Source organism: Paroedura picta, chromosome 12 (genome assembly GCF_049243985.1).
Source record: "Paroedura picta isolate Pp20150507F chromosome 12, Ppicta_v3.0, whole genome shotgun sequence".
Classification (NCBI taxonomy): domain Eukaryota; kingdom Metazoa; phylum Chordata; class Lepidosauria; order Squamata; family Gekkonidae; genus Paroedura; species Paroedura picta.
Window position 1 is genome coordinate 30,891,889 of NC_135380.1, and position 217,227 is coordinate 31,109,115.

The 217,227-nt window shown below is 44.0% G+C and overlaps 2 protein-coding genes, 1 long non-coding RNA gene and 1 other non-coding gene across 20 annotated transcripts; 2 read left to right on the top strand and 2 right to left on the bottom strand.

The window, feature by feature from the left end:
* Positions 1–6,070: 6,070 nt before the first annotated feature.
* Positions 6,071–25,469, top strand: LOC143821327 (cholesterol 7-desaturase nvd-like). 2 transcript variants are annotated; one of them, XM_077305173.1, is made up of 8 exons: positions 6,071–6,606; positions 17,494–17,682; positions 17,958–18,136; positions 18,758–18,883; positions 21,764–21,883; positions 22,204–22,323; positions 23,339–23,515; positions 23,957–25,469. In XM_077305173.1, exons 1-8 carry the CDS (start codon positions 6,279–6,281, stop codon positions 24,116–24,118), a joined length of 1,401 nt encoding a protein of 466 aa, XP_077161288.1. In that variant the 5' UTR covers positions 6,071–6,278; the 3' UTR covers positions 24,119–25,469. The 2 variants fall into 2 exon arrangements, with proteins under 2 accessions (XP_077161288.1, XP_077161289.1); XM_077305174.1 differs by lacking the exon at positions 21,764–21,883 and having other exon boundaries at positions 6,076–6,606.
* Positions 25,470–25,568: 99 nt separating this feature from the next.
* On the bottom strand, positions 25,569–216,658 carry ZNF618 (zinc finger protein 618). Of its 16 annotated transcripts, none has more exons than XM_077305168.1 (19): positions 216,595–216,658; positions 201,100–201,195; positions 93,746–93,789; positions 90,455–90,574; positions 90,157–90,276; positions 87,682–87,801; positions 82,123–82,388; positions 60,757–60,834; positions 59,941–59,979; positions 58,736–58,825; positions 56,030–56,134; positions 54,430–54,519; positions 49,405–49,593; positions 46,422–46,502; positions 41,930–41,974; positions 35,564–35,707; positions 34,264–34,341; positions 33,505–33,606; positions 25,569–33,164 (listed from the first exon to the last, which is right to left on the bottom strand). In XM_077305168.1, the coding sequence occupies exons 2-19, from the start codon at positions 201,154–201,156 to the stop codon at positions 31,651–31,653; spliced, it is 3,282 nt and encodes a 1,093-aa protein (XP_077161283.1). In that variant the 5' UTR covers positions 201,157–201,195; positions 216,595–216,658; the 3' UTR covers positions 25,569–31,650. The 16 variants fall into 16 exon arrangements, with proteins under 16 accessions (XP_077161283.1, XP_077161282.1, XP_077161281.1 ...); XM_077305167.1 differs by lacking the exon at positions 216,595–216,658 and adding an exon at positions 216,024–216,149; XM_077305166.1 differs by lacking the exons at positions 201,100–201,195; positions 216,595–216,658 and adding an exon at positions 154,261–154,339.
* Positions 138,651–138,724, bottom strand: TRNAV-CAC (transfer RNA valine (anticodon CAC)). Its single transcript has one exon. It is a non-coding gene; the product is annotated as a tRNA-Val (tRNA).
* On the top strand, positions 154,059–156,399 carry LOC143821328 (uncharacterized). The gene is made up of 2 exons (XR_013225767.1): positions 154,059–154,918; positions 155,632–156,399. It is a non-coding gene; the product is annotated as an uncharacterized LOC143821328 (long non-coding RNA).
* Positions 216,659–217,227: the final 569 nt, after the last annotated feature.

Consider the following 217,227-nt stretch of genomic DNA (forward strand, 5'->3'; position numbering starts at 1 on the left):
AACGCTATTACCCATCTGGAATGTGATGGTAATAGGACTAGCTTTACCTTTCAGGACTTTTGTATGGATTCCTGAGAAATGAATGCAAAAACAAAATGTCTTTTACGGAAGCTCTGCTTTGCCAGTAATGTCTGTGACATCCCCAGTTAAAAGATTTCAGGGCTGGGAGAGAGATATGCTTGAGACTCTGGAGAGTAGCTGTCAGATGGGCTGTACATAGAAATATAAAGGCGGGGAGGCTAGAAAAATTGGGGCTAGGGTCCTAATGACTTCTTCAGTTTTTTCCAAATGGAAAACTTGGAGAAGCACTGAAAAAAATCCTATGTTGGAATGAATTAAACGCTTTTTAAGAGAAGGCTTTATAGACTGCTCCTGCATCTGTTTTGGTCCATGTGCAGGTGGTTATTCAGTGGGGATAGATAACACTCACATACCCCAACCGCAAAGTTAAAATACCATCAAGTGCTCACTGCAAAAAAAGCTACCTCATTTATGACCCAGACACATCCAGTAGCTTGGCCATTTTTCCCCCCTGCCATCAAGGAGATCCCCTAGCAGCAAAAGCCCCTAGGTCAGTGGTTCTCAACTTGGGGGTCAGGACCCCTTTGGGGGTCGAACGATCCTTTTGAAGACTACTTCCAATTCACTAATATTTTAGCGCCCTTCCTCAAAAGCAGTAAGAGTCTGAACTACCCTAAACAACTGAGCCGGGCGAGAGCTTTCAGACACAATTTCTGCAGCAAAATAATCACATTTTGCCACTTTCACCGCCATCTGATATGCCCTCATAAGTGTGCAAGGCAATTCAACTTTTATTTTCTTCCTCCATCACTGGAGACTAATTTGGACCAATCTGGAAGTCCCAAGATATCTAAGGGGGCATATGTCATGATGGGAATCACTGGGAATACAAATATGTAGGATCCAAAGATCACACTGAAATACATAAACCAAACAATGCCTGAAATTTGCATTTCAAACTGATGAATGATGTTACTTGCTCCATTCGCTAAATCCAATTCCTTCCAGAGATATTTTGCATTGTCTGTTTTCTTTTGTTTAAGTAAATTTTTGTAGCGCTCTAACTTGGAAGAGCCATGGTAACAGCATTCCATCTTTGCTGTGGCTTGTCTGTTTCAAGCAGGCAATTAATTGTATTTTAAGTATTTTATACCAGTGGTCCCCAACCTTTTTATCACTGGGGACCAGTCAATGCTTGACAATTTTACTGAGGCCTGGGGGGGGGGGTAGTCTTTTGCCGAGGACATCACTGCCGCCTGAGCCCCTGCTCCACTTGCTTTCCCACCAGCGCCTCTGACTTTCCGCCACCCGCTGGGGGGCACTGCTAGCAGCAGCTACACAGTGCCACGCCCAGGGGGAGCCCCAGCCATGGCACCGGAGAACACCAAAGGTGAGCCAGCAGCAGGGCAGGGCAGCCCCAGAGGCAGCAGCTGGGGAGGAGGACAAGGAGGAGCTGCAGCCCGGTACCGACTGATCCGCGGACCAGTACTGGTTTTCGGCCCAGAGGTTGGGGACAGCTGTTTTACACTCTTCAGAGTCCATATCTAGATACTTAGTGTAGTGGTTAGGAGCACGGACTTCTAATCTGGTGAGCCGTGCTCCCCAACATGCAGACAGCTGGGTGACCTTGGACCTGCCACAGCACTCATAAAGCTGTTCTGACCGAGCAGGAATATCAAGGCACTCTCAGCCTCACCCACTTCACAGGGTGTCTGTTGTGGGGAAAGGAAAGGCAAATGTAAGCTGGTTTGATCCTGGTGGAGAAAACCCGTGTACAAGAACCAACTCCTCTTCTAGTATCAAGATAGCATATATGATGCAGAAAACATGTCTTGTCTGATTGCTGTCAATGCACATTCCACCAAGGCACAGTCATCCTCCACAACTTTCCTGTCTCATCTGGCACTGGATAAAATTGTCACCTGGTTGATGCCGTCTACCTTCATTGGACAGTATTCCATATATGTGGATGTTCATAAGGAGACATCATTTGGAAGAGTGGTCTTGAAATCAATTTTCTGCCCTTCACAGTGAGTGATCTCCCATGTGGGACCGCACGATGAAAACAGGGTTGCCCTTAGCTGTAGCCATTGTTCATCAAGTGGTCTTCTGGGTAGGCACACATCCCTCCCTCTTTCCCGGATGTGGACAATCTATTGTTCTTCAATTATTCCTTATAATCCTCACTTTGGCAAAGGAGTGAGAGAAGAGTGTGATCCTTTAGGTGGGAAAGACAATATTTCAGGGACAGGGTAGTGCACTCAAAGGCTCTAGAAAGATCTGTTCAAGCTTGTTAGCTCTCCTGCAACTGGCCTGTGACTGTGCATCTCCCCCCCCCCCCTAATTTATGCTGGTTATAGGTAAGGGCAACCCTGTTTTTTTCAGGATAAAAGAATGTTTTTAAAAATCAGTCTCTTAATTAAAAGTTCGGATAGTAGAAATATTTTGGTCTGGTGCCTAAAAGAAATCAGTTTCATTTCCAAATTTCCATACTTGGGTGTGATCTTTGATACTAATCAAAATTGTCAGCTGCATTTCAAATTTATAACAAATAAAATTAAACCCTCAGTGGCAGCAATCAAACACTTTTTTCCCCTAAGGGAAGCAAATATTTTTCAGGAAGGTTGCAGGTGTTTATTAAGAAAACTACTCTGTAGCTCCTACTAATATGTAAACTACTCTGCAGCTCAGTAGCCTCCTTTGAGACAGTGAGAATTCTAGGAATGACTAGGAATGACCATGTTTTGTGATCCATTACAGGGCCCCAAGTTGGGGTGTATGAAGGTTAGAACTGGGCCAGGACACTATCAAAGCAGAACATGGCTGCAAGCATTTAAATATGGATGAAAGGTTATATTTTAAGCAAAGGACGTCCTACTTTATGAGCTCAACCAAGATCAGCTTTACTCTCACTGCATGCAGGAATTAGATAAGAAATTAGTGGCAAATTAGTAAACTGTGTCATAATATCCAAATTAAGCCATATTATGCCATATGATAATTCTTTGATAAAACAGCTAATCAGTCCTCTTGAGTTCAGTTGTAGTTCACAAAAACATTGGCGAAATAAAACTGTCCATGTTAGTAATTAATTGCAGACACTTTCCCAGTTGTGAAAAGAAATAATTAAAAGAGACTAGTTGCTTGCCCCATCCATCTCCGCCCAAGGGTGGCAGCTTCCCTGCAAGTGGCAAGCTGTGCTGGCATGTTAACTTGTCCTGAGACCAGAGAGTTAAATTCAAAATTACATTCATATTAAAGGTAAAGGTATCCCCTGTGCAAGCACCAAGTCATGTCTGACCCTTGGGGTGACGCCCTCTAGCGTTTTCATGGCAGACTCAATACGGGTTGGTTTGCCAGTGCCTTCCCCAGTCATTACCATTTACCCCCCAGCAGCAAGCTGGGTACTCATTTTACCGCCCTCGGAAGGATGGAAGGCTGAATCAACCTTGAGCCGGCTGCTGGGATCGAACTCCCAGCCTCATGGGCAGAGCTTTCAGACTGCATGTCTGCTGCCTTACCACTCTGCGCCACAAGATGCTCCAACATTCATATTTCTAACATCATATTACAGCCACATTGTCCCAAATAAAAGAAAAAGAAAAGGAGATTGTAAGGAATGGTGATATAAGAGCTGAATGAGGTTAAAATCATTGATGATGATGTTAGCCATTCAGTTGAGTCCGGCTCTTGGAGATCTTATGGCTCAGCTGCTACCATGATTTTTGATTTTGCACTGCTTCTTTTCATTTTCCAATGTTCTGGCCAGTGTCCATTTTGATCATATCTAAGCACCACATTCTTTATCAGCCTGGTTTCCTTTTACCACCGACTAATCCTAGCATTATTGTTTTCTCCACTGAGTTGGATTGCAGGATATGGCCAAAGCAAGTGAGCCAGAGTTTCATGATTTTGCCTACCAGTGATATATTGGACTTTATGTGCTGTAGTATTTCAAATCCAAAAATGGCTGTTGGAAACACGCTAGATTGAACTAATTTACATTTGGCAATCAGGCTTATGAATCTTGGAACTGCATAAAAGACCTGGATTATACCAGCTCGGTATACAAACTTGAAGTGTATGCTCAACCCAGTTCTTTGATATTCTTCCATCCCATAGTATCCCAGTTTATATAGCAGAAATTTGATAGTTCCTCACTATTGCAGAGTATTTATGCTCACACATAGATATGGCTTTAGTATGATTCTAATTTTAAAACATTTTTTTTTGTAAATTGCTAAATATGTATTTTGAATCCTATTGTTGTTTTGTTGATGTTACTCACCCTGAGTCAACCAGAGAAGGGTGGGCTATAAAAATAAACTTATTAATATTATTGAATTATTTAATTGTTTTAAAAATGTTGTTACCCATCCTGAGTCTCTAGGGAAGAACAGGCTATAAATATAATAAATAAATAAATAAATAACATTTAAAAGTAATAAAAATAAATTAATAATAGGTTTATTATTATTATCAGATCCCAGTATTCCACATTGATAATAGCCTGGCTGCTGTATTTTGGACAAGTTAAAGTTTCCTTGTCATTTTCAAATGCAGTTTTACGTAAAGCGCATTATGGTACTCTAACCTGGGATGTAATTAAAGCATGGACCTATGTGGCTACAGCACACTTTTTGAGGAACAACCACAGCCAAAATCATTTTGGCTGCGCAGCCAAAATCACGTGTGCACGGCACTTTCACGCATGCGCGCTGCGCGGGCATGGCCATCATCTGCCAGTCCCCAGCTGAAAAAAGGTTGGGGACCACTGCTATAGGGGGCAGGAAAGACTATGGGGCCAATCAGGTAGCTGTTGAGTCATTCCTAGAACTACTCCCACAACCTCTGTTGCATTTTCTTTAGGTTACAGAAGATGCCAGTGGCTCCAACCTCATCCTGCAACAACTCATCCTCACTTTCAGCAGGTAGCCATAAGACAAGCACTTCTCCTTTTAGCTTGCAACTCTGCTCTAAACTGTGGCTTTGCCTGTCTAATAGTACAGGTGATCCTGGAGAGCTGGAAACAGGCAGCAGGCTGCTAGGTGAGACCTGTGAGATGGAGGTGACTATGCAAGCTCATCTTGGCATGCTTGCACCTCCTTCTCTTGTTTGTCGCCTACTGCTGCCTCTGGTCTGGCTACACTGACCCATTTCTCCACTGAGGAGTTCTCACCTGGCTGACTCATGCTTTTCATGGATTATTTTTATATGGATAATTTATGATGATTTTCTAGAGTAGTTTTTATTTATAAGCTGCCTTGAACAGAAATCTGGAGAGGTGGCATAATCCTATTCTAAATGAATAAGTGTCTTGCTGGTCTAGCCTCCTGCTTCATAGTGGCCAACAAATAGGTTATAGAGGCCAAGGCCTCCTTCTAATGTTGCCTCCGTTATTCAGATGCATGCCTGTGTTTTCCAAGGTGCAAATAATTTTGTCCTCCATCTCCCCTTCTTTAAGCAGTGGCTTTAACCCCTGTTCTGTGTGATGACCTACTGCCTCCTTGGCCAACTTCCTGCTTCTGAAATATTTAAAGTAACCGTTTATCTTAATGCTTGCTGCAGTCTCCTCCTCAAATTATCTTTCTAATAATTTGAAGGTTCGAGGGGGTGGCAGGTGACAGTGGATGAGCAACAGGAATGTGAGTGTCCTGCATAGTGCAGGGGGTTGGACTAGATGACCCATGAGGTCCCTTCCAACTCTGATTGCTTTACTGCCCACTTATATATGTGTTTTGCAGCAAAGTGTTATTTCTGGTCACTTCCTTTCACCTTTAAAAGGGAACTTTGCCTTCAATGACATCCTTATTTTATGACATACCTGGACCCTTTTAGGCCTGAAAGGACCTCCCCTAGTGTGAGGCCTGCATCTGCGTTTAGGATTTTAGTTAAATTGGAGAAAACAGATTCTCCCCTTCTGCTTCTTTCTGTGTCGACCCCTCCTTTCTGTAAGCTTCCGTCTTCTGAAATCATATGTGATTGTGTTGGGATCTGGAGGCCACTCCCCCCTGGCAGAAATCCTGGGCTGCCCGCTTTGCAGGGGGAGGGGGTCGAGCGCTCTGCACGTGCTCCACGGCCTCCCTAGGGCGTGTTCTGGCAGGGGCAGAGTTGCCCAGCTTGTGCGGCCGGCGGGCCCGGGCGGGTAGGAGCCGGGTGCCGTGGCGTCGCGTCCGGGCCCGCCCGCCGCCAGGTGCCGGCTATAAGAGCTGCGGGGATGCTCCCGGCGGCGCGAGCGAGGCGGCTCGTGCGGCTGGATGGGGTTGGGCTGGGGCGCGCTCTGGACGGGCGCTGCCGCCGCGCTGCTCCTGGCCGCTCGCGGGGGGCTGCCGCTCCTGGCCTTGGCGCTGCTCTCGGCCTCCGGGGTCGCCGCGTGGCTGGCTTGTCGGCCCTTGAGGCTGCGGCGCGGCCCGGAGGCGGTGGGCTACTTGGGCGAGCGCGGCTGGAGTTGTGCGCAGGTCGCTCGGCGGGTACGCAGGAGCCGCCGCATCGGCCACTTGCCCCCGGTCTACCCCAATGGCTGGTTCTGCCTCCTGGAGTCGGCCGAGCTGGCCCGCGGAGAGGCACGCGGCGTGAGCGCGCTTGGTAAGCGAGAAGCCGGCCTTGCTGCTCCTTCGGACCGTTTCTGAACATGTGCAGAGCGCATTACTTGTGCTGCCCAGTCCCTTGGCAAGGACAGAGCAGGCGGGGGAGCGAGGAGGTCTGCCGTGTGGAGGGAGCTTCGCCCGGGGCTTCTGGGCTCGAGTGTTGATGTTTGGGAACGAAAGGGAGAGGGAAAGAGCTGCAAAGCTAAGCCATAAGTGCTGGGAGGGCATTTGCTTGGCCTGGATGCTTCCGCTTCCCGAGACTGCAGCTGGCTTCTTACCCGCAGGGCAACGGCTTCTAACGGTGTAGTTTTTAAGGCTGACTTTTCTGATGGGGCATGTATGTGCAGGTACAACCTCTGGCACCCACGGAGATCTTAGTGCTGTATATCACCCCCCCCCCCAAGTGCTTGGGACGTAGGGCATTCTGATAAAAGTGTTGAGTGGGTGCTAGGTATATACTCCCAAACTGTACTTTTCTGATTGCTTATAGCTTTTCCACGGTGCACTTTTTAAAGCCAGAGGTGGGATCTCTTAAAACCTTTTGTTGGATTTTCTTTTTATTCCTTTTTAAAAGGAACAAAGCACCTCTGAAGCTAGGAGTCCCTGTTTAGATCTCCAGATGAGACTTGTGTTTTAGTTGTAGCCCCTACCCACGTGAATTGGGGCTGGTGCACTAACTTTTCTTTTGCTTGTCAATTCCACAATTGGAAATGACTACTCTGCATGGTCTTAAGCTTCAGAAGTTAGAAGTATAGGGAACCTGTATTGGTCTTTCCCTCCCCTCTCTTGGTCCTTAAGCAACCTGGTAGTAATATTAATGGAAGTGACTGGGAAAGTTAATTTAACCGTAACCTTCTCCCGCACAGGAGTTTGGATTCATGTCTTATGTCCACCTCTCCCAATTCCTTTTTAAAGTTGAACTGGGCACCCTGGCTGGAATCCATGTGCAGTTTACCTGAGAGCCTCTAGTCTCCCTGCTTGCATTCATGTGCAGTACCTTCCCCTGAGGTTTGGGGGAGGGAATGTCTGGCACTTTAAAAAATTTTTTGTTGTTATGTGCGAAGTCGTGTCCGACCCATCGCGACCCCATGGACAATGATCCTCCAGGCCTTCCTGTCCTCTACCATTCCCCGGAGTCCATTTAAGTTTGCACCTACTGCTTCAGTGACTCCATCCATCCACCTCATTCTCTGTCGTCCCCTTCTTCTTTTGCCCTCGATCTCTCCCAGCATTAGGCTCTTCTCCAGGGAGTCCTTCCTTCTCATGAGGTGGCCAAAATATTTGAGTTTCATCTTCAGGATCTGGCCTTCTAAAGAGCAGTCAGGGCTGATCTCCTCTAGGACTGACTGGTTTGTTCGCCTTGCAGTCCAAGGGACTCGCAAGAGTCTTCTCCAGCACCAGAGTTCAAAAGCCTCAATTCTTTGACGCTCGGCCTTCCTTATGGTCCAACTTTCGCAGCCATACATTGCAACTGGGAAGACCATAGCCTTGACTAAACGCACTTTTGTTGGCAGGGTGATGTCTCTGCTTTTTAGGATGCTGTCTAGATTTGCCATAGCTTTCCTCCCCAGGAGCAAGCGTCTTTTAATTTCTTTGCTGCAGTCCCCATCTGCAGTGATCTTGGAGCCCAGGAAAATAAAATCTGTCACTATCTCCATTTCTTCCCCTTCTATTTGCCAGGAATTGAGAGGGCCGGATGCCATGATATGAATATTAAAAAAATATTCTGACTTTAAATCTACTGCTTATGTTAGAACTAGGCTTTTGTCAAAGTTAGTTATTTGAGGTCAAAGACTAGTAGTCATAGTACAGGCATAATACAAATCAGATATCAAATTTTTACATAAAAGAGCAATCTAATTGTGTCATCCTGAAATATGAGATTAATATAGCATTAATAAGAATCACTAAAAGGTGTTTGAGATTGTATAAATAACATCTTTCAGTCTTACCTATCAAAACTAAAGACAACAAAATTGCTAAAAGAATGATTACAGTAGTTCTGATTACAGTAGTTAGCCAGGCAAATCTAGCAATATTTGATGTAAGAGTTTTATTTGTGTCTGATAGAAGTTGAGTTTCCTCAAGCCTTGAGGGCATTCAGAAAGCAATGTTGTAAATAATCCCATTTGAATTTGGTTATATGGTTTACATTCGAACAAGACATGCTCCATGGTCTCAATTTGGCCCTCTTTACATATACGTACATAACCTGCAGTTGGTAGCCTGTTAAATTTCTCCCTCAGATAGGCCGAGAATAGGGCATTATGCCGGTGGAGGGTAAAGGATCTTCTCTATTCGGAGTTTGTAATACTGCTTAAGTATGGCATTGGATCATCCCTGATGAGTTGATCTTTCAAAAAAAGAGGGTCCACTACTCTGTTTAGGTCACATTTGCCTCTCTATCACCCTTGTCATATCCCAAGGCCAGAGTAGGCTTTTGTCACATTGTTTCTGGATGCAGACTTTGGAGGTTATCCCTCTCTATAACTGTTGTGAAGATGCTTCTATTCTATTAAACTTTATACAGGTATGCCATACCTGCCTGAAGTAACTCACTGTTGCCTGCTTGTCTCATCACTTTGTCTCACTACACAGTTTGGTGCACTGTAGAATTCTGACCTACCTTTCGATATCCCCCTTCTCTGCCCTTCACAACAGAAACTGGTTTGTCTACATGCAGAGGTCAGCATCTTTTCTTCTGGCAGTAGCCTTGGAGATGCTTTGGAGGACGAAACAAAAGCTGGTCTTTGTTCCTAGTACTTGTTTTTGTATAGAAAAGAGTGCACCCAAGTTAGCCAACTATTAAGCAGGCCCTTTGAGAATTAGTCTTAAAATGAACAGCTTCCCTTTGTAGAGAGTGTTTCTGTTAAACAGAGATGCTGTTTGAAATCATTCCTCTTTGGCTATTCAAAGAAAGGACATGTCTACATGGCAGACTTAAAACCAGTTTCAAATCTGTTATATAGTCCACTAGTGGAATAACTCTTGGGAATCACTTCCTGGGTCTGATAAGGAACCTTACAGGGACAAAATTATTTTGAAGAAGAAGAGTTGGATTTTATAACCCACTTTTCACTGCCCAAAAGAGTCTCAAAGCAGCTTACAATTGCCTTCCCTTTCCTCTCCCACAACAGACACCCTGTGAGGTAGTTGAGGCTGAGAGAGTCTCTGACAGGACTGCTCAGTCTGAACAGCACTATCAGGGCTGTAACAAGCCCAAGGTCACCCAGCTGGAGAATGGAGAATCGAACCTGGTTTGCCAGATTAGAAGTTGTCACTCTTAACCCTCCACCGCCACATTGCACAATGCTGGGCAGTTTGCTGACTTAAATCTATTGTGGTCATGTTGCAATAATTATTTGAGTATAACTTTGTGTGGATCTGGGAGACTGTGTATAGCTTTCAACGTATTCTTTAATCTTAAAATGCGGGGGGGGGGGGGGGGTTGAGCTGGGTCCACAGTGCCGTTGCAAGAATGTGTGTAACACTCCTTCATGTCATTTTGCCTGGTAGCAGCTTGAAGGTGCTGATTTGTGTCATCTTTACTCCCTTCCCTCCTTCTGAGGTTCTTCGAAATGTCTTTGTTCTGTTAACTGGCTCTTGCAGCTATTATTGGGGAATCACATAAGAGCTTCCTCCCTGTTGCAGCAGCAGTGGCAACACCAGCTATCCAGGAATCTCAACCATCTTCAGCTATAGAGATCATTTCCCCCTATGGTTGGCAGTCTCAGATGGGGGAAATTCCTGGATATTTGGGGAAGGAACCTTGGGACAGTAAGGTTTAGTTAGGGAAGCAACCTCAGCAGGGAATAATGCCAATGACTCCACCCTCCAAAGCACCCATTGTCTCTTAGGGCATTGATCTCTGTCATCTGGAGGGCAGTTGTAATTCAAAATAGCCATTTCTTCCAGGTCCCTTTAACTAAATGGCCTGCATCTTAGAAGGGGCCCTCCTTTTCTTTCCCACCAGGGATCCGGCTACTTCACCATCTATCCAATGCCTCAGAAGGTGCTGTGCTAGGTGCTACTCGGAGTGCATCAGCACTCTGCAGCTCCCTAAAGGCACCCAACTGGAGCTGTTTGGCCTGCAGAGGGCAGACCTTCCTGTCCTATACAGGTAGCTCAGTATAGCTCTGCAGGGTGAGACACTTCTCCACAGCAGCATCCCTGTCCTGAAGAATATGATGTTGTGCTTTTGATTCCTTACCATTGGCTCATTCCAAGCAGTCATGGTCAAGATGCTGGAGTTGTTTCACTCCTCAGTGACCCACTGTCTCAACATGTTCATGGATGTCATGCTGCTGCACCTTTTGGGGCATATATACTTCCCTTGGAGGAGGATGCGGAGCTGTCCCCCATCCATGCTGGGTTTACTGCATTTGTGGGCTTCCCAAATGTTGTGTGGGCACCCACAAAACTGAGAGGGGTCACAAATCTGCTGCAATCAACATTGCTTCTATAGCCTAAAGATGGAAGCCAGCTGCAACCACCAGGACATTCTCACGGATCTTATGACCAAGTTCCTGAGCAGCATGAACAATGCACAGATCTTTCCCCAAAGCCTTTTCCCTTAGTTGGGGAAGGAGCCTGCTGTGGGGTTGTGATGGATGTTCTTCTGACTGCAGGTGTTTGAAGCTATCCCTCTGCTCCTGTATCTGCTCATACGATATGCCAGAGATGAGCCATTGGACTGTGTGGTCTACAGCCATGGCCATCATCAGACACAGATAGTCATGGGTTTTGAGGCAGTTGAAGAAATGATTCCATCATCTGTAGGGCCATGCAGATCATGGCTGTTGCCAGGTTCCTTACTGCCATGTGTTAGGTCTATAGCATGACTGTCCAGCAACAGCTACTGCCCCAAATACGGCTGGATGGGGGAGGTTCAGGAATAGGCACTACTGGGCAACAGTGGCTTCAAATTTATTTAATACAGCACTGTGGCCAGATAAAACAGATAGCAAAAAGCCATTTCACAGCATAAAGGGCAGAAGCCGGATGTCTGTCTGTCTCCCTCTCTCCTTCTCTCACACTCACCGCTTTCCCTGGGAAGGTTTTTTTTCCCACCAGGGAACTGAATCTTGCAAGTTACTAATGAGCTGCTAGACTTATTGGTTTCTTTTTTTTAATTGAAATTGACAGAACTACAGGTTAAGATGGCAACTGGACAGTAAATATTGCTGGCTGAATCTGTTCTTTAAATTAAAAGAAAACATGCCCGGTGCAAAACTGGCCAATAAGGAGAAACCAGTCATGTCACACAATGTGGGCAATGAAGGAATGGCCTCTGAGGGGGTAGACAAAGGGCAGAGGGTGAGGGAAATCCGAGGAAATTGTACTTTTGAATTGCCTTCACTTCGGGAGTGAAGCAAGGTGAAAACTCACTGCAATAGCACTCTCAAGAAACCCTGGAAACAACAAACAGAAAATGAACTGAGTGATTAAGGAAGGAAAATCAATGAAGAATGCACAATCATACCAGACTGATGAGTGTAGTGACAGGGAGGGAAATGTAGAATGGGGAAATAAAATTGACAGGAATGCACTGGGAAAATACTAATGCAGAAAAGTCTTTAGTGTACAGCTTCTTGGATGTAGGGAAAATTAATCCAAGTTGACTTTTTATGACATATTTTCAACAAGTTTTCTGTAATCTCCAGCTGGTTTGGCCCTTGAGGCTGACGATTAAGGAATCACCTAGTTCAAGAAATCATGCTGAATGAAGATAATGAATTTTAATAGGCTAATGGGTTAATTTGTACGGGTATGCATAAGAAGTCTTGAATGTATGAGTTTTATTATGTTAACTGCCCCAAGCCTGCCTGCAGGGAGGGATGGTCTAGAAATGAAAGAAAGAAGAAAACCTTTGTTTAGCTGATGGTCAGAGGCATTCCCTCTACTTTGTGTCTCCAAAGATCGCATTGTCCATGAACATGATATATCCTAACCAAAGTTACTGTGGGAGAGGAAGGAGTGGTATGTATCCTATTGAAGACCTACTTGATTTTTTGGGTGGTGGTGGTTGGGTTTTATTTTTTGGGATTATTTTTGTTACTAAGAGATGAACAGGTAACTTTGCATGTAGCTCAATTTTAAGCAGCTGCAGAAAAGTCATGTTGTAACTCAGGCAGTGAATTCTTAGTCTTCCTTTTTGTGCTGGCCCCGTTTTTGACTTTTGTTGGGAAAATAGTAATTAAGGTCTGACTGGTTGGAACACTCTGCTCCTCTTAATTTCGCTAGGCATCCATCCATCACTGGATACTGTACTACTGCTGTACTCTAGTAATCATTTGCAACTAGGTTAAGTCTTGTAGACAGACTTAATGATTGCCAAAATCACATCTACACTTTATTGGATATGCTATCAGAGTCCCCCTGTTTTGCCTGGTGAACTGCTGCTTTTGAACATGCCAGAGCAAACAGAAACTCTTCTATTACACTTGAGAAGGTCTCCCCATTCTTCATCCTCTAGAGCAGGGGTAGTCAACCTATGTTCCTCCATATGTTCGTGGACTACAATTCCCATGAGCCCCTGCCAGAACTCTGTTTTACAGACCCTGCTGTACTTTGACAGCTCCATCAGGGCCATCAGCTCTCCTGGGAGCTCAGTCCACCAGGGCGGAGCTGGGACCAGTGGTGTTTATAAAATAAGGCAACATTCATTTGACAGTGTTCCAGTGATAAAGACCTTAGTTTAAGGTTTTGGAGTGGCTGGCCACAGATTACACTCCTATCTTATAAGTGGCTGTGGCTGTTGTGCACGGAGCTGTTTCAACTTGGCATCCTTACTACAGAAAATTGGCTGGGTTTATATTGGCTTGCAGTGCTTTCTCTGTGGGCAGGGTGTTGTATACCATTGGAAACTCGGGAGCTTGGAACATGAGACTGGGATCCTGGACTCAGTGCTCAGTTTCTATTCCTAATCGTCATCGAACAGCGTAATGGACCTATCAGGGGACTCCATTAAGGGCCAATTGCATGACTTGGCGGGAGCCTCAAACATGTGTTTAAGATCCCCGGTTTTGCCTGTTGTTGTTTGTTGTTATCTGCTTCTTGTAAAGTGTGGGTTGGTTGGAGTAAAGGGTCCATATCTTCACTGAATCCACAGATTTAATGTGTAGCCTGTACAGTTCATCCATACAGTATCATGAGAATTGTAAAAGGAATATCTTTTCTCTTTATATGTAATCCATATCCTGATGAGAGGCTTGCAGCCTCAGCTGGGCTGTCAGGACACAATTACATACTCTGGACTCTGGGAAAATGAATCCATTCCCCATCCCTACCCTATTTTTAGCTCAAATGTTTTAGAAACAGCCCAACTGCTGTTTGGGACAAGGTGGAGGAACATCCATTTATGTATTTTCTTCTTATTCTGGGATTTGTATTCAATCCTATCTTTGTGTACTCACAGTAAATTTGACCCAGGTACCCTAAAAACACTATCTGTGTTGATGTCAGAAATCAGGTACATGTGCCTGGTTTCTCATTTGTATGATTCATTTCCCCTTTCATGGGAAGGGTAAAGAGCACTGAAGCAGTTCACCTGACTTCTGGAATCTCCCCAGGCATAGTTTGTTCAAGTACATTTTCAAGAACAAGGGCTAGAATGCTTTATATGCTGTTAAAAGAGAGAAAGAGAAACCAGGCTGGTTTTCTCAGAATAGAGCACTATAATGGATATTCTCATGTCTTCTGCAAGGGCATTGCTCCAAAGTGATTTCTTTGGGGCTGTGCTTCTTTCCTTTTTTGAAGCAGCTGCATGGGTCTTCCCTGTTTGTCAGGCCGTTCTTGGTGACCTTCCTCTTGTTTGCTGAGTTACAGGCAAGTGCTGAGCTGACTCTGCGTTTTGGCTAAATGTGAGCTGTCCCTTCGTATCAGTTGTATTTTGCAAAACATCTGAATGTTGCACCATAGCCCACTTGCATTTCTCTGAGACGCAATTTTTCTCTGCTTTATTGCATAAAAATGTTACTTAAACCACAAACATGTAGGACCTGAGATGGGTGGAGAAGTGCTTTGCTTTAGCTGATTTCTTGTGGGGGGGGGGCTACTTCCACATTTCTTGAATGTTTAGCTCAAAGAGGAATCTCCATATTCACTGAAAAATTCACCCACAGTTCTCTCTTGTGCTACTCAAACTCTGACCTTTTATAACATGGATGTGGCTATGCCCTGGGTGGTGGCTGGTTACTGCTGTATTAATACATGAGAGCAGCTTGTTCTAGTGGTTAAGAGCGGCAGCCTCTAATCTGGAGAGTTTGACTCCCCACTTCTTCACATGCAGCCAACTAGGTGGCCTTGGATCAGTCACAGTTCTGTGTTACCAGAAACACACACGTGTCCAAGACATGTGTATTTGAGCAGTGGGGAATTGCTTTGCGAGAGATTTGGTAACATAGGATTTACAAGGTGATTACACCCTTTAGAACTCAACATGAGTTCTGTCATGTTGAACCTATGGCTAAAAGCAAGCTGGGGAGAAGATGGAGTCTGATCCTTCTGGGTCTTGGCAGACTTTAACAGTGTCTGGCTTTGGCACAAGCCTAGACAGTTGAGGGGTGCCAGTGGTTGTTGGGGACAGTATACCAGTCTATAGAGCAGGGTCCTGCCATACATAACATCTGTCAGAGCTGATATTCTTGAGTAGTAGTGTCAGGCTTCTCTCAGCTTCACCTACTTCACAGGATGTCTGTTGTGGGGAGACAGGATGTGCCGTGCAAGCCCAAGGTCACCCAGCTGGTTGCATGTGGGGGAGTGCAGATTCGAACCTGGCATGCCAGATTAGAAGCCCGCACTCCTAACCACTACACCAAACTGGCTCCCACCAAAGCTGGGTGACCATGGGCCAGTCATGGTTTTGTCAGAGCTGTCTCAGCCTCACCCACCTCGCAGGGTGTCTGTTGTGGGGAAGGGAATTGTAAGCTGCTTTGAGACTCCTTCAGGTAATGAAAGGCGTCATATAAAATCCAACTTGTCTTCTTTGATAATGTACCAGGTAGCTCTAGAATCCCAACGTGACAGGCAATGGGTAGTATAAAATTGCCACTCAGCTCAAAGTCAGTGAATATTTTTGTGTCGTTCTTAGAGGCATTAAACAGGGCTGTGTATTTGCTCCCCTCCTTCTTAGTTTTTATCTAAGTGATATTGTTTCCTATTTGTGAGGACCTGAATTTATAGCCCCTTTCTTGGAAATTCAAAAAATATCTATTTTACCCTATGCAGATGCTATGGTCCTTCTTTCAGTAACATGTGTAGGACTCAGAAGATTGTTGGTTAAACTAGGTGACTTCTGTGAGAAAGAGGCCCTTAATATTAACTATGATAAAACCGAAGTAGTAGTTTTTTGGAAGAAAACTACAGTAGTTTGGAGTACTCATCACCTCCCTCCATTCTCTATTGCCTTGGTAGGTGGGAGTAGACTGTAATTGGCTGCTGTCATGTTATGATTTTTAATATCTTGTAATGGGGTTTTAACTGGGTTTTTTTAAGACAACTGTTACCCGCCATGAGCCTACCCAGGGAGTGGCGGGAAATAAATGCAATAATAATAATAATAATAATAATAATAATTTAGAGTATACATGGGTTTTCCATTGGACAATTTAGAATCTTTAAATTCCTAGGTTTAAAAATATCTTAAGTTGGAAAACCCATTTGGATATTATTAGGTCACCTGCTATTAAAAACAACTGGAGCTATTCTAAAATTTTACTAAATTGTGCTAAAGGTTTTCTAGTAGAACAAGTACATAAATTATTTTTAAGTAAGGCGATTCCTTAATTATATGGCTCTGTTGTGTAAGGCTGGAATGATAACTTTAATAGAAGTCTGGAGAGCATTCAAAATAGCTCTTTTTTGCAAAACTGATTTTGCTGGTCTTCCTTTTCAGACCATGAGGACAGCTGTGTTGGAGGGCCATTTTGCTTGTGACCCAGCTGGTTTAAGGCTATATGTTTGTGGGGAGCAATATGAGATTTGTGATGAATGATTTTATTGATAACTTTATGTAAATGTCTGTGCTGGAATTTTTGTATATATTGTGTATTTGTTTTGTAATGTCTTGCAATGGCCTCGGGCTATAAGCAATAAAATTCATGACCGACCCACTCCAAATGCCTTTGGCTGTAACTTGGACGCCATCTAGTGGCTACTAGTTGGTTAAATGCCTGTTGAGAATGATTAACATCGTGAAGCAGTTGCCTGGCACTTCTAACTCTCACCACAATTTCTAGCCTGCTGCAGAACCCTGGGCACTTAAACACTACCTGGCTGGATCAAAACAAAGATACACTTAGTACAGTAGTCTGTCATTATCCACTGCTAGCCAGAAGCCTCGGATGGGGGGGGGGGTTGCTGGGGAGGCATCGCCATCATTTTCCGACATCTGATAGTACTTCTGAACATAGAGGCTCCATTGAGTTATCATGATGCATTGTCTTTGCCAATCATCTTTGTAGAAAGCAGTAGCCATTAGTAGCCAGCCCACATTTCATACTAGTGAATCCAGGAATTGTTCTTCACATCCCACAGGGGAGGGGCTGTAACTTCATGGCAGAGCACCTGATTTGCTTGCAGAAGTTGCCAGGTTCCATCCCAGGCATTTGCAATTAATGAATCAGGGATACTAGCTATTGGGGAAAGCCTCTTGCTTAGAGCTTCAGCCAGCCAAAAGAGATGGGACCAAGCTTGATGAAGGGATGAACTGGCTCTGTTATAAGGCCAGAATTATATATGTGTCTTCCATTCTGAATCTAGATTGGTAAATCACTGCTTATTCAGAAAAGTCTATCATTTGTGGAGGCTATTGCCAGTGCTTTGAAGAGACCATCTTCTTGTTTCTACACATTTCTAAAAAATTGTCCCGTCCTCTATGTTGCAGGGGAACAGTTTGCAGTGTTCCGAGATCTCAATGGGCACTGTTATGTGCTAGATGCCTACTGTCCACACCTTGGTGCCAACCTGTCTGTCGGCGGTCGTGTGGTGGGTAGCTGCATTGAGTGCCCCTTCCACGGCTGGCAATTCAGTGGCAAAGATGGCAAGTGTACCAGAATCCCCTATGCTAAAAAAGGTGAGTTGTATCTTCTTTTGTCTCTGAGACCTTATTAGGATCTGACCTATTCCTACCTATCTTTATTGTTGCCCTTGCTTCATAAAATAGAGCTTTGGCAGTTTATTGAAGCCATACAAAATGTGCTCAATCAGCTAAACTATAGAGCTTTCTTGTATGGATTGTTATTTGTGGGGAGGGGGGGAATCTGCAGTCTGCACCTAGCCACAGGGAAGCTTCCTCAGTTCTTACGCTTCTAATTCTCTTTCCTCCACCCTCACCCCCAATTTCTCCAGTGCCTGAATATGCCAAGATCAAGGTTTGGCCATCATGTGAGGTTGCTGGGATGATCCTTGTCTGGTATCACTGTGATGCTGTCAGCCCAACATGGCAAGTCCCAGAGCAAAAGGAGGTGGCTTCTGGAGCATGGGTCTTTCGTGGCATCACTGAGCATTTTATCAATGCACATATTGAGGTATTCTATGCAGCCTATGCCATCTGCACTCAGGAAAGTTAGCATGATCTCTTCCCCAAGATACTTACCCTAAAATAATGAGATGGGAGGTACAAATGAGAAGAGGATTGCAAGAGGTGAATCTGTACAGATGTGTTTGTGTGTTTTAGATTGGATGTAGTAGTAATTGGTTCTCAGCCAAGAATTGGTGAGATAGGGTTCAGAGTTCAAGGTAGCTGTAGGTAGTTGTAGTTGGCTGGGAGTCGTATGATGCACTGAATAAATGCATTATCTCATTGAGTCTTTGCTCGGGCAGGTTTGTCTTACAGAGTACAGGTTGTGTAGGGGGTAGGAGAAGCCACATGAGATGACTGATTGGCTCCTTGATCCTTGCCCTTGGTCTCTTGCAGCCTGTCCATATAGTTGCACGCAGATCGTCCCAGGTTCATCCCTTGATTTCTGCAGTAATTAAATAAACCTTTCCATGTCTGAGATCTTGGAGATCTGTTGCCAATCTTAGCAGTACTAAGCATTATAAACCATTTGTCTGTTCCACGTAAGGTAGCTGTTTTTGACATCTGATGATGATAAATTATCAAAATACATCTGATGATGATAAATTTCCTTTCCTTGTTGTGCCAGGAAATTCCTGAGAATGCTGCAGATATAGCTCACCTGTCTTTTCTCCATGAGCCCAGTATTATGAGTGGGGTAGACCTGCGACACACAAAATCGAAATTTTGGAATTTCACCAAGCATAAATGGAAGGTAACTGGGGGGTCTCTTCTGGGTAGGGGGACTGAGCTTTTAGAGCATCTTCATTGGAAAAAAAGACTGGGAAAACTCTGTCCAAAGAGCAACATTGTAAACACTCGGGTTAAATTGGTAGGAGCAGAACAAAATTTTGGAGTGAGAGTAGGATGACATAAGAGGCCCATATACAGAGACAAGAAAACCCAGGAACGTGGGGGAGAGTGAAATACATTATAGATAACTGCGTGTCGATGCCTTCCAGTCAAGACGGGGGAACTGGAATAGTTGTTCAGGGAGGGATATTTTGGGGTTAAGTGTCTGTGTTGCATCCCAGTGGGAAAGGTGGGCAAATTGTGTGCAAACTACAAAGGAGCTGCTTTTTGTAGCCTGCTTTCTTACTACCAGAAGGAGTCTCAAAGCAGCCTACCTTTCCTCTCCCCAGAACTCTGAAGTAGGCGAGGCTGAGAGAACTCTGAGAGAACTGGGACTGGACCAAGGTTACGTAGTTGGCTGCATGTGGAGGAGAAGTGGGGGAATTAAACCCAGTTCTCCAGATTAGTGGCTGCCGCTCCTAACCACTTCCTGGCACCAAGCTGGCTCTGTAAAGATCATATATGGACTGAAACAGGCTGTGAGATGTTGGAATGAAAAACTTCATCAAATGCTAACCAAGGATGGATGTGAGCAAGGCACGGTGGAACAATGCCTATGTTCAAGATATAGAGATGACAGGCTTCGATTCTGACTTCTGTGGATGATCTGATTTTATGCTATGAAGATAAGGAGAACTGTGATGAAATAGTTCAGCCTCTGAATCAAGAAGTAGAATTGGAAGAATTACTATCTTAGATTACTAAGAATATTAGAAGAGCTACTATCTTAGACCACTAGTAGAGCAAGAGGAAGACGGGAGGTTCTTTCTCAATCAGAAGCAGAAAATCCTGGAATTTCTGGACTTATATGAATATATGAAAAGAGCTAAGCCAGCAAGCACTCCTGTAGAAACAAACTCCCTGAACCAGTAAGGAAGTAGTGAACTTCTGCCTGACAACAAACAGTCCAGAGGGGCAATTAGAAGACTGCTGTGCATAAGAACATTGACACATCCAGATATCACAGCACCTGTGGGTATGTTATGCAGAAAAGTGGAATCACCAAGCAGAAGGGACTGGAATGCATTCAGAAGCCTTGCAAAGTACCTGCACGGCGCTGCACATCTGAAACTAAAGGTAACGAGTGATAATCCCAGACTAGAGGGATACATGGATGCAGACTGGGTAGGAGATACTACAGGTAGAAAGTCAACCAATTGACATTTACTCTTCTAAGGCAGTGGAGCAGTCAGCTGGAGCAGAAGGAAGCAAGAAACCGTAGCTGCACCCTTAATTGAAGCTATGTATCCGTGGCAGAAGCGTGCAGACAACTGAAATGAATACTGCAACTAATGGAAGACTTTGGGATAGAGGAACCCAGACCAATACAACTCTTTGAAGACAAACAAAGATGCACAAAACTTTGACAGAGAAGCTAAACACATGGATGTGAATCATCACTTAATAAGAAACATGCAAGAAGAGCTTGTTGAGTTGGACTACTGTCCTACAGATTAAATTATTGTGGTCGTACTCACCAAGCCACTTTCTTGAGAAGAGTTTGAAAATCTACATAAACAGTGATCGAATTGTGTTGGGACATCATTTGGAATACTGTGTGCAGCTCTGGTCATTGTATCTCAAAAAGAACAAGAGGGAAACCAGGAGGATTAAGGGTTTATGAATCTGGGATTTTCAGTTTAGAAGAGAGATGACTAAAGGAAGAACAGAGGTTATAAACTCGTGCACAAAAATTGGATGTTGTGAGCTCTTAATCCATCTCCCAAAATACTAGAAAAGGGCATCAAATAAGTTGATGGGCTATAGATTCAGAGCAAACAAAATGAAATACTTCTTTACTCAAGGAGTGATTAAAATGTGGAATTTGCTGTCGTATAAAGCAGGGGTAGTCAACCTGTGGTCCTCCAGATGTCCATGGACTACAATTCCCATGAACCCCTGCCAGAGAACACTGGCATGGGCTCATGGGAATTGTAGTCCATGGACATCTGGAGGACCACAGGTTGACTACCCCTGGTATAAAGTACTGATGGCCACTGGCATAGACAGCTTTAAAAACTATTACATAGATTCATGGAGTATAGGTCTTTCAGTGGCTATTAGCCATGATGACTAAAGGGAATACCAGTGCTGGGAAGCAGCATCAAGGAAAGGCCTTAGCCTCTGTGCCCTGTTGATTCGGAGGGCCAACAACTGGCTGGCCGCTCTGTGAGACAAAATGCTAGACTAAGCGGACCTCAGGTTTAATCCAGCAGCACTCTTCTTCTGTTCATAAGATTCTTATCCCACCATCCTAACCATGTCAATGGGATACTGACTACCAGTAGACTGAATTGACCTGTGTTACTGCAGGTTAGTTAGTGACCTTGTGTATTTATATGGCCTCCTAGACCATCTGGTACGGTTGTCTGGCTTTTTCCACACACAAGCAGTGTTAGACTGCCTTCAGACTTAAAAGGAGAAAACACAGGGCCCTGACCTAGGAAGTTTCCAGTCAAAGTTTTAATACTGGAAGAAATAACAAAGAGGGGAGAGGAAGAGGAAAACAAGGGTTGAATGTCCAAAGCCATGAGTAACGTGTATTATTAGGGTGTATCAAAATAATGCACAAATGCACGCAAACGTTTGTTTCTTAGTTTTGCTTTGGACCAGTGCAGCTACCTGCAACTGTCTTCTAGGAAGAGTAAGGCTTGGTTTCAATTGGTTATCAGAACTAGCCATTTTATTCACAGAAAACAGAGATTTGCATAGTCTTGATAGAACCCCAGACTTCTCTTCCTAGATTAATTCCAAAGAGAGAATGGCTGTGGAGTTGGTTTCAGCTTGCAGTGCACTTTTTCCCCAGAGCATCTCCCTTGGCACCAAACAGTGCATACCTGACTTTGATGCAGTTCCTTTGCAGGTAAAAGCCACTGAGGGATTGGGAGCTGGGTGACTTTGTCTGCATGGCTCTCCTCCTGACTTCTTGTCTGGCATGCTGTTACTCTGGTAGCGTTTATAGCCATCTCAGGCTGGCTTTAATCCTTACAGCACTTTGTGCCTTGGAGGGCATTTTGTTTGGATGATGTGCTACAAAATATGTTCTTAATTAAATTCTGTGCTCAGACCTGCTTCTGTACCATTTCTTGACACACCCCTATCTGTGTCCTTACCTTAGTTTGAGAACTGTGACCAGAGTCTGAAGTCCTCATTTATACGCTGTTTCTCGCCATCTTTCTTCAGGCAGAATGGCAGCCAGATCCAGAGCCGGACACACATTGTTCCCGCATGACTGTGAAACACAGTGCAACCCTTTTTGGCAAGCATTTGCCCTTCATGGATTTGGTCATTTCAGTCAAGCAGGTATGGCATTTGACTGCCATGGCTGAAGTCTTCTGCTGTGCTCAGTGGAGAAATGATGTAACAGGTAGTTGTTTCTTTAGGCTGTCCAGAAAAGGGGTTAGGAAAGGTGATTAGCCCAGCTCCCCATAACTTCTCATCAGAGGTTATTAGCTGAAACCAGCAATGCCTACACAGACAGCTGTGTGCGCAAAAGCTGAAATTGGCAGTTCACACAGAATTCCGTGTCTTGATGTTCTTTGCTGTATTTGTTACTCTTACATTTATCTTACACATTGAAGCATCTCAGTTGCCTTAGGGATGTGGTTTGAAGTCTTAGAAGGGGGAGAACTGCTCAGTAAGCATTTCCAATAGTTGGATGTGGAGATGGGAGTTTCAGTGCCCACTTCCTTCCTTCAGACTTGGCAAAAGTAGAATAAACTATGCAAAACAATGTGAATTCTGCTCCTAGGATTAAATTTATGCAAAGCAAGTCGTTGAATTGGACACAGGGTTTGATTAGCAAATATCCACAGCTTGGTCCAAGACTGGAAATGAAAGAACCGTTTACATGCCATGTCTGAATAGTTGATAAACACAGTAAGTTCTTCCATTGCTGCCAATTTAGAGTCACCTCTCTCATTCAGATTCATCAGATGCTACAATTGAGCATCATTTTGAAGCTCTGTCCTCCATAGAGATGTTCCTTGCAGTCACTCGGCAGATTCCACTCCAAAACACAGAACGGTCCCTCGGTCCTAAATGGGAACGTCCCAGGAATGGCACGAATCCTGCTTGGAGTGGGCAAGATGTTGTGTGGATATTCTCTTTCCATGCGAGGGTTTCCTGCTTTTCATTTGGGGAAAAATCCCTGAATGGAGCTAGCCAAAAATCCAGAGAGGATTTTAAGAAGCTACATCAGTTAATAGATTTCTCTATAACTTGTGGCAGATAATTTCATAAATCCATTGTGTTGAATCAGTAGATTATCCCTACTGGCCAGCTTAATGTGACTGTCTCTCTCTCTCTCTCTCACCAGATTGGGCCTGGGTTGGTCTTTCTGCTTTTTAAGCATTCTTTCCTGGGCCATGGGCTCATGATTCAGAGTGTAACGCCTGTGGAGCCTCTTCTGCAGCATGTAATCCATCGGTTGTATTACGAGAGAAGCATACCTGGCTTTATCCCAAAGTTAATATTGTGGGCAGAAAGCGTTCAGGTGAGCAGGTGTCTGTGTGCCCACAGGTTGTCGAGTTGTTTGAAAGGAGACCTGGGGCAAGATGAGAGTCGAGGGCCAAGGAATGGTTGTCTGGAAGCAGCCTTACATGCTTCAGTCAGGGCAGCAACCTGCACTGCTGCAGTATGAATCTCTCTTCTCCAGTGTCTCTCTTGCCAGCCTGTCTTCATTGCATGGGATAGTGCCAAGCATTGCTCCAACAGAAACGGGGGACCGGAGGGGGGTGAGGTGGGCGGCTCGGAACAAGCTCTTAGATTCCACAAGGACCTGGCTAGGACTTCTGTCCTGTATCTTATTAATCTGATCAAGTGACAAGAAAAATGATTTGCCTAATCCATACTGAAGCACACCCAGCCTTAAGCATTTTGGTTTCTGGGCCTCTCTGATAAATAGAAGCTTTTCATCTTGTTTTCTCCTCCCTAGTTTGAGAGGGACATCATGATCTGGAATAACAAGCAGCACCTCTTGAAGCCCCTGCTGGTGAAGGAGGACGCTGCCATCCAGAGGCACCGGCGCTGGTACTCCCAGTTCTACAGTGCCCGCAGTGTGATGATCACAGGACAGAAGAATGGGCTAGACTGGTGACTGCAATATGGGCTTGCCTTGCAATGCCGTCCGGACGCTGTTTGCCTCCAGCCAAAGTCAGGCTGTGAGAAAAGGTGCCACAGATTTCCCGTCTTGCAGCTGGGGTGGGAGGAGTTAAGAAATGTTATGTAGAGTGTTGTTTGCATCCCAGACAGGCTTTTTGCTTGCTGTTGGAATAGAGACTTTGCTTTCCAAAGTTGACACAGGGAGCAGGCACAGCCGAACTTCTAGCTCTTGGAAAATTGTACAAAAGTGAAAAGGGCCTTTTGCATTGTTCAGCTGAAAATGCTTTTCCCAGTTCATTTCCTGTGGCACCTCAGGCAGCTGAGTTAAGGCAGCTCTACTCGGAGCTTTCCAAAGGTGCAGCCTGGTCTCCTAACCTAACCTATCACCCCTTGGCTTGTGAGCACCTTGTTCTTCCTACAAATTTGGTTTTCATGAACTAGACCGGAGCAGGGGAGGCAGTGTGACTCTGTATGAGACAAGACAGCCGCTGCTTTCATGTTTTGCATCAAAGAGCAGTACATTAGGAACTGTGCACCTGTAGCCAAGTGGATGCACTCCTGAAATTGCTGTTTTCTTGAAAGTGGTATGCATGGATTTCCACCTGTGTACTTACAGGTTAGGGCCTGTGAGGAATATCCTTGGCTGCTAAGGTATTTCCAGCTTGAAGGTAACTGGGGTTGTTGGCTGCAATGTTTCAGTGAAATCTGGGCCTACCAAACCTGCCTTTTCCAAATGGAGGCCAAGACTCTTGCCCTCTTGCAATAGGTATGTGTGAAACTAATCTCCAGCAAGGTGGAGGCTTTCAGACGATGCCTTGGAGTCGGAACATCTGCCACCTCCTTCACTGTCTTGCAGGTTAGAAAACATTTTGACTAGGTGATGATTCTGAGCTTGGATAACAGGCTAACGTTTTGCTGCACCGAAGCAAAGTTTACAGAGCAGCTTGCTGGTTAGCTGGTTCAGCTGCAAAGCTACTGATGCATTAAGCAGAGAGTCTCACTTGGTGACCCCGCTGGGTGCTTTACAAGAAGTGCCTTTTTTGTGGTTCTGCATCTGATCACCAGACCTGAGCCATGTGGACAAGCTGCTAAGCCAACAGATGCTGTTTTATTTCCTGGGCTGGGGCATACCCATGGAAGTCCCTGTGCAGTGTTTTCTGTGCTGTGGCACATCCACACCCAGCTCAATTCTTTTTCCGTCTGAGGGAGTTTGCAAGATCTGCTCCTAAGCTTTTAAGGAGTGGCAGACGATCCATTTCCAGCCTAAGCTCAAACTGTGTGCTTGCCCTGGATATTAATGATTTAAAAAAATGTGGTTATAGAAATAAAGTTATTTTTGTTCTTAAGTTGTTTCAGGTTGCTTGGGTCTGTGGGGAACATCTGGAATCCTTGGCTGAACATTAGTCTATTCTCAAAAGGGATGAAAATGGGGAGAGGAGACATGCGGCGTTTTCCAAAGACTGTTTTATTGTAAAATCATAAATACAACACTTGACATGAATCTCCCAAGAAACAGCTTTGTAGAGGTACAGGTTCTTATTTTATGTCTTTCACCTGGGCATTTAACTTGGAAAAATCTGTCTTCATAGTAACTTTAGAGTAGGGCTGTGTCTATTCTAGTAACAATATTTGTGCTAAAAAAACCTTTTCTTGTACAAATTGAGTGAATTTGGAAATGCAGATTTTTCTTCTACGCTGCTTAAATTTAGCTTGAAGCCTGCAAAGTCCTTCCGTGCCCCCACCAACTAATTTTAAAGCTGCTAATTCAACACACATTCTTAAATTTTTGACCCGTAAGGCCCAGCAAACTGATATAAATACAAGCAGAGTTTAGTAAGTCAAACTCTACAGTTGAGGCATTTTAGTACTACTGTGGCTGCATTGTATCTGAAGAAGCAAGCCCCGACTCAGGAAAACTCATACTGGAATAAATATGAGTCTTCAAGGTGCCCCAGAACTTCTGTTTTATTTGCTACCAATTTCCCCACACACAGCCCTGCTTTAGAGTTTCTTCTGTGCTACTGTTGGAGAACTAACTGGATTTATTAATCCTTGGATACGGGTCCCCTCCATTCAGATGGATCACAAATAGTTATAATTAAAGGGGGTTTTGTGGCTTTATTAAAAGCTTTCCACATTGAAATCGGCCAATTTCAAAACAGCAGGGGATCCATTAACTTTGTATTTAATTCTCCTATCTGACCACTTTTTCCTCCCCCCCCCCCAGGCAAAAGCTGAGAATGTTTAACAGTTTCAAGTGTTTCTTCACAGAAAGAAAGGTCAGCAACTGAGTTTGTGCAGATAATGTACTTAGGAGACCATTCCCGAACACCAACCATACAGGAGACTTTGAACAAGAGTCTTTCTTTATTTTAACACACAGCAAGCGTGACAGTAGATAACCTTTTTTTTTGTTTTTTTAAATACAGTACATGGTTTGACAGGAGGGTCGGCTGCCCTTGACCAGTTCCCCGCACACCCTCCCCCCAATCATGAAGACAAGCCAGTGGTGGCGATCTTTATAAAAATAGTGTGTTGCTACAAAAGTATAAATTAATGCTACCGGTATTAAGAAATATTAAACACAGTAAAACTTATAAGGATTAAGAAAAATATTCATTAATACCTGTAGAAAACTCTGGCCTAAAAATATTTTTTTTCATATTTTTAAACTTTTTCTGTAATCTTTCTCTTTTAAAGATGTTAGTTTTCTGTAATTCTCAGGTAGAGAGATGCAGATTACTACATCTCTGGTATTGCCTGGAACATTAATCTACAACAAAGAAATGTACATACTTCACTGCAGGTAGAGAAGGCAGGAGCAGAAAGGTAATTGGTTTTTCAAAAAACAGACAGACAAGACATTTCCTCCCCTTCCTCCTAGCTGAATTCCCACCACCCCTAATAGGATTTCAGTTCAGATAAAATGTGAAAATGGTTTAGTGTGGTTTTGAAGTCAGGATTTTACTCACAGACGATCATTCAGATCCTGGTTTGCCTTTATTTCTTGGCCAACCGTGAGCTAGTTGGTATCCAAACCGGCATCATGCTAGGGTATCATCACAGCTGAAGGTATCAAAGCTAGAGATATGTGGCTGGCATCTTCTTACCCCTTACTGTGAAGGGCAGGACTAGACAAGGCTGGCTCCAGGAGGCATAAACATTTTACCGTAAGGACACAATTCTCCATGGTTCTAGCAGCAGTCAAATAAATGCAGTGGCATTTGGCTTCCACATAATATGTTTTAGTGCACTTCTTTCTTAACTGGTAACAGACATGCTGCTATTGTCGATTAATAATTAAGCCACCTTCCCAGCTTGTAGGAGGGATGTGGCCACCGGCGTGCCTGTGCAGGCAGGGCTAGGAAAGATCCACATTTGCCCACCCTTATAACAGCCACAGGCCTTTCTGAGGTCTTTCAAAAAACCACATAACAACCAGGTGTATGAAAGATTGTGGGAAAAGCTAGGCAGTGTATAAACACATCATACTGTGTGGAGGTGGACAAAAAAACAAACAAAACCGAAGCAAGTTAGCACCCAAGCTGCACCAACACACTGATGTGGAAGAGACCATGGAGGAAAGGCAATTCCCATTTCTTTCACAAGGCCTATGACAATATCACTTGCACCTGCACCCTCCTCGGCTTTTATTCCTACTGTGCAAAAGGAAAAGGTAACTAAGTAATGGTACAATAGATTTCATTACCTCCTAGCTACCAGGCCTGTCTCTTGAGTACTGGCTGCTCCGTTGTCACTGTGGATAACCTGCTGCACCACGAGCTCTTTTTCCTGTGAACTGACAATCCCACCATGAGGTTTACAGCCAAGAATTGGGAAGAGGGGGGGGGGAAGAGCTATCCTTTCATGTAAACTGCTCTACATGAGCTCTCTTCGGGTTGAGGTTAGGTAGTATGAGGCAGGATGAGCTTTTATTTTTTCTTCCTGAGCATCTTGCCACAACTCACTCAAGGGCCCAGAAGTACACGCAAATAGCCTCTTTCCCCAGCCAGCCCAGCATGAAAACACAGGAATACATGCCTCAGACCACTGGTTTAGCAAGGCCAGCATTGTCTGTGCTGACTGGCAGTGGCACTTCAGGGTCTCGGTGTTTCCCATCCTACCCCTCTCCAATCTAGAGGGTACACAGTCCAGCATTTATAGCTGTGGGAAATGCTTTGGCTTACTAGAGGTTGTTTGGTACAATGCCTTTTTCCTGCTTTATGACGGTTTACAGCCAGTACATTTTTCACTTAGACTCTAAATATAGCTCTAAATCTCCAGAGGCCATAGACCTTAACTGCCCATTGCTGAAGCCTGAGGCACCTGGGACACAAGCAGAGCTCACCTTTGCTCTCCCTGTTTTGCAGTCGATACAGATGGAACAACCTCCCCCTCTCACTTCTTAGTTGCTTCACGGGGTTCAGTGTTACCCACACCATTCTGAAGCCAGCTGGGACCCTGTGTGGGGTTAGGAGGGGAGGAGCAGGTAACCATGAACATTTTTTACAGGAAGACCTCCTTGCTTGGGTCTGACTAAGCTTAACTACAGAGTGCTTTCTAGAGGCCTGTTAAGCCCTTGCTCAAGTTGCCTCAACGCTGCTGCTAGTCCTAACCCTTTTTATATACCAGCAATCTTCACTGTCTCCACCCAGGGTGGTGAAATGTGTTGCACAAAGCAGCAACAACATATATCAGGTGACCTTTCACTGCCATCACACTTAACTGGAAAGCTACTTTGTTCAACCTAAAGCTGCAGCCCGTAACTGGTTGCCCTTTGCTTTGCAAGCAAAATGCTGGGCTGCCGGGGGACGGGGACTCTTCTTCCACTATGTCCACAGGCAGCCCTCCCTCTGATAATCATGTCTTAGATGGGTGAGCAGCTGCTTCAAGGAGGGATGGTGCTGCTTTTGCTTTACGGATCTGGAAGGTACTCAAAAGATTCCAAAAAGATCTTTTGCTGATAGGCTAACTGATGAAAGGTCTGTATGTCTACTTGGAGTAACAGAGAAGCAGATCCTTTCTGAGCCTACTGGCAGGCTCCAGCTACATGGTAATCTGGGTGACTGAACAACTTTCCTCTACAGCAGGGGTGCCCAAACTTTCTGAGCCTGCAGATACCTTTGGAGTCCTGGCTGCCTGCAGGAGGTGGCGTTCCCCCAACAACAAAGGGTGTCATGGCTTACCTTCTGACACACAATGAAGATCTTTCTGTTGTGGTAACAGCTGCCGCCAAAGAAATATTTTAAAAAACCACCCTGTACAATGACATCTCCAATGGCCAATCAGGAGCCGTGCTAGGCAGAAGCCTCACTTGACCCCATCCACTTCCTAAAAGCATGGGGCAGGTACCCCATGTATCATGGTGTCCCAAACTATTACCGTTTTCTACTCTTATGCTGTGTAGCCAAGAAGGCAGGTACCTGGCCAACCAAACTCCAAAGAAGGAGGATACAAGGGACTCATCTCTCTCTACAAGGAGCAAGGCTGCTTGTTTCCCAACCAAACTGCAAGTGCCGAACAGAGCCTTTTAAAATGAACCCAGCTTATTTTTTTATAAGTAGGTTAAGGAGAAGAGAAAAAAACTCACCCATCCTGAGACACTGCTGAGGGTATGGTTTTAGTAGTGGCAACATGCTTCAAATACAAGACTGACCATCCAGACTGAGGCTAGTCTACATTGCTCTGGGAAGTTCGTAGCTGTTGTCATAGGGCCAAGTGCCAGATGACGGCAGACTCAAGCTGTGTACATAATCTCTCCACCCTAATTCCCTGCCCCCAGCCGCCCCCTACACTTGCAAGATCCATGCATCAGAGAAGACCACTAGACTGACACATCCAGTTGTTGCCTGTAGGTCATGCAGGCATGTTGGCTGTGCCACCTCCCATAAAGCAGTTGAGAATTACAGCAGTTTAAAGCAGTTAAGGTATTATAGCTAAGGGAACAAACATATATACCGCAGGAGTCCGGAGATGAGGGAAGAAGCAAAGACTCACTTTGTACCAAGCTTCCAGCTGGTCTGAAAAATAACCAGGACACTGACACTGAAGAGCTTCATACTGCAGGGTGAGATCTTCTCCCATGGCCACTCCTTCTGGCCCAGCCCAAGTCTGCAGGAAGAGGAGTCTGGATGGTCACAGCTTTGATGGACAAAGCATATCCCCTGTAAGATTTTTACAGCAATTGTGACTGCCTGAGGAGCTACCTAAATCAGGATTAGACCACTGGCCTTGTCTACACACCAACGCAGTAGAAAGGAAATGGACACATTCAGTGCTGAGGCAGCAGGAGGAAGCAAGCGGGTCTATGTAAGTTTTCAGGGTTCATCTTACCTTCTTCCCTTCCATTAAGAACAATACACTGCACCAAGATCAACTATTGCTTTGAATGTGGGTATCTTAAAGGGAAGGCTTGTGGCATAGATGCACTAAAGTTCTTAATCTCACAGTAATTTTGGAAAGGACAAAGGAGAGGGGGGTCTGACAAACTCAGGTGTAAGTCAACAGCTGATGGTATTTCACCTTGAGTGAATCCTGCACCAATGCACCATCTCTCCTGCTCGCTCTCAATGCTAGAATCTGCAGAGAGAGAGACCTTTTGTTAGACACCAGTGCAGCTAGCCAGTGTATCCTGGAATTTTACTGGGGAGGGGAGGAGGTCATATTGTGTTTGTAAAAAAATAGAAACACCTATAAGAAAAAAAAACCACATTTGTTACAGACATTCTTTGCCACAATAAAATCTCTCCGGTCTAACTTAAAATCTTTTCAAAACGTAGAATTGTTAGCTATTGAACTCAGAAAATGAGGAGACAGAATAGTTATTTTTCTTTCTTTAAAAAAACCTAATAATTAAAAAAAATAATCCTTCACGTCTCCCTTCCTGATTACTAGAGATTATTGGTGTTTTGGAAACACAGCTGCCCTTGTGAACTTGCAATGTTACGTTCAGAAGGCTGAGGTGAAATGCCTTCCTGGTATACAGTTATCTTAGGACCACAGTCCAGTGTGGATCTGAGAAAGCAGGTGTAATTCTCCTTGGCAGGAGGGCCCAAGAGATGGCGGGGGGGGGGGGATGAAACAGAACAGCAGGGGAGGAAAAAGAAAGCGAAAAACCAACAACAATTCAAGTCACTAGAACTCAGCTGCCTGAAGATGTCAGAGTGTAAGCATCCAATTGGTCTGCCCCCCTCCCCAGTGTTAAGTATGTTTATCAAGTTTGCGCGCACACAAACACACACGCACGCACACACACACTCATTCTTTCAAGGAAGGAGTATGTTCTTAGCAGTGGTGTGGCTCTGGCACACACCCAGCATTCCTTTCCAACCTAGCTTTTTATACACACATTAAATATATATATATATATATATAAAAAGCAATTTTGTTTCCCAGGGCAATCCGAAATGAGGTCCACAGTGTTTAGAACTTAAACTGGATTCTTTGTTTGGAACAGTGTTTTGTATGTGTAGAGGGTTGTGTTGGAGGAGAACTTTCCCCCATCTCCCCCTTCCCTCCCACTGAGTTTTAAAGCATGTTGGACTTCAAGAACATGAGTTTGTTCATATCTTCTGGACTGAGCAGCCGTCTCCTCTTGATCAAGAGGGCCTGCTCGCACATATTTACACAATTGCTTCTGGCACCAACAGCGGGCACTGCTAGGAGCCAAAAGGCCAACTTGGCTAGTTTTGTATGCTTCTGAGTAACACAGGACCAGTACTGAAAAAGATCAGGCGTGGCTTGGAAGAGGGGCTCCTGCAGGTAGTCATAGACTTCATTTTTGCCCGACCGGTCATCTTCCTGAGTTGGTGAGCTTTCACTTGAGGTCCGTGGTTTTTTGGTGGAAGGCTCAAACTCTGGCTCCTCTGCCCAAGACTCTTTTACTTCATTGATCAGCTCACAGACCTTGCCAATGATCTCCTCGTGTTGATATGGTGGGACTGGGCGCAGCTTCTGCTGAGGATCCAGAATCATGGCAACCTTGTGTGCTGAGTGGACTTTGAAGTTTTCCTTCAGTGCTTCCAGAAAGAGGTGGCACAGTTTGCTGACGATACCTGCATCATTGGCTTTGGAAGTGAAGAGCTTCTCCAATTTCACATAGGTGGGCAACACCAGCTGTAAGGTGGGCCGGCTCTCGTTGCTGAGTTCTATGACAGCTTGCTTCACTGGAGCCAAAATGGCAGCCAGGTTGCTGAGCAAGTGCTTGTTAAGGTTCTGGATGAGATTCATCTTCTTGGCTCTGCTGTAAAATTCGCAGATCTGCTCATAGCGTTCGTGGACAAGCAGGAGGGAGTCCGTCACAGAATTCCAGCAGGGCGGGGGTGATGTCTCCTCAAGGGAGCCAAACGTCTCCTTAGAGATCCCTGTTGAGCCTGCCAGATCCTCACAGACATTCAGCAGCTCAATGACCTCATGCATGTTGCGAGCCTGAAGAGTCCGCTTGTTCAGCACACTCTGCACAACTGAGTTCAAGGCACATGCCGAGCAACGCAGGCACATGCCTGCCTTGGAGAACGCGGAGGAGCTCACCTTGCAGTCTGTGACATACACTGTCCTGATCTCAGACATCACAAACTCAGACAGCACATTCTGCACCCAATGGTGGACCAGGTCCCCATTATCTCTAATGTCCACCCCCTTGATCCCCAGCACATAGCTCTTGATGCTGTTGCCTTCTGCCTGGTAAGCAGTCAGGATGTAGCACGAGTCAGGGCCAACACTCTGCGAGTGGCATGTGACACCTATGCCTGAGCATGCGTTGCTGCCCAGGGCACAAGTGACCTTCACCTTCACCTGGTTGTACATCCGTGGCAAATGCTTCAGAGCCAGTGTGTTGAAGTTGCCCAGGATCTCTGTGACTGAGAAGGCGCCATAACGGGCACCACTGTCAACGAGGGTTTGAGCCAACTTGATGAACTCCTTGCCGCTCACCACGCTCAGCGTCCCCAGGTCGGCACACATCACACGCAACAGTCTCTCTGCGATGTTCTGCCGCTCCTTCTCCGGGATCGCGCTGTTGGTCAGGGAGCTGCTGGCTGAGGCTGGAGGAAAGGGGAGGGGACGGGGGGAAGAACCTTTAGCCACAAGAGATGAGACATTGCAGGAGGGCAACAGCAAAGCAGCCTGCATGGCCTCATGCACGGGATTGACCACATAGCAAGAAGCCAGCGGGTGTCCGTGACCTAAGCATGGATAAGTTCTGGCATAGCATTGACTCTGTGGAGTGGGTAGCTGGTCCCACAAACTTTCCCAATAATGCGGCCTCCGCTCTTGCGGCTGAGATGAGTTGATGCTCAGTGGCAAAGCTCCCGCTTTGTAGGCCCACCCACTACTGATCCCTATTCTGAAGTACTTCAATGCACAAAGCTCTCAGGTACATACTGTTGTTAGCGTTGTTTCTTTGGAGGTGTGGCTTCCACTTCTCTTCCACCACTGCTGGAGGTGACTTGGGGTGGTTGGAGGCGAGGCTGTTCTCATTGTCAGCTGTGGGCACAACAAAGGAGGCAAGAGAAGCTACGATTTACTTTCAACTTTAATCAACCCAACCAACCAAAGCACCTAAAAAAGACAAAAGAGTTCTACTAGCCACTTTCCCAATATTGGATCTCATCATTCCCATATACCTCATACTTGGCTATGCCTGTTGCTCTCTCATTATGGGCCACACCTAGCTAGTCCACTGGCAAGCAACCACTCTTTCCCCCTTAGACAAAGAGGGCAAGCTGCCTGCAAACCCTGCTTGTGGACCTTTCACTAGAGGCATCGGGTGGGCTGCTGTATGGGAAACTGAAGGCCTTAAGGTCCAATCCAGCAAAGCTCTTCCATTTGTGATCATTCAAAAAAGTTCTACTTATGTATCTCCTAATGCAGCATTTCTAGTAGCTGCTCAAGGCAGAAAATGAGACCTGATCTCACAAAGGAAACACATCCATGAAGAAAGCATCCAAATCTTGCTAGAGAACTTTCAAGGGGGAGGGGAGGAATCTTTACAGACTTTCAAGTCTTATAGAAGTTTGCTACATGTTCTGGGGAACTGATCTTCAAGCACGCCTGAGAGAAGGAAATGTCTGCTGGGCCAGACAGCACCAATGAACCTGAGTTAACCTTTGTGGCTTTACAGGAGGGATTGAGCAGGCTTACCAGCATGGGATTGCATGTGTTCTAGGAGATTGTTGTAGAACTGGAATTGGATCCCACAGGCCCCACAGGTATACGGTTCTGAAAGAAGGAAGTGAGAATGGGAGAGTTAGACTCTGTCAAGGTAAAACTTGCCCACACCTCCACAGTCCAAAGATTGGTGAAGCTCAGGCCTGCTAATTGCAGCTTCTTGCAGTCAACCCTATTTGGGTCAACAGGAACTGGGACATGCAGAACTGCCCAAAGAACTTCCAGTTATGTGCTCCACACCCCACCCAAAAGTCTAGAATCTACCTGTCTGGAAGGGGAAGGCTAAATGAGATCAGCCTGATGTTGCTGCCTAGAACCTTACCAGTGGGGTTCCTGTCTGAAGTCTATGCTACTTTGCTGGAGCATCCTTCCCAGAGCTTCTCCAGTAAAGCCTGGACCCCTCAGGGCTACCAAAGGGATGACTCCAAAGGGGGGGTCACCACTTTGAGGGAGCCTCTTTGATGGGGAGATGAGGGCGAGTGTCTGTGTCCTTGTTTATAGAGCCAGAGAAACTGGTAGAGCTAAAGGGAGAGAGCTGCCATTCCCCTGATCCTGGGTAGAGGGAGGCAGACTGGCTTTTCTAGGAGAAGGAGGCCTGGCCACTCTTTGGGCACTCCTCCTTCAGTTCTTTCTGCTTGCAGTCAAGGGAGATCTGGTTCCTCCAAGGCTGGGCCCCTGCTACTGAATGCAAAGTCATTATGTGGAAAAACTACCACCATTCAAGCTTAAATCCTGGATTAGCTGGCTGACTTGGTATGTATTACAGACACTTGGATGGCTGGGGCTTGAGGAGTTAACTCAGACCCTGTTCTTTCTACCAGGTTTCTCTGTACAGCAGAAGGCTGGGCCAAGGGGAGGGGGAAGGGGTTAACTGTGATGTCATCCGTCAATCAAAGTGCCTCATCCAGCAGCTCCTGAAGGTGGATGACCAGGACAGGGTAGGGATTCTGCTGGTGTACCGTTCACCCCACTGCCCACAGCCATCCCTGTTCCTGAACTGGCCTCAGATGTGCTAGTGAAGACCCCAAGACTGGTGTCTCCTGGGTGACTAACATCCATGCCAAGGACAGGGCGTCAAGAGCAGTGCAGGATTTCATGGCCTCTATGATGACCGTGGGCCTCTCCCAAATGATTACTGGCCTCGTACATTTAGCAGGACACACACACTGGACTTGATCTGTTATACTGCCGGGAGAGTATTCTGGAGATGGGGGGAGTGACAGCTTACTCCCTTGTCATGGACAGATCATTACCTGATAGAGATCAGACTTACTGCTTCCTCTTTCCTCCGCAGGGGTGCTGGACCCATTAAGATGGTCTGCCCCAGGCGCCTGATGGATCCTGATGGGTTCCTGTCGGCGCTTGGGGATTTTCCCACCTCGGTTGCTGACGATTCTGTCGAGGCTCTGACCGCTCTCTGGAATAGGGAGATGGCTCGGGCTGTTGACATTATCGCCCCTAAGTGCCTTCTCCCCCCGATAGAGCCAAGCAATCTCCCTGGATCACTTGGGGCCACAAAATGGGAGGGACAACGGCTAGAGCACCACTGGCGGAAAACTCAGAACAACTGATTGAATGTAGTACAGAGCAACTGATCGAATGTAGTATCTGAGCACCCTCTGTGGCGGTGATGACTCAAGATCTGTTCCGGATTAGATACCGGTGTGGCTGCATGTCAAGATAATATACTTTTGGCACCAGTTTATATGGAGACTTTTCAGCTTGTGGATCCCGAGAATGCGGACAAAATCCTAGAACAAGTGAAATCTACCACCCATGTTCTGGACACTTGTCCTTTCTGGCTGATGGGATTGACTGAGTGGGTAAGGGGAGTGATAAATCATCTTTCTGCCACAAACTCACAGGGCGACCTTAACTGGCCCTCTCTCTCTCAGCCTCAGCCCTCCCATCTGTAATGCATGGCCTAACTAAGTGTAGTGGTTGAGCACGGTGGCCTCTACTTAGAACAACCGGGTTTGATGCCCCACCCCTCCTTCACATGCAGCCAACCGGTTGACCCTGAACCAGTCATAGTTCTCTTAGAGCTCTCTCAGCCCCACCCACCTCCAGGGTGTCTGTTGTGGGAAGAGGAAGAGAAGGCAATTGTAAGCCACTTTGAGATTCCTCCTGGTAGAGAAAAGCGGCATATAAGAACCAATTCTTCTTTTTTTTTAAGAGGCTGCTGCAAGCAGCCAAGCAGGAGAACTACTCTGACGTATACTGCTTACCACCCTTACAAATCAATGGCTAGAAATTCACTCACAAGCCAACAGGCACTGATCTCCTTGGAATTCAGCCAGGGACCCATCCTACCATGGCTTCACTGTGTGACTAGCTCACACCGCCACCTGGAATGCCAACTCCATTGTGTGAGTTCTCTGTCTTGCTTAGCTTCCAGCCTAAAGGACCCTCAGATAAGGAGTCCAGCAGGCAGCGCAGCAACAATGGATAGAGAGAGTCTGCCACTTTCCTGGTTTAGCAGCTATCAGCATGCTGAAGATCCACAGCAAGATCCATCATGGATTCTACAATTCCTCTCTAGGCAGTCAAGCATCAACTCAGCAGTTCTGGGCAAGCACACCTGTCTCTGTAGGCTTCCAGCACCCTTCTCCACTTCTACCTGGTAAGAAGGCTGCATTCCCTGTTATCGGGATGCACTCATGCAATATATATTGGGTGGATCACATACAGGGCACTCATCACTGCAGAGGCTCCATTGCAACAAGGGTCATGGAAGGAATAGGGAGTGCTGGACTCCCAAGATATTTCAGGACACAAGTAGAGGAGGTGGTGTCCCTGGGGATGCCACAACCATTTTTTTCCCTCAGGATTTGTTCCTTTACAAAAGCCATGGGAGGCCGATCTGGCTCAGGGCCATGGTGTAGGAAAGGGCCTCCTGTTTCTTAAGAGGTTTGGTCTCCTGAAAAATGGTGCAGGAAGGAACAGGATCGACCCCCCCCCCCCAAGTCCCAAACAGCATCAGGTGCCACCCGCATGGCATTTTTAAAGGAAAAGAAATCCTGAGATTAGATGTCTGTGGCATCCTTGGGTTGTCCCCAGGGACCCTGTTCCATCTAGCTGCACCTTCTGGAGACAATTCTGGGGCCCAAAACCTAACCCAAGGCACCATGGCCTAGTTCTGCGAGAGAGGACCATTGTGTTTGAGCGCGTGTAGCAGAGCAATAGATCTTCAACCTCAGAAGCCCCTGGTTAGCATCTCATCTGCCATGAACTTTGGAAGGGGGCTTTAGGCAAACAGCCCCCCCTTGCGGCCTCTGTGCCACCCCAACCGCTCCCCCATCTACAGGGTGGGGATAATACCTGAACCTAGTTGGCTTTAAAAATTAAAAGAACCCACTGCAAGGTAAGGATTGTGAAGCACTCTGAGGGTGCTTTTTTTTTAAAGGCTTTCCCCTTCCAGACTGTAGCTGGGGGCTCACATGACTGAATGGTCCTTATGGGGAGGGGGATATCACACAGAAAACTGGTGGAACATTAGGCTCTTCTCTCTGACATACTAACTGCCTATATGCAAGTAAGCTTTTTTTAAAGTTCATAAGAGGATTCATTCCTACGATCCCCAACCCTCTGATGAATGGGCACAGCCTCTATACAGGTTGCCCTGGTTTATACAGGCCAGGCTAGAATAACCTTGTCAAATCTCAGAAACTAAGCTGGACCAGCCCTGGCTTATATTTGGATGGGAAGTCACCCACCAAGGGCCCAGGATGGCAATGCAGATGGCAAGCCACCTTTGAACATCTCTTGCCTTGCAAACCCTGCAAGGCTGCCATTGGCTGGCTGCAGCTTGATGGCACTTCCCACCTCCAATCCCATTCACAGGCAGGCTGCCTCACTGAGAACTAGTTCCATGTCTATGTGATGATGAGACATCCCAAGTGGTCTTTTTGCCTCTACTAGCAGAGAGGGATTCTAGGCAGTGTGACTGTCCTGCTCCTCCCTCATCTTTCAAGACCAGCTTCAGTCAGCTGTTAAATTCTGCTTAGCGTTGTTCTCAATCTGGGATCCCAGAACTGGAGTCTGTTTTTGTTCCAAAGCCTACTTTGGTAATAACATCTTTCACTTGGTCTTGCATGCACAACGTTCTCACTTCAAAATACCCGACTCAAGTTGGTGGCTTGCAAACATCAGCAGGCACCAATTTCGGGGGGGGGGGAACAAAAATATGAAAAAAATGGGGCCTAAGGTTGCCAGCAGCTCTCTTCTCACTGAGGCCTATGTGGGACCCCCCCTCCCTGGGTTCCCTGCACTGGTTTCCTATCACCATCAGTATTCAGCACACCCTCAGGTTACACTTATGCACAGATGCTCTGCATGTCTTCTTCATATTCCAATCTCTCCCTACTCCCCTTCTCTACCACCCACAACCACCCACATATCTCCTGTACCTTTATAATACTGAAGTCTCCAAGTCCTACAATTACCTCTTGCAACACAAGAATGCCTGGCAGAAGTTGGAGGTACACCTCTGAAAACTATGCAACCAAGTGAGAGAGATGCTGCTAACACAATGACTACTCAGCATAAATCTGCTCATTTAAAAATATTCAATTCATCCAACTCTTGGGCCCCAATGGTGCCCTTTCAGCATTCGCCCAGCCATGTGGCAACCACTTTTTCCCTGCATGGGCCTTTCCAGAGAACTGGCCTTGTGCTAGAAGGGGAATTCCCTCTGTTGCAGCTCAGTTATTGAAACATTTTCCCAGCCACAGTTCCCATGCAGTTGGAAGATGTTTCATGTTAGCTATAAATCATTCCACAGCTTTAGACAAACACATGAAAGATTCATACATGCACAAGCAATTTCATCCATGCATTATGGCACCATGCGTAATGATTTCTCTCATCTGACACATATGCTACTTTTTGGCGTAGTGGAGAGCCAGTTTGGTGTAGTGGTTAGGAGTGCGGACTTCTAATCTGGCATGCCAGGTTCGATTCTGCGCTCCCCCACGTGCAACCAGCTGGGTGACCTTGGGCTCGCCATGGCACTGATAAAACTGTTCTGATCAGGCAGTGATATCAGGGCTCTCTCAGCCTCACCCACCTCACAGGGTGTCTGTTGTGAGGAGAGGAATGGGAAGGCGACTGTAAGCCGCTTTGAGCCTCCTTTGGGTAGGGAAAAGCGGCATATAAGAACCAACTCTTCTTTTAAAATCAAAGGATGCATTCACTGGGGGAGGAGCACATGGTGGCATATGCATGCACCTCACTAGATCATGGCCATCAACTATCCAAAACAATCCCTCAACAACCCTGAAGAGTTAGAAGAAACAATGCTGAGCTAGATGGACCAATAATATAAGGCATCTACAGGCATTCACTTTGCATTCAGAATGGCCCCAATTCAGTCTCTGGGCCCAGCCTCTCCAGTAGGAGGAGTTCCAGCAGCAGGGTCTTTCTCTACTTGAGACCCTGGAGAGGAGCTGCCAGTCAGCATATTGATCCTGCACTCTGTACAAAAGAGCTTCATGGGTTCATCTCGTAGGATGCTGGCTTTAAACTAAGACTGTTAGCTTCTGCTTGGTTTCTGGGCTCAATTTAAAATGTTGGTTTTACCAAACGAAGCCCTGAGCAGGTACCTAAATGACCATCTGCTCCCGCATGAACTACATATGCCCTGATCCTATTCAGAGAGCTCTGTGAATAGCACTGTGGTTAACTCCATGTGAGAACTCCACAGGACAGGGCCATGTAGAAAAGGGCCAGAGGAAATCCCTCCCAAGGGAAATATTATTGTTGGAACCAGGACTCAGAGGCTCTGGCTTCCGTCTGTTCGCTGCTGCCAACTCCTCATTAGGAGTTTTGATCAACTGCATGTTCTAACTGGCATAAACTGTTTTTCGATCTGGAAGCTGTATCTTCTTTTCCAATAAACAGCAGGTGTGAAAACAAGAACTGAGCAGCAAGGTATACCCTTAGAAAACCCCTAGTTCGACTCTGCCAGACTCCTTAGGTGGCCTCCAGCAAACTACTCTCTCCACCCTTCCCCCAAGTCATTTTGCATATGGTTCCAACTCCTACATATGGTTCCATATGGTTCCAACAGGTTCCAACTACTCTGCCCTATGTTGGAGGGCGACGGTGTTGAATCTATGAAGACAAGGCCTGAGAAGAGCTTAATATGAACAGCAACTCAGAAATCTACAATTCACTAGCAAAACTGATCTTCATAACAATCTCATCTCTAGAGTAGCACTCAGAGAAGCTCAGCAGTTGTATCAGCTGCCTAAGGTGATGGCGAGTTCCCCCTAACCAGCAGTTGTTAAGCGGAAGCTGGACAGGTACTTTTAGTGGATGCATTAGGCTGATTCTGCATTGGGCAGGGGCTGGTCAAGATGGCCTGTATGGCCCCTTTCAACTCTGTGATTCTATTATTATTATTGTTGTTATTGTTATTATTGTTATTATTATTATTATTATAATTATCATTGTTATCATTATTATCATCATCATCATCATCATTATTATCGTCATCATCATCATTATTATCATTATCATCATCATCATCATTATTATTATTATTATTATTTCCCGCCACTCCCAAATGGCTCGTGGCGGGTTATAGTGTCTTAAAACCCCATTAAAACTTCCATTAAAAGACTTAAAAGACTATGATTCTGAGCCGGGCTATCTAGGTCATGGAAAAAAGGTAGGCCCTGGCTAAAGCCAGGGAATTCTCAGAGACCTCTCTTGAGGCCCACCTGGAACCTATGAGGCACCAGGGTTTTTATCTAAGCTTTTATTCCATTGTGGTGCTGTTTTAATAGTAATAATAATAATAATAATAAATTTATCCTTATATCTCGCCCTTCTCAGTTAACTCAGGGCAGGTAAGATCAAACAATAGAAATCATATCTATATGTCCAAACAAATGGACAGTTAGATTAGGTGGGTTTTAAAATTGACATTATATTACAATTATTCAAATTATTACCTGTTTTATAATTACAGAACTTCTGAAGAGTTGGATGAGTTTTCAAGCAGGAAGGCCACCATTTTCATGATGTTATTCCTGGCCTCCACTGTAGGCCTGGCAGAACAGCTCTGTCTTACAGGTCCTCCGGAACTGCTTAAGGTTCTGGTGGGCCCTGATCTCACCAGGGAGAATGTTCCACCAGGGTTGGGCCAGTCCAACATATCTTTCCATCTGCAGGAGCTCTCTAGGGCCAGCAAATGCCAGCAAATGCCCTGCTCTACGGGATGCTTTTATAGCCTACTTTTATGCCTACATTTATTTTACGCTACTGATTTTATCAATGGACTGCTGGTTTTAATGGAGATGGCGTTCTTTTTTAGACCATGTTTTAAATTTGCATTTTTGTTCTTATTTGTTAGCCTTCTCAAGAAGCTGAGTAGAAATCATTCAAATGGATAAGGCTGGTGGTGAGGAAAGAGTAGTAAGGCTAAACTGGCTTGGGGAGGGCACTGCAGATCAACACCAAGAGTACCAAGAGGGGAATTCTTCCTTTTCCTGTTAACACTGCTCCTGCTCACCCCATAAATGTGGAGCAGGAAAGCAGCGTTAACAGAGAAAAGTCAGCTGGGTCAAGTTTGAGGGAAACTGGATGGAAAGAGCCACTTAAGTGCAGCACCACACGCATCCATCGCACTTACTTTGCAAAAGCGGGAAAGGATTTGAAACCAGGGGACTTGCGGTTTCTGAAAGAAAGAAAGAGATTCAGATATTGAGACTGAGAGAGAGCCTGCGCCAACCATCCACCACAGCTCTGGACCTGCTTGTCTGGTCACTGATGTGTGGGCTGCAAAACCATGCCCTGAAGAGGATGACAAGAGGGTCATCTGCTTCCTTAATAAATCCACTAAGGATTATGAGGACTGCCTGATACCAAGCCTTAACCACTGGTCCATCTAGTTTAGGATCACCTCTCCTGACTGGCAGCAGCTCCCTAGAATCTCATGTCTTCCAAACGCCGAAGATCCACTGACTGGAGATGCCAAGAACTGGACCTGGGATCTTCCTCCCCCAAATCATGGGTCCCTCCTGGATATCAAGCTGCTTTATGCCTTCGAGTCACTGGTCCATGTTGGTCAGAGGTAGCAGCTCTCCAGGGTCTTGGACAAACAAAGGCATTTCCCAAAAATCCTGTAACTGGAGGTGGTGGGGATTGAACCTGGGTTCTTCTGCATGCAAACCAGGTGCTCTGCACGCTCATTGCCCATCAGCTCTATTTTAAAGAATTGGCTGCCATCCAGTTGCCTTTTCTTTTTGGAGGCTACATATAAACTAGAAAATCTATTCCACTATCATTGATCTGAAGGCAAACACTGATTTACAAAAGATGTTCAACACCATCTTCAGGTATTTGCAAGGATCCATGTTGAAATTTAATAGTACTGCCTCAGCTTTCACCTCTGCAGCGGTCTAATAATAGGGAGGAGGAGAGCAGTACATGTTCCCTATCAATGTCGGGGGGGGGGGAGAATATGTGTAGCATGATTAGCACCAAGTGCTCATCTGGCACAATCTGGTCAGTGTCAGGCTGGGATCTGGGAGACTCCAGCTCCAAACCCCCACTCTGCCATGGAAGCTTCCTGGTTCACCTTGGGCCAATCACACACACTCGGGCTAGCCTACCTCACAAGGTTGTTGTGTGGAAGAGAGGAGGACAATGTGACTGCTTTGGGTCCTCATTGGGGAGAAAGGCAGAGTATGAATGAAGCAAGGAAATAAATCTGGAGAGGAAATGACCAGCAAAGGAGAAAAGACAGACATCTTCACATCCTTGGAGAAAAAAGAGAAGGCCGTTTTTGCACCTATGAATGTATATAAACACTTGCAGGATTTGGCTGCAAGCTGAGATCCACTGCCGCTGGACACTTTGCTTAAGGGTGTGGAGAGACTGGGTTGGCACTGTGAGGATCGCAAGCAGAACTGCAAGGCTGGCAAGGGGAACATTTTGCATGACAAGAGCAACTGCCCCAAGGATATGTCTGCAGCGTCTGAAGGACTGCAGGGCTGGAAATGCTTTGGAGACCTTCAAGACCTGCTCATATTGTGGGGAGGAAAAGACGAGGCCGGAATGGCTAGAATTACACACTAGCTACTGCCAAAAAGTGCAAAGGCAGGCAAGAACCCCAAAAGAAATCCCTTCTGCATACTATGATGCCTCTGAGAGAGTCCCTGCTTGCCATATGTGAAGCTGCCTCATGTGGTCAAACCACTAGTCCCTCTAACACGTGATGGCTTCCTCTGCCTGCCAGAGGGCTCTCCAGGGTTTCCTCCCAGCACGTATTAAGACTCCTCCTTTGGCACGATTTGGCTGCCTTGGCGATCACCGAAGCCTGAGGCGGCCAGTGCTGTGGCGTACAGAGAAGGGGCGGTGATGGCGGCGTGGCAGCTGGCGGCTGCACACAGGCGCAGAGCTCTGCACCTGCATGCGGACACCAGCTGGTGCACTGACACTGACGCCTCCTCTCCACACCACAGTGCTGTATAGCCGGATTTGAAGTCTTGAGTATTATATTATTCTTTTAAAACTGGAATCCCCGATCTGTTTCAAATTGATAAGGCAAATGTGCACACTGATAAACAGAATCTAATACATAAAGAGCACCACAGTAATAGTAAGATGACGATGATGATAGCCGTTCAGTCATGTCTGGCTTTTGGTGATCCTGTGGGTCAGCTGTCACCAAGTTTTTCGGTCTTGCATCGCTTCTTTTAGTTGTGAACAGTAAGCTACCAAGTTGTGTCTCCACCCTGGTCTGTGACCGCATGGGTAAACTTGTGCTTGTACTTAACAATAAGCTACCAATCCGCAAAATAAAGTAAAATGCAAAATCAAAAAGCCCATGTCTGCTCACAACCGCCTATCTACATTGTATTGCAAACCACATAGCTAATTTTAACTATCAAGAGTTAATCATATTTTAATCATAATTAACTCATCTTTAAAACCTAATTATTATATAATGAATATTTTATTGTCTATTAACTGATTGATGGCCCTTGTTTGATTTTGTTGTTACCTGCCCTGAGCCTGTAGTGAAGGGTGGGCTAGAAGAATGAAGGTATTATTAATATTAATACATGGAAAACACATGGAACATGCCAAGTGAGGCATCCAAGGCCTACAGGATGATGAGCACAGAACCTGCCCACACTGGAATAATTGTTTCAGCTGCTTATTTATGCTCAGTTCTTTTACAAAAAGGCCACCAACTCCACACCTGTCAGTCACGGCAAGAAGCTGCGTGCTGCCTCTTCACTCACATCCTTTCCAGAAAGCCTTTGGCACAAATCTCCCCTCTTCCCTGCTGAAACACAGGCTAAGCACATAAAAAGGGACAGAAAGGTTTAGAATGAGAGCGCCTCAGGGCAGGATCTGTCTGGTACTCTATCCAGCAATTGTTTTTAAGGCCCATATTGATGTTTTAGAAAGATGCTCAGGGCCTCCTCTTGAGATTCAGCTGTAACTTCTGCAGAGGGAATGGGGGATTCATGGTCACTCTGGGTGCTTGGGAGGGGTGGGTAGGGCCTATCTACTATCTAATCTAAATACATAAAAATAGCAATCATCTCTCACACGCCCAACTCAAGTTCTTTGGAGTCTTTGCTTGCCTGCCAAAGAACCCACAGGGACTCACTGCATGATTCATACAATTCATATGAATATCTCTTTCTCCATGTAGCTGTTAACAGGGCTGGGTCCGACTATTCTGAAGGGTTGCTTTCCTAGCTTCACAGGTTTCTCTCTCTTTCATGCACACACACACACATGCACACAAAGAGAGCAGGGCTGAACAACCTAACCCCCGCCTCATTTCCCAAGTGTAACCTTCCCTCTCTTCACAGCACCATTACACACACACACACCCCACTCCAAAGCTACTCCCATTCTTCTTTCGTTACTCAGATCAGCAATGAGACAGAGGTAGCTGTTTGGTATCACTGAAGCCTTACCTCTCACCAAGATGTAGCCCTGATATCACTTGGGGGAAGGCGGAGAAGTACCAAATGCCTCTAGTTCAGAATTGCCCACACCAGCTCCCCAGGGTCTCAGGCACAGAAAGGTCTTTTCTAGCACTTGTAACCTGAGCCCTTTCAAGGACATTCCTTAGGCATTCTGCATACAAAGCAGCTGCCACTGAGCCATGCGCCCCTCCCAACATGGTACAGAGTCAAAAATGTGTGTGCGTGAAACTATTCGGGTGTACTCTGATCAGCAGGACCATTTCTTTCCCCCATAATGTCATCAACCCACCACACCTATTGCTTTAATCCAATATGACGAGACCTACGCGGGTTGATTTTATATGCATGGATGAACTACACATTCTGATCAAGAACACAGAACCCCCCTAGGACTTACTTTGGAACTTGAGCAGAGCAAGTGACCATTTCTCCATGCCAAAAATCTCCCTGCAGACAGAAATCTAGGGAGAAGAGGTCTAGCATTTCCTTTTCCTTGACATGCTAAATTTCTGTCTGCAGGAGGCTTGGTTCTTAAACTAGGCATATTCACACCTGTGGCTCCCCACCAGCAATGCTGAAATGGATACAATCCAAAGCAGGTTAAATCATCTGGCTATTTCAGAATGTATAGAATTCCAGTTATAGCTAAGAATACACAAAATTGACACATGGATTGTCTTGCCTTTGGGTCTCAGGCCAGGAAAACCTCCGTAAAAGGGAACTTTGAGCAAAAAGCTGTACTAGCAGGCTTCCTCTGCCCAAAATTCTGTTTCCTCTCCTGAAGCTTCTCTATTGGTAGCTTTCTTGCTTAATCTTGCAGGACTTACAAAGTTCAGAGGCAAGGCTCAGATGCTGCTAAATGAGATAAATTCATGAGGTGGAAAGGGAAGGCAATTTTCACAAACAGGAACCAACAGGAAATGGCCACAGTGTCCTCCAACTCTGGGCAGATTGAGAAGGTTGTCCATCCTGACAGGAGGCTCAGCCAAGCAGTGCTGCTCAGATCATTCCTGTCTGCCCCCCAGGAACCTTCCTCATGAGTAAAAGGTTCAAACCATCCATGCCCCATTACCACTCCAAGTAACAGCTCTGAGTCCAATTCAGCCCATTGCTCTGGGAGGGGAAGTGGCATTGCCAAAGAGCAGCTAGCAAGGGAGTGAAGGTACTTACCACTCGAGTTTTGGGAGCTGCTGTTTGTTTCTTCAAAGTTGTTTTGCGTTTTGCTTTCCACTCTGCGGCTGAAAGCACTTTCTGCAGGGAGGGAGAATAGGGAAGACAAGGGGCCAGGTGAGTGATAGTCCAGAACAGAACAGAGCAAATCTTGGGCACTGAAAAGTATCATTGTTTTAATGACTCTCCATGTTTAATTTTAAAACTCCCTGCAAGGATAAAAATAGCTCAGCAAGGGAGTTGTGGTTCCTTGCAGGAAAGCTGTTTATGTAAGGAATTGTTTAATTCCCTTGCCATCTGACATGGTACAGTCTTGAGGGGGCAGAATGGACAACATTATTTCAGTCTGCTGCAGGAGAAACTATAGACCATGGTGACCTGCCCTGGACCTTCTCTAGCTCTTCCTGTGGGAATTTCAGGTAATACCACTAAACCCTTCTCCATTTGTACATAAAATTTATATTGGTAAGACTCCCGCTTCTTTTGAAATTCTCCTTTTCAGAACAGGCATCCCATCCTCACCCTATGCCTGGAAAGGGAATGACAATGAAGACTTCTGTGTGTACTGTAAGACCTGTAACTTTGTTTTAGGGGCAAGCCATCCTGATTCTCTCCCCAAAACCGCCTCTTCAGAACAACTACAGTCCTTACACTCGCATACAGTATTCTCCCAACTACCAATGTTGAGAATTTGTAAGCAATGAGACTATTTATAACTTTCAACAAAGCTGTGCCTTCAGAGCCCACCTCCATTATAACAGTTCCTGCCTATTTGCTAAGCTCTAGATCAGGGGTAGTCAACCTGTGGTCCTCCAGATGTTCATGAACTACAATTCCCATGAGCCCCGGCAAACGGTGGCAGGGGCTCATGGGAATTGTAGTTCATGAACATCTGGAGGACCACAGGTTGACTACCCCTGCTCTAGATGACCATCCATGAACTAAAGGAGATGAGCTAAGGGAAGAACTGACACCCTGTGAACTTCTGTCACAAAACTTTGCTTTCAGAAAAGGGTAACCCTGTAATGTTCAAGCCAGGCATGCTGAAAGCCACTACCCACAATAATCAAGAAAAGCAGCTGCAGGGCTGGTATCAGAGGTTCCCCTGTCCAGGGACTTGGCAAGGCCCACAGACTGCCAGGGAGCACAACCTCAATTAGAGGCAGGGCTGGCATCAGAGGTTCCCCTGGTCAGGCACTTGCCAAGGCCCACAATCCCAACTAGAGACAGTGGGTCACACTTTCATTCCCTAGCAGAGGAAGCAGAGTATGAAAGATTCACGTTGTGCCGTCTCTTTCACACCAGAAGCTCAAGCAATACTGCAGCAACTCTCCTTTGCTTCTGACATCACCAAATGCTAAAAGAAATACAAGACAGTCACACTCTGCAGTGAGGCAGGGCAGAAGGCAGCCCTGCCTTAGGACGGGGGTGAGGGGGGGAGAAAGAAAGGAAGCTGCAAAGGAAAGACTCAGGCACCCCCAGTGCCTAAAGCCCCGAAAACCCTGCAGCCACGGTCATCAGATGCCAAGACCTGATCACAAGGAACAGCTCTCCCTGTCGTGCAAAGATCTGTTGGACTATGGTCAGAGGACAGAACCCTGGCATAGTAGGTAAAACATATAGTTACAGCTTACCTACAAAGGATTGTTTGGAATCAGAAACCACCCCACACTTGAAACACAGTGTCCTTCCTGTAATGACTCGATTATATATCTATCTTCTGCTTGTATGAAGATTCCCCAGCCAAGCCCTGAGCAACACTCTGTGTTGCATTTAGTTTGTGATGTTCTCTGAAAGGATATTCAGGACAAAGGACAGCAAGCAATCGCTCTATCAACTGCTGCTGAAAGCTTTTCTGCTAGGTCCAATGCACTAAAGAAGAAAGAAGAAGAAGAAGAAGGAGGAGGAGGAGGAATTGGTTCTTATATGCCACTTTTCTCTGCCCGAAAGAGGCTCAAAGCAGCTTATAGTGGCCTTCCCTTTCCTCTCCCCACAACAGACACCCTGTGAGGTGGATGAGGCTGAGAGAGCCCTGATATCACTGCCCGGTCAGAACAGTTTTATCAGTGCCATGGCGAGCCCAAGGTCACCCAGCTGGCTGCATGTGGGGGAGCGCAGATTCAAACCCGGCTCACCAGATTAGAAGTCCACACTCCTAACCACTACACCAAGCTGGCTCCTCGTAAATACTGTTCCTCTCAACTCATTTTTGATTATTTCAAAGGGAGCTTTTATATCCTTTTAATGATTTTTTAAAGGAAAAAGACCTGAATCACCAGCAGATGTCCTCATTGTGACTATACTATCAATGAGTTTTCACCCCAGTCCACATAGAACTACCAACGTGCACCAAAGAGACTTCCTGGCCACACACAAGCAAGAATGCATTCATACACGCACCCTCTGAGCTGCAGAAGGCTCAATGTCTAGCCTCTAACAATCCAGATCTATGGAAATCAGAGTGCTGCATCTCAGACCTGATTCTGGTCTCCATGCACCCCTGTTCTCGCTGTTCATGTTATGGTTGTGAAAGAGGACACCCAGTGCAGTGTCTCTTGTGACCATCGTTCTAAGGCTGGGCTCTGCCTGGCCCGCTAACAGCCTAAGCATAGTTTTGTAGGCATACACTGCTTCACTTTACTATTAGCACTTTCAACTTAAAATCTTCATTCACTTCATCGAACAAGAGTCAGGCTGGAAATTTTGACACCGGTCTCTCTCTTGCATCAGGCAGAAATGGGTGGGTAAGGAGAAAAGAATCTAATTTTTTTTTCTTTTAAGTCTGACTTAGAACGTATACTTTGGACAGAAAAGGAATCTACCAGCCTCTTGCTTATTCTAGCACCTCATATGGAATTGGGAGGGTCACTCCCTCTAAGCTTTAGGAATGGAAAAGCCACCCTACAAGCTAGGGGGAGGGATCGAGGGGGTGACGGCAGCCATGCAACTGAGAGCAGCTGACAGTAGAAAGTGGAACTGGTACCTGTGGTGGCTTTGCTTCCTGGGGATCCAGAATTTGGAGCACGGAACATCTGGGACTGAGATGCCGGCGGGACACCGGTGGGAGTGCGGTGGAAGAGGGTGGAGCAGCGGATAATGGAAGCCGGCGGTTTTTTGCCTGATGAACTCGCTTCTGTCTTCACTGCCACGAAGAGTGGAGATCGAGAATATTCTGGATATGAACACTCAGAACTAGTGCCGGGACAGATAAATCAATTCCCAGAATCTGTGCCCACCTGCTAAGGTTTGTACTTTCCAAATCCCTTCACATTTTGGGGAAGGCTCCTTATACAATTGCAAACATCTCTGAAGCCACCCAACACCCTACAGGGCTGCATCCCACCTAGATCCCCCACCTTCCACATCCAACGTGCTCCAGACATTCAAGACCTCTCTGCACCTACAAAAACACTGTCTGGTTGCGAGGTGTGCTGAATTACAGACCATGAACAAACCGAAAGGCATACTGGATGCATATATGAGGCAGTCTTGTCTTCTCACATAATGGTACTGCCTGGTCTTGAGCATAACAGGCCTACCTTGGCTTAGCCTTCAAAAAAACAGGGGAAGGATGCAGAAATGGAATTCTCCTACAGTCGTAATAAAAATACTTTTTACAACTATGCATACCTTTAGGTCTTGCGTAAATTGAGTTAGACCAGCCAAGGAAGACCTAATTTATTTTTTTATTTAGGGAATTTTTATGTCACATCTCCTGGAGGACCCACCCAACCTGATTTATCTATTTGCTTCATTTATATCCTACTTTTATCCACAATGGGGATCCAAAGTGGCTTACATTGTTCTCTTCTTACAAAATAATGTAATAAAACATAGCATTATGTTATCAATTAAAACCCAGCCTTAAAAAAGAAAATACCCACAGAATGCAAAATAGCTAAGGAGCTTACAAGGAATTTAATAAACATTCAGACTAGAAAGCACAGTATAAAATTATTATAAAAAACCTGGGAAAACAACAACATTTTGACCTAGCACCTGAAAGGAATGTAGGCACCATACGGCCATCAGTGGGAGGGGCAATCCACAGACAAGTGCCACTACTGAAAAAGTCTCGCCTCGGGCTGCCAGCCACCTTTGCTCTGAAAAGTGGGGACACAGAGAGCATGGGTTGTGAGGCAGAGCTTACCTGGCAGTCTAAACCGGGCCCTACATCACTTAGGTCTTTAAAAGTAAGAACCAGCACTCTGAAAAGTTCCTAGAACCAAACAGGTCACCAGTACAGATCATGCAATGCCACAATAATTGCAGTCCCCAGGGTGCCATATTCTGGACCAATGAGCAACACTCTGTTCCTCCAATGTAATACTTAGATACTACTTTCCCACAGATACAGTTCCAACCTTCCCTGGAATACACCCCAGACTGGTCACTGCCAGAGGAATTCAGCCTTAAGAATCGCTTGAGATTTGCCTAGACACTGCAGGTGGCACTTGTCTAGCTGTGCTGGATTCTCCCTACACTCTCACACACACAAATCACAGAACAATGTCCTGGCAAAGCCTCACCTCACAGTGTCCTTATACAAAGCAGAACCACTTGTGTTACAAGGGGAGGAACAACATAGACCTATGAAGTTGAGAATCAGAGTATCACAACTACTTTACAGAGAGACTATTCCTACTGACATCCTTGCGGGGAAAGAGAGTTCAAGGTGGACAGAATGACAAGGAACCAGGACAACTTTGGGGAAAACAAGGCCCCCAGACCCTGCCTTTCCCCCACAAGGTCCTTCCCATTTTCCAAACAGGCCACAATCCCAACAGCACAAGCTGAGCACAAAGTGCACCTAGAAAACAATTTGACTAGCCATCTCTAGACCTTCTTTAAGCCAAAGCAATACCTATGTAGCCTCTCCATGCATTCTTGGTAAGACAATGCATTGGTAAGACAATGCAACCTCTCCCACCCAGCTTTTTCAACCCATCCCCTCTGCAAACTTTACACAGATACCTATCACCAAAGGTAATTTCCCATACAAACAGATAAAGACGAAAATGACATCCCAGCTTAAGTTTCTAGTCAAAGGTCAAAGCTGCCATTGGCTGTGATTCTTTATGAATTGGCTGTGATTCTTTATGAATGCAGAATGGTGACACTCTAGGCCTTGGCGTCTGTATGGTAAGAAAAAAGCCCTCTATTCACTTTGGAGGGAACATCCATTTCCATTTGAGACTGAATGTGCCAATGGAGACTGTGACAGCATTAGAAAAGGTCTCGCCCATTCAGCAGAAGCAAGCACACAAAGCAGGGTTGCTACTAGGGTTGTGCGTGGAGTCGTCTGTATCGGCTGCACACAACCCTAGTCGCTAACCCTGGGCCGAGAAATACTTGGAGCTTTGAGGGCTGGAGGCTGGGAAGTTAGGGGACGGAAAAGACCTCAGCAGGGTCTAATGCCAAAAAGTCCACCCCCAAAGCAGCCATTTTCTCCAGGATAACTGATCTTGATTGCTTGGAGAACAATTGTAATAGTAGGGAGATCCCCGGGTGCCACGTGGAGGTTGGCAGCCCTACACTTGAGGGAACAGGAAAGCCCGTTTGCAAAGGAAATCGTCTCTAAATACTACTTAACCAGCATGGCTTCATTGCAAACTGTACAGCAGGGGTCCCCAACCCCCGGTCCGCGGCCTGGTACTGGGCCGCAAAGGCCATCGGAGCGGGACGCCAGCGGCCGCGCCTGCCTCCCCCCCTGCAGCGATAGGGGGGAAAGAGGCCGGCGCGGCAGCCGGCTCACCAGCGACACTAACGTGCACGCGCGGAACTGCTGCGCGTTTGCGCCCCCTGGTGGCCAAAATGTGCATGCGCGGCAACTCTGCGCATGCGTGTTAGCGCCACCTGGTGGCCAAAACGCGCATGCGTGGCAGTTCCGCACGTGCGCGTTTTGAGCAACTGCGGCAGCCGGGCTGCTGGCTCTCCCCCACCCCTGGAGGTGGTCCCCGACCAGATGAAGGTTGGGGACCGCTGCTGTACAGGATGATAAAGTGGGAGAGTGATAATAATGATAATCAAAAGTGGCCTTAGCCACCCACTCAGAGAACAACTTGTTGAACACATGAAGCTGTTTTGTGTTGAATCAGACCACTGATTCATTGATGTCAGTGCTGCCTACTCAGATTGGCAGCGGCTCTCCAGAGTCTCAAGTGGAGGCTTTTCCATCTCACCTACCAAGGCCTGGTCTTATTAGCTAGAGGCACTGGGAACTGCACCTGGGGCCTTCTGCATACCGAGTAGCTGCTCTACCGCTCGGCCACAGAAAATGGTCCCTTTCACATCAATCACCATCTTTTCTTTTAAGATGATAAACTCTTGGGCGTCAACTCTTGTCTACCTCATGTTGACAAATGCTGCTGGCAACAGGTGCCTCCCAGAATCCTTCCCCCACGGCAGGCTTTCTCAACCGGGGCTTTGTGAAACCTAGGGGGTTTCTTGATGGCCCTGGAAGGGTTTCCCAAACGGATGTGAGTTAATGTTTTATATGTTTATTAAAACACGTGATAAACATTGATGCTTTAGGATGCTTTAGGATGCTTTGGGCTGATCCTGCGTTGAGCAGGGGGTTGGACTAGATGTCCTGTATGGCCCCTTCCAACTCTTTGATTCTATATGATTTATCGAGCGATGTGACTATATATGTCACATGAACAGAGGCCAAGACCTTTCCCTGATGTTACCTCCTGGGTTTTAGGACTCGGAGGACTAGTGCCTCTGAATGTGGAGGTTCCCTTCAGGCACCATGGCTAGTTGTCGTTGATATCCATCATGAATCTATATAACCCCCTTTTAAAGCTGTTTTCCTGGGGCCATCACTACATCCTCTGACAGTGAATTCCACATTTTAATCACTCTCTGTGAAAAGTACTTTTTCCTTTTGTCCTTCCTGAACCTACTGCTCATCAGTTTCATTGGATGCCTGATCTTGGGAGAAAAATTTCTCTTGTCAACTCTCTCTAACCCATGCATAATTTTATAAATGATCATGTCCCGTCCCCCCCAACCATTGCTTTTCTAAACTGAAAAGCCCCAGACTCTTTAGCCTTTCATCACGGGGAAAGTCTCCAACCCCTCCTCATCTTGGTGGCCCCCCTCTGTATTTTCCAGCTCTTTCGGAGATATGGGAACCAGAACTGTACACAGTATTCCAAATGAGTCTGCTCCACAGATCTATACAGGGGCATCATTACCGCATTGGCCATTTTATTCTCAGCCCCTTCCCTAATATTCCCTAACACAGAGTTTGCCTTTTCCACTGCTTCAGCACACGACTTTGACACCTGCACTGAGCTCTCTACTATGACCACAAGATCTTTTCTCCTCTCGGTCTCTGCAAGTTCAGACTCCATAAGCTTATCCCTGAAGTTAAGATTTTTTGTCCCAGTGTGCATCACCTGACACTTACCATCACTGAACTTTATTTGCCACTTTGTAATAAAGTGGTGCCTTTGGGGCACAAAATACAAGAAAACACAAAGCCAATTATGGTAACGGTGTGAAATTTGATAACATTTCCCCAAATATTGCAAAGATTTCCACAGGGAGGATTTTTATTTTATTTTAAGGGAAACTTCTCTCCTTATTCAACTGAGTCGGATCCATTTTTTAAAAAATCCTATGGAACAGAATGTCACCCTTAAACCTCACTGTACACAAAGAGGCTGCTTCTGGTACTTTGACTGTTTATCCTCTCTCTCTCTTTTTTCTTGTGCCCTTCCCTTTTGGGTTTGTAAATACAAAGATATACAATTGTTAAATTCCCCCCCCTCCAGTGCAGAAATTTGCTGTTGCCCCATTCCCCAAGGGAAAACTCTGACCTTTTTTAATTTCACTGATCACCCCTTTTCTCAGCAGTCGCCTCCTCGTCCACGGCAGCCACTTAGCAGTCCTCTTGCTCCCGTAAAGCCACGGAGTGGGCACCCATTCACAGTCCCACCCTTCTCCCGGTAGGGAGGGAGAACCCTCAACACATCACACATCTCCGTCAGATACTCACTGATCGGGGTGTGAAGCGCCACGTGCTCCTGGTAGGGAGTGTAGTACTTGTACTGCTTGCCACAGAATTCACATGTGTAGTTGCCAGTTTCTGGGAAGGAAAAAAAAACAAAAGCTCTGTGAGAAAGGGGAGTGGCCACAAGAGAAGCCCTGCTGTATCAGACCAAAAAGTCCCATCTAGTCCAGCACCCTGTTATCTGCAGTGGCCAACCAGATCTCCCAGAAGATTCACAAAGCCGGGAGACAGAGGTCAATGCCCCCCCCCCCAGTTTCCCCCCTCAGCAATTACTATCTACAGATGCATTACCTCTGAACATGGGGGTCCATTTGCCTATCAACTAAGCCTCTAGGAATCTGTCAAAGCCATCTTTGCTAGTGACCCATAAGTACATCTTATGGTGGTGAGTTACATAAAGTTAGGCATTGTGTGCAGAAATATATCTCTGCCTGTTCTGAATCTACAGCACATCAGCTTTCACTGGTTGACCCCAAATATTAGGGGAGGCAAAGTGAACTCAACCCATTTCCATCCCATTGTGCACACTTCTATAAACCCCTCCCTCCCCTGTACCCAATCTGCATGTACAAATTGAGGCCATTTCATTCTAAGAGGGCGCAAGGTCTATGAAAGCTCCATCCATGGGGCTTGACCACCAAATTAGGAACAGGGCTGTGTGAACAAGTCCCTGGTCTATACTAAAGTCATTCAAGAGCAGCTGCCGGACATTCTTGGATGCAAAACAAATTTCCCTGCTCCCACAGCAAGAACACTTAGCCACAAAGAGCAGATAACCCCTTTTCTTGAGTTGGGAAAACAAAAGATCAAGATGCAGCCAGACAAAGGATTGAGTGTGACTGTAAGAAGCTGCCTTAAAGTCAAGCAGTAGCATCATTTCTGGCTCTCCAAATCTCAGGCAAAGAAAGGTCTTATCCAACCCTACTACTTGAGATCTTTTAACTGGAGGTGCTAGGACTGGATCAGGGACTTTCAGCCCCTGAAGCTTAAGCACTAAGCTATAGTCCAGCCCCCAAGACTGCACCATTTTCATTAGACCAGATGGCAGATTTGGGAATTTAGCAGGGTCAGCATGAATGCTGGAGCACTAAGAAGGGCAAACTCTTCTTTGCAGAAATTCTTCTCCAAATTGGGATTGCATGATTATCTGCTCTTTTTTGCTTTACTCCATGTCCAATTTTCCAAGGGCCACCTTTGACAAAAACTCAGAAGGAGGGAGCAGCCTGAAGACCAGAGTAAGGAAGAACAAACTATGGTCAGAACACACTGTAAGATGTCCAAGCCCCACAGACAGTCTGGAGGTTTCGTCCAGGCTTTCTTGGGCATATGAAGTTTCAGAGGCTGGCTCCTCCTTTCCCCCTTAACAATGAACAATATGGCCAAGAGACATGCAGGTCTACAAGAGATGCATACGCCCAGCTCATTCGATCCCACCACCACCACCACCAAGGAGTTCAATGAATCTCCTTCACTTGGCTACAGCATCTAAAGATCCCAGCCCACAGCCCACTCTTTTTCTGAGTATGGTGGCAAAGGCCAGGCCTCACAAAACCCACACTGTATACTTCGAAAGCTGGTTAATTACTTAAGTTGCAAACTCGGTAAGTCATACTTGGACCAATCTTCTGAAACGGCTCAGGCTCCTCTTCTTTCACCTCATCCTTGGCGATGATTGTTTGGTCGTAGGGGTCTGGAAGAGAAAAGAAGCAGCCATAGGCTGGCAAGGTCCCTTCCGGCGGGAGCAATTGGCAAACACGTGAAAGTCATCCAAAGTCCAAAACTCTATTTACTTACAATGAAGTTTGAGTCCAGTGGCACGTTTAAGACCCACAAAGTTTTATTCAAGATATAAGCTCATATCATGAAAAAATCTTTCTTGGTCTTAAAGGTACCACTGGACTGGGGATCAACAACATGGCTGGGGATCAAGGATGGATTACAATCTCCCCTCCCCTTATTTTGCCCTGACAGCCACCATAGTCATGGTCATAGTCTTTATTATGGTACTAGAGTAGTAATTACAGCCACCACGTGTGATGTAGGTTAGTGTGAGAGAGACTGACTGGCCCAAGGTCATCCGGGACAAAGTAGGGATTTGAAGCTGGGGGGTCTCAGATCCTCGTCTGACATTCTAGCTGCAAATAAACTCTCCCCTTTATTTCCAGTTCAAATCTTTCACGCTGTCATCCTCTAGTATTAATTCCACTAGTGATTTCTCTACAAAGGGAGAGAGATTTCCCGAACTAATTCTTGCTTCCCCCTTGCTCCACCCCCCTCCACTGCCACGTGGAGCTCATTTTCCCCTTCCTGGGTCTAAGCTTGTTTGAAGTACGGCCCATTAACTGCTTAGATGCAAAGTACTTTATCGAATGAATGGACCGACTCAATTTAAATACAGTAGCATATTACCAGCAAAAGACACAAACATTTGTATTGATTCAATCTAACAGTGTTTGCACAATGAATTTGGAGCAGTGAAGAGGGGAAGGATATTGAAGGAAGTATGACAGAGCTTACAAATACAATACGGTACATGGAAGTGATCGCGTGCTGCTAGATTTCCTATCATTCCCTAGTACAAGGATACGCCAAAATGAAAGCCTGTGCCCTATGCCAAATAAAATAAGTGTGACCCACATCCCGATCCAGAAAGAGGCCTTAAAGGCAGGTGTTCCTTCACCTGCTTCCTCAATCCAACACAACCTTGATTTAAATTACTCCTCCCTGGTTTCTCCAGAACCTATAAATCTAGAACAACAGATGCCTGGGACCTCCTAAGGCTGCAAACTACGTGTGGGGGGGAGGCTCCTTCAGAAAAGAGACATCCATCTTTAACAAGAGTGCTGCAGAAGATAGAGGGGGGGGGTGCTACATCCAGTCACGTGGTAAATTTCAGTTCAAGTTCTTTTTTTTTTTTAAGTGTGACTGCCTATAAGTAGTGCCAAAGCACCAAAGGGGAACTCACAATAAGACTCGAGGCTCTTGCCTGAGACCTGAATCTCTGCTGCACACCTAAAAAACATGATTTGGAAGGGAAGGGGGATAAAGCAGAAGGGAAAGTATGCTTAAACCATTATTTGGGCATGGGCATCTGCTTCCTAGCTTTGGCATGAGAAGCCTGCTGAGGGAAGAGAAGGGGAAGGGGAAGGGGAAGGGGAGGAAGGGGAGGGGAGGGGAGGAAGGGGAGGGGAGGGGAGGGGAGGGGAGGGGAGGGGAGGGGAGGGGAGGGGAGGGGAGGGGAGGGAAGGGAAGGGAAGGGAAGGGAAGGGAAGGGAAGGGAAGGGAAGGGAAGGGAAGGGAAGGGAAGGGAAGGGAAGGGAAGGGAAGGGAAGGGAAGGGAAGGGAAGGGAAGGGAAGGGAAGGGAAGGGAAGGGAAGGGAAGGGAAGGGAAGGGAAGGGAAGAAGCAGGGTGAAGAGGATGCATTAAGTGCCTCTCCCCCACCCAGTCCATTCTATCCTCCAACCTGGTTTCAGATAGTCAGCAGAGAGCCAGGCCCTCCACTGAAAGTCAAGCTCAGCTCTAAGGCTTGAAAGGCAACAAGCTTCCTGGGTGGAGAAGCAGCACAGTGCAGCCCATGGGTGTGACTGGATAGGGCGCCATGTACAAACAAAAGATGCACAAAGGAGTGCGTTTTTCCAGCCTGGATGTCTGCATCCCCCTTCCACACTAGCACAGAGCAGTTGAAAGGGGTGGGGAAGAAGAAACAAGAGAGAAATTAAAGTCCTGCATGACAGCTTTGTAGAACTCCTTGACCTCCACTGAGTCAAAGATCCTCCCTTTCGCATTTTCCCAGGCAGTGCAGGAGAAATGACAAACAGCCGGGCATACCCAGCCCTAGAGATAGGAGGATCCTCAGAGCTTTTGTTACAACACTGATGCTGTGTATGCATATCCAAGCTGAAAGGTATACAGAGCTGCCTTATGATGAATCATATAATTGGTCCATCTACTTCACTGCTTACTGACAGCAGCTGTCCAGGGATTCAGGTGGAGAAAGGTCCTTTCCAATATTGGAGAATCTTGCAAAGCACATCCTTAACCACTGAGCTCTGGCCCTTTTATTAACTGTTACTATGGTGCTGCAAGACTTTTTCTCTTTGCTACTGCAATCTACATCAACCAAGCCCCCGTGTCTGCAGGGGCAGGTGGTGGTGGAAGCCTGAAGGGAGCTCACAGCAGCTCTCCCGTCACTTGAAAGCAACGAGAGGGCAACAGTACTTACGGTTGGTTCTGCAGCTTGTCTGCACTCACAATGACTGAGTCAACAACAAGAGAGGAGCACTCACTCACCGTCCACAGCATGCAGGTCTCGGTGCTCTTGGAAACAGCTGTAGTATTTGTACTTCTTCCCACAGATATCACATGTGTACCGAAAATTGTCTGTGAGGAGCCAAAGAGAAAGTTTGCAGTCTTTCCAAAAAGAGGTTGCTGAAGGACAGAGAGCCTTTATCCCATGGCCTTCCCCCTCCCTTCACAGTCTATCACCATGCTATCCTTAAGATACGCCTTAAGATATGCCGAGGTATTAAAATGATTTCCACAGGACACAGTCAAAAGTGAGGCCAAGAAAATTTGCGAGCCTCTAAAAATATCTTTCTGTTAACTGCAGATTTTAGACATTTCTCTGAGCTTGCAAAGACTTTGCAATTTTTTGATAGGTGGGAACCAGAGAGTGAGCAGTTGGACACAGGCCCTGGTCCAGAATTTTTAAGTATATGTGCTGCCGAAGTGAGCACAGGCCCTGGTCAGAACAGCAAGAGATGAAAAAGGCACCCTGACCCAGTCTGATGACATGTTCTCAAATTCTCTCTCTCTCTCTCTCTCTGTGTGTGTGTGTGTACACATACAATCCTGTAGAAGTCTAAACATCCAGCACTTTAAGGCCAGATTGACACAAGCAGGACAATGAGGTGTCATAACTCTGAGGAGGCAGACCTGACTGCATCGCTGCAGAGAGCAGGTGAGGGATTCCAACTTTGAATGCTCCTCTGTGTTAAATTGGGGGGGGGGGGGGATCTCCATGCAAACAGAAACCTAGCAAGCAGGGAAAGATGTCACCCCACTCTGCTTTGCTTGCTAAGAATACAAGACACACACACAGAGTTTATTTTTTAGAATTTGGAAAGAGAAAAACAAGCACGTGCTCAACGATCACAAACACTTTGTTCCTCCAACTTGGAAACAGCAGCAGCTGGTGGGGGCAGCAAAGCGAGGGATGGTGCTCAGACGAGGGAGGGGACTCAGGGGTCTCTTTCGCGCCTGTCAACTTCATCTGTTGGGCTGCCTTCAGTGTGCACAATGCCACAAACAAGACAGCAGATCTGGAGCCTTCTAAAGAGGGCAGGCTACCTCTGAATTATGCCAGCAGGCAGGCAGAAAAATGGAACAGTTCAGCTCAATAAATGTCACCCCCACACAAACACCCTCCCCCTCCCCCCTGTTCTATTCTGACCCCATCACTCTCTCTGACACACATGCAGGAGATTTGTACTTACTGCCTGGGGAGGCGCCTTCACCCGAGGCAGCTTCCGTGTCTGCGCAAAGAGAAAGCCCAGCTTAGAAGGTGTATTGCAAGCCTCAAAGGCACATTCTTGGCAGAGTGGGCCCCCATAGCCTGGCCACTGATTCCTCCTGATGCACTGCATAGACTTCCCTGCTGAAATGCACCCATCCACCTCACTATATCCAGCATGAAATGTGAGACTGGAAATACTAGGGGCTCTTGACCAGAACTGAGTCTGTGCCACATCCCTGCAGATGTGCGGAATGTGGAACTAGGTGTAGTTTTCAGTTTCCCAGGGAATTTTCTTCTTTTTCAATAAAGCAAGTATCTCGGTGATACATCTAGCAGCAAGGCATTCAGCTTCCTTTGTAGCCCGCTGCTCCTTCTCTATGATTAACAAAAACAAGATTATTTTTGAAGTGTTGGAATCACACATAAGAGTATCACGGGGGAACATGCAAAAGTGTGTAGAACAGCCAGGTTGGTAGCCCTGGTGGGTGACGTTTACTGCTCCAAAGAAAAAACACAGAAGAACTGGCTCCAGACAAAGAACCAGTGATATGGAAGTGTGGTGAGAACATCCCAGAAATACCAGATTGGAAATGAAAACAGAATTCAGTTTTCAGGAATCTTAGCTTCCTTTTTAAAAAGACAAAAACAAAAATAACCTTGGTTGCAAAGACAGATTTGATAGAGACAGCAAACACAAGAAGTTCTGTCTTGGGATTCATTCTGTACAATTAACATATGAATGGACACTTGGCAGAGGATGCAAATCCAGCAAGTTTGGAAAGCAGGTGACCAGTACCTGTGTGTGCACGCACGTGGGTCTGGAAGCAGTTGTAATACTTGTATTTCTTCCCACATATTCCACATTCATAAGATCCTGAAAAACAAAAAGACATCCTTTTATTACCTTGGTCCTAAAATGAGAAGTTCTAACCCCAAATCACCCAACCTGACAGCACATTGAGACTATAATCTTAAACCAGGGGAAGAAAACACACCGTTTTCAGTGCCAGCATGAGCACATCCCGTTCCTCCAGACATGGATACTTCCAAACAGCAGAGGGTGCTCTTTCTATGAACATGACAGGTGATCTTTATTTGAAGGGGGGGAAGTCCTTCTCCAAATAGCCAATATTTTGTTTCTACGAATGAAGCTGACCAATTGATCTAAATATTTTTGAACAGTCATCTACCAGTGAAACTTCATCAACTGCTACTAGAGTTACGGAGCAGGAAAATTCCCAGTGGAAAAATTCCCACGGAAAAAATTCCATTTCTAAAGAGTCGCTGATTCATAAAATTACCAAGAATGAATGAATGCCATTGACAGAACAGTTTTAGGAAAGCTTGGCAGCTTCAACGTAGCAATTAAATGTTTTCCAGGAGATTATACTTTGCATTTGTGTGATAGTATATGTATATTTTTAGCTATTTCTAAACCAAAGGTGGGGAATAAAACCACATATACATAATATAATCCGATTCAAGATAAAGCTATGAATTCATGTGACTGGCAGGCCAAAAATGAAAATCCAAGCTGTTATTTACCCTGTTAGTAAAACCACATGTACAAACAAGTGAGATACATTTCCTCAAAGGAGGGGAAGAGCAGCTCCCCAGAACTGTTTCACCTCAATAAAATGGCTCTGGAAGGGAAAGCTGAAGTCCCCTCCTCATGGACCCACCTGTGCCTGGGAATTATGTACCCAGCACAGGACTTGCAATGCATGTTTGGACAAGCAGATCCACTGTGAATGCATGAGAAAGGTAACATATGGCCAGGCCCTTGGCCACAAAGCTCCCTGGGTCCCAGTTTAAATCTCTGAGCCACTGCTAAATTATACCCTTACTTAACTTCGCAGGATTGTATCTACTGCTAATTGAAACTATTCTAAATTTCAAACTGCGGCCAGGTTTTTGTTGTTTTACAGTTACTGCTGTATTGCTAATTTGCTTTTTAATTACCCGTTACGTGCTTATGAATTGATTGTATCAGAGGCAAAATGAATCAGTACTTGGCGGAAGAAGAAGGGAGATTCTTAACTGCTGGTTCTTTGAACACAGAACTATGTTTTCCCTTGATTTTCCCTTGATTTCGACAGACATTTGTACAATAGGCTGGTCCACCAGGATTCTTTGGGAATGGGAGGGCCAGAAACCTCAGGGCTTCAGCTAGCCCGTCCACCCTTAGAAACTCAACTGCCAAATTTATTTGCTTGTTACACCTAAGCCTTACTGTGATGCCCCAGAGAGAGTGGGAGGGAGAGACAAAGATGGAAAATGTTCTTGGGGAAGGAAGGGAAGAGTGGGAAGCACATGTCTCCTTCCAGATAAAACAAAGGAAGCCGACCCCATGCAACGGAATGGTGCCTCAGATAGATGGGTTCATAGTTCAATGGCAGAACACCCCCCCCCCCCCACCATCCCTTGCATGCACAAAGTTCCAGGTTCGATACCCAGCACCTCCAGTTAAGGAGCTTGAGGAAGCAGGGGCTGGGAATGGTCCTTCTCTCCCTGAGACCCTGTAAAGACTTTGCTTGGAATAGAAGACATTGAGACAGGTGGACCAATGGTCTAACTCAGCTTTGTGCCATTCATATATCCCAAACAGAAATGGAAAGCACAGCATCATCAGTGAGAGAGTCCAGAAACAGTGGTCAGAAAAGTCCCAGGCCTAATTGTCTCTTATTTAAACAAACTGACTTAGAAGAGTTGGGTTTTATACCCTGCTTTTCTCTGCACAAAGGAATCTCAAAGCGGCTTACGATCACCTTCCCTTCCTCTCCCCACAACAGACACCCTGCAAGGTCAATAGGGCTGAGAGAGCTCTGAGAGAACTGTGACTGGCCCAAGGTCACCCATCAGCCTGCATGTGGAAGAAGAGTGGGGAATCAAACCTGGTTTTCCAGATTAGAGTCTGCTGCTCTTAACTAATCCACCACACTGGCTCTCGCTTTAGGGTATCTAGCCATAACTGGTATTTCGTTCACAAGGAAATTTCCTTTCATTGCATGAAATCTTATCCTGCTCTCAAACAACATCATACCACTGTCATCCACAGCCAGATTCCACTGCACCCAAACTTAGCTGCCCTCTGTCAGTCACCCCCCCCCCCCCCCCCGTTTAACAGGGTAGAAGCTGTCCAACATTCACAGGACCCCCACTTCTTCAAGTTCTGTGCCCACAACGTCCGGCCAGAAGGGGGAGCTCTGGCGTAGCTTTGGAGAACCCTGTGCGGTGGACTTCCTCAGACAGAAGTACCACTGATAATCAGGGACCTGCAGTGTGTGCGCGAACACAGGTATGCAAGCACACCTATCTCTTTGCAAATTTTGAGAGAGATAATATTCCAGCAAAGTAGTCATGGAAGCTGCTGAAATGACAAACAGAAAACGGACAACCCTTTGGCAGTGGGGCTGGAGAGCAAAGAGGTAATCATTTGTCACTTGGCTACAATGCTATTCAAGCACCCCAATAGGAAGGCCACGAAATTCAATTTTGCTTATTATAAAGGTCTTGCTGAGAAATGTTCCACAAGTTAATACTTCAGTTTTAATGCTTACAGGCATCTCCTTCTGAATTCTATTAAAAATATGCACACAAACACACAAGTTTGGGCCCTGCAAATGTTCCTTTCACAGCAGGAACTGAAAGCATTTGAAGGTCACGGATAATTCTTCAGCCTACCCAATTTACAACTGTGCTGAAATGTACTGATTGCAGAGTTAGATTTTGAAACCAGAAGTTTAAAATGAGATCTTGCTGGAATTAATCTCTGTAGCACGGAGGGAGAACCTCTCAAATGTTTCAGGGATTTCTCAACCATTAAAAAGTTGAGAAAGGCTGGTTCAGACGATAGAACAGATAACACTGTATTCCTCTGTTCCTCCATCACCCCAACCCCATAATGTCCTTTGCTATTTGCCACGTTCCATCCCAGATGATATACTAAGAGTTCGAGTGGATGGGGCCAATTTGAGAGATTGGATCTTTAAAAGTGATGCTATATAGTGGATAGACAAACAACAAAATCTAACTTTCCCCTTTGTTTAAACTATTTTTAAAAGTCCATCTCAGATTAGGTAAAGGTAAAGGTATCCCCTGTGCAAGCACCGGGTCATGTCTGACCCTTGGGATGACGTCCTCTAGCATTTTCATGGCAGACTCAATACAGGGTGGTTTCCCAGTGCCTTCCCCAGTCATTACGGTTTACCCCCCAGCAGCAAGCTGGGTACTCATTTTACCGACCTCGGAAAGATGGAAGGCTGAGTCGACCTTGAGCCGGCTGCTAGGATTGAACTCCCAGCCTCATGGGCAGAGCTTCAGACTGCATGTCTGCTGCCTTACCACTCTGCGCCACAAGAGGCTCATATCCATCTCAGATTATTTAGTAACTATTTCTGTTCAAAAACTTTGAATGGCTTTTACCCACTTACGTTTTCAACCTATGCCATCAGCCGTACTCTCAGGGCGTTTTTCTCATGTACCTTTTGCCATTCTCCTGCTGAAGATCCCGATCATTATGTTTTAGATTGTCCACTATACTTGGAGCCAAGAACCAAATAAATTAAGAGATTTTTGCTGGGTCAGAACTTTCCTGAGAATTTAGACAAAATGGTCTTCTTATTATTGGATACCAATCCCCTAATCAGTTATAATGTATCATTATTTGCATTAGCGGCAAGGAAAATTCAATCCAAATCTATGCCACCAGAGCGGTAGAGACCTGAATTATTACATTCTGTTACATATTGACTATTGTATACATTGTTTAAATTGTTTTATTGTTTTATCTGCTATCAGTTGCTATGATATCGCTTAGCATTGTAATGGCCTTTGGCTGGAAACAATAAAGTCTATTCATTCATTTGCCATACAGTCTTATTTTGGATATCCAAAGCATATGCTTCCTCTAGAGTCTGTTGAGAGGTACATGCACTGCACAAAAGCTGGAAGACTTGTTGACAAACATAAACCAAAGCAGCAATGCTAAATTTAGCAAATCTTGCCTAGGTGGCTATTAAGTCCTACCAGAATTTTCTAGCTATCCATACAACAGCCTGTAAATCTGATGCCTGGGGGGCAACATGCTGTGAAGGAATTGTTTCTAAGCACATTTCTGAGATGAATTTATATTGTACACATGGAGCTGATACATTTAACACGTTTTAAAATTTTGAGTTTCACTTTACAGCAAACACAGGTGAACTCAAGGCACGTATTCTCAAAGGAAATGCCCTGTATCTTCTAACACAAATCACAGAGTATAGAGTATGGGGAAAGCTTTGCAATTTTAGCTGCCAGCAACAAAATTTTAGGAAGCTGCAGTTCATGATGTATAGGTAAAGGTAAAGGTATCCCCTGTGCAAGCACCGAGTCATGTCTGACCCTTGGGGTGACGCCCTCTAGCGTTTTCATGGCAGACTCAATACGGGGTGGTTTGCCAGTGCCTTCCCCAGTCATTACCATTTACCCCCCAGCAAGCTGGGTACTCATTTTACCGACCTCGGAAGGATGGAAGGCTGAGTCAACCTTGAGCCGGCTGCTGGGATTGAACTCCCAACCTCATGGGCAAAGCTTTCAGGCGGCTGCCTTACCACTCTGCGCCACAAGAGGCTCATGATGTATAGGGCACTCCTAAGACATCCTGTCAAAGGCGTTTAGCCAATGACAGATCAACATGTTTACAGTAGACTTTCACTATTCACGTATTCGTGCCTCACAATTTCACTTATTTGTGGTCCACGGTCAGATCCTGTGATGTGGTCTCTAGTTTGGGTTTACTCCCACCTTGTTATTATCACCATAATAAAATGGAGAAGAGGAGAATGCTGTAAGCCAGGGGTAGTCAACCGGTGGTCCTCCAGATGTTCATGGACTACAATTCCCATGAGCCCCTGCCAGCAAACGCTGACAAGGGCTCATGGGAATTGTAGTTCATTTACATCTGGAGGACCACAGGTTGACTACCCCTGCTGTAAGCTATTTGAGTCCCTGGTGAGGAGGAAAACAGAGTATAAATGAAGTAATTAATTTGTAAATGTTGAAGGAAATTCTGTTGTTTTCCTGCATTTGCAGTGATCCTGGGTCTGCTGTATCAATTATCTACCTAATCATTGTGAGGAGTGACATGGCCACCCTGGCTGCTCTTCTGACTCTCCTCCTAGTCCCACCCCTTCTTGAAGGACCTGCCACACATGGGATGTTGACAACTTCATGCAGGTGGACATTTTCAACATATCTGGAACATATCTGAGCCAAGTCTCGAATCACCTCCAGGTCAACTCAAGAAACATGCCAATTTGCTTGTCAGCTGCGCTTTCGTTGCTTTATCTTTGGCCTTCTTTGGGACCTACATGGCAGAGGACTTCCTTCTCATTCAGTGTCATTGCTGGATCATGTCCCTGAAGTACACAGATCAGTTTGCACCTTCTTATACATGTACAGTAGGAAGCAGCATTTTTATTAGCTGGCTTGGATACAGATCTGTGTAGCAACTGTTGTGGACCCAAGAATAAGGAAAACAGTCAATCGATTCAAAGAAAAAGTAACCAGTAACTTTGCCATCACCAATAGCAGGGGGTTGTTTGGTTTTTTGAGGAAGACCAAGCCCAGCCACCTGGAAGGAGGGCCGAAAGATGTGCCCAGCATCCTTTGTTCAGTGATTCTTTGGTGTATGTTGGCTGAGGAGAGAAGGCAGATCAAGTCTTCCCCTCCTCCTCCAGTTTGAGTTCAGTTTGACTCAGCAATGTATTCCAAAACTGGCTTTCAGTTCTCAGGGAGAATCAAGAGAAAAAAGCCCCGGCACTGGTTTCTTTCAATGCTTGCTTGCAATTTGGGATTCTTTCATCTGTTGTTGGCATCACTCATTTATCCTACCTGGATTCCTACTGCCTTCTTTTTTTGTGCAGGTGTTTTTGTATGATAGAAAAGCCGGTTTAGTCACGAGCTACATCCCATGTTCTTCTTACTCACAGACAGGAAGTGAATCCTTTATTCCCTTGATGCTGCTTAATAACCATCACTCTTCATCCTTTCCACCTTCATCTTGTAGTCTTGTCTTCACCTTGTCGGTGAGTAGCTGGCATACCTCAGTGTCCAACTAACGCAGCCTTATTTTTCAAGCAAAAATTACCTTGAAAGAAAACTCATATGAAGCTTATTTTTTTCATTGTATCTGCCCACAGAAGAACATTGCCGCATGGGAACCCTCCAGAGAATCATCTTCAAGGTTATGCCAGTTCATCTTGAATGTTGATTGATCTCCTGCCCTGGCATCGGATGTGGAGACACAGGAATCTGATCATGGGGAGGGTCCATGGTTCAGTGTCGCAGCATCTGCTTGGCATGCAGAAGGTGCTACCTCCTTTCCACATAGAATTTTTTTTTGTTTAGGGCCACAACAGCAGGACTCTCTTCCAAGCAGATTCGGGTTTACACAATTCTTGGAGACTGGTGAATCCAACCAAATATATTTATATATTTTGTTTGTCTCCCAAGTCCATCCAAATTGTTTTTGACTAGATTATTTCTTAGAAAGTATGTCTCTATTACAATCAATGCTGACATGTTCTATAAATAAATCCCTTGGTCAGTTCATACCCTGCTCCGGAAGACCTGTTGCACCCCTACAAAAGCTCCCTACAGCAACTTAACACTGCTCTACAAAGACTCCACATTTGTCACCCTCCTGAGGAGATATATAAAAGACTAGATTCAAAGCCTGTTCGTGAGAACAGGTTTTGAAAAGCACCCCCCACTCCGCCGTGGCCGGCCAGCAGACACATGGAAGTGGCATTGCCCCCGGGTGCGGCGTTTCTGGGTCTGAGGGGAAGGCCTGCTTCCCCCCCTCCCCCCGGCGGCGGTGCGGCCTTCCGCGGAAGGCCTCGTTCTTTACTCACGGTGTCCTGCCGCTTCCCTGTCGCTTTCTGGCCTGTCTTCGTGAGGGCCAAAAGGCCTTTCTGGCCTGTCCTAGTGAGGGCCTAGATTGTGCCCTCACCTGGTTGGCTAGAATTGCTGTCTGTCCTGGTTAGGGGCCAATCGGAAGGCACTTTGCCCCTCATCCGGCCCGGCCCAGCTCACTCTCTGCCCACTTACCCCTTAGCGAAATATGAAGGTGGAAAGATGTCTTAGAGCTAAATGACAATGTAGAGATAAGCAACATGGCTTTGCAAAGTTTCTGGACCTCTTTGGTGGTCTCCCATCCAAATACTAATCAGGGCTGACCCTGCTTCATTTCTGACAAGATCAGGCAAGCCTGGGCTATCCAGGTCAGAGCTATTCTTTTCCTTAGTGACATTTCCCCACCTTTTTCTTTGTCCTGTTCCTGTATGTTCTATTGCTATGCAGTGTTATACTCACAGCACTTCACATAAAATAGATGTGTTTACAGTATTACATGTACATTTCCCTTTTTGTAATCTGAGAAATAAGAGTGATACTATCCAAGGATTTTACACACAGTGACACAATCACACACACCAGCAGACATTTTTACAAACTTGCCTTTGTTTTACTTAAGCTTTTGAAAAGGGTAAATATATCTTTGAATTTGCTGCTTCATTCATCTCTATTCGAAGACTGTATATTGAGCCCTGCTGGGTTATTTTTGTTTTGCTTTGTTTTGCTTTCAACACATTTGACAAATGCATTACCTAGCCTTCAACAGTTTGCTAGTCGCATTGTTCTGTAATCCATGTTCAACTGCATTGTTCAATGGTTGATTTATGCTGTCTGACTGCACTGTTTTATACCCCATAATCCGCCTTGAGACATAAGAAAGGCAGATCATAAAGAAAGAAAATAAAGAACACAGAATGTTTTAAGAAATGCAACACATGTTTGAAGGCAGCTATACCGTTTTTGGCATGCAAAGATTTGTAGAAAAAGCCTCCGGGGCGGGTAGCAGAAAATGCTGAACAAAAAGTAAGTCCACCGCAAACAATATAATATGAACAAAATTGGAGATTGCAAAACTTGAGCCTGTTAAAAACGTAAGTCCAGTTAGCCTGGCAGAAGGTAATTAAGAGGGTAAGGGAAGGTTACTTATTTTTATTTTATTCTGTTTTTATTATGACAAACTGCCCCGAGCCTGCTTGCAGGAAGGGGTGGTACAGAAATTAAATAAATAATAATATGTGATAAATGTGCATAAGCATAACAAACAAGAGAAGCCACCTGAGTAATTCTAAACAGCTCATCTTGCTTTTTTTTTGGGGGGGGGGGTAAGAAAAAGTGACATGTGGCCTAAGCAGAGTATGAGCTACCTAACGAATATTATTTATTATTTTTGAATTATAATTCCCAATACCATAAAAACCCATACAAACTCTATGGTTTTTATGGCCACTCTCTATACATATAAGCTACCACCACTGAGCACCATTAGGGAAGACAGGGTGGCAGTAATTGAGGGAGGATGACTTTTAGTTTCAATCCAGCAATTTATCCCCTCCCCGCTTCAGTCACATCCCATAAAAGAAAAATGCAACTCACAGTGCAATCTTAAACAGTGTTATGCCTTTCTAGTCTCCTGAGATCAATGGGTTGTAACTTGGCTTAGAACCCTACTGTCACACAGTAAGTTATCAAGGCAAATAATTCACCATGATGGGGGGAGTTGGAAAAATCTGTCTGGGGGTGTGGGGGAGGCGTTCATACTGCTCTCAAGGCTCTTCCACTTCAGCAGACCAGCCGCTTGTGGTTGTTCCCTGCTCCCCAGCCTCTTGCCTGTGACCAGGGGCTGATGGCAGCTCCTGGTCTCCTTACAACAGCATTGTACGAATAAAATTTAACAGCAGAACAAAAAATATGGCTGCTGCATTGCTTTCCAGCTAAACCACAAAACAAAGGAGACTATATCAGCAATGAGAGAGGTATGGTGTTTGTGTAGGATTTATATGCTCAAAGTGTTCCAGGATCCTTGCCCCTACCCTAGACACTGACAAGACACAACTGCCATTCTTTCCCCACAAATGTAATTGGTCCTTTCTTGCCACCAGCGCAGAAAGCTGGAGTGTCCTACAGATCAAAATCAAATAAAACAAACAAAAAACCCCACCACAAGTTAGTAAGTTGAAAATTTTGGCATAGATCCACCTCGCTGAACAGCATGAAGCAGCAGCAGGAGTGCAGTTGCTGGTTTAAATTGCAAATTTAAGTTGTAATTATAAGCACAGTGAAATTAAGTTTTAAAAGCAATGTACTCTCCCAAGCCCCTCTCTCAGGCAGGCCTTTAAATCTTTTTAAAGCACACACATAAATTTTTCTGTGAAGCATTAATATTAAAGAATGAAGAAAAGAAGAGCTTTTTTATACCCCACTTTTCACGACCCATGGAATCCCAAAGCACATTACAAACCTTTCCCCACAAAAGGCATGCTGTGAAATAGGTGGGCTGAGAGAATGAACAGCTCTGCAAGAACAGAGTTTGAATTTCAGAGTTAATATGGTTGGTACAGGGGTTAAGAGCAGCAGGATGGAGAGAACTAGGACTGATTCCCCACTCCTCCACATGTAGCCAACTGAGTGACCTTGGGCCAGTCACAGTTCTCTCAGAGTTCTCTGTCTCACCTACCTCACAGAGACTGATTATGCACAGCAGCAGCAAGGAAACATGACCCGCCATTTCCCGAGAACACATGGGGAAAAGAATCTCCCAGTGTACGTGGACTGCCCCAACGTTGTGTGCGTGCACAAACAACACCAGGGCTGGAAGTTGTGTTGTGTGCATGCACAAACAATACCAGGTGCACAAACAACACCATTACGCCACACAGTGGTGGCAGCAGCAGGGGAAGGCATGGGGGGCCCACTGCACAATGGCGGGAGAGCTACATGCCGCTAACCCACCATTGCAGGGATGGGAAACCACTCTGTTTGGCCCCACGGCACTGCAAAGCTGACCAGGACATTTGACAACCCTGCAGAGACACCGTAAGTTCAGGCAAGTGCTGGGCCCTTCCATTATGCAGGGGGCTGGCCTTGCAGGGCCATGGATGGCTACCGTGCCAGGGCTGGGAGCCGTATCGCATATAATCACTGCCAGCCTGGCCTTCCCCCGCCCCCTGTGCATAATTGGTCAGAGTGTGAGAGGATAGGCTATTGTAAGCTGCTTTGACACTCCTTTGTGTAGTAAAAAGTGGGGTACAAAATACTGCTCGTCTCTACTTGGCCACTTCATCTGATGCTAGTTTCTGTCGTCTGGCTGCTGGCATAGGCACTGGAGGACTCAGCATGGGAACCTCAACCAGATGCTGATGCTCCCACCTCAGCCTGAGCTACTGTTCTCAAAACTGTGCCTCCACTTTTTACTACTCAAACAGACAGCACATGAAGGAAGTGAGTCACAACAGCCCTTACACACAAGATCATCTGTTGCCTAGGAAGGGTTTCTCTCAATAGGAAAGAAATCCTCCATCAACTGTTGACCACACAGATTTTGTCCCTGAGTTGTGTGATTCTCAGTGCACAGGCAGTTATTGGTTTCTTTTCAATTTTTGGAAAACAAAAAGGTAATAAAACGGAACAGAAAAAAGATTTTATACAGAGAGAGAGAGAGAGACAGAGAGAGACAGAGATAGAGAGATGACTGTAAATAATATGTTTTACTCCAGTACACCTCCTTCATTACTCTGAAAGTTTTTGGATGAAAGTTTACAAAATACTGTAAAGCTTACTCCTGTTGAGACATATTTATACTTTTAAAAAATTACATTTCAAATTTTGTAACTAATCTGTTTTTCAGATGAATTATTAATTCCACCATTGCTGTATATGCAATACTGCATATTTTCACCATTTGTGCATGCTTGCTATTACTTTCGGCAGATAGGTAATATAACAAAAATACAGAAGGGAGGACTTATGTTATCTTATGTTAAAAAATAAAAAACATTTATCTTCAAAACACTTCTTTATACACATTTATATTGAACATTTAGAATTTTCATTCTGCTTTTCATTACAGTACAATTGTATATAGTAATTCTAGAGTACTTTAAACCCCTCTATTTGCACAATAAAACTCAATTTCTCTGGAAATTTTGAAATTGATCTGCTTCTCAAGTAAGTAATTTCACCATCGCTGCATATTCAGCAAGTTTATTTTCCCATTCTTCTAAGAATAAGATAAACTCTTCCATTTTGCTGTGTAGATAATTCTAGCTGCAGTCACCATGTATTTGAATATCTCTTCCAAATTTGAGGTAAATTATTAGGCAATATACCTAGTTGCATATACTTGGCTTTCATGGGAATTTTATTTTCTATATATTCATATATTTATTTTCAAGTCTTTTAAGACTTTTACATATCCATCGTATGCAGAAAAAAGTTCTGTCTATGTCTTGACATTTCCAACATTTTCCTTTGTTGTTTTTATTTACTTTCTTAATGTCCTTTGGAGTTATATATCCTCAAAAAACATTTGTACCACTTTTCTCTTAACATCTGACTGCCTGTAAACTTGATTCCTTTCCCATAGTCACTCCCACTGATGCCTGGATTTTTAAAATTCTGCATCCATTTTATTATACATTTTTCACTTGTTCTGTTTCTAGATGGAGTAGCAACTTATATATCCATTGTTGTAAATGCTTCTTTTGTTTTATAATCAGCTGTTCGAACTGAGTTGCATCTTAGTGCTCCACCTTCATCATCATCATCATCATCATCATCATCATCATCAATATTAATAATTTTTTAGTATTGAAACTGATTGATGATGAAATAGCCACTGAATGTTTATTCCTTCATTGTTAATATCTCACAATTACTTGATTTCCTCCTGAGTATTTATCATGATACCATACGATAGAAAATCATTTTTATTTTTCTTGGACTTTTCCTAGTGGGGCTAGTAGGACATGAGTTACGAATTTGGAAGGCTAAATAAATCCCAGTGTGCAAACCATATTCTCAACAATCCATCTCTGATAGTTTTAGCTGATTTCTTGATCCACATATAATTATGTAGGCCTTCATCTAGGTCTGCTGATTTAAGTTTTACTATTCTTTGTCTTGGATCTTTAACCCCACTGGAAATCCAAACTAGACTGCTACTTGGTAGTATAATTTTATATTTGAAGCTGATAATTCTCTTCTCTTTTTCTCATCTTGTATTCCTTGACATGGCGAAGGGGTGAATCGGCCAACTGCAGAGGCATTTTCTCTGGCTTTCTTGACATTCCAATTAAATCTATTAATCTGTCTCCCATTCAGTGTTTTTTTTGCATAGGTAATATTTAAAACAGAAATTTAGTTTTGGCAGAACATTCATTCTAATTGCAGAGATGCTTCCCAGCCACAAGATTTTTAATTTTTTTTTACCCAGATAGATCTGCTTATATCAATTTCCAATCTTCTGGTAGTTATTTTTGAAAAGTTTTGCCCACCAAGATTTATTCCTAAATATTTAATAGAGTTGGCGGCTACTCTACACTTTGTAGCCTTTATAATACATTCTTCATGTTGCTTTAAAAGTTTCATTATTTGTTTTGTCTACTTTCTGTTGATCTTTTAGCTTGAAAAAGGATCCAAATCCCTCAATGTGTTCTATTAGGTACTATAACAATGATTGGCGATTCAAGACTGTCAGTACCACATCATCTGCACAGCTTTTCATTTTAAACTTTACATCATCAACATTTTTTCCCTTAATCTTGGCATTGTGTTTGATCTTTGTAACAAGAATCTCTACTGCTAGGATAAATAGTGCCGATGATAAGACATCCCTGGCATAAGCCTTTTTCCACTGAAACTGCTTCTGTTAATTTCCCGTTTATTAAAACTTTTGCTTGTTGATTTGTATATATTCCATACATCCAGTTCCAAAACATGTCTACCATGTTCATCTGCTTATATATAGATCTGTCTCCCCACTCTCACCAGTAAGATAGCAAGAATGTTTCCCCTGGCTGGTCAAGAAGGTGACCTTAGCTAGTAGCTTTTTTGCCTGCCAACTTATTAAATTTAGTATTGTAATTATGGGATGTTTATGGGTTTTATTGTGTTTTTATTCTTTTATTGTGTGAACCGCCATGAGCTCAATCGGGAACGGCAATATACAAATTTGAATGAATGAATGAATGAATGAATGAATGAATGAATGAATGAATGAATGAATGAATACAGGCCAACAGCCCATGTTCTGAAGTACATTAAGAAAGTCCATGTTAAATTGTTGAATGCTTTCTCTGCTGTCTTTCTCTTCTTATTCAAACATTTGATTGCATCTATTATGAATCGTACATTATCTTGCATACAACTCTGGCACAACGCCTATTTGGGCAGTGCGTCTTTAAATTTGGTCTACATTTTCTTTCTGCCATTACTCTAGCAAGGATTTGGTAATCTGTACTCAGCAGACAAAGGTGACTTTACTAGCACCGCATTACTGCCCTTTTGTGTATTACTAGTATGGCATGGTATGTATGGAGGTATTGTCTTTCTTTAATCTCATTCATAGCTCTTTATAACAATATAATAAAAAACTTAATCAAAGTGTTTATAATAGCTTTCTGTCAGCCCACGTGGGCCTTGTGTTTTATCCATTTTCATATTCTTTAATGCCTGAGAAATTTCTTGAATTTGTTATTGTTTGATTCAAAACTTTTCTGTGTTTAAGCATAAACTTTATGATCGGGATGTCTTTTAGATATTCTCTTAATCTTTCTTCCGGAACAGACATATTTTTGTATAAGCTTGAATGACAATTCATAAATTGTTCTTGTATTTCTTTTTCTGCATATGTAGCCTGATCTCCTTTCTTTATTTCTGTTATTACTCTTTTCTTTCTCCTGAGAAAACTATGCCAAATACCTGCTGAATTTGTTCGCATGTTTGGAATGCTTTTGTTTTAGAAATTGTAGGGTTTTTCTGTATCTTTTCCACTTCTAACATGTCTAATTGGTTGTCTGATCTCTATAAGTGTATCTCTATTAAGAATATTTTCATGCTTTTGTTCCAACCTCTGAATTTTTTCTACTATTGTCTTGGTTTGTTCTGATTTTTCTTGTGAGGAGGGGTGGTTGGCAGCATCTGCTAGTAAAATTCCTCTCAAAAAGGCTTTGCTTGCTTCCCAAATAGTCGCTAAGGGCATTCCTTCTGTATTGTTTTGAAAAAATCTTCCAGATCTTTTTTTGCACTTCCAGTTATTCATTTCTTAATGTGGTGGAGGTGGAAAGTGCTGTCAAGTCACAGCTGACTTCTGGCAATCTCAAAGGATTTTCAGGACAAGAGACATTCAGAGGTGGTTTGCCATTGCCTGCCTCTGAGTCAGGATGCTGGCATTCCTTGGCAGTCTACACTCCAAATGCTCTTTGAAGATTCTGTGCTAGAAAGAAAAGGCCTGTGGCCAGCCTGTGCAAACAGAGTCCCCCAAGATGGGGCTACAGAAGATGAACTAAACTTCAGAAACAGAAGGGAGGTCATGCAAGTCCCATTTGTAAGTTAGGGGGAAATGATGATTATGGAGATATTTAAGGCCCAAATTCAAAGTGGATGCAAAGGTCTTCTATCTACAACTGTCACGGGTCATTTTTGTGATCTAGAGGTAGTCTTGGAGACTGTACAAGACCTGCAAAGGAGCAAAATTTGCCTTCAACTTTACAACCTTTGTTACATTCCCTATAAACATATGCTTTTAATACATGAACAGTTGCCCACATTCTAGGTCTATGTAAATAATTAGACAGCGTTTCTCTTTTGAGTTAATTCGATCTTACAAAATAGCCACATTTATTATTTTTTCCTACTCAGTTGTGGAGAATGGCTTAGGAGTCACTCCTCTTCTACAGGTGTAAAACAGACTTCTAAATAAAAGATTTACACAGTAGTTATTTATAAATGACTGATTCCCCCCCCCCCCCCGCCGCCTTTTTATTCAAACAATTAGCAACTGCAAACCTTTACTGACCCAAACAAATCAGTGCACATTACCGTCAATAATAAAGACTTGGAAAACAGCAAATGGCAAGACATTTACAGAGAAACAGTGTTTGTTTCCCGGCTGACTGCTCACTCTTTATTTAAACAACTGGCTGCTGAGAAACACATAGCAATGGCAGGCCTGTTGGGGAAGGGGCCATGAATCCCAGTGAGAGAAAATGCACAGGTGAAATGCTGACAACTGCAATAAGTGTAAGGTAAAATACCCAACTAGCTTGAACGGCTCGCAAACAACTGAAGAAAAATTGGTACCCTGCTTGCAATGGGTCATCATAACATAAGATGAACCAGAGTCTGCCCAACAGGGTCAGATTGGCCATTACAGTCAGTGGGGTGATAACCAGTGGAAGGCGGGCAGGAGCTGCTACTCCTGCTGCAAGCTGGCAGCCAAAGGCCTGTGAGGCTGTGTGGCAACTGCTGCTGCCATAAGCCAGCTGCTAAGTCCCATGCAGGAAAGGGCATGAGGCCAAATGCCTTGTGGGCTGGGGAAGGAGGTGTTCAGTCAAGGTGAGGAGTGTGGCTGCGGCAATGGGCTGCAAGGCATTTTTCCAGGGCTGTTTTTTTCCACCCAGTGTGCCTCTGGTGCTCGGACATCTTTACTGTATAAAAGGTATCCCCTGTGCAAGCACCGAGTCATGTCTGACCCTTGAGGTGACGCCCTCCAGCGTTTTCATGGCAGACTCAATACGGGGTGGTTTGCCAGTGCCTTCCCCAGTCATTACCGTTTACCCCCCAGCAAGCTGGGTACTCATTTCACCGACCTCGGAAGGATGGAAGGCTGAGTCAACCTTGAGCTGGCTGCTGGGATCGAACTCCCAGCCTCATGGGCAAAGCTTTCAGGCGGCTGCCTTACCACTCTGCGCCACAAGAGGCTCTTTCTTTACTGTATACAGATGTGCTTAACAGCAATGTCAGCACCATTTCCCCCCTAATGAGCTAAAATTATATTCACACATTTATTTACAACATGTCTTATCCAAGTTATGTTAAAAATATTAAATGGATGGAAATTCCAGGGAAATGGAATTTCTAAAAGTTCTAAGATAGAAAGAACTTATTTCGCTATCCTCACTCCTCCCCTACAGGAGTGATCCATCTGATGGGTGAACCCACAGGAGGAGGGACTGATTTATTCAGATTCCACTTGTATTCTGATAAACACCAAAGCACACTTTTGCCAGCACTTTTACATTTTTAAAAAATTATCTCTTTTTATCTTTTTCATAAATTTGTAATGTTTTGGCTTGTTTTTTTTTTTTATAAATCCACTTCAGAATTATAATTTATCTTGGAAGGCTGGCAGGTTCCTAATAGCTTCTGCCTTCACCAGTAAATCTCTAAAATCTTTAAAAACTTTTGGGCTACAAACGACAGGAAACTAATAACAGATTTATGACAACGCAGAGATAAATATATTAACTTATCCCATTCAATTATTTCTTTCAAGAAAACTTAAATTTGAAACAATGGGAATATTTGAGGTAGATGAAATAATCTGTATTCCTTCTTTTGGGATAAAATGTGTCTCACTGCACACATTTTTGACTTTGTGGGTTGTTTTCTCCGTGGACTGATTGCTGGTTGCTCTTCTCCTTGCTCTTTTGCCAGGTAAGGAGTGTTTGTTTGAAGGGATCAGAACTCTGGCTTTGCTTTAACACAGGGGTAGTCAAACTGCGGCCCTCCAGATGTCCATGGACTACAATTCCCAAGAGCCCCCTGCCAGCATTTGCTGGCAGGGGGCTCATGGGAATCGTAGTCCATGGACATCTGGAGGGCCGCAGTTTGACTACCCCTGCTTTAACACAGTAAGAAAAGAGCAGCTCAGCAGATTCAACAAACAGATGGCTAATATTAACTAATAGAGTACTATCTCTGATAATTTCCAGTATATAAAAATAACAAGAAGATTATGGTCTTGCTTGCGATGATTGGAACCATAGAGAAATCAGTATATTGGAAACAAAAAATACAGCTGCTGGGCAAGCCCTTCCGTCCACATTTTTAATTTCTTGGCCTTCTTTGGTATAACAGACTAATAAAGACTTTTAAGAGCCAACAGATCAAAGCAATAGATATATATTTTTCTTTCCTTTTTTTCCTAAGTTTTTCTTATTCTTCCTTTTAAAATTTAATTTTCAATAATACTTAATCCAAAATCCTTTTTTTCCCCTGTTTTTGTTTTCTCTTTCACCTCCCTTCCCATTCTCTAATTCCAAGACAATGTGGTTTTAATAGTTTTAGATCCACAAAAATTTTACAGTATGTAAAGAAACATACTGAAAAATTTGGATCCCTTTCAGGACATAAAATTAACAGGAAGAAGACAAAAATGATAATGAAATTATTAACACAAAAAAGAAGCTATTATAAAGCATTCAGAATATACAGTAGCCACCAATCCTATTAAATATCTGGGAATAAACATGACTGGAAAAAACTGTAATACTTTAACAATAATTATCAGAAAGTACAGAAACTCATCACAAGCGGACTTATCTACCAGGAAAAAATTAAAAATCTCAAAATGAATGTACTGCCCAATTTTTTTTTATTCCAAATGCTACCTAAACATATAGAAGAAAGAATATTGACAAAGTGGTAAAGACAGATGAATAAATTTATTTGGAATGGTAAAAAAAAACAGAATAGGTTTTAAAATAGTTCAAGATGAGGAAAAGAGATGAGGGTTAGCAGTTCCAAATTAAAACTATATTATCAAGCGACAGGTTTGGTCTGGATTGCAGACAGGATTAAAAATCCAAGACAAAAAAATAGTAAAATGTATTATAATGCAGAAATAGAACGAGAACTCCTTATCCAGGAGTTAATTAGAAAGAAAATACATAGGAGAGCCTCTAACAACGCTGCTACTGCTCCGTTGCCATCTTGGTTACATGAAATATCCTTAGCCATTGTTCCCCTTAATATTTGTGAAACAACCCTGGGAGTGGAGAGTGTTCCGGCAGTCCGAGTTGGAATAGGGCAAATCAGGGTGCAGACAGCAAAGCTGACCGCATCCTGATTGGCCCTGCACCTACAGTTCCCATCCTCCCTCCCTGGACATTAGCCACTTTGTTCTCAGATGCTGCAGGAGCCAGAGAGAGAGACACACACAGAGAGTCCTGCCAAACCACAAACCAGCACTGATTACCTGCTATGGAGAGAGAGAGACAGAGAGAGAGAGAGACCTGCGCCTGATGGTGTCTCCTGGGTCCTAGCACCTATTGCATTCTTGGTTGCAATGGGCTTTCTTGCTAGTAAAGTTATAAGGAAGTGGATTTTGAACAAAAATATCTTTTATTTTTCATTATGAGGTATATAACACACTTTGCTTTAATCCTGGGTATATTAAAAGCTATAGCTATGCAGAAATGATGAAATATGTAACAGAGAATGATTAAATTAATATAGCTGTAAAAATATTTTTATTTATTTATTATTTTATTTCTTATATTTATATATTGCCCTCCCCTTGCAGCTCAGTTTACAAAGGACATGAACAGCTACAATATAAATTCAAAAATAACCAGTAGAAGTGGTGATAGGAGCAGTAACAGTCATAAAAATAACAAACATTAGTAACAATAAGAGCAGTAATAATAGAAACATGGAAGCAGAGGATGCCAGCAGCTCAGTCACTATGGCAAATATGCTGGTCCTGGTGGTTGCTGGTAACCATGCTGGGCTTAGCAGCAGAAGTGGAGGATAGTTGCAGTCATACCAGGTCCCTGAGCTCATCAGTAGCTGTACAATGCTTCCCATCCACCCCCACCCATGTGTCTCCTGCCTCCAGTAATCTGTGTGGAGAATCAGCAGTGATGTGGGTACGGACCCCTGGTAAGTATTGTGGGTCAACACTTGTGTATAATCTACACAGCTTCCAGGTTCATCCCAGTCTCCAACCAAGAACTCAAGGATGAATATATAGCTCTTCCCACCATGTCATAACACTCCTGGACTGATAAAGAAAGTTGGATCCAAGGAAGCCCCCTGAATTCAGTGACCAAACAGATATTTTAACCAAAGTCTCCCAAACTCTTACACCAGCATTAACCATTACAATCACAATGACAGGTAATCTAGATTATGCGTACACACACACAAGCTATTTACTCCATTCAGAAAAAAACAGATGCATGGTTCAAACACCTATAATTCCCTCTCCTTCAAATATGAAAGCAAGCATGCCCTAAGTTTCCAAGTTACTCCCCTAAACAAATCAGCAATTCTCTCCCATCCCAAATACAACTGCAGTTAGTTATACAGACAAAAAGAAAGCAGGTGCTTATGGGGGAAGTAGGAAAAATGAGCTTTGAGATCAAGAAGAAGAATGTACCTGTTGCTTGTTAGTATATTTAGCCTCAGTTACTACAACAACAAGCCTTTAATAGCATATAAAAGTACAATATAAGGAGGGAAAGTGCAAAAGGATCCACTGCTATACAGAGAAAACAAAGGCAAAGATCATGCTTTAGAGTAAGACATAATACATTCATGATTTCTCATGGCAAGATATAAAAACTTTGCAACTGGTTCAATTCTATCAGGGTTCTGGGATGTCAAAAGAATCTTACATTCATCTGAATGCAGTTCTCTTTTACACAGCAGTGAGTTAAGAAATTTAGCTCGGATCGAGGAATAAAATGGACAATGGAAGAAAACGTGTGTAATTGATTCTATACAGCAGTGGTCCCCAACCTGCGGGCCGTGGCCCGCTGCCGGGCCGCGAAGGCCATGGTGCCGGGCCGCGGCTCCCTCTCCCCGCCCCCCCCCGCAGTAAAAAACTTCCCAGGCCGCAAACACTGGCAGGGGCTCATGGGAATTGTAGTCCATGGACATCTGGAGGGCCGCAGTTTGACTACCCCTGCTCTAAGCAGGGATCCCCAACCTTGTTGAGCCTCCTGGCACAGAATACTGAGAATGGCGAGTGGGCACTATCTAAAATGGCAGCTGTAATGGTAGGGCCAATCACAAAATAGGCATCAAGGGGCCGGGACAATCAGAAAATGTTGGAAGAAGCTAAGATAGAAAGACCTCTTGGACTCATCTGAAGCATTTACTACACTGAAATGGTGAAGAAAAAGTGCTATGCCAGCAGCCACACCAGGCCCAGCCACAGAGGACAACAGCAGCTGTACTGGGCTTGGACACCAGGACACAAGTTTCAGTTACCAAAGAAAAAGAAGGGTTTACTCTCTGCACACCACAGCCCAGAGACATAAGGAAGTGAGTCAGCTGGTAGGAGCTACCAAAAAAACTTCCTGGGTTCTTTTGTTTTGGGTTTTTTTACCATTCAAAGTCCCTAAAGCAAATAGGCACCAAGACATACACTGTTGGGCATGAGAATATAAGTACAGCCCAGTGGTCCCATCAGTCGAGCAGCCTGTTTCACACAGCAGGCAACCAGTGGCCATGGAGGGGCAGCAAAAACAGCACAAAGGCCAAGGTCTCCTCTGGATACTGCCTCCCAACACTGGTATTCAGACATTTGCTGCCTCTTTCTATGGAGGTTCTCACTACTCACCATAGCTATAGCCCACAGATGGATATATCCACCATGGATCTAATTCCTTCCTCAAGCCATCTATGTTTGTAACCTCACTGGATCCTCCAGCAGTGAATTCGACAATGTAATTATTTAATTATTAAGCCATGGCAGGCAAAAAACATTGCAGAACCCGTTATGGCTATCTCATTTTCCTAGTGGAACCGAAAGCAACCCCAAGGTGTTTATTTTCCACCACACGGGTGGCCTGGTGGGGAAAGAGATAACACATTCATCCCTTCCCAGCATGGCAACTCCCCCCTCCCTCCAGAATCCTCCTCCCACCCCATCCTGCAGTTGCTTTTTAATGGCAGAATTACACAAGGGCTGCTCAAATCAGGGAATCACATGTAACTTCGCTTTGAGGAACGAAACTATTAACATTCCTCTTATACGTCCACTGGAGAACAGCACACTCACTCAAAACATGTCAGAGTCTGTTTACTTACACCAAATGTGTTTTGTATCCACTTTAAAAATGTTTCATCACACTGGTTTAATTTTGAAGGACGTTTTTGGATGCCTGTTGTCAAACTGGTTAGTCCCCCTCCCCTTCCAAAAAAAACTATAGATACACCAAAAATGGTGGTGAAATGTTGTATCCATCCCCTTTCCGGTCTTCCCCCCCCCCTCAAAAAAATTGGGTAAAGGTTAAACCAATTGACCACCGACCTAGCTTACCAAGCGTCTGCTGGTTACGGACCCCACCAATCACCACGCAGATCTCAGCTGGAACTTCTCCGGCCTCATCTTTCAGGTTCTTCTTGGAATCTTTGGCTTCATCCTGCCAGACCACTTCCTGGACATATTCATCTGGTACCTCCGTCTTCACTTTCACCTCTGTCATCGTTGCAGTCTCCTCACTTGGCAAAGAATGGGATGTTGCAGAATCCGAGCCTTCCGCCTTCATGCTTTTCTGGCTCCTTTTTAGGCGTTCCCTGGGAGGAGAGGTTGCCAACGGAGAACACAAGAGTTATCAGATCAATGCGTACTGACCAGTACCAAATTCATTCATCTTTAACGCATCCAATACAATTTTAACAAGAGACAACCATTGCAATCAATTTGATCCTTGACAAGTCTGAATCAGGAAATCTTCCAGATCTTCTTCTTAAGCTCAGAAACTGAAAATTTCTTATTTCTTCCAACCCCCCCCCCCCCCCCCATTTCTATCTGGACTGCTATCAAAGTAGAAAAGATGCATCCGTAGTCTGATCCAGTATAGGGCTGCTTCATATGACCTGCCATTTTGTTTTATTGCTGTTGAATATGCTGGCAGAATTCTTTAACAGGATACTTTGATTTGTTTCTCAGCCATCTGGAAATCTTGGGTGAGGCAGAATAAAAACTATCTCAGCTAAATAAACGTTTGAGTTAATTATTTCGTACAACCTCCACACTTCCCCTCTGAAGTTTCTATCATTATTGCAATAAGGCTAATACAGTTAATACACTTCTGCATCTCCTATGTGTGAAGTTGGCAAGTGGATGAACCCAACCATTCTACGACATTTTCAATGTCTTTCACAATGAGGCTTACAGAAAAAAACCCACACTTTTCTCAAGAGAGAAAAGGCCTGCCATTCTAGGGCCAGATTAACTACACAGGCCTTGAACAGCACCAGTCATATCACAAGCCCCACGCCTCAATCTGTAAACTGAATTCAATTTGCCAGTATGGTTTATTCTGTTCTCTGCTTGTTCTTGTTCTTGTTTGATAAAAGTGTTAATTTCCCCCCACAATAGAGCGTTATAGCAGATACTGTGAACTTTAAATTAATATTCTGAGTCGATGTGTGGGTTGAGAGCTCAAAAGGCCAGATATAAATATTTAATTAATGAAAAACATTTAAGGAACAGTAGCTTGTTTTCATTCACAAACTAGCATTTCCCCACTTTCACTTTCTTAATGTAGCCTATTGAGCCTGCTCCTGAAATTTGGGTCCAGGAGCTGGTCAGCAGATCCTCAGTAACAGCACAGGAGGTAAATAATTAAACAAATAAAGGAGAGGGCTGCAGTGGAGCAATTGGCAACATTGCTCCCATCCCCTTCCAAAAATGATGGCACCCTTCTATCATCAGGAATGGTTTCTCAGGACCAATAAAAGTAAGGTGTAAAGGAATCAACCTCCTATGAATTAGTTCTTTTTAAAGAATGAGTAAAATGCTTCTTAAGGCAAGACTTTTCCCACTCAGAAGGTATCCCATGCAAGAGTCTGAGAACTTTTTCCAGTCTTCCCAATTGAAAAGTTGGGAAATGTGAGGGGTCAATTTTTTAAAAACCCACTATATATTGAAAACACACACATACTCACACTGTACACATAAACAACACTTAAACAGAAAAAAATCCTGAAAATGTTAATGATTTTGGCAGTAATTAATATGCTATGTGTTTAATGATTATACTTTATTAGAGTTCAGTGTTTTCAATGTTTTAAAGTTCAGCTTAAATCTCCAAACAAGCTGACAGTCCTATCTCTTGTGACTTTACAAGAAATTTTCCATAGCTGGATGGCTCGAGCAGAGTCGCCTGAAACTCAACCCCTCCGAGACAGAAGTCTTATGGCTGGAAAGGAAGGAGGCAGGACAGGATATGCGTTTACCCATTCTGGCCAGGACAACTGAACACCACAGCCCTGGCCAGAAACTCAGGGGTGACTCTGGATGTCTCGCTATCTATGGAGGTACAGGTCACAAAGGGAGCCCGCCAAGCATTTTACCATCTACGTCAGGCGAGGCTACTAGCCTCCTACCTGTCTTCAGTGCACCTAGCCATGGTGATCCATGCAACAATCACCTGCAGAATTGACTTCTGTAAGTTGCTCTACGTGGGCCTTCCCTTGCCTCTAACCCTGAAATGCAGCTGGTGCAAAATGCAGCTGCTAGAGTCTTCACAGGAACACCCATATCTAGCCAGTGCTGAGGCAGCTGCATTGGTTACCAGTTGTGGCTCGCATCAGGTTAAAGGTTTTGGTTTTGACCTTTAAGGTCCTTTGCGGTCTGGGACCCATAGCTGAGTGACCACCTGTTGACCTATGCCCCCGGCAGAGCTTTACACTCTGCATGTACTAACTTATTGGTGGTCCCTGACCACTGGGAAGTTCGCCTGGCCTCGACCAGGCTTTTTCGGTCCTGGCCCCTACCTGGTAGAATAAGCTCCCGGAAGACCAGAGGGCCCTGTGGGACTTTTTGGCATTCTGCAGGGCTTGCAAGATAGAGCTCTTCTGCCAGAAAAAGATCAGATGGGCCCCCAGAAGAAACTGCCACTGGGCCAGACTATCGCTGGTGGACTGCCAGCATCTGTAGTACCCTATGGCACACTGAGAGCCAGCCTGTAGTGGCTGTGGGGGTGGGAGGGAAGTAGATTTTTGCCACCGGGATATATAATTTTAATGGGGATATATAGTTGTTTTATGTGGGACCTTTACTGCTTAACCTGCCACAAGATGGCTTGCTTTGAGCGGCGGGAAATAAATCCAGTAGTAGTAGTAGTAGTAGTAGTAGTAGTAGTAGTAGTAGTAAGCACCTTTGGAATTCTGACACCGGACAATGGGCAAAATCAGGAGGTGGAGCCAATCATAAAATGGTTGCTGCAGGTTATGGCTGTCAAGGAATGTGGCTGTATATAACTCTAATTCTTCAGCATTTCACACTGAAGTTCTGTTTAACAGAATACCTTTTAACCTGCACAGCCAATCAACTCTCCAGTGGCCTGTCAGAAGCTGCATTGGGCAAAGCCTTACCTGCTCTCATCTACTTTACGAAAACATTTGGTGATTGCCAGGATAGGTGTTGGTGGGCACTTCCATGTTGGGGACCCCTGTACTAAGGTGACATAGGTTGCAGCAGTTTGCAACTCTTTCTCAGGTACTGAGTATGCCTGCAATTTTGCTTAGAGTAGTGGTTCTCAACCTGGGGGTTGGGACCCCTTTGGGGGTTGAATTACCCTTTCACAGGGGTTGCAGCAGGGCAAGCAGCTTGGCCGGCTGGGCACCATCCACACAACAGCCTTGTGGGGTAGATTGAGATACAGCATTCATCTGTCTGGAGCACCAGAAAAGATCGGCATGGTGGGACAAAACTGAACTGAGAAACCCTGGAAAGAAACCCAATTTATATATAATCATGAACAAAGGATCTTCACTCCATTGGTCAGTTCTGGTTTAATTTCTGTGAAAGAACCCTTGCATAATTTTATGGCTGGGGGTCACAACATCATGAGGAACTGTATTAAAGGGTTGCGGCATTAGGAAGGTTGAGAACCACTGGCTTAGAGAAAATGAAGGTATATATTTCAAATTCCATAAATATGTCAAATAGTACAATTCTATATGCTGAGTTATCAATCATTCATTTTATGTTGTTAAATCTGTAAAAGTAGTTTAGGTTGGATGGGAAAGTAAGTATTGCATATATTTCAGTGCCCCCCCCCCCATTTCTATTTTTTTCTCACTCCCGTGTGGTTTTGAAATTTCCAGAAATTTTACAATAGGGAGAAATATCAATGCGGTAAGCACATCAGGAAACTGTAACAGAAACAGAGCCAGTTTGGTGTAATGGTTAGGAGTGCAGACTTCTAATCTGGCATGCCGGGTTCGATTCTGCACTCCCCCACATGCAACCAGCTGGGTGACCTTGGGCTTGCCAAGGCACTGATAAAACTGTTCTGATATCAGGGCTCTCTCAGCCTCACCTACCCCATAGGGTGTCTGTTGTGGGGAGAGGAATGGGAAGGCGACTGTAAGCCGCTTTGAGCCTCCTTCGGGTAGGGAAAAGCGGCATATAAGAACCAACTCTTCCTCTTCTTCTTCTGAGAGCTATTGGGAATATTTCCTGCATAATTGCTAATGTATCAACAACATGAATGAGATCCTATGCATCACTCTGTATAAAACCCCATTGGTAGCTTTTATGCCCCTGCTAACACCTGCACAACACCAAGCATTGGGCAGCTTCAGAACCGAAAAACACCTTAGCACACAGTTCCCAACTGATCAGAAAAAACACACATACAGTTTGATAGATTACCAGAACAGCAAAAGACAAAGCAGTGTTCCAACCCACCCATTCTAGTTCTTTTGTTTTACTAAGTTGCCCATCATAAAAAGCTGGATGCTATCCCTGGGCACCAGCACCAAACCCACCAGAAACCATGTGAGTCCCTGGCACAGCTGCACCGTGATTCCTGCTTTGGATTCTACTCTATGAACCACCTAAGCCCAGTTTGCAACCGTACTTAGAAGTCAACCTGAGTTGCTGTGTCTATTAAGCAAACAATTGTGTCATAACCATACTCAGAGAATGCAGGGGAAGAAACTTCCATTCATAGGGTCATGTCCATTATAAAAGTTTATCTTTTTTGTCCCCAATAGAAACCCCAAGCAGCTTACATGGCTCTCTTTTCCTCACAAAAACCCAGTGAGGTATCGTTTGGTTGTGTGTGTCGTATCTTTCCTTTTTAACAAAATGGTGGGAATTTTCAACCCTTATTAGAAATCAGGCTTAAATACCTATTATCAAAGACGGGGAGCGTTTATTTAGCAGAGCATATTGAAGTACTGGGAGTGCACATGCACAAACACTCACACATTCCCCACCCCAAGATTGCAGGATCATTATTATGTTAAATAATTATGCAGTCATTTATTTATTTAAAACATTTGTGCAAAACTCAAGGCAGCTTACAATATAAACTAAGCTACATAGGTTTGAATAAGTGCTTAAAAATTCCAGCAGGTAAAAGTTGCTGAACCATGAAGCACAGCAATCTGAAAATCCCCAATATTTGTGATTCACCTGACTTAAAATATCTGCATGGCTGCACTAACAGCTCTATTGCATATTCCCAGATTCCATAGGAGTTAGAACTTTCCAGGCTGGATTTTATTACACTGAGAGTGTACTGAAGACAAAGGGCTTTGCTACCATGTCTGTTTCCAAATCTATAGGTTGTCCAGGTAGAAGGCATGCAGGCAGCACTATGTGAAGCTAAGATCTTCTTTTCCTCTGCATCGTGTTGTTTCTGGATGCTAGTAATAATGCCATATAAAAAGCAGAAGAGTCTTTTTTTAAACATTGCTCTAGGTGGCTCTCAAATTCAATCTACAAGTGCTGGAAACTTTGATATAGTTTTTGACATCTGTTGTAACAGAGGTATTTTAGAGCGCATGGGAAATTATTTCTTGTTCTTCCTGACTATGAGGAACGGAAATCAAACCGGAGACTTACGGTGTTTCGGTAATATCCGCTGTATTTTCAGAGATATCAGTTGACCAGGTGGGAAGGGAGCAGGCAGTGCTTTGTGGCACTAATGCCTCCTTTTCATCTCCGTTGTTTTGTTTCTGAATACTATTAATGCCATATAAGAAGCAGAAGAAAAGGTTTAAAATTTGTTTACAATAAGCGTCTCATTCATTGTACAGATGCAGGAAATTTAGGTCTGATTCTTAGTACCAGTTTTAAGAGACATTTTTACATGTTCACTGGAACTTATGCTGAGTTCTTCCAAACTATAAGGAATGCAAACTGAGCTGAAGACTTGAGGTGTTTCGTTAACAACACTTCCACATATACAGGCTGAACAGGTGGGAAAGTATGCAGATAGGACTCAGATTTCCTTTTCACAACCTTTACTTACTTTCTCAATGCTATGAAAGCCATATAAGGCTTTTAAAAATTGATCTATGTGGCTGTTTGATTCAGTCTACAAATGTGGAAAATTCAGATCCAGTTCTTGGCATCAGCATTATGAGACACATATCAATGTACACCAGAAATTATCCTGCTTTCCTCCCACCAGTGAGGAATGGAAATCAATTCTGACATTTCAAAAACTTGCATCAGGTTTTGGGAGACATTTTTATCCTGCCTCAGAAGAGGGCTTCCAGAATGATCAACAACAAAACAGCATCTTCAGTTTTAAAAAACTCAAACGATAAATACAGCAGCAATCCAGTCAGAGAAAAACAGCAGAAGCAGCTGGCAAAAGAAGCAGCTGGCAAGGGAGGAAAAGGGGGGAAAATCTTCCATATTTTCATTTTCAGTCTCCAGAAGTACACACACACACACACACACAAAAAGCAGTCAAGCATTTTAAAAATGCCAAAAAAGAGAGCTAAAAGTTAGCTCAAAGGAGCACCACTAAATCCTCACAAATTCAGAGCGGCACCCAGAGCAGATTTCACTAATTGTGGTTTGGCTGGTAGTTCCAGTTGATAACATCATACCACAGCCACTTCTGGCTTGCCTGTGTGAACATCCAGGAGAGTTGGTTTCTGTGCCCCATAAGACTCTTGCATATTTATATTAAAGCAAACTAAAGCTGTACTGCATTGGCACTTCAGCGCCTCTGGAGCAGAGTCTGAACACCCTTCCAGTTCCGTGCTCTGGGCAGCTGCTCCATTCTCCAAAAGATGCGGGGTGCTGCCAAGCCTGGTCCTTAGAAGAATACAGGAAAAATTGTGAACCTTCCACAACCAAAGCGCTAACTTCTCTCTTTATCAGGGTTTCCTAAATAGTCCACTGGAGAACCCAGGGCTCCTTGAGAACTTATCAGGCAGCCTTTAATGAGAAGTAAATCAGTAATACATAATAATGTTTCACAAATGTGGAACCTGGGGCACCAATGGTATTTGCCACTTACATTAGTGGCCACCATTGACTTGGATGTCTAGCAAGCATTTCCCCTTCTTCTCCCACTGAGTGAAAGGGGACTTTGACAGTTTTGAGACCCCCAATCCTACTTTATTCCAAGTCTGGGAAATGTAGTAGATGAACAGCAGAAAGCAGAAGGACAAAAGCACATGCTGATTTTCTCTGAACTCCCTGAAAAACTGCTGTATCCCGCCCCACACAAGTTTTCTGAGCACATCAAAGGAGTTGTGGAAGGAGAGGAGGCAGTGGCAGTCAGAAATAATAGCTTATTTGCTAAATCAAGGCAATATGTGTGGGCTCCCATAGGATTTTCTTCCTAAAGAACAACAGACAGCTGCTAGGACGGATGTTGGGATACTCATTGAGGCTCAGCCTCTTTGTGACTGAGTGTGCATCCTGGAACATTCCTCACAATCATCTGCAAGGCAGAGGAGGGTCCACAACAAGCGTTATTATGACAGTTCCTCAGTAGATGTGACAATGGGAAGGGTTCCTTGAAGCATAAGAGTTTGAAAGGCATTGTTTTGAGCGAAAAGGGAAACGAACGGATGCGTCCAACAACAAAAAGGTTAGCCAAGGGGACAGGGAAGGAGCAGATTATGCCATTTTGCCTGTCATGCATTGATCATGTTTGCAACAGCACCGAAGCGACAAAGCAACTCTCCTGTCTGTAACTTGGGGTATAATATCCTAGTATTTTCTCCCACGAACGTGATGCGAGGTTCTGGAATAGGGCATAAAAACTGATGTCTAATTCAGGTTTGCCACTATTCATCACCATCACCCTGCATAGAAGTTATGAAGCCTACCTGTGACTGGAACAAAGGCTTAAATTGGTGTCACTTCTGAATGCTATTAATGCCATATAAAAAGCAGAAGAGCTTAAAAAAAAATTATTGCTCTGTGTGTGGCTCTCCCATTCAAACTACAGATGAAGGAAACTCTGATCTGTTTCTTGCATCAACATTATGAGATGTATTTCAGCCTTGATGAAAAATTATTCCTGGTTCCTCCTGACTATGAGGAATGGAAATCGAACAGGAGACTTACAGTGTTTCGGTAATATCCGTTGTTTTTCCAGATATATCAGCTGAGCAGGTAGGAAGCGAGCAGGTAGTGCTACGTGGCACTAAGATCTCCTTTTCATCTCCGTTGCTTTGTTTCTGATTGCTATTAATGCCATGTAAGAAGCAGAAGAGAGGTTTTAATATTTATTTGTGGCTGTCATTCAATCTACAGATGTGGGAAAATAAAAGTCTGGTTCTTAGCACCTACTTTAAGAGAAATACTTTAATTTTCACCGGAAGTTATTCCGGATTCCTCCCAGCAAATGGAACTGCAGACTTACGGTATTTTGGTAACATCTGATGCATTTTCACGTGTACTGGTTGAGTCGGTTGGAAGCATGCAGGCAGCATGAAGTGATGCTAAGGTCTCCTTTTCGTCTCCATTGCTTTGTTTCTCAGTGCTATTAAAGCCATATAAGAAGCAGAAGAGAGGCTTTTAAAACCTGACATATGTGGCTGTTTTATTTAATCTACAGATGCGAGAAATTCAGATCCGGTTCTTGGCATCAGCGTTAAGAGATGTGTTTCAATGCTAACCAGAAATTATTTTGTGTTCCTCCCACCAAGGAATGGAAATCAACTGTAACAATGAACAAACAGAACTGCATGTTGCAGTTGGAAACAAATGCTGCATATGGAGACAGCATTTTCAAATGTAGACCAGCATCGCATGAATAATAAAGCCAGGACTAAAATCTGTTTAAAATCCCATACTGTTCCCTTATGAAAAAGTGGAGGCTGGGAGGGGAACAGAGTTCTAAAGGGACATTTCTTCCAGGTAAGAATAAGTTGTCATACAATTCTGGGAAGACAGCAACAAATATATATACACACTTCCATTTTCCTCCTTGACAGATCTAAGATTTCATAGATGCTCAAATGGAAGGTTGGAGAGGAAATCTTTTTCAGTTCCTAGGTACTGGCAAACGTTTTTTATTTGAGGCATTTTTGGTCTGCCTCTAGTGAGGACTTCCAGAATTATCAACAACAGAACTGAATCATTCTAAGAGTAACCTTAAAAAAATCCCAAATGCTAAAAATGAGAGCAACCTAGTCAGAGAAAATAGCACAAACAACTGGCAAAAGACAGGAAAAGGAAAAAATGGGGAGGGGAGAATCTTCCATGTTTCCATTTTCAGCTTCCAATTGTCCACACACACACACACACACAAACACACCCACTCAAAGTAGGCCTGCATTTTAAAAATGCAAAAAGAGAGAAAGAGTTAAAAGTTAACTCAGCAGTAGCACACCTAATTCTTTCACACTTAGAGCAGCATCCAGTATAGGTTTCACAAATTGCAGCTTGGTAGTCAAGATGTTCCAATTGTTAATAATCATCCCACAGTCACTTCTAGCATGTCTTTGTGTACATCCAGGTGATCTGGTTTCTACGCCCCATAAGGCTCATGCATGTTTTTTTTAATTTTGATTTTTGATATATATTAAGCGTTTACAAAAAAGTTGAAAAAAAGAAATGAAAAACCAGCTAGCAAAGCAAATATTGTTACATAAGAGAAAAATAATGTAGTACTGTCTTAACAGTAGGGTCAATACCCATCACATTGTCAATTATACTTAGTCCTAACCTAAAAATTAATACTAGCTATCTTTCTTAAGAAAGTCCAAGTAATAACACCATTGTTCGTCGTACTCTTCAAGTAGTTTCTTATTAACCATGTTAGTAAGTCTTACCATTTTTGCTAGGTCTGCTAATTTGTCTCATGCATGTTTACATGAAAGCAAATCAACTGGAACTCTGGCCCCTCTACAGCTCAGCATGGTCTCCATAACATTCCGTGCCTATGGCAATGCTCCATTCATCCAATCCTCATTTACACCAAAGATGCAGGGAACTGCCAAGTCTAGCCCAACAGACTGGCCTTAGGAGTATACAGGAAAAGTTGCAATCCTTCCACAACTAAAGTACTAACCTCTCTATAGATCATGACTTTTCAAAGACTCTGTTAGGGAAGCCAGGGAACCTTATCAGGGGATCCTCAATTAGAGATACCTTGCCCATGGAGATTTACTCCTCACAGTTCTCCCCCACTCCTTTCCTCCATGCTGCTAAGGTACCTGCCATGCCAAATAGGCGGAGAAAGAAATGATGGCAGAAATATGGGGGAAGGGGGAATAGATAGATAGCTAATTAGTTATATTAGTTGCTAGCTAGAGAGTTGATTATTTTAGTGTTTTGAATGTCAGATTTGTTTATTTTTCAATTTCTAGGCCACCGCTCCCGGACCTGCCAGCTGGCAGTGGTTTACAACAGTAGATTAAAACACAATAAAAATACAGTAAGAGCCTAAAAAAAAAACCCCAACCCCTCCCCACAACCCCCAACAGTCCTCACCAGCCAATCCCATACATCAGACCTTACTCCCCAAGCTGGCATATCTCTAGGGATGTTGTTCCTGTTGGATGCTCAGAGGAGGGGCAAGATTTTTCATTCTATCTGGTCTCAACCGAATGCCTAGCAGAAGAGCTCCATCTTACAGGCCCTGTGAAACTTTGACAGCTCCACCAGGGCCCTCAGCTCTACCAGGAACTCATTCCACCAGGAAGGTGGAACTCCATTCCAGAGCCAAAAAGACCCTGGCCCTGGTCAAGGCCAGGCAAACATCCCACAGACAGGAACCTCCAACCTATTGGCTGTCACAGAGCACAGAGCACTGCATGGGGCATAGGGAGTTATACATTACTATATAATAATAATAATAAATCAGTGCGAGCTTAACTGGACTCCGGGGAATGGTAGAGGACAGGAAGGCCTGGAGGATGGGGTCGCGATGGGTCGGACATGACTTTGCAATTAACAACATTGTAGTTACATATTGTTAATATGCTATGAGCCACCTTGAGCCCCATGGGAGAGAGGTGGTCTAGAGAGGTGGCTCTGAGCCTTCGGGGAGGGCGGTATAAAAATATGAATAAATAAATAAATAAATAAATAAATAAATAAATAAATAAATAAATAAATAAATAAATAAATAATCTGGCTCCTGGTGCCAGTGGTAACTGCTACTTTCCCACCAGCAACCACCCTTGCCTAGCATTTCCTTCCCCACAATCCCTACAAATTACACTGAGTGAAAGGGAAATATCTCTGGTGCCAGTTTGGAGACTTCCAGTCCTGCCCTGTTCCATGTTTTGGGACAGTTCAGAAAGCAAAAGCAAATAGACTCACTCTCTTCTCACTGATCTCTTTGAGAAAATCCATAATTCCTTCCCTGGTCCTCTGTTTTGAAGTGAATGCCAACCGTAAATAATGCCTAGTTACTGAATCAGTCCAACTAAGTCAACCCAACACTTGTAGACTCTAAGGTTTTTCATCTCCTGAGGTGAATGTCAGGGGTACTCACTGAGTCTCAATAGGCCTGGCCAGAACTCTTTGTAACTGAGTACACATCTTTGAATGTTCTGTACAACTTGCTACAATGCACAGGAGGCACACAGGATTTCCTTCCTCACTTTGAAAACTGTGCTGGTGGGACACAAATATTGGAAATTTCAGCTCAGTTTGTTGAAGTGATTTGTGTGAACGTTACCTACCGCAGACAGCTACTCACCTTCCTGTGGATGCTCTTGTCCCCACACTGCTGCCTCCTTCAGTCTGAAGGGAGAGAAAGGTACAAAGATTAGAATTCTTGAGAGCTGCTATCATCATCTATATAAAGCGTACAAATGTGCAAGCATCAAAAGCTTCCTTCTCTTAAAACCTTTTTATAATAAAAAAATAAAGGTTCAGAAATATTACTGAGAACACAAACATTTGTTTAAATGCACAGACGTCATTAAGCCAGGATATGACTCAACAGTAGCTATTTTGTAAGGAAAAGAATATAATCTGGGATACTTTTAGCCAGCATAGAATTCCCTCATCTTCAGCTTTTGACTTTTATTTTGAATTAGAATGTGTGCAGTTTTCTAGCCCTTCTGGTTGGCAAGAAACTTACATTTCTTGTAGGTTTAAACCAAACCTTAAAACACTCTGGGTAGGTTAAAATATGTTTGGAAAATGCAGCTGGCTTTTAAAATTCAATAATGCCTGATTTCCTACTTTATAACAGCCTTACTCTTGCATGGTTTTTGTATACACCAGTCACGTGGTCTCCAGCATCACCTTTTTTGGGGGTCAAAGGGAATCCCACCTTTCTTTTTTACCAGTAGAAAAGGTAGTTGGATTCAACCCAGTGTCTCCAATTAATAAATCATCCTTTAAAAAAAGTTAATAGATACTGTAGATGAGAAAGGTCATCTTGGAAGTGCATTTCTTCCTACATGTGAGAACAGGGAACACCTCTTCTAAGGTGTTACACCCCCTGTGACAAGGGTATACATCATCTACATGTAAAGTATGCTTTTTCTTCAGAACCAATTTCTCAGAAGGAAAATTATGCAGATTTAACTGATCAACAAACTACTGTAACCATGCCAAAGCCTTATGAAAAATATGTCGCTAGCTCCCAGTGAAAGAAGAGACAGTGATGTAGAGTGAACAAAATATATATGGAAGAGGGCATTTCAACTTTCTTCATCATCTCCACAGCTTTCCATTATTTGCAACTTTTCTCCCCAGAGTCTTCCACAGAACTGTTAAAAATATTACTTAATATAAATTAATTTATCTACTAATTATGATGCTAACTCTCCATCTGCCCACCTTGTGCTATGTTGAGAACATTAAAGAAAAATGGCCAAAAAGGAGAAGACAGGGGAGACAGAAGTTATGAAAAAAGGGTAACAATGATGATTTTTCATTGTTCTTTATGAATACATACAGTGCATAAATATGTAAACTACACAATATTAATCAAGTCATTATCATGGTTTTATCCCTTTGCTTGAAAGAGCTAAGAACAGCATATAAGGTTCTTCCCTTCTGCTCCCCATATTTTATCTGCCTTACGCTACTCTTGAGGTAAGTTAGTCTGACATAAACTGACTGTACCAAGATCACCCAGTGAATTTACCAGCTATGTAAGAACACTAATTCAGGGCACTATATTCCAGTTCTAGACATTCTAAACACTATACCCAGGGTGGCCAAACTGTGGGTCTCCAGATGTCCATGGACTACAATTCCCATGAGCCCCTGAGGCTCCTGGGAATTGTAGTCCACGGTCATCTGAAGACCCACAATTTGGCAACCTCTGCACTATACCATACAGACATCATCAGGCACAAGATAACAAAATCCATAAACCCTGAAATGCAATGACCTGTTGGTATAGACCAGTAGTCTACCATTCTGTTTTTCACTGTGATACGCCAGATAATCATGAAGCACTACAAATAGGTCACAATGACCAAGGTTTCGCAGTGCTGTTGACCCTAACAATTAGCATTCAGAGCTGTATCTCAGAACATGGAGCTTCCATTTAACAATCATGACTAGCAGCTACTCACAGATTTCCAAGAAACCGTCTGGTTCCCTTTTAAGATATCCGAAGCTAGGAGTCATTGTTGCATTTATTTTTATTTTATTATTTGATTTCTATACCACCCTATTCCCATAAGGGCTTGAGACACCGAATTACACGTGTATGCACTGAGTTATTTAGTGCTTTTTCCCTGCATCCAGTCAATGTGTCTCATCAATTTCTTTGGACGTCCATGAATTCTTCTATTTTGAGAGGAAGACAAATCTACATAATTAATAAAAAGTAGACCCTAGCTTGAAGGCCCACAAGATTCCTATCTCAAATCTCAAAGTCCTAGTGGGAAAGCAGCTGAACCTAGGTTCACACTGCCCGCCTCTATATCCTGTTGCCCTAATTTGGCAGTTCGTCCTGTTGTCAGTTTGCTGGCCCAGCCCAGACTAGGAGTTTGAATACTATGATACAAAACATTTGAGGCAGATTTTCTTTCAGACTTGACTTGCTATTTAGGTCAAAGTGAGAACCAAAGGCAATGATAGGCTGAATATTTCTGCTAGCAGCAGTTTGGCAACAGCCTTGCAATGCTGATATTTGTTTCTCACAGCAGTCAGAGCCCTGTCCTCTTTAGTAGGCCAAACAGATGCCAGATAGAGGTGTACTGTTGATAAGGGTACTGCTGACTCTTCTCCTGTGTCTCAAACCCCCTTTGTCCCCAAGTTCATAGGCTAACCTATCAAAAGATTCTGTATAAGGCCCACATAGGTTCACCAATTCTTGCTGCTCTCCTTTGCTGCCTTTCACTCACCAGGCCACCACTCTTACCCTGAAGTTCTCCCTAACATTCCACCAAAACTACCACTGCAACTTCAAATAATCTAGGACTGAGTCTTGCCCCTTCCCAATATAATGTTCAAGAACATTCTGCAATATCAGAGCAGCCAAGGCATATGTGCTAGGGCAGGGGGCAATGGCTCAACACTAGAGCACCTGCTTTGCGTTCAGACGGCCCCAAGTTCAATCTTTGGCATCTCCAGTTAAGTTTTAATGATTAAAGGATCTCAACATTACAGGTGTTGGGAAAGAACTTCTCCTGCCTGAAATCCTGGAGAAGCAAAAGAAAAAGAAATTCTTGCGGCTGATTAATGAATATGTTTTCACAATCCAATAAACTGTTCCATTGTGTTATTTACTGAAACCAACATAAAGGCTGAAGAATCATGCAGTAATCAGAAGTAATCGAAACGGGGTCCAAGGTAAGTGACCGTTTTCGACAGGAATGCTTCCTCAGTGATTACTTCCTTGATAAGGTGATGGCTTTTACAACTAACTATATGTCTATCTAAAAGTATCACTTTGGCTCACAGTTCATATCATTCTAGGGTATACACTGAATGTACCCCAGAATGATATGAGCTGTGAGCCAAAGTGATACTCTTAGACAGACATTTATTTAGCTGTAAAAGCCATCACCTTATCAAGGAAGTAATCACTGAGGAAGCATTCCTGTCGAAAACGGGCACTTACCTTGGACCCCTTTTTGATTACTTCTGATTACTGCATGATTCTTCAGCCTTTATATTGGTTTCAATAAATAACACAATGGAACAATTTATTGGATTGTGAAAACATATTCATTAATCAACCGCAAGATTCCTTTTTTCTTTTGCTTAAAATCCCAGAGAGTCAATCAGAGGAGACAACACTAAACTAGAAGAGGCAATGATCTGACTATGCCAGGTAGAGATGGGTAGGGGTGATATCTCCATGGTAGACCACCTGCTTTGCATGCAGAAGATTCAGCCCCCAGGACAGAGCTCTTGCCAATCAGAGTAGAGAATACAGATGGTCTGGCTTCCATAAGGCAGATTCAAACATTTATGAGCTGCATTTTGTCTATGTGAAGCACTTCCCTTTTGCCAGTTTCTTAGCTAGTATTCTGTCCAGTATTACACACACCAAGTTTTATTTTACAGGTATCTAAGATTGCATAGATTGTCCAGAAGATATGGTCAATCAACCAGTTTCCCAAGCCCACCAAAGCCCCTTCTCTGCCTTATACTTATTGTGTAAGCATGACATATCATTATTTTTTGACTGATGGCTTTGTATTATGGGCATCCTGACAGCCTTTCTTCAGCCTAACAGCTGTATAAAGAATGAACATATTAGCTCTTGTAAAATGACTGGAGAAACGAAAGAAGCAATTACTCTCTGCTCTTCCTTTTTGAGCGGTGAACAAGAGGGAACTCTTACACAAAACCTTGAAGTTACAAAAGTACCCCCCCCCTTTTGTTTTAATGCAATTGTGGAACATTTTAAAAAGGTATAATTAAACATATTTCTCTGAAATGTTCCAGCCTCTGATGTTTGCAGGCAAAACATCTCTCTCACAAACTTTCAGGCGATGAATGAAAATAATAAATAAAGTAGCAATTTCTCACCGCCACTCTTGGGGGGCTGGGTTGCTATTTCTTTAAGATTGCAGAATTGCTCCAATGCACTAAATGTGACCTCCATAACTTTTTAAATTAAGAATTTATGCCAGCTTGAAATTTATGAAATATTTCAGCATGAAAGAGAGCTTTTTTCCCTCAGGAAAATTGAACAATAAATCACCCAGCTTTCGATTTACTGCCCTAAGGCTGGCCAGAGATAGGATTTTTCCCCCTTCATTCTGAAAAAAAAATGTAATCGTATAAGACAGCTTAGCTCCTATCCTCCCACTCTCTAGAATTTTTAATTTTAGCTGTTTCTGCTTGGATTTATTTCCAATATTCCTGCTTGGCTTTTCAATTTCCTCAGTTATTAAATTTTAATTCAGTGCATTAGCATTTAAATTAAAAAAGGGGGTTATTTTATCGAAGCCGCTGTCCCCGCAGCACATGAATTGTCTGGTTTCTGCCATTCACGCCAAAAATGTGAAATGCAGCTGATGTCCCCTGAAGTACATTTATACAAATTCTGAAATAAAAAAAATTCAGGGTTCAAAATAATACGGTTTTTCAAGGAAACTCATTCAGAACATACTTTTTAATCATTGAGGGTGGGGAGAAAGGTCTATGTAGTAACTTTTTTTAAAAGGAGGTAAAGGAATAAAAATTGTTTCAAGTGCTAAACAAAACAAAAAGAAACTCAAGCTTTTAGCTGTACTGTTTTTTTTAGCTAGGAATTTTGGGGAGGGTAGTGAATGTGGCTTTTAAAATTCCAGACAGAATTCTGATTAAGGAAGGGAAGTTTGCAATAGAAAGTCGGACTGGACTGAACTGGAACAGTTCATGGTGCTGTTGATACAGGCCCTAGGCTCAGGGGTAGTCAAACTGCGGCCCTCCAGATGCTGCCAGGGGCTCATGGGAATTGTAGTACATGGACATCTGGAGGGCCGCAGTTTGACTACCCCTGCCCTAGCTTATTGCTGGAGATACCTGTTAGCAGGCCCGTATGCATTCAGAAGTTCTAGCACACAAGCATTGATTCATTACAGGGCACTTGGATTCTACATGCAGAGATTCCTAGCTCTCGTCTGAGCAACATTCATGTTTCTAGTCCACGAGGCTGTAAAATGGCCTTGGAAATGTGTGGCTAATGCTCTGTGTGAAGCGTGAGAAGACATTTCCAGTGCCATAGATCCAGTCAACGAGGGTGAACACCCCTCCCCTGAGTACACAACACAAAATCCTTTTCCTTCCATAATGTCCAGACAGCAGGGAGAGATTTGTTTTGCTGTGGGGGACTATTTGCACCAGGCACTGGGTAGGACACAGAAAAGGACCTGCACGCCTGCTACCTTCCTCTGAAGTCCAGCACGAACACAAAGACGGGCTCTAGCCATCTCCTGAAGACGGCTGCTAAACCAAGCCATAACATGTAGGCTGCTGGGTCAGAAGAAAGGGTACAGTCACTGCTATCCCTATTCCACCACCATCGTCACTAGGACCGCTTATGCACTGGAGATTTCATGCCAGGCTGTAGGCTGGAGTTTTAGTCGTGGCAAGTTGCCCCACCTCTTCCTGCGCCTCATCCGCCCCCGATCTGTGCTCCTGCACGGGAGCTAGGGCAGTGAAGTTCCCAGTGTGTAAACCAGGGGTAGTCAAACTGCAGCCCTCCAGATGTCCATGGACTACAATTCCAAGGAGCCCCTGCCATCAAACGCTGGCAGGGGCTCCTGGGAGTTGTAGTCCATGGACATCTGGAGGGCTGTAGTTTGACTACTACTGGTGTAAACGGTCTAGGTGGAACACCTAAAAAAGGAAGCCAATTCTCAGTTTTCATCCCCCACTTCTTCCTAGTTAACGAGGCCCACAGTGGGTTCCTTTCACTTACTCCTGGAGTAGTTAGGTTTCAAGCTTCATTGCTCCTTGCAACCAGTCAAAGCAATATTAAATCATCATACAAAATATACTTGCTTGTTTTCACAGAATCTGTTGCAGGATTTGGGGTACTTTGGTACAACATTTTACTATTTGGGGGCAAATGCTGGCAACTTTTGCCCTGAACATTTCTAATCATACTTTTTTTTTTAGCGTTGTGCAAAGGATTCCGGGGATCCTTCCTTTGCAGGCACTGAGCAACTCTAAACTTCTTTGCCTTCAGCAAGGTTACAATTTCCATTCCCCTTTATCCACACTTGGGCTTGAGGGCTGAAGTGAGCTGAAATTGATTGTTTTTACTATAGGGAAAAAATTGGGGGGAGAGGAGACTGTGGAGGTGGAATACAGACTTCTGACACAAAATTTAATTTTGCATCATTGCCTAAAATTCTAAGCCATCTTCAAGAAACTCGGGTCACAGACTTAAGCGGTCCCAGAACATGGATACAGCCTGCATCTGAACTCCCACTGTGGCAGGGACAGCCCCTTTGCCCAGTCTGTTCAACAACTTCATATTCAATGGGTTGCAGCTTTCTTAGGGTAGAAAATTCATAACACAGCAACAGTAAATCACTCTAGAGGAGCAGCTTCAGGGCACAAAAGGCATACATGTCAAGAAGTCCAAAATCTTGAATGCAGATTTGTTAACTAACTAATGAACAGTGGCTGGTTTTCAAAAGAGCTGAAAAATCGACTCTCTTCTTCTTTGGGCATACCCCATCATACAGTTCATATGAACCCTCACTGCAGATGGCAAATGCATCAAGTGGTCTTCTCTTGAGTCAGATCACAGGTCCATCTAGCCCAGTACTGTCTACTCCGACTGACACTGAAAGTCACAGCAAGGGATCTTTCTCCAGGATTAAACCCAAGGTCTTCTGCTTGCAAAGCACGCACTCTGCCACAGCAATCTGACAGCCACAGCTAAAACCAATTCATTCAATTAGAATAATATCAATAACAGCTCAGGCACTAAAATCAGACTGGCAATCTAGTATAGAGCACAACCTCAAGCAGCTGCAGAAACTAACAATGCGGGGTGGGGGGGAGGTTTTAACTGTCCTCTGGAAGAAGAGGGCAAAGCCAGGCAAGGTGGAGAAGGAGTTTCAAAAGGAGAGCACTTCATCTGAAGAACCCCGGCTGCTTGGCCATGCCAGTCTGCCCTTACAAAGGAAGGTTTGAGGACAAAGTCTAGGTGCCTGCCCCCAATCTTTTTAAGCCTGCGGGCATTTGGGGAATTGTGATACAGGGTGGTGGGTGCAACCACAGAATGCCTGCTTTAGGAAACAGATCCAACCACAAAATGGCTGCCACAGGAGGTAGCTACAAATACAGGGGAAGGCCAAGTCCAGGTGAGAAGAGGGGACACGTTAAAACACACACTGGAAACAGGAGTGAGAGAGAGAAGTGTGGTGGCAGCTGCTGCTTAAACACCATTATTATTTACAATATTGCAATACTGCAATAAAGATCCCTAGTCCAGGGAATAATTATTCACAGTGATGGCCTAAGGCAGTGATTCTCAACCACCACCGCCCCGTGACCCCTACAGCAGGGGCGAGGTGGCGGCATGCGCAGACGCGGCAGTGTGCATGTGCACACATGGCAACGCAGGTGGCACAGGAGCCGCCATTACTCTCGCTGAAGGGGGCATGGAGCTGAGGTGACCAGAGGAGCAGCAGCTTGGCGCTGGCCTTCTCTGCGCCGCCTCGGTGAGCTCCGAGGCAGCACGGAGGAAGCCAGTGCCATGCCACCACTGCGATCCCCCAGGAAAGGCCAAATGACCCCTCAGGGGGGTTGCGACCCCTGGGTTGAGAACCGCTGGCCTAAGACATCCCCCCAGTCCAGCTGTAAGTATCTCCTCCACCCCATGATTGGATGCTTCCCCCCCTCTTCATTCTCCCAAGCCTTTAAAACCATTACAGCAAAAGTTAAGAATCCTGCAAGAGTTCAGCCAATACTCTTGACTACCCCGCAGCTGGACAGGGGTGAAGAGGCATTAGATCCTCTAGTTTCTGACCAGGGGCAGAGGTGAAGGCAAATGTAGTGTAGGAGAAGGCTGTTACCATTCCCACAATCATCTGCTGTTTGGGTGCATCTCACCTTGCCTCACAGATGAGGCAGCCCTATTCTACCTGTTGTTGTTGTTATGTGCGAAGTCGTGTCCGACCCATCGCGACCCCATGGACAATGATCCTCCAGGCCTTCCTGTCCTCTACCATTCCCCGGAGTCCATTTAAGTTTGCACCTACTGCTTCAGTGACTCCATCCATCCACCTCATTCTCTGTCGTCCCCTTCTTCTTTTGCCCTCGATCTCTCCCAGCATTAGGCTCTTCTCCAGGGAGTCCTTCCTTCTCATGAGGTGGCCAAAATATTTGAGTTTCATCTTCAGGATCTGGCCTTCTAAAGAGCAGTCAGGGCTGATCTCCTCTAGGACTGACTGGTTTGTTCGCCTTGCAGTCCAAGGGACTCGCAAGAGTCTTCTCCAGCACCAGAGTTCAAAAGCCTCAATTCTTTGACGCTCGGCCTTCCTTATGGTCCAACTTTCGCAGCCATACATTGCAACTGGGAAGACCATAGCCTTGACTAAACGCACTTTTGTTGGCAGGGTAATGTCTCTGCTTTTTAGGATGCTGTCTAGATTTGCCATAGCTTTCCTCCCCAGGAGCAAGCGTCTTTTAATTTCTTTGCTGCAGTCCCCATCTGCAGTGATCTTGGAGCCCAGGAAAATAAAATCTGTCACTATCTCCATTTCTTCCCCTTCTATTTGCCAGGAATTGAGAGGGCCGGATGCCATGATCTTTGTTTTCTTGATGTTGAGTTTCAAGCCAACTTTGGCACTCTCCTCCTTCACCCGCATCAACAGGCTCTTTAGTTCCTCTTCACTTTCTGCCATTAGAGTGGTATCATCTGCATATCTGAGGTTGTTATTTCTCCCTGCAATCTTGATCCCAATTTGTGACTCCTCTAATCCCGCATTTCTCATGATGTGCTCTGCATACAAGTTAAATAGGCAAGGCGACAGTATACAGCCTTGCCGAACTCCTTTCTCAATTTTGAACCAGTCAGTGATTCCATGTTCAGTTCTCACTGTTGCTTCTTGACCTGCATATAAATTTCTCAAGAGACAAATAAGATGCTCTGGTATTCCCATCTCTTTAAGAACTAGCCACAATTTGTTGTGCTCCACACAATCAAAGGCTTTAGCATAGTCAATGAAGCAGAAGTAGACGTATGTTGGCAATTTGATCTCTAGTTCCTCTGCCTCTTCGAAATCCTGCCTGTACTTCTGGAAGTTCTCGGTCCACATATTGCTGGAGCCTAGCTTGTAGGATTTTGAGCATAACTTTGCTAGCATGAGAAATTAGTGCGATGGTGCGGTAGTTTGAACATTCTTTGGCATTGCCCTTCTTTGGGATTGGAATGTAAACTGACCTTTTCCAATCCTGTGGCCATTGTTGAGTTTTCCAAATTTGCTGGCATATTGAGTGTAGCACTTTTACTGCATCGTCCTTTAAGATTTTGAATAGTTCAACTGGAATGCTGTCACTACCACTAGCTTTATTGTTGCTCAGACTTCCTAAGGCCCATTTGACTTCACATTCCAGGATGTCTGGCTCCAGGTCAGTAACTACCCCATTGTGGTCATCAGGGATGTTAAGCTCGCTCTTGTATAGTTCTTCTGTATAATTTTGCCACCTTTGTTTGATCTCTTCTGCTTCTGTGAGGTCCCTACCATTTTGGTCCGTTATCATACCCATCTTTGCATGAAACGTTCTCTTCATATCTCCAATTTTCTTGAAAAGATCTCTGGTCCTCCCCATTCTATTGTTTTCTTCTATTTGTTTGCACTGTTCATTTAAGAAGGCATTCTTATCTCTTCTAGCTTTTCTCTGGAATTCTGCATTCAATTGGGTGTATCTTTCTCTTTCTCCCTTGCCTTTCACTTCCCTTCTCTCCTTAGCTATTTGTAAAGCTTCCTCAGACAGCCATTTTGATTTCTTGCATTTCTTTTTCTTTGGGATGGTTTTAGTTGCTACCTCTTGTACAATGTTGCGAACCTCCGTCCATAGTTCTTCAGGCACTCTGTCTATCAGATCTAATTCCTTAAATCTATTTGTCACCTCCACTGTGTATTCGTCAGGGATATGATTTAGTTCATACCTGAGTGGCCTAGTGCTTTTCCCTACTTTCTTCAATTTAAGCCTAAATTTTGCAACAAGAAGCTCATGATCTGAACCACAATCAGCTCCTGGTCTTGTTTTTATTGACTGGATAGAACTTTTCCATCTTTGGCTGCAGAGCACATAGTCAATCTGATTTCTGTGTTGACCGTCTGGTGATGTCCATGTGTAGAGTCGTCTCTTGGGTTGCTGGAAAACAGTGTTTGCTATGACCATTGTATTCTCTTGACAAAATTCTACCAGCCTGTGCCCTGCTTCATTTTGTACTCCAAGGCCAAACTTGCCTGTTATCCTGGTTATCTTTTGGCTTCCTACTTTAGCATTCCAATCCCCCATGATGATAAGCACATCATTTTTGGGCGTTGCTTCTAGAAGGTGTTGTAGGGCTTCATAGAACTGATCAACTTCATCCTCTTCAGCAGCAGTGGTTGGGGCGTAGACCTGGATCACTGTGATGTTGAATGGTTTGCCTTGGATTCGAACTGAGATCATTCTGTCATTTTGGGGATTGTATCCCAAGACTGCTTTTCCTACTCTCTTATTGATTATGAATGCTACTCCATTTCTTCTGCGAGATTCTTGTCCACAGTAGTATACCTGATGGTCATCTGAATTAAATTCACCCATTCCTGTCCATTTTAGTTCACTGATTCCTAAAATGTCGATGTTCAGTCTTCTCATTTCTTGTTTAACCACGTCCAGCTTGCCTTGATTCATGGATCTGACGTTCCAGGTTCCTATTCTACCTAGTATGGCTTTATCCTAAGAACTCAGGGTGGCATTCATGGTTCTCCTTTCCTCATTTTAACCTCGCCACCACCTTGTGAGGTACATTAGGCTGATATTAAAAAGTTGCCCAGTGAAACTCATGGCAGAGTGGGAGGGTCAACCTAGTTCAGATCCCAGTTCAACCCTTTACCACACCACACAGATCCAAGATGTCAAAAGAGGTTTTCTTCAAGGGCATAGGACGGGCATGCTAAAGAACAATACAGACACTGGCCGCCTCCTGGAGTGGCCGGGTCGCTTAAAGCCAAACTCCAAGGGAAGAGTCAAGGGCAAAAACAGTCAACCAAGCGTTCTCACCGCAGCCTCAAATTAAAATCAATCCATCCATTCAACTGTGGCCAACAGATCTGCAATCAATGATGTATGTATTGTCAGAACGAAGGGGAGTAATTCTGTCTGCAAAGGTGCCATAGCAGAAAGGGTTGGCACACCAACGACATGTCAAATATTGCCAATATTGACTACCTGTTATTTGATTGCATTAAATATTGTCAAATATTCCCTAAAGCCAAGAATGTTATGGTGCCAGGGGCAGTATCCCTGGTTAACTGAATACAGATGTCTCTTTGTTAACAATGCCAGGAGCTAAGGGTGGTTGCTCCCAGCCCTGCAGAAGTTGGGAGCAAACCTAGCTGCATGCAAACCAGGAAGAACTGGCATGGTGCCTACTCCGAACTCAAGAACAGGCTGCTTAAAGTACCCAATGTACTTTTGCTTCATTTCTGTTCTAATTTCCAATTTTGCAGCTTTAAAATAATTGAATTTAGAAGGAGGCTGCTACCATTCCCACAATTATCTGCTGTTTGAGTGACCGTCTCACCTTGACTCACAAATGAGCCAGCCCTAGAATCTGATAATTAGAACTAGGATCTGAAAAAGTAATCATTTTACTTTTTATTTTTCATACTTATAGGCTGCTGCTCCTGACCAGTCGGCTTGCAGCAGCTAAAATCATAAAACACACACATATATATAAGCAGTATATAAAACAGTAAAACCCTCTAGTCCCACTTAACTATCCCACGAGAGTCAACCCCCTCCTCCTCCACCCAGGCTGCTGGTATGGCTCCAGAGTGGTATGGCTCCTTGGCAGGTGTTTTCAGGGGGGCGGCAGGAAGCACCGGTGGGGACTTCACGCCTCTGACCACTGTCCCAAAAGCCCTTGCCGAAGCCTGGGCACCCCTACCCAGCTCTCGATGGTAGGAGGGTTGGGTCACAGAGGTATGGTAGGGTCTTGCCTCCTCCCCAGTCCCCAGCTGCTAGCTGCTTGGCGTCCTCGCAGGAGGCCAGCACCTGCTCGGCTAATGCCAGTGGTGAAGCACGCACCATGGAGGCAGGCTGTGGCTGTGGCTGGAAGGTAGTTGGGACAGCAGCCTTCGCGGCTGCCTCAGATTCCCCCTCCCACCTTCCCACAAAAGTCAAGCCCCCGACCAACAGACCTCCTCAAGGGAGTTCAGTACCCAGCTGGGTGAGGCAGGCGGCCAAGCATGCGGCTTGGAGGCGGCCTGTGCAGGCGGCCTGTGCAGGCGGTCAGGCAGGCAGGCAGCAAGGACAGCCACCGTAGGCTCTCCACTGAAGCCAGGCTGGCTCACGGGGCTAATGGCAGGGCCTCCCTCCTCCACAAGCTGGAGATTGGCTGACTGACGGCTCAGCATGCGGCAGCGAAGGCTCATGTTGCAGCCCATCCCCCACCCTTCTCTGTGGCTCTCGGCAGCAGCAAGCCCCCGTCCTCCCACAGTGATGGCCAGGACCAGGCTCCGCTCCCTGGCAGGTCCCAGCTACCACCTGGTACAGATATTTGACTGGTCAATTGACCAAGCCCTTCTGACCAGTCATATGCCCAATACTACACAGTGGGTGACTGTAGGTCCAATTATATCACCCTTCTGGCCAGGTTCTAAAGAGTTCTGCTGGACAGAGCTTTAGAAAAGTAAGATTTCGTTACCATCGTCACAATTAAATAGCAGATCTTCAAATGAGCTCTGATCTATGCTCAGGCACCCTGATTTTTTTTGGCATTGTTGCTCAAGTCGAACGTCTTGCTGAATCGCTGGCCAGAATTCCTTAACATACCAAGGACACATATAAACTCTGTGCAGGAAAAACACATTACATCAACTGGAGAGGAAATCAAATTCCAAAAGCTATCTGGTCCTATTTAGTCTGCCTCATTTTGCTTTCATTTCTTCCGTGCAAGAAAAAAGTTTTGAGCCTTTATTTCCAGACACAGGGGAAAAGGAACTAGTGTTTCCTGTGACATCACGTTTTTCAACATTATTATTCCACATCAATTGTACATATAAAAAAAAAGCATAAAATAAAAGAATCATCAATAAGGGCTACAAAAACAGGACAAACTGAAACAAACAATGACAACAACATGGGGAGGGGGGGCACTTGGCCACAACAGTTCCACCCTCAAAGGTAACTGATCAAGTCAAATCAACATTCCATATATCATACATAGCTACAATAAGGCAACAGGTGAAATCAGCTTGGCAAAACCATTACAGCCTTCTGGAATCCTACTAGATCCATTAACTGCCAGGATGGATCATCTTAAAACGGTCCATCTCCCCAGTCTGTTGTACACATGAAGATCCATCTGTCCATGACAGCAAGCAATATCTGATCAGTCCATTTGATAAAACCTCAAACATAATACATGGCCTGTCATGGGATCCCATTGAAAGCTTTGGTAATATACCTATTTTTGTTGTACTACTTAGCATGCAAATAGTCCTCTCTCTCTCTCTCTCTCTCTCTCTCTCTCTCTCTCTGACCTTTACTACATGGCTGCCCCACCACTTCCTGCTCCTGCATTGGACAGCATTAGGCCCAGTGCACCTCATCAGCCCTGAATTTGTCCTCCTGCACGAGAGCCAGGGCAGCAAGGCTCCACCGCACTGCAGGGTAACGGGGGCCTTTGTTTTTAATTTTTGTTTAGGAACACAGTATTGTGTGGGAACGCAATACCATGTTCCTAAACAAACAAAAAATTCCCCAGGTGGCTCCGCTGCAGTGCACAGCGCCATGGAGCTGCCTGGGGCATTTTATGTCCCTTCTGGGATGCTGTAGTCTGGTGAGGGCTACATTGCCACCTGGAGCAAAAAAAAAAAAGGAACATGCAATATTCCCTTGCCATGGAGCAACAGAGGGCCTGAGTCAGGCCATACCTGGGATGGCCCCGACTCACCAGTTACGTTGAGCTGAACCAGGAATTTGCCCTGCCACCGTTCGAGCAGTAAGGCAGGGCAAATTCCCAGTGTGGAAAAGGTCTCTCACTCTCTCCTCAATCTCTTCAATCTAGGAATTCAAGTCAGCTTTGGGGTGGTCTCCCATCCAAGCGCTGGCCAGACCTACATCTGTTGAGCTTCAGCAAAGTTGCTATATCATTTGTTCTCTATCTATGCTCTGGGCCCAAACGGTTTCAGCCACATCATTCCAACAGTCCAGTAAGGTAGGTTAGTATTACCATCTCCATGATACAAACTGAAGATGAAAGAGCAGTTTAGCCAATGCCACCTAATGATTTTCTTACTAAGGTAGCATTAGAACTTGTGACCCCCTCAGTGACTCATTCTTTTAGCCTCTATGCTGTATCTTTTGCTATAAATAAGTTCATTGTAAATAAGTTCATCAACCACAAAATAGAAGTAACAATTACCATGACGGCATGAGGGAGGTAAAAGCATGCTGGAGATAGCAGCACAGTAATGTCCAAAAAGTACTAATGAGCAATTCTACACATCACCTTTCCCCACCATACTACACTTGGCATCACTCACTTTTTGGCATCATGAAGTAACAAAGTGTTGTGCTATAGCATATGTGGTCACGCCACAGTTTGCAATTAAGTGAAATACAGAGTTGTGAACGGTGTGGGTTTACTGTAGTTTAAAAGCTGAACACAGCAGAGAAAAAGGAAGAACCAACATGAGATGGATTGACTCAGTTAAGGAAGCCACAATCCTCCGTTTGCGAGACCTGATCAAGGCTGTTAACGATAAGATGTTTTAGAGGTCATTTGTTCATCGGGTCACCGTAAGTTGAAAGTGACTTAACGGTACTTAAAGCGTGCACGCACACAGTTCTAGTTTGCAGTCCTACTTAACAGGAGAAAAATCTGCGCATTTAATTAATTTATTTTATTTCTTACATTTATATACTGCCCTCCCCTTGTGGCGCAGGGCTGTTTACAGAGAAATTCTTGATAGGCAGAAATGCCAAAGCATAACTGTAATGTTTAATGTAAACAACTCATCAATTAAGCTATTCAAAACCTATGTACAATAAAAATATACTTTTGATCAAGCATTTTTAAAATGCTAATAGAAGCTACCTTATACAAATAATGTAGATGGCTCATGCTACTTTAGGAGAGACATCCCAAATTTTATTATACAGCATGAATGCCTCTTTTGAGCCACCTGAGAAGAGATATTCCCCTTTGTTTCCCGCTCACACAAACTCAGAAAGAATACAGATTCAGGTGAGGTACTGTGTTGACCTGAAGCAAAATAACATTGTTGGTCTTAAAAGTGCCATTGGACTCACATGTTGTTTTAATGAAGAAATACTTCTTTGACAGTGTCTTTAAAAAGGAGGCTTTCCTTTACAGAACAATTTCATTCATATGAAAATTCAGGCAGATTTAATTGATTAAAATTCACATGATAAATCAGCTGACATTTCTTTACTGCGGTGACAACCATACAGAAAAGCAATACATATTAATACAAGTAAGGGGCCTCAGATAAGCTGAGGGTAAAAAAAAAACCCTTGCATCAGAGAAGAAGCAATATATCTGAGTAAAATACTCATGCCTCCAAGAAGTCAACTATGTGGAACCATAAGAGGACACATTACACAGCTTAATGCTAAAACAGCACCCCAAAATCCATTGCAAGATTTAAAGGTAGCCAAATTACCCAGAGACAATGACTGCAACCTTCTCAAATACAACATACAGGCAAATGGAAAGTGATCCAGAAAAATCTAGTATCTTTATTTAATTACAAAACAGGGACCATCTTGAATAAGGGATATTATCTGCGGGATAGTATCTAAGAGGGCCATGTCCCATCAGGAATTTGGAGATCATCTTAAAAACATATTAAATACTTAACAAAAGTGAACACCACAGAAAAGGCACAAAGAGGGCACAGTGACAGAGCATCATTGCAAGGTTAAAATGAATAAAACCCAATAATACATAGCAATCTGGCTCAAACAAAGAAATACAGAGGGACAAAATCTGTCAAACCAATTGTCAATTGGTGCTGCTTTGACTATTGTCCCCATTAGATTAGTATGGTAAGAAGTACATTTCCAGGAGATAACTCAGGCTTTCTCAAGCAGGGTTTCTTGATGAACCTGGGGTTGATGAACCCTGGGGTTTCTTGATGAACTTGGAGGTGTTTACCAAACAGGTGGGACTTAATTAGTTTTTTTTTTTTAATGTTAAAAATTGTTAAAAATTGTTAAAAATTGTTAAACAGTTATCAGGTAATATGACCATATATGGTCATGTCGACCCCCCCCCAATGGCCAATGATGGGCCTGAAGAGGGAGGGGAGGGGGCCCAGGCGGGCGTGTACGCAGCTATGCTTCCCACTTCTGGGGTTTCTTGGAGCCTGAAGAATGTTTCAAGTGTTTCTCAACAGTAAAAAAGCTGAGAAAGCCTGAGATAACCGGTAACTTGACGGTATTAAGTAATCTTATATGACTTTAAACCATTAGCACCTTTAACTCAGAACAAACTACCCTGACTGGCAGCAGCACACTACAGGCACAGGCTTTCCCAATATTCAAAATTCTAGCTGATATGTTGGAAACTGAACCTGGGAACTTTTGAACACAACAGAAGCCCTGCACCACTGGAACACAGCTCCTCCCAAAGCAGGAGCACACCAATTGTCACATTTTTGGTACATTGGTAGTATAATGCAGTAGGTTTGCCTCTCTGCTCAACCAATTCTAAAAACAATTTTTGGCAGGTGCAAAAATGAACTTAAGCATGAGCAAGAACTTCTAGTGCAGGTCCACTATGAGTTGATCATGAGAAAGAAGAATTGGAACAAGTTTTGTAAGATGTACAAAGTGGTAACAAATATTTCTTTTTAAGTAACAAAGAAAAGAAAGGTGCCAGGGAAACAACAGAGCAATTAAATGACAAATGTATAAAAAATAAGATGGAAAAAGAACACAAAATTAGCTCAACAAATTCTTGGCTGGTTTGCCTTCCCTGCAGAAGATGGTGGAGGCAAATTCATGCCTGAACCATACCTTTCTTTCCTGGCAGTACACCCAAAAAACTTTATCAAAACAAAATCGATAGAAGGTTGACGTTTCCGATGTAACTGGCAAGTTAAAAAGTAACGAGCCACAGGGGCCAGGGGGCATTTACCCAAGAGTTCTTACAGACGTCCCATGTGAAATTGCTCAACTATTAACTAAAAATATGTAACTTATCACCAAAAACCGTCCTCCAGTAAAGACACTTGGAAGGTAGCCAATTAAGAACCACTTTTAAAAAACTAACTCAGGAAGTTCTGGACTTGTTAATCTCGTTCCCAAATAAAACTGGCAGAAGAGCTTAAGAATTGGCAAATATAATTTTTTAAAAGTCTTGCTGAGGACGAACAAATGGAACTTGGCCAAAAGAAACTCTTGCATAAAAGAAAATCCATTTCACAATCCAAATTCCAGAAAGCTTTTCAAGTCCCTACCTTCTAAGGAAACGTTGAACTTCTGGGATAAAATACTATTCAAGATAGATTTTAACCAATTTAAACAAAGATTTAAATTTTGGCCTTTCTTTTTGGTAACATTAAATCTCCCAATTTTGACATCCAGCTATTTCCTGAAAAAGCATTCACCTTAACTAGGTTCTAAAAATTTTACTGTAACCAAACAGCGCCTTTACACAACGTAACCCAAAAAACCTGGTCCATTTTCAATTTATTTATTATTAAATTTATAAACCACCCCCTCTGCAAACACGCTTGAGGCAGTTTACATTTTAGAATTCAGTTTAAAATACAATATAAAAACAATAAAACAATAAATATGCCCTAATGTTTCATTTTCCTGCTACTTCTCCATGTGTTATGGGATTTTGTCCTGAAGACGAAAGGAGGGAGGCCCTTGTGATTTTATGTACTTGTTCTTTTATTTACTTGTTCTAGCCTCAACCATAAGCCTGGTGGAATTGTGCCATTTTTTAAGGCCCTGTGGAACATAATTCTACTTTCTCAGTGACTAGGGACAGATTCCTGTCTGGGTGTTTCTGTACACATGTATAGATACCAAGCAAGCTCATTTACTTGAAAGCCCAAATTTGCAAAGGCCTGCTGCCTATCCAGAAGGAATCCACAGGATTTACTTCCAAGCAAGCATGAACAGCGCACTGCTGTAAAGGCATATAATGTTCCAGAAGTAAGGGTCCCTAGACCAAGAATGATTTTCCATAAAAGGCTAATTAAATATCCAAGATGTTTGGTTTGCAGTATCATAAATATTAGAGCTTTGAAAAATAAATGCAGAGCTGGGATTGTGAGATGATCACAGTGAGATACCAAATGGCATCACCTGGATCTTAGCATCTCTGGTGACTTTCCAGTCTAGTCTAGAGTTTGAATCCAATGTTGATAAATATAGTACTTGAATGTATGTGTCAAAATGAAATACTGGAAGCCTAATAAATTCCTCCACTAGAACTACACTTTAGCTCCATGTGGTTGATAAAACAATCGCTATTCATTTTTTAAGAGATTATAATGGAAGATTCAACATCTTCTAAGCCTGGACTGTGTGCAGTTAATGGGAACATGTGCAGGATAGTATGTCTAATCTGGACACAGTTCTTATGGGTCCTGTGTTTTAACCCCCTGAATCTTAAAAAAAAAAAAAAATCCGCATTTTCTCCTGCTCACAGGAGAAACTGAGAGGTGTACTGTGTGTAGGATTTTACAGATTGAGCGTTCGGCCATAGCCCCTGGGGGTTGGAGCTAAAACGCTGTACTTTCAGACTAGTGCAGAACAGCATGCTATCTCATACTGGTCAGCCCCGTATAGGGTGGGGAAAAGGACAGCTACAGCCATCTCACTCTACTTGCATGTTCCCAAAGGCTAGCTACGAGACAAACCAGGTGAACTGGAAGCTTGAAAATTTGTATGTTTGGGTGTGCGTATTCCTTTTTTAAACAGGAAGAAAGCAGAGCAATCCATTAAACCTATGCCCAAATCAAACCATAAAGGAAAACATTTTTTCCCTCCTCTAAATTTTTAGCTGAAGCAATAATTACAGAGTGAAGGATAGACTAAGATAGTCTTTAAAAAATAAGAAAAAAACAGGCTTAATGTGGAAATCTTAGAAATTCTTCTAGCAAACTAATTCCCCTTCGGCCAACCACAAAGTCTATAAATACCCCTTGATTAATTTCCCAAGCGGGTATAAAAATAAACAAACAGCTAGTTTACAAAAAAATGCTGAATTCTTTTTCCGTCAAGAAAGCCTGGTTTGTCTGTAATAGTTAGCGAAATTAGGGGGGAAATGAGGAATGTGTTAAGGGGGGGGACTGCTGGATGAATTTTTAGACTGCCTAACTTTTTGAAAAAACATACTGGTTTATTTTTTTGTGTGATTTTTACCCCACCTTTCTCCCAAAGGAAACCCGTGGCTAATTTGTTTATTTATAACAAACTTGCTTTTCAAGTTGGAATGTGGTATACAATTAAAATATCAAATTACAGTTTAATACCAAAGAAGCACTAATACAACAGCCTGTAACACCAGAACAAAAATAGCACCTCCCAATTAATTTTAAAAACCAATGAAATAAAAACAGAAATGTTTGATGACAGAAAAAGACTACTGGAACATCAATTAAAATGCTGAGATAAAAACCTTATTGCAACAGCGTGCCAATTAAAAACCACTCAACTATTAAAACACTCCTTGGAGGAAAGGCGGGATATAGTAGATAAGATCTTGCTGGAGGAAAGACTCTATGGCAGAAGCATCTGTTTTGCATATATAACGTCCAGGTTCTATCCCTGGCATCTCCAGCTAAAAGGTCTCAGGCAAAAGGTGATGAGAAAGATCCTTTTCTACCACAGACATTGGAGAGTCACAAGCGCCTTTATTGGCGAAGTTCCGCTACCGCTGTTTGCCCAGCTTGGTGTAGTGGTTAAGAGTGTCAGCCTCTAATCTGGTGAACCGGGTTTGATACCACACTCTTCCTCCACATGCAGCCAGCTGGGGGACCTTGGGCTACTCACGGTCCTGTCAGAACTGTTCTCACCAAGCAGTCCTGTCAGAACTCTCTCAATCTCACCTACCGTACATGTTGTCTGTTGTGAGGAGAGGAAGGGAAGGCGTTTGTAAGCCACTTTGAGGCTCCTTTGGGTTTTAAAAACCAGGGTATAAAACCAACTCTTCTTCTTCAGACAATATGACGAATTCTGCCTTGATACATCTGGGTACTCATTTGCTGCTGTGCTGTTTTCACTATTTTGTCGGACATTTTCATTGCATACAGATTATATATAGCACACACAGCTCTTGACAAAACAAAAGGCAGGTCTATACCTCAGGAATCTACAGCGAAGGATTCTTGCTTACCTGTTAAGTGTGGGAAAACTTAGCCTCTATGCCCTGTTGTTGGCCCTCCAGAGTAATAAGTTGTCCACTGCGTGAGAAAGATGCCTGAAGGTTCTTGGTCAGGTAAACCTAAAGTAACCAGAACTGAATTTTGCATGTTTGGCTTCAGTTAAAAATTAAATAATAATAATAATAATAGTTTTTTTGTTTTTGTTTTTTAAACCAATTTTCCTATTCTTCATTGACTATAGAAATCAGTACATGTTAAAGGTAAAGGTAAAGGTATCCCCTGTGCAAGCACCGAGTCATGTCTGACCCTTGGGGTGACGCCCTCTAGCGTTTTCATGGCAGACTCAATACGGGGTGGTTTGCCAGTGCCTTCCCCTAACAGTACATGTTAGAGGCACAGAATTCAGAGGAAGGGTGGGGAAAATTCCACTGCTGCATTATAAGCCTTGCAGCACAGGTATGACCCAGAGTGTGCATGTGTGTGTGGGGGGGAGAAACATTCAATAAAGATGTGGGCAAGGGTTGCACCAGATCACAGGGAGTCAGGCCATGTTTTTGTTTTACCCATAGAAAAGAATAACTTTCAAAGGGAAGGAGGGGGGGGAATAAAAACTGGAGCACCAAAAGGTTGAACGTAACCAAATTAAGACAGCAATCCCAAACAGGTCTACTCAAAATCCTATCTGGGTCTGTTCCATGGGGATTACTCACAGGGGAATGTTCTTATAATGGCATCAACATTAATCTTTCATTATCTTCTCTCAAATTCTAGGTAAAAAAGAATAAATACTATTTTGACGGCCTTTTGTTAGAAAATATTATTTTTAAAACTGCAAAGAAAACAGTTGCCTGAGTGAGCAGATGCTGTTTTCAAATTTTTCCTCCGTATCCTAGGTATGGCAACGCATCTGATATAAACAGTTTGGTACTGTTTAAAGGAAGCAATTTTTGGCTGCAGCCTTTAAAAAAAAATTAAAGGAAGAAAAACATCCTGCGTAAGCATTTGCTGAATGCAAAATAAATTGTTTCCATAAAGATGGACACCACACACACAGTGCATAATTAACATGGAACATCATTTGAATGGGGTGCTTCAAGTGCTCCTGAAATAAGTGGACTTCTGGAAAGATCAAAATCATCAATAAGCTTGTGAATGGCTGTTAGCTTGTAGCAGAACAGTGTTAGGAAGGCATAACAATAAGGGGCTGTTGCTGTTGGGACAGGATACTGGACTGGATGAACTTTTGGTGTCATCTAGCACAGGGGTAGTCAACCTGTGGTCCTCCAGATGTCCATGGACTACAATCCCCATGAGCCCCTGCCAGCATTTGCTGGCAGGGGCTCATGGGGATTGTAGTCCATGGACGTCTGGAGGACCACAGGTTGACTACCCCTGATCTAGCAAATCTATTCTGATGTTCTTATCTTCAATTGTTATAACTAAATGGAACTTTCATATTCAGAAGCAGTCTACATCTAAGTGCAAGATGATAAAGGCAAATTACAATTTAATTTCCCACGTATCTCTTTCAATGGGACTCAAAGTGGCTTACATCTTTCTTCTCTCCTTTATCTTACCCTCACAGACAAACCTCTGAGGTAGGTTAGGCTGTGTGCTTGCCCCAAGGTCACCTAAAAAACATCCATCCATTTATTTATTTTATTGTATTGTATTTCTATGCCACCTTTCCATAAAGCTCAGGGCGGTTTACATGGCAGATCAGGGATTCAAACTTGGGTTTCACAAATCTTAGTCCAACATTTTAACCACAATATCCTACTGGATCTCCATAAAGGCCATCCTCTTAATATCTTGTTTGCAAGATTCCCAGAAACATCTGGCTGGCCACTGTTCAAAATAAGACTTCTGGTTTCTCATCTGACTTACCCATTCTTATACACACAACTATTTATTGAGAGCATATCTGTAGTACTTTTATATGCAAAATGTTCCATATAATCTTCATAAAATGTAAACCCACAGTACTGTGGAGTAAGTCACCATCGAGGCATGGTAGATTTCAGGGGCCCAATCCAGCACATTCACATGATGAGAGGCAGCTCTCATACTAAGTTAGACCTTGATGTCAAACTTTAATTTTTTATTAAAGCGTCCACCCTCACAGACATGGGAAAACCGACTTTCATCCAGTTTACACAAACCTTCCTACCTGTTTACCTAGAAGTGATCTTCAACTGACACAGGTAGGTAAGAATCTACTGAACAAGTCTACTTCAGACTATAATGTCCTTGGACAGAATTCTGTAGGTTCTGTTGGAACTGTAATGTTTTCACTATAAAAAGCACTGTTGTATGCTAATATGTCAATATTAGAGTTTGATTTCTTGAGAGGGGGGAAGGAACTGCATGTCAAATTTAAGTTTCTCACAAAACTTTTACCCAGAACTGAGTTACACAATTATCCCTACCCCCAACCAGTTCTCACTGGCTCTCAAAACAATTTTTGGAGGATTTCCTTCCAACTTTTACAGTTTAAAAAAAGGTGCAACCACCTTTTGTTTGGTTGGCTTTAAACATTGCATAAATGCTATACCGTAGAAACCAGTTCGTCCTGTTTTTTCCCTCTCTGAACGCTGTCCACAAAGCCCATTGGAGGAGGGGGAGCAAAAACAGTTCTTGCAGAAGAACAGAAGATTTCCAAAGAAGATGGGAAGAGAGGGAGGGAAACAATATTTCTCCTTCAAACAAAACAACGGCTTGAATGTCAATACTTTACTTATGCAGTGACAATTCACAGGAGGCCAAATACAGGCCCACTGCAGCAGAAGAAACAAGTTCTGGCTGCTAGCCTGACCCCCTGAACCTAAGGTGCTGCTCGAAACAAGAAGAACCATGTGCAGCTGCCTGTCTGGGGAATCTTCTGGTTAGTGCAACCTAGGAAAGGGGGAAAGGACCACTTTGACAAGTTGGTAAATGTACACACCAAGTTTTGTATGGTACCCATATGGAACTGGCATTAGTATCCAAAGTGCTTCACAGACATTATTTCAATAACCTTCACAAGCACAACTCTGTAAGGTAGAAGGCTGAGACTCACAAAACAGAAAGACTTGCATTTTGAAAGGTTATACCCAAAGTAAGAGCAGACCACAGGATCTTCCCAGTTCACAGCATTGCCTCTGAGCTGCTGTACTGGATACCACACAGCTCTGGACACCATGCAAACAACCCAACACATGCACCTCAATTTTAGGCACATCTGAAATGCTTATTTAGAAGCCCTCACCCTTTCCATGCTCCACCTTCCTCTCCAGTCTCACCTCCCACGGCACTCTGCCAGGGCTACCACTTTCCTGCTCCCTCTAAATGCACCCTTGGAACATTCCCCTACCCAAACTAAAGCTGTACTTCGCCCACTTGACGACTGCAAGGGAATAGCCAAGGAAAGCACAAAGAAAGCTTCCACATGGATGCTCTGCTGCTATTACAAATGCCTGCCCTTGCAGCAGTATACGTGGTCTGGGCCCAGTGTACCTGAGGGACCGCCTCACTGTCGACGCCCCTCAAAGAGCTCTGCGTTCTGCCACCTCCAACTGGCTAGTGATCCCTGGCTCAAGGAAATCCATTTGACTTCAACCAGAGCCAGAGCCTTCTCTGTCCTGGCCCCCACCTGGTGGAACAAGCTCCCAGAGGAGATCAGGGTCCTAACAGAACAAAAACAGTTCCACAGGGCCTGCAAAAGGGAGCTTCTCTGTCAGGCATTTGATTGAGGTCAACTGAAGCCGAACAGTATCAACAGGGGCCCCGAACCTCCCTCCCACACACTGGCCAACCCTGGGCTTGTTAGATTGCTTACTGTTTATTGTTAGAATATTATTTTCTGTTTACTGCTATTATTATTACTATATTACTTTTATAGGTATACTATTACATTTATAATCACAGAGTTCAATGTGCTGTTCTTTGTTTTCGTTCCATGTGAACCGCCCTGAGCCTTAGGGGAGGACGGTATACAAATATATATTAAATAAATAAATAACTCCACAGAGAACTGTCATTGTGTGAATACAGCCCAAGCCTGAGCCCGGGGATCAAAGCAAAGTCTTCCTCCATTTATGGTCATCTCCTTCTGTTGCTTTCCTGGGTCAAGTTTTAGAATGCAAGCTCCTCAAGGTGGGCATTTATCTTGGTGCACTCTGCAAAGCACCTTGCATGTTCAGTTAATGGCACTCTTTTTCCAAAAAGTAATAATCTAATCTTGCACACCAGACATGCTATGCCTCTGTGAAGCAATGCTGAATTCGTGCATTATGGATCACAGGCCACGCACGGCAGACCACAGCCCATAAAAAAACAAAACATGCAAGTCATCAGGTGGCAGGAAAAGGAGCAAATGGCTGTTTTTTTCTATTCATGTGAAAGTCCCCAGCAATTTCCTCTGAAACTCTTTTTTTTTTTTTAATGGTGATCTCCTAGCCAGCCTTCTAGGAAAAAGGCTGCATTTAAGAGAAAAAGTTTACATGTTAACAGCATGGCAGTTTTACACTTTAACCTTACAAGTTCCTGGCCTAAGGGCCTGTCCTTTTTAATTGCCTTTTAATTCCTAAGGCATCTCCTTAATCGTAGCTCAGTGGTAGAAGAACACCTGCCTTGCAGGCAGGCAGTTCCCCCACCCCCAACCCCCACCTTCCTGGCAACTCCAGCTAAAGGCTCAAGTGCTGGGAAAGGCCTTTCTCTGCCTCAGATCCTGAAGAGCCTCTGGACTCAATGGGCTACTGATCTGGCCCGAAGAAGGCTGCTTCACAGGCTTATCACCTCTCTTTTGACAATGATCTCCCAGGCATTCATAGAAAAACAGTGCCCTAGAACAGTGGTCTCCAACCCCTGGTCTGGGGGCCACTGCCCCAGAAGATACATCTGCAACATTTCCTGCATCAAGAACCAACACAAAACAAATTCATTCTCCATCTCCAATCTCTCCCATCTCATTACAATAAACAAGTCCTAAAACATCCTTGGTTTCCCAAGTCCAACATACTGACATCTCTTTGTTATCCGAGTGTACGTCTTCAGCATTTACTCCTCATAATTCTTCCTTAGCTTACCTTACTGCAGATTTCTATCATAATGAGTTGTTTTTAGAGCCAGAAAGTAAAAGAGAGGAGGGAGGGTTGGGTCGGATTTGGAGGAGTGGGCCCAGAATAGCAATTCAAGAGCTTAGGAATCACTTTACTGTTATTTTATATTTACCTATAGTTTTTAAAGTTGGTTTCATGTTTTATAGCCGCTTGCTGATTTGAAGACCAAAACTGCATGGAAAGGTATTATAAAATATAATGAATAGATTAATTAAAAATATTTTGTTGACACAAAAGTTTTCTCCATGGCTTATTATAATTATAAACAAGGCAAAAATTCCAGCAGCACCTACAGCAGCGTATTGGCTGAGAGGGCAACCTCCTCCACCAATCACCAGCCAAAGGAAAAAAAGAAAGAAAGAAGACCATGGCTTAAGATGACTAAACAATAAAACCCTAATTTGCGCCCAACCTAATAAAATGTGTGAACCTTAACTCACCACTAAAAGCTCTGGTTAAAAAAAACAAACATCAACCAAACAAACAAAAATCCTTATAGTATCTTCCTGTCAACACTGGTGATCTTGGCAAAATGCAATTTGAGCAGTAGCTTCCCAGGGAACCTGACTGGGCCCTTTGTGTCACATGACTGCTGCAGAGGCATTAACTGCAATGCACATTCTGGCCACTGGTAGTGGTGGCACCGAAGAGCAAACCAGCAGCTACCTTCCCCAGCAAAGTCCAACAACCTCGAAGAAAGAAAAGTGCCCAAATCCCCATTTTAAGGTACCTTTTCTCTTCAAGGTCAGAAGAACCACAACAAAATTAGACTAAATGCACAAATATCCATGCATCCTTGATTTTAAAAAAATATATTTACTTAGTGCAGAAATTGCTTGACCATGGCACATAAAATTTGAATGGTAACCAAAAAGGTTGAGAGGAAAAAAAACAAAAATATAGCTTTACACTTTGTGCTAATGTACAAAATATCATGTATAACTTATTGATACATTCAAAAGTGCTTCCCTTTCTTATTGCTATAAGCTTTGTCTCGTCATGCTTGTATTGTTTTCTTCATTCTCCCCCTCCCCCTTCTCTTCCCCTTTAGCTCTGGGTATGTTTTCAATGACAATTCAGACTTTTAAACATCTGAAAATAATGGAATTAGATAATTGATTTGAAAATCATGGAAACTCCACACATGAAGGTTTTTCATTGATCATGTTTCATATTTACTGAATAACTCTGTTATAAATTGGTGAACCCAGTTCAACAATAAGAATAATGGAATACTATTTTCATTAGGATTTTGTGGGAATCTTTGTTAGCAATTTTCTTAGTTGGTGAAAAAGGAGCAGCCGGGGACCTTTGAAATGGTGACAACTATGCCGTTTCCCATGATACATCCAGCTTTTTTTACAATGTTATGATGTGCATGTACAGGGGGAAAAAAGGTTCAATGGCTGAACAAGTACATGATGCCACATTCTGTATGCTTCATAATTATTCTAGAACGCTGCTATGAACTGGTACATCCAGTTCAATGATCAAAAACCATGACGGCAACCATGCTGTTCTCCATGACACAGCCTTTTAAAAAACATAATGTTATGTTATAACATTACAGCACATGCACCAAAAAGGTGATGTTCCATCGCTGACAAAGTAAATGGTGACACAGCCGCACAATCCATTTTCAAGGAAGTGTGGAACACTTGGGGAGGGTTGGATCCTAATTCAAGAAAAAATTCCCCCAAATAAATGCCCTTTTGCAGAAGGGGTACCACAAAGTTGGAGCATCAGCTGGGGATTCAACTTTCCAGGAAACAGTGTCAACATTAAGATGTAGGAAAGGTCTCAGTTGCATAAGACCTTGAAAAGATGATGGAATGCCCCTTACACACACACATACATACACACTTCACCCCATCTAAAAAATCTGGCCACCAAAATTAATTTGCCAAGAATCCTGGCATCTTGCTGAGGTGTGCAGAAAATCCAAATAGAAGCAAGGGCTCAGGGAGAGTTCACTGATTTTACACCATGTATCCTTGGGTCCCTCTCCCAATGCCTGGCCCCCTAATCTAAGACTGACTTGTTTGCCGTGAGAGTTCTTTGCCTTGTATTCCTTCCCCTCTGCCAGCGACTCTAATTTAAGCTCATTGAAATGAAAACACTTAACCTTTGAGAAGAGCTGCTTTCTCTTAATGAATACGCAGCAGCTCCCTATTCATTACCGCCACGAAGAAAATGGCAAATCCGTTTCTGCTGCATTAGGCTGACAGAAGAAGGCCTTTGCACACCACATGCCGAGAGGAACCATGATGACCCGGGAGCTCAAAAGATTATCAGCGGCTCTTCAAAACTGGAGGGGAAAGGGGCTGAATGTGACTTCAGGTTGCCATTTCTGGAGATCAGCCTGCCAATTCACAGAAATAGTGGAGCTCCCCAAGATTTAGACACAACCCTAGAGTAGCATAGCAGGACATTCTCCCAGAAAGCATCCAAGCTGTCCTGGAATGGCCATTTCTGTTGTACCAAAGAAGCCATCTGAAAGATGTCTGTTGTTATTGCAACTTGACCCAGCTTTATTTATTTATTATATTTATAAGCCATCTTTCCCTGGAGGCTCAGGGCAGCTCACAAAAGTTATAATACAATACAGATAATATAAAATTTAAAATCCAGCCATCATTAATTAAAAATAAATATTGTCTACTTAGTTCATCTCTTATTTCCAGGAGATGGGAATAGGCAGGTCGCGAAGTACAATCTTCAATATCTGTAGACGGGTGGGTTCATACATGAAAAATGAATGTAATCTTCAGGCCTTAACCATAAGGTCCTGCAGACTTCTGAACTTGTTAGGCAGAACATTCCATCAGGCCAGGGCCAAGGCCAAAAAGTTCCTGTCCCTGATTGAGGCCAGTTTTATTTCTTTAGTTTTATATTTCACCTACTAAGTCTAACTGAACTGGTATGAGGAGAAGGGATACATGATGGAAAATTCCCTTCTGTTCTGTCAGAGCCACTAATTTGGATGGAACTGAAGACCCTGATTCCATCTAAAGAGGTGGAACGATGCTTCTCACTTTTGTTTATAACCTTTGTTTATAGCCTTCCTAAGTGGGGGTTCTGATGCACAGTGTTTCACAGAGTAGCCAGAACTGACAGAATAGAGACACTCAATGGAGAACTTGCAAGTTGTTCAGTTCTGACCAATGACTTTGAAAGCAAAGATTTTGCGTGCTCTGTTGGGGTACAGATCTTTGTTGAGAGCAATAAAGGGCTTTCCCACATAAACAGATCTTGCACACGATTGTATTACGCGCCGCACCCAAGCAGAAAAGACAAATGCTCATCTGAGCACATCAGTTTCATATGCAAGGTTACATTCCTTGAATAAGGCTTTCTATGACATTCTCTAAAGGACAGAGAAGCTCTAGCAAAGAAGCTTTGAGAACACACAATTTAGAGCAAAAGAGGTCTTCTGAATTCAGCAGTGATAGAACTGCGGGAAAGGAACTGTGAAGCACGTGACTGTTAGGCGGAGAAATGGTCTCTAATGAGCTCTGCAGGGGAGGAGCTCCCATTGGACTATTAAAGAAATACCAGAGTAGCTGTAAGAGAGCCTCCAGCGCAAACAGAGTCTCAGTGTGGGATTGCACAGAAGACTGAAGATGAACTGCCACTTGCCTTTTAGGTGAGAAATGAGGCAGATACAGTGAACTTTTTGACGAGCAGCCAAGTTTTTTAAACTCAAATTATTATTACGCAGGGCAGAAGGGGTGATGAAACATAAGCTATACTTCATCTCCCCTCTCTGCCCCTCCCAGTAATCATTCAAAGCACTTAGGGTAAGCTGGTTTATCTTTTCCCTTGTGAAAAGGTCTAACCGCTTTCTCCTCTTCAACAAAAGTTAAATTTAAAAGAGAGGAGGAAAATACACACACTTCACCCACCCTGGAGGAGCAAAATTTACATACATTCTGGTAGTCGAACAGGTTTCCCTTTCCTCTCCAAGATCAATAAGACTTTGGCATCAAACAGGAGAGCTAAACTAAGCCTCAGTACAACAAAACAACATGCCACGTGCCTCCAAGTGGCAAGGATATTATTTGATGAATTAGTAAAGAGATGGAGGTTTTCTTCTGGGACAGTTATAGATCTGAGTGGCTAGTGCTGGGGCCATTCTTTTTTATGTGTCCAACAGGAATTACTTCCTAGGAGGGAAAGTACTAGGACAAATAAACAAGAGCTGACATTGTTAAGGGATTAGGCAAATTCACAAGAGACAGGGCCGTCAATGGCTACAGAGGCTGTCATAGCTAAATGGAAACCCACATTCAGAACATTTTATTTAACTTATAACTCACTGTTTTTCCAAACTGGATCCCAGTTGAGCTCATCACATTCTCTTCTACCTTATCCCTACAACAACCACCTGGCAAGGTAGGTTAGGCTGAGATATTTTGAGCGAGGAATCAAAACGAGTTCTCCCAGGTCCTGCACAAACACTGTGCCACACTGGCTCTCACTGCTAGCACACCTCTGAATGCTGGCTGCTGTGCGGCAACAAAGAACTCTATAGTTGTAGGCCTCCTGGGTGTTGGCCCCTGTAGGAAACAAGATGTTGAATCCTGCATGACTCCCCTTATCATTGAGGGAAGGAGAGTAGAATTCTAATATGTCAGAAATATTAATCTGCTCAAAGAACACGTATAAAAGCACATAAATATCATAAAAAATCTAAACTTCCCTAAAACTGGTAACTAGAAAAAATATTATTATTTTTGTTCAGTGTAAAAAAAGTAGTTTGGAGTTAAATCTTTAAAATCTTTGTGACATTAGCTCTCATTGACTAGAGCTTACTGATACTGGCAATTTTTAATAAAGCAAGTGATTCTGGCCTACATTACCAGGTTGCATTCAAGTTATTTCACATGCATTTATTGGATTTGCATTTCATGCTTCTTTTGAGGAGCCTTGTTTAAATGATAATAAATGCATATACAACTGCATACACCAGGGGTGGTCAAACTATGGCCCTCCAGATGTCCATGGACTACAATTCCCATGAGCCCTGCCGGCAGTTTGACTAACTCTGGCATACACACTCGTAAACACCTGTTTAGAAGGAAGAACCAACAAGTGTTACCTTTGAAATCCAAATGGTGATCAATATCTGGATAAATACAGGGTTTCAATTGCACATTCAGTGTTACATCTATTGGATACAAGTATACAGTACAATCAAGTGTACATTGTACACAGAATGCACATGTGTTTACTGTAACTTGTGAACAGTACTTCTAAGAGGCATATTACAGTAAGATAATGTTCTTCTAAGAAACCCAGCAAGGTTCACGGCTGAGAAGGAATTTGAACCCAGAAATATCCCATCATAGCTTGACCTTCTAACTACTACACCAAACTGGCCTTCGTGAATGAAATGCCATGTTTTCTGCATTTTTCCTTGCTTCCAACTCCCTTCGCTCCTTTCTGTCACTTTTTGATAGTAAACTCAAGACAGAGACCTATCTTCTGGTACTTCAGAAAGCACCAATTTAGTAGCAGCATTTGATGAAATTTCTTTTATAATTTCATAAATATGAGTCAGCATTTCAGAAATCCAAAAAAGTTTGGCAGATGCCTTCCTCACAAACATGTTGCTATAACTTTTGCAATAGGAAAAAGAAGGTGCACATTTCAGAGCAGAAATAATAAGATTACAACATCTCTTTGGGAATCAAAACAAAAAGCTCATCTTCTGGAGTATTCCGCTGAGGTATCCTATTTATTTTTGAAGGGCCAAACCGGGGCAGTATGCCATTAACTTTCTATTTTTCTTTCTTTTTGCTTGTTCCATGTGAACAACAACAGAAATTATAACAATAATAATCCGCCAGGAAGACAGAAGTGGCCTGCCAATATTGCACCCTTCGCAAACCTGAAAATTGAATGTGGCACCTTGGTGAAAACAAATATATAAAATAAAATACAGAAAAGCAGCTTTAAAAAACCCTCCACCTACTCTGTCATGTCTAAGCAAGAGTGAAAAACGAAATGTGATAAAGCGTGCTTTAGTTACCTTACCTCAGAATACTCAACACCCAGGCGCCACAGACCCAAAATGGCTTGTCACTCTTTCTCTCCTGTGGTCCTCACTGCCTAAAACACTCTCTCCAAAAGCAATTCCATCCTGCAGAATCCTACTCAATGTCAGCCTCTTTTTTCCATGATGCCTGAGCGTAATCCTGTCTTCCTTACCCCCTAATGCCTACATATCTAAGCAAAGACAGCCTCCCATCTTCTCCTCCCAGAGCCTCCAAATTTGGACTGCTAGTTACTTGGGGGGCGGAAACTTTTCTGTTTTGCTTATGTTATTTTACAAAGCATGGCATACATTGGGATGTATTAACAATGCCTATCACTCCATCAAATGACAAATCTGATGCCCTATTAGGAGCACAGAGAAATGCAGCCACCTGCAAAGGGTTTTTCTTTTTTTTCTTTTTTTTGGGGGGGATGATAAGCCTTCACAGGCATGCAGGATAATATTTGGATTTTTTATTTTTTGCACAAAAGCAGACAGTGTGAGTAGAACTGAGCATGCTCACTGCCCTCCAAGTTGCAAATTAGATTGAAGGCAGTAGCCCACCATGTTGGGGGGGGGGAGATAATCAGCAAGTGCAGGACTCTGTGTCCACCAGCAACCAGACTGATGCCCCCCTTGAGAGGGTTACAAAACAGGCAAGGAGGCAACAGTCCTCCCCTGTTACCTGTCCCTAGCACCTGGAATTCTGAGGCAAAGCTAACTGTGACAGTGACCATTATGGCATCCCAAGCCACACGCAAAAAGCAAACAAACAAAAAAGCTCCCCTCCAAACCCCAAAGTCATTGCCAATCTATTGGAAAAAAGACTAAAGCAATGGAAAGCAGCAACTGAAATCACCTGAAGGAACACAGCAGCTGGTTAGGAAATGCACTAGATTGGCACTTTTCCTCCTTTCAGTAAAACAGAGCACGGAGATCAACTGAAATGAAGAGGCTGCAGAAGGAAAGCAGACAAGGGTATCGCAAGTTTTTTTTGCAGAAATCCCAGTTGTGACAACAATTCAGAGTCCATATAAGGCTTCTGAATATTCAAAAACATTTGCATGCATTATTTGCTGTAATCCTTACAATGTGCAGAAAAAATAGGCCCTGTATTATCACCTCTGTATTGGCGGGGGGGGGGGGGGGAGGCTTCCTTTTTTTTTTTTTTTTGCATCAAATCACAGCTAATTTAGAGTTTTTAAGGCAAGAGACATTCAGAGGCAGACCCTGCTATTCTTTGGTGGTCTCCCATCCAACCTTGACCAAGGTTGATGTTGCTTAGCTTTCAAGAGCTAAGATCTGCCTACCCTACATTATCCAGATCAGGGTAAGACTTGCCTAAGGCTACCTAATCAATTCATGGCCAAAACAAAATTTTAAACTATAGCCATCTCTCAGCTAGCCCAAAGTGGGGGCAAAAACCTCTTTGGCAGCCCTTAATCCCTCAGATTCTGAGCTCAGGACCCATGCATAAGGGTGGCTAGCTTTTGAGGCAGCCCTTTCTAGCTGAGCCTTTAACAAGAACTATATCATCTGTAATTGGTATGCATTAACATTTACCTCCATATGATAAAAAGCCTCATCTGTTGATCTCTGAACTTTACGTTGATGAAAAAGGTGTAAGGTCAGACCAAGCTGGCTTTTTATTTAATCAATTGGCAGTTCTGCCCACATCCCAGTACTTGGTATACATACAAACTTGGCATTAATCCACAATCTGGTTTCTGTCCATTACACCCAACACAATCTGACTTCAGTGATTCCAATAAGCTTCCTCCAGGCCAATACATGTCAAGGGCTCACTGAATTAAGACTCTTGGGAGTTCAAGGCATAGCATGCCCTGAACTTCATATGCTCAGGATGCAGAGGTTCCCTCAGGTGTGGAAGGAAACAGCGATGTGAGGCATCTACTTCCACAGGCAGCGTAGAGACTTAATTCCCACAGTGTATCCCACAAAAGAGTGAGTAACGCATGCTACCAAGTTGAGTCATCATATTGATATTGGGCTGAAGAGGCTGCATAGCTGGGGAGATCTCTCTCCTCAGCCTCCCCCTCCATGCTACAAAAACTTTGAAGCTCCTCCCTCATTGTTTGCCTCAGCGTGACAACAAATTTAGAAGGGAAAGAAAATTGGGTCCCTCAGGAACTCACGTGTCCCAATGTGGAAGGTTCACTGGAGTAGCCAGCTTGAATGGCACCTGAGGCAGACTTGGCCCCAGCAACAGGGACCTTAATGTTGGGCCACCAAAAGGATTCGGTCTGTCAAGTGGGAGAGATGCCTCAGGGGTCTCTTTGTGCCTTTTGGCACATTTAACTGTTCCCTCTCCCACTGTGACATTGATGGTCAATACAGCTTGAAAATGGGCAGTGCCCACCAACTCCTCCACTATGGCTATAATTGGTGCTTCCAAGTCCTCATCAGAGAGGAAACCATCATCCAGAGCCTTCTCAGCCATCACTGAACAATTAAATAAATATATAAAAAGTTTGAGTTAGGATTACGATAGATAAGTAGAAATTAGTTAGAGCATAGAAATAGTAGATCATTAGGATAGCAACAGGAGGAATGCCTGTGTTCCCGGTGAGGTGGGAGAAAAAACTGAGGGGGTGACTCTCACGTGAGACAGGAAGAAGAAATTTTAGTCCTGCCTCCCTGGGTATGCAGTGAGAATCACCCAATCCAAGATGTCCTCCATGCTCAGAGGGAGAACTTTTTAAAAGTTTGCAATTTGGGAGACAATCCTGGGGACATGCAGTACAGAAGTTTGGGAAGAGCATCTGTCTGGGCTCTAAGGACTCAAAGAGCAAACAAATGCATGTTTAAACTGACAGGAGGGTTACTACAGGATCACTCAGAGAGTGAAGCATTTCTTTAGCTGCAAACTGGGGCGAGTGGGGAGGGGGCGAAGAATTAAAACCGTATACTCAGTGTAATCTGCCTTGAGTCCAAATGAAAAAGGTGGACTATAAATAATGAAAATACAATACCATAAATAGTGTCCTAGAGTCTGCCCGAGCCTCTTGTGGCGCAGAGTGGTAAGGCAGCCATCTGAAAGCTTTGCCCATAAGGCTGGGAGTTCAATCCCAGCAGCCGGCTCAAGGTTGACTCAGCCTTCCATCCTTCCGAGGTCGGTAAAATGAGTACCCAGCTTGCTGGGGGGTAAACGGTCATGACTGGGGAAGGCACTGGCAAACCACCCCGTATTGAGTCTGCCATGAAAACGCTAGAGGGCGTCACCCCAAGGGTCAGACATGACTCGGTGCTTGCACAGGGGATACCTTTACCTTTACCTTTAGAGTCTGCCCTCAGGACAAGCCTTTGCTCCTCCAACAATTAACTTCAAATTAAAATACACATGAATCCAGAGGGGCCTCATTTTCCTTGACCCATCTACCTGTAATGTTATCAATCACATCCAACTCCTCAGGTCCCTTAAAACTACTTAGAACTTCTACACACAGGTCAAATCAGCAATGACATGTGTACAGATGTGCCAGCCATTTCTTTGAGACAAAATGCCCAATGGGTTTAATTCCCCCTCCCCGTGATCAATCATTCAATACACCAATGCCTTGGTCTTCTGTTTCCAAGTCACTGGATTCAGTCAGCTAATTTTTTTTGCGTGGATCCCCAATGGCAAAATAATCTTTGCAGTTATTTTATTTATTTTTTCCATTCTCCCTATTTGCCTTTTATCCACCATTCTACTTATTTTTATAGGTTTTTGCCCACCCACACACCCAGGATTTTCACACTTTCAGAAAGCCAGCTGCTCATGGCATCTGCTCGGACTTTTTGCAATACCGCTTTAACCTGGCTTCTCGCTTTCCCCACATATATTTCGCTAAATAATTCTGCAGTCCAGCCGATGCAACAAGCTAGGTACTAGGGAAGCTGTTGGACTCTGCTCCGTTCCTTTCACACATTTTAAATGGCATCACAAAAACCTGCCATTTGCCGGATCAGAAATTCAAACTGTAAAGATCTGCAGGAGGTGCAACCACTGTCCTCTACTCTGCAGTTACTAGCACCTTTGTCTCCTGTCTGGATTTGACTCCCTCCTAAAGTCATCTGCGGAAGCAACCAGCTGGACTGCCACTTCCTGGTATCTGGCTGCTGCCCCACCACCAGTGTTCTAGAATCCCACCCTCTCTAGAGGAGAGCTCCCCCAGCAGAAGATAAAGCAGAGGAGGCCACAGTCAGGCATTTTCCTATTGTCCATGCATCCAGATCCTGCTGAAAGCCCCAGACCCAGCTGCTATTACTAAGGCCACAGAGAGAAAGGCAGTGACCAGATATCCTTCCATTATGCATAGAACCACCTCCAGCTAAAAACTAGTCTCCTTCCGGTTACAAACTGCCATCAACGAGGAGGTGGCAGGAAGCAGCATCATGGCTCCAGCCCCAATTATCCCCCTATTGCCCCACACTCTTCACAGGAACTCTCCCCTCCTCCCATCTACCAATCCTGATAGAGGGGTTACTAGTCAGGCACTCAAGTCCCTCCCTTCCCACTAGGGTAAGAGGCAGTAAGGAGGCATTCCTCTCCTGTAGTTAGATAAACATTCACTGCAAACATACTTCGACAGACATTTATATTCATTTTAAAATTCCTGTAAGCTGCTTTGGGTGGAAATTGGGAGAGGGGGTTGAAAAGCAAAATTGAGGGGGGGGAGATAAACAGTTTGTTAATAAAGCCACATTTCTAGCTAGCAATACAGACATGCGTCATATAATATCACATGGAAGAAGATTTAATCTTTAAAAAGAACCAAACAGGGAGTAGGGAAAATGAATAAGGCTATCAACTATTTGACATGAAATTTATGGGCTTCGTGACATTAAGAAATATGTGCTGAAACTTCCAGAAACTTAGAATGCTGTTTCAATGGCTTTGCTGCTCACCAAGAATTAAATGTATTACTGAATAATCTAAATAGGTTCCAATATTACTACCATACTTGCTGATTTTGAAACTTATATGTACATGTTTTGCAAAGTCATTTATTCATCCCATCTCAAATTCGTTCCTTTCCACTAACAAGGGCATCGTTATTATTATGGGGTTTCATGCATGACACAGAGTCCTAGCATTTCGCCCTCCCGAGGAAACCTGATTATCGGAAAAATCTGAAAATGGGATATTTATAACATGTCACAACACTTTAACATCAAAAATATTCCAAGCAAGATATAAGGCAGTCAAATAAAAATATTAACATTCAACAGCCAGTACATCAATCTTTTCAAAAGTAGCACATCAAAAAACATCCAAAACATCAGAGACTTGGCAGAAGAAGGAAGTCTTCACTTGCCTCCAAAAGGAGGCTAATGAAAACATACAAGCATCTATATCAGGCTTTCTCAACTAGGGTTTCGTGAAACCCTGGGGTTTCTTGACAGCCCTGGAAGGGTTTCCTGAATGGGTGAGAGTTAATTAATTTTTAATATATTTTAATTTTTTGAGCATTTATCGGGGCAATATGACCATATAGGATCCCCCCCAAAAATGGCCACTGATGGGTCTGGAAGAGGCGGGAAGGGAGGGGTTCTGCTTTCCGACCATATTCTACATGGTCACGCCACTTCTGGGGTTTCTCGAAACCTGAAGAATGTTTCAAGGGTTTCTCAACAATAAAAAAATTAGAAAGCCTGCTCTAAATGGAAGTATTTCCAGCACTGGGGCAACTAATTTGAAGATCATGCTCTGGGCAATGTCAGTCTTGCACATCAATTATAATATTCTAAATAGAGCATTGTTTGCAGATCTTAAAAGCCAGGAAGGTCTCTATGGCAACAAAAAGACCCTCAAGTGCTCTGGGTCCCAACAGTTTAGGGCTTTAAAAATCACTACCAAGAGCTATAGGTGGGTCCAGAAATAAATTGGCAACTACCAGAACTACAGCAACACTAGCATCGCACACTCAACTGTCTACATCCAACAAGAGGTGGGCAACAAATGTTTTGTGCCAAATGACATTTCCATACAGTCCTCAAGGGCAGCACCACATAGTGTATTGTAAAAGTCTAGTCTGTAAACCTCTATGGCATAGATGACAATAGCCGTGATGTTGTTTGAGTTGCAAGCTATTCAATTATCTGCAAATAGACACACTGCCAGAGTCATGTTTACTACTACAAAATGGACATTTGAAAGTTGCTTCCTACAAACCAGGGATTTTGAAAGCCCTGTAGACACTATAAACATATGCAGGATAATGGGCATAGATAGCAATGGAGCTAGAACAATGTTCCTGGTGTTAGGTATGTTGGCTGTATCTGTGTGCTCCCCACACTGCAGGAACATAGCCCAGTCACAAGAAAAGGTTATATTTGCATAAAGGTCCTGGTTTGACAAATACTCACAATCTCCACATCCTGCTTTCTGGACAATTAAATCATATCCCCAGATTCACAGTATGCCCAAAAATGGTTAAAGTATTTCTAGAACACCTAGAAAAATAAAATTTGTACCAAATTCATTCAAACTATACTGCTTCCCAGCTAAGTCTGAAAATGAGACGTGTTTGCATATAACTGTCAAAACACAGGGCATAACATTTATCTCATAATAGAGGTCAGATTTCCAGAACAGCACAAGACCAGAATGTTGAGCTGTGGGAAGTCAGGGAGGAAGGCGCAGCCAGGAACATGTGTTCAGGCTTGCAAAATACAAAGATTCATTTACTAACATTTTATAAACAAGAACATGGAGAGAACTATCAGGATAAAGTCAATTACTCTTTTTTAAAAAGTTCAAATATTCTCTTATTCCATTTTCTGAAACAAACTTATTTTCCTGAAGAGAATATTTAAAAGATACCCTGATTGCAGAGTTTACGCCATAATGGAGAAAAATTATAAATCAAAGAATAACAATTCAAGAAATTTGCCAGGCAATAAAAAAATATATGAAAAAAGATAAAGCTCCAGGCCCGGATGGATTGACAGCAATGTATTACAGATTACAGTCATGAAAACGTTTTCATGATACCATTACAAAAAGTTATGAGCAAGATAAAAGAAGGAAAAACCATAACTCTGATGTGGAAAGAGGTATATATAACATTCATATACAAAGAAGGCAGTGATGCAATGAAGAAGAAGAAGAAGAAGAGTTGGTTTTTATATGCCGCTTTTCTCTACCCAAAGGAGTCTCAAAGCGGCTTACAGTCGTCTTCCCATTCCTCTCCCTACAACAGACACCCTGTGGGGTGGGTGAGGCTGAGAGAGCCCTGATATCACTGCCCGGTCAGAACAGCTTTATCAGTGCCGTGGAGAGCCCAAGGTCACCCAGCTGGCTGCATGTGGGGGAGCGCAGAATTGAACCCGGCATGCCAGATTAGAAATCCGCACTCCTTACACCAAACTGGCTCTCTACATGCATCTACAGTTATACTGACCTATCTCTTTATTGAATGCAGATTACAAAATCTTTGCCACAACAACAGCAAAAAGATTTTTAAAATGTATACCAAATTTAATACATTCTGCTCAAACAGGCTTTGTATCAAAGAGGCACATTAAAAATAATATACAATTTATAATAGTTGCAAATAATTTTCATTATTGGAGGCAGAGAAAGCATTTGATAGTCTAACCTGGTCTCTTATCCTGAATGTGCTTCAGAATGTGGACAGTGACTTGGAATTCTGGAACTGGATGCAAAGGATATACTCAAATCAACAAGCAAAGGTTTTTACAAATGGAAAACTAAAAGAAACAATTTTGATTAAAAAAGGAACATGCCAGGATTGTCTACTGTCACCTTTATTATTAACCTTAGCAACAGAGACTTATGCTACAAAGATTAGACAATACACAAGGATTAAAGGAATAAAAGTAGATGACACAGAATTTAAAATGAAAAGTTATTCAGATGATGTAGTTTTAGTAGTTTTAGATTCAAAAGACAACTATTTATGTTGTAAACCGCCCTGAGACCTATTTGGAGAAGGGCAGTCTAAAAATTAAATAATAATAATAATAATAATAATATAATGCAATATGTTGAAGAATTTGGATCCCTTTTAGAATTTAAAATTAACAAGACAAAAATTATAATTAAATGTTGTATGCAAAAAAGAAAATTCTATAAAGAGTACAGAATGCAAAGTTGCCACCAATCCTATTAAATATCTGGGAATAAATATGACTGGACAAAATTGTAATCTTTTCAAAATTAATCACCATAAGACTTGGAAACTGATACAGGCGCACTTTTAAAAATCATGGCTGGGTAGAATTTCAGCAATCAAAATGAATGTATTGACAAAATTAAATATTTTATTTCAAATGTTACCCATATCTACCTATAGAAGAAAGAATATTGACAGAGTGGCAGGTGAAGCTGAGGAAGCTCAAATTCACTCAGTTCAGAGTTTCCTGCTCTACACTATGCTGACTCTCTGAGCCACAGCCTATATTTTAAAGTACATTCAGAAACCAATTATAAATTTTAAATTACTCCAAAATGTGAAAAAGATAAGAGGGTTAACAGTTCCAAATATTAAATTAAGAGAAAATGGGTATAAAATATTTTAAATTACTCCAAAAACTACAAGGGAAAATGTTGGAAATGTCAAGATACAGACAGAACCTTTTACTTATATGGGTAACCCGTAAAGGGGGGGGGGGGGAGATTGGAAGTAAATATTTGTGAAAATGCTGAATATATTATAATTAACTTCCATATGGAAGTTATCTGCTATTAAGAGGACTCTCTAACAAATTACCAATAGTATTGGAAGAGATATTCAAATATATGATGACAGCAGCTAGTGTCATTTATGCTGCAAAATGGATATCAGATGACTGCCCAGGCTTAAAAGAATGGGAAAATAAATTTGTGAACTATGCAGTAATGGCAAAATTAAAAACCTATTTGAGACAAAGATCAATTTCAAAATTTGAGAAGAGGTGGAATGTTTATTATACAAGCAGAAGACAAACTTAGAATAAGAAACAGTATAAAAACTGTATATAAATGTATTATAATACATATAAATGTTTTGGAATGCAGGTGCAGAATGAGAATATAAATGTATAAAAACTTGATTCTGAGCAGAAATACCCTCTACCTACTTATTATGAGATTTATTACAATGCTCTGGTACATTGCTTATTGTTAAAAGCTACACTCAGTAGGTAGAGGTGCCAAAATATATAATAATACCAAATATGTAGTAAAGATTAAATCAATAATATAGATGTAAAACAGATTAGTTATGGTATTTGAAATTTAAAAAGTTCAATATAAACTTTTACCAAGGACAGCATTTTTAAATGCTGTATGGTCCAAAATGATTTAACAGAATTATAAATAGGAAAGGTACACACATTTAAAATAACACTAATGTTATAAATGCATGATATCCATGAATAGATTACAGCCCTGATAAAAATCAGCTGACCGCAGTCCTTGGTCTGAGTGTTTCACTGGTTGTGAAAATACCTGCCTGCTATGGAAATTGTGACTTGGTAGCTCAACTGCAAGGCATTGTGGGGCGGGGGCTGTTAGGTAACTGAATTATTGTCAGAGACATGTTTGCAATGAGAATGTCACAAAGCATTCTTATTCATTGCATTTAGAGCCCTGCAATAATGCAAGGATGCCTCAGTATTTTCTTCTTGAAGCTTTTGGGGACAATGTTTTTTATCATTAAAAAAGGTTCAGGGGGAATTACATGAAACTCCACTTGGCCAAATCGAACAGATCTCTCCTTAAAGTCATGGGCCTTCTCCATATCACAAAGGTTCCCTTACTCCGTTTAAAAGACCTGTATTTGTGAGGCCCCTGAATTAAAGCTGGGAACTATGATTCAGCACTAGGGATGTACACCTCAAAAAGAATTGGTATTTTTCAGACCTGGATATCAGGGAGCCGAAAAATATGGTTACTCCCAATTATATAGGTTCCAAATACTGGTTTGGTATTCAGGTCTGGGTTTTTAACCCTGAGATTCCAATAATATTCAGCTCAATTATTCTCTATGAGAAATCTTTCCAGAGGGCTGGAGGCTCTGTGGTTGGTTTTTTAGCAAATGACATTAACATTCCTTGGAGCTGCTGGTGCCTATCCATTAAGGCAGGGGCAGTCAACCTGTGGTCCTCCAGATGTCCATGGACTACAATTCCCATGAGCCCCTGCCAGCAAACGCTGGCAAGGGCTCATGGGAATTGTAGTCTATGGACATCTGGAGGACCACAGGTTGACTACCCCAGCATTAAGGAACCCTCAAGTGAATTGGATCTCTTGGTTCACCTGAACAAGATGCCTAGAGCCATCCTTCATTGTTTCCTACAGGGTAGGATAATCCCCCATTTTCTTCATAGCAAAGAATAATCAAAGACACAACAACAAGCAAAGCAGCCACTGGACAAAAGTCTTGCAATGCAGATAGAACCAACCAGTTAAAAAAAACAGTGCAGAATCAGGCAATCCCAGGAGAAGTGCAGGACAATGTGATAAGACTAACCCAACAAATGTACAACCTGAGAATCAAAGCCAATGTCAAACCAGAGAATCCTCCAAATCCTCCGAATAAAGCCCATTTACTGCTGTTGCAAGCCCAACACATGTAAATTAGAGAACCCAATCCAATGTACCAGGCCTAGAATCCACAGCAATGCCAACCCCAAGAAACTACTGCAAACCACAAAACCACACAAACGAACTTCAGCAAAGGACACAATGTTGCAAGATCAACAAAACCAATTTAACAGGACAGAATGAAGGCCCAATCAATATAGGCAGCCAATACCAAGCCCTGGGAAGACAAAGACACACAGAAAAAAAAAGAAAAAAAACAACAGTCCTGGGAGCCTTCAGACACTAGCTGCTGATATTTCCATTTATTCCCAAATATTTCTGGGAATTTTTCAGTATCAATTTCCTTATATTCCAGGAAACACTAGATACCATTCAGACACACGAATGGATGTATACAGAAAATACCACTAAGGTATTTTTTTGGTATATATTTGGATCAAATTATATCTGAATGTACATTCCTGCTTGGCACCCCATAAACTATACTTTTAGAATAAGATGTACCAGCACTCAGAGGAAGCCTATGTCTTATGCTACTGGGCATAGTTCCCTATCAGAGTAGCAGCAAGTCACGAAGAAGCACAACAGGCAGCTTCCTCTGTATTCCCAAGAGTAATTGAGTGAGTCTATCACACTTGCTAATGCAAAAGACAAAATTACGTCACAGAAGGCCAACTGGAAAGAAATGGGTAAGTGTTAGGAATTGATCTTCCTAGTTTTCCTTCTGAATTATGTTACAATGCTGGATTCTTCCCATCAAGATGTGGTATTTTTAACAGCAGAAAGCATTGCCTTTTCTTAGTTGGAAGCATCTGCCTGTATCAAGCCAAAGGGAATTACTGAAAACCTGAGATATACTTAAAATGGTAAAGTTAACTATGGAAAAATTCTCTTTAGGCTTGGAAATCATTCTGGCTTTTGTTGTTATGCTAGGTTGAGAAGGAGCCTGATACAGTAAATTAATTGTTAAACATTTCTATGTTACTGTAATTGTAAATAAGGTGTTAGTAAATAAATAAGGTGTTAAGATCATTTGAATTTGTTCTCTAAATTTAAAAAAAATAGCTTGGCTGAAATAAAAGGAAGAAATCGGATTAAATCACTCAGAGATACAGTGGCCACCTTCCTCTTGCCATGCTAAAATGAAACTTGCTATTTTATTCACTTGTTGCAGTGGTGAGCTCTCAGGATACACCAGTGGTGTTTACTGCAGCAAAGGAGTAGATCCACAAGTATCCACCTACTCCCTGGTAAGGAAGGAGTCAAGTCTTTCATGAGGTTTTCTTGACCCCTTCTGTAGTTTAAAACATTATGTCTTTCAGAAGGATCTGGATCTATGCACAGCTTCTGCTTCCTGCCCTGAGCACAGGTCTGGGACTGCAAATATAGGGCCCCTACCCTACACATCAGTCCACACACCATGGGACTCCAAGGTAGAGCCTACTTCCCCATCTCACCAACACAGGCAGAGGTGCCTCATTCTGTGTCATACACTGCAAACGAGCATAGAGAAATTCAAGGGGGGGGGGAATCACTTGCCTCACTAATTGTTATTCTTAGCTTTTCTGCTCGTTTGTCCAGACCATCTGCCACATCAAATATTGATATAAACGCTCTGTAAATCCAATAGTTTCCATCACAAATAGGTCTGGAACGATGACTTGATCCGTCCTCTTAGTGTACCCAGCAGGGTGACAAAGGGCAACCGATTTCTCTTATATATAATTTAAACCTTTTTTTAAAAAAATAAGCTTTTCTTTACAAAATTAACACACTGCACCAAGTTAAGGTACCTGGAACACTCTTAGTAGCATTTCACTGAAATATGAAGGAAACTGCTCTTCCCTGTCTTGCAGAACTGCTAAGATGGCTAAGATAAGCACACATCAAGTGCGCTGGCCATGCAAACCATGCCATAAAGAAAGCTTAACTATGGCTTCTCAGTTTTGTGATACCTGAGTCACTCTTTTTCCTTAATTAAACTTGGAAGCATAAAATTAAAATAATAAAGCACCATATTCATACATATTATTATATGATGTGCACAGGAATATTATTATAACAAATCATTCCAAATTATGTCACAGTATAAATAAATAAATATTTTTCCTTGTATGTCGCCCTTCCCTGTCCGGTTCAGGGCGGCTCAGGATAAATACAAACAATTTACTAATACATATAATACAATTAATTCAATTAATTCATCATTCAAAGCAATTTAAAGCCACTAGTTTAAAACCACAAACCATAAACTCTCAGGTAAGCAAAAAACCCTGGATTTCTACACAAATCACTCCTCAATAAACACATGAAGGTGCCTTATACTGAATCAGACCATCAGTCTATCAAAATCAGCATTGCCTACTCAGACAAGTAGCAGCTTCAAGGAGTCTCAAGTGGAGATCTTTTACTTAACCTACTTTCAGAGCCATTTAAACAAAAGATGCTGGGGATTGAACCCAGGGCCTTCTGCATGTGAAGCAAATGCTCTGCCACTGAGCCACAGCCCTTCCTCAGCCCCACTCATCTAAGCACAGCTCCTCACTTGAACGGAAATCAGTCCAGATCTGTGATGTGTGCAGAGACAGCACAGGAAGCCTCCTTTGCAGCCAGGTAACTCTTCTTGGCCCTGACTTTGAAGATCCAGGCTAGATCTTGGAAGCTAAGCAGAGTCCACCCTGGACAGCATTTAGGTGGGAGATCTCCAATGAATAGTAGGGTTGTGATGCAGAGGCAGGCCATGGCAAATTACCTCTGAATGTCTCTTGCTTTGAAAAAAATCAGCTATGACTTGACAGCACTTTCTACCACTAACTCTTCTTGACCTCTGAAGCATTTAGTCACTTCTGTTGCATTCAGACTTAACAGCGAGGAGACAAAGTTACTCTCCTCCAAAGGAGGAGAGACTGCAGTTCTACAGTTGGAAACCTGAAAACATGCATGTACTTTGGAAAATTGGTTTTTGAAAAAAAAAAATTACAAAAATGTTGACACCTGGGAAGAGGAGGGACAAATCAGCTACATGATTCCACATTCTCTGGGGTCGACCCAAATGTATCTCACGCTGCCACAAAAGTCCTTCCAAAGGACACAAATGATTTCTTTTGGAGGAAAAAGAGTGGGGGGGGGAGACTAATTTGGGATGCTGGTCTTGTACCAATATTGCATGCCAATTTTTGTATGTGCCCAGCACTGGCGAGTTTGTACTACAGGATATGCAGCCCGCACTTGCCTTTAGCAGTCCATGCAAATTAATTGCCTCACTGGCTTAGTTTCCCCTCTTCCATTATTACTGCAGAAAACCACCAACTCCCAATAGCTTTGCAACAGAAGCAGTGATGCCATTTACCACCAAAGGGAACCAGTACATTCCAAGCAGTTATTCCTCACATAATGAGCATGATAAAAAGCACTGCCAATTATTATTCCCTTGTCCCAAACCAAAAACAAAACCTACCAAAATAATCAATAGTTGTTAATGCAAAGTCAACATTTCCAGATGTAGCCTGCTTGCCACCAAAAAAAAAATGTTTTACTCTACCGGCACACCAAAGAGATTTGCACGCACACACAAATCAAACAACTTGGGAAGGGAAGGGCAGGCATAAATAAAAGGGAAGAAAAAGAATTAAAAGATTTTTGAATCAATTTGCTATGTTCGTATAGCTACAAATTTATACATTGTAAAAATTCAGGTTACAGTTGCAAACTCTCAGAAGAGAGGAGGGAGAAAAACAAGATGCAACAAATAAATAAATTTTGTTTAAAGCACTGATTTCCATTGATGTCATGGCAGACTCCCGAATTTGCATAATCAAAAATTTATTTAACTGTCTATCAAAACACAACACTGAGGCTTCACATTAAGCAAGTGCAGGCTGAATTAGGGCTGTAGGGAGTTGGCAAAAACAATATATGGAATCATTTTAGAATGGCAGCACACAATCTGGCCAGTTTATCCCATCCTTCCTCCAAGAAACTCTACCACAGCTCTCCACCATCTCGGTATCCACACAACCCTGGGAGGAATGCTGGGCTGGGAGTGCTGCATGGCTGAAGGTCACCCAGCAACCTTTGAGCCTTGAAGGAGGATTTGAACCCCATCATCATGTCACTAGTCCTCATCTGGCACTCCAGCCCAAGGTCCTGCAACCTGCACCTCTAGAACCAAATGGGCTTCTTTATAATTGTATAATTATAAGAAAGGACATAAAATTTTGACATTAATATTGGAGGAGTAGGCAAGAAGCTAAAATACCGAGTATGTGAAGGGAACAGCAAGCAAACATTTAATAGGCTTCTTAGAGACGTTTTGCACTACCCAGAAAGGAAACAATAAGTGGTGAACAAATGCCAGTAATCCAAGTCCAAACTATGCAGAGATCCATTGCCAGTGCACTCAAACAACTGCACAGGGTTTATGACAAATGAATCTTCATGGATGGATGCTGCTTCCAAATAAGAAACTCACAACAACCCAGTATTAGGGCTCCAGAAACTTCATGGATTATTAAACAGCATGTCAATAATGTTAAGTTCTATAGTTATCATTATGTAAACGGGCTTCCTTATCCTGCCTGTTTAATAACTAGGTATAGATGGAATACTATGTCTAGAGCAGTTATGCCCAATATTCTTGGCGCTTACAGGGGGGAATAGTGGAAGGTTTCTTCAGTTCTGGCCCTGCTCACTGGACCTCCTGATGGCACCTGGGTTTGGGCCACTGTGTTGGACTGGATGGGACAATAGCCTGATCCAACACGGTTTCTCTTGTGTTCATATGTTCTAATCCAGGCTTTCTCAACTAGAGTTTTGTGTAACCCTGGGGTTTCCTGAACGGCCCTGGAAGAGTTTCCTAAATGGATGAGAGTTAATGAATTTTTAAAATGTATTAAACGTTTATCTTGTGATGTGACTATATTTTATGTTATATGGTTACGCTGTTACTATTAGTCAATATAATATTAATATTATAGTTAGTTATATGTTATATATGTAATGTTTCCTGTATAATTTTTTCAGTTCTATGTAAACCGCCCTGAGCCTTCGGGGAGGGCGGTATATAAATATAAATATAAATATAAATATAAATATAAATATAAATATAAATATAAATATAAATATAAATATAAATATAAATATAAATATAAATATAAATATAAATATAAATATACATATACATATACATATACATATACATATACATATACATATACATATACATATACATATACATATACATATACATATAAAATAAGGTCATGTCAACCTGCAAACTCCACCCCCATGGCGAATGATGGGCCTGGAGGGGTTAGGAAAGGGGGGCGTGTACCCAGCTATGCTTCCCAACCATATTCTGCACAATCACGCCATTTCTGGGGTTTCTTGAAGCCTAAAGAATGTTTCAAGGGTTTCTCAATGGTAAAAAAATTGAGAAATTCTGTTCTTTTTTTCTACCAACCACATAGTCCTACAGGTTCTCCACACTACCTATAAGTATACTATCTCTCAACCAAATCATCCTTCATTTTCTTTTGTAGCAGGATCCCAGATTTTTTTCAACACTTTATTTATACCCAACATTTCTCCCCAGTGGGGGTCCCAAGTGCCTTACAATATTCTCCCCCTGCTCCATTTTATCCTCACAACAATTGTAGGAGGTAGGCTATGCTGAGAGTGAGTGACTGGCCTGAGGTCACCCAGTAACCAATCCTTCCCTCCCCCAAAGAAGTTGCAATATTTGTGAACATTCCACAATACCACAGCATGATGGGAGGATTCCCAAAGATGCAAAAGCTTTATTAAGCATGTATGGATCAGTAACCATTATACCTAACTCAACCCAGAACCAAGGAAGGCTCCTCCAAAGATCAGCTGGCCCCAATGTCAACAATTAGCCCACATAACCTAGACTCCAAGGTGCCACACAAACAATACAGTACAAAAGGTACACTAAATCAATTTGCCTGCAGAACAGGCTGAACTAGGAGAGCCATGCAAATATTATAAAATTAATTTTACCACACCCTTTCTACAAAGAGCTCAGTAGCGTGTATCTGGTCTTCTCCCCCCCCCCCCCCATCCCCTATTATCCTGGGATTTCTGCGGAGACTTAACCATTTCCCCCATGTTACCAAATGAGCTTCAAAGTTGAGTGGGGGATTTGAACCCAAGACTCCCTATCGCAACACACATCCAACCATGTACGCTTAATGAAGGCATACACTGCACACCTTAGATCGCATGGTGAATTCTTTCTCAGGTCGAAATACTTTCCCTGCTTCAAAAGTAGCAAAATATGTTTTGAACCACAAATACAAATTTTTCAACCAGTCACTGGTGATTTCTGTACTCTCAGGGTCCCATCTAGTCTTCAGTCAGGAATCTGGGGACTAGAAGCATCCTTCACAATGCAAAGATGACCTCCACCCAAATAGCCAGGATCCATTAAAAAGCCTGCAGAGCCTCTTTCAGTTACAGAGCATATGTACACTGGCTTAGCATTACATCCAAATATGTATCTTTCGTTTTTACCTTTCTTTGTCTCTGACAGCATGTTTGATTGTTGACGCTGCTTTAAAGTTTGGGTTTTAACTGGAAGCAGCTTTGAGTATTTTAAAGCGATCTATAAATACATTAAAGAAAAATAGAAATTTGCATATTGAACATATGCAAGATTAAAGAGTAGCAACAAGAATTTTATTTTTTGCAAGATGAAAGCTTTTTTAGAAGACCATCTGAAATGTGAGCAAATATTTTATCCCCTGTTTTTTTTTAAATCCTCATGGGTCCACCAGGAGCCAAGAAAAATTACTTCAGGGACAGCTGCAGTTCTATAGGCATCCTCACTGCCCCCCAAAATTTGCAAGCAGTACAGGGTTGCCAACATCCTTACCAACCTTTGCCTCTATGCCTCCAACAGAAACTTAACCTGAGGTTGCTTGTAAGAGCAAGGCCCTGTCATATTTCATGTGCTCCTGCTTTTTATGGATTAAATTGCTGTTACATTCAGAAGAACAAACCAGGCTTTATTTCCCAGGTCATTTGGCAACCGTGCTAGAGTGTAGTGCCAGTCTTATTCATCTGCATCTTTTCACAGTCTGCTTTTTCAGCTAAAATAAATCAGCGACTTTGGTTAATGACAGCAGTAACAATCCAGTGAAGACCAAAGGTGAAACAGAACTCAGAAGAGCAGCAGAAATTAACAGTTAGACCAGTTGAAAAAGGGGACATTAAAAATCTCTGCCCCTAGGAGCTTGCAAACTACAGTTCAACAATTCAGGGGGAGACAGGAAAGGAAAAATGGGCTTTGAAGGAAGAATTCACAATCATTCATATATTCACAATTAGACAGAACAGAAACAAGTGTGTTCAGTTACTTTCCAACAGCAAGAGTCTACAAACACCTGAACTAGGAATGTCCCTGGAAAACTGGGAGTGGCCAGATGTGGGTGGGGGGGGGGCAGTAGACTACAGTGGATAGGGAAGGCAGTTAGGTTGTCATTTCGGATATGAGCTGAAACTAGAGCCTGGTACAACATATCACACATTTGTTATCAGTAGCAGGTTTTCTTCTTCCAATTCCAGGAATTTAAAAAAATTCCAACAGCCATCCAACCAAACTCCCAATCCAGTACATGGTGGCCTGCCCACGTAAGCAAGAGAGACACAAAAGAGAACAGATGACCTGCAAGACATTCTTATGGAACAAAGTGTTCCCACATGTAAGCCAATTGTTAGGGAAAGGAGGATGACCAAACCCAGTGTTAGTGAACCCTGTGAATGGGGATCACGGCTCTTTCCTAACGATCAATACCATTTTTATTCCATCTGACCTCTAAGGAGCTCAGGGCTGCATTAGCAGTTCTCCTTACATGACTATCCTCACAATCGCCCTGCAAAGTAAGCTAGGCCAAGAAAGACCATCTGGTCCAAAATCACCCATTATTGTTATTATTGTTAGGTAAAGGTATCCCCTGTGCAAGCACCGGGTCATGTCTGACCCTTGGGGTGATGCCCTCTAGCATTTTCATGGCAGACTCAATACGGGGTGGTTTGCCAGTCATTACCATTTACCCCCCAGCAACCTGGGTACTCATTTTACTGACCTCGGAAGCATGGAAGGTTGAGTCGACCTTGAGCCGGCTGCTGGGATTGAACACCCAGCCTCATGAGCAGAGCTTTCAAACTGCATGTCTGCTGCCTTACCACTCTGCGCCACAAGAGGCTCATTAGATTTATATCCCGCCACTCCCGACAAGCTGTATCGTGGCAGGTTACATTATAAAAATCCCACATAACAGATAATTCCCTATTAAAACACCATTAAAACAATTATATCAGCTAATTTCTGCTCGTTTCTGGTGGCAAAAATATCACCCCCTCCCACAGCCCATGTGGTTGTCTCCCATGCACCAGGGGGACTCCTCAGCCCAGAACCACCTGCAAGGATGGTCTAAAATGTGATGGCAGTACCTTCCAGGGGGCACTGTCCGATCTTCCATGCCCTGGCCTCAATCACAAACCTAGCAAAAGAGCTCCATCTTGCAGGCCCTACAGAACATATAAAGTTCCCGCAGGGCCCTCTGCTCTTCCAGGAGCTCATTCCACCAGGTTGGGACCAGGAACAAAAAGGCATTAGCCCTGGTCGAGGCCAGGTGAACCTCCCTGGGGCCCAGAATGACCAATAAGTTGGTACCCGCAGAACGTAAAGCCCTGCGAGGGGCATTGGGCAACAGGCAGACCTTCTGATAAGTGGGTCCCAGACTGCAGAGGACCTTGAAGGTCAAAACCAAAACTAGGAAAGTAAACTGGATTTCCCCTTTGCTAGTATGACACTCTAGCCACTACAACACACCGATTTAGCTACAGTACTAACCCCAGCTTACTGGAATGTATTTTTTTGCATTCAACTGGAGCTACTTCTTATTTGCTCAATCATACATTCAGGAGCAAAAATAACCTGGCTTGTCATTGCAAACCATGGCTCCCTAATGACTGCAAACACAGCTGTCTTACATAGCCAGCATTTACCATTTGCACTTTATGTTTTCAAGTATGCAACTAAAAACTTTATGTATAGGATCACTTTTTGCAAGCACCATTTGTAGTACTGAAGCTATACAGTTTCTTTCTACAAGAGTTCATTGAATGTGGCATAACAGAACAGGAAAAGAAGATCCCATTTTCAGGCAGATTCACTACACACAACTAGGAAAAATACCTCCTCTCAGTCAACGGGACCAGCTGCACCCTACCTTGCAGGACTGCTTGGAGCAGCTACAGTCACTACAAAGAGTGGCAGGCACTGTGTATGGGCGGGTTCCTACATCAATCTTATCTCTTCATGCAAAGATGATTCCTGCTTTTGGAAATCTCGACACCTTTCCTGGATCTGTCTTCCATCGGCTGAAAAAGCCCTACAGTCAAGGCTGGAAACAATTCAAATTCCAAGTCACCAGATTTGTACATGACCTAACCACTAAGTCATCTCAAATTTTCCAACCCTGCCTTCAGTTAACAACCTTCAATTGTGGGTGAAGAAGGGGAAGGGCAAAAGGTGAATTGGACTCCTTTGGAGTATCTGAGGGGGGGGGTAAACTTATAAAAGCCCCATGCCAGTTTCACATAATATCTTTTCTCCTTTTAGGCAATGGATGTGCCATGAACCACTCGCAGAGGGGAATGGTAGAGCACCTGTGATGAAGAAGGTCCCTTGTTCAATCCACAGCATCTCTTAACAGCATCTCTACGAACAGGTGATGAGACGTCTGTGCAGGAGAGCTGCCACCAGTCAAAGGAGACAACACTAAATCTAGACAGATCAATGGTGTGAGTCAGTACAAGGCAGCTTAATACATTCAAATATAGGCTTATGTGGATACTTAAAAAGAGGAGAAAACTGCTGTGATCTACAAAGTTATTTTTTTTTAATACCAAGCCTCTAAAAGATAGCAGTTTCTCATAGAGTATTACAAAATCCTCTCTTGGATCAGATCCAGAGTTCTGTGGTTGCTGAACATTTCTGGGAAATCCAGAAGTGAAGCATAAAGAAGAAGAGCTGGGTTTTATACCTGCTTTTCACTACCCAAAGGAGTCCCAAAGTGGCTTACAAACCTGCCCTTTCTTCTCCCTACGATACTCTGAGAGGTAAGTAGAGATGAGAGAACTCTGAGAGAACTGCTCTGCTAGAACAGCTCTAAGAGAACTGTGACTAGCCCAAAGTCACCCATGTGGAGGAGCGAGGAATCAATCCCAGTTTTCCAGATTAGAGGCCGCCACCTTTTAACTGTAAAGAGTCCGCTGCTCTTTTACCACTGCACCAAGATCATTCAAACTAGGAGCTGGCTTAACAATCAGAGGTAACACTTCCTCTAAACATGGAGGTTCTATTTAGCTCTTAAGGCCAAATGCTATCAGAAAATTGTCCGTGTATGTCTTTTTCCCAAATCTCATAAACTAGTAGCTATCAAAACATCTTTGGGCAGCAAGCCCCATTTTAAACTCCAACGTGCCAGTAGTAAATAATTAGAAGTCAAGTGTCCCATGATTAAACATCAAAGAAATTAAAAGACGCTTGCTCCTGGGGAGGAAAGCTATGGCAAATCTAGACAGCATCCTAAAAAGCAGAGACATCGCCCTGCCAACAAAAGTGCGTTTAGTCAAGGCTATGGTATTCCCAGTTGCAATATATGGCTGCGAAAGTTGGACCATAAGGAAGGCCGAGCGTCAAAGAATTGAGGCTTTTGAACTCTGGTGCTGGAGAAGACTCTTGCGAGTCCCTTGGACTGCAAGGCGAACAAACCGGTCAGTCCTAGAGGAGATCAGCCCTGACTGCTCTTTAGAAGGCCAGATCCTGAAGATGAAACTCAAATACTTTGGCCACCTCATGAGAAGGAAGGACTCCCTGGAGAAGAGCCTAATGCTGGGAGCGATCGAGGGCAAAAGAAGAAGGGGACAACAGAGAATGAGGTGGCTGGATGGAGTCACTGAAGCAGTAGGTGCAAACTTAAATGGACTCCGGGAAATGGTAGAGGACAGGAGGGCCTGGAGGATCATTGTCCATGGGGTCGCGATGGGTCGGACACAACTTCGCACATAACAATAACACAATGTATATGGATGGGGGGGGAACTGTTAAAATCTCCAATTTAACTATGCAAAGTCCCAGGGTGAGTTTGGCTAGGTTGTTGAAAAGCACTTTTTAAAGAATTAATGACAGAACTATCCAGGCTAACTTTAAACCACTGCAGTGGTGATCTTGTTTTATACATACACAGAACTCAGTTTGTTTTGTAACAATGTGATCTCCATTTTCCTATATGGAGGAGGGGATGACATGGGGAAAACACAGACACAAATGAAAACCCACTTCTCTTTGCAATGTTTCTGCTGGGTGCAAGGGGAGGGTTAAAATCTATTGTGTGTTTATTCACATAAAACATTCCGTGAAAATGTAAAACTAGCACAGCAGGCAGGAAAAGCCCCCTCCCCTTTCCCTTGCTGTGTTGGCTTCTATTTACAGGACATTAGCAAGGAAGGGAACTCTTCTCCAACACAACCCTCCACATATAAGTGGCCTACATGCCCTCCCCTCAGCATTCTAAAGCTTCATTCTCCCTGCATGTGTGGGCCAGGCCTCAGTGCACATAGCATGGTGGTGTCAGGACAGCGCAGTAAAAGCACACCCACTTCTGAGACCCCTCCTGGCAGCACCTGCCTCCAGCTGCTGCCTCCCTCCAGGCAGGGCCTCAGAATCTGAAGGGAAATGGTCCACATCACTGCTTCACCATTCCTCCTATCCCTGCCAGTAAGGTGAAAGGCTACAAAACACAGCTCTTCCTCTGCCCCCCTGTAATGCACCACAACAGGCTACACTCACCTCATAAAGGTATCTAGGCACTCACACAGGTCTCATCTCCAGTAGGAGCTTAGAATGAAAATGTGGTTGACTTAGGAACATGTTTGGATGGCTGCTTGCCTTAGCTAGGGTGTCTGGCCGTCAGAGTTCAATCACATGGGCGAGGATAAAGGACTCAGTTTTGGCTGCCAATGGCCCCAAACCATAACCAGTCAGGAATTCCAAGCCTGTCATCCCCAGAAAGCTGCCCAGACCAGTGGGGCTTTGCCATAGTTTCATGTGAGACAAGAACACACACACTCAGCACTCTTTTACAACTATGCATTTACAGTTGAAGATCAGTAAGAATGACCACATGTTCTTCCAAGGAAGTTCTCTCCCATTACTAGTTCACTGAGGGAACATTTCAGAGAACATCAGATTGGTCCAGACTACTGGTATAGCAGACAGACCGTGGCCAGGGCTCAAATCCCCACAAAATCAGCACAGAGTCATAAGTTTTACACACATACACATGAATCCCCCCCCCAACACATATACACATAAACATCCCTCATAGGTTAAAATAAAAATGCTCCACATGACATCCTGAACACCTTTGTAGGATGTAAAATGTGATAAATGTTGTGAAGGAAAAGCATAACTCAAAACTTTCAATAGATTGTTATACTACAAAATCCAGACTATTTAACTATCTGCTGTCATATTTTTTAAATTTATTTATTTTTGTATTTATACACCGCCCTCCTCTGAGGCTCAGGGTGGTTTAAATAAAATGTACAGAACAGTACATGGAACTTATTCTTCATAACAATAATAATATTAACATTAAAACTATAGGAATCTACCTGAGGGATATAGTCAATTTCAGAGGCCCTGCCTTGCTTCAGGTACTCCTGTCTCCTGAGGCTAGATGGGGGGCAACTTGGGAAAGGGCCTTCTCAGTCATGGCACCAAACATTATGAATCTTCACAGTGAGATCTGTCTCTCACCTTTAATCATTGACTTTTGTGAGTGAAGACTTTTTCATTTTGTCTGCCATTCCCTCATTTTCTTTCTCCAATCCCTGTATTAAATTTGGAAGTTTCTCATTTGAATATATTAATGTGTGTTTTAATCTTCTTGTTTTAATATTTTTCTTGTTTGCCACCTCTGGAGCAGAAAAGCAGCCCTTAAAATGTTTTAAATAATAAACAATAGATGCTATCACAATCATACACCATTCCTGAAGGGCAGGCCAATATGACTGCCTTATCTTCCCCACAAGACTGTTCAATGCCTGGATGACAGACATGCTTTGAAATCCCCACCCCATGCCACCCACCCCACACGCGAACCTGAGTTTCATGAAGGAAGGAAGGAGAGGTGCAAATATATATATATAATAAATAAGACTATACAGGTAAGCGAAAGAGAGTAAGCACAAAACTGAACCTATCATCATCATGAGTATATAATACAGACTAAATTTGAACTTTGAACCAGCTCAAAGCCCAAAGCCTGAATGCCATCATCAGCCCAAAATAAAGTTGGAAGAAGCAAATAACAAATGCCTCAAATGTTAAACGGGAATTACAATTTCATCCCTGAGGCAGCTGTTCTAGCCAATGTGGTTGATAACAAGAAAATGATTCCTTAGATTTCATTAAATGGCTGCATGGCATTCGACCCAGGTCACTGCCTAAACCACGAGGTCAGGGTCTGCCATCTCACCTAGATCACCTTTAGAGGTCTCACTCCACATTCCCCCACTGTCTGAGGCAGCCTTTCTCAACTTTACCATTGAGAAACCCCTGAAATATTCTTGAGGCTTTGAGAAACCCCAGAAGTGGCACAATCATGTAGAATATGATTGGGAAGCATAGCCATGTACATGCTCACCTGGGGCCCCTCTCTGTCCCACTCCCTATAAGCCCACCACTGGCCATGGGGGGGGGGGAACAGGTCAACATGACCATATACAGTCATATCATGGATAAAATATTTAACAAATTTCAAAAATATATTAAAAATCAATTAACTCCCACCCCTTCCAAGGCCATTAAGAAACCCCAAGGTTTCACAAAACCCTGGTTGAGAAAGCCTGGTCTGAAGTCTAACAGAGAGCTACACAAAAGCAGGGCCTTCTCAGTGGTGGTGTTTAAATTTCAGTACTCCCAAGGGAAACATGTCTGGCTCCCACTTTAGTGTCATTTTAGCCAACATGTTAAAATATGTTGAAAGGATATCTGGGATAATGGATTACAGACTCTTTGTGCCTTGCTCTAATGGCAATTTATTTTTATTGTTATTTATTGCAAATTCACAAGAACAGAAAGAGGAGGTATAATTTTTTTAACGGGATATGACATTTGCAGACAAGCCATCATTCACTAGCTCTTTATCAACAACAAGGAAACCAGACCTCTGCATCAGGATCAGATCATCACAAAAAGCTCTAGTTGCATATCCCTGATACAAATGCAACAGTGCAAATTACAGCACCGGGGGGGGGGGTAGTTTACTTGCTATAAAAACTAATTAAATCTCCACAGAAAATCCAATAGGTATCCTCCATGTTCTTTTAGTATTCTTTGTGCATGGACCCAGCTTTGGAGGATGGTAGCATACAACCTTCCAACCTTTTGGGAAATGGTATTAAAATTTTACATATATTTCTAACATGATCCAATATGGCTTCTTTTGCAGTGTGCCAGAGCTTAAGATGCCACTGGTTCTGGTTCAAAATAAAATCACTCCCAGTTTTATCCCCATTCAGAAACACAACCATAAATCTGCCTCTCAAAAGTTCTGGTAAGACTTTCATAATCTGTCACCAGGGTAGCAAGTAAAATTGACACAGCTACTCATCACATGGCCCAAATTAGTTTTAAAAATTGGAAATTTGATATCTGCATCTCATCTTAAATAGCATCAGCGTACAGCTTCGGCATGCTAGAAGCACACGCCAGGAATGAATCTGTAACTAAAACACACTGAAAGTCCAGCAACAGGCTAACAACATCATGCAATTTAGTGAGTGTCTAATTTTGTTGTGTCACATTAATATTCACAAAACTAATCTTCTGGCCTTCTCACAGTGTAAGAAAAATAATCAGGAAGTCGGATATTTTTAACTGTTGCAAAAGAAAAAAATTATTACCACTATTGCCACTGGGTGGATTTTTTTTAAAAAATTGTCTATTTTGCTGCTATTCTAGAAACTTCCAAAATGCCTGACATTCCTCCCTTCCAATGTGTGTGTGTGTGTGTGTAGGGAGGGGGGACAGGACTGATTTGAAGTGAAATCTTTAATCACACACAAACACATCCAAATCAACAAGGCCAAATTTCAATTAAATATTCCATTACAATTTAGAGGACAATTAAGCAAAATTAACAAGACATCCACTCTCCCCCCCCCCCCAATTCTGAAATTTTTTTCTAATTCAGGCTAGAAAAAGTTTCAAATTTTCTTAACACATTTGCCTGAATTGAGGTTCTTGGATTGGAGACAGGATTTAAAGCTGCAGAAAAAAAAAGAGTTCTGTTCCAACACAGAAATGCCCTTTTCAAATTCACTGCTGCAGCTGTGCAGTCGGCCATCTTGATATTTTGTTCCCATTTTAAAGTGGAGACTCTGACAAGATTTTTTTTTGCAAATTCTGTGTTGACCTGCTCTCTTTCCTCTCTTCCCTTCAGACTGCAGAAGCTGCACGTTCAAGATCTTTCCACAGACATTTGTTTAAATGGAAATTCTAAGAATTAAAGGATCACTCTCTTTTTCAAATACAAAAAAAGAAAAAAACCAAAAACAGAAGCAATAACCAAAAAAAACTCAGAGACAAATCTTGCCACAACAAACTCAAGTGGGTAGTCCAAAAATAACCTTAATATTACACAGTAATACAATTTTACACATTAAAAGTCATAAGTTAGTGTTAGGTTTGGGTTTTTTTGGTTTTTTAAATGAAATCAGCATTTAGCTACAGGGGATAGAATACTGAATCACTCAAAAGGAAAAAAAATTACTGTTTTGCACTTTTGCTTCTTCCACACAAAAAATCTACAACTTCATGGCTAGTTGTTCTAATTATTATTTTTGCATGCACAATTAATACAGTGGCACACTTGAAGCACAAACTAATACAAAGAAATTACATTTGTAACATTTTGTGTTGTCTTAATGTATAGGCAAAAGCATACACAAAAGGATCTCCCCCTCACTGCAAAAGGCTTAAAATTAAAATGCCAGAATTAGGTTTTAATTGTGCCAGAAAACAAATAGCTTCAGAAAACATATGACATTTAAGAACAAAGACTTCATTGTAATCTTAATTTCACCCTCTGTGACGTTTCAGTTTTGGATTGTGTTTGAAAATGGGTTGTTTCAAAATCAGATTTGCATAAAACCCTAAAATTATCTACCCCCCCAAAAAAAAAATTGGGGTGTGTCCTCAGAAAATTTCAAATGGCATATATTTAAAAACAGAACCTTAAGAAACTTTTGATTGTTATAAAAACAAAATTTGTTTTAACTGTATTAAATTAACTGAAATTTCCAATAAGTACAATTCTTAATTGCTTCCTTACAAATCAAACAGCTTCTTCAAACTGATCATTTCTTGAAATTGCTCAGGTTTTCCAACAACTCGATTTCATTTCCAAACACAATCGGCATAACAAAATCTGTTTTTCAGCCAACCCCCCCCATCTGATTCAAAATCAAGTTTAATTTAATTTGCATATTAAAAAGGACTCCTGCTTTAAAACAAATTTTGCTGACAGCAACCACAAGCACACACACTGGCTTGCTTTAAGAGTGCTTTAAAAAATCCCGGAGAGCAAGCTAATAAAACCAAACGAAAAAGCCGTTTAAAACTCCTAATAGGCATCTCAAGGATTGAAACTTTTCCTTCGAAAATAAAGAAATAGAAAAGATTTCCTTTTTTCCCCCAATTTTAATTTCTTTTTTTCTCTATTTACGAAATAGTCTCCTCTAGGTGGCGTCGTTTTAATAGGAAAAAAGCTTGCGTTTGGAGAAAAAATTAGAAAAAAAATTGAGAAAGAGAAAGGTTGGCCCTTCGTGGGGGGAAAACAAGGCGAATCGCGGGTTGCGGGGCGCGTCCAAGGAGGGGCCGAGCTCCGGAGCCCGGCTAGGGCAAAACGGGGCTCCCGAACGGGCCGTCTCCGAGTCGAAAGGGAAGCCCCTCTTTGGAGAACGCGCTTGCAAAAGGCGAGGGGCTGATTTTTGCCCAACGTGAATTGTCCAGACTGACATGGCTGCTCCTGGCTGCCGTTTGGAGAGTCTGCGAGGGCCGCTTTTGTGTGGCCCGACCCGGCTCGGGGGGCAAGGATCGGGACCGGGGGGGGCAGCCTCCTGACCCAGAGGGGCTTCCCGGGAACGGGCTCCCCTCGCCCAGCGCCCCCCTCCAGCCAGCCCCGCAGACGGAGGGCCACCGGTGGCGGCTGCCTCCCAGGCCGGGACGCATGGAGCGCGGGGAAAGCGATGCGGTGCGCCCCGCTGCTGAGCCCGGGCAACCTCCAGCCTTTACCTGCGCTGCGGCGTGCTCGGTAGCAACGGCGGCGGCGGCGGCGGCGACTCCTCCTTCTCCCGCCGCCGCCGCTCCGGAGACTCCCGGCTCGCTCATGGGGCTGGGGCTGGGGTCGGGGGCGAAGGCGGGCGAGCGCGGCTCCTCCCGGGCCTGCCTTCTGCGACTGCTGCGCGGCGCACAATGCAGAGCGCCCGCCGGGGCCGCCTCCCTCCTCCGCGCAGCAGCGGCGGCGGCAGCAGCAGCAGCAGCAGCCTGCGATGCCCCCGCCGCGGCGCGGGTGGGCGGCTCGGGCTCCCCCGCCCCCTCCCGGGGCATGGGCCGGAGGACGCCGCCGCCGCTGCCGCTGCTCGGGCTCCTGACGCCGCCTTCAGCGCTGCCCGGCCGAGCCTCGCCGAGCTGGAGAGCGCGCAGGAGCCGTCGCCATCACTGCCTAGGAGGGATGCGGCCGCCTCCTCCGCTGGAGGAGCAGCAGTGGCGGCGGCGGCGGCGGCGGCGCCAAGGGGGTTGAGGCGGCCCCGAGTACGCCTCCGGCCCGGCCCCACTCGGGCGGCACACAAAAGCGCGCTTCGGGCAGGGCACGCCGCGTCCTCTCCGCCAGGGAGCCTGCTGCCAACTTGGGGCCCAACCCGGTTCCTGCTATTTTCAGCACACACCTTCGCCTCTGCTTTAGTGACTCTGGAGCGGTTCCACACATTTAGTAATCCGGAATGCGGCCACATACCTTGCGCTCTGGATTAGTTAAACTGGAGTGACTCCACCCACTTCCTAATCCGGAGCCCAAGGTATGTGGAGTCACTCCAGATTGGACTAGCCGGGAGTGCTTCCACCTATGTTGGACTCTCCTTTTTTAAAATGTGAAATGATACCCACACCTTGGTTTATCAGGAGTGAGTCTATATAGCTTGGACTCCAGATTATTTAATTTCCCAAACTGTTTTTTTGAAAGCCTTCGGTACTGGGTTATACTTTAAATTAGTTGCTACTAGTGCCATATTCGAGAAGGGTAAGACTGAGGCTAATAAAATTAGGGGTTTGCTGCATTAGGACCACACTCTCTTTGGTAACATGTAGTTTGGTGCTGGGACTATGGAGGAAAATTAAAGCACATCCTGGAAACTGAATGCAATTTGAGAGGTCTTTGAAATTGTAATGACTGTGCGGTTATATATACATATGTATATTAACACAATTTCTTATAACTCTTATCCCACAGTGCCTTTAACATTAGTAAAGTGCTACAAATTCATTTGGAATTCCCCAGAGGTAAAGATCCAACTGTTGTTCCTGTAAAGCAACTGGCACATGGTAAAGGTAAAGGTATCCCCTGTGCAAGCACCGAGTCATGTCTGACCCTTGGGGTGACGCCCTCCAGCGTTTTCATGGCAGACTCAATACAGGGTGGTTTGCCAGTGCCTTCCCCAGTCATTACCGTTTACCCCCCCAGCAAGCTGGGTACTCATTTTACCGACCTCGGAAGGATGGAAGGCTGAGTCAACTTTGAGCCGGCTGCTGGGATTGAACTCCCAGCCTCATGGGCAAAGCTTTCAGACGGCTGCCTTACCACTCTGCGCCACAAGAGGCTCATAACTGGCACATGAGGCCATTTAAAAATTATTATTATTATATTATTGTCAAAAAAAAGTAGAGGAACTGCAATGAGTCATTATGGAGAATATACATTTTGCAAGTTTCCTAGTAGGAAACTTCTTTCCAGGATCTTAGAAGTGTTTAGGAATTCCAGCAGGCCTTTTACCCTGTTTTGTTTTGATGGCTGGGTTGAAGCTGGCCAGTCCCAACAGTGATTTCTTATAGTGCTACAGGAGCTGCTTAGCTTGACTTGGCCAATTCCTGGGCTGTTTTAATTCCATGTCCCCTCCCCTGAATGCATCTGATTGGTGGTTCATCTACATCATAATGCAAACCCCATTATGTTAACTATACCATCAAAGGCTTATTCACATGCTCATCTTCTAACATTGTGTATGCCATTAAATGCCAACAGTGCCCCTTTGTTCTCTGCACAGGGCAAACAGGTCAACCCCTTCGCCAAAGAATTTATGGACACAAGACTGACATTAAAAATCACAGGACTAAAAAACCTGTATAACACTTCAACTTTCCAGGACCTTCAATAAGGGACCTCAAAGTAGCTGTTTTATTGCAAAGGAACTTCAAGAAAGGGAGATTGCAGAAATGCAAGTTATTACAACACTCAATGGAATACCCAGGACTCAACAAGGACATTGGTTTCTTATCTTACTATGTATGCTAACCTCATTCAACTCTTATAACCACATTCCTTACAATCCTCTCTTCTTTTTATTTTGTTTCGGACAATATGACTGTAATATGATGTAAGTAGTATGTAATGTATTTTAGAATCTAACTCTGGTCTCAGGACAAGATAACAAACTCAGCACAGTTTGTCACTTGTGGGGATGCTTCCATGCTTGAGTGGAGATGGATGGGGCAAACAACTAGTCTCGTTTAATTATTTTACGCAACTCGGAAACTGTCTGCCATTAATTACTGACCTTGACATTTTTATTTCTCCAACATTTTTGTGAACTACAACTGAACCCAAAAGACTCATTAGCTTTTTAAGCAATGAATTATTCAGAATTTGGATGTTATGACACAGTTTACTCATTTGCTACTCATTTGCTACTAATTTACTTTTGCCTTATATCTGTACGATCCTTATTCTTATGATCCTTATTCTAGTGTCTGAGGAAGAATGCCTGCATTCGAAAGTTCATGCCTTGAATAAATCTTGATTGGTCTTAAAAGTGCTATTGGACTCAAATGTTGGTATATAGCCCCAGCTGGCCTGGAAGGCCAACGCTTCCCCATTGAAACACAACTGGTGTTTCAGAGGTATACATGGAGTTTGTTCCATTTCATTCAGCAGTGCTGCTGCTGATAGGGACAAGTGTAGAAAGGGAAGAAACTGCATTACCAGTTGGGACCAGAAAATGATTGGACATTTGGAGGACCACACGTTGACTACCCCTGCTATATTGGACCAAGGTACTCCAAAGCCTGCTTTATCCCATAAGGACCTGCTTATCGGTTAAGCAAGAAAAGCAGAAAGAAAAAATCCGGAAAACTAAACAGTTACATACCTAACAGATGGGTACTTCTAGGGCAAGAATTCCACAGCTGAGGTTCCAGCACTGAGAAGGCCATGCTGCTTGCCTAATCAAAGTTTTGTTGGAGTTAAAGACTGAGCTAAAAATTTTCTTCAAGGGAAGCATAGCCATCACATTATCTCTGGTTGACGAAGATGAGAACAAGTATACCAGACGGACTCCTTACTCCTTCCATCAGTATCCAACACCTTCTTCCTGGGCCCCTACCTTCAGGGTAAGGAGGCCTAACACCAAAGACAGGGCCCTCTCTGCTGTGGTACCTAAACTGCAGAACTACTTCCTTAGACAGATTTTATTCAGTTTTCAATGCCGTGCAGACAGAGTTTAAGGCGTGATCTAAAGAATGAAACCAGCCCAAATATTTTGCGTTGGATCCTGTATTGCTCTTCCATGAAATTGGCTTGTATGACTGCCCTCCATCAAGACTGCACCTAATAAATTCTTGTATTAAAGAGAATTTTTATAATATGATGTATATGACACCAGAAAAATTAGAATGTATAAAAGTATTTCAAATGTATGTTGGAAATATGGTAATAAAGGAAAAATATGGTTACAAATACATTCATTAATCCAGAAGATTTTCAAAATTAATGTACAAATGAAACTAGAGGCTTTTCTTTTGGGAATAATGGACAGAACTAGAAAAAAGTAATGGAACTTTGATTTTATATATGACATCAGCAGCAAGACTATTATATGCGCAAAAATGGAATGATATGACATTACCCACCAAAAATGAATGGTTGGTGAAGATGAAGGAATTTGCAGAGATGGCCAAGCTTCTTTCTTTGTTCAGAGAAAAAACAGTATATTGATGGCTGGCTGGAAACCCTTTATAGACTTTTTGCACAAAACAGAAAAACATGAACTGATGATTTCTGGATTTGATGATTAAGAGAAAAGTATTAGAAAAAATAATTTTCTTATGCTTGTAACTCTAAAGTAAGTGGTAAATTTGTAATTTGTACATGTACTGCAATGGAGAAAATTGAAAACTTTTTCATCTTTTTCTACTTTTCTGTCTTCTTTCTTTTTTTTCTATTTTTATTGACCTTTTAAAAAAGATTTTACCTTTGTATTTACCCCATTTTTTAATAAAAGTGTATTTTAAAAAAAGAATGCATCTAGCAAAAAAAAAAAACCCCAAGGAGTTCCTACCATAAAAGAAGGATTCTTCTGAAGGAAAGAAGTATTCTACATTGGAAAAAAGCTATTTGCTGTTGAAGGAAGCAAGGCAGAGTCTTGGGATCCAACCGCTTAGTCTCAGCCAGAGAGTCTCAACAGACCACTGACTTCTGGAAAGCTTCTGATCCAACCCTTAGTCTTCAGCATGAGCCCAAATGAACCTTAAACACATGTTCCCATTCATCCCCTGGTGCAGCTAAGCATGTCACTAATATAGGCATGGCATTTTGTTTCATGTAGTTAATATACAGGTCATGTACTTTTTAAAGATAGGTTTGCTGTTAATCTACCGGAAGAGGGATGTGGTTCAGAAGTAGAGCATCTGCTTTGTATGCTTGCACAAGGTCCCAGTTTCCAGGTTCAATCCCCAGCATTTCATTAAAAGATTATAAGGGATAGATATGAAAGACCCTGGAGAACCGTTGATGGTCACAGTGGACAACATTGACCTGGTAGACCAATAATCATATTCATTATAAAGCAGCTTCATTCACTACCATATGCAACACAAACAGGATGCAGCCTCTCCTAGTCCTGAGTGAGCCTTCTCCCAAACATCCTTTTTGCTTCTCTCTCGACCTATGCAAGCTGATGTTATATGTGTTTATACTTATAAGCACATCCCACTGAGCTTGGTAGGACTTACTGCTAGGGAATACTAGAAATTAACATACTCTTGGCCACGCTGTCATCAGAACTCAGTGTGGGCAGAGTTTAAATATGCAGGGGACCAAAGCACCATGCTGCTAAAAAAAACCAGACTTGGAGTAGAAAGAGGAGAGAGAGCATCCTCAGTCTGTTTGTTCTGTTCATTCTGTCTGTTCTGGGGGCTTAAGGAGCAGGAAGTCTTCAACTGAGCCAATCAGGACTCAGATTGAAAAATTCCAGGAAGTTCCTGATCTTAACTACACATCTCTTCTGATGCCCTCTGCAGGACATTCCTATTCAGTCATGCACACCCCAGATCTTGCATAATCCAGCCCTCAGAATCTAAGTATGGTTGGCTAATATTTGGATGGGAGACCTCCAAGGAATACCAGAGTTGTGATGCAGAGGTAGGAAATGGCAAAACACCTCTAAATGTCTCTTGCCTTGGAAACCCCCACAGGGTCACTATAAGTCAGCTGTGACTTGACAGCACTTTCCACCACCAACAGCACTTTTGCAGTGCAATTTCTGCACACATACCTCAGAGTACATCCCAGTGAATACAGTGGGATTTCCTTTCTGAGTAAACTTGCCGATTATGTCGTTAAAGCACCACACATAATGCAATCCTCAATTAGGCCCATTATGCACGGGCCGTACTGCCTGCATTGGGGGCAGCAGCGCTTCGGGGAAAATCCCCGATAACGCTCGCTGCCGCCGCCAGTGCAGGCACCTCCCGGCCCAGGGCTACAGAAGGCCCGCATTAAGCAAACGCGGGATCTTCTTTAGCTTCCTGGGTAAGCTGGGGCTGTGGTGGGCCGGTGCTGTGCATAATTGCCAGCACCAGGCCTGTCGGCCTGCCCAGCCCCAACCTTACGGGACACCGCACGCCCCTGCAGGCTCCGTGGAGCCACGGAGCTGGCAGGGACGACCTCCTGGCCCCACCAGTGTGTGTGGAGGGGGCCTGGCCCCTCCCTACCTCCCCCACCCCCACTGCTTCACCTACCTCGGCCAGCAGCGATCCGGGCCCTCCTGGCCTCGGCGTAAAGCGCATACATGTGCGCTACACCGGGGCAACCCAGCATGCCCTGCTCCCGTGCATACACAGGAAATGGCTGGGCATCGTGCCCCGCCGCAACGGCACAACACCAGTGCGGGGAAGCTGCCACCATGCATAAAGGGTCTTACAAATAAGCCCTGTGAAATTAGATGGATGTTTACCTCTCAATATGCATGTAATAATGCTGATTTGGTATTTGCTCAATAATATATTTAGTAGCAAGGATTGCAAAAAATCTAGCATGTGTTGAAAGAGGAGTCCTAAATATTACTAAATTAGTTTTCAAATGAAATACACATATTTATATTTTCTACCTCCTACACAGAAAAGAGGAGACATTCTGAAAAACATGACCTCAGGGCACTGAAGCAGTTAAAAAAGGGTAAACAATATTATGAATGATTAAACAAGGAAGAGAAAGTAAGAGAGGATATGGTAATACCACTGTAAATTTATGTTATGTCCACCCACACACTCAGTACTTGCTGGATTTCTTCCACTTTTTACCCTGCAAACCTGCTAAAAAAATTCTAGCAAAACAGAAAGCATTACAAATTAGGTCAATAAAATACCCCACAATTCAAAATACATACAGGTTTTATTATTAATGGTCATAATTGGCCCCCAGTGAATCCTGGAAACTGCAGTTTAATGTGGACAATAAGAATTCTGTTAATGATTCTCCAAGTATAGTATATCAGTTTAGGCCTGTAGTATAGGGGGGTTAACCTGTGTCTATACTCAGCTGAGGTCACTGAATGATCTTGCCTTCCAACAGATTATTTGCACATAGAAAACTAGAGAAGTGTAATCTTTTGCTCTGGAGTTTTATATTTTATTTTACACCCTTGCAATGCACTGTTTTATTGGTCTAATTTGTTTTGCTAGAATTTCTTTTAACAGGTTTGCAGGTTAAAACGCGGAATTGTATGCACAGATTTTCTTCTTCTCCATATAGAGAAGCATTTGGTCTGGCGAGACCCACACCCCACCCCACCTCCTCCACAAAGAGGCATCGTCCAGTACAAAGAGGCACTGCCTACTTCACTGAGAATCAGACCGATATCATGTGAAGAAAAAAGACTAAGAGAAATGTTGCCACTGCTATCATCTCCCCAGCTATGAAGGACTGATCCTGGGGCAGCCCCGGGGGGGGGGGGGGGGTTGAAAAAAATGTTGTCCAAAATATGAACATACACGCTGCCTTATATACTGCTCAAAACATAAGTCTATCTAGCTCAGCATTATCTGTTCTCACTAGAAGCACCACTAGAGAGCCAGCTTGGTGTAGTGGTTAGGAGTGCGGACTTCCAATCTGGAGAGCTGGGCTCTGCGCTCCCCCACATGCAACCAGCTGGGTGGCCTTGGGCTCATCACAGCCTGATAGAGCTGTTCTGACCGAGCAGTAATATCAGGGCTCTCTCAGACTCAGCCACCTCACAGGGTGTCTATTTAGGGTTGAGGAAAGGGAAGGCAAATGTAAGCCGCTTTGAGATTCCAAGCGGCATATAAGAACCAACTCTTCTCCTTCTTCAGGTCCATCACTGGGTCAAGCTACCTGGGCCTCTTTCATTGCAGATACCAGAGACTGAAGCAGGAACATGTCATTCTTTGCCATAGACCTACAACCCATCTCCAAAAGAATCTAACAACCTAGTCCCAGGATATCAGTACAATTCAATAGAGAACCAACAAATTTTTTGAACACTGGAAATCAGCAGTACTATTTTAATAAGGAAAAAATAATCACCCAGAAAATATACTGATTTTAATTTTGGACATGGTGTTGATGGGAATTAAAACAATAATTAGAGATTACTTTCTCTTCTAAAAACAGGTGCCAGTTTTTCTATTAGTAAACTGGAAATTAATCTTATCCTTTCTTCAGTACTTGAAGAAGGGTCTTATAATGAGATTTTAGTTACATATACCTTTATTTAAATTCAAATAGATTCATTAATCGATTCCCATGAGTTAAAAGGTGGACAATTTATCTAATCTAACATTTAAGTAAAGCACTTTGACAGGCAGAGTGCTCTTTTCTGTCTGAAAACGTCAAATTCAAAACACACGGCTGCGTTTTTGTATAATATAAATAACTTTAACAGCTAATAATTGGAGGTGCCCTGGCCTTTGTGCTTATGTCTTTGCAATGCATGGGGCAAAGTGGACACCCTAAATTCAGGACAATTTAAAAGCTTTTAAACACAGCCACACAGCCAGCTCCTCTTTCTATACATAGCTCATAATGTGCTATAGGTATTTGGGGAGAAACACAGACCAGTTATTAGCTACCCTGACAAGTCTCCTGACCTACCTTAAGCAAGATAGGTCCGTGCACAAACGGCTAGCTTGTGTTGTAGCACCAGCAGGAATGCCAGGTGCTGAACAAAACACAAACATCAACCTGACCCCTCTTGTTGGAATGGAAATCCATGGAATATCTCAGGAGAGTTCTATAGAGTTGCAAATGCTGCTTAATTTTGCCTAAGGCAAAGTCAGAGAGAGCTCCCAATGAGACAAAGCATCAGAGGAAATTGGAGGTTGGGGTGGGGGAGAGCTTTCAGTTAAGTTTGAGAAGTTTAGCTATATTTTTTGGGTATGGGGGGGCTCCTATATCTTCAGGAATAATCAAAACTCCAAGTCTTTTTTACTTAAGGCAAGGAACTGGACGTCATTACACTGCAATGTGTTAAATCCAGGCTTGCCAGCTCTGTCTTGGGAAATTATGAAAGATTTGATAAAGTACGTGGAGAGGCACTACTTTTTCTCCTATACTTTATGGCAGGGGTAGTCAAACTGCGGCCCTCCAGATGTTCGTGGACTACAATTCCCATGAGCCCCTGCCAGCATTTGCTGTCAGGGACTCATGGGAATTGCAGTCCATGGACATCTGGAAGGGCTCAGTTTTGACGACCCCTGCTTTATGGTATAACACAGAGTCTACACTCCTAACTTGCTATTTTCTCCAGGACAGCTGGTTCATATAGTGCACAGCACATTGTTTTGCCATAGCTATGTTTTTAATTTCTAAAGATTTTAAAATTGTGGACAATAAAAGTCATATAATTTTAACATTAATACAGACATTCAACCTTTGAAGATCCTAACTGCCATTGGTTGGGTTTTTATGGTTCCAGTTCCAGTTTTTTTCCCCCTTTTGGTTTTTGTTTCAACTGATCTCTGTAGCCTGGAGATCATATATAATTCCAGGAGAACTGAAAGGCTGAGTCAACCTTGAGCCGGCTGCTGGGATTGAACTCCCAGCCTCATGGGCAAAGTTTTCAGACGGCTGCCTTACCACTCTGCGCCACAAGAGGCTCATTCCAGTAAGTTAGTCATTTTTAAAAAGAAATTACTGTCCCTGGGAACAAGGGAGAGGAAGGTGGGTGCGAGGGTGGCACAAGGCAGGCGACATTAGCACGTTAGAGCCTCCATACCTTCCTTCTGTTGGTTGGCTGCTGGTTGCTCTCTGGTAACTAGTGCTAAATAGGTTGGTGAATCCACTTTATGCGATTCCCCAACTCACGCTTTAAAATGGAGGATGTAACGAACAGTTTGCTGCCCAGATACTGGACATGGCAATGTCATGCGGAGCAGCCAGAATATAACGACTACATTAGGTAAGCATTTCACTGTTGTGTGCAGAAAAGCCCTGATTTTTGCTATGACAGCAAACCCCTTTCCCTTCTTTGCCAGTCCCCACTCCTTGATGTGCTAAACATCCACCAGGCTGCTGGCTGTCAAAATCCATGACCCACCAAAAACTCTCCCAGTCCCAACCTCTAACCTAGCCTTTTTCAACCTTCTGATTGTGGAGCCAAGTCCCCATTCCCAGCCAACCCCAAGCTCCAAAGTGCCAAGTGGCCCGCTCTGCCTGGCAGAGCGTGAGGTCAGGGTAACCCCCCACTCTCCCTCTAACCCACACCCCCACAGTAAAAAACAAAACAACCCCATCCTCCCAACCAACTCCAAGAGGATTCACCATGCTGGACTTCAGCTGCCCCCAACAGATCAACCACGATTTTTCCCAATAGAGGAGCTTTGGTAGACAAAGGTTTGTCTGGCCAGGACCTTTCCTATTCCCACACCTTCCAGGGCCATCACTGACCATTTGGGGAGAAGGCACAAGTAAACTGAAGACAATGCCAGGTCCTTCCAAAAATCTTGTAAAACATATTTTTAAAAAGAAGACATGATTTTCGTACCCTGCTTTTTACTACCAGGTTGAGCCTCAAAGACTGATTATGCACAGGACGGGGAGGCCTGCGCCTGCATAACAGCGGAGTAAATCCCTGGTTATACATGACATTGCATGAGGTTATACAGGACCCCTTCCTGGTCCTGGCCTGCTTTAGGGCCTCCGATGACCCACGTTAAAGGAATATTGAGTTTTCATTGTTCTTCTTTGTACTGCAGGCGCCATCGGCAGCTATGCCGGCCCATGCATATAGGGAAAAGCTGGGCCTTCCAGGTCTGGCTCCTCTCCGCGCAGTACATTCAGCTCCATGGTACTTCATGGTGGTGCAGAGCTGAACAAGGCGTTTTTTCACCTCCACGATGGTGGGATAGCGTTGTGCCACTCTCCCACCTTCATGCAGTGAAAAAAGCCCTTTCATGCCTCCCCTCCCTTGCCGGCATTGCTGTGGTAAGGCACAGAGAAATCTTCCTGCCCTGGACTAGCAGAGAATGCTGCCACACTGCAAGACATTTGTAGCAGCACGGCCTGGCCGCTGCTGTACATAATTGGTCAAAGTGGCTTACAGTTGCCTTCTCTTCCTCTGCCCACAACAGACATCCTGTGAGATAGATGGGGCTGAGAGAGCTCATCTTCAGGATCTGGCCTTCAAAGGAGCAGTCAGGGCTGATCTCCTCTAGGACTGACTGGTTTGTTCGCCTTGCAGTCCAAGGGACTCGCAAGAGTCTTCTCCAGCACCAGAATTCAAAAGCCTCAATTCTTTGACACACAGCCTTCCTTAAAAAGCTGGTAAGCCTAACCAAATAAAAAACTGAACTCATCCAGGCAGCTTTCTTCCAAATTCACCCCATGACATTCTACTGGTATGATATGCAAAACTTTTCATTAGTATTATGAATACAAACATTAAAAAATGCAGTAAAATAAAACATACAGCCTTTTACTGGAACACTGACAGCATCATGAGCTTTGGCCAAATTTCAAAGTATTTAATGAAATACTGTTTCCTTTCCTAAGAATCTTAAGAAAAATTACAGCTCCAGTGCACCATCCCATAGACTTTCTCATGTCACAAAGGTCCTTTCTTCTTTACATTTCTCCTGCATTATGATCTTCACAACCTTATTTTATTTTCTCCTTAAGCGACACATAATATAAGTTAAATAGCAGAAGAAAAGCTTCCCTGCAAAGACCAAAAGTATCTACATTTAAGAGGTGAGGAGTGAAAATGAAACCATTTGTGAGGTTTTATTATGTGCTAAACCTGCCCTGCTTAACATCTACTTCTTTAGCACAGCGATTAAAAAAAAACAAAATTCATTTCACTAAAAAAAAGAAAGAAAAAGAGAGCTTTATTTCTCTGAGCAAGATGCAGCATCGTGCCCCAAGCTAACCTTCATGGAACTGCTCTTAAACGAACAATGAAAGTGGAAACATTGAAAGAAAATAGTATCATTATCAGAGATAATAATATCAGTTATTAGTGAGTTCTATTGGAGGGCAAAGATTAATCCTGCTGCAATTAGAGCTGGAAAATAAACACTATTTCCTCTCTCTCTCTCTCTCTCTCTCTCTCTCTCTCTCTCTCTCTCATAAATCACTAGTATTTCAGTCAAAACTAAATTTAAATATTCTGGTATCTTTCATTCTATACCATTCTAATTTCAGATTTTCTTGTTGCTTTTGGAACTTTTTTCTCAGTGTTTCCCAGATCCTGGGCATTTTTTTTCTAGATTCATATTGAAGATATTGTTTTCTCTTACACTAAAACAAAGCAAAATAAAACAAATGCAAACACACACACAGAGTCATCTCTATGTAAGAAACTGTAAATTAAATAAGGTAAAGGCAAAGGTATCCCTTGTGCAAGCACCGGGTCATGTCTGACCCTTGGGGTGACACCCTCTAGCGTTTTCATGGCAGACTCAATACGGGGTGGTTTGCCAGTGATCAAGTGCTAGAATAGGGAGGCAGGCAGGCATCTGAGAGCCCTGTTAATATTGCCTTTCTGGCAGTTCACCTTCCTGTTTTTCCAGCGAGAGCTCAGAGGTAGGACTTCCTTTCTGGGCAATAGGGATTTTTATGGGCTTTCCCTGAACCCATCAGTTGAGGTATAGGTATTGGGTGATGCCAGGTCATTCAGACTCCATCAAGAGTCATGCAAGGGCAACAGGAGAGTTTGGATCCTGTCCCATGGTGGTCAATAGTACCAAACTCAGGTTTTGGTGGTTGGGTACCGGGGTCAATAAGCACTTCTTTTCAAGTTCCAACTGCTTTGAAAGAAGCAGTCACCAGCGCTCTCCTGAAGAAAGTATCCCTAGACCTAAATTACCTGAATAATTAAAACTCAGCAAACAAATTCTTGGGCAAGGCGCTCAAGAAGATTGTGGATATGGAACTTTCAGACAAAGGGTGATCCTGGTGCGTGGCTCAGTCAGTGACCAGAGAGCTGTGAACAGTGGCACCCCTCACACATAGGGAAGTTCCTGAGAGGAAGGTGGCATCCCTGGGCTTGACATGTCCACTCCTTGAGCTAACCAACTTTAGCTTCTGTTCACCAATGGCAGATGGAAGCAGTAAGGTGGACTCTTCCTCAGGGGCTGTGAAGGGCCCAGTGGTGCCTTCCCAATATAGAGCCAAGAGAACATACCTTGCTTGCCACACCATAGATAAGCACCTGATAATTGGCCTTCTGAATATTGGTTTTCATACTATCCATTTTGAGTGCTTGCTCTTTCTCAGTTAAAATCAGTCCTCCTGTTTTGTTCCTCAAGTGCTCAGTTTGGAGTCACTTCCGGGTGTTTTCACTATCAATTTTGTTTCCTATGTCTTTGAAATATTGGCCATTCAAATGCTTTTGTTTCCAGTTGCCAAAGTGAGTTTTATTTTCAATCTTTTACAATCTTCTTTAGTTTCTGTAATCTTAAATAAGACTGATATGTACATTTCAACTAGAAGCTTCTCCTTGCTTTTCTTGGTGTCGTCATTCAATGCTCATTTTTCTTCTTCAACTGCTTGCTTAACTATCAGGATACCTCTTCCACCTAATTATCTAGGTAAGTTAAGGTCACTTCTAGGGTGTAATGACTGATGCATTGTCCTTATCCTGCAAGTTTTGCAATCTGTTGCTTCTAATTCTGCTTGTTTCCAATCAATAATGCCAGCTGTGTATCTTAGAACTGGGACTGCCCAATTGTTAATTTCTGTTACTGAGTTGCCTCCATTTAATTTGTTTGCAATATATTTTTAACTCTTTGATAATACTTGTTGGTTGTTATTTTCTTAACAAGTGTATATTTGATGTTGTCAGTGTCTGAAATTCCAAGATATTTGTAGTTTTCTTTCATACTCAATGTTTTGATGTTGTTGTTGTTTGGCATCTTGATTTCTTCTTGTTCAGCTATCAACACTAATTCTTCACACTTGTCGAAGCCAAATTCCAGTGCTATATCTTTGCTGAATATTTGAACTGTATTTAGCAAAAAATCAGTCTCTGATGATAACTTTCCATATATTTTCTAGTTATCCATATATAAGTGTGACATTTTATAAGCCTATTTTATCAATCAAGAATTGGTCTTTATTGCCTCGGAATTTTCAGAAAATTTCTTTTTCTCCCTGTGTTAAAGTTGAACAGAGCTGTAGCTGGGTTTGGGATGAAAAAGTGTTGGCTGCCACAAAAATGAACAGGACACTGCAGCCATATTAATTCTGTTGGAACTTTCAGTAGCTTTTGATACCATCAACCTTGGTACTGTTCAGGAGAAGCTGGCTAAGTTGTGAAAGGGGCATCGAGGTTTGTTGGTTCTCTTTTTACCTAGTCGGCCAGTTAAAGAAAATGGCGTGAGAGACTGCTGCTTGGCCCTATGGCATTTGAGCTGTTGGGATCCCTAGGGCTGCCCATCATCTACATCAGGGGCTGGCAGGGGTTCATGGGAATTGTAGTCCATGGACATCTGAAGGGCCACAGTTTGCCCACCCCTCATCTACATGAACTTATGGAAGAAATTGCCTGGGGATATGGAGTGAGGTGATATCAACATGTGAATGAAACCCAGTCTTCACCCTACAGCTCAGTCAGTGGGTCTATGTAGGTCTTACAGAAGGTAATAGGATGGATGAGGGCCAATAAACGAAGTCTCAGGCCAGGCATGACTGAGGAGTTGCTGGTCAATGAAAGCTACTTAAGGGATGAGGAGTCAGCCTCTTCTTGAGGGGACTGCACTCCCTCTGAAGGAGCAGGTTCATAGGCTTGGGGTTGCTGCTAGATCCTGGCATATGACTGGAGGCACAGGTCTCCTCCATGGCACCCTGTGCCTTTTATCAGTTTTCGCTGATGCTCCAGTTAAAGACTTTCCTTGAATATTGTGATCTGGCTAGAATTGGCACTCCTGGAGTTTGGGGAGTGGTACCTAGGGAGGGCCCAGCAGAGATGTGATGCCATGGAGTCCATCCTTCAAAGCTGCCATTTCCTCCAGGCAAACTAATTTCTTCAGTACAGTTGTAATTGTGGGAGAACTCCAGGTCCACCTTGAGGCTGGTAATTCTAGATATGGCCATGCTTGTCTCACATCCAGATTAAATTACTATAATGCAATTACATAGAATTACCTTTTAAAGCAATGCAAAAACTTGCAGTTAGTCCAAAAAGCAACAACCAGGCAATTGTGAGTGGCTGGATATAGATGAATCATTACTCTGCAAAATGTATGACTGAACATACAGTGATATAATAAATCAATCGCTAGAACATGTTGTCATGTCTAAGGCTAGGCCTAGTGATTGGTGGCACAGTCTCTGGAACTCACACAGGCAACAGCAATAAATGAAATGTCATATTCAGAGCCTGATGCTTTTACTCTGGCAGCTTCAAGGTATTAAGGTAATAATCAAAGCAATGGGTGATCTTCAGCTCTTGACAACAAAAGCTGGTGGTGGCAGTGGTGGTTGCCACCAGGTCACAGATGACTTATGGTGACCTTGTAGGCAAGAGACGTTTCAAGGCAGAAGACGTTCGGGGGTAGTTTGCAATTGCTTGCCTTCATGTCATGACCCTGGTATTCCTTGGCTGACCCTAGCCTCCAAAATCTGACAAGATCAGGGTAGCTTGAGCTATTCAGGTCATAGGGCAACAGGAAAAGTAATGATGAGCCAAGAATTCCCTTTTTGTTTCTTTATATATTCGCCAATATACCTTTGTTGGCTGTTTCAGCTCTCGGCTTTCTGTACTTGGTTTTGTAGATTCATTTATGGTGCTTTTTAAAGTGTCATTTAAATGTATAATATGCACATCATGCTGATTTATTGATGCGCAAATAGCACTGGAAAATGCCTACATTCTACAGGGGGAAATGTCAATACCAGGAAACAGAAAGCGATTCAGAAACAGACGCATAAGCTCCGTTTTCACGAGAGAGAAGTGAAATTGAAACAGAGATTTTGGAGATGAAGCAACAGGGATGAGAAAATCCTAAATCATGCTTAGGTCTAGGAGAGGCAGAGAAAACTCAAAGCCCACAAAGCTTCCTCCTCTCATCTAAAGGAGGCTGTATAGCTTTAAAGATCCAGAAAAGGTAACTCAGTCAATTGACACCTAGAGTAAGGATGTATCCCAGCATGCCTCTGTGCGCCACCTTGTTTACTGTTCAACTGGCCGAAAGTCAAAGAGTATGTATGCAGGACTGCATGTATTTGTTTTCCACATTTCGATGAGCTATGAAGCAGAGGTGCTGCCCCCTTGTGGTCAAATCTTCTGTACTAGGAACATTCACACATAGGCCATAATTATTGAGCATGGTTTATTTAAACCCCATAATTAATCTGTAAAACACAGAGAGAGAGAAGCACCAGTACTTAAACAAGGAGTGTCTCTCTTAATTCCAGACATCCAAGAGGATTCACTGTGGTCCCGTGGCATAAGCAGGAAAATACTGTGCACAGGTGCCATGGGTGTGGCTCTGCAACTCCACCCCTTCCATATTTGCAGGCAAGGGACTCTGAAAAGGACAGGAACATCTGCAATGAGCAACCTGACAATGAATGTTTTGAGAGTAGCAACTCCATGCTAGTCCTACAATTCACCAAAATAGGATCACTGAGAAGAGATTTCAGGAATGAAGTCATGCTGTACATTGATTCTGGGAAACTCTGGGATAATGGGAATGTGGTGTTTTGTGTCCATGGCAGTCAGAGGGTTAATATAAAGAATGGGTAGGAGGTCTGAATCCCTGTCTTTCAAAGGCAAAACTACTCAAAACTACTCAGAGCTAACCCAAATTCACCTGTGCCACTTTTTTGGCGCCTTTCCCATTGTTACTCTGCCAAAAGGCAACATCAAAATACACATCTGTGCATGAATGGCAGCTTCAGTGGTACCAGCAGTCTCCATGCATTAAGGGTGATTTACAGTCATGTTTCAGCCTTCCTGTATTTTACAAGGCTTATATGATTTTGTCCCCCCCCCCTAGACTGGGGACAAGCAAACAATTTGGAGTGTGTTTGAACTTGAGAGGGAGAAATAGAAATTTGTAGCTGTCGCTGGATGGAGCCAAGAGACAGAGTGAGTGCACAAGCTTCTGTCTAAGAATCCGATGCAGGGTTCATGTTTCTGCTAAGTGCTGTAGGAGCACTTGTTTACCTCCATCTCCCAAAAAAGCAAACATTACAGAGATCCCAGAAGATTACAGTACATTCCCTCTCTTACCCGAATAAAGCTACAGTGATGGTAGTGGTGGGGGGTTAACAGGAGTAAAAATAGATCAGCCATTCAGCATTTAAACTATCTTTCAAGGCTACCGTTGAACAAAATAAACCTGATTGGAACTGAAGCACTCCATGGGAGATACCACATTCATGAGATCCAGTTTAATTTTCAAGAACAGAAGGGTATCAAATGTTAATACCTTAACCTTGATAGCCCAGATCAACCAGAGCCAGTTTGGTGTAGTGGTTAGGAGTGCGGACTTCTAAACTGGTGAACTGGGTTTGATTCTGCGCTCCCCCTCATTCAACCAGCTGGGTGACCTTGGGCTCCCCATTTGTTGTTGTTGTTGTTAGGTGCGAAGTCGTGTCCGAACCATTGCGACCCCATGGACAATGATCCTCCAGGCCTTCCTGTCCTCTACCATTCCCCGGAGTCCATTTAAGTTTGCACCGACTGCTTCAGTGACTCCATCCATCCGCCTCATTCTCTGTCGTTGGGCTCCCCATGGCACTGATAAAACTGTTCTGACCAAGCAGTGATATCAGGGCTCTCTCAGCCTCATCCAACTCACAGGGTGTCTATTGTGGGGAGAGGAAAGGGAAGGCGACTATAAGCCGCTTTGAGCCTCCTTCGGGTAGAGAAAAGCAGCATATAAGAACCAACTCTTCTTCTTCTTCTGATCAGGTCAGATCTTGGGACCTAGGCAGGATAGTATTTGGATGGAAGACCTTCAAGGAGCACTAGGAATCATAACATGGAGGCAGGCGATGGCAAACCACCTCCAAACATTTTCCATCTAGAATCTCCTGGCTATAGTACACATGTTATACAATAAATAGTACTTGGATAAGAGATCACCAATGAAGTTGTTATATTGAGGCAGGCTAAGGCAAGTCACCTCTAAAACCTATTCATTGCATCTCCATACCAAGAAGAGTATTGCCAGGCAAGAATGTCCTTTGTTTGAACTGTTCCACTTGGAATGATAAAGTTTTCCAAACGATTTACATCTTAAGAACACAATCCCATGGAATTGTTCCCATGAAACACACAGAACCCCGAATAGTTTTCATGAAAGCAGCCTGACGGCAGAACAAAACTGAGACGTATCCATCTTTCATCAGTTTTGGTTCTCGATATTAAAAGCTTGACGGAGAATGACACCTTTTGAGCATCCTCAAAAACATCAGTGATGGAGTGAGATGTGGATCTTAAGGAAGGGAATTCTATGATGGAGGGGGGAGTGACCCTCAAAAGAAAGCCCTATTTGTGATGCATGTCAGTCTTGGATTCATCCAAGAATCTACAGTGAGCATATCTTTACTGACACCCCTCAACAAGCGGGATGCAAACACAGGATTTTTGCCAGAAAAAGTTCTACAAGATCTGTCTTCCCACCTGATTTGGCCAGTGAGCACCATTATCAAATTAAATTGGGAGGCTACTGGAGTAGTCAGAGCAGCTAAAATAAAACCAGAGATTTTCCTTCCTTTCTAATCATGGCATTCCTCCTAGCCACCCACTGAGATCTTTGAGCTACCTCTTCCTTACTTCCTTGGGTCAGTTCTGGAATTACAATGCATTCAGTTACCTCCAGCTTTCTGGATTGCCCACTGCTTTCAGGCCTGCCTCTGACAACCCTCCAAGGAATGAATTATTTCCCCATAATTCACTCCTTGTCATGTCTCCTTGCCTGAAGATTTCCTAAATGACAAAGCAAGATTAATTAAGTAGAGAGGGAGAACAGTGGCACAGAAGAAAACTGACACTAGGAAACAACAGATACAGACTGATTCATTTTCTCCACTGAAACAGTCTCATGCTATCATTGCCACAAGCACATGGGAAAAAACTATTCTGAATATCTGTTTTGCATTAGTGTAACAGTGGCAGTATATTGCAAGATTTATCTTGCTGGTAAGTCACTGGCCCCAGAGAAGTGTGACTGGCCTTTTTGGCCCTGGCTCTAGTCTGGCGTAATGAGTTGCCCACTGAGATCTAGGCCCTTTTGGAACGGAGAGAATTCCAGAGGGCCTGTAAAATGGCACTCTTCCACCAGGCATATAGTTGAGACCATGTCTAAGCACTCACTGACATCTGAATGGGCCACCCTGCCACCCTGCCACCCTCCTCTCTTTCCCACTTTGATTAATCTGTCCCCAAGACTTAGTGACGAAGCAAGTTTTGTTGGGTTTTGTCTTAATAAGTTAAATAGATTGTTTTAAGTGCATATAGTTTTATCTTGTATGAAGCCTTAACTGTTGTGAGCCACCCCAAGCCTTTTGCTAGGGAGGGACATTCTAGAAATAAAAATTTAATAATAAAAAAGTAATAACAACAACCTAAAAGGTCATCTCTTGCGTTGCCTACAAAAGGCATGCCAAGAAATTAACAGTATTTATTTGCATTATGAAAAGTTTATTTTTGCAAGGTGGAAAAACACAGCTGTCTCTAGTTCACCTGGGCCTGTACCAGCACAGCTTTACAGAAGAAGACAACTTGTTTTACATGCAAGGGGAAGAGGCATCGCTCAGAACTAGAGCACCAGCTTTGCATGCAGGAGTTCCACAGCTCAGTCCCTGGCAGCTCCAGTTGAAGGATCTCCACTAACAGGTACAGTAAAAGAGCCAGAGCCAGCCAGAACACAATACACTGAGACAGGTAGACTCAACTTTATATTTAGGGAGGCACTGGACTCAGTGGCAGGACATCTGTATGCTGGAGAGCCCACTTCCAGGCCCAGGTATCTCCAGCAAAGGACCTGACCTAGCAAGTGCTAGGAAAGAACCTTGTTTGCCAGGGACTCTTGGGCACTCACCACCAGTTTGAGCAGACTATGCTGTGCTAGAGAGACCAGAAGTCTCTGACTCCATATATAGCAGCTTTGTGTGTCAGAAAAACTATACCACCCATGGTATTTCCCCTCTCTCATCTCTAATTCTTAAAAAGCAAATACCTCCTTCTTTTTACCTGGTCAATGCAGATGGCTTTAAGGGAAAGCTACCTAGGCTGTAAAAGCTAGAGCCCTGTCTGAAATATATTGGACTATGGGGGTCTCAAGAACTTATGCTCAATATCTTATCAGGTAAAGAAGAATTTTTTTTTAAAAAAAGAACAAACTTCTGTGATAGGCTAAAGAGAAGTGTTCCCCCTAACCTGAAATCCTATTTGCCAAATCTGCTGCTTCCCTCCTGTTCCCTGGGAAATAGATGGGGAAAGCAAGGTAGTTACTGTTGGATTTCACATTTGAAGCCAACAAACCTTGCAAGTTGTAAACCTGCAAGGCAATGATTGGACTTAAGGCACTACAGCTCCTCCTAAGGTACTTTTGCCATTGGGCTACAGAGATGCCACTTTCCCCTTTCTCCTGTTGCCCTGGAAACCAGCAAAAGGTGGGGGAAAGTCCTAGAGACAGAACTGAAAGTCTCTCTGCAACCCTTTAAATCTCTCCACCAGCAGCTATTCGGTATAGTCGAATATACCTAGAAAAAAGCTAGGGGGGGGAATGGTTTTATTCAGGAGCAGCTATTTTAATAGCTGGTCAGATTCTCTGATCTGCATTTGGCTAAAGAAATACTAAAGAAAAATACCAGTTAAGTATTTGTAGGTAGTTTTCTGGCTCAGGTATAGCCAAATGCACACCCCTAGCCCAAACCCATCACTGTGAGAATATCGACTTCTTTCCACAATCCTCAACACAGCAGTGCCAAACGCTTGTCTGTATGCTGATGTTCCACATTTTGCAGACATGAAGCTTCCTTAACATCCCTTTTAAATCGTCTTGATGTTGACAATGCTGATGTCATCCCCTTCTTAGTGCCCCTCCTTCCTCCCATCAAGATTTTCTGCAAAGTACCTGTGCAGAGAGGAGAGATGAAAGCATCCTTTGTATTCCTGCCAGTCTCATCCCCATGATTCTACACATCACCTTCAATGAAAGAAGATGGGGGGACGGGGTGGGGGGAGAACAGCCAGCAGAGGGATGAGGGCCTGTACTAGGAGGTCTGGAGGGAAAGGTGGCCACCAGGCATCCACTGGCCACTAGGAGGCACTTCTGAGCTACTCATGAACAGTTTGAGAGCCAGTTTGGTGTAGTGGTTAGGAGTGTAGACTTCTAATCTGGCATGCCAGGTTCGATTCTGCACTTCCCCACATGCAGCCAGCTGGGTGACCTTGGGCTTGCACGGCACTGATAAAACTGTTCTGACCGAGCAGTGATATCAGGGCTCTCTCAGCCTCACCCACTCCACAGGGTGTCTGTTGTGGGGAGAGGAATGGGAAAGCGACTGTAAGCCGCTTTGAGCCTCCTTCGGGTAGGGAAAAGCGGCATATAAGAACCAACTCTTCTTCTTCATCTACAAGCTTTCTGCCCCTAGCGCAACCCTGTTCACGCCACCTGCAGTGGGAAATGGACCACTGTGGAACATCAGATTATGATTAGGGAAACCCGAGTCTAAATCTCCACTCAGGGCCTAGCTATATAAGGAAGGAAGATAAGCTACCCTGAGCTCTTGGGCAAAAGAGTGGGATAAAAACGTAACAGATGGATAGAAGTTGTCTGCTGAGGAATCACTAAGCATCAGCAGTAGGGTCACCTTACAGTCCTTTTAAGTGTTCAGCATGCTTCTCATACATTATCTGAAAGTGGTCTTCCTAACAACCCTGCACAGTGGGCAAGCTAGAGAGAGAGGCTTGCTTGTAAAGATGTCAGCCTCCAGTTGGGACCTGGGGATCCCCTGGAATTGCAGCTCCCTATATAAATTTTTTAATTAATTTAGATTAATAACAATAAAACATTTGCATTAAAATCTATGCATTAAAACAATAAATTAACAATAAATATAGAGTATTAAAACTGACTTCATCCATAGCAGACGGGATCATTCAGAAACCGAAGTGCAGAGGCTCAGCTTGGCGGGGGTCGGGAAGAGAGGCCAACAGAATTTGATGTTACTTCAGGCCTCAACCATAGCTGCAATTGCTGCAGAACTGTTGAAGGTCCTGCAGGGCTCTGATGTCATCTGGCAGAGTGTTCCACAGGCCGGGGCCGGGGCCGAAAATGCCCTGACTCTGGTTGAAGCCAGTTTAATCTTTTTAGAGCTGGGGACCCTTAGCAGATTTTTCTCTCTTTGGCATAGCGTCCTAGGGAGAAGGTACAGAGAGAGGCAGTCCCACAAATATGATGGTCCCAGGCCATTTAGGGCTTTAAAGGTAAGTAAAGGTAAAGGTAAAGGTATCCCCTGTGCAAGCACCGAGTCATATCTGACCCCTGGGGTGACGCCCTCTAGCGTTTTCATGGCAGACCCAGTCATTACCGTTTACCCCCCACCCCAGCAAGCTGGGTATTCATTTTGCCGACCTCGGAAGGATGGAAGGCTGAGTCAACCTTGAGCCGGCGGCTGGGATTGAACTCCCAGCCTTATGGGCAGAGGCTCAGGCTGCATGTCTGCTGCCTTACCACTCTGCGCCACAAGAGGCTCTTTTAAAGGTAAGTACCAATACCTTAAATACAATCCTGTCTCCAATCTGGAGCCAGTGCAGCTGGGAGAATACAGGTGTAATATGTGCTCTCCATTGGATCTTAGTAAGGACCCTTGCCACCGCATTCTGGACCAGTTAGTGCTCCTGGAAAAGCCTCAAGGGTAGCCCTGTATTCACCTTGTTCCTAACTCCTGGTAGTCTTCTAAAGTACCAGCTCAATGGGAACTTTCCTGGAGAATTTGGCCAACCCATCCCCAGTGGGTGACATATTGCTCAAGGAAGACCACAATCGCTGAGAGTACCTTGCTGTGGGAGGGAGGGGGGAAATGCTCTGCGTGCATTTATAATTTCTTTATGTCTTCAAAAAGGCTGTCATCAATTCTGCCCAGAAACCCACCCCAATTATACAACAATAAAATATACATACACAGCACAGAGAAGGTTATGCATTTTTAATTTTTTTCTTACAAAGACTGAAAATTCTAATTAACAATTTCATCATTTCACATGAAAGACACAGTGTGTTGAGCAGGACTGGTTTTATTTTTGCCTTTTAAATGTCAGCAAACAAGCTGATTATAAGACATTTAGAATGAACCTACAGAAGCTTATCTTACTTTATGGCTTTTTGGTGCTACCAGTCCTTCCACAATTCCCTCCCAGTTCGACAACTACATCTCACAACTCCAGTAAGAATGCCAGGCGGGACCTGGAGATCCCCCAGTTTTACAGCTCATCTCTAGATGACAGAGATCCATTCCTCTGGAGAAAATGGCTGCTTTGGAGGGTGGACTCCATAGCATTAGAAGAAGAAGAAGAAGAAGAAGAAGAAGAAGAAGAAGAAGAAGAAGAAGAAGAAGAAGAAGAAGAAGAAGAAGAAGAAGAAGAAGAAGAAGAAGAAGAAGAAGAAGAAGAAGAGTTGGTTCTTATATGCCGCTTTTCCCTGACCGAAGGAGGCTCAAAGCGGCTTACAGTCTTCCCATTCCTCTCCCCACAACAGACACCCTGTGAGGTGAGTGAGGCTGAGATTGCCCTCATATCACTGCTCGGTCAGAACAGTTTTATCAGTGCCGTGGCACTGATTAGAAGTCCGCACTCCTAACCACTACACCAAACTGGCTCTCCTACACCAAACTGGTGTATACTCCACTGAGGTTCCTCCCTGCACCAAATCATGCCCACTACTGGCTCTGCACCCAGTCTCCACGAATTTCCCAACCCAAATTTGGCAATCCTAAACTCCATTGATTCACTTAACACAACCTGTTACAAACTGGCATTGTTGACCCACCCAGCCCCTTTGTGAGGTAGTGTCATTGGCTTTTAAACCCAGATCTGTGGCGATGCCTTTACCAGCAGGCTGACCTCCAGGGATTAGAATCTGACCATGCTGCAAAAGGCTCTGTCTGCTCGTTAGGATTTCTTTTGCCGCCAGTTGGCAACACACAGCTCAAACAGCGTGATGCAAGGATGCTAGCCTCCAGGTGGGACCTGGGGATCCCCTGGAATTACAGTTTATTTCCAGACTCCAGAGATCCATTCCCCTGGAGAAAAGAGATGCTTTGCAAGGTAGATTCTATGGCTTTGTGACCCACTGAAGTCCCTGTCCTCTCCAAGCTCCAGCCCCAAATCTCTAGGAGCTTCCTAATCTGGATCTGGCAACCATAACATGATGCCTGACATGTGTTGACTCACAGGAGTGTGAGCAAGCTTGCATTCATGCACCCATTAGGGAAACTCTCCATGATCATCACGCATTCACTCAGCCTTGCAAAGGAGAAGAAGAAGGCCCTTCCAGCTTCTACCCCACCATGTTTCCATGCAATTCTCTGCATGTTTATTTATTATCCAGCAATCATATTTTTATCCCATCCTACCTTTAGGGAGTTCAGGATAGCACACATAGTTGTGCCCACATTTTAAATCCACAACAACCCTGTGACGTGGGTTAAACTGAGAATGTGTGACTGGCCAGAGGTCCCCCAGTGAGTTAAATGGCTAAGTTGGGATTTGAACCTGGGTTTCTTAGGGCATTCAACCACTATACAGCATTGCTTCAGCAGTCCCATCCTATCGGGGGTGCATAGGATTGCAGCCTTAATGGAACAGGTATGCAAGGAAGGTTTGTTACAAGAGTTTCTAAACTTAAAAAGTATACTTGCAAACTTTTTAAAAATTCTTATTCAATGGTTCCATTACCTGATGCTAACTAAAGGGCCATCCCAGACAAGCCAGGCAGAAGAGGGAGAGGCAGAGGCAAGAGGGGGATGTGAAGGGTCGAAGAACCTGGGCAAAGCCCCCAGGACCAGGGACCGAAATAGAAAGGGGCAAGGAGAGAGTTATTGCACAATGGATGGTAACTATGGAAGTGCACCAGGAAAGAAATTAGTACTTTTTGGATTCAAGTTTTCCTGATTTGGTGAATTCTGAATCAACCGAATCACTGAAATATTTCAGGGGCTCCTTCTCGGTCAAAAGGTTGAATGCTGCAGTAGGAAATGAAGTGGATGCAACCACATTTGTTTCTGTTTAAATTCCCTTTTTTTATAACTGTTATCAACAGTCCATTTCACTCCCAATCTTGCTAATGCAAAAACATCATCAAAAGTGCATTCATTTAAATGGGCAGGAGAAGGAAAGAGAAATGAGTGTTTCTTTCCGGAGAGTAATGAAATTGAAACAAAGGGATGTTTGAATTTAACCAGGCAGCTTTCAAAATGTGGCCTCATCACCCCTGCTAAAACAAGGAGGGCAGCAAATTGCCTATCACCTTCCACAATGACCTTTCCCATTAAACATTTGGCTTCATCAGCAAGAGGAGCCTGGTTGGATCTGACCTCAGTTTGGAGCCTGCAGCACTGGCAGAAGGCACAGACGGTGCTGATCGTCCTGTTACTCCCCTCACTCCAGCATTGGATCAGAAATGGCTGCTGGGGGGGAGGGAATAGGAACAGTAAGATCAGCAATCTTCACATGGTCCTCGCTAGGTCCTCTGTGTGGGACCCACCCAACCAGCCCACCATCTCATTTCCAGCAGTGGCCAGCTGGATTCTTCCAGCGAGCCCACAAGCAGGCAAGAAGCCCATTCCGTGTTGCTTTCTCTCCAGTACCTAGCATTCAAAGGTACACTGCCTCTGAAGATGGAGGTCCTATGTAATTATTACAGCTATTCATTCAAACTCTGGCCAGTGCTCTGACCATGGTCAGGCACCAGTGACACCTGATGAGCGCATGAAGTTCCACCTTGTGGGGGGTCTCAAGGCAAGGGATGAGCAGAAGTGGTTTGACATTGCCTTCCTCTGCAAAGGAGCCCCAGTCTTCCTTGGTGGTCTCCCATCCAAGCGCCATCCTTGCTTAGCTTTCACACTCTGATGAAAGAGGGCTGGTCAGGGCTATTAGGGCTCCCCTAATTCCAGAGGGAATAAAAGTCACCAAGAATCTTCCCCGGTAACTTCCCACTGGGATGGTTTTGATAAAGAAAAAAACAATTACCTTTTAAATCATTCCTGGAGAAATTAAATATTTTGGTTCTCCCGAGGCAGTATTTTCATGTTTTCAAAGATGACATTTCTGAAATCGTTGCCGATAAAATATTTATTAGGCTCTGCATTTATACCTTCAGACACCTGTTCTGGCTTCTGACGGCTTGTGATTTCATCAGGAATTTATATTTGCATAGTGTGCTGATTTGCAAATAAGCCTGCAAGTGTTTAAGTGTTTATATATGTTTAGATATGTATGTATGCATCTATTATATATAACCCAGATAGCGGTACTGCTGTCTCTGCATATTGTGGATATATGGCAACTTCAGGTTTATCCAAAAAGACTTGGAGACACAACTCAGCTCCTCTTACATTCTCATCTAAGAGAAAAGGGTAAAGAGTTTAGGACTTTCCAATTCACAGAAAAGACCATTAAGGGGAGTTACAGCACACTGTTCATAAAACGTTGCATAGCATGGAGAATGTGGAAAAAGAGGAATCTTTCTCCCTGTCCTACAGTATTGGGATGTGGGATTAAAGAAGATAATGCACTCTGGATTCAGAACAGACAAAAAGTGTTGGCAGAGTTTGAATATGAGAAGGAGCTCAGCACCATGCTGTTTAAAGAATAAAATAGAATTTATCTAGAAAGAAACCAGTTTCTGTAGAAAGGAGAGGGGTAGAGAGAGCCCTAACTAACTGTTCTAACTGTTGCATGCAGTCCTTCTGTCTGTTCAACTGCTGTACTGGAGGCAAGCAGATGTAAGTGTGCTTACGGAAGCAGAAAATCTCCCATTGAGCCAATCAGGACATTGGAGAAGATCATTTGAAAATCATCAGGAAGTTCCTATTCTAAGTATCCTAAATATACATCTCCAATGCCCGTTGCAGGGCACTCTTTATATCCTGCTCCATGAAGGACACTGCAGAACTTGCATATTCCAACACCAGCCTCACTGGGCTGCCTAATTTCTCAGCCATTAGAGATGAATCAGTGAGGCTGCGGATTAAATTCTATGTTACAGAGAAGTGATATTGGTTTCTACATATCACAGAGTTTATCCACAATGGTAGCCCCAGAGTTTTGGAATGCCCATCCCACGACAAATCCATGGTATCCCAGCTGCACAGGTCTTGGATAAAGAAAAAAAAAACACACCCTTATTTCTCCTTTTTCATTCAGGAGAATTCTTTAAACATTATTTCCACATCCTGCTTTTTATTGCCATTGCTATACTGTTGATATGAATTGTTTTATTAACAATTAGGTTGTTTTTATTCTCCATCTTTATTTGCCATTTTGCAGTATAGACAAGCACCTTAGTGCATTAGTGCCCTTGCAGCCTGAGAAAGCATCACCTGCAACTATTGCTATCAGATTCAAATACTTTTTTAACTAGCAAAGTTGCAAAATTTGCGTGGTTAGCTTTAAGAACTAGGAAAGATGGGGTCACTGATGTATGACCATTATAACTTTGCTGATAGGTCCACAGAATTTCTTATGTTTTTTGGTTAATAGCTTTTATGGCACGTCTTTTAATCTTGTTTTTTGTTTTAAATTTAAACAGTTTTAATAGTTTTACTGCTTTCATGTCTCATTTTGTTTTTTGTAAAATAGTCAGTGGTATTTAATGCTTTTTTAAATGTTGACTTTTATAGTTTAAAAGTTATTAAGTTTTACTAATGATGCATTTCTAATCTTTCTTTATGTATTACCTTCCCTTTTTATAAACCGCTATTGTATAGCAGTGCATCTGAAATTTTGGTCTAAATGACTGCAAAATAAAGATTGATTGATTGACAAGCAGCTTAGAAATGTTGTAATTAATTCAATTAAAATAATTTCCTATTAAAATTACATTTACCAGAGTTCACCAAATAAATCATCTTGGTACATTTGTACTCTCAGGCACTCAGACCAGAGTCAGCTGGGACTCCACAGCTGGAACTCCACAGAAAGAGACTTGAGGGGTGCCTCCTGGCCTGTGTTTTGCTCTTCTGGCTGAATTCTACTGTTGGGTTCCCCCCCCCCCAGGTTCTCTTCTTCTTTTCAACCCCTTAAGTGAGCTTGGATTTTTCAAAACAGAATATTGGCAATAAAGGTTTTCTGATTCTACTGAGGGAAGAGGTAGGAAAGAATTGTACATGCCTGATTTCACTGGGGGGGGGGGACTGGACAAATTCATGGCTATTAGTGTCTATCATAACTGAAATGTAACATTCATGTTCAGAAGCAGTCTACCTCCATGTTACCAAAAATAGACTTGTCTCTTGAATATTGGATGGGAGAATTAGCAGATCTAGGAGACTGGTTGTTGTGGGTTTTGCCAGCCTGTGCGGTCATGATCTGGTAGCTTTAGTCCCTGATGTTTTGCCAGCATCTTTCTGTGGCACTAACTGGTGAAACATCAGGAACTAGGACTACTAGCCATACACAGTCACCTCTAGATTAGACTTCTGCAACTTACTATATGCAGGGGCAGCCCTTGGGTCTGCTCCAGAAACTCCAACTGGTCCAAAATGCAGCAGCCTGAGTCCTAACAGGGACTCAATGGAGGACACATCCTTCAGATTGGAGATCAAATCAGGTTCAAGGCTTGAGTCATAACCTTCAAACCCCTAGACAGTCTGGGACCAGCATATCTATGGGATTGTCTCTTCCATTATATTCCCAAGAGCAGTAAAATCTCCAGAACAACATTTGCTCAGGATCTCCTGCTCAAAGGAAGTGAAGTTGACCTTGAACAGAGCAGGGCATTTTCAGTCCTTGCCCCAGGTTGGTGGAATGCACTGTTGAGGTAGAACAGGGTCCTGCAGAACCTTAATCAGTTCCACTGGACATGTAGGATGGAGCTATCTCACCAGGCTTCTGCTTGGGACCTGAAATACCACCAATCAAGGCTGGCCTCACCACTGGGAAGATCAACTCCTGATGCTAAACTCCCTGTCTGGGACATCAGTTGGGGCCATTCAGACATATAACGTCTTAGACTAATAATGTTTATAACTTATTGATTGTTGTTTTTACAAATGTTGTTCCCCATCCTGAGCAATACAGAAAAGGTGGGCTAAAAATAAGTTGTTATTGTTATTAACATCCACAACAAACAGCTGAAGGCTCTCATGGCCAACAATTCTTTGATTTTAGGAGACTTCTGAGGGAGAGGGATAACAAGCAAGATTTCCACCTATGTACATGAGGGAATTATTCCTGCCATAAAACACAGGCAAAGGCCAAATTTGAAAGAAAAAAAAATAAAAAGATCTTTATTGAAAAATAAATGTAAAGCCTGGATACACTTGAATACAATTTAAACTAGCACAAACACACAAGAGAAAATTAAAGAGATGGTGCAATAGGGGTATAAGATCTGAGTCAGAGAAAGATCAAAGCTACCTTTGATGGCATGAAGAGGTCCAGAAAGAGGCAGCCATCAAGATATCCTACGTGGAGAGTGGTTATGTTGTATGGATCCAGGAACAACACACACACAGCTATGACCAAGTATCTCTGTTTAAATATCCTAATTCACGTCTGCAGGCTAGATAGCCCCTAAAACAAAGGCATTAATGTGTTTACTGGGATGAGGCACAGAAATGGAGACCAGGCTCTGTTGCTGTTGAGAAAAAAGCCACTGACTGAGTTACTGGTTGTTCCAAGTCAGGGAAGAGATCAATCATTGCCTCAGGATGCACCTTAATGGGTTTCCCAAGTGAAGACAAAAGAGGGACTAGTAAGGATGTCCAGGTGTTTGACTCTCTGGCCTTTAAGAAAGGAAGGTTACTGCAGTGGGGATCAATTAGAAGAAGAGTTGGTTTTTATACCCTGCTTTTCACTGGCCTATTGAGTCTCAAAGTGGCTTACAACCACCTTCCCTTCCTTCCCCCACAATAGACACCCTTTGAGGTAGGCGGGACTGAGAGTGTTCTGATAGGAATGTTCTGTGAGAACAGCTCTATCAGGACTGTGGCTAGCCCAAGGTCACCTAGCTGGCTGCATGTGGAGGAGCAGGAAATCAAACCTGGCTCTCCAGATTTGAGTCTACTGTTCTTCATCACTACACCAAGGGAAAGAATGACTACAGGTATGGGGAAAGTACATCAGGATATCAAAGAAAAGAACAAGCTCCTGGGTAGGGTTGGGTGCTCCACACCTGCATCTGGGCACCCACCGGCACTCCGACGCCCGCGCCTCCCCCCCCCCCCACGGCACGGTGCTGGCTGCATCAGGAACAAACACCCAACCCTAGTCCTGGGTGCCTTTATCCCATCAATAAGTCTTATTAACATAGGATGAGGAAAGGGTCAGTGGAAGAGGCCTCTCATGGAAGCAATAATATAGCTTTACATCAGGGGTGGTCAAACTGTAGCCCTCCAGATGTCCATGGACTACAGTTCCTAAGAGTTCCTGCCAGCATCATGAGAATTGTAGCCCATGGACTTCTGAAGAGCCAGCTTGCCGCCCCTCTCTCCACTCTACATACCCCGTCTGGATGTGGCATCCAGCTACAAAATGCACATTTCGTTTGTGGTGTGAGCACAAATATAGTTTGGTCAACTTCCTAGTGAAACAGGCATGACTTGGTACATCTCTGGCCAAGTGAAGCTTTGCTAATGAGAGGCAGGCCACCTGGACCAAAGGCTGGTTTGTGTGCATACTCCCACTCTGACCACAGACGGGTCTGGGGCCTAACATCCAAGTACAGAATATCAGGTCACACACTAAGGGGAGGGCCCTCCGAGAATTGCCAATTCCCTAGTGCGGACTCTCGGAACTGCAATTGATCTGCAGATGTCAAAAGATCAGTTCCCTTGGAGAAAAATGGCTGCTTTGGAAGACGAACTCCATGGCATTTTTACCTGCTGAGATCCCTCCTCTGCTCGAACCCCTGGCTCTCCATGCTTCACCCCCAACATCTCCAGGAATTTCCCAGCCCATGTCAGCAAACCTTCAGCATCCCCCTTGCTTGCAAGTGGCCAAAGCATCTAGCTAACCACTGTTCAAAATGAAATCCTGGAGGACAAAGACTTTTTGGGCCCATTCCACAAGGCACTCTTGTGTGAATGAAGAAATCAGGTTTAGCTTGAGGATACCCCCACCCCTTCCCCTAAAGTCTTATATTTTAAACACTTGAGATTGCCATGCAATTTTTATGAGCTTTTTACCCAGGTATCAAAGAGAATACGCTAAGGTGATTTAACAAGAGAATTCTACTGAAATTGGAGGATGCATTTTAGAACCAGAATGCACCTCTGCTTATCTGAGTAGATCTTAAAACTCTCACAGCCACACAACCAGAGAGACTGGCCCAGAGGGGAAGGTAGCAGGCAGGAGGGGAGGACCCAGTGTTTTCTGCTTAGACTGGCAGAACACAGTCCTTGCCACTGGATCTATAAATAAGCCACTGGAATGCAGTTTGCATTCGATTTCTGAAGCTCACAGCTCATAATAGAAACTCCAGGGGGGGGCACCCCTTTGCCAGTCCTGTTTTACTACACAAACATATAAGTGCAGGCTGAATTTTAACCACAGCTGAAAATACATTTGCAAGAGAGGAGAGGCAGCTCTAAAGCAAAAAAATTTTGCTTGAAAATAATGTAAGCTATTCCATGCAAATTTGCAACAGCAGTTCTTTTTTTTTAAGTTTCAATAATATATAGTTTGGCTCATATTCTTTTAGTCCTCATGTTCTGGAATATTTCTGGATTAGAGGGAAACAAATGTAAAAATACATTGTTGCTATGACGAATAGTTGTTTTGTTTTATCCAGGTTTAAATTCTTCTAGGCCATATACCATAATTTAAGAATAGCATCAAATAGTGGTTTGGTGGTTTGATGTTAATACAAAACTACACAGGTTGCCAGTCCCCAGGTGGGACCTGGGGATCCCCCGGTTTTACTGCTCCAGGCAATCTACTCCCCTGACAGGGGCTAAAAGTAGCATGGACCATTTACAATTGGGAAACAGGCACAGAAGAGAAAGCACCACAGACCTCATCCCTACTGGAACCCCTTACATCTGCGTTTTAAGGCCAAATGACACTCCAGAATGCCAATGTCACATAATGTTTAATCAATTTATTTCTCATTGCATCCCAGTCACAGCATTTTGGAGCACACAAGTCTTTCTCCCTCCCCCCCGCCCCCCCCCCCAAATATTGCATGTAGAAAACTAGATGTTTGGTCTTCTGTTTGACGTTAATTTTCTTTGTGCAGGGTTTATGGGTGTGTTTCAGATCAAACAAAGGGGAGAACCTTAAACTCCATGGGGATATGCCCCACTTCAGCACAACAACAATGTGTCCTTAGAGCATACAAGCTTTCTGATGGTTCCTCTTCAGGTTCCAAGTCCTAAATCACTATGCAGGGCCAAGTTTGTAACGGAGTTTGCAATCTCTTCAGCAGACTGATCCCACTGTCTCTCAGCAGAGTTCTAAAGAAACGAAGGGTGGTTTTTCACAGAGACTGTTGCATTCTGTGAATTAAGACTCCAAATTGGCATGTCCCAAAATGTCGCGCATTGAAAGATGACCTTACCAGGAAATTGAGTCATTTAGACACATCCTCCAGCGTGTCAAAACTGAAGACGGCTCCCCAAATTAAGCCACTGGCGTATATTTGCCGCACACATTTTTCACAAGTAATAATGAGCGACAGAAATAACTGACCTAGTTAACACACCACAAAATACCTGTAACGTGCATTCAGTGGGGCTCAAAACAGCAGGGAAGTGGTTCAGACAAGCCAGCTCTTGAATCTCTGTTTTGATTTAACCCACATTAAATTGAACACCTTAGAATGTAATTTTCTTCTTTATCTTGTGCAAAACTTGCCCAGTTTGTTGGAGGATATTTTTCCAGCTTGCCTGAATAGGGTTTTTTTTAAATAGCCTAAATATATACTTTTCTTGATGATACAGGCTTATGTTTTTCATCATTTTGGACCACTTCCGCATGGAGGGCTGCTACTGAAAACTGCAAACATGTAATTCATTGCCAAGTTTCTAACAAATCTGCCACTCATTCCTCCTGGACCATAATGTTTTCCTTGGTGTTGCATCAACAAATGTTGGATTTTTAAAAAATACACATGTGAGAAAAGGGAGGGAGATTTGTTCCCCTGATAGTTTAATCCTGTGACATGTAACTGACATCATCCGATCCTGTGCTATGCTGTGTGGCCAAGAGAAAGATATGTACGTATACAATGAGCAAACAGCTTTATGACTGCAAAACCCATGCTCCAGTGCAACAGCGTATAGAAATACATTTACAGAAGACTAAAGGTATGTTTTATCCCTCACATTTTAACCTTGCTGTTCATCCATGGAGTTCAGGCTGCCTTATGATCCCTGCTGGTTTTCTCTTCACCATACTTAATGAAATACAGCAGAACTTTTGAAACCAATGTTTTTGGCATCATCAAGGATTCACATTTGGGAATGCAAATGGCAAACAATGCTCCCCCCACATACAACCAATGGAAAAGGGCCTCTTTGTACGTTCTGATAGTGTTCTATGTAAATGTTCCAAAATGTTTTCTGTAAACCGCCCAGAGCCATAGGGAAGGGCAGTATACAAATCTAAGTAAATAAATAAATAATTCCTAGTGCCAATACAAATTCTCTGCAGTACAAAATATCCACCGCCCCAGTGACTGTCAATATGGGTTTTTCAATTTAACCTCACAGGCTTTGTAGTGCTATGTATATGCCATAAAAAGGCAAACATGCCTGAAAAATTATAACTACATTTAAAAAAAAAGTTCTAGTTAATATCTTCCAACAGGGACCACTTCTTTGAAGGTTGGTAGCATCACAAACTTGACAGATTATCTCTAAAAGGTGGGGTATAAATATAAAAATAAACCAATAAAATATATAAAACTGCCAGTAGGCTGGGTCCAAACGAAACTGTCAATTTTCATGGATGCTCCCTTCCCACTACAGATCCTCCTGATGCCGTTCTTCAAGGTGGGTGTCATTCAGCCATAGTATTTCATGAAGATCAGTGAGCTACAGTGTGGGGGGAAGAGGCAGGGACATGCTGTTCCACTGACAGAAATTTTAGTCCGGATCCAATTCACTGCAACAACATCGTTGCTCATAAACCATTTATGCACAAGAGGAAACGGCCACCAATGCAAAACTTTCTCAACAAAAGTTGGCCTCCCCACAAGAAGATCTGAATTTCATGCCCATGGTTTCCAAATCCTCCTTTATAGCAATGCCTTTTCTCCTACAGTTTTTAATTCACAATTTTCCAGCTAATAATCTCTGAATTCAAATTTGGTTCCCTGCTGTGCCATCATTTTATGTTGTCAATGTTGCATGTTCACCCTGCTTAGTGCCCCCACCCCGCCCCAGGTCATCCCCAGAGCAATTTGTTAACATTTTTAAAGCATAATGTTGATTGCTTTATGATGTGATCCCCCTTATAATATAGGAATGCTATAAGACAGGGGTAGTCAAACTGCGGCCCTCCAGACGTCCATGGACTACAATTCCCATGAGCCCCTGCCAGCGTTAGCTGGCAGAGACTCATGGGAATTGTAGTCCATGGACGTCTGGAGAGCCACAGTTTGACTACCCCTGCTATAAGTTAAGAGCAAAATGGGCAGAGAGGTTTCATGCAGCCTTCTCCGGGCAACTGCTCGTCTGTGAAGTTCCTTTCCTTTATTTTTTGGGGAGGGGTGGATGGGTAGGCTTTGATGGCATACACTTATTTTGTTTTTTTCATTCCCTCCCTCATAGCTACTGGTTTTCTTTTTTCTTTATGACGTTATAACCTTGCTGCACATGCACAAAAGAGAGAGGCAATTGCGTTGCTGATGAAGTACACGAGGACACATTTAGCATGCTTCATAATTATGAAATTGGTGTTTCCAGTTAAAAATTCGCCGGCCATTTTTATAGCTGGCGGCTAAGGAGTATCTTTGAAACTGTGGCAACCATGCTTTTCCCCATGATAAATCCAGCCTTTTTTTATAATGCTATGTTTTAACATCACTCCATATGCCGGTGTGGGGGGGGGGGAGTTCTGTCACTGATTTAGTGTATGATGACACAATCGCCCCACCCCTTTTCAAAGGAAGTGCAGAACACACAGGGAGGGTCAGATCTGAATTCAAGTGGAAAAAATTCCCTGAAAGAAATGCCCTTAAGAGGAAAAGGTGCCACAGAGTCAGAGCATCAATTAAAGATACAACTCAACGGCAAACAGCAGCAATACTGAAGTGTGGAAAAGGTCATAGTGTGTAGAAAATTAGGCCTGGGTCAAGTATCTTAGTATGGTTACGGAGCCAGGATGGCGGTTAGAGTGTCAGACACGGGCTCAAATCAACCCAGTGACAGGTGTAACCTTGGCCTAGCCACTCTCTCCGCCAACAGGATCGTTGTGAGGAAATTAGCACTACATACACTGCTCTGAACCAGAGATAAAAACCTAAGATAGAAAGAAGAATGCTAAATAGCACGAGGTACTTAAGATCTAATTCAGCACTAAGAAGACTGACAGAAAGGAAAAGAAACATCATGAAACTGAAGAAGCCTCTGGGCCAAACTGGACATTTACATCTTTGGCACGTTGTGTCTGGTAACTGGACCCAACTCGTATATTCTGCAGCCACAGAGCAGCTGCAATTGTAAGGATAAGAGGAAGCCCTTTTTGGCCTGGGACTGTGACACAGATAGAGGAGGGGCATCTACATCCCTTCAGGCTGCTTTCAGAAGCTGAGGAATCAGGGAGTTACTTACATAAATTTGGAGGCACATATGGCGAATAACTGCTTGCCAGGGGGAGCAGCAGGACGAGCCCCTCCCCATATCTCACTTTCACGGCGAAAAGGGCCCTCTCTGATCAATTAATGACATTCAGTGCAGCTGCTGGCTTTCTGCTGGGTGACCACAGGGAACGTGAGTTGGGTCAGGAAACCCAGACACAACTTGCCAATTATATAACATGTAGCTTTGGCCCTCAGAGGCTTAAAAAGGAGGTTTTATTGATCCACTCAGAGGTTCCGTCAGTGCAAACCATTTAGAGAGATAACGTGGCGGACTGGCCGTTTCACTTACAGGGAAAGTTCCCCATGAGCCACTGACCTAGTGGTGGGGTTGCCAATTCCAGGATGGGAAAAACATTGAGATTTGGGGGGGGGGGGTAGAGCCTGGGAAGGCCATGGTTTGGGGAGGGGAGGGAAATCAGTGGGGATAACACCATAGAGTTCACTTTCCAAAGCAGACGTTTTGGCCAAGTGAACAGATTTCCGTCACCTGGAGACCAGCTATAGTAGAGGGAACTATCCTGCCACAATCTTCTTAGCACACCACTGGTGGCTAGGGGTAAGCATGGCCAAGCGCCAGCAATCAAGCCAACATTTCAAAGGCCACTTGGCTCCAATCATCAGCCACAGGAATCAGTGTCGGCTCACCCTTCATCTCACGGACAGCTGTCAGGCTGAAATAGGAAGCGAGGAAGGAGTTAAAGGCCATTGCCAGGTGGCCCCTGCTGCAGCCATGGCTTGTAGCAACACAAGGATGTCTCAAGTGTGGCACCTGCCCAATGCCCATTCTCACCAGGCCACCTCTCCATCATCTTGCCAGGAGCCCCATGTCCTCAGGCCTCAAAAATTGAAGTTGCAGGGTAGGGTTGCATTCACCTTGCTCCCAATCTTTACAGGAAGCCTTGCATTGAGCCTACTTTCTACTCTATCATTGGGAGTCTTCCCCTTTTACCCTGTACTGTCTCTCCTCCTCCCAGCACTGGCACTCCATCCCAGGACAAGTTCTGCCCCAGCTGGTACCTTGGCCAATCGCTGTCCTAAGAGTCCTGAACTTTACTAACTCTTCCCTTTGTCCTGCCCTTTTCTGACTCCTGCTCCCTCTTTAGGCAGGATAGCCAGAGGGCTGCTGGGTCTCTGGACCCTTCCCACCTTGCAGCAAGCCTGCCTTCCCTTTGCTTCCAGGAAGCTCAGTCTTCTGGCTAGACCATCCCCAGCTGGAGACTGCCCCAGTGGCATCTCCCCCACCTCTGCCAGACTGGGCCTGGCTCACTAATTCCAGCCATGTTGGGTGAACTGATCTCTCCAAGGGAACTGAAATCTGTTGCCTGGAGATGAGCTGTAATTCCACGGGATCCCCAGGTCCTACCTGGAGGCTGGCATCCCTAAGCAAGAGCAGGGGAAGTAACCCTGAGTCCGGAGCTATCCTGGACATCAGCTTGGCTTTTCCTCTTTCCAGTCCACTCCTGACTAGAAGGGAGTGGAAAAACTAATCACTGAGGAAAAACTAATATCCTGCATGGCACCTCAAGATTAAAAATGGAAGGCTAAACTTGACAGACACATCTGCCTTCTATGTAAACCAGGGGTGGCCAAACTGTGGCTCTCCAGATGTTCATGGATTACAGTTCCCAAGAAGCCTTGCTCACAGTTTGGCCACTGTTTACAAGAACTGGTCAGTGGAATTCTTAACAAAAAGTACAGTTTGGCAAGGGGGTGGAACCCAAAGTACAGCAGCATTTCTCTCACATAGGCCAGTTCCCAGGAGAGGTGGTTGTCTATTTAGAGCAGGGATAGTCAACCTGTGGTCCTCCAGATGTTCATGGACTACAATTCCCATGAGCCCCTGCCAGCAAATGCTGGCAGGGGCTCATGGGAATTGTAGTCCATGAACATCTGGAGGACCACAGGTTGACTACCCCTGATTTAGAGGACATGATAAGAGCCAGTGAAGAAGTAGAACCCAGGAACCCGAACCAGCAAGATCCAACCATTATTGCAATTTCTGTATATGGAAACTCTGAAAGGATCCATCTTTTTCCACCTTGAAAAAGAGTGTGGGGATTGTGGGGTTGATCAGCAAAACTGAACAGGGTTAAACCCCAACCCCTGGCTGCACAGTCAAAATTCGAATGGGGGTGGCATGGGCACCATTTGCCTCTTACAGAGAGGTGAAGATCGGTGATCCTGCCAAAGCGGTTTGTGCCCCAAGGTTCTGATTCTTATGGGCAGGTGAAAAAAGGTGGCACTTTCAAAATGCAAGCAGGGTGGCCGAACGGACAGCACCGATTCAAGACTATCGATAGCAAATTCATCTTCTTTATTCCACCCTTCACTGTTCCTTTGCATGAAGAACACGCTACAAATATCGGACTAGCAAGTTTCTCACACCCCACTTACAGTTTGAGCTGGTTTTCAACTTGAAGAGAGTTTTTAATGATAGGGCGGAAGGTGATCCTCCACCAGCACTCCATATCAGTTTGGCCATGCCGCCACAGCATCACCTGGCACCCCCCCCCCTCAACGTGCCTACATGTGTGAATGAGGCCTTACAGCTCTGGCAGTCTCCAAGGTGCAGCTCAAAGAGGAAGACATTGACATCCCCGAAACAAGTATGAACAATGAATAATATATGAAAGAAAAAGAGAGAGAGAAGAAAAGTAGGCTCGAGAAAACAGACGCCTGAGTGGTTAATTGCTCTACATCCCTCAGAACAGACAGAAAGAAAAGTAGGCCCTCCGGACAACTAGGAGCAGACTCATCAAGGCCCTGAGGTGACCCACAAATGTGTCTCTCAAGGCTAGGCCAAGCCAGCACTTTATTGGGTATCATAAGCAGGAAAAGCATCCCTGCTCCAACGCATTTACAGTTTAAGGCTGGGGAAAGAAAATCATGGTGTTCAGTTTTGAGCACCCCAGTTTAAGAGGGATGTAGACAAACTGGATTGTGTCCAGAGGAGGGCAACAAAGATAGTGAGGGGTTTGGAGACCAAGGCATATGAAGAAAGGTTCGGGGAGCTTGGTCTGTTTAGCCTGGAGAGGAGATGACTGAGATGGGATCTGATGTTGTTGTTGTTGTTATGTGCGAAGTCGTGTCCGACCCATCGCGACCCCATGGACAATGATCCTCCAGGCCTTCCTGTCCTCTACCATTCCCCGGAGTCCATTTAAGTTTGCACCTACTGCTTCAGTGACTCCATCCAGCCACCTCATTCTCTGTCGTCCCCTGGGATCTGATAGCCATCTTCAAGTATTTAACAGGGTGCCATACGGAGGACGGAGCAGAATTGTTCTCTCTTGCCCAGAGGGACAGACCAGAATGAATGGGATGAAATTAATTCAAAAGAAATTCTATCTAAACATCCAGAAGTTCCTGACAGTTAGAGTGGTTTCTCAGTGGAACAGGCTTCCTCGGGAGGTGGTGGGTTCTCCATCTTTGGAAATTTTTAAACAGAGGCTGGATAGCCATCTGACGGAGAGGTTGATTCTGTGAAGGCAGAGGGGTGGCAGGTTACAGTGGATGAGCAATAGGGTGGTGAGTGTCCTGCATAGTGCAGGGGGTTGGACTAGATGACCCATGAGGTTCCTTCCAACTCTATGATTCTATGGTTCAGGAGATGCTTCCCCCTCTGACAGGACTAATTTTTTTGAAACACTACAGAACACTAGCAAGAGTCCAGAGGGGTGAGCATGGGGAATGTACACACCAGGAACACTCTTTTAAACCTGCCTTTGAATCACAAGAATCAGGTCTTTATCCCAAATTTTTACAGTGAGAGAGAAGAGGAAGACATGTGTACCTGGCATTTAGATGTAGTTTGGTTCAGTGTCAGCTAAGGATGAGGACTGAGTGGTCAAGTCAAAGACCTTCACAGAAGAAGCAGTATCATTGGGGGAGAGATTTGAATGTGGGAGAACCAGAAATGGCAAAATAAAGGACTTGGGGGGTAGGCAACGAGGAGTTGTTTGAATTAGCAGGAAATCCAGAGGGCAGCTGAAGAAGGTGGGGTCGGAGAAGCAAACAACACAGGCAGGTCTTTTTATTTATTTATTTTGCAATCAAGTCACAGCTGACCTACTGTGACCCCATGGGGTTTTCATGGCAAGAGACATTCAGAGGTGATTTGCCATTGCCTGCCTCTGCATCACAACCCTGGTGTTCCTTGGTAGTCTCCCACCCAACTACGCTGACCCTGCTTAGCAGCTGAGATCTGATGTGAGGCCAGCCTGGGCTGTCCAAGGCAGGGCAGGCATAAACAGGGAATTTGGTTAGTGTGGTGGGATGACTCTAGAACGTTTTCCAAGGAATGAAAGACTAGACCACGGTAGCAGAAAGCAGATTGCAGCTAACTAGAGGACAAGAATAGGCCAGCTGGATTGCAAGGTGAAACCACGGAGAAGGTCCCAGGTTCAGCCCTTCAGATCCCCTGTTAAAGGATTCTACATAGCAGAATTTGGAAAAACCTCTCTGCCTGAGATCCTGGAAAACCTTGATTCATGTAGATGATTCCCAAATTCAGTTCTGCAACAAAACATCTCAGGTAGCAGAGTTGCAGGGTGGGAACTTGCAGAGACCTACCATTGGTCAGAAGGGACAAACTGGGCTAGATGGACTGAAAATTTTATGTGGTAGATTTCAGTGCCAACCTATGGAGGCCCAGCTTAATCCTAGCAGCTCTGGTGCAATTGAAATGATTACCTGTATTCAGGTGTGTAGCCGTGTTGGTCTGAAGTAGCAGAACAAAATTTGAATCCATTCAGGTACCTTGGGACTCAGATTACTTGTACTGGAATTTTTATCAGGATGTTAAATATTGGTTGTTTCGCCTGTGATGATTTTTAACCAACTTTTTACTTGCCAATAAAAGCAATATAATTTCTATGGCAAATTTTTACTTTTGTATTTTTGTATTTTGTATACTTACCTTCTGGAAATCTCAGGGCTATTTACATCACAATGAAAACAATACAGTTTCAAATCAATTACAATCTTACCATAACAAAATGCAGGAATCTAAAAATGATAAATAGTTAAGGTCACTTTTACTCGTTTCCTATGCCTTACAGCTCAGGTCTTCCTCAACTGTTGGAGGGTGGGGAGAAAGTGCTAAACTGAATGTTTAGATTAGTTTTGGCATTACAGATGTACATACAGATGCATTTTGTAATATAGACATCAAAATGCAGAATTCCCTATTAGCAAAATGGGAGCTTGGATTGCATATAAGACTGTTCTTATGGTATTATTATACCTGATACTTTGATTGTTGGTCAACACCAATGAATGAATGAATGAATGAATGAATGAATGAATGAATGAATGAATGAATGAATGAATGAATGAATGAATGAATGAATGAATGAATGAATGAATGAACTGGTAGACAGCACCTTCATATGCTGTCATTATTGCAAGAATCTGGAACTAGGCCAGGCTTTGTACCTGACCCTGCAAGGCAGCATTGCTTTTGTTCTCAAGCCCAAGTGCCTCCTCTGGATCACTGCATGTGGATTGGTGACATGTCTTTGCTGCTCAGAAACTCTGAACAGAAGAAGAAACTAGGGGAGGGTTGTACCTTGCTTTTTACAACCCAAAGGAGTCTCAAAGTGGCTTACAATCATCTTTCCTTCTTTTCCCCACAATAGACACCCTGTGAGGTAGGTGGGGATGAGAGAGCTCTAAGAGAACTGATACATAAGAACAGCCCTAAGAGAAGTGAGACTAGCTCAAGCTCACCCAGCTGCAGGTGGAAGAGAGGGGAATCAAAACCTTATTTTCAATTACAGTCAGCCTATCTTGTCCAATACACGTAGCCGGGGAGGGGGGGTGTTAACAGATATATGGTTCACTGCCCAGCCAGCCAGGGCCTCTTTTGATAGTGTCTTCTTCAATTCATTTTAGGGCCCGTAATCTATTCCCCTGACTGGGGCTAAAAGTAGGATGGACCGTTTACAATTGGGGAACAGGCACAGAGAAATCACCACAGACCTCATCCCTATTGGGACCCTTGTGTCTGCATTTTAAGTCCAAATGACACCCCAGAATGTCAGTGTCACATAGTGAATAGTACATTTATTTCTCATTGCATCCCAGTCACATTAAATTTGGGAGCACACAAGTTTTCCCACCGTATATGAGAGAATTCTGAGAGAACTGGGACTGGCCCAAGATCACCCAGCTGGCTTCATGTGGAGGAGGAATGGGAAATCAAACCCAGTTCTCCAGATTAAAGGCCCCCATCCTTAACCACTGCACCAAACAACCACTCTTTGCTATGCAAACTGATCAGTGGATTGGGGACAGGGGACTCCTGTGAAAACAGGATATCATGTGGCATGTGATGTAGCCAAGATTGTCTGTCTGCCAGGAAAGAGACTTTTAGAGGTGGTTTGCCATTGCTTGCCCCCGTGTCACGGCCCTGGTATTCCCTGGAGGTTGCTCTTTCAAGTTCTAGCTAGGGCCAGCCCTGCCTTGCTTCCAAAATCTGACAGGAATCAGACTTACCTGGGATATTTAGATCAGGTCTAGTAAAAACAGGGGACCCACACAAAATTGAGTATTCTTGCAATGGATGAACTTTGGTCTGATTCGTTTTTAGGATTCTGCCTTATGGCACACATCCCTTCACTAGCTGCATTTCAAGCCCAGTTTCGTTTTTTTGTTTTTTAATGAGTGTCAACACAGACAGCCTGTCTCCTTTTGATCTATGGCATCCTGTATTGTTCTATGTGTATTTGTTAAGTCAACAGCATCACTTTTATAGGTTCATTTGCCACTTGTCAGCCCCAGTAACACAGATTCAAATTCCCTGTTTGATGTTTGCATGTTATCGGAAGATACTTTTAAGTCAGAGCTGCCAAATCCCAATATATGTGTGTATTAACACACACACCCTCACACACAGAAGTAATATTGATTAGAGGTTGTGCTGCCCCCTTGTGGAAGACGAGGAAAATTAATTGCAAGGAAAAACTTCTAAAAAAGTTCCATCCAACACTGATTATGCTCTCTCTACAGGCCAACAAGAAGGAATAGGAAAGACAGGGGTCTCACGTACAGTGGCATCTTGCCCTGTGAATGCCCTTCATTCCCTCATGGCCTCTCCCTCCCTTGCTGTAAAGTCTGTTTCAATAAGGCATGCTTAGAATCTGCTTGCCCTCAGATGTCGTAAAATCTTGAAAGCTAAGGAGAGTCAGCTGTCCTTAATATTGGGATGGGGGCCACCAAGGACGTCTAGGGTCACAACACACAGCCAGGCCATGGCCAATCACCTCTGTAACTCTCTTGCCTTGAAAACCTCATAAGCTTGCCTTAAGTTGGCTGCAACTTGACACAGAGGGAAATGACTCCTTTCAAAGACAGATCTGCAGCACTTATTGGGGGGAGTGTCTAAAGCCTAGGAAAACCTCCAGTTCAGCCGTTTTGCCGTATACGTGGGTTACATTTGTACTCACAACTGTTGTGCCATCAGTTGCCCCCTTGAGGCTCCACAGTGGGCCCTCTCCTGAGTAAAGGTGAATTTATCACCCCACCCTTGAATGTGCTTCATATTCCGTTTGGGCCTGAGTGCCGTCTGACCTCTACTGACTGCTTGTCCTTGGCTGATTCTGCACTTACTTTTTTTTCTGCTGTCGATCCTGATGAATTCAGATCGAGCCAAACCCAAGTCTTTGTGCTTCCCCTCCCCCCTGACTTGAAGCAGAAACCTATCTGCACTTGAGCAGGAGCGAACAAGCGAATGAGCAGGCGGGGGGGGAGGGGGAGGGGAGAGACAAGGGAAGCCAGCAGTAGCCTCTCACAGAATGAGGCAAATCTCTTCTGCAAGAAGTATGGATTCTGGAGCATAGTCATCTTAAACCTTTTAAAAAATAAATCTTGGGAGGAAAATCTTGCGACCCGGAATTAGGAAGTCTTAGAAGTGGTGGCCAGCCAATCAGGGACAGACGGGATCTCTACATCAGTGGGGAGGATGTTATTCCGGGTAAACACAGGTCTGCACTTTAATACTGGGAGCCCTCAAAGCGGCTTGATCAATTATACTGAGTTTTCTCCGCTCCTGGATATCACGGAGAAAAAGTAGGGTCACCGCGACTCAATCAGATTGGTTGCAGATGGGAAATTTAAATCGCCCAAAATCAAAATGGAAATTGCATTCAGTGTAGAGTAGACTACAGGGATTTAATTGACCTGGGATTGGAATAAAGGCTCCGTGCAGATTCAGCCCTGTTGTTGCTGTCTCCCTGCTGTAGTTCCTCCTATTTGCCTGAAGATGGCAGCCAAGCTTCATTTTGCTAATCTGTCTGGAAAGAGAAAGCCATTGGAGGTCTATATGCCATGGGAGTTTGGGCCCCTGTCAAGGGCTATTTCCCTGAGCCCAGCCTAACCCTTCCATCCCAAAGAACTCCCCGCAATGCACATACTTTTGCCCACCCCAGCCACCATCTTTGCAGCTGAGACCCTGGCAAAGACCTCCTTCATCCTTTCTTCCACAGAGTAGACAGCAATGGGGGCTCTGAGCAAATTCTCCCATGAAGATTAGCTGCCATCTGCAAACTGTAGCCACTGGAAGATATGACTTGCTGAGAGCCCAAGGAGACTCTACTGCTGTTTGTACTGGAGACGAAGGGGATAAACAACACTTATGATGTCAGGGCAGTGGGCAGAGCCAATATAAGGGCCCATCAACTTCTAATCAAATGTGTGAAGAATTCATTGCAGACCAGTGCGCTAGGGCTGTCTACAGTGGACAGGGTCCCAGAGCTTATCAATATGCAAAGAGCTCTATCCCCACGAGGTCTTTCCATGTTTACAGCACTCCCATTCGTAGATCAGGAAGGGAATGAAGAAGGAGGGCTGGAGAGAGAGGGACTCATCGACATGCCATGGGCTGCAGGGGAGCCTCTGAGTTTGAAATTTGGGACAGCAAATAACTCCCAAAACATAATATAAAAAGGATTCCATGTATGTCAAAAGTCAGCAAAAACAGGCAGGAAGCTTTGCCTTTTCCCACAAGCCATGCTTATTTTCTACATGCAGGAGATCTCCTAGCCTATAGGATGGCCATTCAAAAATGTAAATCTTCCACTTGCATGCTGAAGTGGTACAATCCAGACAGGACTCTACCACATCTAGACTCCAGGTGGGGCCAGGAGATCTCCTGGACTCACAACTGATCTTTTAGTGACAGATAACAGTTTTCGTGGAAACAAGAGCTGCTTTGGAGGGCGAACTCTGCAGCATTACAGCCTCCCATTCCTACCCACCAATGCGCTTCCCCAGACTCCTCAAAATCTCCAGGGATTTCTCAACCCAGAGTTGGCAACTCTGACACATACCTTGGCTGAACTTTGTAGCTCAGACCTTAATTAAAAGCTGCCTTCATGGGAAATGTTATCTGTTTTTTAATTTCCTGTCTGCCCCCACAGAGTTCACACTGTGCTGTGGTTGGAGTCATGCATATTACATTTCTTTAGGTTGCCACCTTCAATTAAACAACCAGCAATGCACCTCTCCAGGGCTGCAACTCTAGAGGAGAGCAAGGTAGTCCCCCACCAGCACTGGTGAACTGTCTGCAGCATTTCGTGTTGAACTAGGACCTGACAACTACGCTACAGGATCAGATCATCTGGTTCAGAATCCAATTTGCTAAAATTGCCAGCAGATGCCTTCAGAAACTCTACAGACAGGAGAATACAGGCTAAAGCCTCAGTGCATTATTGCCCTCAGGAAGCTAGTATTCCAAAAGTTTACTGTCTCCAATCATGGGCGGTCCATAACAGCTATTGATCTAGGAAGCAGTCTAATCCTGTTTTTAAACCAGCTCAACAACCAGCCATTTTTAACACCTTGTGGCAGTGAGTTCCACAAGGCAAATGTTTGTGGTTTGTCCTCAATCTATCACTGAGTTATTTATTCATTTATTTGATATCTATACCGCCCTTCCATATGGCTTAGGGCGGTTTACATACAATATCATAGGGGATACATGGAACAAGTCAACATACAACATAGTCAATATACAACAATAACAACCCAACAGAGGTTCTAAACAACAACTTCAGTGATCCCAACAATAACAACATAACAAGCTAAGCCCCCTAGAGAGGCCAGACTGCTTCAGGCCATGGAGGGGATGTCTGAGGGGGGACCTGTGGTCGGTCTCAGGCAAATGCCTGGTGGAGGAGCTCCCTTTTGCAGGCCCTACGGAACTGTGGGAGTTCGGGCAGGGCCCTGATCTCTTCAGGGAGCTCGTTCCACCAGGTGGGGGCCAAGATGGAAAAAGCTCTGGCCCTCGTTGAGGACCGACGTGCTTGTTTGGGGCCAGGGATCACCAGCCAGTTGGGGGTGAAGGAGAGAAGTTCTCTATTGTCTTTCTCCACAGCACATATAATTTTAGAAGCCTGTCTCATGTCATAGTCAGGTTTTTTTCTAAACTGAAAAGCCCAAAACGTTTGAGGCTTTTCTTATTGGGAAGGCTGGAGGACTTCTCAATAATCTGGGTTTCCCTTTTTCTGAACCTGAAAGAAGTTTTCTTTTGTCTTATAATTCCCAGTCTACACACACACAAGCAAGCTGTTCTGGTTTCAGGGGAGAAAAATCAGGGTTCATACAGGATGTTGTGCTTCAGTTGCAGGATTCGGTCCTTATCAGTCAGACGCCATAAGGCAAACATAGAGCTAGTCTCAGAATGACCACTAGATCCCTCTGTTGTCTGCAGGAGACTGTGGAGCTACATTTTGGTTATTCTCTCCCCTTCCCCCCAGAACAATTTTGAAAGCAGTTAAAACTAACCCGAAGGCTGCAGCAAAGATGTACGAGTCCCATACGCAATGCCAACATCAAAAGTAACCCAGGTGCCCTCAAATTGCCAAGTGGCAAGGAATCCCGAAGGCCACCTCATTCTGACTCTTTCCTCAGAAGTAAAAGCATCCACTTCCCTCTTGGCAAGCACAGCCAACGCAATATACGGACCAGAGCTGTTGGCGGTGCATTGTAACGAGAGAGGGTGGCATATGTTAAAACAGCAATGGTTACAAGCTCTGCCCGGCCTGATGCCCATACTAAGCCTCTGAGCAGGTGGCCATCTAGCTTCCATATACCATCTTAAATACTGCCCAAATATTCCAAACAAATTTAGATAATTTAACAAGATTTTTTTAATGTTTGTTTTGTACCCAAATCCAGTTTCAGCTCAAGTGGCTGCGAAATCATCCATTTTTACAAAATGCAAAAGCCAAAACAAAATCAAGCAAGTTGGCACAAAGAGAGGTGCAGAACACGGAAAACTGACAGAGGTAGGGAATGATGTTGCTTCCAGAAGCCACTGAAATCAAATTCAAACTGAGTATACATTTCCATTGTGTTCTTTAATACCCAAGATCAGTGGTCCTCAACCTTTTTATCATCGGGGACTACTCAATGCCGGGGACCACTCAATGCCTTTTACTGAGGCCTGATGGGGGGGGTAGTTTACTCCTCTACTCTAAGCCACTGCCCTAGCGCTCTCTGATTGCTATGGTAATGTTTAAACATCCCTTCAAAATAAGATACAGACACGCCACAACAATGAAGTGTGTTGTAAAGGGCTGAGGGGGATGAAGTAAAGGGCTGGGGGGGGGGGGAGAAGGCGTCCTTCGGGGCCCACCTCCAATTAGTCGGACCACATGTGGTCCGCGGCCCACAGGTTGGGGATCGCTATGCGGAGTGATGTTTCATATCCAATCTCCTCCAGAAAGCACAGTTATTCAGAATTACTAAGCATTGCTCAAACGGCCAGCACAGAAGTCCCCATCACTTACCTTGTAGCCCTCATTGGCTGGTGGGGAGCCAGTGGGATTCTCCTGAGTCAGTGACATCTGCTTAGCTCCATGAGATGACTCAGCATTCTCTGGCTCCTGTGTCAGGAAACAGACAGGCTTAATTAGCAAATAAGGCCAACAACTTGGCGGGATACTAATTAGCTGCTTCAGTAACACAGCCAGAGAAGTTTAAAATTAGAAGCTTGTTTCTATTTTTAGACCCATCCTCACAGGGTTGGGACAATTTACTCTTTTCAGCTTCCTATCCAGCAGGAAACTGCATTGCTGAGCCCCTGCTTTCTGCCCCTGCTTTTTTCTGCACAATTTGTACCTGAAAAAGGGAACACAGATTGTGTGTGAAGCTTATGCCACATCCCATGACATGGCCAATCAGTGCTTCACTTTCCTTCTGCACAAGCTAGCCGTTCATCAAACAGGCATCTATGACAGCCGTTTTGTCTAGCGTCGTGTCAGAAATATATGTACATACATTACCTTTTCAGCCCTCCCATGCAAACAGTCTCAGACAGGAGCAGCAGAAACCTATAAGCAGGGCTGTATCCCCAAAACATAAGGAGAGCCTAAAGGTCTGTCTAGTCCCGCATTCTGTTTAGAATGGTCCAGACATGTGTTTGCAAGAAGTCTCCAACCAGGGCAGCAAGTAACAGCTCACCTACACCATTTTCCGCATTTTGTATTCAGTGGTATATGAATACAGGAGCACCATGTGGCTAATCACTTTCTGTTTGCCTGGTCCGAAAGAACTGGCCAACTAAAAAAAATGGCCACCATCACATCTGGTCAAAAAGCTCTAGCTTTGGACTTTATAGGGGTTTGGATCAGATGGCAGGGTGTAGTGGTTAAGCGCAGTGGCCTCTAATCTGTACAGCTGGGTTTGATTCCCCTCTCCTCCACATGCAACCAGTTGGGTGGCCTTGTGCTAGTCACAGTCCTGTTAGAGCTGTTTTACAGTTCTTTCAGAGCTCTCCCAGCCCACCTACCTCACAGGTTATCTGTTGTAGGGAAAGGAAGGGCAGGTGATTTTAAGCTGCTTTGAGACTTGTTCAGGTAGTAAAAAGGGGACAAAAAACCCCCAGCTCTTCTTGCCTCCCCTAGGAAAGCTGAGAAAAGGCATTTTTCTTCCCATGTCTCACATACAAGGGAAAGCCTCTTCTAACAACCGTTCCCCCCTCAAATGGTTTCATATGCCAAAGCATGCAGATTTTGTATTTTCATGATCTTGTAACAGCTATAATAAGTATAATCATACATGGAAATATATAGAGGTCTAACTGCTTTGCCATTACTAAGAACAGGGGCAATTTTGAGCACGTGGCACCTTTGGAATTTCGAGAGGGGGCAGTGAGCACCGCCCCAAATGGCTGCCACAGAAGGGGGAGCCAACCTCAAAATGGCTGATTCCTTATTTAGCAAAGAACTGCATGACATCCCTGCTGAATACATGAAGCAGAATTATTTCAAGCCTGGTCGGTCAAGGTGAGTTTTATTTGTGTCTTGGATGGAAGCATGGACTGTAAAAATAGAAAAAAGCTGCTTCACAGAAGCCGCTTATGGAAACTGCAGGTCAATGAACTACACACCAGCTAAGAAAAACCTGGGTTGTCACCAATCCTCTTCGTCCTCCTGCTACTGCAGCCACAAAAAAAGCCCTTCCACTTGAATAACAGCAGCCAATAACAAGCCCTGCCTTAAGGTGACCCCACATACTTTATGAAAAACCCAACAGGTGCTGTGTTGGGGAACCCTGATCTAGGACACCCCTGTCTGCCATTCACATGGTCTAAAAGCCAAGCGTGGCCAAACTGTATCTCTCCAGATGTCAATGGACTACAATTCCCATGAGCCCCTGTCTAAGCAATGGGGGCGTGTGACTTTGGAAGTTCAGCGCTTCTGAAAAAGTAAGTTGCACTTCCATTGACAGGCTTACCCTCCCTGCCTGTGTGCAGTTCCTTTCAAGGCCTTTTGAGCCTGGAGTCCCTACCACATCTGGTGGCCACTAACTATGTGAAGCAGTCTCTCTTGGAGCTATTGCCCATCAAAACCAAGTTCCTGAATTTTGAGGGGTGGGTAGGAGAGTCTCTCTATTCATTCTCTCCAGACCATTTATAATTCAGTAAACCTCTGTTGTAAGCCAGTGCCAACAATGGTAAAGTGACTCTGAATGGGAAGATCAGAAACTACCCATTTACTAATATCTGCCCCTAATCCCCAGAACAGAAGAGCCTGTCCAACAGAATAAGCAAAACAAATGTGCTTTTCGGGAGGGAAGGAGAGAGAATGCGGGAGAAATCCTTAACCCTTTGCTGGCCAGCTAGTTCCCTGCACCAAGCATTTCCTTGTTTATTATCTATTTAGAGAGTTGTCCCGGTTTCCCCCAAGAGAAAAGTTCCCCCCAATGAGTTACAGCACAGAGGAATAAACGCAAGCATTCAGTTGACAGGTCTGAGCAGAGGATAAAACTGTGTGCACAGCAAATCCTCATCAGCCAGTCCAAGAGAATCTAAACTTCAAAGGCAGATAGGTTTCTTTAACGTGGTAAGATGTGGCTTCCCACAAATCACTGCAAGTAAGTGGCTCCGTAGCTACAGCAGAGAATACCCACTCAGATGCAGCTACCAACAGAACTGCCATAACAGCAAGAATGAGACGGGGTCCAAGAGGCTGCCAGTTAAAAACTCACCAGGGCCACAAACTCACCATGTTGCCTCCTTGGGCAAGTCATTCTGTCTTGGCCTCAGCCTCCCCGTTGTGGGAAATAATGATGCTGGTCTACCTTACAGGACGGTTGTCGCAGAGAAGCGTTTTAATGCTGAAAGCACTATAAGAACACCAAGAATCTCAGCAGGAAGGAAGGAACCATTGTTAGAAGGCACTCCAGTCAATGCAGTGTGGTGGTGGTGGTGGTGGTGGTGGAACATCCTATCAAGCGGCAACCAACTTATGGGGGTCCTCTTTGGTTTTCAAGGCAAGAGATAAGGCGATCTGCCATTCAAGTGCTAACCAGAGTCAACCCTGCTTAGCTTCCAAGATGTGATGAAATCATCCAGGTCAGGAGGGCTGATGCCATAGAGGGGTTCAAATGTTATCTCCAGCACCTTGAATCTAGCCCAGAAGCAAACTCCCCCACCCCACACAGGAGCAGACCTATTTGATATCCTTGTAAGGCAGAAGGGAGAAGTTGCTCAAGGGGACCAATTCAGAATAGAACAGGAACAGGAGAAGGCAAAGCATCCGCATTGTGTTCTCCTCTGGTCTCTGTTCCTTTCGTCCCCCAAAATAAAACAGTCAGGTACATTTCTTCTCTCATGCAGAGCCTCCCTCTGTCCACAGCTGCAATTACCAGTGTTCAGCAGCAGGTGGCGTATTCTGACAGACCTAGGAAATTCTGTTGGGCTATTTCTTTATTCACTTTTTACAGCAAACTGGATGCTTTTCTGGGCTTCTGCTTCCCATTTCTGGACACAGCTTTCCCCTCTAGTCTAGCAGCCAGCACTCCTTACAAGTATCAAGGAATAACCTACAAGTGAGGCAGTTCTTTGCACTTGTGCAAGAGCAAGAACAGAAAGAGGGAGCTACTTCCAGTATCCAGACCCCTGTAGCTGACATCCCAAAATGACATGGGGCAGAGGTGTGGTTTGCAAGCAGAGGCCCCAACAAACACCCAGTAAAATGCACCTACCACGGCAGCCAAAACAACATTGAAAGGCTTTCTTTGGATGTTTGGTTGCCTGCCTCCAGGTGGGGTAATATAAACACACAAAGGCTAAAGAGGCTAAATAGAGTAGAATCAAAATAAACAATTAAATCAAAATAAAATGATGATTCTAGACTGTTTTTCTTTTTGTTCTTTTTTGTTCCAGATTTACTGGAGTCTTCACCAAAGTGCCGCCTGGGTAACAACCGCTTTCAAATGTATTTTCATCAGTGGCAAAGACACCAAAAGAGGTCTAATGGGCCCTGAACTATATTTCAAAAAGCAATCCAATAATCCTCAAAAGTGATGACAAACCATCTGTTACACCTCTTTCCAAGGAGCATCTGCTTTCTGTGTGGCGAAAGCCTGGGCAGAAGCATCAGGTCCTCCTGGCGGCCTCTGCAAATTACAACCGATCTTCAGACAAGAGAGATCAGATTCGAAGCAAAAAATGGCTGCTTTGAAAGGTGGGCCTTAGGCATTGTAGCCCACTGAGGACCCTCCTCTGCCCATGCCCTGCTTCCCTTATATTCTCTAAACTGGAGAAGGCAACCCCAGAATATTTGCATGGACAACTACAGAGTGTGCCTGCTTTCTGCTTGTGGTATGAAAGGGTCACTGCTGCCTGCTTGAAGCAAGAGGTTTCTTTTCCTCTCCCTTCCAGAATGCAGGCCCAGTCCCCTCGGCCAAATTCCTTCAGAGTAAGGGCTTCCCTTCCCTGCCAGAATCTCCCATCCTCCTGTGTTTGTTATTCTATGCAAAGGGGCGGGGAGAAGCTGCAACCACACAGCCAACAAACATTTGGCTCCAGCTCCCAGCTGGGAAAACTCCAGCCTGCCTGCCTGCCTGCTTTGGAATGAAACCCTCCTGGGAGGGAACCCGAGGCCAGCCGGACCCACCCACCAGCGAGCTGCCCGCAGCTATAAATATACCCAGCGGTCCAGCCGGGGAGAAGGATTTGCAAACCTAGCCGGCATCTGCTGGACTTGGGTCTTTGGCCACTATCAGCTGGCCTTCTAGTTCTGGCTTTGTAGCCCGGTCACAATGGAGACAGATACACTTGCTCAGTGTGACAGACAGTGGCTTCTTGTTGCTGGGGTGGCACAAGAATCTGGAGAGGGGACATAGCTCAGTTGCAGAGGCCGTGCTTTGTGTTCCAGTTCCTTCTGGGTTGCCTTTGCCTGTATCATTTTCCATTCGGCAGCCAAGTGCACGTTTCTGGCTGTTCGTGCAACCCCGACAGAAAACCTCCCCTGCAGCAGGTAATTCTGGCAGGTGGGCATTCTTGTTGCTGAGACTGATACACAACGCCCACAGCAGCAAAAACTGACAAGTGGCTCTTTTTGTTGCTATAAAAGTTCGCAATATCCTGCTGCTCCCACCAGTGATGGCGACGTGAGTCCAAGAGGCAGTGTGCCTCTTCCCATGTGCCAGGTGCATCACATTGGGTAGCAGAATCCCCTCTTCAGGTATTTTGCAACCTGAAGCTGGCAACCAGTCCACCTAGCAGCAGCAGAGAACCAAGAGGTGGCATGCCTTTTGTCCCAGGCTGCCTCTTGCAAACCCCAGGGGTGCGTGGGCTCCTTGGGGGGGTTGCTGTTGACTTAGTGCTGCTTCCGGAGGCAATGAGCAATGCTGCAAGCAACAGTCCTGACTTCCTCCTGCCAGCTGTCAGCTGAAAGGAAATCAAGTCTCGGCAACATAGCCGTTCTTGCCTAATTGTGCTCCCCTCTCCCCAATGGCCAATTGGACTGAGGACCAGTTCTGTTCCAGAAAATCCTTCTGAAGACAGCACTGCCAGACATGCTGGTTAAACTGCAGTGTCATGTGGTCAGGGCTACACTGGGAACTCTGGAGAATCTGTGCCTCATTGGGAGTGCATGCAAGCTGCAAGCCAGAGGGGCCCAGGTCCCCATGGCTCAGATCTTCTAGGATCAGAGGGCTGGGAACAGACTTTCTCCACTTCCAGTCCAGGCTCAATACTGGGTCAGCTGAGCACCAAGTTAGCTGGAGGAGGAAGAAGGGAAGAATTGGCTCTTATATGCCACTTTTCTCTACCTGAAGGAGTCTCAAAGCAGCTTACAAACACCTTCCTTTTTCTCTCCCCACAAAAAGACACCCTTTTCAGCCTTTTGGCCGTGGAGGAACCCCTGATATTTTTTTAGGCTTTGAGGAACCCTGGAAATGGAGGCATGCCTCTTTAGAGAAAAGGGCACAGAAAACAGACGTGGAAACCAGCCAGTCAATCAAATAATCATTTCGAAGAAGCAGAAGAGTTTGGTTTTATGCCCTGCTTTTCACCGCCCAAAGGAGCTTCAAAGCGGCTTCCCTTCCTCTCCCCACAACAGACACCCTGTGAGGTAGGTGGGGATGAGAGAGCTCTGGGATTACTGCTCGGTCAGAATAGCACTATCAGGCCTGTGATGAGCCCAAGGCCACCCAGCTGGCTGCATGTGGAGGAGCGAGGAATCAAACTCAGCTTGCCGGATTAGAAGCCATGGCTCTTAAATACCACACCACGCTGGCTCTTTCCATTGTGGAGAAACAGACTCAGCCTGTAGAGCAAACAGGGGAAGTGGGCTCTAGCAACGTCTAGTGATGTCAGCGGCCAATCTGAATTACTTCTGGGGAAGGATGCGTAACCCCTGGGGAGTTCTTGCATGACCCCAGAGTTCCCTGGAACCCTGGTTGGGAATCCCTGGTTTAAATTCTTCCATATAACACTGTGATAGTTGATTTAGATCAGTGATTCTCAACCACAAAATTATGCAAGTGTTCTTTCACAGAAATTAAACCGAAACTGACCAATGGCGTGAAGATCCATTGTTCATGATTGTATATAAATTGTTTCCCCCCCCCCCCAGGTTTCTCAGTTCAGTTCTGCCTCTTGTCCCACCATGCTGATTTCGCTCTTTTCCACTGCTCCAGACAGATGAACACTCTATCTCGATCTACCCCACAAGGCTGTTGTGTGGATGGCACCCCCCCCCCAGCCAAGCTGCTTACCCTGCCACGGCCCCTGTGAAAGAGTCATTTGACCCCCAAGGGGGTCCTGACCCCCAGGTTGAGAACCACTGGGTTAGATATTTACACTCTGCTTTTCTCCTCGATGGAGACCCAAAGCAGCTTACAGCATCCATCTCCCCTCCTTCTTTTTACCCTGCAAACTATCAGCTACAAAAAAGAAAAAGAACAACAAAAAAAAGAACCACTGATTAGTTTTCTTTTCTTTTTCTGCTGTTGGTTGAGATCACCTAGCAAGCCTCCAAGGAAGAGAAGGGATTCCGACCTGGATTTCCTACATCTTCCTCTGAGACTCTTAACTACTGCTCCTAGCCAGCCGCACACTTCATGGTTGGCAACAGAGAGGCCACATTTGCTGGAAGCCAGGCTGCTGAGGGGAGCGTACCGAATTCTAGGGCCAGATCTCCTTGGGCGGGCAGGCAGCTAGGGAAAGCAGAAGCGCACCTGTGCTAGCTGAAAGTCTCATATGGACTCCTGAATGCGAAGGGAGATCCCAGGGGGAACCCGCCTGGGCACTCTTGGTAGCTCTGCTTTGGAGAAGAATTTTTTTTTGGGGGGGGGGAACGGACGGACTGTGCAGGTGAACATGCAACACCCCCCACAGCACTCTTCATGCTCCTCATGGACCCCAAAACATCTATTTCACCCGTTGGGATGTTGGCGGGCCACCTGTGCTTTGACCACCACTGTCGGAAGGATATTTTCCTGGGCCACAGCTGTGTTGTTGCCTTCTTTTTATTCTGAGCTTCCCTCTTTCCTGGCAGATTATTTCCTTTGCTGCAAAGCTGCAGCCCCGTTTCCAGCTGGACAGACTTCTGTGTTTGGCTGTGCTCCTAATTTGCCTTGCTCCCCCCCACACACAAACGCATACACACACATCCTTCTAAGACTGCGTCCCCATCATGCCCACCTGCTTCTTCCACACTAGGCTTTGTGCTGCCCGAGACTTTGAGAATGTGTGTGTGTGGGGTCTCCTGCTTTAACAACCACAACTGGACACTCTGCTCCAGAACAGGGGGGGGGGGTTCTCATGCAGCGCAGAGGGAGGGAAAGACCTGCCTTGTGTCCGCAGCCAAATTGAATGAATGCAGCCATCTGTCTCCATTGTCACTGCGGGAAGCCTGATTGGGTTAGGGGCCATGATTGCAAAGCTCAACAATGTTTCTCTGTGTTAACAGCCTTTGTTCCTAATTTAGGTTGGGCCCCCCTCCCCAAATCCCCAAGAGACAGCCGGCTCACGGGCTTTCCCGCCAGAACTCTCTTTGTGAAAGCGCAGTTGATACAGACCATCTGCTAACCACGGTTTTGGAAACGGCTTGGGTGAAATTAAGTACCCTGGCTCTGGCTTCACTCCACGACTCTGCTGAAGCCTTGGCTTTTTAAAGTCAGCAGCAAGGGAAGGAAGAACTCTCTTTGAGCGCCTCAGTTGACTTTGCCGTCCCATTTTCAGCGCACGAAGCAGCATGTTCCAGCCGAAAATCTCTCTCATTCATACGATCATCCAAAGAATTTTGTGTCGATTGGATCAACCACCTCAGCAAGCTCCCTCTTAGTCAACAACAGCTGCCGGTTTTCTCTGGGGATTTCAAATGCAAGGCCCAATGGGGACTGGCCATGCATTTGTCTGGCTGCTGGTGGTGGTGGGAAGTGCTGTCAACTCGCAGCCAATTTAGACTGACCCTTTAGGGCAACTAGCAGGAGCTCATGGGAATTGTAGTCCACGGACATCTGGAGGGCCACAGTTTGCCCACCCCTGCTTTAGGGTTTCCAAAGCAAGACCCATTCCGAGGTGGTTTGCTATTGCCAGCCTCTGCACAGCAACCCTACACTCCCTTGATAGTCTCCCTTTTAAGTACTAACCAGGGTGAGCCCATTTAGCTTCTGAGATCTCATGAGATAAGGTGAGCCTTTAAAAAAAAAAACCTACCTACCATTGGCACTTCTTGTGGCAGTGAGTTCCACAAGCTAGTGATGTGTGAATGATTTTATTTTGTCAGTTCAGAATGTGACATCAACTTAGAAAATGGTGGCCCTAAGCTCTTCTTTGTTGCAGAAAGTTACTCTTCCTGTACTCTCTACTATGTCCCTGAGTTTATGGGCCTGTAGCATGTTCCTGCCTCCATCATCATTCTTTTCCCTAGAAACTAAAAAGCACAAAGTTTTCAGGTTGGGAGTCCCTTCAGCATGCAGATGCTCACCCCAAGGTGCTATGGCACCCACATACCCCTTTTTCTTTCCTTAGAACAAGCTCCTTTCTGATATACATCCAAAAACATATTTTAAAAATTTTATATTTCACCTTTCTCCTGAAAAGTGCAATATTTTTAAAATCTTTTTAAAAAATCAACAGAATTATACAACCAGAAAATACAGAAAAATGAATTTTTCACAGCCACCAAAAACATGAATGGAGTTCCCTTCCAAACAGCATAGCTTTGCTGTTGTTCAGACCATTCCATCAGGCTGCAGCCATGATTGAGAAAACCAGGCTGAGGCAAATTGTGCACTCTAGTGGAGACAAACAGAAGTGGGTATAAGCTGCCCGGAGCAATTGGAAAAAACACACCACCAGAATTAGCAGTGATATCTGTAGACTATTCCAAGCCACAGAAATGGAGTCCATCAAAATCTTAACAAGATTGTGCCAACAAATATGGAAATCAAAACAATGGCTGACAGTTTGGAAACTCTCAATCTACATTCCAATTCTGAAAAAGAGGGACATCAAAGACTGCAGTAACTATTAGACGATAACATTAATTTCTCACACAAACATAGTGATGCTCAAAATCTTACAACAAAGCCTAGTACCATATATGGAATAACATATGCCAGATACTCCAGCTGGATTCAGAAAAGGCTGTTGAAGAGCACCTCTTTCAGCCTGTATCCAAGTCAGTTTAATTTTTTGGAACTGGCACGTTAGAAGGAAAAGGACTATAGCAAGCGGGCTGCACAAGTAGAGATTAGGTACCATGAGCTGCAAAAAGACAAATAAGTGGGTTCTAAAATAGATCAATCCTGAACTCTCTCTAGATTAAAATGACTAAACTGACACTATGGTCACATTATGAGAGGAAAAGAATCCTGGGAAAAGGCAAAATTTCTAGGAAAAATCAAAAGTAGCAAGAAAAGAAGAAGACCCAACATGAGATGGATTAACTCAATAAAGGAAGGCACAACCACCAGTTTGCAAGACCTGAGAAAGAACTGTGTTGTTTTACACAAGCTGCCATATGTTGGCAGAGTTTCAATATGCAGAGAGGTCAGAGCACCAGGCTGCTTAAAGAATAAACTAGTTTTTATTCAGGAGATTAACAATTATGTATAGAAAGAGAGAAATCTACAGCCTAACTAACTGTTACCTGCAGTTATTCTCCTGATGAACTGTCTTGTAGGCAAGCAGGGAGGAAGTGTGCTCAAGAAGCAGGAGGATAACTCTGGTGGATAACTTTGGTAGCCCACACAAGAATGAAGTCAGTCCCTTACAGAATAGGGCAGTGCCCATTGAGTGGACGAGACCCACAGACAGACTCTGCACGTACTTGGTAGCATGGCTCACATGGACACCACTGCTACATGGGAGACATAACGTCCAGGAATGTACATAAAGAGGAGTTCTGAAGTCATCTGCTACCAACTGTGATGCACCAATACTGGAAACCCCAAAGAAAAGAGCTGTTTTCCCCCCACCCCACACAAGATCTCCTAGAATGCTCAGGGCCTTTTCCTTGAATATTCGAGACAGTCTATCCCCTGGCCAGGAGATGGGAGGTTTCCCCAGAAACTGGGCATTTAAAGCATCCTGTCTCAAAGCCAGAGGTTGCAGCGGCGCCTGGGAAGGGCCTGTGGATGCCCATGTTGGTTTGAGGGGAGGTTAGGTTGCAATTTCTGATCGACCACTAATAACAGAGGGAAGCCTGGGAAAGCTGCAGAGCTTGGGGCCTCTCAGGCGCTGCCCTCTCCCCTACTAGAACTCCGGGGAGTTCTGTATCCAGAGTCTTCAGCTGAGAATCTGAACCTCAAGAAAACATCCAGCTATCCTTAACAAATTTAAGAGAAGCCTTCCTCCAACCCATTTCCCTGGCCTGAAAACATCCAATGGGGGGGGGGGGGGAGGAATGATCTGCTTTGTTGGGGGAACCCACAAATGTCCATGTGGGTTTTTCCAGTGGGATAAATAGCATACTCCACAGGTTAGGGAAATGGCACAGAGGAAAGGCTTAAGCCCCTTCTCCATACATGCCACAGTCACAGTCCAAATCAGGCCACACACCCACAAGAAATGAGAAGGATCACAACTAGTGATCCTAGTCTCCAAGTGAATTACAGCTCATCTCCAGACTACAGAGGTCAGTTCCCCTAGTGAAAATGGCTGCTTTGGGTGGTAGATTCTCCAGCATTGAGCTCCCCTGTCCTCCCCAGCCTCCATCCCCAAATCCTCAGGCGGTTCCTAATCTGCATGTGGCAACTCTACTCCGCCATCCCCTGCTAGTTCCCAGGGGGAACCTGGCAAGCTTAACCACAATTCCTATGTGCCTATTACAGAGTAGGGACCCTGGACTCTACCTGTGTGGTCTGCAATGTGTGAATTGGCCTTGGGATAGAACCTGAGTCCTTCTCCTTGCTAAAGAGGGGCTCCCATCACATAAAAAGGTAAAGGTATCCCCTCTGCAAGCACCGAGTCATGTCTGACCCTTGGGGTGACGCCCTCCAGCGTTTTCATGGCAGACTCAATACGGGGTGGTTTGCCAGTGCCTTCCCCAGTCATTACCGTTTACCCCCCAGCAAGCTGGGTACTCATTTTACCGACCTCGAAAGGATGGAAGGCTGAGTCAACCTTGAGCCGGCTGCTGGGATTGAACCCCCAGCCTCATGGGCAAAGCTTTCAGACAGCTGCCTTACCACTCTGCGCCACAAGAGACTCTCCCATCACATAAGCATGTATAAACTAGCCTAAAGTGACAAAAAAAACCTTTTAAATAATCATCACAACAACATTCATTTAGTAGTATTAATGCTGTTTGGTAAGCAAATGTGTGGCTGCCAGAGAACTTCTGCTAATAGAGCAGTATGTTGGGTGCCAATAAATTACACTTTTTGAGATATGGATGCGTTCTCTAAGGAAATGTTTTGTTTTCCTTCAAGGAAAGGAAAGGAAAGACAGGGCAGAGCACATTCCAGTAATCAGAAGACAGAAAGAAGGTTCAATGCCTCTTTCTCTGTGCCTCATAAAACAGACAGCAGAGCCTCCAGGGGTTTAGAATTATCTTTGGCCCTGCATCCTCTCTGATATTTTTAGCTCCTCTGATATCTGACAGTGACAGCTTCCTGAGGCTGCTGAAAGTTTGAATGTCAAATTATTATCCCACCCCCACCCCATAAAATAGAAGTGCTAATTTGATGGCATTTTGAGAGGGAGAAAGGGGCAAGGTGGACAGAATTTCTGAGCCAGTCTGTTCAGGAATCAGTTCAAAATACCCGGAGCCAAGAATCCACCAAACAAAACAAATTCCAAAGTAAACATTTGTGTAGCTTATGCCAACGGAGAAGGGCATGAAGTCACTTGAAACTAGTACTAAAGCCCCTTGATCCCCACAAACCATTAAACATTCACCATTTCAGATATGTGTAGTCATTTTGCTGACTGGAAGATGCATTTTGAGCTTTCAGGCTTTTGTGTCTATTCTGCACATGATAGATAATACACTTTCAATGCACTTTAGAAGTAGATTTTCCTGCTGCCAAAGCACATTGAAAGAGCATTATCCTATGTATGTGGAATGAGGCTCCCTGCTTATTTCACTACTTTTGGTGTCTTCTTGGATGACCTGCTCTTGATCAGACTGCTGTGACAACCTGTTTCCACATAGGCCCCTTCGGCCATGGGCACATACCTCAAACTGCAAAAATCACTGCAGGAGGACTGTGTCCTTGCCGTGTGGGCTGCTGACCCTCATGCCAGACTGGCACAAAAGACCCCCCTTCCCATTAGAGGCACAACTAGAGATGATGGGCCTTCTGCTTTCAGTTTCAGGTTTCCTGATAGTCACTCTGCAAATCCTCTATTTTTAGCTTCTTAATTTGTCATAGTACAGAACATCTAAGACGCTTAGGAGACAGTGCAAAAGGACCCTCCCTCCCACGGACTTCCAGATTACTGAGGAATGTGACTATCAAAGGGAAAACTGCGGTTATGAAGCAACTACTGCTGATCAGAAGCCACAGTCAGAACCCACTAAGCATCAGCTGAAATTCTATCATGTCCTTTTGAGGGGCATTCGCATGACAAGCTGCAAGGCCTGGAGCAACAAAAATGGCATGTGCATATGTGAATCAGCTTTTCAAGCCAAGCAACTTGAAATTTTGCATATCTTCAATGTCACTTTACAGCAGGGTTTCTCAACCGGGGTTTCATGAAACCCTGGGGTTTCTTGATGGCTCTGCAAGGGTTTCCCAAATGGAAGGGTGTTAATTAATTTTTGATATATTTTTTAAATTTGTTAAACATTTATCAGGTGATATGAAACAGGGGTAGTCAAACTACGGCCCTCCAGATGTCCATGGACTACAATTCCCATGAGCCCTTGACAGTATTTGCTGGCATGGGCTCATGGGAATTGTAGTCCATGGACATCTGGAGGGCTGCAGTTTGACTACCCCTGCCACAAATGGTCAGGTTGACCCACCCCCTCCAATTGGCCAATGATGGGCTTGGAAGGGGTGGGAAGAGGAGGGACCCCAATATTCTGTACGAACACAGCATTTCTGGGGTTTCTTGAAGCCTGAAGAATGTTTCAGGGGTTTTTCAACAGTAAAAAAAGTTGAGAGATTCTGCTCTATAGCAATAAGTGTTATGGCAGCGTTCCAGCAGTTTTTCAACAGTCTGAGTCATCTAGACAAGTGGTCCCCAACCTTTTTATCACTGGGGACCACTCAACGCCTTTTACTGAGGCCCGGTGGGGGGGGGGTAGTTTACTCCTCTACTCTCAACCACTGCCCTAGCGCTCTCTGATCTCTATGGTAATGTTTAAACATCCCTTCAAAATAAGATACAGTCACGCCACAACAATAAAGTGTGTTGTAAAGGGCTGGGGGAGGGATGAAGTAAAGGGCCGGGGGGTGGGAGAAGGCGTCCTTCGGGGCCCACCTCCAATTAGTCGAAGGACCCCATGTGATCCGCGGCCCACAGGTTGGGGATCGCTAATCTAGAGCAGTGGTCCGCAACCTTTTTCAGGTTGCAGATGGGGGGGGGGAGGGCAATCCGGGGTGCCGCTCATGCGTGGCAGCCCATGCGCAAACGAGCCCCACTGGGCACAAACACGCATACGCGGACCTGCCGTGCATGCGTGTTTGCGTTGCTGGCGTGCCAGCGGCCACACTTCCCTCTCCCCCCCACTCCCGCAGAAAGAAGCTTGCCAGGCTGCAAGCTAATGCTTTGGCGGCCAATTTGCTTGCAGCCTGGGAAGTTTCTTACTGCGGGTGGGAGTGGGGAGAGGGAGCTGCAGCCCAGTGCCGAGGCCTTCGCGGCCCAGCACCGGGCTGCAGCCCGGTGGTTGGGGACCACTGATCTAGACACACTGTTCTTTCAGGCAGTAGTGAGTTGCCGTTTCATCTCAAACAGCTGGGAGGACAAAGTTTGAGTCTAGTGGCACTTTAAGACCAATGAAGTTTTATTCAAGGTATAAGCTTTTGTGTGCATGCACGCTTCTTCAGATCCATGGGAAGTTATACCCAAAGACAGATAAGTGTTAGTGTTTGTTCTTCCTTTGCATGTTTTAATTTGTGCCCTAACTCTTCTAGGCAGATTCCTACTCAGGTCCCCACAACACAAGGGCACCCCTCCATTGAAATCATGCAGAAATCCCCGTGGAAAGAGGGAGGAGGGAGGTGGGGGGGGCAGAGCTACATTGAAGGCAGGCAGCCCATACACTGCAGGTTATCAAAATAAGACCTCAAAACTGCAGGGTGAAAACCCCAGCTGGGAGCCACAGCACAGTGCCTGCATTCACATGAGTCTGCCCTAAGGACATGAAGCATTTCCCCACCCCTGCCCCCAAGTCAGAGGTTACACTCAGAGACCCCACAGAGGGAGAAAGAAATTACAACTTCAGTAACTAATGCTCAACATTTGCACAAGGCATTCCCACCACCCACCCACAAGGACCAAAATAAAATAATTTACCAGGAAACAGGGACAGGGAGCACCCAAGAAGGTCAGAAGCAGGGACAGTATTCTCAGCACACCTTGTTTCTTCCAAGGAACCACCACAGACCCCAGGTGAGGGTAGTCCCCTTGAGACGCCTGGTATGTTTAAAGAAACAATGCTAAGAAACAATGGGAGCAAGGAAAGAGAAAATACAACTCAGCAGTGCTTAAGTGAAACAGCCTTTCTAAGAAGCCAGACTCCTTCCCTTTGAGTCTTTGCTTAAATAAACAAGATGGCAAGTGCTCTTTGACAGCAGAATACTTGCTATGATTTTGTGTTGAGGAAAGGTTAAATGGAGCAGTTTTGGATCCCTAAGGAAGATTCTAGCTATGGCCAAAAGTGTTATGGGCCCCCAAAACTGAAGCTATTACCCTAGTCCGAACAGGCTATTTGCTTGCTTTCAAGGGAGGCTCCTTGGCCCCCATAACCCAGGCATGGAGAGCTTTGCATCCATAGAACGCCCAGCCCTGTTTTGAATTGCCAAAACGAAGAGTTGTTTCTTATATACAGCTTTTCTCTACTTGAAGGAGTCTCAAAGCAGCTTACATTTGCCTTCCCTTTCCTCTCACCACAACAGACACCCTGTGAGGGGGGCGAGGCTGAAAGAATCCTGAGATTACTGCTGGCCAGAACAGCTTTATCGGCAAGCCCAGTCACCCAACTGGCTGCATGTGGGGGAGCGCGGAATCAAACTCGGCTCGCCAGATTAGAAGTCCACACTCCTAACCACTACAACAAGGGCTGCCAACAAGCCTGATAGGGGAGGAAACAGTCCTATCCCTTTAACAAATGCTTCATATGTGCAAATTGGACAACTGAAGCTTTTCATTGCATGGAGGTAAATAATATCAGCTGGAAAGTAATGTCCCATTAAAAGCTCCCATTAAAGAGTCAGGCAATTCCCCCCCCCCCCCCCCAGGCAGTTGTCAACAGTAGCCAGCAGGACTGGTTCTATGCCCAGCCTTGGCCGGCTGCTCTCAGTTCCCTTCCCAGGCTACAGGCTTCAATCAGGGCCCTGCCTTTTGCTATTTTCAGCTCAGCAGCTATTGTCTGGGAAAGTAATCAGGAAAGGCAAGGATAATAACTAGTTTGCAGGGAGTTCATAACAAAGACCTCAGAAGCAGGGAGCTTAATTCCATGACCTCTATGAACTCTTGCAGATTAGGCACAGAAGCATCT

What these genes read in the sequence shown, in the direction of transcription:
- LOC143821327 (XM_077305173.1), top strand. Translation starts at nt 6,279, where the DNA reads ATGGGGTTGGGCTGGGGCGCGCTCTGGACGGGCGCTGCCGCCGCGCTG. An exon ending in TCACCAAGCATAAATGGAAG is followed by an intron (nt 18,884 to 21,763) that starts GTAACTGGGGGG and finishes TTCTCTTCCTAG; the next exon opens with ATTAATTCCAAAGAGAGAAT. An exon ending in TTGATGCAGTTCCTTTGCAG is followed by an intron (nt 21,884 to 22,203) that starts GTAAAAGCCACT and finishes ATCTTTCTTCAG; the next exon opens with GCAGAATGGCAGCCAGATCC.
- ZNF618 (XM_077305156.1), bottom strand. Translation starts at nt 153,922, where the DNA reads ATGCCCCGGGAGGGGGCGGGGGAGCCCGAGCCGCCCACCCGCGCCGCG. An exon ending in ACAAGAGCATCCACAGGAAG is followed by an intron (nt 90,575 to 93,745) that starts GTGAGTAGCTGT and finishes TGGCTTTAATAG; the next exon opens with CACTGAGAAACAAAGCAATG. An exon ending in AAGAAACAACGCTAACAACA is followed by an intron (nt 33,165 to 33,504) that starts GTATGTACCTGA and finishes CCTTTCCTCCAG; the next exon opens with CCTCAGCCAGCAGCTCCCTG.